The sequence below is a fragment of the Corvus hawaiiensis genome, chromosome 3, assembly GCF_020740725.1.
Source record: "Corvus hawaiiensis isolate bCorHaw1 chromosome 3, bCorHaw1.pri.cur, whole genome shotgun sequence".
Classification (NCBI taxonomy): Eukaryota; Metazoa; Chordata; class Aves; order Passeriformes; family Corvidae; genus Corvus; species Corvus hawaiiensis.
Window position 1 is genome coordinate 112740201 of NC_063215.1, and position 288358 is coordinate 113028558.

At 42.9% G+C, this 288358-nt stretch overlaps 2 protein-coding genes and 1 long non-coding RNA gene across 8 annotated transcripts; 2 read left to right on the forward strand and 1 right to left on the reverse strand.

The window, feature by feature from the left end:
• Window positions 1–43476: 43476 nt before the first annotated feature.
• Window positions 43477–61580, forward strand: BFSP1 (beaded filament structural protein 1). The gene is made up of 8 exons (XM_048298149.1): window positions 43477–44026; window positions 50011–50071; window positions 53214–53309; window positions 54098–54190; window positions 54891–54998; window positions 57338–57558; window positions 58845–58930; window positions 60245–61580. The coding sequence occupies exons 1-8, from the start codon at window positions 43656–43658 to the stop codon at window positions 61186–61188; spliced, it is 1980 nt and encodes a 659-aa protein (XP_048154106.1). The 5' UTR covers window positions 43477–43655; the 3' UTR covers window positions 61189–61580.
• A 2503-nt stretch (window positions 61581–64083) lies between these two features.
• Window positions 64084–176551, reverse strand: PCSK2 (proprotein convertase subtilisin/kexin type 2). 6 transcript variants are annotated; one of them, XM_048298142.1, is made up of 13 exons: window positions 176147–176550; window positions 155456–155560; window positions 123190–123303; window positions 121761–121869; window positions 121058–121120; window positions 119726–119763; window positions 101367–101443; window positions 95150–95238; window positions 91489–91664; window positions 75537–75752; window positions 74197–74297; window positions 71501–71728; window positions 64084–67384 (listed from the first exon to the last, which is right to left on the reverse strand). In XM_048298142.1, the coding sequence occupies exons 1-13, from the start codon at window positions 176324–176326 to the stop codon at window positions 66898–66900; spliced, it is 1983 nt and encodes a 660-aa protein (XP_048154099.1). In that variant the 5' UTR covers window positions 176327–176550; the 3' UTR covers window positions 64084–66897. The 6 variants fall into 6 exon arrangements, with proteins under 6 accessions (XP_048154099.1, XP_048154101.1, XP_048154105.1 ...); XM_048298144.1 differs by lacking the exon at window positions 176147–176550 and adding an exon at window positions 167817–167918; XM_048298148.1 differs by lacking the exon at window positions 176147–176550 and adding an exon at window positions 143523–143652 and having other exon boundaries at window positions 155456–155548.
• LOC125323311 lies at window positions 115645–123230 on the forward strand. Its single transcript, XR_007202475.1, has 2 exons — window positions 115645–115797; window positions 116224–123230. It is a non-coding gene; the product is annotated as an uncharacterized LOC125323311 (long non-coding RNA).
• Window positions 176552–288358: the final 111807 nt, after the last annotated feature.

Genomic DNA, 288358 nt, shown 5'->3' on the forward strand with positions numbered 1-288358 from the left:
TGCCATGTAGTTGGACTTCTCCCAGGAGGCAGCTCAGAGAAAACAACCCCTACAGCATGATATTCTGCACATTATGGATCAGCTGGAATAAAAATACTCAAGACAGGGTAGTGCAAGAGTGGCTCATCCTCTGGGAGCACCTGGTTGAACCTAGTAACAGTGGTGCAGTGATACTAGATGACAGCACTTAATGGGAAGCCAGTTCAATTAGCGCCATTGTAAACAGCAAAATAGCAGAAAGCTACTCTGCATGAAAGTGAAGGGAGGAGTGAATTAGACTCAGATGATGGTAGTTAACAGCTGGCTGGCAGGGAGGCATTTTGTCTGCCCAGCAGTTGAAAGCTCTTTATTACAGATAACTTCCCAGCAGAGCCTCAGCATTGCAACATGCCTCTTAGAGTGTTGGAAGTGGGGAAGCAAGCTGCTGTCTTACATTGATGAATGTGCTACAATTTTGTTAGGTAAACATTGTGTTGATTTTTCATTTTCACAAAATATATCCTTCAGGATGCAGTTATGGGAAATTGATCCTGGAGCTCCAATATTGAATTTATTAGGAAAACAGTATCCTCCATCCCAGGCTAAAAGCAAAAAAAATATATATTCTTAAGATACATGTATGGGAAATTATTTATCCTTTGGTAAAAGAGATAAAACACAGATTGTGAATACTAGAACTTTGCTTTCTAAACCAGCGTCTTTGGGGAGAATCTTTTAAAATTATGCTGAAATTTTCCAGGTTTAATTTTATCTTATGTGGCATTACAAATAGTAAGTTGATCAATAGAATCAAACCTACTGCTCATATCTGTTAAAATAATAGAGCTGCATTCCCTTCAGTTTCAGTAAAAGGAGAGTGAAACCTTGTTCATAACTTCTCAAAATATTTTGAAAAACTTCCAGTCCTGCTTATGAACAGGTAAAGTAGGAATGCTTCTGGGACAAATGGTGCTGTGCTGTATCCGTGGCAAATTTTGGTAATGGCAACGTGGTGTTGTCAGGCTATCACTGCAACTGGTTCATCTGCAGTCACACAGCAAGCTGAAAGCAAGGTCCTGCCCTCAGGGAAGAGGACCCTGGGCTGGATTTCCTGCTGACGCAAACAGAGCAAAATCATATAGGAACCAAGCCTAGGGAAGAGGATGGAAGGCAAAAGCTGGGATTTGAGGAACAGAGATTGTAGGAGCTGGTTTGGCTTTGCTGCAGGATTAATGCTTCCTCTTTCAGCAGCCTCAGTTACAGGGAGGATGTTTGTGAGCGTTCCCTCAGCTCCAAAACCTCCTGCCTGCATCTGCCTGAGTCAGGGAAACAATGGTTAAGTGAATTACTAAAGGGGCTGCTTGCTTAAACAATGCATATAGCTTGCCTAACATTTATTACATTTGTCAAGTAGGAAAAGGGAGGATACAGGATAAGGAGAGGCAGCCATGACCAAAAGATCCTGCTTTGGACCCAAGAACCAGGTCAAACCAGCCTTGGGGCTTGAACTTGGGCCAGGGATTCAGGGAGCATGTGCAAGGAAGCAAGGTGAAAAGTTCAAATTGATGAAGACTCCTTACTTCATCTGAGGAGGACTCCCTACTTCATCCTGGAGACCCCTGCATGAGGCACTGTGCAAGTGCAAGCCATATGGAAATGACTCTGGGCTCATTATAATATGAACCGGGGCTAGGCGGGACTAGGAAATGGTTATGTATAGGCGCATTTCTAAACTTAATTAATACGTGGCTTGTAACTCAACATATACCAAGCCAAATGTATTGCTGGCGCACATGCATTTGGTGGAGCAATCCACATGCACCCCAGCACTGGAATAAACATACCTACTTTACTATTTCAGTAATGGAGTCTTTTCTGTGTATCATGCCCATTGCCAACTGATCACACTCCTTGGTAGTAACTCACTTGTGATAGCAATAAATCTTTGTAAAGCATTGGGCTTGAATTTAGCTGTGCGGGACAAAGTGGACTTTTTTTTTTTGATAAATTGTGTCTGCCTTCTAAGTGTTTAATATGGTGCATTAAAGCAAATTGCATAAATTAGTGTGGCTTGGGAATTGTAAGCTGTTATCTTTTGGTGACATATCTGGAGGAATCCCATGGTAATGCTCATGGTTTGTTATTACCCAGATAACTGCCTTGTGATCCAGCATGTTGGGTGACAAACAGCTCGGCTTCAACAGCACGGGATTTTAATATTGGTTCATTGATAAGCCATGTTTAATCTTATTTCATTAAAGGAATCTGCACTAACTTCAATTAAGGGAAATTGGACAGCCTGTATGATTTCCAGAGGTCTTTTTTTTTCTGTATGGGGGATACGTGTGGGAATGTTGATGAGATTTTAAGTGCATGTGGCAAAGCAAATCTTTTTCTATGCTGTCTGAGTGTATCCATCTGCAACACAGAGATCCTGGTCCCAATGCACACTTAAAGTGAAGCTTAGGTCACTTGCTAATCACTTTTATAATGTAGGGTAAATGTGTAGCATACAATTATATCTGAGCCAAGCATGCTTTATTCTTCTAAAATAATAAATAAAATATATGTATGTTCTGACAGAACTGAAATGTTCAGAATCTGTGGATCTGAAAGTGCTGATCTGCAGTGCTTGAAGAAAGGAATTGACACGAGGCACTTACAAATTAAAACTCATGGCTTTTTAACAACCTTAAAAAGACAGGGCATGAGGAACAAAAACAAGAAGTTCTGTCCTTCAAGAAGGAAAAGTCAAATTTGTTCATTGGTGTTGCAGTGGGGTCTCCTGCAACATGCATTAGACAGCGAGGCCCATGGAACAAAATAGGGAGCGATTCTTGATAGAAGTTTCAGAGATCTTTATTTTCCAGCCACATGGCCAGGGGACTGCTGAAGAACTGAGCAATCACGGGACAACCAGGGTCCTCCCCTGGTAGGGGAACACAAAATAACCAATGGGGAACAGGATTAGGGTAGATGTGACCAGGGAGCAGGGAGACCTGGTGCCTAGGCCATGCCTCTGCCCCAGGGTCCCGTTCTTCTTCTTGATCAGTGGCTGTAATTATGGAGTAACCAACCTTGTTTTGATCTGTAACTCTGTTCCTCCTTTCTCTGTCTGGCAAGGGCCTGACCCCTGAGCATGGAAGGACTATGGTTGACCACACTGGGCTGAGCACATGCAGAGTGGGGTTGAAATGCTGTGGTTATTCCCTGTGCATTAACCATACTGCAGCTCTGTTGTCACAAGATTCTCAGGCAATGGCTAGATTCAAGGAAACTAAGGAGAAGGTGTTTGTCTTGGCTGATTTATTGGGAATGCAATTCTGATGAGGGGGAGAATCTAAGTACCACATATTTGTACTGCTCTCCCTTCTCTCACCCTGTCCCAGAGCTGATTTAAAGATGAAGCTATTGGTGCAACAATGACGTTCTAGCATACTTCTTAGTGCTGGGTTTTAAAACAGCTTCAGTGTTTCCTGAGCTGCATTTTCATAGCAGTATGAAGACTCAAATGAGGTAGTCTGCTTATGTCAACAAAAGATAAGTACAGAGGCCAATGTAAAAGCACCCCCCAAATTGTTTTTAGAGAAACTGAGAATTTACCAATAGACATATGCTTTTCCCTTGTGACAGTGAGGCCCAGGCTGTGTGGCTCCTGTCCTAGCAGGAGCAACAGGCAAACCCCCAGAATAAATTTAGCACCTGGTAGATGGCACCTGAGCAAGGAAAGGTGGGGAAGGAAGCTGACCTTCCCTCTGAGACCCTCAATTACAGACCTAGGGCAGAACGTAAAAATAAACAAATCTCAAAAACCCTCAAACCCTTAAAAAACAAAAAAAACCAAACCAGTTATGGAAGGTTTAGTCAAAGGGAATAATTTTTTTTTTTTTTGCTTATCTTCACAAATGACCTTGCAGCCACACTGTATGTAGTGGGCAGCATTCGAGAGATGTCTGAATGGTTCAAGATGGTGCTGTAGCAACATTAATGAATGATATGAAAATTGTGTTCAGCTAAAAGCAGAGCTAAATCTGACTGTGCTTAAAAATGGTTCATGCAGAAACTAATGCAAACACCTCTCTACAGAGGCCACACAAACTGTTAACAGGAGCAGTGCTATCAGGGGAAGGATAAAATCGTGATCTCTGGCAATCACCTAATACAAAGTGACATCTTAAGAGAGGAGCCAGACCGTCTGCTGGTGCCAGCCAGCTGTGGAACTGGAGAACTGCCTCTGCCAGCTGGTCAGCTTTGCTGCAGCAATGGGGCTCATGTCCAGAAGCATTAAACACACACCACCAATCTAGTCAGAAAGCATCAGTGAAGTCATGATGAAACATGAATAAGGATGTGGTGGTCCAGCACAAACCTGGAAATACCTAATTAAGGAATATTTTTGGTTGCCAGTGCCACTGCTGAGGTAAAAGTGTTTTACAGTGTGGAGAGGAATACCAAGCACAGGGAACATTAGGCTGTGTGTAAAACTTTTGTCTTCCACACAGTATTGGCTTTTGTGCATCAGTGAACCATGCACAGTATTAGGTAGGTGAGAACAAGAGCAATGACACACATTAATGAATGTCACTGGCTTCAAGACTGAAAGTAGCCCCATATCCAACACCAGGAGTATGTTATTTTGCACCTGCAGGTTACCTCCAGGAAGGCGTGATGAGCACGGGGCCTGTTGGACCTAGGGACTTGCGTAGGTCTTCCTTTGAGCAGCTGCACCTAAGCTTTGCTTCAGTGTGAGGTCAGTCACCACACATTTGCCCAGATACTGTCTTTTACTATGTATGTGCACATCCATGCAGTGTGTGACTTCTGTATGTTCGTTCACTTTCCACCATGCTCTAAGGAGAAAATCACTGTGAGGCTTCCTACTGATTTCTTGACAGTTTGTATACAAAGTAATTTAAAATACTGAGCTTCGGAAAATATTAGTTTGTAGTTCCTGTTGCAGCAGCACTGACCTGTAGTTTTGACCCCTGTCCTTGAGAAACACTTAACTACAAATAATTAAACCTCCCCCTGGCTGTTTATCCAAATCGTAATCCAAATATTGCCATAATAAACATGAAGCACAAATTGGACAAGTTTTTCAAAGGAAGACAGACAACAGTAAAAATAAATGCTTCCCACAACTCTTGTCCCCATCAAATAATTAATGAAACAAAAGGGGGGGAAAAAAGACCTGAAAGGCATTTTGAATTAAATGCATAAATAATTTTCGCCATCAGGAATGGGCTTAGTAATTGCATGCTATGAGTATGGCATTTCAGTTGAGCAGATGCAGAGGCTGGTGGTACGGAAATCTGTAAAGGAGCAGCTTGGATGGTCAGCAGCGGATGAACATCTACTGTTAGGCTCCTGACTCAGTAATTAGCAAGCCAAATTTTCAGAAGTGTTGAAGGTCTGACAGCTCCAGCTGGCTTCTGTTCTATATACTAGGAGTTCAGTGTTCAAATTCAATGCCTTGGAAATATTTTTTATTTAGCTCTGCATTTAGAAATCTAAGCACTGACAGTAGCTTCTAAACACTCCCTGACTTGCAGAACTTGTGAGCTGATCCCGAAAACACAGTATCACTGTAAGAGCTGGAAGTAGGGAAGGTTGCTACGTGGATACCTGCATAGAAATGTGTTTTAATATGAGGAATTCTCATGCTGCTATGCCACGTGTCATTCAAGGCTGCTCCAAGGGGCTTTAGCTACTGCTCTTTGTTATCTGCTTCTCACAAGACGCTTTCAGCCTTGTGCTCCGCCTCTGGCTCCAGCAGTAGAGACAGAGACAGATAAAGTGAGTAGGCAGAAAGGATATAGTATAAATGCCCAGGAAAATTATTAAGAGGAAAGAATTAGCTGTTGTCAGTTTTTGATATATTCTTTTTGAGACTGTTTTTGGGGAAAGGTTGGTGTCAAAGATACCTAGGAACACTTTGGCAGAAGAGAAAGAGGAGCCAGTGGCTGGTTTGTCAGCTTTTCATCATTTATTGGTCTTTTTGTATTCCAGACAGAAAACTCAAATATGGTGAATATCTAAATGCAACAGGGAAGGCACTGAAAGGAAAAACAGAGCTTGATAATTTATTACAGAATATACTTACTGTATTTTGACTGCTAAGATCCCTGTGTTAAAGCAGGGCCAGGACCTGGACTCGATGATCCTTGCGGGTCCCTTCCAACACAGGATATTCTATGATACCATAAAAGCTGCTAAGTGTTTCCCAGTATAACACTCTTGTTGGGTTTACTTAATTTGGTTGAAGATTATTAGAATTTGGGAGGAAATTTGCGGTCTGGAGCTCTAAAATTTGACCAAAAATCTCAGTTGTTTGATGCCAATATTTTTACTGAGCTTTTAAATCTTTTTATTTTTCCTACCTCGTATAAAATAAAAGCCTTGCAAGTTTACAGGCTTTCTCTTGTTGGAAAGTCCCAACTTTCTGTTGAGATAGCTGAGTTGAAAGGTCTTATGATTAAGTTTGGGGAGGTTGGCTTTTGCATTTAAATAGAAGTTGTTAATTCACTTGTTAAGTGTTTTTATAATTGAATAGTTATGAAATTAATTATACTCCTGGTTGTTTGCCTAAGATATTTGTGAATTTAGTTGATTTGTTTGTCTGCTATCAGGTTCAATTGTTAAATCTATCAAGGTTAATAGTTAATCAGTTCATTAAGTTCATTATTAATAAATTTATTGTTAAGACAAAATGGAGAATTGGGGAATCTTCCAGAATATCTATGATGTAATTATAAGGGAGAGTGTAAGACCTCATTTACATAAAGGGAAAAATCAAGGACTGTCATTGGATGTTCACTGGACTAGTAAGAAGAGCCTAGACAATGGCCAGATGACAAGAAGCCAGTAGGAAGATCCTAGACATCAGTGAGCAAATCACGACGCTTTGGTTGGGTGGATGTCTTGGTTTGAAAGACAGGTGTCTGCTAAGGAAGGCAGAAGCCTCCCTTGGAATGGCAGATGTAACCCCTTTCCCTCCGAGTTACTATAATTTTGAAATCAAGGGCTTTTAGGCAAAGATGTGGGAAACAGGAATAACAGTTCTTTACTATTATATATATAACCAGTCAAACAAACAACAATAACTATGGCAGTAACAGCAAACAATCACAAACCCAGTGCCAGCCTTCTCGGCTGTTGGGCCTTTTTCCCCCTCGGGTGCAGTTCTGCTCACAGCCAGAAGGGGCGCTAGCGGCTCCCAGTGAGCAGGGCAGGTGTGATGGTTTCCCCGTGGCTGCAGGGGGAGCTCCGGAGCAAATTCGGGGAGCACACGGCACTGGTGCCCTGGGATCCCGGGAGGGATGGAACAAAGGTTTCACAAACCCCTGGACAGCTGGCCCCGGTGTCCGGCTGGAGCTTCGGGAACAGCAGGCTGGAACGGCAGGCTGGAACGGCAGGCTGGCGCAGCAGGCTGGAGCAGCAGGGATGAGCACAAATCCCGGGTGGCAGGCGCGATGTATCCAAGCGGGGAACCCCGCAGAGGTCTAGGCAGGCAGGGCAAGCATGGCTACAACGCAGCGAAGGCTCGAATCAGCGGCAGGGCAGGGCAGCCATAGCCCGGCCTCCAGCGGGGCAGGGAAGGTGGGCCAGGGATCCTGGGATCTTTCTCCACAGAAAAAGAAAGAACGGCCTAAAAGAACCAGCAGCTTCTCTCTCCACAGCTTCTCTCTCCGAACTCCGAGAGCGAACTGACCCCACACCCAGGTGAAACAAAGGAGTAGCCAGGCCCACCCCACCTCTAGTGGGCAGCTCTTCTGTCTTTCCTTAAGTACAGAGCGATTTGTATCTTAGTAACAGTGTGGGGGAAAATTCCTTTAACAGAAAAAAAACTAGAACTCTTAACACCCCAACATTATCTGTTGGAAACGGTCCGTGGACTCCAGCGGGGGGAGGAATTGCAGTCCAGCCAATATGGTTGATAAAAGCAAGCTCCGTTTATTAGCAATCCAGAGGCACTTATATAGTGTCCCAGCTTGGTAACTCTTAAGTGGCTTAAAACCTATCAAAGCGCATTTCTGCTTTTACATAATTAGACTACATTGGCAAGCTTCTACTAGTTATGTTAGGATTAAAAGAATTCAGAGTTCACCCTCCCTTCTCCGGGTCTTATCTGCACAGCTGCATCTCTTCAAAACTCCCTTCTTGTTCCCAGGCCTGTTTCTCACACAGGGATTTTCTCATGGAGATAGTTTCTCACACTAACCTTTGCTTGCAGGCCTATTGCTTGTACAGTTCTTTTATTGATCCCATAATTCTATCAATGACCCATGCCCCTGATCCTCTAACCATTCTTCAATAATTATCCACCCCGATTTTTTTCCCATACTAACATGTTACATGAAACTTAACCCTTTGAACCATATAAATACATGCATCACCCGAATTATATACATATATACATGCTGATACTGATACAAGTACAGAGCCATGGGTAGTTCACCCTAAAACAAGGTCCCCTTGAGGTATGCATTGGGTCTCTCCATCTCCTTTGCATCACCCACCAGGTGCAACCTGGTCCCTGAGCAAAAACAACCCCACGGATGGGTTTGTCTTTGCTCAAGGCAGACTTAACCCAAACAGTTTTTCCAAGCATACCTCTCGTGCACCAGTGGAACCTTATCCCCATCTGTTGTTTGTAGGGGTTCAGATTGGGCAAGGCCTGCTCGGCTGGTGGAGCCTCGGGTGTTAACTAACCAGGTGGCTCTTGCTAAATGCACCTCCCAGTTTTGGAAGTCCCTCCACCCAGTGCCTTCAAGGTGGTTTTAAGCAGTCCATTACACCGCTCAACCTTCCCAGCTGCTGGTGCATGGTAAGGGATGTGGTACACCCACTCAATGCCACGTTCTCTAGCCCAGGTGTTTATAAGGCTGTTCTCGAAATGAATCCCATTGTCAGACTTGATTCTCTCAGGGGTAGCATGCCTCCAAAGGACTTGCTTTTCAAGGCCCAGGATGGTGTTCTGGGCCCTAGCGTGAGGCACAGGGTAGCTCTCCAGCCATCCAGTGGTGGCTTCTACCATTGTGAGCACATAGGGCTTGCCTTGGCGGGTTTGAGGCAGTGTGATGTAATCAATCTGCCAGGCCTCCCCATACTGGTATTTGGACCATCGCCCACCATACCACAGGGCCTTCACCCGCTTGGCCTGCTTGATCGCAGCGCATGTCTCACAATCATGGATAACCTGGGAGATACTGTCCATGGTTAGATCCACCCCTCGATCTCGTGCCCACTTATAGGTGGCATCTCTGCCCTGGTGGCCTGAGGCATCATGGGCCCATCGAGCTAGGAACAACTCTCCTTTATGTTGCCAATCCAAGTCTCTCTGGGACACCTCTATTTTTGCAGCCTGATCTACCTGTTTGTTGTTATGATGTTCTTCATTAGCCCGGCTCTTGGGGATGTGAGCATCTACATGACGGACCTTCATGGATAGCTGCTCTACCCAAGCGGCAATGTCTTTCCACTCCTCAGCAGCCCAGATTGGTTTTCCTCTGCACTGCCAGTTGGCCTTCTTCCACCTTTCCAGCCAACCCCACAGAGCATTGGCTACCATCCATGAATCAGTGTAGAGGTAGAGCTTTGGCCACTTCTCTCTTTCAGCTATGTCCAGTGCTAATTGAACAGCTTTGAGTTCAGCAAATTGGCTCAATCCACCTTCTCCTTCAGTAGCCTGTGCAACTTGTCATGTGGGGCTCCATACAGCGGCTTTCCATTTCCGGCTAGCACCTACAATTCGGCAGGAACCATCAGTGAAGAGGGCATATTGTCTTTCACTCTCTGGTAGCTCGTTATATGGTGGGGTTTCTTTGGCACGTGTCACCTGCTCCTCTTCTTCTTCTTCAGATAACCCAAAAGTCTCACCTTCTGGCCAGTTCGTAATTATTTCCAAGATCCCAGGGCGACTTGGGTTTCAAATTCGGGCACGCTGTGTGATGAGGGCGATCGATTTGGTCCAAGTAGCGTCGGTGGCATGATGCGTGGAAGGAACCTTTCCTTTAAATATCCACCCCAGCACCGGTAGTCAGGGTACCAGGAGGAGTTGTGCCTCTGTGCCGATTACTTCTGAGGCAGCTTGGACTCCTTCCTAAGCTGCCAAGATTTCTTTCTCTGTGGGAGTGTAGTTGGCTTCAGATCCTCTGTAGCTTCGGCTCCAGAATCCCAGTGGTCGGCCCCGAGTCTCACCAGGCACCTTCTGCCAGAGGCTCCAGGACAGACCATTGTTCCCGGCTGCAGAGTAGAGCACGTTCTTCACCTCTGGTCCCGTCCTGACTGGGCCAAGGGCTACAGCGTGAGCGATTTCCTGCTTGATCTGGGCGAAGGCTTGCTGCTTTTCAGGGCCCCAGTGGAAATGGTTCTTCTTGGGGGTAACCAGGTAGAGAGGACTCATGATCTGGCTGTACTCAGGAATGTGCATTCTCCAGAAACCTATGGCACCTAGGAAAGCTTGTGTTTCCTTCTTGTTGGTCGGCGGAGACATTGCAGTGAGCTTATTGATGACCTCGATGGGAATCTGACGTTGTCCATCTTGCCACTTTACTCCCAGGAACTGGATCTCTCGGGCAGGTCCCTTGACTTTGCTCTTCTTGATGGCGAAACCAGCTTCCAGGAGAATTTGAATTATTCTCTCTCGTTTCTCAAACACTTCTGTTGCGGTGTTCCCCCACACAATGATGTCATCAATGTACTGCAGATGTTCTGGAGCCTCACCCTTTTCCAGTGCAGTCTGGATCAGTCCATGGCAGATGGTGGGACTGTGCCTCCACCCCTGGGGCAGTCGATTCCAGGTGTACTGCACGCCCCTCCAGGTGAAGGCAAACTGAGGCCTGCACTCTGCTGCCAGAGGAATGGAGAAAAATGCATTGGCAATGTCAGTAATGGCATACCACTTTGCTGCTTTGGACTCCAGCTCATACTGGAGCTCCAACATGTCCAGCATGGCAGCGCTCAGCGGTGGAGTCACTTCATTCAAGGTACAATAGTCCACAGTCAATCTCCATTCCCCGTCAGACTTGCACACAGGCCAGATGGGGCTGTTGAAGGGTGAGTGGGTCTTGCTGACCACCCCTTGGCTCTCCAGCTCACAGATCATCTTGTGGATGGGGATCACAGCATCTCGATTTGTCCAATACTGCCGGCGGTGCGCTGTCGAGGTGGCAATTGGCACTTGTTGCTCTTCCACTTTCAGGAGCCCAACTGCAGAAGGATTCTCTGATAGTCCAGGCAGGGTGTTCAATTGCCTAATGCCCTCTGCCTCCACAGCAGCAATCCCAAATGCCCACCTGAGTCCTTTTGGGTCTTTGTAATAGCCATTCTGGAGGAAGTCTATGCCCAGAATACACGGGGCCCCTGGATCGGCCACTCCTTCCCAGTCAGGCTCACTTCAGCTTCCAAAAGGGTCAACTGCTGTGATCCCCCGGTCACCCCAGCAATGGAGACAGGTTCTGCCCCCACATGTCCCAATGGCATTAAAGTACACTGTGCCCCAGTATCAACCAATGCATCATATTTTTATGGCTCTGATGTGCCAGGCCATCGAATCCACACCGTCCAGAAAACCCGGTTCTCCCATGCCTCTTCCTGGCTAGAGGCAGGGCCCCTCTAGCCCTGGTTATCATTCTTTCTCTGGGCGTACATGCTCGAGGTCCCTTCAAGGGGATCTGACATATCATCCTCCCTTCTGTAATACCTGGCAGCTTGATCATGGGAGGCTGAGGCTACTTTCACCTTAGCAGAACCCCCTCGGTTAGTGCCTCCCTCCTTGAGTTCACACTCCTGTGCTGCCAGGACGGAGGTGGGTTTCCCATCCCACCTTTTCATGTCTTCCCCATGCTCACACAGGAAAAACCACAGCTCAGCTCGTGGGGTGTACCCTCTCTCTCTAGCTGGGGGATGACAGGCTCTGACTTGGGGGCCTGTGACTCGCACTGGTGCCACACTGATCTTCCTCATCTCCTCCCTCATCTTCTCCCTCATTTCCTTCCTCATCTCCTTCATCTCCCCTTTGCCTGGACCACAGCAGAGACATGAGCTTTCAGCGGACCATTGACCATACTGTCATAATTCCTGAGCTTGTTGGCAACAGAGCCCACTGTTTCTTGGTTATTGTCAGCATCAATCATTGCAATGAAGGTGGTGTATTGCGGTGGCCCTTGCTTTGCCAGGTTCCACATCATCTGTCCTGTGCACCTGACCTTATCGGGGTCATTATCATGCTGTTCATCCCTCCCAAAGAGTACCTTTAATACTGCCACCTCTCTTAGCTGTTGGATCCCTTCCTCGAGTGTCTTCCACTGCATTCTATGATGGTACTCCTGCATTCTCTCTTTGTGAATGAACCTTTCTCTCACGCTCATTAAGAGCCGCTCCCAGAGAGAAAGGGGTCCTGGCTCCCTCACAAATATCTGGTCCACACCTGGGTCCTGGGTCAACGATCCCAGATACCTTGCCTCACCACTATCCAGTTGCACACCCGTGCCCATAAGGTCCCAAACCCGAAGCAGCCAGGTTGTATAAGGCTCACGCCCCCTTTGCACAATGTCTTTTCGCATACCACGGAGACTGTCGTATGACAGGTACTCAGTGATGATTTCTGGCTCTGGCTCTCCTGCTGGTTGTGAGGGTCCTGGTTCCCCATCATCATTAACTGGTTGTACTGATTTGGTCTTATACTTCCTCCTTTGCACAGGGGCGACTGCTGCTGGCTGTGGTTGTCCTTGTGGTTCAGCTGAAACCTGGATGGTTGTAACATCCGTGGGTTCCACTGCTGCACCATCAGACTGTCCTGGGTTGCAGTGTATTCTATTGCCATCCTCATGAGCTGTTGAAATCAGGTGGGGCAGTGTTTCCTTGCCTCCTCCCCCCAGACTATCTTTCTGTTAATGGCCCATCATTGTGCAGCCGCATGACTCAGAGATAACTCCCTCTGGACTATCTTCTGTTAATGTGCCTAATCAACACTTGGCCTCATGACTCATTACCCCATTGTGAGATGCTCCACCCAGAGGGAGGAACCAAGCATCCCATCGTGGATATAATCTGAGACTGAACACCAGAGACAACCCTTTTCCACTGGATTTCCAGAGGACAGGAGCTACTCAGCCACCACTGGACCTTCTGAGGAAGAGCAGACCCTTTTTCTACAGTGTCACCGCTTCAGAGGACTGCTACCACCATTCTACCAGACTGCTACCACCACCCTGCCTAACAGGGACTCAGGTTGTATCTTGACTCTGTCAGTTTGAACCAGTGTTTCCTTTTAGTCTTTCTTTTTCCCTTTTCTTTAATTTTCCCCATTAAATTGTTATTCTGACTTGGTGCCTCCCACTGGTTTATTTTCAAACTACCACATAATTTGGCGCCCAATGTGCGGCTTGCTCTGAGAGAAAGTCAGAATTACAATTTTGTATTAACAGAAACCTATTCACCATGGTGCTCAGCTGGTCTGCATGGGTACTGTATCTTGCTCTCTATATCTTTCCTCACATGGGGAACTACCTGCCTGTAGTATTACTTCTGTTAAAACCAGGGAATGGTATGAGAATTGCTTTAATGGTTTATTATGTCTATAGCATAATAACCTGTGAGGCGATGAATGCCATTCGGAATATATACTCAATTTTGTTTGGCTGTCCTAGTCTGGGCTCCTATGTCTGGGATCTCCTCAACAATCGCACCCAGCCCCTGGTGGGAGGAGTAGAAAGTGGTTTCTTCCAGCCTTTCAGGCCAGGCACAGCTGTTTTTGAAAATATTGAACTCCCTCTGGATGTCAAAGATAGCATGAACTTGCTGTCAGTTCTGCTTTGTCTTCTCTGTACAGCCTGTACTGTGTACACCATGCTCAGAATCAGAGCTATGGCACAGCATCCTCAGGATGAGGGAGGGAAAAAGAGCAGAGCAACAAACACCATGTCTACACAGACTGTCACAGAGAAGAAAGAAACCAAATGCAAAACAACAGCGTCCGTGTCTACGCAGACTGACACAGAGGAGAAAGAACCCAGACGCAAGACAACAGCGTCCATGTCTATGCAGACTGACACAGAGGAGAAAGGAACCAAGAGCACTGTCAGCGTCCCCACGCAAACCATCACTGAACCAGAACAGCCTAAACCGATTGCAGTTGCCCCCGTTCAGAAGAAGAAATCAAAAAGCAAATCAGTCCGCATAGTGACTGACGAGGATGCAGCAGGACCTTCACACCCAGCAGAAGAGGCAGAGCCAGAGATCATCACTCGGTCGCTATCCCTGGGTGAGCTGCGAGACCTGCGGAGGGAATTCACCCACCAGACAAAAGAGTCCATCCTGACCTGGCTGCTCCGCATCTGGGACGCTGCAGCCAATGACACCATTCTGGACGGAAGTGAGGCCAGGCAGCTGGGATCTCTGTCCCAGGATGTGGTCATTGACCAGGGGATCAGGAGAGCCCAAGAAACTCTCAGCCTCTGGCGGTGACTGCTTACAAGTGTAAGGTACCTTTGTAAAGAAGACCTCCAGGTGCACCAAGGAAAATGGAGCACAATGGAACAAGGTATCCGGTGCCTGAGGGAATTGGCTGTGCTGGAGATCATTTTCTCAGAAGACGAGAGATTTCCTAAGAGCCCAGATGGTGTCCAGTGCACATCACAGATGTGGTTGAGGTTCACACCCCTTGGACCAGAGATGTACTCCCATTACCTGGCAACACCGCAATGGAGGGAAGGTGAGGACAGGGTGGGCGTTTTGGTGAACAAACTGAGGATTTACGAGGACACCGTCACAGCCTCGTTTCACATCCATGTCTCATCCGTGGAAACAAGTCTTTTGGCTGAGCAAGTCCAGAGCTTGATTGAAGAAGTCCATCAGAAACTGAAAAAGGAACTTAAGGAAGAGATTTACCACATCTCGCCAGAGCCAACAAGAGTCTCCACCATTAGGAGCCGGCATCCCCCAACCAGGGAAAGAGGATACACCCCACAAGGTAATCTCTGGTTTTTCCTTCAGGAACATGGAGAAGACATGAGTAAGTGGCATGGAAAACCCACCTCCTCCTTAGCGGCCAGGGTACGTGAACTAAAAAGAGGGGCAACTACCACAAGAAGCACATCTAGAGTCAACGCTGCTCCGGTCTCTTGTGCACAGAACTCCAGACGGTATAGGAATGATAGTATGACTGATCCTCTTGAAGGGACCTCAGGAACGTATTCACCGGAAGGAAGCAACATGCACCAGGACCAGGAATAGAGGGGCCCTGCCTCTAGCCAGGTAGAGGAAAGGGATAATCCGGTGTTTTGGACTGTGTGGGTCCGATGGCCTGGTACATCTGACCCACAAAAATACACGGCTTTGGTTGACACAGGTGCTCAATGTACTCTGATGCCATCAAGGTATGTGGGAGAAGAACCAATTTCTATTTCTGGGGTGACAGGAGGATCCCAGCAGCTGACTGTACTGGAAGCTGAAGTGAGTTTAACTGGAAACAAGTGGCAGAAACACCCCATCGTGACTGGCCCAGAGGACCCGTGCATTCTCGGCATAGACTATCTCAGAAATGGATATTTCAAGGACCCAAAAGGACATCGTTGGGCTTTTGAGATAGCTGCTGTGGAGACAGAAGATACCAGACAACTGAGTACATTGCCTGGCCTCTCAGATGACCCCTCTGCCGTGGGACTGCTAAGAGTTGAAGAACAACAGGTGCCAATCGCCACAGCAACAGTGCACCGTAGGCAATACCGCACCGACAGAGATGCTGTGGTTCCCGTCCATGAGATGATTCATAAACTGGAGAGCCAAGGGGTGGTCAGCAAGGCCCATTCACCTTTCAACAGCCCTATATGGCCAGTGCGTAAGTCCAGCGGAGAATGGAGACTGACGGTGGACTACCGTGGGTTGAATGAAGTCACGCCACCATTGAGCACTGCAGTGCCGGACATGTTGGAACTTCAGTACGAGCTGGAGTCCAAAGCAGCGAAGTGGTACTCCACTATTGACATTGCCAATGCCTTCTTCTCAATTCCTTTGGCAGCAGAATGCAGGCCCCAGTTTGCTTTCACCTGGAGGGGTGTGCAATACACCTGGAACCGACTGCCCCAGGGGTGGAGGCACTGTTCCACCATTTGCCATGGACTGATCCAGACTGCACTGGAAAAGGGTGAGGCCCCAGAACATCTGCAATACATGGACGACATCATCATGTGGGGAAACACAGCAAAGGAAGTATTTGAGAAAGGAGAGAAAATCATCCAGATTCTCCTGGAAGCCGGCTTTGCCATCAAAAGGAGCAAAGTCAAGGGACCTGCCCGAGAGATCCAGTTCCTGGGAGTAAAGTGGCAAGATGGACAACGTCAGATTCCCATCGAGGTCATCAATAAGCTCACTGCGATGTCTCCACCAACCAGTAAGAAGGAAACACAAGCTTTCCTAGGTGCCACAGGTTTTTGGAGAATGCACATTCCCGAGTACAGCCAGATCGTGAGCCCTCTCTACCTAGTTACCCGCAAGAAAAACGATTTCCACTGGGGCCCTGAACAGCAGCAAGCCTTCACCCAGATCAAGCAGGAAATCACTCATGCGGTAGCCCTTGGCCCAGTCAGGACAGGACCAGAGGTGAAGAATGTGCTTTACTCTGCAGCCGGGAACAATGGTCTGTCCTGGAGCCTCTGGCAGAAGGTGCCTGGTGAGACTCGGGGCCGACCACTGGGATTCTGGAGCCGAAGCTACAGAGGATCTGAAGCCAACTACACTCCCACAGAGAAAGAAATCTTGGCAGCTTAGGAAGGAGTCCAAGCTGCCTCAGAGGTAATCAGCACTGAAGCACAGTTGCTTCTGGCACCCCGACTACCAGTGCTGGGTTGGATGTTCAAGGGAAAGGTTCCTTCCACGCATCATGCCACTGACACCACATGGAGCAAATGGATTGCTCTCATCACACAGCGTGCCCGAATTGGAAACCCAAGTCGCCCTGGGATTCTGGAAATTATAACAAACTGGCCTGAAGGTGAGACTTTTGGATTATCTTCTGAAGAAGAGGAAGAGCAAGTGACTCGTGCTGAGGAAGCTCCACCATATAATGAGCTACCGGAGACTGAAAGATGTTATGCCCTCTTCACTGATGGTTCCTGCCGAATTGTAGGCGCTAACCAGAAGTGGAAAGCTGCAGTATGGAGCCCCACACGACGAGTTGCACAAGCTACCGAGGGACAAGGTGGATCGAGTCAGGTTGCAGAGCTTAAAGACATCCAGCTGGCTTTGGATATTGCTGAACGAGAGAAGTGGCCGAGGCTCTATCTCTACACCAACTCGTGGATGGTAGCTAATGCTCTGTGGGGATGGCTGGCTCGCTGGAGAAAGGCCAACTGGCAGCGCAGAGGGAAGCCCATCTGGGCCGCAAAGATTTGGCAGGACATCGCCACCTGAGTAGAGAAGCTGACCGTGAAGGTTCGACATGTGGATGCGCACGTACCCAAGAGTCGGGCTAATGAAGAACATCACAACAACGAGCAGGTGGACCGAGCTGCCAAGGTGAAACTATCACAGGTGGATCTGGACTGGCAGCACAAGGGAGAATTATTCCTAGCTCGTTGGGCCCACGATGCCTCTGGTCATCAGGGGAGAGATGCAACATACCGATGGGCCCGTGACCGAGGGGTGGACCTTACCATGGACAGCATCTCACAGGTCATCCACAGTTGTGAGACCTGTGCTGCAATCAAACAGGCCAACCGGGTGAAGCCTCTGTGGTATGGTGGACGATGGTCAAAGTATAGGTATGGGGAAGCCTGGCAAGTTGATTACATCACCCTTCCCCAAACCTGCCAAGGCAAGCACTATGTGTTGACCATGGTTGAAGCAACCACTGGATGGCTGGAGACCTACCCTGCGCCTCATGCTACAGCCCGGAACACCATTCTGGGCCTGGAAAAGCAAGTCCTGTGGAGACATGGCACCCCTGACAGGATCGAGTCAGACAACGGGACTCATTTTAAGAACAGCCTCATAAACACCGGGGCCAGAGAACACGGTATCGAATGGACATATCATATCCCTTATCATGCACCAGCTGCTGGAAAAGTTGAACGCTGCAATGGACTACTTAAAACCACCCTAAAGGCACTTGGTGGGGGGACCTTCAAAAATTGGGAAGTGAATTTAGCAAAGGCCACCTGGATGGTCAATACCCAAGGGTCCATCAATCAAGCTGGTCCCGCCGAGTCTGAACCCTTGCACACAGTGGATGGAGATAGAGTCCCCGTGGTACACCTGAGAGGTATTTTAGGAAAGACTGTTTGGATTAATTCCACCTCAGGCAAAGGTAAACCCATCCGTGGGATTGTTTTTGCTCAAGGACCTGGTTGCACTTGGTGGGTAATGCAAAAAGATGGGGAGACCCGTTGTGTACCACAAGGAGACCTAATCTTAGGTGAGAACGGTGTGTAGGGTTTCATTGTATATATATATGTATGTGTGTGTAGAGTTTAAGGAAGGTATTGATTTGGGATGATGTAGATGGTAATAGAATAAGGGGTGGATAATGTCCTGGGTTGCAGTGTATTCTATTACCATCCTCATGAGCCCTTGAAATCAGGTGGGGCAGTGTTTCCTTGCCTCCTCCCCCCAGACTATCTTTCTGTTAATGGCCCATCATTGTGCAGCCGCATGACTCAGAGATAACTCCCTCTGGACTATCTTCTGTTAATGTGCCTAATCAACACTTGGCCTCATGACCCCATTGTGAGATGCTCCACCCAGAGGGAGGAACCAAGCATCCCATCGTGGATATAATCTGAGACTGAACACCAGAGACAACCCTTTTCCACTGGATTTCCAGAGGACAGGAGCTACTCAGCCACCACTGGACCTTCTGAGGAAGAGCAGACCCTTTTTTCTACAGTATTACTGCTTCAGAGGACTGCTACCACCACCCTGCCTAACAGGGACTCAGGTTGTATCTTGACTCTGTCAGTTTGAACCAGTGTTTCCTTTTAGTCTTTTTCCCTTTTCTTTAATTTTCCCCATTAAATTGTTATTCTGACTTGGTGCCTCCCACTGGTTTATTTTCAAACTACCACACGGACTCACGCTCTTTGGGGCAGGGAGAGGGTTTTTCACTAGCTGAGGAGGTGTATTCCCTTAGCAATTGGCATATCCCCTGGTGCACCTGGCCCATCTCCTGGCATATCTCCTGGTGCACCTGGCCCATCTCCTGGCACATCTCCTGCATCCCTTTCACCAGTACCCCCACCCAGTTCGGGTAGTCCATTTCTGAGGTGGGCTGTTGGGCAGTATCAGGCTGTGGGGCAGGGTCTCTAGTGTCTGGGGCCGTGTCAGGTTCTGGAGCCGGATCAGGCTCTGGGGTAGGAACTCTACTCTCTGGGGCCATGTCAGGTTCTGGGTCAGGATCAGGCTCTGCGGTAGGATCTCTAGTCTCTGGGGCTGGTGTCTGGGTAGTTATCCAAGCCAATCTCAACTTATCCTTGAGTGATAGATAGAGTAGGCCTACCAGCACCAGTTGATTAGTACTCAGAAGGAATCTAAACCCTTGAAAATTGGTGGGGTGGGCCCAAAGAACTGGTTGAGGGGTTGGGAGGAAACTTCCCCTGGTGTCATTTCCTCACAGAAGGTACCATTTTTAACATAGCCCCAAAAACATGCACTTAGTGTGTGATAACCCTTTATCCATGTACCCACATTCCGGAGGAAGTTAAAAACCCATGAATTCCTCACCTTCTCGACCCATAGCACAAACTGGATAACAGTAACGGTAGCCTTAGTCAGAGGATCCATGTTTACGTAAGGAGCTGCAAAGGGGAAGAATATAGCCACGACCACCTGCCACCCGAACCAGGGTAAAGTAGACCACATAGTGCTGCCTAGCAAGGTTCCTATATCCAGCACAAAAAATTAAGTTATCCAGGAACTGTTATTCCTTTTTCACCTCTCTCTCTTAATGCCCTCGAGCCCCACATTGGGCGCCAAGATCTGTCTTGGTTTGAAAGACAGGTGTCTGCTAAGGAAGGCAGAAGCCTCCCTTGGAATGGCAGATGTAACTCCTTTCCCTCCGAGTTACTATAATTTTGAAATCAAGGGGCTTTTAGGCAAAGATGTGGGAAACAGGAATAACAGTTCTTTACTATTATATATATAACCAGTCAAACAAACAACAATAACTATGGCAGTAACAGCAAACAATCACAAACCCAGTGCCAGCCTTCTCGGCTGTTGGGCCTTTTTCCCCCTCGGGTGCAGTTCTGCTCACAGCCAGAAGGGGCGCTAGCGGCTCCCAGTGAGCAGGGCAGGTGTGATGGTTTCCCCGTGGCTGCAGGGGGAGCTCCGGAGCAAATTCGGGGAGCACATGGCACTGGTGCCCTGGGATCCTGGGAGGGATGGAACAAAGGTTTCACAAACCCCTGGACAGCTGGCCCCGGTGTCCGGCTGGAGCTTCGGGAACAGCAGGCTGGAACGGCAGGCTGGAACGGCAGGCTGGCGCAGCAGGCTGGAGCAGCAGGGATGAGCACAAATCCCGGGTGGCAGGCACGATGTATCCAAGCGGGGAACCCCGCGGAGGTCTAGGCAGGCAGGGCAAGCATGGCTACAACGCAGCGAAGGCTCGAATCAGCAGCGGGGCAGGGCGGCCATAGCCCGGCCTCCAGCGGGGCAGGGAAGGTGGGCCAGGGATCCTGGGATCTTTCTCCACAGAAAAAGAAAGAACGGCCTAAAAGAACCAGCAGCTTCTCTCTCCACAGCTTCTCTCTCCGAACTCCGAGAGCGAACTGACCCCACACCCAGGTGAAACAAAGGAGTAGCCAGGCCCACCCCACCTCTAGTGGGCAGCTCTTCTGTCTTTCCTTAAGTACAGAGCGATTTGTATCTTAGTAACAGTGTGGGGGAAAATTCCTTTAAAAAAAAAAAAACAGAACTCTTAAAACCCCAACAGTGGGGAAAGGGGTGGCCGGGAGGTGGGGACTGAGGTATAAAATATATCACTCGAGGCTGCGAGGGGAGTGTCTGATCTGATCTGTCTAGGCTTGAGCTCTTAGCACTGCACCCTGTGTTTTGTGTATGGCAGATCGGCGCAAGAGGTCTCTTATTGTCAGTTAAATTTGTTGTCATTAATAAATTTGCATTAAAAGCTCAATTGTGAGCCCGTTTATAGCAAAAGGTCATGGAGTCCTTAAGCACTTGAACATCTATTGATGAAAAAGAACAGGGTGTTACTGGGAAAGTCTGAGACGGTGTCTGTCCATCTTAGCTTTTCCTCTGTATGGAATTAAACCTATAAAGAATTGTAATGCAATTATGAATGGCTCTTGGCTACCTGGCTTGTGACACTTAATCAAATTGGAGGTGCAGAGCACTCAGCTGCAACCCAGGGCAATTCGCAATTTGTTGTTTTGCAAGGCAGGAATTGAAATAGTTACTCTTCTGGTGTCTCTGGTGGTTGTGTCTCCTCTAATGCACAATGATGAGTGGAATTCTTGATGTCAGCTCACAAAATTTTGAAACAAAAGACTTGGTTTTCTGTACCTCAATGACAAGATTTGAAACTGCACATTTATAACTAAATTCTGATGTATTTCTTAATATTTCCTTGGCACTCTTTCCTCAGTTTCATCAGTGAAATAAATGTGTTGCTTGCAGTCCTTCAGAGACTTCTACTAAGGTACCAGAGAGCATTTATGTTGCAGTTACTGATGCTTTGCATCTTAAAACTGGAATTCATTTCCCAATTCTGTTGTTCTAGCCTTGGCACTGTAGGATCTCACTGGTTTTGTATAAAGATAATTAAAGGCAGGGAAAGCAATTAATTTTTAAATGGCATTATGGAACACATGCAGTTTCAAGTGAATTGTATCTCAGTTATTTGGGTTTCTTCATAAATTACACCTTCAATGATCAGTGTCAACAGATTTTGTAGTTGTAAGAAGAAACTTGCAAATGAAAAGAAATATAACTAAGCTCAGCTAGGAGAAAAGTAACAAGCAGGAGAATATTTTGGATTACTTTGAGAGTGTTGAGGGGAAAATTGGCCAAAGCTGAAGGCCATGGAGGAAGGAAGTGAGGGAGGATGCCCCAACCCAGATTAGATCATCAGTTCCAGATCAGTTCTAGAGGAACATCCTTTTTAGATCCAGTCAGCATTTTTTTTCACTACATGTTAATGTCAAATTACTTAGAGCTTTCAGTATCCTTCCTATTTGCTTTTCTGTCATTGCTGAAGCTGTTTGAAAGTGTCTTGAAGGTGAAGTTATTTCCAGGAAGAATTCCTGTACATTTTTCCTCCAGTGTTCATCATTCTTTTTCAATATATTCATTGACAGAAGGAAGATGATAATTTAAAATTTTATATATATATATATATAGAGAGAGTGATTTAAACTACCGTTTTTCATTTTTCTTTCAGAGGTTTAGTTATTGTATTTGGTTTGTGTGGCCAGGTTTTGGTAATGGAGGAGCTACAGGACTAGCATTCTCCACCATTCCACCCCTCACCTTTATGAATCACATATTAAAGGATTATCATTAAAATCCACATTCATCACGCAACTTCCACTTACATCAAGAAGCCAAACTAACCAAACCAAAACAAAAATTACCCTCACAAAAATCAAAATAACATCATCACAACACTGAATGAAAGTGGATAATTTACACATAATCTACCCCTTGTCTGATCACCACAATTACAAGAAAAATTCCCCAAGATCATTCCACTCTCTATCATTGTTCAGTGCTGTTGTTTTGCTGTTACCTCTCCCAGTTGTTATCCCTGTCTCAAAATCCTCGTGATCAAAGTCATAGCACCAAAAAGATTGTAGTGCGTTGACCCTGGCTGGATGCCAGGCACCCACGAAAGCTACTCTCTCACTCCCCTCCACAACTGGATAGAAGAAAATACAATTAAAGGTTCATGAGCTGAGATAAGGACAGGGAGAGGTCACTCAATGAATACTGTCATGGCCAAAATAGGGATATTAACTGAATTCATTGCTAACAAAATCGGAGCCGGATAATGACAAGTAAAATCAATCTTAAAAACACCTTCCCCCACCTTTTCTCCCTCCCAGCTCTACCTCTTCTCCCAGCAGTGCAGGCACATGGGAATGGGGGTTGTGGTCAGTTCATTGCCCGTGGTTTCTCCCGCTGCTCAGGGAGAGCCGTCCTTCCCCTGCTCCAGCATGGGGTCCCTCCCTCAGGAGACAGTTTTCCATTGATTTCTCCACTGTGAGTCCATCCCATGGGCAACAATTTTCCATTAATTTCTCCACTCTGAGTCCATCCCATGGGCAACAGTTTTCCATTAAATGCTCCGGTATGTGCCCTTCAGGCACAGCCTGTTACAGGGTGTTTCCCCCATGGGGTCACAACTTCTCCTTGGAAACCTGCTACAGCATGGGCTGCTATCCTAGGGGTCTGCAGATCCATGCCAGGAGCCTGCTCCAGCACAGGCTTAATTCCTCTCAGGCATCCAGCACAGGCTTACGTCCTCTCAGGCATGCATCTGCTCCAGTGTGGGCTCCTCCACAGGCTGTGGGTGGATCTCTGCATCCCCATGGATATCCATGGGCTGCAGGGACACAGCTGCCTCACCATGGTCTGCACCACAGGCTGCAGGGGAATCTTCAGCTGGCGCCTGGTGCACCTCCTGCCCCTCCTTCTCCACTGACCCAGGTATCTGCAAAGTTGTTCCTCTGTTGGAGGTTAGGATTTTTTCTTTTTTTTTTTTTTTTTTCTTTCTGTCAGGGAATTTTGTCCCATTTGTTGCCCAAGAGATGATAAAGTACTTAAAAGATTATAGAGTACTTAAGAGACAAAAGTGGCCAAGGTGGGGGGAAGGGTGCAGATAGCTACTCTCTTAGCTGGCAGGATTTTTCTCTTGGGAAGGGCAGAGATACAGTGAGACTTTGGCTGGGGGTGAGGGGCTGGGCTCAGCTCCTCTCTCACTCGCTCTTGGATTAGGAGGGGAACGGTTGAGTTGCTGCTACCGTGGGGAGAATTTGCTGCCGCCATGGAGTCCAGCCCCTTTACTGCTTCTTCCTTACCGTGGGTGAGCCTTTGCTCATAAGAGCAGCCATTGAACTGGGACCTTATTAACACCCGATCATACTGGAAGGGACCCTCACCATCTACACGGGTGCCTCAGGGGAAAAACCCAGGACTCCGAACTCTTCTCGGTTCCCAGAGTGCACGTGTCCTGGCTGTGTGCAGCAGCTGCTTGCAGAAACCCAGCTGCCGCTGCACAGCCCCGCTGTTTTCTGCTGCCGCCTCAAGCTTTTTCGCTACACTTCAACCCAACATCCCGTACCTGCCAGGACACCCCATGGCTCCTGTTATGGCTGTGGAGTTTCTGCTACAGTTTGTCACGCCGGGTGTGCCCACCTCTGCCACTCCAGACACTGCTCCAAGGTTCCTGCTACAGATCATTCTGCCATCCAGAGGGACCCTGGGACCAGCTGCTCCTGGGGGTTTGCAAAGAGAGCCCCTTTTCTATCTCTCCCGCCGTCTCGCCTGCCATTACCTCATGTGGAGAGGTGGCTGAGCTCGTGCCACAGCGCCCCCTGCAGGCGCGGGGGAATCATCGCACCCACCCTGCCTGGCCGGGAGCCACCAGCGCCCCTGCCGGCTGTGAGCGGAACTGCACCGAAGGGGAAAGGGCCTGTGGCCGAGAGAGGCTGGTGCTGGGTTTCTGTTCTGTTTGTTGTTGCTGCTGTTGTGGTTGCTTGGTTGCCTTGTTTTATATATACGTATTAGTAAAGAACTGTTATTCCTTTTCTCATATCTTTGCCTGAAAGCCCCTTAATTTCAAAGTTATAATAATAATAATTTGGAGGGAAAGAGATCATATTTCCATTCCAAGGGAGGTTCCTGCCTTTCTTGGCAGACATCTGTCTTTCAAACCGAGACATCCTTTCACATGTTCTCACCCACTTTTCTCTGGCCACAATTGCATCTGTGCAATAACTCTTTTTATCTTTCTTAAATATGTTATCACAGAGGCGTTACTATGATTCCTGATGGGTTCAGCATTTACTAGTAGCACCTCCATCTTGGAGGCAGCTGGCATTGGCTCTGCCAGACATGGGAGAAGCATCCAGAAGCTTCTCCCGGAAGCCACCCCTGTAGTCGCCCCAGCTACCAAAGCCTGGCCACACAAATATTAACACATATATATTAACTAGCTCCTGCCCACTTCTGGTGTTCATCCTTTCTAGAATCTTGACTGTTTGTTTCTCTTCCTAATACCAGTGAGATATGTGTGTGTTTTTCCAGATAATCTGTTCCTTAATTCATCTTTCAATTTTACTTGACTGAAAGGATGCAATGGAACTGATTATTGCATTTCAAGTCCCACTCTCTGCATCAAAACAAAGCAGAATATTCTGTTAATTCCTTCTACTGTCTAGAAAACAAAGAAATTAAAGACCAAACAGCCATGTGGAGTATGTCCTAATGTAATGGCACATCCATCTGTATTCATCAAAATACAGATGTCCATTACATATGAGATGCACATTAGGCCAGGCAATATGCTGCTAGCATTTCATGTGAGTGTCCTGCCCCTGTTATGGGTATCTTCCCTAAAGAAGGCACAGAGAGCATATATTCCTTTCCTATACTGAAAACCTTTTCATGTATGGAAATTGCTATTGGTTCCCCCTTGCTGCTCTGAACACTTAACACTTGTGCATCATGCCCCGTCTGATGTTTCTTTCTAACATCTTGTTTGTCTTCCTAACAAACCAGAGGATCTTGCTGACTCCCTGTTACTATAATCACTCCTTTCCTGAAGAACTGCCAGCCACCTAATTGTGCCTCATCTCATACTTGGGTAGCTGATTATTGCAAACTAAATGTAGGATCTTTGTTTGCACCTTTTTTTTTAGTCTATTCCTGTAACTTCTCACAAGTATTGTGAATTTTGTCCTAAATAGGCCTAGAAAACTATGTACAAAATGCACATTCAGAATGAGAACACTGAGAAGATTAGTCACTACAGAACAACTCAGTGGACTCATCGTTAAGGGGAAATGGAGGGCACAACAGTGAAGCTAAGAAATATCCAGCAAACCTAATTAACCTGGAACGTGTGTGATGAAATGACACTTCTATGTAAACAGAGTTTAAATAAATGAAATAAATAAAAAATAAAAAATAGTTTTAAAAGCAGCAATAAGAGGATGCATCATCACAGGAGAAAAATCAAAGCTGCTGTGGTCATCTGTCTTTTTAGATTATACCAATCATCAGGAAACAGAAATAAAGGCTCAGTTGCTAAAGGAACATGTACTTGGAATGAATCAAGATAGGCATGAAAATATCGTGGACAATTTCTGAGACATTTCTGAGAAACCTACATCTAGTGGCCTTGTTAATGAAGTTTGGAGTCAGAGTAACACTTTCCTGCTTCATATAACTTTGCTTGAAGTGGCTTTTCTAATTGCAATGTTCTCAACCTTTTCAGCAAATAGGCATGGGAGGAAAAATGAAACCCCTCTGATGTCTGTTGCCTGATGCTGGTGGGGATCTGAACTAGACTAGTCTGTGAGGATCAAGATACGTATTTGTCAAACCTTAGAACATGTAGTAAAGAGTTTTCTTCTGAAAGAACACAGAAGCAAATCCATTTATTTTTACTCCTAAAAATAAACATAGGTGATTTAATTTGTGTCTACTCAACCACTGATAGTGGTGTAATTTTACTGCACAAAGTTAGTATGTTTGATGCAATCAGTGTCCTCTTATTTTGGATGAAAGAAAATGACGGGGGGAGGGTGGAATTTCTGACTTAGGAAAGAAACCTTAATATGAAATCCCCACTGATATTTATATGAGAAAAGGAAGGATTAAATGATTAAATGAGGTGTTTATTGGCTTGCAATTCCTATTTTATGGGGCCAAAGGCTTTTTAGTGTTGGTGCTGTTATTACTTGTTTTCAGTCATTTTAATTTGTTGTGATTTGAGGTTTGTGCCTGGAAAGGAAAGGCTTTGTTATATTAGTCATAGAAACTGATAAAGAAGAAAGAAATGAATGTTTTTCATGGAAAGACTGTGAAAGAGTTTCTTTTGTAGAAGAGGTACCTGCGGAGGGTTTCATGTATGCCCATAAAGACAAACTCCAGATCCACCCTCCATAGCAGCTTTTGTTTCTCTTTTTTCCTGTCATTAACTGTGGGAGTGTGAGCATGGTTGAAAAACACAGCTCCAAAAAAAAAAAAAAAATCCTTACCTTCATTTCACCTGAAGCAGCAAAGCCTCACCAAAGTGATACTACCTGAAAATGAGAATGAGTTCTCTGATGCTAGAAATGTCATAAGAGAGACACTTGCGGTATCAGAGAGATGATGCCAAAAAAGGGAAAGCTTAAATACAGGTATAATTTTCTTTTCACTGAAAGCTACAAGAAGTATTTTCTCAACAGGGAGGGAACAGAAAAATAAGCTCAAGTAGCTTCTGCTGAAAGCCTTGAGGGCAATGTAGTGGCAGCCTAAAATTGATTAAAAGAAAACTAAGTCTGGTAGATTCAAGGCTGGTTACCGCTAGGACCAAGTGGACTCAAGTGCTTGTTGTCCTGCAACTGAGAAACTGAGAAACTGAGAAACTGAAAAGCAGAAGAGGTCTGTTGGAGATGCATGTTGAGTACTACAAATCCCTCTGACTTTTGAAGAGCTGCTTTTCCTACTGGCTGCTCAGAGATGCTTTTCCCCCTCCCTTTTTCAAGGATATGTGGAAAGATGTGAGTTTACCTGCTCCATTTAGGGTATATGGTGCTGGACATTACAAGTTTAAAGGGAATAATCAATAGACAAATTGATAAAAAAACACAACAATATCAGCTGAGCAGACTAGGGATATAGGGCACAGTATCCAAGACTAAAACCCTTTAGCCAATATCTGATGGACCACTGAAACTGCAGACTATCCCAAAGAGGTTCATCCTGGACTTTGTAGATGATAAGAGGGAAAGAAGATTACTAGAGATTACTAGGAACATTATGGGATACTCAAGGGGGTACTGTGGGACTATGCAAAAATCTCCCTGACTTCAATATATGATCAAGATACAGATATCTAGATGCTTATGCCACCATTAACATCGTATGTGTGTGGGAAATACTACATATTTGCAGCCAGAGGGACTATGACCCACTATTTTATTTGATTGACCTCTGCTTGAGATGCAGCTGATAAATCAAGAGACAGGGAATAGGATCTGCTGGTGTGGGTGAGTTGCTCATTTCAAGTGCATCAGGCTGCAGCCTCTGCAGGGGAGGAGCATAAAACCTCGCAGTGGCCTGAAATGGTGTTGTTTTGTGCCTGCTGGAGAGGGCAAGGCAAAGGGAACAGTGAAAACCAGTGATTGCTGTAGTGGATGGAATGCTGAACAGTTTTGCTTTCAATGAGGACCGGGGATGGTTGGAAGGACACCCAAGTGACAGCAGGATGTGGCTGCTCCAGCTTTACCTCTTCCTGCCTTACACAGACCTCCAAGACTGTATCACTGTGCTTTGGGCCCCAGGGAGACCAAAACACAGCTTGGTCTTGTGCTGTAGAATACCACTGGGGATGGGTGCCAGTGCAGCCACCAGATGCATACAGGGACATATATTGGATACTTTGAACAAGAAAAACATTAAAAATGACATCTCATGGCATTCACAGGCCATTTTAGGCTACAGGCTAACAGAAAGGGCACCAGCTCTTCTACAGAGTGTAGGAAAACAGCTGTAAGATATGGAAGATTCCTCATATTAGTATAGAAATTATTTTTTGTGCAAAAGGATATTATTTCTCTTTGTTTTTAGAAAAAAACACCAGCTAAACCTCAGCACACCTTGGGATTGCCTTGCTTTATGGTGGAGAACAAGAAACCTAGTAAAGGCAGTGGTAGGTTTTGCATATATTGTGCTTTATTTCTTGTATTTTTTTCCCTTTTCTCAATTCTTTTGTTTTAAGGACTGTGCTGGAATTGCTGATGGTGTTCATAAAACCATTCCATATTACCAATGCCTTAGGCAACTCTAACAGAAAACAGCCCTATGGCTTATCAAGTGATCAGCAGAGTGTATTTATGCACTATTTAAACAAGAAGCGGGACTATAACCTGTGTCTTTTTCCGGCTGCAGAGCTGGCAGGCAGGGTGAGCCACATTGTGATAACCCCAAGCATTGTGTGTGGACACAGCTCTTTGCAATGTTCACATGGATGGTTTCTTCCAGGAACTTGGGAGTACCAGCAGCAACATACTCGCTGATCTCTTTCCTTATTTTATCCCTTAGAGGGTGTACTGAGTTTGAATAGCCTGGTTTCGGAGTACCAGCAGCAACATAGTCGCTGATCTGTTTCCTTATTTTATCCCTTAGAGGGTGTACTGAGTTTGAATAGCTTGGTTTCAGTAGCCAGCGGGCTACAGGGATGGCTTCCACAAGGAGCTGCTAGAAGCTTCCTACATGTCTGGCAGAGCCAATTCCTGGCAGCGCCATGTGCCACTGGCCAAGGCTGGGCCAGTTAGAAATGGTGGTAATGCCTCTATGATAAGACATTTAAGAAGAAAAAAGAAAAAAAAAGGGGGACCCGCACCAGAGGGTGCCTGAGAGGTGGCTGTGTGACCCTGTGGGAGGGCCATGGAGAGAAGAGCCCATGCTGGAGCAGCCTGTTCTTGGAGGACTGTACCCTGTGAAAGAGTGACCCACGCTGCAGCAGTTTTGGGAGGACTGTCACCCATGAGATGGACTCACATTGGAGACGATCACAGAGATGTCTCCCATGGGAGGGAACCCAGGGTGGAGCAAGGGAGCAACTCCTCTCCCTGAGCAGCAAGCGATACAACAGGTGATGAACTGACCATAACCCCCATTCTCTTCGCTTCTTGCACTGCTGGAGTAGGAGGTAGAGCTGGGAAGGAGGGAGGGGTGGGGGTGGGAAGCGTTTCTAAGGTATTATTTTACTTCACATTATTCTGCTCTGATTTTGTAAGCAAAAAATTTAATTCATAATTATTTCATAATTATTTCATAATAATTCATAATTAAAGCCTGTTTTGCCCATGATGGTATTTGATGAGTGATCTCTCCTGGTTCATAGCATAACCCATGAACCCTTCATTAAATTTTCTCTCCCCTCTCCACTTGTGGAGAGGAGTGAGAGAATGGCTTTGGTGGGTGCATGGCCTTTGGCCTTTACAGAGGGTAAAACTTTAGCACACTCTGCCAAGAGAGCAAACTGAGACGGTGCATATGAAATCTGTGTGTTCAGCACACATTTGTCATGCTGGAGCTAGATTAATTTACTTTATCTGACATAACCTTGTAGCAAACTGGACATATATAGAGAATCAAACATAGCTGTGGGCAACTAGCTTTTTGTGCACAATTCCAGTAATAATTTAGAGTTATTTATTTTTATATTTTCTTGTGTCAGGTTTTCAACATTTGTAAGCCATTTAAAATGAAAAGATGCATCTAGGGGAGTTGTTATAAACATGCCTTGAGATGCCATTTAGAATGAGCTCTGCACAAACCTTTCACAGTGAGGAAATAAATAACATTCTACTGAAACAGGAAATGGCCCCAGTGGAGACCAACATTAAATGACTGCAGGAAGCAATATAACAAACACTTATTTCAAAACTCCTTTTGGTGAACACACAGCCTCCAACCATAATTTTGCTGAAAGCCTTGGGTTCTGAGCTAAAGGAAGTCAATTAAGGGAAAAAACATAAACTGTGAATTATATTTGAAAATCAGAATACAAAATAAATATATGAATATATATATTATAAATCATTTAACAGCTGAATGTTTTGATACTGTAGGGATGCTTCAAAACCAGGGAGTGACTGGGAAATCTTTTTCTAAACAAATAGACTATACTGTGTCCTGGGTTGCAGTGTATTCTATTACCATCCTCATGAGCTGTTGAAATCAGGTGGGGCTGTGTTTCCTTGCCTCCTCCCCCCAGACTATTTTTCTGTTAATGGCCTATCCATGCCACGCCGCATGACTCAGAGATAACTCCCTCCAGAATATCTTCTGTTAATGAGCCTAATCAATGCCTGGCCTCATAACTCATCATCCCATTGTGAGATGCTCCACCCAGAGGGAGGAACCAAGCATTCCATCCTGGACATAATCTGAGATTCTGAACACCAGAGACAACCTTTCCACAGGATTTCCAGAGCACAGGAGCTACTCAGCCACCACTGGACCTTCCGAGGAAGAGCAGGCCCTTTCTACAGGATCAGTGCTTTGACAGAACCACATCCATCACTTCAGGAGGACTGCAGCCACCATTTTATTGGACTGCCACCACCACCCTGACTAACAGGGTTGTATTCTGACACTGTCAGTTTAACCCAGTATTTTCTGCCTTTATTTTTTTCCCCCTTTATTTCCCTATTAAATTGTTATTCTGACTTGGTGCCTTCCACTAGTTTGTTTCAAACTAGTACATACTGAAAAATAATGCCCTGTGAGAGAGTATCCAGCTGTGGTGTATAGTGGGACTTGGTTTTCTTATAGGCTTTGGTTTTGCTTTTCACTTTGCCATTAGAAGTCTGAAATCCACTCTCAGAACTGCAACTTTAGGTAAGTGAAGAAGAACATTTCAGCTGTTTAATAAGTATTACAAGCTCATGTATATACAAAGCTAAGGGGGAAAATTTTTTTTTGGTTGGTTGGTTTTGTGTTGATTTGGTTTTGTTTTGCAAAACCTCTTAATAGTGCCAGGAACATGGGTGATAGGTCACAGAAAATGCCAATGATACTCCCACTAATACCTATTCTGTGATTTTTGTATGCACATTATGGAAAATTGGTCTTAAGTTTTCCCATTTTTCTGGTTTCCAGACAGAGTAGTGGGGAAAAAAAGGCTTTGCAGTGATAGGAGGAATAAGATAATGAAGTTGAGCAATTTGCTCAATCCTTTTAGTTTTGGAACTTCCAGTGAATCCATTAAATAAATTGCTCGAGATACTGGAAGGAAAATCATACATCAACATCTTACTCCTAATGATTTGTAAGACTTACTCTAAAGCACTATCAATGCTAATAAACTCTGTCCTTTCTGAGGATGGTAGCCATCCTTTTATACAAATTACTTTACAACAAGAAATAATTTTTTACATTGAATTGTTTGTACCTACAAACTGATAAGTAATCCTGAGAGTAATAAAAGGAGCAGAATTCAGAAAACAGGATTACAGTTACTGGCTCAGGCTTGGCTTCCAGTATTGCAGTGGATGTGGAAACAGCAAAGCTGACTGGAGTAACTGCAGCAAAAATACACATGGAAGGTTGCGAACAAAACCAGAAAGTCCAGCCCTGAGCTAGAAGAAGGTTGAGTTTCAGGGAATAAAGAGAAGGTCAAACCAGAAATTGTGTGGTCTGAAAGTGAAGAGCGCAAGAATGAGGTGGAGGGTGGAGGGATAAAAAGAAGTGATGTCAAAAGGACAAATTGGTCCAGACACCTCAAGACAACTGGAAAAGTGTTACTTGGGCTCAGTCTGTTCAAATGTAGAGCAGGAGCTGGAAGATAAGGGAAATGCAGATAACAAGTGATACGAAGTTTTCCCCTCCCCTGCTCCCAAGGACAACGTGATACAGTAGTGGCAGCTGGGATCAGCAGTCAGTGAGAGGAGCATGGACATCTGCAATCACCAGCACCACTGGGCCAGATCCTTCCCCAGGGAGCTGGAACCAGTGGTGGCCACAGCCAAGGAGTGCAGCAGGGCAAGAGTTATACCATGTGCCTGAGAGCTACAAGGAGACTTAAAGGCTGCTTTTCTCCATTATCTTCCTCAATCCTATCTCCTCTTCACAAATGAGAATGAGTGTTTTCCTGGCAGATCCTTCCTAATTCCTTGACTCAACCTGCCAGGCATCAGAGGGAATTTGTGGCATCATGGAGAAAAGGGGAATTACTCCCAAAATGCATTTCATCACAGGGTACTTGATTTCTTTTTTTTTCCAGCTGTCACTGGGGATCCATCTCTCCCTAATGCACTCTCTTTAAACCATACAGTTGACTGTGTAGTAACAACCAACTTTCTATACTTTGTTAGGGAGTCACAAAATAATAGCGTATCTAGGGGATCAGGCAGTGACCCCAGAGCAATTCTGTACAACCGGAGTTGGAGAATTTGCCTTGAGTGTTTAGGAAATCTTCCTTCCCTAAGGGCTGATGCAATGAATGCAGAGTAAATGATAGCTGGTTTCCTTTTGTCAGGTACTAGACTCTCATTGATTCCAGCATGTAGTTATTTCATGTGCTTCAAGAAGTCAGACTGTTCCCAGCAGTAACCTGAGACACAAAATTTTGCTCAATGGAAAATACTTCGCGTTCAGCCCCCTGCTGCTTGTGGTCATAACTACACCAAAGGGGGAAATTGCTTGACAGGCAAGAAAAGGCTGTTACTGGGTTTTCTAGGGTTTTTTATTGTTGTTGTTGCTGTGGTTGTGGTTGCTTGTCCATTTTTATATATACATATATATACACATATGCATATATATGCACATTTCCTAGTAAAGATCTGTTATTTTTTTTCCCATATCTTTGCCTGAAAGCCCCATAATTTTTCAAGGTTATATAATTTGGAGGGAGAGGGTCATATTTTCCATTCCAGCGAGGTTCCTGCCTTCCTTGGCAGACACCTGTCTTTTAAACCAGGGGAATCTCTCTGAGGGAATCTCAAAAAGGAAAGAAAACTGAGGTGTTTCTTACTGCTGAGAAGATATTTTTCTGATTGTAAGTTAATTTCAGAAACTTTATCCAACCAACGGCCCTCTCAGACTGCTGCCTTGCTTATTGCTGGCTGTTTTTAGATGCAATCAAGGCTGGATGCATGATGACAGCTAAGGGTACCAGCAAGAAAATCTCCAGTGACTCAGGCCACAGCAGCACTGATATAAAAAAGTGGATAAAAAGCAGATCAGTTAAAAGGCTAATCAGGATTAGGAGCATGTCCTTGAAGAGGCATTTTCCAATACTTTTCTGAACTTAGAAACACATAGGTACACACTTCAAAAGTGCCACTCCTAAGTTTTCCAACAAGCACTTTGAAAAGTACAGGAGCTTTAAAGTGCTTTTTAGTCAGAGAGAAAGTGAGTTGTTCACATGATTCATAACAGGCTGTATTACGCCGCACTTCCCGCCCCCTCACCCCCCCCCCCCGCCCAAAAAAAAAAAAAGCCATTTATTTGTGAAATGAGCAGGCAACCATCACTGGGCAGGGTAATGAAGTAATCTTTGGATGAGCTGCTCTTTTACCATCTTGCTTCCAAATGCCTGTACAGCTCAGAAGTGAGTGCACTGATAAGGTCAAGAAGTGAGCCCTTCTCTGCATTGCAGAAGAGTGATTACAGCTTTGCAGAGCAGCAGAGAGCAGCTGAGGGTGGGGACACAAGGGTGAAACCCCACCTTTGGGTCTTGTTCTGCTGTGCTGCCTTTGTGAAGACATGTGAACAGGGTGGTTGTTTTATTTTCATGTCTCCCTGTAGATGCTTTGGATTCCAGAAAAGCTCTGCACCAGTGATTCAGTTCAGATGCCAGAAAGATCTTATAACCCCTTTGGACGAAAGAGTGGCTGGAGAGACTAAGAAACGGTGTCAAGGAGCTTGCTCTTCAGATACCCAGAGACCAGTCAAGCAGGGATTGTCATTATTCCCCCAAAATCTGAAATTGCCACCCAAGCCCTTCATGGTGATCTGCTCTCCACACAAACCATTCAGAAACAGGCTAGGAGTAAACAGGACTCTCATTTTTCACTTAAGTATCTGTGAATGTCAGTGATTGATGCTGCACCCATGGCCAACTTTTCCCTCATGTAGGCAATAAGAGATTCGAACAAGAGACTCCTCAAATACCTTTATAACATGGAGAAATTTGTATTTGTGATGATAGCTGGTCTTTTCCCCTATATGCGTTAACCTGAGTAATTCCTTTCTTTATTTCTAGCATGCATGTCCTCTAACCAGTCTTATACCATAACAACAATAACAAGATGATTGCTGGACTATTGCAAGCCAATGTCAATGGCAGTGAACAGATGGACTGTTGCTTCAACCATAGCAAGGGTGTAATTTCTAATGAATACTCTTTAGGTCTTCTCCTCAAGTCACAGACATAATCTTCTTGTTTCCTGAACTTTTAGTGAAGGAGAACTAACATCTGCTTTATGTTTCCTGTTTAACGGGATTCATGGCAAGCACAGCTGAAAAGCAATACAAACAGAAAGGGAGATGAATCTGTTTTCACCTCTCATTTATTCAGAATTTCTTAATTTGTCTTGTTACATGTTTTACATGCTGTAACATTTCCACTCTAATTTATGGTGAAATTAGGGAAAGAGGAGAAGGAAACACGACCCTCATGTAATTTTTTTCAAAAAATTCTCTGATTGATCAGTTTTGTTGCAATTGGTGAATTTTGTTTCCTACTCCCAAGACACAAACTTCTCTGTTACCTCTCTCTGTCTAGGTCTGTTTATTGCTAGATCGACTTTTGCAGCTCTGAGAGCAGAGTGATTTTCCAGAAAAACACAGCAGGTTTTAAAATTGCCTTTTGAATTAGAACCTGTCTGCTTCATTCTTGTGACACTGCACTGGAGATGTGATCCAGTAAAAATCAGCCCTGCTGAGTACCTTTTTTTATATATCTGCTGCTGGAGAGAATTCAAGCATTTTATCTAGTTTCATTAAATTCTGAGAACTCTAAGGCAGGATTTTAGCCATTCCTTGCTAGATATTCAAGACAAAGGGGAGGGGATAAAAACAAATGGCATGTGTTTAGAATCTGCAGTCTTCTCTCTGCAGAGTGCGTGTAATGGTTCATTTCATTTTGGGGCTATATATTCGTGTCCAGTATTGTGATGAAACGTTGCTGAGATGTGTCTGACAGTAGCTCCTCAAAGTGAGCACACACCCCTGTGTGGATGCTGTTAGGGAAAACATCATCATTTGCCAGATATGTGGATTTTAACTGTAGTTTCCTGAGCAGGAAAAAACAGTAACAGCTGCTGGCATCAGGGACAAGGAGGAGATGCTGTGTGCACTCTGGTGCTGCTGCAGAGGAGAGATATCCATTTCCGACTCCCTTCTTGCTCCATTTTTTGGCCTGTGGGGGCAGGAAGGGCTAATTAGCTCTGAATGCCAGTTTAACCTTGGTGGCAGGTTCCTTTGGTAGCTGTGAGGATCAGGGTCAGCTTTCCAGATGTGCAGGTGCTGGGATATTTGTGGTTTGTGGTCTCACTCATCCTCCTCTGTGAAAGCAGGCATCTGTCCATAACAAGACTGAGCCACTCCTGGGGCAGAGGCAGGAGAGGCGTGGGGGTCTGAGCCATTCCCATGCCTCTTCCCAGTCTGCTGGAGGCTCCTTGTCCTGTTTGCTGTGCTGATCCTCCCACTGCCATTAGAGCTGAGATGACACTACCTCTTCCTCTGTATCACCATTAGTAGTGGTTCCCAAACAGCCAGCTTGGCATATGTGGACAGCTGTTGAATATCAGCCAAAAATTTAAGTTTATGCTTTTGCCCCTTTTTTAGCCTCTTCTTGTCTCCCTTCACCAATTCTATTGCTTCATTCATTTGGGGTATTTCTTCCAGCAGCAATTGCACCTCTCCTCTGGCTCCTGTTTTCCTTGTTCTGTCACAGGAATTCAGATTATTGCTTACAGGGCTCAAGTGGAGCCCAGATTCAGTTCAGCTGCCTTTCCACTTTTTTTCTGCCCCCAGGAGATCAAACACCCTCTCAGAAAAAGCTTCCTACCCTTTTTTACTTACATGTAAGTAAAGACCATTTGGTTTATGAGGGATGCTATGTCTTGTCTTTCCTCATATTATGAACTCTTCAGTAAGAAAACTGTCTTTCTCTTTTCTGTACTGTGAAGTATATTATTGGTCCCATCAAAATTGTATATATTAATTACTATGTTTTTCACTCAAAAAGAATTGGGAAAAACCTTAACATTGCATGAAAAAATTTGGTCTGAAATATTTCATTCATCAAAGACATTCTGAGAAAACAAGAATTGTTCAAATGAATTTTTTACAGTTTGAAGTGCCAAGGAAATAGTCCCAGTACTTGAAGATTCTGAATCAACTTCTTAACAAATGTTATTTCTACAAAGACTAAATACATATTTCAATTTTAAGCATTTTCAGGGTGACATGATACAGACATATTACAGTATCTCCAAAATGTTCTGTTCTTACGTATAAGCAATATTATTAAATAATGAGGTGTATGGATAGGTGCCATCCTGTGCCCCAAGTCAGGGAATACTGAGGGCTGAAAGGAATGTTATCTGCAATTAGCTCAAACTTTCTTCTTGCTTTCTTCAGTTCCGCTTTTTTCCCCAGGAGGTCTGAGTTACTCTAAACCACCTGTCAGCTGTCAGAGATCTCATTTATTTTTGATACATTGTCTTTTGCTGCTTTGTGAATTATTCAGAAAGGGAAAAAATAATTAAAGTGGATACAATAAAAAGAAAATAGAAAATTAAAAAGAAAAATAATAAGTATTTACCCACTTTTCACATTAGATCCTTGGACTGAAACGGCATCTATCAGAGTGGCTTTTTTTCTGGTTGATAGCCAAAATGAAGGGAAAAAAATCTTAGCCTAACTGGGTGACGCTTATCTGCATACCACTGCAATTGGGAAACTTAGTTACTTACTATCACAGACTTGCCAGAACAAAGCAGACAAAATTTTTTTGCCATTTTAATTTTGTTTATGATCATTACAGAAAATTATCAATGTCATTTTCGTTACTCTAATTCCTGATCCCATGCCCGTCTCTCTGAAGAGCACAACTGAGCACCAGACGTGTGCAGCAGACTTTCTTCTGGCCTGATTTCAAGATGGATCTTAGAAAGGGATCTGTCATAGGGCTGCTGTTGCTTTGGGCTATTTATTTGGGCTGGTCTGGTGGGAGATGTGTCCTGGTCAATGCAACAGATATGTACCTTTATATCAGCATATCCACCTCCGTTAGGGGACTCTTCTTGATCCCAGCAGGATTTGGTCTCCTTGAGCAGAAGAAACAGCATTTTGCAGCACATCTTCTATTGCAATAAGGACAAAACCCAGCTTGTTTCATACAGCAGAGCAAATTCTTTGCAGGAGTCTCTGGGGTTGCTTGTCAGAGATTGACATGGTACTCAATCTCTGACCCACAGCCTGTTCTTGCTGTAGGACTACAGCCTTCTGGTAGTACCAAATCACTTATTTTGTGAAGAGCCGCATAACATTATAGGAAAAACTCACCTTTGGGCCTTGACCAGTGACCCAGTGTTGCCTCGAGGGGGAAGAATATCTCTGGGCAAAGAATCCAAGAAGGTGCAAGTCAGCATCCGGCTGTGATGCACTACGTGGACATCACCCATCAGATAAAAATTTCTAAAGCAAATTCAGAGACTGCATGCAAGGGTGCTTAAGATGTGGGAGGATATTTACCTCACAGGACTGGAAGAGACCTCAGAAATCATTGCCCTGGAAACATTACTGGCCCTGTGGAAGAGGCCAGTAAGGGCCCCTCAACACTGTGTTCTGACAGTCAGCAATAAACTCTTTTCTAAAGGAGGATGAATCAACCATTCCTTAGTCCTGGGTGGTGTTTGCTTAGCTTGATCTTTAAAGTGGTCCAGTGACTGAGATCTTGCAATATTTTTTTCCCTGTGCTCCGTTAGAGGAACAATTAGCCTACTTGTCTTATGTCTTATTCATAGCTTATATTGCACAGTTTAAAGTCATTATTCTTTGTCCTATTTACTATGATCATGGAAAAGGAAAAACACACAAGACCTATTTTTTTCAGTGTGCCAGTCTCTTTCATATTTGAATATATGTTCTTTGAGTCTTCTTAAGGCTAATCAGCCCAAATTAATTTCATTTTTCTAATCAGTCATATTTGCAAAAAGGTTCCACTTTGAATGTCTTCCCAGCAGTTTTTTCAGATAGGTAATGTTATGTATTTGGACATGGCTCTTGAGCATCATTTTTCAAAATGAAGAATAACCTCAATTTCCATGTATGACATCTCAGCATGAAACACTTGTGACACATTTCATTAGCACGCCCTCTCTGAAGTTTTGTTCTGGACTAGAGGAACAGGAAACCCTGGGCTATAGCATCAGACTCTGAATAAAGCAAAATAACTTGAAAAGACAACAAGGGTGAATTGAGTGCCTCAGCTGGGCTGTACTGGCTGTGTGATTTATAGCAGCTGAATATTTGTACCAACAAGCTGTCATATTATTACTGAGAAAACACTGAACTTGGAGGATTAATTTGAAAACTCTGAGCACACTGCTGGGGGGGATCTGTTTGACTCTTACCCTGTCTCAACCCACCAGTGTAGAGAAGGTTTTTGCCCTGAGAAAAGAAGCAGAGCTGGAAGCCCCCAGGATAGGGAGAATACAGGAGCTCCATGGTTGCCCCACAGCAATGGCCAGCAAAATGTGGCCAACCACAGCTAGGGCTGGACCAGTTCCTATCAGAAAGATAAGGTTCCTTTGGATTGTGGCATTTTTAAATTTATTTTATGCATTTTGATTTAGTTTGACAAACTTGTATTGACTTAGCCAAGCAGTAAGGAGTACAAGCAGGTTTATTGGCACTGCCAAAATATACTCATGTTGTGCATAAGGGATATAGCCAAGTTAGTCCGCAAAGGAGTTTATAGTAATACAAGCAATTAAAGAAGAAACAAACCACCCTCTTATACCACAGGTTTTTTGAGCTGTGCAGCAGTAGGTAAACACCAATTCTAGGGTGATGGTGATGTATCATATAGTGCATTTTAACAGCAAAGAACCAGCCTTCAGATTTTGTTATTGGAAGAAGTCACACATAATCTAGGGACAAAGAGGGAAAGTTCAAATTGTTTCTGTATGTTCGTTCTTGTTTTTACTGCAGGCATTAGGATGAAAAGTATTCCTTATATAAGTGTTCTTCAATACACACTCATTGATTTAAGTCTAAAAAGATTTCAAGCAGTTTGTCAGGCATTTCATTAATACAGATAACCTTTCAGTCTCTGAGCCATTTCTAAATAGGAAACAGTGGACAAGATCCATTTGTAGGAAATTCACCTTGGTGGTTGTTGGGGTTTTAGGAGCTCTCCTGTTTTGTTTGGGGTTTTTTTCTGTTAAAGGAATGCTCGCCATATGTGTTGCTAGGGGGACAAATTGCTGGGTATTTAAGAAAAACAAAAGACCTACCCACTAAAGGTGGGGTGCATCTGGCTACTCTTTTGTTTCACCTGGGTGGCAGACAGTTGATCCCCAGCGTTTGGACTGGGAGGGAGGCTGCTCTCTTCAGCTGCTTTTTTTCCTTCTGCCAGAGAAACCCCGGGATCTCAAGCCTGCCTTCCCTGCCCTGCTGGGAGCCAGGCCGTGGCTGCCCTGCCCCGCTGTTGCTTTGAGCCTTTGCTACATTGTAGCCCTGCTCATCCTGCCTGCCCAGACCCCCGACGGGTTCCCCGTTTGGATACATCTCATTTGCCACCTGGGATTTGTGCTCGTCCCTGCCGTTCCAGCCTGCCATTCCAGCCTGCTGTTCCCGAAGGTCTGGCCGGACACCGGGATCGGCTGCCCAGGGGTTTGTGAAGCCTTTGTTCCATCCTTCCCCGGGATCCCAGCTCACCATTGCCGCCTGCTCCCTGAGCTCACTCTGGAGCGCCCCCTGCAGTCGCGGGGGAACCATCGCACCTGCCCTGCTCACCGGGAGCCGCCAGCGCCCCTGCCGGCTGCGAGCGGAACTGCACCCGAGGGGAAAGGGCCTGACAGCCGAGAAGGCTGGGACTGGGTTTGTGATTGTTTGCTGTTACTGCCATAGTTATTGTTGTTTGTTTACCTTGTTATACACATATAGACATATAATAGTAAAGAACTGTTACTCCTATTTCCCATATCTTTGCCTAAAAGCCCCTTGATTTCAAAATTATAATAACTTGGAGGGAAGGGGGGTCGCATCTGCCATTCCAAGAGAGGCTCCTGCCTTCCTTAGCAGACACCTGTCTTTCAAACCAAGACAGTGGTCCATTAGATGAGCCAAATAATTCAGTGCATAACAGAAGCAGATTGATTTTTCTGAGGTGTTTTTGATTCTTTCCTTTTGAAAAGAGTAACAGCTGCAGTCTGTTCCAAACTGGTTTTCCTTTTAGGCTGTCTTATTCTGGTTTCCTGCATTTGTGTTCAGTTTTGGGCTCCTTACTACAAGAAGGACATTGCAATGCTGGAGGGTCTGCAGCACAAGTCTGATGAGGAGGAGCTGAGGGAGCTGGGAGTGTTTAGCCTGGAGAAAAGGAGGCCTGGGGAAGACCTTATCTCTCTCTACAGCTGTATGAAAGGAGGTTGTAGTGAGGTGGGGTTTGTCTCTTCTCCCAAGTAACAACTGACAGGATGAGAGGAAATGGCCTTAAGTTGTGCCAGGGGAGGGTTAGATTGGATATTAAGAAAACAATTTTGCTGAAAGGGTTATCAAGCATTGGAACAGTCTGCCCAGGGAAGTGGTGGAGTCACCATACCTGGAAATGGTCAAAAACTTGTGGATGTGACAGCTGGGGGACATGGTTTAGTGGTGAACATGGCAGTGCCGGGTTATTAGAGGTCTTTTCCACACTTAACAGTTCTATAATTTCTATGATTTGCATGTTCACAAGGTGTATGGAGGCCAGGGTGACTCCTTAAGTCACCTCCATCTCAAAAAGTCACTAACACAGAGCCTGGGTCATGTAAGCTTGCCTTAGCCCTGGTGAAGCTGTGTCTGTAGCAAGTTAACAGCGGAAACTGCCCAAGATGAGGTCTTGGAATCAGGGATCTCACCTTAGAGACATGCATGTGATAGCAGAGTATGCTATACCAAACCTAGATTTTCCTGGTAGAAAGCATGGGATAAATTTCTGTAACAAAAACTGGGGCTGCAAGGGTTCCCCTGCAGACAGACCACTCAGTTTAGGGACATGGTGAAATGTTGAAAGGCCTGTCCTTTTATTACCTAAGGAGTTAAGGTCAGCATGGAGTCAGTGCTTCTTCCAGCCACTGAGACAGAGATGGAACAGCACTCACATGGGCTATTATTGTACTGAAAGGCTGTCTAAAGCCATAAAAACTCTTGCCATGAAAATACACCGCCCACAATCCAGCAGAATCTACTTCCTGATCTCTTCTGGAAGACTAACTTTGTAAAAAGCTCAGCTACATTGTTGGGGTAAGCAGGCTGGTTCAGCCAAAGAGCTGCAAATGCCAGTATGTTTGTGCAGCATGGAGACCAGTGGTTTCATGTTCACTGGTTGATAAAGATCCCAGACATTTCTGAAAGATCTATCCCTGTTTTGCTATTTATGAAGTTTGGAAGCAGACTATGGAGCTGCAGTCTGTGTGCACAGCCTAATTTAATTTTCTGAAAAATCATTTGATCTTTTCCCATTGCACTTCCAAATAATCTGAAGCAGAATAAGAAATATGAAGGAAACGTCTAATGAATTTTTTCCCCCTTTTGATTCAGATTTAGTAGCAGAGAACCCAAACTTTAGAGTCACCTGAGCACCAGCTGCTTTCTTCACCACTGTACTTGCCATCATTTAGCTGAGCTCTGTTGAGCTTCAAAATACATGTGATTTAAATATTCATTTAAGATAGGCCATTAAAAAGTGAAATTGACTTTTATATGAATTATTAACAGAGATCTCAAAGTTGGACTATCTTGGTGTTGGGCTTTTTGTCTGGACAAGTAGATTAGGGAAGAACAGGTCCAAGAAACAGGATTTTTCAAAATGAAAGACAGGAAAAAATACTAGAGGAGATGAATTGAGGGGAAATTAAAGCCTCTCAGGGAATGGCAGCACACAAGACTCCACTATGATGGAAGTAAAGGAAGAATGGTGGCTCCCCATGTGTTAATATGGAAAGGCCACCAAGTCACGAGACAACATGGCTTGTGGCTATTCCAAGGAAAGTGGCTTCTGAAAGGGCTTTGTTAAGCCTGGGGCTTTTAGTACCACTGCTGCTTTGCGTGTTTCTCATGCCAGGTAGAATTAACCTGCAGAAAAGCCTGACATGAAGCCTGAAATGAGCCAAATCTTGTCCATGGAGCTGGAGTCATATTAATTTTTATATACCATCCCATAATTCTAAATGATCGCAAAACTGTCAAATAACAAAAACCAAGGGCTGCTATCCACTCACACTGAAATCCTGGCTCAGCAGAAGGCCTCTGCACACAGCCCTGGGGACACCCCCATGGGACAAAGCTCTCCCCCCAGTACAGCCATGAAAGGCTTTGAGCTCAGCCTCCAAAACTGCAAAGCACTTGTTTTGTTTTCCATGGATAATGCTTTAATCCACCGGGTGAAAGCTGGACGTTGCTCTCTTTTATTCTGGCTGTACACAATTGCAATGCTTGAAAAGAAAAGCCCCTAGCCCTTCTGTGCCCACTGCTCCTCCGAACTGCTGACGCCTGGATGCGCAGCTCCAAGGCGGGGCTATTGGGATTTATTTAGTTCACTGCCGCAGATGATGCCTTTAGTGCCACAAACCACCCTGGAGACAAGTCCTAATCATCTGGGGGGGTGATTATGTTCAGTTCTTCCTCCCCAAACCCCCCAGACATAATTCAGATCGAAACTGGAGAGACAGGCAGGCACACAAGAGGGGACCCCGGCACTGCACAGCCCCTCTGAAGCCATGTACAGGAGCAGCTTCCTCCGTGAGGTACGCAAGGAGAAGTACGAGCGGTCAGATGCCTACGATGAGCTGCGAGGCTCCCCAGAATTTGACAGTTTGGCCCAAGCCCGGGGCCTGGAGAACCTGCAGGAGCTCAACGAGCGCTTCGCCAGCTACATCAACCGGGCGCGTGTGCTGGAGCAGCGCAACACCATCCTGCGCAAGCAGCTGGAGACCTTCCAGCGCATGGATGAGCTGGTGGGCTTGGACGAGGCCTTTGCTGGGCAGATCGAGTTCAACCGCCAGCGAATGCGGGAGCTGGCTTCCGACCGAGCCAAGCTGGAGCGGGAGGAGAAGGATGCCCAGCGCATGCTCGATGAGTACCGCAACAAGTAAGGCTTACAATCCTTGTAAGGAAGATGGGTGGTATCATTCCCATAGTTAATCTTTGTAATAAGGATGGGTTTGGTGTCACCAGTTACTTCTCGTGCATGGGTGATGCCTCTCCATGTGTATCAGACTTGTCGAGAGGGATGGCATGTAAGCCCATGGCGAAAAGTAAGTTATCAGGACTTAGGGAGCTGCAGCTCTGCCTCTTATTGTCTCACTGATCCTAGATGGGCAAATTCCCTCTCCATTTCACAGCAGCAGCCCTGGCACGCGATGGCTGCTGTTGTTCATTAGCCTTAGGAGAACTGTGCTCTGAGCTGCAAAGAGGAAATGACCCATTTGACTGCCAGGTGTCTCAAAGCAAGTCTTGTGTCTGATCAGCCCAGAGTTACACAATACCAAACATCTCCTGAGCTGTGCAGGATGTCTCTGAGAAACTCTTATTTACAGCCTCTATGAGGCACCTGGGCCGGTCTGTACCAGCCTCTACAGATGTGAGATGAAAAGAAAGCAGATACATTTTTTCCTGGTGTGTGAAATTTGCCCCCCCCTTCTTCCTTGCATCCTGTATTTCCATCTCATGCCACTAAAACAGTAAGAGCAGGCTTCTCCCAACTTCACCTCTTCAACCTCTGTGGCACCATAATTCAAAGAGCAGGAGCCTCAGATGCTGATGGAGATGGATGCCTTTCCTCAAGCAGCAGGCAATTTTGGTCACATGACTTAATTACACAAGAGTTGGTGAGCATTGCTCATCTTCCTGTTACTTATTGGTCGGGGATTTTTTGCCCCCAAAATATCTATCTGGCTACTTCAACCATGAAAATTTGGCACACTGCCAAATGAACAGCCACATGAGGGCTGTGAGCTACAGCACACCTATAGAAATGCAAAGCCTCGATCTCTCTTTCTCATCCGACAGGAGAGAATAACCCATCCAGGTGCACTGAGGCTTATTGCTGCCAGTCAGATGTCCACAATGTCCTGACTCAGTGCCAGTGGGTAATAAGCACCTGATTAGGCAGATTTATATTCCAATATTTATGAGCAGGAAATTTAACTATGATTCAATGCTGTAATTTAGCTGTTGACTCTGATACTTGCTCACGTGTTTTTATTACACAGTGTCCATGAGTATTTGACTAAACCCAGTACTTTGTTTTCTAGCTGCATATTAGTTAAAAATCTGTGTGAATAGTACAGGATTAGTAATATGACACAAAGTAATTTATTTTTATTAGAGCTGCTTTATGCAAACTGTAAATAGGTGGGGAATAATACGGGACATTGAAAATCCAGAGGAGAAGAAAATACCCAGAGAAGGGGCTGTGCTTTCAGAAAGCAAGATTTAGGACCTGCTAAAGTGGTAGTTAGTGGCTTCCCAGAAAAAAAAAGGATGGTGCTTTGTCTTACAATTCTGGGATGTAATTCTGATTCACTCAGCACCTGTAAACAAAAGTAAGAAGGAAACCTTGACTATATCCAAGCCAAAAATGGCAATTTGAAAATTAAAGATACACAGGGCCATGACAATGGAAGGGCAGTGTCTGCTTTTTAACCAAATTGCACCGATTAGTTTACATCAAGAAGGGAATTTTAGGTTTGTTTTTTTTTTCTTGGTAGCTGCTGATTTTGACTAGAAGACAGACATGAAAATTTGTTTAGGGTCTTAAAAACTTGGTTGGGTTTTGAGTTGCAGGTTTTAAAACAAGGCAGTGCTCTGGTAACATGTACTCTGCCACCCTGATGGCTCTGATTTCAGCTCCTGAAAGTTATAAATAAAACTCCCTAAACAAAATATGAGAGGAGTAATCTTCTGCACCCTATTAGGGGCTGCTGAAACCAGAAACATTCCTGTGCTGAAGACCTACTCTCCTCCCTGAGTCTGCATTCAGCTGGTAACAGGCACTGTGGGTTTCTTGCTTCATCTTGAAGCATAAAGCTTTTGGTGCACTAGGATTAACAAAATATCTTAGAGGGGAGCACTGTGAATCAATTAATTGACAAATAGCTGTGTCCTTCACTAATGCAAAGAATTTTAACTCTTACAACCCATTCTTTCACTCACCTTCACAATTTAGATTTATATCTATTTAAAATAGATTTATATCTAAGTAAACCTTTAAAAGCTACATTTATATAAATAGGCCTTTTAAAGTTGCATTTAGACAGAGTAGGGCCTAAGACTACTGGGTCTGTACAATTAAATGTTCATAAACCATTAAAAGGTAGAACTTACATTAAAATTTATTTTTAAATCCTCTATGGTCACATTCATAGATTTTCTCATTAGCATGAATAGTTCAGACTCTGTACCAGGGGAGAATTCTTTCTTTTGAAGTTGCAAAAAACCAAATCATTGCTGAGAATAGTTTGGATGCATCTCATAAAAAGACTAATTATGTTACCTTTATTGACCACCACTGTTATAGCAACATTGCATCTGGCTGTGGAAAAGGAACATATTTCTCTCCATAATATTGGGAAAGATGCTGAAATCCAGATTTTAGTGGCCTTGACTGAACAGGATTAATTAACTTCATAAATTAAAATTCTTGCTAATCAATCGTTTAATTAAAAAATTCATGCACATACAATCTGATACAGTGGATTGTCAACATGCATGGAAGTTGCCGGACACAGTAATTGGCACAGTGTTCTCCAAGATGTGCTGAGTGGGGATACTCTGATGAGCTGCCACCCTTTGCAGCCACAGTGGAGACCCAACACCTGTGAGAAAACAAAAACAAGTGGGAAAACACAATAGCTAGGATATGGGGACTCCACTGGCAAAGCTGCCTTCCAGCCCTGTCGGCAGGGATTGTCTTGGCACTGCTGCTGCTTCATTAGTGATAGGAAGGACTTTATCCTGCTGCAGCTGAGGTGAGGAGCATTTGCCTGCCCTCCACATTCTCCAAAAACTGCCAAAATCTTGCCCTTTGGCTGTCAGCTGCTCAGTAGTGCTTCGTGATAACACAGGTAGAATTTGTTCATAAATCAGCACAGCACAGCTCTCTTGGGTGCATCAAAGCATTCAGGGTATGACACCAAATGACAAACATTAGTGGCCTGTTCATCATGCTTGTAGGACCTGTGTTTCATAGTCTGTGCTCTCCTTGGCATCCATGCTGTTTCTGTTGAGAGAAGGTTAGTGACATGCATCAGGGAAGGGGGAAATGGTAGTAGCCAAGAGGTGGAAGAATTCAGTAGGATTCAACAGAGAGGCACCCCATATTTCTTCAGATAAAAGGCTCAGGTTTGACACCAAATTGAGTATCTGGCCATTGAGCATTGCTGGGATGGATTGTGACTGTTTCCTCTTTGGACAGGAGCGAGCCCTTGCATTGCAGCAGAGGCAGGGTCCAAAAAAAAAGAGATGATGGAAGCCTTTAATCCTCTGATCCACTTTCTTTGAGCCTGGAAGCTCCCTCCACTCCACTTCTTTTCCCCTATGCAAAAAAACACAGTTAACATCTCTTTTTTTTCAGCAGTTCAAAAATATTTGTAGCAGACCTAAAGCTACCTGACTAGGTGAGAAGGTTGGTGTTTCGTTGTTTTTTTAAATAAGCAAAATTAACTTCATGGCTCTTAAGCTCCAGGAAAGTCTGACCAGCAACCATCTAAGAAAACCTTTTTTGGACATGTCTAGCTAATTACTAAACATCAAAATCAGCTTTGAAACAATAACAGGATTGCAACTTGTCAGCCATTGCACTTACATTTCAGCAGGCACAGAGGCATCCTGAGGTCTCTGAAGCATTTCGAAGAGGTCCATAGCCCTTTTGCACTGATCTTCTGGAGAAGATTGAACATCACTTGAAAGCAATTCTCCTTCACAGGATAATCATACAATACTAATTCTCTCATGGCCGCCAGGTGGATTTATGGCTGTGTGGTGCAGAACATATTTGGGTTATTTGAGAGTGAAGAAAAATGTACCTGAATATTTTAGTCATTGAAAAATATTTTGGGTGAGGATCTAGCAATGAGGGAGATCTGAATTACATTCGGGCTGAGGTTTGGACATTGACTCCATCAGATGGTTGTATATTACTGTGAGTGTAAAACCAACTTTTTCGTATAGCTGTGTATTTGATTTTCACAAGATGCCACAATTTGCTTCATTCTCGCTCAGCTGCCAGAAAGTATCTAAGTTAGGAAAGTGTTTGCTGCCAACTGCACACAAAAAATTTATTAAATAGATAGAAAATTGGTTGGAGGTGAGCTATTTGGTAAACAGCTGAAACAAAGGTAGTCTCACTTCTGAAGCTGAAAAATATTGTATCCTTGACAGTGAAACTGGTGTTAATACTATTTGGCAAAAAGAGACATTGTTTTAGTCTTTTCAGCAATTTGTTGGAGTGATAATCAAATAAAACCTCATCATTTTCACTTGTTCTTTGCTGTTCATGTAAGAATTGAAAACAGACCAGTGACCAACCCTGCTAATATTATGGGATTTCAGAAGGAGAAGTTGGGAAACCAGAGCACCAGGTTAAGTCCATTTCCTTGTTCTGCCAGGTTCTTCCTTTGTGGTCTTGGTCAGTTTGTGAGTGACATCATCCACTCAGCTTTCCAGTATGTGTTGAAAGAAATGAGAATAATATTGGTTGTTCATCCTTCAGGAGACAAAAAAAGAACTGAGGTTGACATGATCATTATAACTTGATCCTTGGTATGTTCAGTCCAGAAACTGTCAAGTTCTCTGTTGACTGGAGCAAGTCCCTTTGATATCACCAGCATATCAGGGCTGGATCAATGATTTCAGAAGACAGACAGGGACTTACGTTCAATTCTGAATTTCGGCTTGTGTTGGTGTCCATTGCTTTTACTGCAAATGAAGGACTGTTACCACCAGAGCTGACTTGCCACCCATCATGAGTGTTTCTTGTAGAAAGTAAGATAATGACAGCTTTTTTATATCTCTGTACCTCTGTTATTCTAGGGAAAGTAAAGTGTTAAAGGGTTAAGACTGTATTTCTGCTGCTGTTGGAGTTTGATGAGCCACTTGTTTAGTACTGATGGCAAAGTCTCATTGCCTTGTATTGCTAAGTTTCTTCTGGCTGGTTGTTTTTCAGGGGTTTTTTTGTTTGTTTCTTTGTTTGTTTGTTTTTTAATGGAGTCTCATTAAACCACATCTACTGTTAAACATTTTATATGCAGTTTACTTAAGGAAGGAAATAAATTACAATAACCAACAATTAAGTTTTGTACTCCATGGCTAACAGGATTTTCTAGAAGATAATTCTACTTACATACAAATGTGGAGCCCTAATTCTTAAAGAATATGTGCTGTTTCGTGAAACCAAAGATAAACACATTATGCATCCATCTCAGCACCAGGAACATGCACATTATGCACTTGTGGACATTTTATAAAAGCATAAGAATAGTTGGTTAAATGCAGTCCTTACTAAGGCTCACATGTTGCTTTGACCAAGCTAAAATGTGAATTATCATTAAAGGAGACACAAAGCTAAGCATCCTAATGCAACATACACAGTCAATACGTGAAATGGCAACCTTCATGTTTAATGTGTCTGTCATTAAAGTGCTTATTGAACAACACCAGGTAAAATAGAAAACCAAGAACAATGTAATTAAATGTTCATGTGCCAATGTAGCAAATCCTCACAGAGTAACCAATGCTGAATGGCTGTCACTGTAGTCCAACACCAATGGAATGTGCATTTATTGCAGATAATCTATTCTTGGACTTTCTGTAAAAAAGTGATAGCAAATACATGGCATTTTGTTGTATTCTGTTGCATACGTTGAAGACAAGAATTTAGACAATTCTGAAATTACTCTCAGCATCTGGGGCCAAGAAATAATTAATGCTAATGTATGAATAAATCTTTTTTGCCCTTTCAAGATTCATATTCTCCTTCAGTGTGAAGCATATCCTGTGCATGACAGTGCAGATAAAAATGCAGTTTACAGAAGGATGAATGGCTGAAGTTTAGCTCCTTTTCTCTACTTGCAGGTATAGAAACGAACGTGAATATCAGCAGAGGCTAAAAGAAACCCTGGAGCGCCTTAATAAAGTAAGTCTGGGAAAATGCCAAGGGAAAGGTATATAATTTTTTTTTATTTGGTTTCATTTACTACAGTGAGCTGCTTTGAAGAAGCAGTGGGAAGATAAAATGTCAGAGCAAGGCATTTCTTGTTATTCTGCCCTTCTCCTTCCTTCCCCTCCCTAAGCTTTGTAAGTGTCTGAGCCTCAGTGTGTGCATACCTTTTCCTCACACTTTTTAAATACAGCTACTGTATTAAAGTACAATCAGTAGTGATAATCATTCCATGAAAAATTGCTGATTAAGTCCATGTTTTGAAGCCTGGAGTGTCTCAAAGCTCCTTAGTCTCTTGCAGGATATGGTTAGCCCTTCCAAGGACAGACCCTCAGCTTCCCATTAGGTTTCCAAATAAAAGAGAAGCCCCAACTCCCCCTGGTTTGTTCCTTTTATATCAAGCTACACTTTCTTAAATTAATACCACAGGAAAAGAAATAATAAAAATAACAACATTTAGTATAATATAAAGCTCAGAAAAAGATAAAAGTTGGCTAAAGTATTTTGGAAGTTTCCAAACCAGGTCTGTGAAACTGAAAAATCCTGATTCATCCTCTCTTGCTGCTAACCTTCATCTGGGTGAAGAATGTAGTATTATATCTTTCCCCAGTTCTACTTTGCACAGGCTATCTTTCATCTTCTGTATTGGGAAACAATTAGAGGTGGATTAAATAGAGATTTTTTTTTTATTTCCTTGCTACAAATGGCAGGACCTGCTCTGCTGGAGAATTGTCACATCAATGATATGCATATTTTATATTAAAAAAAGACAGAAAAATGCTAAATGCATTCTGCTAAATGCAGAAAGTGCATTTTAGCATTTCTGTCTCCAGTGAGCTCTTGACGTCCTACATCAGTTCTGCTTTCCAGTGTGCTAGCAGGGCTCTTGGACACCCTGCAAGCACTTAAAAAAACTTTGTAAAGATAAATCTTTTGTAAGGGGTTGTTGGAGCTGGTAAGTGTGTCTTCACAGTTCCCCTTAACCAATCTATAGCTAAAGAAAAGTGAATTGATCCACCAACCCGAGGCACAGCTCACAAAAGGGCACAAGGGTGTTTTTTATCCCAGGATGTCCCTGGCCACCCCTGTTGCAGCAGCTCCTTGCACTGGAGCACCAAGTACTGGAGGGAATACAGCTGGTTTTCTGTACAGGGCCCAAGATGTAGCCTGAAAACCTGCATGTGGCAGGTGCAAACTCATTCTTTATCTGACAGCTGGGAAAACACTGGTTCTGGAGAGATCTAAGGAATTTCTCTTCCACAGTAAATGAAAATATTGCTTCAGCACATGGGTCAGTGTTCTGGAATCATCACATAAAGCAGAATGTCTTTTCAGAAGTTGAGTGATTAGCAAATACTGCAAAGTTCAAAAGAATATGTACACTGCACTGTTCTGATACACAGCTCCATCAAGGAAGCTGGTGTCTTTGAAAGCATGGAATAAAAGCAGAAGTATTTTTCCCCTTTGAAGGAACATTTGGAAAGCTGAAAACTGCTTTTGTTTATCACGTGCAGAAATATTTGCTTATAGGTATTACTCAGGTGCCTGGGGGCTTTTTTTGGCTCCCTCCCAAACGTCCCAACATGGCCATTGTCCTGCTGATCTTCCTCTCAATAGGAGGGAGGAGGAGTGCAGAAAAGCAGCGGGCATTCCTGATGGCTTGCTCTGAATGTGCTGGGCTGGATATGTCTGAATCAGCCCCTGGCTCACAAAGCAGAGCCTGCTGGAGAGTTCTCTGCCTGGGAGGCTTAGCAGCACAATGAGACAGCCAACATCTACACATTTTTTGAATAGTTCATGCTGTACACATGCAAAAGGAAAAATCCCCTTCTACCAGTCATATGGTGCACCCACAGATATCAATGGTTTGTTTGCAACCCGTGATCCACTCACAGAGGTATTTTTACAGCTGCTAATGGCACATGGGTCATTTGAAAAAGACACCTTTAAATACTCCTTTTTTTTATTCTTTAAATGCAGAAATCCAGACTTTCTTGAGGCAAATTGCAAACTAGTGGAGGAACTTTTAAGTTTTGTAGAGTTGCAAGGAAGATTCAGTTAAAATCTTTTAAGATGCTTTCTCAAAAATTATATTTTACAGTTGTAGTTAATGCCAAACCTAATAAAGAAATCATGCATTAAATAGAAACATAAAACTTATCATTACTCTTACATGTTTGTAAAATATATTAGCAAGTTCCATGGACATTATTCTAAATTCCAGGGTTTGTGTTAAATAACATAACATAGGAAAAACCTCAATTAGGCCTTTGAACAAAAATGGAGTTTTCGTTAGATTTAAAGACCAATGCCACTCATACCTATGTACTCTGAGATCATGGTTGCTAGTTATATGGCTTGTTCTTTGAACTAATTGGATGTTAGGAACTTTTGTCCTCACAAATTCCAAAGCATTATAAACTTCTGCAGCAAGGGGATTTTTTCTAAACTTGGTCAGCTTTCATTTTTATTTCCAGAAATGGCTCCAAATTGACAAAAATTTGTAGCATTTCAGAACATACCAAATAGAGTGCAAATACTTCAGACCATCTTTTTTTTATAAGTCCCATCAGGTTTTTATAAGTACTTTACTGGGGATCTTAAAAAGGCATGAGGATACCTCAGATCTTGTCATGATGCTAGAGAAATCAATGCTTTAGTCTGCTGATGTCGTTTGTTTAAGACTCACAGAATAACGAAGTTGGAAGAGACCTCCGAGATCATCGAATCCAACCCATGCCCTAACACCTAACTAGACTATGGCACCAAGTGCCATGTCCAGTCTTTTTTTAAACACATCCAGAGATGGTGCTTCTCTTCCACCATTTCAAGATTTTAACATCAAAATCTGGTATTTCAAATGTCTACTACTTGGCTCCCAGCATTATTTTGACAGTGCCAGTTCCAAACTGTATTGTAAATTACATTGGTGAAGAATATGGTAAATAACCTGCCTCTTGTTTGTTGGTTTCATGATGCTTCTGTATCTCCCAGTAGGCTCTAACACTCCAAGCAGACTGCTCAGCATGCATGGTGACTCACACAGTGCCTGTGGGACTGCTGTGGGTTTGGCACTCCAGCCACACATACTACCATGCCACATGTCTCTGCATTGCAGGAAGCTGACGAGGCCTTGCTGTGCAACCTGGAGTTGCAGATCGAGTCCCAGTTCCTGCAGGATGACATTAATGCCACAAAGGACAGATACAAGAAGGTAACTGGCTGAATTTGCTGTCTTCCTTGTAGAGATAGGTGTGGAACTTTGCCCTCCTCCATGATCAAATGGTGGCAAATTAAAGCAAATCCCATTTGTGTTTTGGTGGGTGCATATAGCACTATTTATTTTCAGTGGGCACAACAACTGGATGGTTTCTAGCACCCAAACACACTTCTCAGGGTCTGGTCACTACAGCTGTAGGACAGTCTTGAATTTGTCAACCTGGTATCACAGTTCAACCCAAAGTGATGATCAAGCTGTCTTATATTTCACACTAAGGAAGCTGTTGCTTTCATCACCCAATTTTTTGGGACAGGGCACTCCAGTTAATCAGCAGAGATATGCTTGTGGATGTATGATTCCACTGTAGCTGACTTTAACATATGTTGCCTTCTTCCTGGGAGAACTGTGAGTCTTGGGATCAGGCCACTGTCCCATCTTTGCTGCTTTTGAAAAAAGTGACTCTTTTTTCAGGCCACATTCAAAAGTATTTGTGGTTCTCATTTTGAAAATCTCCTATGAAATTGGAAATCATGGAATCTTCAAGCCTTTGAACTGCATAGTCCTTAGCCAAAAGTCTGTAATATACCCTCAGTATGATGAAACTGTTAGCACTCCTGCACTCAAAAACAGGTATAAAATTGCATTCCAAACCCAAGTCTGAACATGAATTGGATTTTTATATGCTGAAAGTATTGCATATCTAGAAATAAGCCCCAGGAGTACATGGAAATTACTACCTTACTATGGCATTTTCTCATGAAAATGTTTTTACCTTATCACAGAACCTTATGGAAATACAGACCTACGTCAATGTCTTGCAGCAGATCATCCAGACAACTCCTCGTGTGTCCCCAATAACTACTGGCATATGTGAGGCAAGTATTGCTGTTGGGAAATACATGCAGCTCTAATTAAGAAAGAGATGATGTTTACCCCTGAAGTGTCCCAGATCCTTTAACTCTTGATCCAAGGTTAGGTGAAAACTGTCAAAACAATGCGTAAGTACTGAATAGTGAATATGGGACAAAAAAACTAACTGTAGCTTTGAAAAACTGTAACAATCAGGTAAGAGAAATTACCTTTGTCAGGTGCACTACAGCATACATATTAGCCTCAAAAATGTGTGGTTAAAAGGTAGTTGAAGTAGTTGTGCTTCTTCTCTGAGGAGGAGCTGGCAGGATATATGACTAGTTGAAAAGAAAGGAAATCTTATCCTGAAGGGGGGAGATGTGATGAAAATTTAAATCAAATTAATTGATACAGACTAGATGAAAACTTGCTGATTTCCACCAATATGAGTGGCTACTCCAGGAACATTCATTACTTGAAAGAAAATGTGAACAGGTCTACAGGGTCTCAGCTGTACTGTTAACAGCCCTGCCATCTGACATCTTTATTCTTAAAGCCATGCCACCATGCAGCAGAATTTGACTCGAGGTTCAATACCGTCTTTTTATCTGTCTTTTGCCATTTTCTGTTTGTCTTTACAGTTTATTTCCAGTAGTGGAATTTCTTTTGGCTCTTTTTAGGAGTGAAACATACTTTCCTGTACACACATTGTTTTCTTCCAACCAGGAAAAACTGATAGCGGAGAGGAGGATCCCTGTTCTGCAGAGCCAGCTGGAGGAATACAAGAGCATCCTCTGCCAGCTACAGGCACAGAAATACAAGCTGCAGACGGAGGTATTGTAATCACTAGCCATACACACAACCATGTTGGTCATGAACTTGCTTTTTTTATGGTTACATGGTAAAACCTCTAACATGGCTTTAACATGGTTGTGTTAACTTGGAGGTGTGTTTTCCTTTTAGATTTCCATCTTTTTCTTCAGCTGTTTCATTCCCATTCTCTCAATGGTACATATTGTCAGGTTTAGATGGCCAGGGAAAGCTGTAGGTATTGTAGGTGCAGTGAAGCTGTCTTTGCTTATCAGAGTGGCTGATGAGGGAAGGTTTCCACAGTGCAACTGGATTCCTGCAGGACAGAATCAGCAGGACATGGTGGATGGAAAAGTCCCACAGAGCTCCTATGACTTTCTTACTTGCTGAGCTCTGGCTGGAAATTAGATGGCCAGGGAGAGCTGTAGGTATTGTAGGTGCAGTGAAGCTGTCTTTGCTTATCAGAGTGGCTGATGAGGGAAGGTTTCCACAGTGCAACTGGATTCCTGCAGGACAGAATCAGCAGGACATGGTGGATGGAAAAGTCCCACAGAGCTCCTATGACTTCCTTACTTGCTGAGCTCTGGCTGGAAATTGGCTCCATGAAAAGTGATGGGGGACCCTCAGGGCTCTGCCCAATCCTGTCTATCACTGCCACATCCAATGCTGAGCTTGCTCTGAGAAGGAATGGACAGATTTGGCGAGCAAAACTGAGAGGGCTGTTGAGCTACATTTGGCTTTCTGCCTTCATCCCTGTCACTACTAAGTATTAAGGCAGCATCACTCCTGTGCTTGGACACTACCAGCAGGAAAAATCATATGCTTTTTGCCAAGCCCTGATTTGCAGAAAATGTCGGCCAAGACTTTGACTAGTTGTCCTTGCCCATCTCCCAGCCAAACCTGCCCTAAATCAACCTTCTGTCTCCAGCCAGTGCTTGCAAACATGAGTGCAGTGCAGAGCCAAGAGTGGCAGGAGGTGGAGGAGCAGCTGAAGGCTGCAGTGGATAGAAACCAGTTGCCAATGATATCTCTACCTCCATGCAGTTGAATATTTTTTAGCAGATGGGGTGGAGAATGACCCCAAAATACAGCTTCCTTTGTGCCTTGAGTTGTCCATCCAGGTGAGAGGAATGAAATATTGACATAAAACATCTTTTGGTGGGATTTTGGACTCCTTTGGACAGCCACAGCAGCAGCTCATAACTTTCTGAGCATAACTTCTTTCATTAGGGTCAGGACAGTGTATTTTCCTGGGTCATTTTCTCACGTCTGATGCTCTGGTGGAAAGGACACATGCACTGTGGGATGAACAAGAATAAATATAGGGATGAGAGAGAATCAATATAGAAAAAAAGGGGAGAAAATCAGCCTTCTGCTGGCAGATGGAGAGAGGCAGTCTTTGTGGAATTAATCGTGATGCTTTCAAGATCAAATCTTCCCATCCCATTTAGGAAAAGATTATTCATCCATTCATTCTTGTGCCTTGAGATTAAAAGAGTGAAATAGCTTTATGAGTGGAGGTCAGTAACACAGTTGCTTGTGATGGTGAAGGCTGGATCTGATGACTGAAGTGTCATCGAGTTCCTTTGCTTTCCTGTTTCTGGACCTGATAGCCATGTGTTTGAGATGTCATGGACCCCACCTCATGAGCACTGAACAGAAAAGAGTCTCAGTCCACTCGTACACTACAACATAACCAAACCAATGCCAAGGGACATCATTCCTGTATTTAGGCCCTTAAAAGTTGGGGGTTTTTTTATCTTGCCTGAAACATATAGAAATGAATCAATTATTAAATAATTCATTAGTCACTTATTGCCCCATTAGCTTTTTGTGAGTTCATCTCTTTGAAATGCAGTTTAAAAAAAATAATTATAAAGGAGCTATAATAAGTAGGTAAAAATAGCTGAAGAAAGTGAGTGGAGAGTTACAGGGTGAAAGATCCCACCTGAAGCTCGGCCTTTGTTTTTGGAAGGCGACTATCGCCACCTCCTGGTTGATGTGCTCGTTGGTTTTATCGCTGAAGTAAAAAGGCCGAGGAATTGACTTCTAAAGGAGAACTCTTTATTTATAATGAGACCTTTGGTCTTATTTGCCCTGTCTGCAGACCACAGAGAAGGAGGAGTGGGTATTTCCTGAGCACATCTTCCTAGTGAAGAACTTTTGGTGTCCTTGTAAGACCCTGCCGACTCTGATGAGTTACTGTTTTTGAATAACTGAACAAAGGTAGTGAAATTGCTCCTGTGTTTCAGCAGTGCAGCATCACATTGTAATAAAGCATGACTTGCCTTTCATTATGCTTAAAATATGGGGATGGTGAATGTTTCAAAGCTGCTTCTTTCACCACCAATTTTATTTACCAGACAACCATGCTGGAGCAAGCAATTAAAAACACCCAGGAGAGTTATGACGATGAAATTCAGCTTTACAATGAGCAGATTGAAAACCTTAGGAAGGGGATAGAGGAGGCTGAGAGGATCTTGGAGAAGTATACCACTGACTGTCGCCAGCTGGTGATCTACCAGCAGTCCCTGGAGAATGAGCTGGAACGGTACAAACGGATCATCGAGAATGAGGACAGCCGGTAAGGCTGGATTTCTGGGCACTTGCAAAGGGGCCAGTGATCTCTTTTATCTCCTTTGAAAAATGTATGTTTAAGGACATTTGATTCACCCAAAGCTATAGCATTTTCACACCTTTCACTGGTAGATATCTAGGGACAGAAATCTAAATAGATGCAAAATCTGGTCAAACTTCTGCCAAGGAAAGGGTCAGAGCCATTTTAGGCTTCTCTTGTCCATGCAGTCTCCTTTCCATATGCTGTCCTGGCATCAGTGTACAGAGGTCAGGAGCACACAAAAGCAATCTGAACATCCTCTCCCCAGACCGGGTGTTGATGACACTTGCTCGACATTACTGACAGGTTGGTTTTTGGAGGGTGCAGACAAAACAAATGTTCTGTAAAGCAAAGCACTCTTCATAGCAAAGCCATTCTTCAGGCATGAGGAGAAAGAGGAAGAATACAAGAAATTTGCAGGGATTTGGGTCATGCTTAAACTTACAGAGGAGCACTCTCTCCTTCTAATGTCAACAATCAGCCACAGAGGAGAAAAGGGTCTTTCACAGCAGCAGAGCCAGACCCCAGAGCACCCAAATCACTGCTCCAGGCTGTCCAGAAGATGTAGGGGAAGGACACTCACTAAATAGTCCATCCTACGTGTGGGGAATGGGTATTTAATGAATTTTCAGGGTCTTATTTTGGACACTGAGTTCTAGTTAGAAGTATGTCAACAGGGTAATTCTCAATGCCAAAAATCATATTGACACAGGGTCTCTGACAGGACAAAATATGTCAAATTCCAGCAGAGCAGACTGGAGAGGCCAGAGATACAGTAACTGTTTTGCAATAGGCCAGCCTCTCAATTTTAGTTTTTAACCCTTAATACTACTGACTGCTCAAATGTTTTCCAAGGAAGACTGCTCCAAATTTCCTATTTTACCATGGTAAAAAAGCATTTTCAGAGGTTCTTGCTGACCTCTGGTAGGCTTGGATTGACTGTTTCCCCATCTAAAACCTTCCCATCTTTTCAAAGTGCCATGCTAAATACAAAGTTGTTGCTACATGTTGTAATCATTGGTGTACTTTACCTAATGGAGTATCCCATGTCTCCTGCTGGCAGAAACCAGCCTAATTCCTGTGAAGTCTGTCTTGATTTTCCTCAGACAAGGAACAGGCTCCCGTCATTCTTTTTGACTCCTCACCATAGAGAAGTACATTTCTTCAACCTCTGTGCTTCATTTTGCACAATTTCACTTGGTTTCAAGGAAAACGGTGGGGAGAGAACTGATGGATGTGCATATTCTCCACAGGTTAAACTCTGCTATAGCAGGAACACCCGTAACACTCTTCACACAGATATACAGACCTGCCCAGCCTCAGGCTTCAAGGGGAAGAGGTAAACCTGTGATGTGTCTTTCTATGTCTGTCAAGAGCAGCATCATTGTATTTTAAGCTGTTTGTCCATTTGTCTTCAAAATGGCCACCAGTCGTGACAGCCTCACTACAGGCTTGTAAATGCAACCATTTCAGCTTACCTCAGCTGGCCTTGAGACAAGCTGTCAAAGGCCAAAACCACAAGCAAAAGCCTTTCTTTGCTAATTTCTACAGTTTACTACTTAGGCCGATCAAAAGAGTGAAGTCAAAAGGCACCTGAAATGATGGAAAGAGCTGCAGGTTTTGTGCTGACTCATTGTGAGTTGTTTGTTAGCACTTGAGTGATGTGCAAAGAGCACCAAGGCATGATGAGTGCCACAGGCAGGCAGAGGGCCCTTTTTGAATGATATTTCCTCTATGTTGTACGTTGGCTTGTTAGAATTAGGATGCTTGTACACCTGGTGACAAGGAAATGGCCAGGGCTAAATGAGCAAGAGCGCTCTAAACAAAGGAGTTGACGTGGTAGGTTCTAACATAAGGAATGACTTAAATCTGAGGCTCACTGGGGTTTTACTAATAATAAGCTGCCTTGAGAACGGAGACAAACCACTGTATGAGGGACTTTTTTGGAATTCAGCTGTAATTTTTCTAACTGCTGTGTGAACTGTAGCATTTTATATTAAATGGGTCCGTAGTGCCTGAGGCCAGATCCTCAGCAGCTGTAAATAACTACTGTCATGCAAAGTGGTGTTTTATACCTGCTGAGGATTTGGCCAGTCTCTAGACACACCTCTGCTTTCTCCTGCATGACAAGCAGGACATTTCATGTGTGTTACTGTGCTGTGGCAGGGGACAAAACAGCTGTCTTGGGGAAAGCATGTTAATATCTGTCTGTCCCCATGATCTTGTACCTACCAGTACCAACCCCTGCCTCCTCTGCTCTAGCTGCTCATGCCATGGAAATCAGTAGCTTGCCTATGCTCCTGCTGCTGCTAGGCTGTCATGGGATCTGTGGCTACTGATTGCCCAGGAGATCAGAACCAGCCTGGGGGCAGAGGGTTCCTAGGGCTCAGTGTCAGTGTCTGAGTGATGCCATTGTGAGTAGGTGGCTTCTCAGCTCTGTGACCACCAGCCATTGCTGCTCTCTCCTGACATGGCTCTCAGCATCTGCCCATAGCCCAAATTGCCAGGAGTGGAGGTGCCTGGATCACTTTTAGCCCCCCAGGGATACAGAGGCTCTCCACCTGCAGTAGTGAGGGCAAGAGGCAGCTCTAGCATTTGCAGTGACTGTCTTCAAGCACTGTTTGTTGTTTCCTTTGCTTTGATTTTTCTTTAGATATCACCCAGGCCATGCAAGACATTGCCAGTGTAAAGCCCAGACAAAAAGCCCTGACAAAGAAAATTGCCAGGAAAAAGGAGCTGATGTCAAAAGACATAACCGACAGTCACTCGCCTGAAAGAATGTACGAAAGAACTCTGGAAGGTTTTGACCAAGATCAGATGGAGTTTAGGCATGAAGGCTCAGTCAGGTGTGAACCTGAGCAAGAAGGATCAGAATTTGATGACAAAGAAATGGGCCCAGAGGATGTTCCTGATGGAGCCCAGATAAGTAAAGCCTTTGATAAATTGTGTAACATTGTGAGGGAGAAAATAAGAGTCTACAAAAGACCAGAGGTTAAGTCTGATGCCCATCCCAAAGGGCGTTATGTGCTGGTGACAGGGGAGGAAGGCTATGAAGAACCATGCATCTTGGCCCCCTCCATCCCTGCTGGGGGAGGGATCACAGTTTCCACTGGCAATGGGAAGGTGATGAATGGTGGTGATGTGGAGCCCATACCAGAGCTGCCAGAACCTGCCAAACCATCAGAAAAAGAGAAAGGGGAAATCTGTGAAAGGAGAGAAGAGTTTGAACTCCCAGATAAACAGAGAGAGGAGAAAGAAGACGTGCTTGAATGGGGAAAAAAAACAAGAGGAAAAATTGAGCAAATCATAAAGTATCCGGACATCTCTGAACCTGAGACCGTTCCTTCCCCTGGTCTGATAAGCCCAACTGAGCCAGGACTCCATCGAGAGACAGAGTATGAGCGAGAAGATAAGCAGGGCCTTTTGTTCAGGGAAGCAGCCTTACCTGGCTCTATGAGCTATGAGAAGGTAGAGGTGGTGGAGTCCATCGAGAAGTTTTCAGATGACAGAATTCAGACTTATGAAGAGACAGCAATGATTGTTGAGACAATGATAGAGAAGACAAGCAAGAAGAAACCAGGTGACAAAGGCTCCTAAGTGACACATACCCCCTGATAGTTGACTTGTCTGGCATAGTTATTAAATGACTGGGTTTTTTTCTGACCGAATGATACAGTAGTGAGATTTTTGCTGTTTGGTATGGAACAGATTGAAACCTTGATGGCAATTCTGTCTGATGTAGGCTCATCTTTGGTGCAACAACCATTAGCTCTCTCCAGGGCACATCCTATGCAACTGATTTGCATGATTAGGACACATGGAAAATAATTATTATGACAGAGCTGCCTGGCTTTCCACAGTATCCAGGACAAATTTGCATATTCCTCTACTGCTCCTATAACTGCCGTATGATCCCCCATCTCTGAGACAGCTGCAAATGTTAACTTGTGACATCTGGTTAATTAATAAAAGTTTTGCCTTCTACCAAAGATACCCACTGTGGGTTTATTTTGCCTTCACCATTGACTCATAGTTCCTACTTGTAAACATCACCTGACTGGTGTGCAGGAGTTTTTCCAGGGAAAGAGCTGGATACCTGTTAAATAACCTGTTCCAAATCTCTCCCTTTCACAGTCTTTAAATAATGATGAGCTTGGCAGACCTTTTTTTTTGGAAATAAAGACAAACTTCCCGCATTTGAAATAAGCTCTTACTGCAGATCTTCTCAGAATAAAATTCCCTGAAGGGAGATATCCCTTATAAAAGCACTATTTGTCCTTCACCACCACAACTAAGGTACTTATGAATGCCAACAAGCTTTTGAGCAGACTGCAGCCAAAGACTGTGTTTAGGTATTTTCTTGTTAAGTATTTCCTTGGACTGTAGAGTTTAATACTGCCACAGGATCCTGTCTCAGCCCTGTCACTTGCAGTCACATGGAGCTCCTCCACAGGACTGTTGGAATAAGCAGTACCTTTCCACCTCCCCATGCCTGGGGAAGCAAAAACCAACACTTGCAGCAACAACAGACTCTTACAGCTCCCAGAAACCTTCAACTCAAGAAAACAAACAAAAAAACACAAACAAAAAATCAGGGAAAGGAAATCTTTCACCTGTATGTGTGCAAATACTGAGCTCTACTTAAAGTGCTCATACATCATTTAGGCCTCAGCTTGACTCCAAGCACACAAATGATCCCACTAAAGCCCAGGACTTATTGAAGGGCTATATTAGATTAGTCTCTACACATTTCTTGTCCAATCCTATCCCAGTTCTCTTAAGTTTTCATTTATGCTTCCAGCATTGTTGTGCCTTTTCTTTCTGCCTGTTAGTTCCTGTCAGCTGCAGCAAGGCAGGGCTAAAAGCCATTTGAGCTGACAACCCTGAGCTTCGGAACCTCCTCACAGAACCCAAGACTTTCCTTCAGTAATAAGTTGGCTTTGGTTATTTCATTCATGAGGTCCAGGACAGGTGTACATCTGATCTACTGTGACTGTTATGTCTAGTAAAGTGGCACCTTATTCTTTGAAACAGGGACAGGTAACTCTCACAGTCACAATTTTAGTCAGGACTTTTTGTCAATGCTGTTTTATTGGAATGCTATGGGAGTAGACATGGCTTACTAGAGTTTGTTGCTTTTCAGTTTAATTTATTAACAGTGTAAATAACTGCAGAGAAGGCATTTATCAATGCCTATGCAGGCTGGGCTGTGGTGAGCTGGGAGTAACTGCTCAGAGTAACTGCTGCTGAAAGAGAGTTTGACTGCTGCAAGGTAAACAAAAAATCAAAAAAAACCCAACCCTCATTGCAGCAATAGGCAGGCTGCTTAATAATTCTGTCACAAAACAGGGTGCAAACAGGTTCAGGCAGTACATAGGTGGAACTTCCCCCTCTCCCAGTCCATCTGATTTCACTGCAATACAGTGGACCCAATGTTCAGAATACAAAAAGCCTCATTCAATGGCAAGGAGGCAATGTCAGGACAGCCTGGGCGAGGTGTCCACTGTATGAATACCTCCACCAGCTTAATCTTTTTTGTGTTGTGGTGTCACCACTGGCTGCTGACCCAGACCTGGTTTTTGATGCCTGTAACCATTGCTCAGCAGCTCAGTGTGATGTAAGAAATGCTCCTAAAGTGGGTTTGATGTCATTTATTGCTGAAGGAAGTCACATCTGCATTGCCTGGGCAGCAACCAGCCGAAGTCAAGGACCAAGAAGAGGTTAGGGCTAAATTCTGCTACAATCTCTGACCTGCCTTCCACGGACACTGCAGTTGCCCAGTAAGGCCACAGGTCACAGGCCTGTGCATGAAAATTATATAGAAAACCACTAGTAGTCTCTGGTTCACAGTGACCATGCTGAAGTGTATAATAAATCTCATGATTTAGGGGCTAACCTCTTCATTAAATGCAGATTCTCAATGAAGTGCTTATGCTCAAGTTTAATGGTGAAATAGTTGCAAGCATCTATTCAACAAGACACTGGAACGAGATTCAGGTTACTAGAGGTGCATTTTCACTTCCGAGGCAACCAGAACTAGATCAGGAGGTTCCTTGCCAGCTTGTACTGCTGCAGACATGGTAAGATATAAAATGAAATGTACTTTCTGCCATGGGAACACATGAGCTAAAATGTACCCAAAAGGTATGGGTGGAAAGTAGAGATGAAAATGGAAACAGGGGGTTTCATGTGAATCAAAGTGCTCCAAACAGCAGAGGAAAAAAATCTGCTGTAGCATTTCCTTGGGACCAGAGCTGCTAATGAGCTACAGTGCAAAACTGTCACGGTGTCTATTCCTGATCATTGCCTTCCCAAAGCAGCTCAGCACCTGCACTGCTGCTGCCTTTGCGGAGCAAAAACATCTTGGAGCCAATGGATTTGAACCACGTAAATAATGCTATGTAAATAAAAACAGCTCCTCCCAGCCTGTGGCTTGACTGTTGTATGTCCTAGAGTTTCACAGAGTTAACATAAAGCACTTTACTCTTAATCTGTTGCTATCAACTCTTTTGGAGTCTTTATTTTCTCCATATCCACTATATGCAGGATACACATTTCTTTATCAGTGTAAAAAGTAGAGAAGTAGGAAGTCATCCCACTGAGAGCAGCATTTTACCTCCCGTGTACCTTCAGATAGGCGATGATGATAGGACCTGCCAGTTTGTAACAGCTCTTTATTTTGCTGATATTATCAAACATCATCACAGGGCTCACCTGTTTTGCATCATGAGCTTCATCTTTCCCTTTATTATAAATACTAACAAATCAACTTTATCTTCCATCAGCAATACCATAAAAACTCAGTCTAACTGGACATATTTTTCAGTGATCATTGAAGCAAAAATCCCCAAGAATTTGAAGTAGATCTCTATATTGTATATACATCTAGTTTTATATATATAATTATATCAAAACTCACCACTTCTGTATATCACTCATTATTGTGATTTTTCAATTACTAAATTATGTCAGCATTATGAAAATATGAACAGCCATCTAGTTATTTTGCTGCTTCATAAGATATTTAATAATTGAACAGAGAACTGCAAAATTACATGAATGCAATGGAAAGTCATGTACATGTTCATTTAAGAATTCCACATGGACTTTTCTTATTCCAAAACTTTTCCACATTTTGGAAGTCCTGTAAAAACCTTCAGTAATCTCTTTCTTTGATCACATACACACAAAAAGTTACGATGTATGTGTATTATACCTTACATACCATATGTAATTCTAGACATATTTATATGCAAATATATGTAACGTACTCTGAATATATATATCGTATGTAATATATATATGTATATATATACACAGAGAGAGCAATACCACAGGTGTGTATGTATTTAGTCATACAGGTGTATGCATTAATATATATATGGTAAATTTTTCTGATGGGACTGCTGCACGCAATGAGGAACCTGTGAGTAGTGTGAGGCTGCTTGGCTTGGCTTTAGGGTGTAATTCGCATAGACTTTGAGTAGGTTGAGCTGTTTATTTTTCATTTGGAAAAGGAAAGAGCAGGCCTCTTATGGAAAAATAAAAGATGGATATTCACTTGAATTAACAGCACAGGTTATACATTCTTAGGTGAAACACGTCCACCATAGAACCTTTGGGTTATGTTTTTAATTTGTTAGACAAGTATTTACTTACTGAATGTGTTTCTACTACTATGCACCGGATCAACCAGGACAACTCTTATTAAAACATCTTAGATTAATACTCTGCATATTAAAAATACATAATAAAATTCTGAAACTAGTCACTGCTAAAATGTAGATCTTGGATCCTGCAAAGATCTGAAATACCTGCTTAAAATTACCATTTGAGTAGGTCCACTGATGTGGTTTAGTGTAAGTGCCTGAATATTTGCAGAATCAAGACCCTTTATTACTCAAAGGTTAAATTTAGGATCTCACACCTGAGAACATGTAGTGGTTGCTTCCATAAGTAATTCCACCAGGGAGAATGTTATATTTTGCAGCAATAGCTAGAGCATATTCTGAGGGTGAGAGAGATGGACTTTAACTCATGTCCAAAAAACTGAGGTGGGACTGACTTTAAACAGCAAAGAACAATGCCAACAAATCTTCCCAAATACACTACATTTTATTTCTCAAGAAGGCCAATTTTGCATTACACTTTAATAACTTCAGCATATTTTTCTCCTTAAATATATTCGTATAACATAATATCAACAAATATGTAGCTTTAAAAAAAGAAATTTAAATTAAAAATTGCTTTGGGACTTAAACTGTGTGCTTCAAATTTTCCCCACAGCAGTTTACTGGCAGCTAGGTTGTAAACCCCAGGAAACAGGTGTCTGTGGTTGGTACTGCTGACACAGTCTCATTTTACAGTGCTGGAGAACATCTCAGTAGAGAAACCAGCAGATGCACACAAACTGCCAGAAATCCTACCGCTTATCCCTGTGTGCTTGTTCTGCTGTAAGATGGTAAATTGATTTAAATTGCCAAAATTGCAAAACAAAAAAAAAATCAACACAGGAAAAGAACCCCTAAAACAACCAAATTTAAAAAACTCCAGCAAAACTGGGACTTGTGCTTCTAGAATGCCCTGACCCAGTTTGCAAATCACTTCTCCCTGCTACTCAGCTTTGGCATCACTTTGCCTTCCTTATTGCATGTCTGTTGATCCATCCTGTAGCTGAATTTTGTATGTAGTGTAACTGTAGTATGAAAAAAAACTCCCAAAAAATTGCATTTCTGCAAATTGGATTGGTGAATTTTCCTTATCTCTGGATTATTTCTTTTTGTGGGGTATAGTGCTACTTTAGTTGAACCCAATGGAGGACGTCCCACTGAAGTCAGTGATGCAGAAGGAGCTGTTAGACAGTTAAAGACCTCACCAGACAACCTCTTTGTGATTCTCTCTCTCAGTGTCATTTTTAAAAATGTGCTCATTATCACCAACTTCCAATGTTAAAATTCACTCTTTTTTTAATACAAACTTCTACGACAGAAATATGAAGGGAAAAGACATTAACTTCTTTGCAGGTTATTACCTATTTGTATGACACAAAAGAAAAATCATCATTTACAGTCACAAACTGTACATAGTATTTGGTGGGAGTATATTTTGTGGTTTAGAGCTAAAAAATGGACTGCTTCAGTGGCAATTTAAATAATTACTGACAAGATATAAGACTTTAAAATCAAAAAAGGGTGATAATTTGGCTACAGAGACAATCATTGTAATACATCTAACAGAGAGGTTTGGATAGTAGAACAGTGAGTAGAGGGGTCTGGGGAAGGAAAGACACTGTCATGCAACACAGCACTAGTTCTTGCTCAGTATACTCTTCAGGCTTCTCTCCACCGCTTCATCTAATTCTTCTTCCAGCTCTTCCTTCTTGGACATGGCCAGTTTGGACTGATAATCTTTTACTATTTGGTCTATATACGGTGCGCTCTGAGTCCCGTGCAGCATCAGTGTCCACTCCTTCAGCACACCCCGCTGGGGCTGGCTGCCAACAAACCCAATCTCCAGAGCCCAGGTGCCTCGGGGGTCTTCTCCCCAAGTGTGAGTGGTCATGAAAGGCCATTTGTCAAAACCCACCTTGGAGTCATCATCCCGGGGGCGCCAGCTCAGCAAAATGGACTTTGTTCCCATTGGTGAGGTCATGTTGATATTGAGGTCTCCTCGTCGAGTGGAATTCACAGTTATGACTGCCTGGACATGTTCAAGGTATCGGACAAAGTTTTCCTTCCCCTCACACGCGTCGGTTGTCAGTGTGAGGACCAGTTTGCCAGTTGGTGGTATCTTTCTGTGGATCAAAAGATAATTGAGCAAATTAAAACAGCACAACATGGCTTACTGGGTTTTGGTGCCTCACAGAAACCATCGTATTATTTTTCTTATTAATACATGAAAAAGTAAGGAAATAATAGTTGCAAACTTAGCCAAAAAGTGAATGTTCTCTTTTTAGAAAATTATACCAAAACCTTAATTTGAAAATAATTATGAAATGTACACCTACACGAAGAGAGAAGTAATACAATTAAGAAGCACATACTGCTCTTTAAGAACTAACATAAATGGTTGTCTTCACTTATCACTCCTTTATTGGGTAATTGCATAATAATGTGTATACTCAGTAAAAGAACCGTGAGTAGTCAGTCATGTCAGTTTCCTTAAATGACAGCAGCAAATGGCTCTCTGGTGTTGGAGGAACCAATTGCACAGAATTTCAGTGCAGTCACATTAAAGCCTATGTTCTTGTTCTGCTTTGGAAACCAGCACAAACATGGGATCCCAGAGTCGGTTTATTTGAAAAATACTTTTTCATAAAGATTTCTATTCTCTAACAGCTCCTGTACATGAGCACATACACCAAGGAAAGAAGTCGCACGTGTTTACTGAGTTGCCAAAGTGCTGTCTGGCCCAAGAGCCAAGGCTGTCAAGTGCCTTCTAAACCCCTTGGGGTCAGGATGCAACTTCAATTACCCATTGCCTCAGAAACTGGCTGGCAAAACACATGGAAAGTGTAAAAATGCTCTACATCTTCATCATCAGTGTTCTGTGAGCAGTGTGACATCTTCCTCTGTCTAAAAGAAATAATTGAAAGACAAGAATTATAGCAATCATTAAAAAAGGGACTAAGTCACAAAATACTCCAGTCACCTTGTCATTATCTTGCCTTTCAGTGGCTTCTCCCTGACCTCAATTCTGCAGCCTAATTGAGAGTCTTCTGAAGGGCATTGATCACACTGTGGTAATGAATACCTTCTTTTCAAAAGAAATCAGTACCAGCTTTTTCCCTCTGCTAATGAAATATTGTCTTCTTTAGAGACCAGTGAAAGCATTTAATTCAAGCCTAGCTTCCAGGAATTCTTTTCTTCTTGAGAGGAACTCCAGATATTAGAGCTTAGTACATCACTAACTGGCTCAGGCCTTTCATAGCGTATTACCTTCTTGGAAGTACTTGCAGAGTAAAATGTCATTCAAACCCAGATCCTCAAGGCATTTAAACACTTACCTTAAACTGAAAAACCTGTGTTGTTCTGAGTATTACAGAGCAGAAGTTGGTATAACATAAATATTGTATAGATAAAATATTTGAGCATCTAAGACACTTGAGATACTTACTTTACATGCCAAAGCACAAGAAAAATGCACTACATGGAGACAGAGGTGAAGGATCATAATTTCAGTTGCCATGTGCTTGCAGTTTCTCTGCATGGGAAGCCTCAATCTCAACTTGATCTGAATTCCTGTTGTCTCACAGCCTTCTCACACAGTGGATAAAGCTTTGTCAAACACTGCTTCATTCCCAGATATGTGATAAGTGTTTTATCTCCTCCAGTTAATGAGGAGGGACATCACAGTGTGAGTCTTTTCTTCCTGTCAAGACTAAAACCAAAGAAACAAGGGCAATGTGTTCCCACTACATCTGCTCTGCAGACAGCTTGACAGCTGTAAAAAGCTTTTCTCTCCACCTTCTCAAGTACTGCAGTGCAAAAGTTCTCTCAGCCCTCTAAAAACACATGAGAAAAGGCTTGCTCTATTTCCTCCTTTCATATTAATTAGGATCTAATAGTCTCTGCTTCACTAGACTAATTATTGTAGTCCAGGTGAATTTTCCCAAAGAAACAAAAAGAACCAGGGGTGGTGGAAAAAGCCTGACATAAAGGAGCAGAAGTGAAGACAGCTATTCCACAGCCTTAAAATGTGCCGCTGCCCAATTTATGTGTGTGTATACATATAGTACATCCATGGCATAGTACCCAGTGGGAGATTATCTATAGTATATCCACTTCTGCATGTGTAGTACCTAGTGAGAGATGAGCAGGGGGAGCTCCTGTGTGCTCCTGTTCCTCAGCTAATGGACTACATTATTTTAAAACTTTCTATTTCCCTAAACCAGCCAGAACCCTTGTCAGGAAAAGCTCCTATTGCTAACAAGTGTTTCTATTTTAAATACTGATTGCTTTCAGCACACCGTATATTCTGTCTATTAAGTATTTCCTGGCCTTTTCCTTAACTGACAATGCTGCTCTGAAACACACCTCCATATCAACTACTCACCTTCATAAATCTATACTAAATACATGTTTTATGTATACAAATATCTATACTTAAATACAGAGAAAATATATAAAAAATGTTGCTCCAGCAAACCAAAATGAAAGAATAACCCAATTATCCACAGCAGAAGTGCAGAGTAGTCTTCATTTCCAAGGAATCTCTGGAGATGCTGCGACTTAGCTAGCTTTGTTTTTTACACCTCATAATGCTTATTATCTCCTGTCAGCAACATTTCCATTGGGGAACACAAATCTTACAGCAGTGCTGTTAATATATAGATATGTCAGGCAGTTGTCAGGGCGGTACTCTTACAGACTACAGAAAGAAATGTTCTCTCCTCTGTAAACGTATCCCAAATGTAAACGTATCTTTTCAGCTTTATACCGGCTAGCGCTTATATTTCAATGCCTTAGAAAGCCTCGAGCAGCCTTGAGAGGTAGCAAGGGCGATCTAGCACTTTAGTAGCTCTAAAATCGGTACCTGAATCAGCTGCAGAGCAAATACCATCAGCAGAAGCAAAGAGGGAGAAATATAGCTCCCTGCTCGCTCAATTCCCTGCAGTTAGAAGCCTTCAAATGAGACAGACGACCAGAGGTGTTTACAGGAAGGTAGCTGAGCTGAGAGAGATGTTTATTTCTCCAGCCGCATGGCCGGGGCTCTGCTGAGGAACTGTCCCAGTCACGGGACCAAGGGTCCTTCTGCCCGCGCAGGGAACACAAACCAACCAATGGGAACGAGGCTGAGCAGGGACAGGGAAACCCCGTGTCTGTGCCCTCAGGGCCCCTCTCCCAGGGCTACACGGCGGGGGAGGGACCCCAACACTCCTCCTCTAGGATGATCCCCATTTCAATAAATGGAGCTGCCCTAAGATAAATAAGATTATTTGTCTGCACTTAATTATTAATAAACTAGAGATATATTAAAACTAGCTTCAGTATTCTCATTTGTTTTTTACCTGTGAGCATGCATAGGCCAGATAAATTAAAACTCAGACCTCAGCTGTAGAACCTTGGATCATGAAAATTCAGTCTGGAAGGTTGGGGAAAAACTCATTCTTTGCCTGGTTGAGCTATGTGCTAGGGTAGCATCCTAGTCTGTTTTCTTTTTCCAACAGAATAATGTTGCCTTCAAAAATGGCACTGGAAAATCAAATTTCAAATGGTATAGATATAATTCAGGCCATTATTAGGTAGTATTTAAATTACTTAAACTACAGCTGTTGTAGTCAATTAGTATTAATTCATTCATTTGTTGACTCATTCACTTTAGCACATAAAGGTAAATCAGAAAATAATCTGACTACCTACCCTGCAATTAGAGATTTGAAGATCTTAAGTGCAATTAAATGCTGTAGTGTTCAAACTGTATCACTGGTACCTGCAGACGATTGTTTCAGTCTTCTGGAGATAGAATTGTCTGCTGAAGAATCTCACAATCAGATATGGCTTGGCTGATATATATTTCATGTGGCAGCAGTTTATGTAATTTACAGTGCCAGTCTCCCAGATTTTCATTTGGGGATAGGCTCTTTATTCATAGAAACTTTAGCACAAACATACCTGTGAGTGCCCAGGAGAAATGGATGTTGCTATTAACACTACTGGCACTAGCAATGAGGATACAGATGTGCTATAGAATGTACTCCTCCAGCAAGTCAGGAACTGAAAGATCATGTAGTTTCATCAAGCATTGTTGATAAAAAATATTTTATCAACTTATTACTGGTAACATTAGGGTTACTTAGAAAAAAAACTTCATTAAGTTTCTTTGACTGTCTTTGTCAACGTAATTGTATGCTTGCAGCCTCCCACATGCCTGGAAGAAGCCAAACACATCCACTAGACTATTCACTTACTCAGGTTCCTGTATTGACCCTCCAACACAATGGAATCTCTCAGGAACAGTCTTCCAGTCTTTTGCCATTTTAACCATTGCTCCTGCATCTAGGACACCATAGCCAAACAAATGGTTGAACTCCAGCCCAACGCCATTCCTACGCCACCTATGAACCTCATCATGAAGCTGGTTCCTCTTGGAGGTGAGCACTGTCAGATGCTGCATGTCTCTCCATGTCAGATGCAAGCTGTGGAAGAGCAACATGGGAGACAAACATTACAGTATTTCCAAGCAGATATTAAAGAAAAACTGTGTTTGAGTAAGGCTTTGGGTAAAATTTGCTTCTATGAATAATACCAAAATTGTAACTACCCACATATCAATAACAAAGCTTCTACTGATCTCATGGGGACCAAAATAGGTTTGAATTATATAGTACTTTTCCAAATATGTTCTCCAAAACTGCAAAATCATTTCTGATTAAAAATAACTTATTTTAACTAGACATTATAGATCCAACATGCAATTTTTAAACTAACAAAATGAGTAAGATATTATACCAGATCCTGAGAAAAGTACAAAAAATTAAAAGATTATTAAAAACTTTCACCTAGCTTTCCTCTTAGATCTTGCCCCCTTTTTCTTGCCTGCTCCTCCTTCTTTTCCCATGGACCTTCCAAGATGCAACCTGAGAAGCCCCAATCTGATGAAGCAGATGAGCTCTAACGATCCAGGTGTTAGTAATGTCAGGATTCTGTGAATATGGATATATGGGCCATGGGTGTCTATAGCTTTGCACTGTAAGGTATGGCAGAGGTTTGTCACCCATGTTATATTAGCATGGATGGATGCAGTCAAGTAATATTTGCCTAGTCTCAATGGTTATTTTTCATCATCTCCTATTGTCTTCCTAGATGTACAGTGATTATGATAACAGGAAGGGCACTTATTATTCTAAAAAGCTTTAGAACTGACATTCTAATTCTACATAACTAAAGTTATTCCAGTTGTTTTATGATGAACTCTTTCAACATCACAATATGTCTGATTAAAACCATCAGCCTAAAAGGATCTGCTTTTCAGCTTTCTGTGCCCCAAGTAATAAGCATGTATGCATGCTGAATGTACACCAGAATAGCCAATTAATGTCATTCCCCCAAGGTGACACAAGAGAGCTGAAAAGAAGATATCACTTACATCATTCTTATTGAAATCTTTTAAGAGCTTGCTACATATCTTAGAGCTGTACTTTCTATTTCATAGATTGGTCTGGTTTGAGAGACATGTCAATCCTATATTGTGTATGAGCTGACAGACATAATGCAGGCAAGAACAGGCTTCATGGGAGATTGTCAGTCATTCCCAGGAAGGTTCATCCAGGATAGTTCTGCACAATACAATTTAATAGAGCCAGAAAGAAATAGGAGACACTGAAAGCTCCTTCTCTCTCCAGTAGCCTTCTCAGTAAAGCCTAGAAATTCTAGTGCAAGCCAGGGGTGTTAAGTCTAATTCCTATTGATGATAATTTGGCAGAGTACAGTTCTCAGAAAATTCATTAAACATTTATATTTTTATGGCCACATTAATATATTACATAGCAGCTGTCCCACTGAATGAGTTTGATAGTAGAAGGAATGATCGTCCAAAGCTAAACATTTGGCATGTGTTTTACATGTATAAAACCTGAAAAATGAGACTTGGCCCAAGTCATGCTCTGAGCATGATAGTCATTGCTCTGCTAATGTAAACTTGGCCTCCTCTCACAGATCTTCATTATTCTGCACTGTTGAAGGAAACTATGCACGTTGTACTCACTTCATGCCATGGTTACAGCAACTGAAGCTCTGTAACTAAGTAAATACTGCCTCAGTTCATGAAAAAATTTAACATAAAGTAAAAAGCTGGTATAAATTATCATAAGGAAAACTTTTCCTAATCAATAGAGAAGAAGATAACGATTCCAAGATATACAAAAAATTCCAGTGTCAGGAATACCATGGAGATGGTAAATAGACAATGGAAATTTATTCCTTCATGTAACAGAGCACAGAAGCAAGCTACCAGCAATGAGTTAAGAAAACAAAAAAACCATTCTACACCACCATTGCCAAAAAATATTGAGGAACTGATTGTTACTGGATTACCTAGGTGCCAAATACAGACAATATGAAAAAGAACTAGACAACTTCAAGGAAGATCAATCTGCCTGTGGCTATTAAACAGGAGAGACCGACTGCTGTCTCTACAAACTATGGATTGACAAAGCTCTTGTTGAAAGATCACTCTTAATCCCTGTTCTCTGTCCTCTCCCTAAGTATCTGTCATTGCAGACAGTACCCTGGCACAAGATGAACTCCTGTCTCATACTACAGGTTCATTCTTATGTTTTTGTAGGCTGAGCATTTTGCAGAGGACATGTGGAGAAATTAAATAATCTCTTTCTCCAAACAGTGCTAGAGAAGTCTAATCCCTGGATGTAGAGGATGGGGAGGACACAGAGAGAGCCAGACAGCCAAAATACATCTGCCATGTGACTTCGGCAAGGCTGTTGCTCCATCTGCAAGTCACCATGCACGTCACTACTGTATGAGGCGGCTTTTGAGCTGGTTATTGCAGCCTCGTGCCATAGCCAGCCAACTGAAATGATGAACACCATTAAACAAACCACAGGCCCTCTCCTCTCTAGAGCTCATGAGGAATTTCTCAACAGCATACTTAGCCTCCAGGGCAAGGGCGAACACTCCGGCTGCTTCAGGGGCAGCTGCAGATGTGCCTGAATGACGCAGGGTGCAGTTGCCATACAAATCTGTTGTAGCCTGCAATGATATTATATGTAATTAATGAAACCAGCTATCCCTTTTTCGTTGCAGCTACAGACTCAGAAAAATACAGGAAGTGGAGTTTGTAAAGAGCCCTTGCTCTTTAATTGTGTTTGGGCCCACGATCTGTTTTCTTTTTTGAAAGAGCATATCAATTTAAAACCACAGTGAGACACATTTAGAGCATAAATGAAAGAGCAAGTCATCAGGTAGTAAACCAGTGCTCATTACCACTTAGAACCCATTTATTTCTTATAAACTCAGTTTAACCAAAGGCCTTAAATTCCTTTCTGATTACCAAAAAGATTTGAAACTAGAATTGTTAACACTATTGACTTTTTAACATTTGTCCAACTCTAGGACCAGCAGCAGCACCAGGCTTCTGTCTTCTGTGCAGATTAGTCACTAGCAGAAACCAGTAGAAAACCTTAGAAATGCATTTTATCGCAGTAATTACAAAGGTGCCACAGATCATCTTGGCTGGTATCATCACAGAGCTGATATGAAGACAGAAACCAGTGTTCTGTCTGCTACTGCATATGGGTATTTAGGATTGTGCCATGTGTCTTGGGGGTTTGAGACAGGGTCATGGAAAATGTACAACAGCTTTTGGCAAAAACTAACCTTGAGTTAGCACATCTGCATTTTCCACTCTGTAAACTGAACTATGTCCTGGCTAGTCTGATGGTGCTGAAGAGCTGAAGAGCAGTGATCACCACAGTGGAAGAGAATCCCAAATACAATTGAACAGAACCTGCCTGTTTTCCAGCTGTAAGTATGGCCCTGCAGCAACAGCAGGCTCTTGTGGTCTGAACTCCCATATATCTTCTGTGGGTGACTAAATGTCATTCTGCTCTGTGCTGCTTGTACAGCAGAAGTCTGCCAGTATAGGTAAATATGATCTCAGATGTTAACTTAGATTTTTACAGAGACCTTTTGTCACACTGTCCTCCAGGAAGAGGGCAACTGAACTTCTAAATCTGGTTTCTGATAAAGGAAAGCACCAACTTTCCTTTGAAGCTCTAAAAGATGGAAGATCATTGCTGTTCTCAGTATAAATCCCACATCTTCTCAGCTGACAGTTTTGGCACCATCACATACTGCAGATGAGAAAATATTCATCTCAACAAAGAACCATCTGCTGCCCCAAAGTACACAGAGTTGCAATAGGTCATGCACATAGACATATATCATGCACAAATATAGCAACAACAGCACAATAGTATCAGGACTCACCACGCCAGCCTCTGGATTTCTCTTCCTCCCATTACTAAAGGTGGAGGCTAAGGTTGAAGAGCAGCTTTCATCATACAGAGCTGTCCGTCCATCGTTTATGGCAGAATTGATGGAGATTGTCCACATGCTTGATGCATAACCATCGCAGTTACAGTCATCATAGCTGCCCCCATCTCCAGAGGCCCAGACATAGATGCTGCCTTTTCCACCCCGGCCCTGTGAGAGGGGAAAATCGACCCTCTGGATTTAAACAGCAAATAGAAGATAGCAGCAACTTTAAACTGCTGAAGTACTCAGGCCTGAACAACAGGCCCAAGCCAAAGTTGACTCAGATGACTCCTGAAAATCATGTAATAGACACTGTCTCTGTTAGTCATTTAACAAAAGAACCTTGCATACAGACTGACCATACCACTTTAATGCCTTCACATGACCTTGTGTAATTATCTGCAATATATGTTAATAAAGACATCATTTTAAGAAACCTTCTCAGCTGACATCACCAGATGCTTATTTGCAAGAAACCCCTACCCCCACCGTGGCCTGGGCTCTGGCCAAGCCCTGGTCCTGGCTGGTTGGAAGGTATTTTATAAAAGCTGGAACCCTGCCTTGCAGCAACTTTGGAGACCTCACTTATGAATGGACACACTGTGTAAGACCTCCCAATTCCTGGGAAAGTTCTCCAAATTGCCACTGTAACAGGGGCTCCCCAGCGACTGCGGGTTCTGGATGATTGTAAAGTATTTAGGAAATTGGTGATGTGTCTTCCTCAATCACTATTCTCTCTCTTTCATATAGTACTGATTAGATGCAGTATCTTGCTTATTTTGTTTGTTGCTAAAGCCAAGCACATAGTAAGCTTTTTGTTTTATTAAATGTATCATTTTACCTCTGTGTTACCTTAATATTAGTAGTAGAATAAGACCATTCTTTATTGGTGTCTGTGTCATTTAAATCGCCCCCATCAATTGGCAAAACAACTGTGCATCTAATTGTAAAGCTGAGCATCTATAAAGGAGAAAACTGGTACAAACAAAACATACATCAAGCTTCAGATGAAATACACAGACCTACACAGGTTATTAATCCAGGCAACTGGCAGCCAAAGCCAGTTCTGCAGTCTTGTGTAAGTAGAGCACTTCCATTTATCTCCTGGTTTGCTTCACACCCTGAAGGCTCCTGTGGCAGATGCTAAGACATTTTACGGATTCATCAGCATTTATGTCATGGTCTAAGTGTCATGAGGAAAAGTGTTCTTCTAAAAGGGATATAGGTCATCTCACAGGCGGGGTTTGTAAGATCCAGTTAGGTTCAGACAATGGCTAAAAAGCTCTACCAGCACCTTTTTCTCTCAATAGATTTCTTTTTCCAAAGGTATGATTGGCTCGGAGCTGTTTTTCTGACAAACCAGCTTCTACTTCTAAGGAGAAAATAAAGTTATGAGACCATAAAAATAATCTACAGAAAAATGGCCCAGCAATTATGTTGAGATGGACAGGAGTGACTGAAGCTGAAGGGTCACTATAAAGGCTTCCTGTTAATTAAAGCAAAGAAATCCATACCCTCTCCCCAACTTCCAGATAGGCAGGGAGTGCAAAGAGATCAACTCAGCTCCTTCTAATTCCATAATCAGAAAGAGGTAGGAGCTGCCTGAAAGAGAGTCAGATCTGAGAACTACAACTCTCAGGGAAAGATCAGTGCTATGGAATTCAAAGCTCAGATCTCCAATTGATTCCAGCACAGCAACCACTCTGTGTTTAGTTCAAGTAATCCAACATTTACTTCCAAGAGGACCGCAAGTCTGCAAGGCTGGAATTTAACACACTGTTTAGATGCACTGAGCAAAAGACTAAAAAATTTCTTCTGGCCTTCTCAATGCCCAGCATGAAATAGAAGTTAATGAATATACAAACTTAGTAACCTGCAGTGGCATTTTAATAGGGAACCTTTTCAGTCAGGATTTTAAATCAAATCTGAGTTCCCAGCAGTACCTTCTATTTTTCATTGCACCCCACAGAACAGAGCAACCTCATTATTTCAAGCACGTTAGTGAGTTGCATTATAATCCACTGAATTGCACAGCAGGTTTGCTGACACTGGGATATGTAACATCTCAGGACACAGATTTTCATAATAAAGATAATGACTATGAAAAAGCTCACTGAAATCCATCTAAGAACTTCCACAAAGAGCTGGTATCAGTCAAGTTTTAAGGGAGGATGATATTGTTGCAAAAATATATACTTTTAAGAACAAAATCATGCTAGCAATTTATTTAAAAAAATAAAATAAAAATCAGTAGAACAAGACCAGATACACCTTTTTTCTCTTTGCCTTTTTCCATATCCCACCTTGTGCTCTGACTGCCATTAGTTTACAGGACCCAAACATGGTCTTTGGACTGCCTTCAGAGGCTACATCCCAATCTTGCCACCACCATGCCCACCTACACCACCACACCACTTTGCAACCCTCCACCTGCTCTGGGCAGCCTCTGTCCCAAAAAAAGCAGGTAGCTGTCCAACACAGAGATCAGGTGGCTGCTGGTGGCAGGAATGGGATGCTTGTAATGTGTGGACCCATTCTTAAACATTTTCCCTTCCTGTCATTTGAAAGGGAGAGGGAACACTTCAATTTCACGTGAGAAATTCACTGAAGTGCTAACAAGAAGTTAACCTCTGCAGTGTCCAGAACAGAGAAAAAGACTTAACCCTGCTCAGCAGGACTGTTCCATGTTGCCAAGTATTTTACCCCACAGATGGGATTCGTGGCAGAATGGCAGAAAAAGCATGTAACAGATTGCTGGTATGAAGCAAGGGGAATTCACAGAGGAACTGAAACTCTGGGAAAGGTTTTTATGCATGCAATTTCTGCAACTTGAGAATGGCCTCAGGATATCACTTTCATGGGAGTCACATCCACAAGTGGATCTTAGTGTTAAAACCTGTAATTCATCTCTTAATACTCAAATTTCAATTGCCTTTCTTCCTAGCCAGGACTGGAAAGAGGAGCAAATACTGCTGGAATAAACTGATAGCAGCCCAACTGCATTATTTGCAATGATGCTTAGGACTTGTTGTTTACATGTCCCACAGCCAGACCCCACAGTGGGACTGTTTGCACAGGCAAACTGTTTGCTGGCTGTTCTCAGGCATCATGTAATTTACCAGACAGAAATATATGGCTTCAGGAGAAGAGAATTTTCAATTCTCTGGATGGTAGTAATAAAAACAGATCAAGTCCTGATCTAGTGGGTGGCATCCCTGCTCATGGCACGGCAGTGGGTTAGAACTAGATGGTCTTTAAGGTCCCTTCCCACTCAAACCACTCTATGATTCTACGATAAGCCAGAAAAAAAATCCCAGTTGGGTTAACTAAGCATCATATTTAAAGGGAACTGAAAGCTCCTATTTGCATCTCAACCTTATGTGAACCTAGAAAATATTACTAGTGATTCAAGCTGCTGTACATTTGGACCAAAAACAGGACTGGAGAAGGCAGTAGTAACATACACTATAAATACCAGAGGGAGCCTGAAGGAAGAGTCAGGAAGAAGACAACACCAGCAAGATTGTACAATACATTTTAAAGAGTATCTTTCCTCCAGAATCCTGTAGAAACCTGTTCATTTCCTCCAAAAGTGATGCATAGCCTGGCACTTGCCCTTCTGAGCCATCTGAAGATGTATCTCATTCAAAGCTGAAAATCGACCTTGGTGCATTTAGTACCAGCCCAAGAGAGGCCCAGTTCTCAATTCAGGTTAAACCAGAACTAAATTTTGGGCAAGGCTGTATGTTTAGTAATTCACAGATAGTTCCTGAGAAGCTCTCTTTGAGAAAACATCAGGTTTTCTATTTCCAGTGTCCTTGGTGGGAAGCTGCGCTACGAGGAAAAAGTATCCCTGAGAAATATTCTTACCCCTTTTCTCATCTTCCACAAGTGCACAATCCCAGAGAGATGTCTTTACTGAACTACCTTGAAAAAGTGAGCTGGCAGAAGACTTCAGCCTTTCTCACTTTATGTAACTTCAGGCGTATCTTAAACTATTTTTTTCCCCCTTGTTATTGTCTTTATTCATCATGCTTGCTGGGCTAGTACCTGAGCCAGTGTTTCCCAAAGTTTTGATTGTTGGATCACACTTTCCAAAGAAAAATGGGTGTATTTGGCAAATAAATCTCCTCCAGCTTCCCTGACTTTTCTCATCAAGGCTGGCAAGCTCCCATATGAGTAACAGTCTGACCTCTAACACAGCATGGCCTCTGCAATGGCTTCTCCAGTTCTCTCACTACCACCCAGCCACTGGCTGATAATGGATGGAAGGAATGTAACAGTCTTTAGAGCACATTTTTCATATGGACTTGGCCTAATGCTTCAGTTGTAGATCAGAAAAAACAGCTTCCAACCAATACAAATTCAAAACAAAGAACAGGCTCCTGCCCTGAAAAGCAAAGTACCCGGGAAGGACAGAATCAGGACACCAAGAGGCAGGTAGGAGTGGGGTAAGAAGAAAAAAAGTGGCACCTGACTGTGAGGAGGTTTACATGCAGTGAAAAGGTATTTCAGGATAAGGATAGCCAAATGGCTTGCTGATGTTTATGGACTGTTTTATTCCTATGAAAGCAAATTAAAATGGAGCATATTTGAAAAAAAAGCGAAAAAATTATTGAACTGAAAATTGCTTTCTGCAACAAATTCAAAGCACACATTATTTTATATGCATCTTTCTTTCTGCTTGACATATGATAGCTATTTTGTAATTCTTCCTCCTAGGAAAACAGAGGTGTTTCAGCACCTTCTCTATAATTTAATACTAATTTGTGTGCTGGCTATGGCAAGAGATAAATTTTTAAATAAATTTAAAAAGTTTTCCAGGAAAAGCAAAAAATTCTACAGTTTCTTCTCATCTTTCTCAGGGGTCCTACTGACTTATGAATAGGACACAGTTAATTTCTGGCCTCTATTAATTTTGATTGCATTTTCCTCTGAAAAGAGGATTCCTTTCTCTTCATGACTGAATTATGTGAAAATCCTTACACGTTTTGTAATTAAAACCTGCATCCTTCAGTAATGACTGCTAATTATTGCAGAAAGTATAGTTTGCAGCCCACACAGGTAAAATGAAATCACCATTGTATTCCCAGCCTGGGACATGCCAAGGCAAGGACAGACTGGAAGAGCTATGGGACCACTTTTCTGCTGTCGTGAGCTGGTGGGGAGCATCAGCCTGCTCCCAAGACCTCCCTCCATGAGATTACACAGAGACCTCGTTCTGCCTTGGTCTCCCCAACCTTCTTTTTCACTGGCAATCTGGCTATGCAGTATAAGCCAGCTGGAGGCAGCAAGTCCTTGGTGTCCCTGAACTGCTGCCCATTTTTTGCACTGTCAGGGTCTTCTGGAGCCTGCCTGCATGTTCCTGCATTCCTGACATCCCTCGCTCTCCTGGCTCCTCCAGCTGCCAGGATGATTTGCCTAGAGCAATCTGCTAGCCTGTGACTTCTTGGATCCCTTTGCTCCTTTCCTATACTGATGACTTGGGGACTGTTAAAACCTGAAGCAACATCTAGGCAGAAACATTTCTGACAGCCAGCCAAGTAATCTTGATTTAACCTTAGAGATACCAAAGTTTAGGCAGGAAACATATCTGGACTGCCAAATTTGCTACCGCACAAGTTCAGAGGGACAGCTACCTTGTTTTAGCTGAATGCCTTTGCATGTCTAGATCCAGTTCCTTCCAAAAGCCTGGAGATACTGAACTGTAACCGTAGAAAAGCCCAGCACAGCCACAAGTCATGGAGTTCAGCTCAGAAGAAACAGCAGCTGGGTTATCCTCTCAAATTCACCACTGATGAAGGCCCTGTCCCTTCCCTGCTGGCCTGTCTAATCTTCCGGTATTCAACAGTGGAAGAGGAAAGGCTGTTTTGGCAGGAGCAAGAACTCAGTTCAACATTTGGCTACTGTGCAAAGGATAACTGTCACTTGGAACCACATTTCAGTCACGCTTGTCCTGTTTGTGTCCCTTTCACATTTTGCTGTCTTTAATAACTATCTGTCTGGTTTGTCCTAGCAGATTTCTGAAACTATTTGGGTCAAGTAATAACCACCAACTCCAAAAGACTGCTGCATACGAGACTCTCAAAAAACCTAAGCCCTATAATTTGTAAACCCTAATAAAAGGCTTTCTGTAACTTATTTTAGAATTGGTTGCAGAAGAGTACTGAACTCACATCCACCAACCCACAATTAATTGCATAATTGTTAATACCTCCTTTGGCTAAAAATAATGCTTGAGCCATTTTCTACATCTAAATTGCTGTTGAAATTGGATGGACTTCTCTCAGCCAAGAGAAATTAATGTAAAATTATACTTTTGGTGAAGAGGGCAGCATTAGGTCTCAGTTAGGGTTCAGTCTAGCAGGGAAATGAGGAGGGAACTTTGAAAATGCTAGAGCAAAAATTAGCCATTCCTTTTTTGCTGGATGCTGGGCTGTGTACCACAAGTGATAAAATAACAATTCTACAGGCCTAATTCTAGTATTGATAATATTTGCAAAAAAAGTCAATCTCATCCTCTTCTCATTATCTATGAGCTAGATTATCACTGAGAAAGACTCTAAACACCTAATTTACTCTTTACCAGTGACAATGCTGATTTCCTTCCCAGCATTCCCAAGTGGTGTGACGAACTCTGGCCTCATAGCTTCACCTGTGCCCCTGGAAGCACTGTGCAAAGGTTCCCAGCTTGCAGCATTAGCCTTGCTGGGAAGCTAAACCGTCTATCTGCCAAGATGTGGCACAGAGATTAGGCAAAAAACACTCTTGAGGGCAGAGTGAGACAACAAAATTAACATTTTCAGGCTACATTATTGTCTTGCTTCCTTAGAAAACATCCCTGTCAGATGACCAGGGTTCAGAATTCCAAGCAGATACAACATGTGTGGGGTTTTAATAAGGTTTGATTTTATCTTACATGAATAAGACAAGGCATGGAATTATAATGCATATTTCAGACACAATGGCAATATGGTAGTAAAGGGCTCCCAAGTTATAAAGAAGCTTATTGGGCTTCCTCAAAAATGGAGTCATCAGGTTGCCATATCATAAATTTCCCTGTCCTCACTTAGCTGTTGAACAAATAAAATTATTTTAGAGGTATCTAACTGTATATACTTGTCTTGGGATGACCTTATGATGTGTATCCCGTATTGCTGCCTATGCCCAGAAATTAATTCCTGTGCCTTTCTATGCCTCTAAACTGAGCCTGAGAGGGGGAAGGAAAAAACTGAGCAAAACTTTTTCAAAGCAGTTTGCAGCTTGTTCAAGGTCACACACAGATAGCAATTTGTTTTCCCCACTGCGGCAGGGGAGCGAGGAAGCACCCAGCTTGCTGTTTCCCGAGGACAGTTTTTTGGCCAGTGGTTCAGCTGCTTTGTTCTCCAGAGAGAGACTGAGAGTTGAATTTTTCCTTCTCTGGAATTTCGGATTTTTCTCCCTTTTTTACTGGACTGCTTGATTGCTTTAACATCAGAGCACATCGGGAGGACTTTCCACCGGGCACAGAGGGCCTGGCCCTGGCCCAAGCCCCAGCTCCGAGGAGACCAAAGGGAGGCCTCTAACACTTTCCCAGGTTTTTCCTCCACAGGAAAAGATTTTATCATTTAACATTATTTTCCTTTCCCGTGTGTTTGCTAAATAAATAGTTTTATCTTCTTCACTTTCCTTCGAGGAAAATTTATCTTTCCCGAACCTGGTGGGGGAGGCGTGGTTGTGCCCTCTCTCAGAGGATATATTTCTGAATTCAGCCAAACAAAGAAATATATACTTTTCTTTGCAGAGTATCTTAATACATAACAACCAATAAGCACCATACACAATACCTTTACATTTGCCTATAGCCTATCATAGCTACTACCATCACCATATTATAGTCATTATTATCCAATCACAAGAGTAAGTAAGTTACAATTTAAGCTTACAATGGAAAATTCTCAGGCCTCTCTTTTTCTTCCTACTTCAACATTTCTTGTTTGCCTGCCATATCTCTCTTTTTGGTAAAGACATGTTTTCTATTTACTTATGCTCTTCTTGAGACTTACTTACTTGGTGAAAAACATGTCTTTGTTTGTAGTCATATACCTTTGTCCTGCTCCTAAAAATCTCTTTCCAACTCATCTCCAACCTTTGCCTTCTCAGTTACTCAGCAGTCAGTGTTTCAGCAAAACATCTTTTACTCTATATCAAAACTTGCTTCCATTTCTACCTCATCCTCAGTTTCTACATTCAGAGATCTTTCTGCCAAGCCTACATATCTGTGAAACTTTCTTACCAAACTTTCATCCTCCCCAACAGTATCTAACTGTATATACTTCATTAACATGCTATTTTCAAAGAACAATAACACAATTTCTGTGTACTTGGAGAGAGGCAAATGAGAAATATTTCCTTTTGTGTTTTTACATTGTATTTTCTTCCATAATTGGTAAGCCCAATTACAAAGCCATGATGTGACTATGAATTCTTAGTACTGCTCTCCTGGTAATTTGCACTTCGGCATTACTTTCTTAGGTAGCACTACATTAGGAAAGCAATAATGTTTTCACCAGCACAAGCACGAACAGATCATGTCTTATATATTCTGGCTGAGCCAGTGAAGTCTGAAGGAATTAATTCAGTCCATGAGCAACACCTCACAACCTCCTAATACAAAAGCCTACATCATAAAAATGCAATAGAGACCAGTTTAGTTGATGACTTATTTTTATTGGCTTAAATTCCAATAACTGAAGCTGTAAAAAACTGGACTCACAAAACGGCAAATAAGAAATTTTTACTGGACACTACACTAAAGACAGTATCTATCATAAAATACGAGTGGAATTACTTCTTGACCTAAGCTGTCTTTTCCTGTTTAAGATGATGGCTGATACAACTCTGAATGCAAAGATACTAGAGAACAAAAAGTCTCTAATTAAGAGAGATGTGTTGTCACAGGATTTCCACATACCATCTCTACCTCCCTCTCCAAGCTTTCTAGCCCCCAAAGTGGGTAAGCACAGCTCAGACAAGGGATATGTAAATCACACAGCATTGCTTTGTCCAGTCACACTATACATACAATGAATGCAAGGCCCCCTTGTTAGGCAAGTACTGTATACAGACAAGTTTCAACCTAATCTTTAGGAACTAGACGTTTTTAAAGGTCCTCTCCGATTACATCTCAAGTATGTCTTTTCTAGCAGCTGAAAGTTGCTAGAGTAGTAAGAGTGTTCACCTGTGTCAGGCCAGTGCTGGTAATTGCCAAATACTTGTGGACCTTTTTGTGTATGAAACTCTTTTCAATCTCTATTCTCAAATTCTTGCTAATTCAACTGTAAGCTCATTTATCCTTGCAGTGCAACTACCACTACTCAATGACCCAATCACTACTGTCCCTGAACTAAAGCCATGAGATAACACAGTGAAGACAGATCACATTAAAAAAATGAGTGGGATTGTGTCTTAGTAACAAAAAGCTGCTTGAGTACGTTTCCCAATAACTTCTGATTACATGGGTTATGCTGACACCCAGTTCACACACACTACCCCTTTTGTTCAGCCTTAGATATACTGTTAGTAAGAGCCCATAAAGGAGTTGCCAGTGTGATGGTAGATTGTGTTGTCCTTAACTGTGCTATTTTAGTGCTGCCTCTATTAATGCTATTTACCTTCCAAGCGAAGAGCACACACAAGGAACGTATGATTAAGACAGAGGGCAAGAGTGAGTTTAACACATACCAAGAATGGATAACAGAAGAGGAAACACAGGAAAATAGAATCAGAGAATAGTTTGGGTTGGAAGAGACCTTTTAAAGGTCAGCTAGTCCAACTCCCCACTGCAATGAGAAGGGATACCTTCAACTAAAAGAATATATATCAGAAATAGAAGATCTGTTGGCCTTAGCCCACCTAGTTATAGCTGGATGGCTTCAAGACATAAAAATAGACATATAAACATGAAGTTCCACAGTTTCTGCAGTTTTTATAACATTGTCATTATCAGGTGACTAGTTACTCCCACATCTCAGTAGCTCTGGAAGGAGGAATTCTGAAGGACAAGACAGTGGAATGGAGATTGTGGGAGGGATGAAACACTTGGCAGTGAGTTCCTCCTTGAGCTGGGCTCCAAAGTGTGGTGGAAGCAAAGCAAACATTACCTATGTTTGTCAATTCAATTAAATGCATCACTCCCACTTACTGATTTTTTTTTTTATTGCATTAGAAGCAAGGATATTAATCTTGCTCCATGCAAGAGATCTTATGTTGCCTTCTAGGACATTTGGAAGTATTGCTTTTAGTTTAAGAACAAATTTTTATTCTCAGCATGTTGCTTCCTCCTCACCAGTATTTCAGCTTCATCATTAATTTGTGAGCCGTAACTCTGGTGAGAATCAGCTCTAGGCTGAGAAAAGGAATTCCTACATTTATTTGTCTCTCAGTTTACAAAAGACACTTTTTGATAAGACAGGAGGGTTATACTGAAAAATAATCATAAACTAGATTTACATTTTTACAGTCAATAGAGAATTGGATGCATATATTATAGACCTAAACTAGGTAAAAGGGTATTATACCAAAGGCATGTTAGTCTTCCTTTGCATGCAGCCAACTCTGTAGTGGGTTTTTCAGAGCACCATGAGAATACCCAGCATCCACTGATAGTTTGAAATATCTCTAGAAAATCTGGCTCTCCAAAAAAACCAGATCAGAATAAACTATACCCAAAAAAACCATTATATTAGGAAATGTAATGAGCTAAAGAACAGTAAACAAAGCTATGATCACAACACAAAGCAAGTTACTTGGGGTGGAACTGTCTCATCTTCTGTGCACCTATTGCTGGGAGATAGCTGGGATACTGCCACTATAAGATAAAGTGTAATTGCCCCTGGACAACAATATTTTTTTAAGGTAGAATCCAGTATCATTCCTCCTAATTCTGCAATGGCCAACAGAACTGTTTTACTAATGCAGGCTCTCCTGTTAATTTTATGTCTTCTGATAAGGTATGAGAGCAACCCTTGGCAGAGCACAGCTCACTGTCACTGTTCTCTCGCTTTCCTGAGCCTTCAACCCGAGTGATCTCAGGGCCCCTTCTGCAAACTATTTCTTGAAGAGAACCACAAACACTTCTGAGGGCAAGGTATTAAAAAAGTAATATGCCCAACACTCTGAGTATGGGACTCCAACCAAGCACTAAAACAGAAAAGAAAAATCCCTATGCCAATATTTAACATTCAAAGAGAAGGCTAATTCCAGTGTAACTCCACAAATTAAAGCATAGGGAAATATGACAGCAAGTTAATTCAAAGGTATTTTATATAACAAATTGCAAAAAATCCTCATGATTATGATTTAAAATCTGCTTCTCTTGAAGGGTACAATAACTGTAGTTCAGTTTTCATTCTCCCACTTTTTTGCTACTTTTAGACAAGTTCTCCGTTGGAGGAGGACAACGCAAAAATTACATGGAAACTTTTCTGTGTTCACAGTTTATATCTGCTACAATCAACATTAGTGGAAGAGAGATCAAGCAACTATAACACATCAAGGTGCTGCTAAAACTGTCACACACCTAAAAAAGATTCTCCTCAAAACCAAAGTGGTTAAGGGGATCTTTACAGAAACACTAGATAAATTAAAAACACAAAAAGAAACACAGCCTGTGGAAGGTTTCTGGACTTCAGAGGGACTCTGAATTCATCAGAGGTTTGTACAGTTTGTACTACAAAACTGAGCAGACTCAGAAGGAATTTGTGACAAGTCTTCCAGTGTTATTGCATACATTGCCAGTTTTATGGGCAGAAGCATGAAGATGACTATAATCCCTCTGTTATAGGCAAAACATCTGAGGCTCAGCATTTGAGAAAGCTTTAGATGCTTCACTACTTATCACAGCAGTAGATTTAATTATCATGTCACAAAACATGGTAAACTGAATGTGCTGCTTACAGTGAGCTGGTGATGAAGAGTGGGAGAATTTGGCACAAGTAAAAGGAAGAAATAATTTGGATGGAAAAGTGAGTAATTGTGGAGCTCCCACAAAAAACCATCCCAGATGTTCTGGGTAATTTCAGATCTTGTCAATACAGAAACCCATCTATAATCAGCCAAGGGGAGGAGGTTCATTCCCTACAACACCAGGGGCAGCCGTGGTTGTCTTGGCTGCATGACACTGAAGAGGTGGAAATGAAGCAATGGAAGGTTGGTTTGTTTGGGCTAATTTATATTCTTTCTGAGTTGTGGCACACACATTTCCCCCAATCTTCTTACAGTGTACTGTTGGAATTGTAAAAAGAAGAGAGGCCCGGCGACTCCGGCGGGGGGAGTTACTTGCAGACCAGCCAATATGGTTGATAAGAGCAAAACTCCGTTTATTAGCAATCCAAAGGCACTTATATAGTATACCAGCTTGTTAACTCTTAAGTGGCTTAAAACTTATCAAAGCGCATTTCTACTTCTACATAATTGGACTTACATTGGCAAGCTTCTACAGTTATGATTAAAAGAATTCAGAGTTTATCTTCCTTCTCTCTCGGTCTTACCTACACAGCTGTACCTTCTCAAAACTCCCTTCTTGTTCCCAGCTTGGTTCTCACAGAGATTTTTCTCATGGAGAGTTTTTCTCACACACAGGCCTTCTGCTTGCAGGCTCTTGCTACTGTTCTTTTATTGATCCCATAATTCTATGAATGATCCATGCCCCTGATCCTTTAATAATTGCAACAATTCCCTCTTTTTTTTTTTTCTTTTTGTACAAGCAATACTTGATGGGTCACAGATGTAGTGACTTTGTATATTATCTTTTGCAAGCATTGGAAGGCAAGGTGAACACAGTATTATTAATAATATTACTAGTCCTACAGTAATCAAATGCTACACAAATAAAACTAGCCATGAATTTAAATGTAGTAACTTTAACCATCCCTCTATGTTGAGACCGTCTTCTTTTTTCTGTAATTGTGTAGTTAATTGATGTAACTCACTTATCTGCTTGTGAAGTAGGAAAAAGTGGTTAGAATGATTTATACAGCACATACCTTGGAACCTTTCACAGCCGTGGCTGTGAGCTAATGGTAGAAAATCAATGGCTGCTTAATCTTGTAATATTATATGTCTAACATTAATAACACACACACTTAACTCATTGAGCGTTTGCAAAGTCATATTAAACTTATCCCTCTCCCAGCAAGCAAGTTTATGTAATATAGCGTAAGCCCTGGCTGCTAAGAGTGCCAGGTAAAAACAAAAATGCTAACTAAATCAACTGCTTTTACTTGATCTAAATGGGCAGACAGCTGATTGAAAATGTCTGCTAATGCTCTTGTTTCAAGACAGTTAAAAAACAACTTTTCACTTTACTTCTGTGTTTGGTGTTATACTCAAAATTTCATGCAATATACCCAAAAATTTATGCAATTCTTCTTCTTAGTTTTGTCTTTGGAAAGGGTTCCCCGACACCCACCACAAGTCACTAGCAACCACCCCGGGCAGCTGTCACATTTGCCCTAGAGTCTCACTATTTCTCCTGCTACGGAGAGTGGTGGATCTGGCAAGTCCTCAGCTCCTTCACTCAGCCATGTCTGCAGCCTCTCTCAAGGCTCCTCAGGACAGGTCTCAGAGTCCCAGCTGTCGAAGTAGTGGCCTCACTTTCCTCAGGAGCTGATGCTGACTGTGCCTTCTCGTTTCGGGGTCCTGTAGCATGGCACCACTTTGCTGGGCACAGCTCTGGTCAGTGATGCAGAGATGACTTGTTCCTGTTGTTGCAGGACATTCTGTAGCATTGCAGTCCGCATTCGTTCCCCAGAGCAGGAACTGTGAAGGGGTTAATAACAACTGTACGATGCTGATGTAGTCATTTGAACACAGGACATCTGCTGTAAAGATAGACTGCAAAATGCTTTGTGTAGATAAGTCAGCAAGCTTTTTGATTACTTTTTGTGTCATTTCTTGGTGTTTCTCCCCGTCCCGGGGCCGACCCCCGGCTGGCTTTGGCTTTGCAGGAGACGAAAGCGCAGAAGCCGCGCTGCTGCCGGACGTCCCGCTGTTCGGCGTGGGGGGGTGGTTTACTCTCTGCCGCTTTTGGCCGGGTTTTAGGACCTCTCTGTTGCTCTGCCGCTTTCAGCGGGACAGCAGGACTGCCTGTGTCTCCTTGGCCTGCCTGTGCCCCGCCCCCTGGATCGGGTGTCTCTGCTTCCGCTTTTGCAGCCATTTCTCCCTCGGCCGTCAGAGGGGTAACATCCGGCTCTGCCGAGTTTAGCAGCTCCTGCAGTGAGCGGACGCGCGCCGCCGCGTTTTTAACCGGTTTTCTCGCGGCCAGCCCGAAGGACCGTGCTACCCCGGACTCGGCTCCGGTCTCTGCCCGCCGCTCCGTAAGACCCATGTCTGTTTCTTTCCCGGAGCTGCTACAGCCAGCACTGCCACTCTCTAAAGTCTCTATGGCAGCTGCGGCCACTATCTGTTCTGTTTTTATTTCTGTGAGAGTGCTAGTTACTGCTCTCCAGGTCAATTTGAGAGCTTTTGTTTCTTTAGCTTTCTTTTTAACCGATCTTGGATCAGCTAGTTCCTTATAAAGGTGTACTTCTTTAAGTCCCCACTTTTCTAAAAAGCATAAACCAAGGGCCACCACAGTTTCCGTAACTGCGTCTTTCCGCAAACCCCCTGCGTCTAACCACAAAATCCACGTCTTACCGCTGTCCCTGCTGTCAGGGTCGTGCAGCCTTGCAGGTTTAGCCCTTGTCAGCCGATTCGGCGGACCCCTGATGTGAGGTCAGTCCAGGCACGGATCAGACACTCGCCAGCAGGTGTTGACCTTTTGCCCTCCGATCGCCGCTTAATCGGTGCCATGTCAGCTGCCACCGAAGTCAAAAAAAACGAAGTGCCAGTCCTCAGTCCGAGTTCCGAGTTCCGAGTTCAGGCACCAAATGTTGGAATTGTAAAAAAAAGAGAGGCCCGGCGACTCCGGCGGGGGGAGTTACTTGCAGACCAGCCAATATGGTTGATAAGAGCAAAACTCCGTTTATTAGCAATCCAAAGGCACTTATATAGTATACCAGCTTGTTAACTCTTAAGTGGCTTAAAACTTATCAAAGCGCATTTCTACTTCTACATAATTGGACTTACATTGGCAAGCTTCTACAGTTATGTTATGATTAAAAGAATTCAGAGTTTATCTTCCTTCTCTCTCAGTCTTATCTACACAGCTGTACCTTCTCAAAACTCCCTTCTTGTTCCCAGCTTGGTTCTCACAGAGATTTTTCTCATGGAGAGTTTTTCTCACACACAGGCCTTCTGCTTGCAGGCTCTTGCTACTGTTCTTTTATTGATCCCATAATTCTATGAATGATCCATGCCCCGATCCTTTAATAATTGCAACAGTGTACAAGTTAAACAGATTACAGGATGATACTGAGTGTCTTTTACAAAGACCCCAGACTACTCCTAGAAGGAGGTGGAAATGCGGGAATAAATACGGAGGCTCCTGGATGACATTAGTCCATGGACATCTGAACCATTGCAGTTCAATCACAGCTATAATAATGACCATACATGAGTGACCTAAGAGACACTCCAAATCCAAAACAATAATTAAATTGGTAAAACACCAAAACAGATAATGCGGTGTCAGTAGCTCAGCTGGCATGTTTCAACCTGGGGAATATTTAGAGGATCAGGATCTTCCATTTTGACTGTGATGGTCTATGAAAAGTATATATAAGCTAACTAGAGATAAACACAGTATGCTGAGACTATACAATAAAAGCAAGAGCAAAATATTGCAGAATGAACATCAAAGAAACTTGAGATATGCTGAAAGTTGGATAATTTGTGCAACTGCACTGTGTTCCCAAGTCACTGGTTTCAGCACAAGCATGTACACACCATTCTGCCACAGAACCCAGATTATTAAGACTGTTACCTTATTCACACCATCTGCCATTGCTTGCAGTGTTAACTCTCTAGGTCCATCCACAGTCTTCCCATTGTCAGTTGGTCCCCAGCTGGCACTATATATATCTATGACTTGAGGCATATGACTGATGGAGGAAGCCTCAATAATGTCTGTCATAAACGGCTGGTCGAGCATTCGAATACCTGTAATTTTAATCAACATAAACATGAAATATGCATTACCTAGCACAAAATGTAATCTCAGCACCTGCAGAAGGCCCCCAGTTACAGGTATTTTAAGTAACTGGCAGTTTCACCCATTCAGTAATTCTGCACTTGACATTCCCATTTCACCAAGGTGTACTTACCCAGCAGGGTGCCGGTATTAAACACCCAGCCACCAAGGCAGCGTGGCCCAGAAAGACAAAGAACTTTATTGTTAGCTTTCTAATTAAACTGTGTTTTCCATCTACTCTTTGAGAACACTTAAAAAATACCAGAATTCAGCAATCTCAGAAATTCAGTGTTTAAATAATATTAATGGCATTTAAAATAGTATTCTGTAAGCTAGGGAAAAAGAGTAAGGGCACCCCTCATCTAACTTATATTCAGTTTTGTGTTCACATGTCATTAGCTTTTCAAGTAATTTTTCTATTTTTTTTGGTGCATCTCCAGAATATAATCAGAGGAGGGAAACACACTGCACAGCATTTTTCCTGGAAAAATATCATTCTGCCAACATGCAGATGCAATAGCAAAATATGGCCAGCATGTGGAGGAAAAAAGCAAACTCAAACCCACTTCCTTTAACCCATACTGCAGTAGAAGTTAAAAGTTTAAATGATGCAATCTTAGGACATGTCAACTTCATAAAACCTCAAAGTGTTGACTCTAAGCCAGCCAGAGTGCAACAGACAGCAGTGCAAGCCTTACATCCATCGTGCCCCACACATAGGACAACTTCACTGACAGCCAACTTGTCACTTGTCCTCTGGATGAGATCCGAGTAACCAGGGGTTCATTCCAAGTTTAATTTGTAGCCCTGAGTTGAAGTTCAGTTTTTCCCAACAGTTTAGGGCACAGGGCAGAAATCAGTAGCACAGTGCCAAACAGTGTGAATGGCGATAAAGATCCTGATTTAGAAGCCAGTAACTTTACTATATTCAATAGAAAACCAGTGTGTCAAATATAAGGCTGGAAAAAAGGTGACAAAAATAGAAATCAGACCAAAGCTGGATGTTCTTGATGGGCTAACTCAGGCTAGAAATGATGAAGTCAAACTCAAATTTTGCTTCCCATATGTATAAAATGCAGATCTGCCCAGAAACCACCATCCTGGTTTAAAAGACAAATGTCTGCCAAGGAGGGTGGGAACCCTTCTTGGAATGGAAAGACGACCCCCTCCTTCCAAGTTATTGTAACTTCAAAATTATGGGGCTTCCAGGCAAAAATTACGGGAAAAGGAATAATAGTTCTTTACTAGAATATATATAACAAGACAGACAAACAACAAAAACGCAGTAACAGACTTTTGCCCCCCGTTAAGCAATTTCCCCTTTTTGTGTAGCTATGACCACAGCCGTCAGGGCGCGCTGTTGGCGCAGTCGCTGCAGAGGGGCTGCAGTGACTCCCCACGGCTCCAGGGGGCGCTCCGACAGGAACCCTCAGACTCTCCGGGGGTTAATGCCGGCCCCGGGAAGAGAGAGAAGGTGGGGTTTGGTTTCCCCGGTTGCTCACATCCTGGCCATGGCAGCCACCGAGGTTCCAGTCAAACCAGCAGCATGGACCATGGGGGCCCGGTTTCCCCTGAAACACCTGCAGATGGTGAGGGTCTCTCCTGGTGAGGGCAGGTGCTGAAAACTCCCAGTCAGCTGGCAGCTCCTGCAAGCAGCGGGCTCACCAACGGGCAGCAAGGAGAATTCTGCAGCAGCACCAAGCCCTCTGAGAAGCAGCAGTCCAGTACCCAAAACCTCAACCATCTCCCCTCCAAGCCGGGCAAGGACTATCTACCCCCAGCTAGAAACTACCCAAACCCCCATTCCCCCCTTCTCTGAACCATTTAAATGGCATGTCAAAGCACTTGGCTACCCCTTTTGTCTCCGAATCACTGTCCATTCACCATCTCCCTAACAACAAATGGGAAGATATTCCCTAAGAAACCTAACCCAGAACAACCACAAAATTAATTATTGACCCCAAGAAAAGTGGGGGAACAACAGGAGGAGCCAAACCATCTTCAAGGAAAAAAAGAGGTACAAGAAAAAAAACAAGTGATGCCCCAGATCCTTGGCAACCAACTTCCAGTTCAGTCTGCAAACATGGACTCTGAACCATGACAGCAGCAGACCATCAACTTTCATGGACTTCCACTGCCCATGGACCACACAGTGGTGTTGCCAATGCACATTGTCCTCAGGCACGGAAGGCTGGCACTTCCAAAAACTTGAGGGGATTTTACTACAAAGTGGACAAACACAGATGATTATTTGTAGGCTGTTGGTCATCAGAAAAAGTCTTCACACCTCTTGACTTTTAAACAACCAGCCTGAAGTTGTAGAGTTATATGAATAATATGGACATGGCCCAGTCAAAATCCCATGCCTCAACTCAGATTCCTCTAAGAGTAACTATTGCTAGAATGCAAATTTTGTGGAATGTCCCATCCCTGAAGGAGATGTTACCCTTGCTGAAGAAAGGAGACAGTCATTAGACCTGCCCAGCTAGTTACTAACTCTCAATGGTGTTTCTTGGGTAACAGCTTAGCAAACATTGCTTGGTGCCCTTCTCTGGTGCAGATTCAGCTTTCAGTCATGTAGGTGACAGGTGAAATGTAGCCTTCCCCAGATTCACCTGACACTACAGTGAAACAGGGACTTGCCAAGCAGAGCAGAACTGTCTCTGAATACACACTGTGGACCATCTCCACGAAGCAATGGGTACATCCATGCTGATGTTCTGGTGTGGATCAAGGAAAGTAAAGTGAAATTCCTAAGCATCTATCTCTGCCTGCTGTGCCTCAGTTCTCATCATGAACAGTCTTAAGAGTGGGAAAACTGGATTTCTTCAGATTCAACTAAACTGACACATGGTTTCGAGAACCTAACTGACTCCAAGCACTGTATTCAGTATATCTGTGCAGAGAAAAACTCGTTAGAAGTAAAAATAGCCAACACACCCAAGGTGTGGATGCTGGGTGCTAGGTACCAGCTGTTTCATTCTCTGCATCTGCTCCTATCACTCCACATCACTGTTAAAACAGAGGAAACCTACAACCAGAGATTTATACCACTGCAGGTCCTGCCCTGTGAGAGCCTAAAGGGTAAGAGCAGCATGACATTTGCCTTTTCAGATAGTTTCTAAGTGCAGCAGGAGTTTATACTCTACCTCCTGAAAAATGAGATTTGCCACAACTGATTCTGCAGCTATGCAGGGAAGAAGCACTGAAAATCAGTATACAAACAAGAGCTGAGCAGGAGCAGAAGGAGCAGAAGCTGCTCTTTTGCACTGTTATTAAAGAGCTTATGTAAGGCCCTTGATTGAAAAGGCAAAGCCATGGAGAAATTCCTCTCCCCAGCTACTGTGAAAGTCCAGTATCAATATGCAGCCCTGTCCTGGGCAACACTCCCTGGCTCTGCAGAAGTTCTGCCTGAAGCACAGTGGACCATTTACACCTTGGATTGTTACCATACCTGCCACTTTGGAGTTGTACGCAACTCCCACGCCGCAGATGTTGTTGTTGGCAGCAGCAGACACCTCTCCTGCACACCTTGTCCCGTGGCTGTGAAAAGGAAGGCAGAGAGACCAGATGAACCCCAGCTAATGTACGTGTTGAGCTGAGCTGGATCACTGGGAGCTTGTTTTGCCTCAGTCAGCTCCCAGTACTGCGGAGGAAAACCATTCCTCAGGCAAACTGTTGAGTGCTGGATACTGGGATGAGTTCATTCCTTCGTGAAGCAGGCGATACCCAGTTTCCCCTCTGCAGGATGAGTGATGCTTGCTCTGACGTTAACATGTATCCTTACACTGCATTTAGTCGTCAAGTTATTCAGGCCTTTTCTTTTTAGCTTGTGAGATAGGTTCTGCCTCATTACCAACTCTTAGTCAGTAGAAACACCCCCTGACAGAACAGTGTAAATTTAAGATCAATGTTAATGCCTTTATTTTTGTGGCTTGACAGTGTGACACCCATTACTTTGAACCTCAAAGAACAAAGTCTGGTTGCCTTTTTGCTGTTTGAACATGTGCAAAGAGCCTATCGCTGCCCACAAAAGAAATGCTACAGGAAGAGGTGGGTGCAATACCAAGCTGGAGTAGCAGAAAGGAGCCACAATGGTCACTGCACTCCTCAGCAGCAGAGCTGCAGCCTGGCTGGCCAGGCCCAAAGCTGTGGGACTTAAGGGCACATGCATCCCTCTCATCCAGTGCCTAATTCCCAAAAGAACTGACAAGGTGCTCCAGCTCACACAGCCACTGCTGTCTGCTCAAGTGGGAAAAGTCACTGCTTTGATACAGAGGTCTAGGTTTGAGCCGACACATGGTATTTCAATAGTATCTGGTGTCTCTAAAGTGCTTTACAGCTCTTAACAGAGACCCTTTAACCGGCAGTGGCTCCTGCAGGAAGGGAGATTGCATTTTCCTTTCTCCTAATTCATCATAGAAATTAAACTCAGGAGAAGAGAAATACAGACACCATAACCTAGTTTTCAAAAAATAACATAGCAGCAGGGAAACTACTGAAACCTGTGCTGCTGCCAGGGTTTTTTTCAGTTTAAGATGCTGAATCAATATATGAATCCATCCTACTGCTCACATCTCTGCATTGAAACTGGCGTTGATTCTACAGTATGCTAAGGATTCATGCAATTAAAAATGCTGTATTATGGTTATCCTGAGTATCAGATGGACCACCCTGGGAGGCAGCAGAACTGTTTCAATCACCTTTTCCTCTCTCTTTCCCTTTATGGGCGTCTGGCGAAGATCAGTGTAACATTAATAAAAAGGTAAGAAGCAACACATACGTTTTCCTGCTCTACTTGGGAGTATATATTTTTAAAGGCAGTTCCATAAAGGAAGATGACTGAAGATCTTATCCACTTCCTTTTACAAAGGGGGCAGAGAGGACAGCAATACAGATTTCTTATTCAGCTTCTACAGAAATTGCTAGCAACAATCAAACAGATTTTCCCTCATGTTCTTGCTCAAGGAAGTGTAACAGAAATACAACATTCATTGCTAGGTGCTATCAGTGCTAGGCATTCATTACCTAGTCACCTATGGGCCAACTACGAGCCACAGAGAAGAATAAATGGCTTTGTTCAAAATTGGCTTGACTAATGCTGGGGTGCAAAAAATCAGTGATGCTGCCAGATTACGGTGAGAAAAACTGTATTACAACCTTCCTGACAAAGAAGTTTTACCAGAAGGTCCTCTCCCTGTCCTGGCCTCTCCAGAGCAGTGGCCCATACAATGGAGAGTGCAAACAGGCCTATTCCATCAGCTCAGAGTTTCAATATTGTGCTGCTGACTACAGAGAAAAAAAAATCATTTATCAGTTAGTGGAAATGCATTTGGTTGAATGATTAATGGTAAATAGCAGACTTTTCCAACTCAGACCTATTTGCTGTTCATGTACTACTGATAAACCCTTTGTGGTTTCTATGAAGTGGCTCATGTCACAGGCACAAATCACAGCCTTTCTCTACAGTGTTCGCCTCTTCCCTATTTCAATATTTAAAACAAGGGGACAGAATACAATTAAAAGTATTTTCATCTGTGAACAAGCTACTTCAAAGGCCAACCATATATTAGCAAGTAGAGCAAGTCTTCCATAAACTTTATGTAAGTGAAAACATTTTTACACAAACATGCATGAAAAAGTAAGGTGGAAGAAGTGGATTTAGTTAAAAAACAGTTTTGCATACTGTATTTTAAAAAAAATCTATACTAGCTATGAAAAATTCACTCTCCTTTGTCTTTGAAAACAATTCTGTTTCTAAAATCCACTACCAATGGTACTGTGCCTGCCTCTCTATTGACATGTTTTTGAAAGTGTCTGAGGTGGCACAGATTTTTATTGACGGTCCTTTTCACCTGCTTTGAAATGCTTCTGCAGACAGCAAAGAACAGGACCCATCCATCCTATCTTCAGCTGTTTGCAGGGGAGTGCTATGCAGTGCTGCGGTCTCAATAGCTGGGACCATCTGCCTTTGTTGACCACTTTAGCCGCTTGCATTAGGCAGCAATTAAACATGCAGACCTCAGATGGACACTTTTGTGGGGCAAGTGCAATCCCCTGTTTGCTCATATGACATTGTCAGCTTCTGAGTATTTGAGTGTTCACAGAAGGGAAAGGATTCCCCTACTTTGGTTTGGATCCATAATTAGTAAAAGACATTCTTATGTCTGAAGAATATAGGTTTCCAAGATAGCAAATAAATTTTGCCCTGCTAACTCATTAGCTGAATGAGAGAACAAACAGAATACAAAGGCCACAGGCGTGGAAATAATTACTGGTTATTTAGATCGGGGCAGAAATTTGTAATCTCAGTGCTCTGAGGTGGAGAGCCCAAGTTGTGCTTTCTGCATGCTCACAACATGAAATCAGAGAGCTGTAGGAGGCCAAGCAATCACTGATTCCTGTGGCTACTTCCTCACTGCAGAACGTGATACATGCCTTGGCTGAATGTGGTTCAGAAGGAGAGGGTGTTCAAAATCACAGTCAGTCCCCAAAGTGGTTCTTAAAAACCACTGATTTCTGTGGGGCTGCCTCTAGTTCTGGACACAGGGCTTGATTCAGGTTCCTGCACTGCTCCCACTCCTCCTCATGCTCCAACACAGTTCTGTTCAACGTTGCACGAAGTGTACCCTCTCCTGCTGGGTTCCCAAGCTGTGGACCTGAACACAGTCAAACAGTGAGTACAGTAAACATGAGAATAAACTCCTTGGCTGCCAAGCCATCTATGGGCCTCTGCCCATAGCAGCAGCTGAACTGCCTGAAAGCAATTTCCTGCCTGAGGCACCACTCTCCCCTTCCAAAAACCACCCTGCATGGTTTTGTAGGCCAGTGGCTGTTAGATGGAAAGGCCAAAGTGATTCCAGCAGTCTTAAAAAGAATGAAATGGAAGGGGGATCTGCAGAGCAGCTGTGATTAATGAAATACTCCATGCAAAAACCTTTCCTATTTATTCTTAAAGTCTAATGAACACTTTGCACATGCAGCTGGCAGCTCACAAAAGCCCCTTGGTGATCAGTCCTCTGCTTCTTGTTCCACAAATCACTTGAATTACTCACATAGAAATGTATTCTTTATGGAAAAAAAGGGTATTACGCTATCCTATTTTGAGTGTGATCCTTCTGCATGCATAAAATTCAGTGGGAGATACATGACTGGCTGTGCAAAATGGAGCCTTTATTTCAGGTTTCTCTCAATAGATTTTCCATGTAATCATGCCCTATCCAGATGCACCTGTGCAGCTACACATAGGGACAGATGGACTGTCAGAGGCAGACAGTTGTTACGTACCAGTAACAGTAATTAAGGAGTCAGAAGCCATGGCAAGAGCTTACATAGGAGTATGTCAGCTCAATTAACAGAATAGCAAAGAAATACACAGAGAAAAACAGTCACAGCTACTCCTGGACAGCTGGATATGGTGTGCTGGTTTGTATCTTAACCTGCATAAAACTAAGAATCTTGCATCTTAAAGCCTTCTTATATTGTGAAGGCAGGAAAGGGATGCTCCACTGAATGTGCTGCTCCCTGTCTTGCAAAAGAAATCTCATGGTTCATAGTATCATAGAGTGGTTTGGGTTGCAACAGACATTAAAGATCATCTAGCTCCAATCTCTCTGCCATGGGCAAGGATACCACTCACTAGATCAGGCTGCTTAGGAGCCCCATCCAGCCTGGCCCTGAACTCTTCCAGGGATGGGGCATCCCATCATGGCTAAGGTTTATTGACAAGCAATGTTATACATCCTAAGTATCAATTTTAATTTTTTTCTGAAAAGAAAGAATAAAGGAAATCTGCAAAGCAATTTCTCTGTTGTTTTCCTCCTCCTGTTGCTGACCTGAACTCCCCATTCCCCCAAGAAACAGAAGAAAGTGTTGCAGTTCTCTGAAAACCTGAATCATGTTTTTCTCAATTATTACAGATCGGGTCGCAGACAATAGTGCTGCTCACCCTCAATTCTTCACTTGAGTGCTTGAAGTTAGCCAGGGGCACCTGGGAGCAGAGACAATAACCCATATCACATCTGGAATGCTTGAGGTGTATTTGAAGAGACTTTGGGAGGTAACTCTCCCTCCAGGGAGAGTTTACCTTGCAGAACAGGTAAGGATGGCAGATGGGGCCCCACTATAAAATACTTGATAGCAGCAGAATCAGTGTTAATGGGACTTGGCAGAACACAATTAATTTTATGAAGTTTCACACTGAAAACAACAAGAGCTACCATTACACACTAAAGCTAAATTTAATTTTCTTCCTCTCCAGAGCTAAGTGGTATCTTTCTCCTAAAAAGATCCTCTGCATAAATAAGGCAAGAAAGGCAGCAGACCTTCACAAATTAGAGCCCTAGTCTTTCTCTGACTTCCCATTCACTAATTGGAATCATACTACTTTAAAAGTGTCAGATGTCCTTTCCCAAAATGAAGCAGAAATCTCATCAAGATCTTGCTTTGGCTGAAAAACTGCAGGACTACAAAGAAGAACATCACAGCTCCTAACTCTGTTTAATCCATTCTAGGAGGTCCATATCTGAGGTAGAAGCACAGCTGCTTCTTTGTTGTGTCACTCTGACAGAACTACAATTGATTTCTTTAGAAATAAAAACAAAAAACCCCATCCAAAACTTGGAGACCATCCAGTCATCCTAAATTAGAGATGAAAACCACATCAAACAGCCCTGAAATATTTTTTGATAAACACTCAGTCTGAGCCCTGAAATCTCTAAGAAGCTTTCAAATCCTCAGCACTACTGGCAACTTTTGTCTAAGGGATATTTGGAAATTTCACTGAAAATATCCTGAAAGCAGCTAGAGCCTGCCATGGGACAGCTACAGAACCCAGGACACATTTTGTAAATAACTGTTGAAACATGTTTCCATTCCATGTAAAAAAGAAGCCAATGAGTTTAGGGAAACTAAAAGTCACACTTCCTAAAATCTTAAGCCTTTTCTTTTGGGCCATCCTTATTTATACCATACCTTGAGAACCAGTCCTTCATCTAGTGAAAACTGGTTAAGTGGAGAGCTAAGTTCAGAACATACTGAAGAAGGAATGGGTCTTGGGCAATCACTATGTGTTCAGGAGAACTAACACAGCAAGCACAGCTGAACTGTTGATTCCAAATTTATAAACATAACAGAACAGCTTCCACTGTATGTGGACTTTAACTTCTCCAGCAGCTAGAAAAACGCTACCCATGCACACTGCCCTTAAATCAAGGTGATTCAGAACTTAACATATGATCTAATTGTTTTTAAACTGGTCATTCTACACCATGCTGCTTTTCTGGCTTCTTAGGCTACATTAGGATGAAAAGACTTTTTCCCCCAAAGTCTTTCCTCTCTCCAGCTTACTCCCTTTAAATTTAGCTAGCAGATGGGGAGCCAGTTTATACAGGTTTGGACTACTGAACTGTCCTAGGACAGCTGACAAAAAGGTATGTAGCTATCACCTATTCAAACAATCTGAAAAGACACTTTTCTGGAGCAGCAACTTCATTTATAAACTACAAACCTAAAAAAATGAAGCTGTAAGTAATCTCTAATTTTGAAGCAGTAGTGAGACTGCAGTGTCTGTTCTGTGACCATTGAATTTAGCAGAAAACAGACATTTCACAAAGATGCAGAATTTCTTACACAAACCAAAGTGAAGGGCAGGTTGCCCAAAATCCATTTACCTGTTAAACCAGTCATCTGTATAGCGGGGATAGGGGTAGGGATCATTACTGCTGAAGTCGTAGCTGGCTTTGGCATTCTGCAAAACACAGGGAACACAGAAAATCAGCTGAAGAACAGACATGCAGGGCAAAATGAAACACAAATTGAGTGAGAAGCTGAGAATCAATAGCAAACTTTGCCTTCTTCATTCTGTGAGATGTATCTGGACAGAAGCCTGTCCCTATTGTGCTGTGCCATTTCCCATTTTCCACACCAGCAAGCCTGGGGAACAATGTTTTCTGTCATGCAAAGCCTCCTGCAGACTACTGATATTTCCAGTGTGGTTAACTGTGAGGTGGTGTGAGAGCTCAGGTCACTACTGAGGGACTGTTCATCAACACTTAGAAGAGTATTCAGGTATTAAACTACTTGGTACAGCAAAGCAAAGTTTAAATCCTATTTTCCAAACAGTGGTGGAAGTGACAAGACACATGGGTCTTCCACAAAAGAAGTATTTTTGCAAACCTCATTTACGGTACTACAACAGTCAGATTTTTAAAAGCATTTCAATGCCTAAAAATGAAATTTTTTCAAAATTCAACGGTGAAAACTGCATTAATGGCCAGCACATATGCCTGAAAATCTCTTTGCATATTTTCTCATTCCTTTAGTTGGCTGAACAGCTTCACAAATGTGGCTTTCAGGCACTTTTCAAAATGTCATCCCATGTCTCTGCTTTCTATATAAATCTACATCACTCCTGATTTGTCTTATCAGCAGTTAAGGACACTCAGCAACTTTTTGATCTGAAGCAAATGGGAAGTTTCAGAAAGTCAAGTGCCCTCTTCTTTATTCTCTCTTAATGAAAAAATAAAGGGTGACTGAAAATTAGGCTTTTAAAAATATTTAGCAACTTCCTCTCAAGTGTATGTTTGTTGAGTTTATGTTTTAATAATCACCATACTCAAGAAACAAAATTATGTTAATTCTTAATTAATGTGTACTTGTATTCATTTTAAGATTTGGCTGAGCATGCTATTGAAGATAATTTGAGACTTGCGCATGAATAGCTTCACTCCTAAAAACATTCCCCTTCATCTGATTTTCAGTTCCTGGGATACAGGAATAGACAGTCCATTGGTAGCACCCAAGTCCCTGGGTTTTGGATTCAAACCCTTTAACTCCCAAAAACTTGTTCCAGAATGAAATGAGGACAACATTGTGCTTGATACTTGGAGGGTAAAAATAAGTATCTTTCAAGTTATTGTACAGTGGCGTTTTTTGAGTGGTCATTTCATAAAGCCTGGTTGCTTATATTCAGCACAGACAGTAAATATTTTGCAGCATTTGAATGAAACAGAGATCTTAAGAATGGCTCTCAAATGGCTTGATGATGTCCTCCAGCTCAGAGATTAATCCCTTTTTGATTATGGATCTCTCTGTATCTCCACACTAAAGCCCTGATTTTCAGCCTGAAGATGCCTTCCAATCATGTCAGCTATAGCCAAAAATTCTCAGTGCTTCTTTGTGCCAAGGTGTCTGATTAATTTGCTTCTTTTAATTACCACAATTGCTTATACATCACTTTGAATGGCATAGGTTTGCATGAGCTAAGAGTAAACAGAACATCACTTTTCAGCCAGCGAAAAACGGGGAAATTGACAGTTGTCTATAAATCATGAGTAGTACAGAGAAGGTGGACAAGGAGTTATTTTTTACTACTCATAATTCAAGAAATTGAAATTACTGGGTGGGAAACTTAGATGCAGCAGAAAGCAAGAAGTACTCTTCCACAGAACGTGTAATGAGTTACAAAATTCACTGTCATGTAGATACCACACAGACATATTGTCAGCTTCATATTCACTCAGAACTTCTGCTTCCACTCTAAAAATATTGCACAAAGGAGAATTTAAACTCAGTCATGTGTCAACTGTTTTATTTTCCCATCTGGAAGAAATGCAGTCCCACTTACATACCCTAAGCTCAAAGGGGGTCTGGTGAGCCTGACTTTCCAGAACATCATCAAATATGCAAGCACCTTGTACTTGCTATCATCCACTCTTGACTCCAGAATCTCCTTGAGCAAAAATTACAGGTGAAAAGCCCTTCTAGCTGTGCTGATGTACCACTCCTGTTCATAGTAGTAACAGACAAAAGGATTACAGCCTGAATGATTGAGACACCCTACAGGAGACTGCAGCCTTGCTGTATGCCCCAGGTAACCCAGCTTATGGAAAGATGCCTTTTGGCAGGCTACAAACCAAGTTGTGCAGCCACATCCTGTAGCTCTCATTTGCTTCATTTTGGATCACTGCACTCAAAGGAAAAAGATATCTAATGGAGTGGGAACCATCCACAAAGGGCAAAATTAAGAAGAATTCTTGGAAAGAAAACAACGTCTAACTGAACAAGTTATCTTCATTAGGGTCTTTGAGAAAAGACAGTGAGTTTCAGCATTGTGAAGGAGTATTTCACCCACACTATGGAAGCAGTGAAATGGATAATGAAACAGAGACAAATACAAATGGACTGCTTCAAGTTTCTAATTTAAAGATCAAATCCATAAATATCTAAGCCTCAACTTTTGTTGACTTTTTTTTTTTAGCTTAAGTGAGAAATTAAATCAGTTCCAACATTGCACCACAAAGGAAACTGCTTCAGTGGATACCTTAAATATTTCATTTTGTGTTTTGCGAAGTGAATATTAAAATTTGTGGTTTGCCATTGTTCTCCACAGGCTGGAGTCCCCAGCAGGCAGCAAGAGGGCATTTATTGCTAACATGGAGAATAAATCAGCATAGGAACCTGGGAGGTTCCAATCAAAACCAGTGCAGATGAGGATCCACAGTAGCACACTCAAATGAGAACACTTTGCTTTTCCACTCAGGTGATTCAGTGCCCAGATTCATTGCCAAACTAGTCTACTGGCAGTTCCTTCTCTTAGACTTGAAGTGTTTAACATTTGGTTTTCAATATCTAAGGTAGCTGCCTGTTTTTTAACTTCAGGGAGAACTTGAGCCACCAACCTCAGACACTGGTCTGGCCTTAGACCAATCATTGGCACTGGGTGTTACAATGAGGTGAATCTAATCGCTCATGTTCAATCAAAACCAGCTCATTGCTGCAGATTGATTTGATGATTATCAGTCACTATCTATACACAATTACTTATAAATAACATCTATTATATAATAAAAATGCTACTACAGAGAGGAATGGTATTGCTTTTTAAGGCATATCTCTATTTTTGCTTTCTAGCCTCTTTGCCAAATAAAATACTAACAGAAGAGTATCAGATCCCAGGATGAGACCCTTTCAGTCATTTATTAAGCAATGGCTTGTATACCTTGACACAAATAGATTACTTTCGCCTCTGTACAAAATTCTGATTTCCTTAAAAATAAGCTTAGACTAGAATTTCCCAAAGAATTGCCTTGTACCTTTTAAAACACATGCAGTAAAATCATCTGTGGGAAAAATTCATTATGCAAAATATGACACTAACAATAAATCAGCTATCACCATGCGTTGTTCAGCACTGTAATAAAATTATGTACCTTGAATAATGCAGCAAGCCCATAAATTTTTGTATTACTTCACCAGCCCCTGCAGTGCAATTAACATATACTTCTCTTTTTCTCTGTAAGTCAAGAAATATGCCTATGCTCACATGCTAGTCCAGGAGAAAATTAAAGACACATCCCACTGGTCACAGGGTGATTCTATTCATGACATTAATGTCCTGGACTAGATCTGAGGCAGAAAGATAGCTTTTGTTTGTTTTATTTCTTTACTGATCCAAAGAGAAAGCAAACCCCTGAACTCAAATTACAACATATAATGTCTCAGGGAAACTGTACTAAAATAACACTCAACGTCACGTGGTGGCAAAATGAAATTCAGTTTTGCACGCACAGGCTTAAATAAATGGAATATGTTCACCAGAAGGCGAAAAAGGAGGTAACATATTTAACCTAGGAGAGTTGCGGCAAGGCTTCAAGATCATTAACAAGAAACAGAGGCACTGCTGCTAAGTCAGCCATTATACAATAAGCCCTCTCCTCTCTGCCACGAGAAGCACACTTTTATTTTGGTTTCATTTATGGGGTTTTTAAATGGAAATTAAAAAAACCCTGTAACTTTTTAAATACCTCTGCCTCTACAGGAACTAACATACATGTCCTATATCTCTATCCAGAAAATTCAGAGCTGTATTGAAGACCTTGTAAACACCAAGAATATATCCACAAAGTAATGGGTTTTGTTAAAAAATATTAACTTTAACGAGCAAATTCACAACTGGTGAAATCTACCATGTCTCTCCAGAAATAGCAGCCTTTTACCCAGTTCTTATAGGTACATCACAAAAGTAAAAATACTGAGCCAGACAACACCAGCCAGATCTTGAATAATAAATAAGACAGCAGCACACTTCTCTGCTGTTCTTCTTTTCAAAACAGCCACAGAATAATAAATCAGAACATCATTTGAAATTGATGGAGTTGCGTCCTGGGTCCAGAATAGTACTTGAGGTGCCTGTAAGCCCTCCTGGTACTCCAGTTCCAGGTATTCAGTACAGGCTCTATTTGGCCACAGAATGAGCAAGTAAAGAACTCATCACAATAGTGATTTCATTTTGTAGTTATTACTGAAAAACTTCAATTTCCTCAACAATCACCAAGAATCTGGGTATAGGTCAAAGGAAAAATGAGTGGAATTACAGTCAAAAGAAGATAAACTGACGGCAAACCACAAGTGACTACTGCTTAATTTTCAACAGTTAAAATAGTTAAGATAACAAGAAGTAAGAATTCTAATAATCTAGCTTCAGAGTTTATAGGAAGACAGGTTGGCTGTCCCCTACCTCTTATCTAACAACTTAGTTTGCAAAGTTGAAAGTTCTTCACTGCTTATGTTTAGAAACAAACAAAAATGCAGTTGAAAAACACATGGAGTCTCACTTTAACATTTGCATTTATCTTCATTAAGGTAGTATTATTTTTATAGTTACAGTTATGAAGAAAAATAGCTTTGCTGAGGTCATATCACATTGTATTCTCTTTCTATATTAAACAGATCTCTTTGTCAACTGATGATCCTCTCTACATATCACTTAGCACTACAATGTCACACAATCACTTATTTTACTTTTTCCTCAGTAACGGCCTTCCTATTTCCCCTGCAGACAAAATGAAAAAACCAACATTAGTTACACTGCTGGCTGGTGCTCTTCAGCATGCGAGCATCTTTAAAAAAAAAAGGTGTAGTAAACACACTTTTTATTTCACACAGGGTAAAGTACACGGGCAGTACAGCAGTGCTGTATACCACCCAGGTAGATCTAAGCACAGATATTTCCCAGTTCCAAAGAATTGGAAAGAAATCAGAAATTAATTCTTAGGTACCAAGATTGTCAGGTGTTTTCCCAGTGAACAACATGGAAGTCCAAGTGCATCCAGCTAAATGCCATCTAACCCTGTGGCTGTTTGTTAATGCTTAGCTCAGAGGTGTATGGTCAAACAGGACCAAAAAAATGGGAGTCAAAAAGACTCAAAGAACATGTTAGGTTGGGCAGAATTTTTAAGAGGTATTCTTTTTTCAAACCAATTTTTAAAAAGAAAACCAGCTTATTTAAATACCCTCCACTTCTTTTCCCCTGAATCTTTACCTGACATAGGAAAAAAGAGTAAGAAATTGAGGGAGGCATGAGACTTTACTAAAAAGAAGCAGGCAAATGAACTTCTGTTTATAATAAAGACACTGCTTCATGATTCACCTCTTGGCATTCCTAGCCTGCTCCACAATTTTCAGGTTGATGGGGAGAAAACCTAAAGCACATCACCAGTTGTTAATTGCTCACAGCCAGAGATCTTAAGGCAAAAGCAAGTTAACCTACAGAACACTGAAACCTATTTGTGCTCAGCCAAACATTCCTTAATTTTCAGAGGGGGTGCACAAGAATCTTTAAGCTGTACCTACAACATACCAAGGAGGTATGTTCATAGGGAGTCATATGGCTAAGGCAATGAAATGAGTAAAATAAAAATAAATTAAGCAACTAGTTGCTGTTAAAGATTTTCAGGACAAGTAGAAAATGTAAAGCTTTGGATTACGGAGAAAACTCCTTGGTTTCTTTAATTCAGGGGGAAAATAAAAGGAAAAAAAATGGCATATAAGTTGTGAGAGAGATATGAGCCCGTGGATTGCTTTATTATAATAGGATATACAAATTGTGCAGTGACTTCTACCAAAAAATACTCTGAACACACTTTTCATTTAGTTTTAGTGTTCCATTTTATTAAAAACCTGGCCCACATTCCCTTTTCAATACATGGAACGTTTTCCCCTTCAGATACTTTGATTATGCATTAGTATGACCTACTGAAGCTGAGAGAGTAAGAGAGGTATAAAGTTGGCAGCAGAGAAATGAGGTCCAAGTCCATTATTCTTAGTTATGTCACTGTAAGAAACAGCTGACAAGTCTGTCAGTGCATCAAATATGTGCTTGCTGGGCACTGAGCTGCAGTAAAGGTTGTGTTTGCAATGTTTTGATGGCAGCCAGCACTTAGACCCTCTTGGAGGGATAAGCAGGAAGGGAAGGGGAGCTAAATCATCTTGCTCCTGCCAATGAGCCCAATATCCAGCAAAATCTGCCATGGGCTCTTCTCATCAAAACATAGCAAGATCCAGATCACACCCAGCATCAAGGTCTCTTAAGCAGCATGTGGGGGATAAGGGAGAATTTTTTTCCATCAGTGTAAGAAAATCTATAGCTCAGAGCCTGCAATACAAACTCAGCAGTCCTTCAAGTCCAGCCATTCAGCATGACATGGTCTAGCAAGGAGTGGCCACTTATGCCAGGAGAGCCAACCCTTCCCTGCTGCAGCACATGATCAGCAGGCATTGGCATCCACATTGAGAAGTCCATAAAAACTGACCAGTTATCAGCAATGCTCACAGCAAAGGGCAGGAATACTGGACTTGTGGTTGCAATGGCACTCAGAAAACAAACATGGCAAGTTGTTAAAGATAACCACTTCTTGAGGCTACACCAATCTATTGTTACCAAATAGCCAAACTGTGGCTTTGCAAAAAGGAAAATCAAAGTGACTTAGGTGGTTTGGGGGGTGACCTACAACAGAGAGACCTGGTGCATGTGGGTTATGGAGAGGGGAGGACAGGCAAAGCAAGTCTGGTGATGCAGAGGATCTGAAAGTGAAAGCAGACAAGACAGAAAACTGGTTGGGTATTTTCCTTTTCATGAAAGGCTTCTCAGCTGACAAAAGAACTGTTAACAACCTGTCTTGGGATGACCTTATGATGTGTATCCCGTATTGCTGCCTATGCCCAGAAATTAATTCCTGTGCCTTTCTATGCCTCTAAACTGAGCCTGAGAGGGGGAAGGAAAAAACTGAGCAAAACTTTTTCAAAGCAGTTTGCAGCTTGTTCAAGGTCACACACAGATAGCAATTTGTTTCCAGCTGCAGCAGGGGAGGGAGGAAGCACCCAGCTTGCTGTTTCCCGAGGACAGTTTTTTTGGCCAGTGGTTCAGCTGCTTTGTTCTCCAGAGAGAGACTGAGAGTTGAATTTTTCCTTCTCTGGAATTTCGGATTTTTCTCCCTTTTCTACTGGACTGCTTGATTGCTTTAACATCAGAGCACATCGGGAGGACTTTCCACCGGGCACAGAGGGCCTGGCCCTGGCCCAAGCCCCAGCTCTGAGGATACCAAAGGGAGGACTCTAACACTTTCCCAGGTTTTTTCTCCACAGCGAGAGATTTTATTATTTAGCATTATTATCCTTTCCCCGTGTGTTTGTTAAATAAATAGCTTTTATCTCTTTCATTTTCCTTGAGGAAAATTTATTTTCCTCGAACCTGGTGGGGGAGGGGTGGTGACCTGCCTTCTCTCAGAGGATATATTTCCAAATTTGGCCAAACCGGAACACAACCACACAGCTGGTGTTTCACCTAAATTGCATGAATATGGAAGACGAATGAACACATAAAAGTGACATTGTAGGTGAAGCAAGAGGAGGTGAAGATGTCAGAGAAGAGACTCAAAAAACGTAATGCAAACTATTACCTACATGTCTTCTGTCACAAAAAGCAAACACAAGTTGATTTACAAGCCTTAGATTAAAAGGTCTTGAAGACCTATTGTGTTTTATTCCAGTTGCATGCTGACCTCATTAGCACAGTTTGTGAGCATCCCGGGGGAGAATTAACAATGTGACTAATACCTGTCAAGACATGCTGGGCTCTCACGGATTTTAATGCACCAAATTATATGCTTTGGCATTAATTAAAAAATCTGCCTTCCTTATTCTGTGTGGAATCAGCTAAATCCAAAATTACAGAGAGAGAATGTGGAATCTTCAGAATGTGCTCATGTAAATGCACACATACTAAATTTTTCAAGTATTTAAGTACATGATCATTCCAGGTTCTTCTGTTAAAGATTAGCATATTTGATCATAGCTAATATTTTCACAGTAATTTACTGGATGTTTAAATTTAAGAAGTGTCCTACACAACATGAGATGACTGACAGAAAGATTCACAACTACATCTGTCAGACATGGTATCACGGTTGACTAATCCTGCAAATGAGTTAAGTGCCACTGAATTAAAGTGATTTAGTTTCTCACAAGAAGGAATTCTAAAAAACATGCTGGCATTGAAATTATGAAGTCCTTGAACACAGCACAATCCTCGTGCTCACCTTTGTACATATTTAAAGAGAGAGTCACCTCATTTAACAAAATTCAGAACACAATTTGCCTGAAAAGCATTTCCAACAATCCCCAATCTACATCAACGCTTACAAGTAAGGACAGCAGAGGGAACATGTGACTGAGGTATCCACTACCATATCCATTTAAGTTCCACCAAACAACAGCTATACAGCACTTGAAGTAGCCAAAATTTCATCATATACAAGCTCCTGTTCCACAGCAAAATGTTATCCCAGTCAGTCATGTTTCCACAGCCCTTACTATCATTATTTGCTCTGTTGAACTCTATGCCTCTTACTGTAATGCTTAAAAAAAAAGGCGTTGCATAGTAGAACAAACATTAAAAACCTGCTATTCATATGATCTGTCAAATTGCTGATTTTAATACAAAAACTACCAGTGACTTCAATGTGGCCAGCATTTTATTAGACATTGTGCACTGCTATTCTGTTCCCCAGTAAGAGATGTTCATTATGCGTATTGCTTTTATTGGGAATGAAACAGAAATGACGAACATTATACTTAAAGCAATCTGAAATAAGGCAGGTGTCTAAAAATATCTTAACCACCTATGTAGCTACCAAGAAGTAAAATACTAATATGGAGAACATAAATGCATACAACTAAAATCAAATAATGCAAAGCAAACCACCATGCCAAGATGAAGTGCCAGGATAGAAAAGATTGAATTATTTTCAAATTAACCAAATTAATTTACAGGTACAGTGAAGGAGAGGTGTTTAAAGTATTGGAGATCATCTGTTGATTTATTTACTGTATTTAGGCCATTTTGATATCACAAAAGAAGGGGCACTACTTGTGAATCCCAGGTCTCCTACCCTCCTTCACTTTGCAAGACTGGCTTATCCAGAGGGCTTGGCCAAAACTCTCCTTTTAAAACCGGTTGCATGTCCAGAGTTAAGAGTGGGTTTGTGACCTTCTTTGCCAAAATCATCACTGGGCCCAAAACACTCTCCCTAAACCCCATCAAAATTTGATGAAGCTTTGTGAGGGAACAGTGTTCTCCACATGCACCATCTAATTCAGACTTCCCTGGTGATACCTTGGTAACCAAAAATAACTACAACATTAATTTTAATTGTTGGGTTTAAATGTTGATGGATATTCAGGGATTTCCACACTGGTTAGGGTCTTAAACACTATGAGCAATAACTATTCTTTGAGAAACAGAAAACAAAGGCTTTCAAATGGAAAAATCTTAAAAAATTGTTTGGGCCATTTTCAATGCAAAATGCGTTACTTTCTTTTTGGGGAAAGGAAAGCTTTCTTCTTCAATTTGTTGAACTTGGTTTTAAAATTACATGGTGTTCACTGCCTCCAGGGGACCATGTGTCTGACCCTCTTCTCTCAAGTGCACCATGCACCAGAGTGGGATTTCGTTGCTGCTGTTTTAATTCAGCACATTCTGCATGTCAAATATTTTAAATTAGGTTAAACTGATCCAGAATTAAAATATTTCACTTCCATTTTCCCATGGACACTTTAATTTTATATAAAGGCTTACTTGGAGAAACCCTGGAGAGAGGCACAAGCCAATTCCAAAAACACCGGCCAGAACTCATGCAGAAATGTCATCCGCTCTTTCATCCTTGTGCATTTTTCATTTCAACAATCTTAATTTACTTTCCACAAATGACACCTTAAGTGAAAATTAATACTACTGCTTTATGATTAAAACAATTAGCCAGCTTGCACTTTCTCAGTGTGCAACTGGTTAATTAAATGCATTGATTATAGAGACAAATAAATGCTGCAGACAATGAGTGGTTGTCAGCTTGCAAAGTGAGTATCTTTGGCACCATCTCATGTTGCTTGCACACCAGGCATGCATTTAACTTGAATATTCCCCTTTCAGGTGGTTCTAATACAGAATAAAGCTGGAAACTTTTTGAAGCATACATTGATCTGAAAATATTCTCGGGCAAAGGCAACTACAATATGTGAGTATCTTTTGATTCCAAAGGAACAGTGTTTTGAGGCTATTTTATAGCCAGTATAAATCAGTGCATCCCCCTGGAGAGGCCAACATCAGCAGAGTGGTGCCAACTTCAGCTGCATGGATGGTACTAAGCACCAAGTCCCAGGTCTTGCCAAGCATTCAGGGTCCAGATATCTTAAAATGGGCTTTAGCAAAGCCATTCACATAACTTTCAGTGGAAGAAATCCAGTTTTCAGCTGTAAACACAGGTCTGTGACACAAATCATCTCTCCATAAGGCAATCACAGCCTCTTTTGCAGAAAAAGCCTCTTTCTGTGCCCTCTGGCCATATGAAATAATCCAGAGGAGAAACAGTCTTCAAATTCTTTTTGCTGTTCCATCTTTTTAATCAAGTTGAAAGCTAGAGGGTTGTGGTAACAGCTACGATTATAGAAAATTTTTATCTTTCATTAAATAGGAAGACCCTGACATATCCTTTACACAGGCTTCTCTCCCTCAGTGCTCATGTTAAACAGCAGTAAGGTACAGAGCAAAGGGACAGTACAGTCATCTTATTTAGAGTTTAATACACGAGCACCAATGACATGTACCTTTACGAACAGTTACTGTTGGGAGCAGGGAAGGACTGTTTGTAGGAGCCCATTATGTTTTCCAAGATTTGAAGCATTTTCTGTACGTGACTAATTCAGGACACCCTGCCAGGTACACTAAGAACCTTATATGCCTGGGTGATATGATCAGAGAAGGCATAATCTCTTTTTAGCCTTTAATATGTTCTGAGAAAAAAAAAAACAGATTGCACAGAACATAGAAATGAGCCCACAAATTGATCCTGCACAGAATAACAGAAAAATAGCCACGTCTGAAAGAGAGAACTTTGTTCTCTTCCCAGTAATTTCTAATTTTTGCCAGTGAAACTTCATTGTCATGCATGTCCTGAATAATCATTCTAAATGCTAAAACCAGCTCTTGAGCTGCCAGAAGCCACCTGAGCAGCATAAACAGCCCAACAGAAGGCCACCAGTTTTGATTGCTAAGGCATCAGTCAGCCTGGCATTTAAACACTTGATCCATCCTTCCATCCTGACAAAAGAGAGGCTTCATTTTGTGTCAGCAATTTCTTGAAGTAGATTGTGGCATAAATTTCATCAACACCCTTCATCCATCAGTGTTCTAACTGAATTTTCGGTGCTAGCAGAAGGATGTATTGTGACTTTGTCCCAGGGTTTGGCTGATAGTTTTTAGGTTTTATGATAGTGTTCATTTTAGAAAACCTATTAGCAAGAACCCAACTCCAAATAGCACCAAAAAAATGAAAAGAAACCAACCAAGCTGTGCCAGTTTGGACAAATTCGGAGGAAAATATCCTCTGATAGAAGGCAGGTTACAACCATCCCTCCCCCACCAGGTTCGGGGGACAAAAAATTTCTTGGAAGAAAGTGAAAGCGATAAAAAACCTATTTATTTAACAAACACATGGGAAAAGGATAATAATGATAAGTAATAAAACCTCTTGCTGTGGAGAGAAACCTGGGAAGATTTCAGAGTCCTTCTGTAGATGTGGTCTCTCTCCTCCTCTTCCTCCTCGGAGCTGGGTTGTGGGCCCATCTCCGGGGCCTTGGCGGAAAATTCTGCCGATGTGTTCTGATGTTGAAACAGTCCAGAAGAGAAGAAGGGGAAAAACCAAAGTCCCAGGAAAACAAAGTTCAACTCTCTGTCTCCCTCCGGAGAAAAGGAGCCGAAAGCTGGATGAAAAGCAAGAAGGCTGCTTCCTCCGCTCTTGCTGCAGCCACAGCAGAATGCAGAGGAGTATGCATCTGTGTTCTTGAACAACTGCTTTGAAAAGTTCACTCGTTTTTTTTCTCTCTCCCCCCTCTCAGGCTCAGTTTAAAGGAAGAGAAAGGCACAAAGTTAATTTCTGGGCATAGAGCAGCGACAGGGGATACACATCATAAAGTCACCCCAAGACACAAGCCCAAATCTAATTTGTGATATGCTGACACAAGTTTATTCTGTTCTTTATTTTTTTATAATATGTGCTTTTTAAACATTACAATTAAAAATAGGTGCTAGCAATGATGGTCAGCACACAGAGTTTGCCCATAAAATACCTTTGATGTATCAGAAGCAAAGGTTTATTGAAATGAAGTGTCTATTGCACATGCTCAATAGCCCTTTGAAATGCAGTAGGAAGTGGCAGTGTAACTGTCTCAGGATCTTTTGAAAATCATGCCATGGGAATCAGATCTCATAAAGCTGCCTGAAATCATTCCCTGACACTAGGCCAGTATGAACCTAACACTGCTATGGTTTGGCTTTACGATCCCTGAGGATTCCCTGGGTTGATATTAATGTCAGTGCAGAGAGAGTGGGAGCTCTTCAATGTCTTCAGAGTATTTCCAACAAATTTTGCTCTTAGAAGGGTCACATTTTTCTCCCCACCAGTTATATGTGGACTCTACTGGACTCAGGAAAAAAAATCAGCTGGGATTTTGGGGTGGAAGGGTGGTGGGTCACCAAGACCAAAGCAGTGTGGTTCAATAAATGTCAGTGGATCTTTGTCAACTCTACAAAATCCCACAACTAGGCCCCACAGATTTTAGTGGAGATACTGATGGTTTGTACTGGTAAATCATTGAGATCAGGCTCATGGCCACCAGAACAGTTTGCTGGTCCTTTTTGTGGTGCGCAGGGAGGCCAAAGCATACTCAGAAATTCATGCTAATGAAGGAAAACCAGACTTTCTTACAGTAAGAAGATCCTTCATGCTGTTGCTACTCTTTGCTGATCGTATTGCAGTGTGAAATTTATTGGCTGTACTATTTCTTATTTCTTTTGTGGCTGTAAAACGTATTCAATTATGTTTTTGTTCCTCTAGCAAACAATGGCAAATGCAGCTCAGAACAGAAGCAGGACATTTCCCTGTTTCACTACTTATGTGGTAACATAATTATTCCAAAAATATGCTCCCACTTGCCTCTCAGCAAGGCAGGGGGAGCCGTTATGGTATTGGCTGGAGACAAGTTACCAAAAGTTATGAGAGAGGGACTGCTTTGTGTTTGGAGATGCTGACAAAGTGGAAAGAGAAGACAGGTAAGACCATCTGCTGTTCACATCTGAATAAGAAATGGTAGATGACAGAAAACTGACTAACCCTGAGGTAAATCCAAAAAGTCTTCCCTCATTCCTTACATAGGGCCTTTCCTGCGTACAGTTCGAGGGACAGCTGGCAAGGACCTTGGAAGGTAAGGCTGCACCATCAGTACTCATAGTACAGAGAAGAAAAGAGAGGAGTGTTGGAGTCACTGAACCAACAGCTGGGGCAGCTGGGGGGCCAGAGAGCCCTGAAATAGCAAAGGCCTGCTGGTGGAAAAACTCAGATATTTGAGACACCACTCTCACCTTTGTGTGAGTAAAGGAAAATCTTCTCCCACAATTCCTTGCGGATGAAATGTAACCTTATACACTCCCCAGACCCTGATTGAAGAAAACTACCTCTCCCAGCAGCCTGTGTGGTTGCATACCTGACCTGGTCCTCCGCTCCGCCTCTTCCCTCTGCTCATTGGTTCCTTTCCCTGGTCCCGCCTGTGTACCGCCCCCGTGCCCTCAGATCACTGGTTCTGTAACACTATGTAAACCTGATCACGAACGCGATTTGTCCTCTCTCGCATCTGGTTCCGTCTGCGGAGGATGAAATAAACGTCGTCTGTGGAACGCGCCATGCAGCGGGCCCTCCTTGGCTCCTTATCTCGGTAATATTGAGCTATCTGGCTTAAATGTGTGTGTGTGCGCGCGCGCGTGTGTCCGCAGCGCTAAACATCTGCGCGGGGCTGCAAGGAGAAGCTTGCTAGTGGCTATACTGCCGCACCCGAGCGGTCTTGCGCCCAAGACGGTTGTAGGGAACACAGCAGCGATCTCCCTATCACCCTAACACCACACACTTTTATAGAGGAGGTTTGGGGAAGGCCAGCAATGAAGCACTGCTCAGGTTGATGCTTGTTTGCACGTGTTACATCTGTGCAATTCTACAGAATTCAAAATCTTTTAAATTACTGTCTATTACTAAGAATTGCTGATTGATTCTCACTCTACCTGTATCAATACTTTGTGAAAATGTTACCTACTCACATAGTTTTCCAGTTTTCCTAAAGGGTTTGGCTTGTTCTTTCTCTCCCTAGGTTTTTTGAAACAAGCTTTCGGCTTCAGGCACAGTTCAGACACTGAAACCAGCAATTTTTTACTCCTGGCATGAGTCTCTTGGTGGGATCCTGATTTTTCTAACTACTGCTAATCAGGGACAAATCCACTTATAGGAGATGATCAGCTCCCCACTGCTCTAAGTGGATAATGCTGCTACACTGACCTTCACCAGCAGACAGTGGCCAAGGATAAAATACCACAATAAAAAACTGGTATCAGCGAGAGCTCAGCTTATGTTTCTGTTTGTGGCACAACAACTCTCCATTTGGTTAGTTTTTTCTTTAAAATAGTTTGCTATGTCCATCCCCAACAGCTGCTTTTTTCCCTTTTTATTAGACGTATCTCAGATGTAGCCCCTGTAACTTGACTTTTCTTACTCAGATGCTTGGAGAAGTCAGTCCTGAAAATTGCTGGGTTTATATGTACATTATGATTTGAAAGCAAACCATGGTATACATTAGGCCCTAGCTTTTTAATTATCAGTTCATAATGAAGGGCTGTCTTTGCAGTGTAAAAAGTAATTTCCTGAAGGTTTCCAAGGTTCCCTGCAGGGTTTCCAAGGCTTGGAAGAAAATATAGATCATTTGACAATGAGTCTCTCCATGTTCACAGTGTAGAATGGAAAATTCCAGCTTTGCCATAATTGCCTGATCCCAGAAAAGCAAGTAGCTATATACATAGCAAGCCAGGAGGCAATGCTGGGAGAGCAGTACACCCACACCATGAGCAGGCATATGTCTTTCCATGTATATAAAGAGCATTAAAACCAGAAATGGATGATTCAAGCAGTAAATCTTAAAAAACTACAAAGAAAAATATGGATGGAAGTGCACTCCATATGATAGGACAAAGTTCAGCAGTTTTAAGAGAAAATACAAAGTTTTCTTCTTTAGAAAGATCTTTCTCTTCCCTGGCCCTGCATTTCATCTAAGTGCTAGCCTCCATTAAACTATTCAAGCAAGAAAACCAGAAAGTCAAAATCATAAAGCCAAATTAAACTGAGGAACCAACGCCAAGGTTTTACACTTGAAAATGGTCAACTGCCAAACCCACCACCGTTGAGAGACTTTCTGATTGCTCCCAGTTTTCCAAACAAGATGTACAGACACTGCCAGGGTATGCAGGCTTTTCTACAATCAAGAAGCTTTTTATTTCCTAAAAAGAAACAATAGAACTTCAGAGAAAGCTGCCCCAAAGTGCAGATGTAGTGAAACACCAAGAATGTGGTACAGGAGCTGTACAAAGATGACTATAATAGCTATGCCAGCCTGAAGCAAGTTAACAACTCACTCCTTAAGAGACTCAATTCACTGCCTTTTTACATCTAAACTGATCTTTTCTTCAGCAGAATTTAAGTCCTCATCTTCAGTTCACGCCCAACTTACTACCTACTGGGAAAAAGGCCCCCATGGCCTCTTGAGAGACAGCAGATGCTTCCAGAGCAGGAACTCCTGGAGCCCAAGGAGGCCCGTGCAGCCTCACAGGGAGAGGCAAAGTACAGGTGAAACAAGCCCTGCACTCACTCTGCTGTGGTTCAGCAAGGGAGGTGATGGCACGGTTTAGCAGCAGGAGAAGGAGTCACCCTGTCCCTATCCAGCCACCTCTCAGACACAGCACTGTGACAGCCTAGGACCATAGACCTCATGTGATAAATCCTATTTTTGAATTTCAGTATTAAATCATTGAGGTCTTACCTCCTACAAGATCTTTTGGATGGGGTTTCTGCTGCTCCTTTAATGACTGTCTTACCAACCAGTCATTTGCTTCTGCATTTTGTATTAGCCAGCTAATCTTCTCTTTTCCCTCCACAGCCTGATCACTGCTCCACTACAGAACCTCTCCTCACTTGGACAAAGTCACTTCTACACAAATCTTTTCAGATCCTCAGTTTCACAGTGTCCTCACAAGTCTTCCATGACTGCCATTAAAGATTTGCCATTCCTAGACAGCTTTTCTTTCCAATTTTCATCCCAGTATGTCTTATCTCAACTCTCAGATTTCTCTCCAGCTCCATTATTTTGGATTTCTATCATCATGTCTGTGCATTGTCCTTCTCTGTGTCGTTTTCCATTAATTTCCACAATACTCACTATTGCCACTCTAAAACCAATATATTTCTACTAAGCCTGACAAATATTTATCTGTCAAATAGAACATACTTTGGAATTAAAAGAGAAAACACTATATTACAGCAGAATCTAGTTTTGGTTTCTGGGCATGATCCTAGATTCACTGCTAACAACAGAACTGTTATATCAGGCACGTTGTGCAGACTTTTTACTTGTTTATTTGAAACATGATTTTTGGAAACAGAATATTCCCACATACTTTCTCCACACCTGCTGCTGAAATGTGAGTGTAGAGCATGTGCTTTGTCCACATCACAAGCTAGAACATACACAGAGCACAATTCCTGCAAAGAAAAAGGCTGCTTTTTACAAACTTTTTTTATTTCTATCAATTTATGTGAATATCCTACTGAGTTATTTCACTTAGGAGAGAACTCTGCAGTCAGGGCATAGGGTTTAATTAGCTGCTATCAAGTTATTAAGCCAGTTCATAAGGTGTGAAACTGGCTAATCTACATTCTGTGGTCAGCTGTTTCCCACATTCCTTCTCCAAAGCAAACACCTTCTATATCCACTTATTATTTACCAAATGTGCTTTGTTACTTGCAACATAAATAGGTTTTCATCCTGTGTGTTATTATTTTCCAAACTGCAAGTTTGGAAAAATTACTTTCTCATTTTGGAGCTGTTCTATCCAAATGGCTGATATTTTTTTCCAAAATCTCCAGCTCTCCTTGTTCCTCTTTTCATTTGATTGCAATTGCAAACTAAACCACAGTTTAGCCTGGGCTTCCCTCAGGAAGGGATCTGCAGGCACCGGGAGATAGGAGTGCTAGTGCTAATGGAGGGTTGGAGAGAGACAAAGTGTTAAGAAATGCAAAAACCCTCTAGTCCAAAGGTCTGAATCCTGAGGTAGGTTTGAGGAACAAACAATTTCCATAGCATGTGCTGAGAATACACAATCTGCCCTGCATATACTTTGAAGCACTGGATCAAAACACCTGTTACAAGGGAATCAAACTGTTCCTGGAGGTTTCAAAGGCTAATACATGCCTTGCTGCAGCCCACAGCTCCATGGCCCTCCAAGTGGTAGGGGCATTCTGCATCTTAATAGCAGGACTTAGAGCCAATTCACAGGTTACTAATTTCTGTCCTAAATCCAATACTGCAAGCTGGAGCTTATTTAATGTGACACAGGACTGTCATTCCTCCACCAAGAGCCTTGTCACGTTTCCATTCCTTGCACAGGCAGTCCCATTTTCAGTCTACTTCTTTGAATGGAAAATGTATCATCACTAAGATCAGGAGTCCAACTGTACTGCTGTTCTACTCCCTATTTAAAATTTTGTAGCAGAAGGACTATAATAATAAGAAAATCCACATCTTACAGAAAAGGTCAGCATGAACTTACGTAGTTTGATGCAAGATCTGGATGCAGATAATCAATTCCTGCAATAAAACAATGACAGAACAGAAACCAAAGGTTAAGAGTTTCAAAAAAGATTTTCTAATGATCACAGAACAAGATTCCTTTACGACCACAGGAAAATAATCATGCCAAATAATGCAACTGATTGAAGTGAGATTCCAGTTTTAAAATGTGGACTTTTCAATTATTTATGTCAAAATCCAGATGCCGATTGAAAAAGTGAGCTGAATGACAAAGTTTACTGTTTTGTAGACTAGATCACATTTACTTATAAGGATTAGTTTAAATGACAATTTATCTTTGTATGAGTTTTGTCATCTCAAAGCATACCAAAACTAACAAGATTGGTAAGCACTGGATCAGTACAGGATAGAAAACCAAGTGTTTTTAACCACTGAAAATTGTAAACTAAGTAGAAAACTACCTAGAGTAGACTTGGGGTGATCACTAAGGCAAACATTTCAGATTATGTGCATGAAAGAGAACTTTTAATATTGAATTAAACCATTTTAGCAAATACCTGTGCATAGGCTTCACATTTTGGTAGCATGCTAAGGATTCTAACAGAGCACTGATGTGTAATATACTCATTCTATTGCATGGCATCTTTCTACACATGGCAAATGTACAAATCCCAGGGGATGGTGTAACAGAGGCAGCAGATCTACACTCAGATAGGATGACCTATTACATAGCCAGTTAAAGCATACAAAGAATGGTCGCCAATCTCATGTTACTTTTTCATCATCACGACTATCCTGTTTTTCCAACCACCTCACCAGTATAGATTATATTTTATTTGCAAGGAGAATGCCATATTGTCATAGTTATTCTGATGAAAAGATTACTTCTCATTTTTAGGGTCCTTATTACTCATTAGGAAACCCTTGTTACTGATCCACATAGTAGATGGACAATAAAAATCTCAATGAAGAATCCTGTTATTCAGGCCCTCTTTTTTAGAGTTACTGGAAACAAACGATAAGGCAAATTACTCCCTTCTCTAAAAGCTGTATCTGATGGACCATCAGTTTTATTGACACAAAACTCAAATAGTTTGCCATCATTCCCATCGCAGTCATGCCTTACTAATTTGAAAGCCAAGTCCTGCCTTTGTGAGATCAGTGAAACTGTGACTCAAGAGATCATCTCTCAGATGAGATTGATCTTTCATCAGTACACAGATCAGGTTGCTCAAGGCCTTATCCAAACTGGCCTTGAACACTGCCACAACCTCCCTTGGCAACATGTTACAGTATCTCACCACCCCCATAGCAAAGAATTTCTTCCTAATATCCAGATGTCTGAGTTTACTTTCTTGCTTCCACAAAAACCTTGCCATAGAAGTAAGCAGGTGAGGATAGATCCCAGCTGACCCTAGAAAACATATATGGATACAGACATTTTATTGATTTTTAGTATTATTCAGCCCCATTACAGGAATATACTCAAAATTTATTCCAAAGAAGAGTGTTGAGAGACTGCATGGAATTCCTGTACTTCAGCAAGAACCCATAAGTAGAACAGCTGTAATTTCAACTGTACCTTTTATATTCATCTTTCCTGAACTTAGTCTCAAATTAGTAATATATCTAATATGCAGATCTTTATTGGCATTCAGCATGAAAATGTTTAATTATTTCAGCTACCAAGTATGACTTTGAAAATAATGTAATCCAAAAAACATTTTCTTAAATGTTTTTTGCACAGCAATTACATCCTCCAGTCACTGCCTACAGAAGTTAAGGGGAGTTTTTCCTTAGGTTTAACAGCCATTACAGTGTGCCCTGGAAAATATCTGAGTGGTAATTGCAAGCTACTTTTTATGCTTGGATATCCATGCTTCAGTACCCCTATCTTTGTATCATATTTTCCCTGAAGATCTCAAAGTATTTATGTAGGCTGGCAGTCTCACCACTACAAGCAATCAATTACTACTTTTTAATTTTTTTTTTACTTCAATTAGACGAAAAATGTCTACTTTAAAGTATTAAATTAACACTCAGTCTTCACTTACCATCATCCATAATTCCTATGGTTACTCCCTTCCCTGTGTATCCCAGCTCCCATGCTTCAGCTACATTAAGGTCAAGTCCAGGAGTCCCATCTGCTTGACCAGTGTTAATCTAATACATCAGTGAAAAAGAAAAATAGCTTTTTTTACTTGACTGATTTTTTCCTTTATGTCTTTGCATGTATCTTTGGTATGGAAAATACATCTCATGTTTTGGAGTACACATCTGTCCATAATCATATCTACTGCAATAATGCAGCTGTAAAGAAAAGAAAAAACCTGAAAAAATCCAATACTGGCAAAATTCAAGTTTTTGTGGTTTATAAGATTTGGTTAAACACTGAATTTTCTGAACCCTAAAAAAGGACTTTTCTACTTAACATGTCAGGCCAGTGGGTCAATCCAGGAAAAAAGATCAATTGATTTTACAGAGTACTTTTTTATGAACAGGAAATGCTTTCTTCTTGAAAGCAAGGATCTACTGTATAGCTTCCTAAATTGTTGTTATTTTCAGCATTGCAACATTTTGATTAACTACCAGAAAATAAGTGAATTAATTCTCACTTTAGTTTATCGACTCATCAAGGATAAAATCCCATCCACACTAATGTGCCCCCATTCATTTGAAAACTTTTGCCTTAAAAACAAGAAAAACTGCAGCCATATTGGATGGATTAATGAAATGTAAGAAATTGATTAAGAGGAAAAAACATTACTCTTAAGCAAAAATACCCTTCTTAATTTAACAAGGCATTTACTGAGTATTTCATCATAAATATGTTGCAACAATGTAACTGACCAGAAATACTTTATCAACTTTTTAAATAAAAAAAATCATTTCATTTCAAAGTAAAAATATAACTTTTCTTTTATGACTAAAGACTTCTCCCTCTAAAAAAATGAAACAGAAAAACTGAATTAATTTAGCAAAATATTAATTTCCTTTGACATTAGCTTAAACCAAAATTCATCAGTTTTCAGCTGTTCTGTTTTTGACAAAAGAAATTACATTCAAATTTCCATAAGAAAAGAAAAGCTTCAACTTTTTAGCAAACACTAGAATCTTTTGTTATAAGTCCATAACAATATTTTACCTGGCAACAGCTCAGAGACATGATTCATATGCAGTTTTAGGGGTCACATCAGCACACCAGCAATGCCCACAGTGGACATTGTGGACATCAATACAGTTCTCTTTCAAGCCTTTTAAGAATCTTTCCATTGACTGAAATGAAATTTTTCTCTTGAAATATGCTGGATCTTCCCAATATAAACGGCGTACAATTAAAACCAACACAACAGAGCCTTGGATCCATACCCAAGTCCTCATGGTGCATTTGGAAAGAACTGTTGGAAAACACTGCAACTGCACAGAATGGCTTGGATAACATTTATTTAGTTATGATTACTGTGATTTTCTCTCAAAACTTACCAGGTACCACTGCTTTGTAAATAAAGGATCATTCATGTTGATGTCAATGTCATTGATGTCTCTATATCCTCGCTTCCTTCTGCTGAAGCCCTCCTGTTGCACAGCTTTCCTCACCTGGAAGGGTTAATTTTTACATCTTTAGCTCAGCATTCTTGACACACATAAAAAGCTTTTTTTAGACTTGTTTTCATGAGAGATAAGGGTTATGAAAACACACTATTTGTGTCTGTGTCATTCATTTGCAACTTCTAAACCAGGGACTGATTCCAGTCAGAATTTATAAAGAGGGAGAAAGCTCCAGGACTACGGCAACAGCTGTGAGGGGAAGACTCCCCCAGAGTGTCCTATCTGGAGAAACGCTCAGCTTGAACATGTTTTAGACACCAAACAATCAGCATAAGAGTGAGCACCTCTCCAGGCATCATTATTATCATGGGTCTTCTTGCCATAGTTGGTTTTTTTTGTTTTTTTTTTTATTGCCACCAAAAGAGAAGCTAAACTTACTTAACTAATTCCAACTATGTCACAGCTCCAAGTTGTATACATTTAATAAAATCACGATGCAGTTCTCAACCACACTTCTACTTTTTCAGATTTTTCTTCAGGGCATTATCAGATTATTGGATAGCCTTTCCTGCCTGAGAGGGACCAATCTGATTTTCATTTATAACTCAACATATGTTATACATGAGGTGAAGGGATTCCTATAGGGGCTGTACACGTGCTGGCAGCCCTGTCCCCAGGGAGACTTCACCTGGCAGCCAATCAGGGGAGAGAGAGCTTGCACGATCAGGCTGCAAGCAACCCCCCACTTTCCGGCAGAGCAGAGCCGCAGATGCCCGGGAAAAAAATGCTCGGGAAATCGGGCTATGGGAGGAGCTTTAGCAGATAAAAGCAGTGAACTGCGACACAACCGGGGGCCATTTTTTACTTTGGGTTTCTTGCAGGGAGCAAGGACCGCCCCCGGAGGGTTAGCTTGGCCACCCTCCCTCCCTCACCTTTTTCTCTCTGCGGTCCTGCTTCTTCCCTAGCTGTCTTCTCTGTCCGCACCCTGTCCCGCTCTGCTTCGCCACTTCCCCCGAGGCAGCTTGTCGCCGCGACAACCTAGTACTCCACTGCTTCCCTGACAGGGCAGACGGTGCCTGTAGCCAGCCCGCAGCCGCCGCCGCCCGCAGCCACCATGCCCCAACCCTGAGAACCCGGAGCTGCTCCAGGAGTGCGTCCTGAAATGAATGAGGGACTTGTCTTTACAAACAAGCTGTGGGCCTGCTGGAAGATAAAACTAGTACTGAGAGATAAAAGAAACAATGGGAAGGATTCCACTGATTGATGAATGGAAAGAAAGAGATTTGTCTTTACAAATAAACTGTAGGTCTGCTGATAAATGAAATTGGATATTGAGAGATGAAAGAAACAATGAGAAGAACCATAAGAATTAAAATAAAGGCGGGGTTATACATTAGAAGGGAGTCTTAGGTATTAGGCGTTTCGGGAAGTCTGTACCTCTCAAGTTCCTCAGCCAATGGGGAAAGAGAGGGAAATGCGGTCAAGAAATTAAGAGAAATAGGAGGCTGCGCCCTCCAAAAATTTGAGAGACCCCAGAGGAAATGCCCCATGGCCTCTCCCTTTATTCAAATAAAGTAACAGGACTCCTCTGTCTCCATTTTGGACACAAACCTCTGGTGTTTGTGGATTCATTTTCCTGACAGTCTGTAGGCACGGCAGCCTGTTCTCCGCTGACGGAAGGGACACGGAGCCTGCTGCTGCTTGGAAATCATGCCTAGCCCACCATGGGAGCCATGCGGACTCATCGCAGCTTGCGACATGCATGCTCCATCTGCTGAGCTGACAACGACACAGTGCCCAGGGTTCTTGCAGTAACGCTGTCCCTGTCTTCTGTTTCTTTCTCTGTATCTCTTTTTCCCCTCTCTGCTCTCTTTTTATCAATGAACGGTTCTCAGATATAATGCTGCATTTGCGCTTTATTTTCGTCCGAGAAATCTATCAAAAAGAATCCCCCCCAACTCCCCTTTTTACAGCAGGACGGGACACTACCAAAGAAATTTTCTGGGAGAAAAAAACCTGATGTTGTGAGCTTTCATCATAATTCTGAGGCTCTCAAAAATGTCCTGTAAAGTGATCTACTTTCATGCATTATCCTTCCAATAAATAAGTGATAAATAAATATACTGGCAAGAAAAAACTGTATAGCAAAAAAGCCACTAATCTGACCACACTGGCTGAAGTGTAGGATATGAAAATACAGGTTATGAAACACAAGTCGTCACAGTTTTTTAGAAATGCTTTTCTTTACGTACTGGAAATCCACAAAACATTTAAGGAAGCACTGCAGAATATAAGTTAAACATGCAAATATCTTTGGAGGCAGGAACTTCAAATGTCAGACCATAATCACCTTATTTGTACCTATGTAAAAGAGCATTCCTAAAGGAGAAGACTCAGTGGTTGTAACTGGAGTTGTAACATTTACTAACATATTCACAGACCTTGCAAAAGTGCTGTCATCTTTGGCATACTCATTTTGTACTCTTCAGCCTAACACCTGGAAACAAGATAGCATGAAGAGTACCAACATTTAATTGTAAAAAAAAAAAAGGAAAAGAAAATAAAAAATCTAGCCTTCTTGATCAAAGAGAAATGCTTAAAACCATAAATTAAGTACACGTTTAGGTGCAGCAAGAAAGCAGTAAGACCCCTAACATTTACTTAGGCATGTTCTTGAAAAGAATCTATGGTTATTTGTCTCGGTTTTGAAAGACAGATGTCTGGTAAGGAAGGCAGAGGCCCCCCTTGAAGTGGCAGATATAACCCCTTTTCCCTCCAAGTTATTATATTTTGAAATCAAGGGCCTTTAGGCAAAGATGTGGGAAATAGGAATAACAGTTCTTTACTATATATATATGTATATAACCAGTCAAACAAAACAACAACAACTATGGCAGTAACAGCAATCACAAACCCAGTCCCAGCCTTCTCGGCTGTCGGGCCCTTTCCCCTCGGGTGCAGTTCCGCTCGCAGCCGGCAGGGGCGCTGGCGGCTCCCGGTGAGCAGGGCAGGTGCGATGGTTCCCCCGCGGCTGCAGGGGGCGCTCCGGAGCGAGCTCGGGGAGCACGCGGCACCGGTGCCCTGGGATCCCGGGAAGGGATGGAACAAAGGCTTCACAAACCGCTGGGCAGCCGATCCCGGGCTCTCAGGAACAGCAGGCTGGAATGGCAGGGACGAACGCAAATCCCGGGTGGCAGACGAGATGTATCCAGATGGGAAAAACCACGGAGGCCCAGCCAGGCAGGGCGAGCAGGGCTACAGCGTAGCGAAAGCTCGAAGCAGCAGCGGAGCAGGACAGCCACAGCTCGGTCTCCAGCAGGGCAGGGAAAAGCGGCTTTTGGGGTCCCGGCGTTGCTTCCAGCAGGAAGAAAGAACGGCCAAAAAGAAAGCAGCAGCAGCTCCTTTCTCTGCAGCTTCTCTCTCCGGACGCTCAGAGCGAACTGTCCCCACACCCAGGTGTAGACAAAAGAGTAGCCAGGCCCGCCCCACTCCCCTTTTTGTCTTTCTTAAGTACAGCTATTTGTCCCCTAGCAACATGCATATGGGAGAAAATTCCTTTAACAGGAAAACCTAAGACTAAACTAAAACCCCAACATTATTAAATAAATCTAGTAACTCAGAGAACCACTTCTACATGTGTGACTTTGGCATTTTTGATTAAAAATGCGTACATATGAATTACACTGCTGTGTCATAGCAACCTATATAGTGTCAGTCAAAATCAACAGAGGAGAAATTCATCCAAAGGTTCAATCAGATCTTAGAACCCAGTTTCATCTCTGTCTTAAGACACCTCACCAAGCACTGTCTTTTATGCTCCTGCTTTAATTAACTGAGACAGAAAGACGCCTCCAAGAATGATTCAACTGACCTAACTGATGGGGGCTAAAAGCTGTTTTCCTCACAGCTATATTGTTTCATTATAACCCCAAAAACCTAATACCAATTCACAATGAGCAGGATGGGGCACAGCATGGCCTGAAAAGACAGTGTCAAAGGTTTCTAACAATCTACTTGTATGAATTTTAAATCCTTAACTAAAGGCACCAAATGGTAGAATACTGAACTGGTGCTTTCATTTATACGTGTGTTCCCAACACTAGTGCAGGTTCTTTAGAAGTGGAATGGATTGAAAGTAAAGAAAAAACCTAATATGAAATAACCTCGTAAGAGGACAGTGACTAAGCAGGACCCATACAAGGTGTACTTTGTGGCACCAGGTCGCTGTACACAGTAAAGAAATCACAGTGTTTGACAGTTCTAAGATAAAGCTCAGTGATGCCATGGAGACAGAGCGATCACCTGTCACTCTGCCTCCCCCCTCCCCAGTCTCACCCCTGCCTCTCTGCTCGCCACTGCAAACCCCAAGCTGTCACCACAGAACATAATTAGGAACAGAAGACAAGCCTCATTCACAGGGATGCAAGAGAAAAAGATTTCAGGCATTTGTGCTCCCACGTAAGCTTGCTGGCTCTGCAGGACATGCTGCATTAAGGCACTGAATCAGGATTTAGTACAAAAGGATTTTTACTAATTAAAAAGCAATGCTGGGGAGCCCTGGCTTGTCTTTAAGACAATGGGGAGGAAGAGGGGGAGCAATTTGCAGAAATAGCACAGGCTGTCTTCCCTGTTCAGTATCATCTTGTTTGTCTGATTTGTTCCATCTTCACAATACAACATAATGTATTTTTTGTGAAACATTAAAATTTCCTGAGACAAGGAAATACACTCCTCAAAGAGGCATAATCTTTGCTGAACTGAAAGCACTCTGCAGGCTTTTTTCTGAATGTTTCACTTGGAGAAAGGGCATACAGGATGTCACCATCCACAGACAGAACATTCTCAGAAATTCTAGGACCTGTTCTTCACTACAAAAACAAAGGGGGTTTCCTCATTTTTGCAAATGACAGTAAGTCACACAATTGAATCCGGAAAAGATTACGCATTTTTGTAAAAAAAAAAAAAAAAAAAAAAAAAAAAAAAAAAAGAGTTGAAAGTTTTGGAAAAGGTCTTGGTAGTTTTTTCCATGAGCTACAAATTGCCTCAGTCAGTTGCCTTGTAACATGATCTTAACCAGCTCAAGGTAAGAACTTGCCTTTCTCCTCACAAAGATGTGTTTAGAAAGCAATGAACCCAAGAACAGGTAACATCCATCTACTCCAGAAAAAAAGATCCCCAAAGAACAAACTTGGAAGATGATAATGCAAATCCAGTGATCTGGGTGGAAAACTGCCCATTTAGGGCTGCACACAGATGATTCAGCAAAATCCTAGTCTTCTTGTCAACTGGGTACCTACATTAGAAAAATGCTTTTCCTTCTGAGAAGGAAATTCCTGCTTTCATATCTAGTCTAGATCAGGAGAGGGACTGCATCTGATTCTGCTTCTATTTCATGGTTTTCTTCTGAAAGAAGAGTAGGCCTCCCCTGGACATCAGTAATGCAGAGGTGTCTTGGAGTGATTTTATGACAATACTGTGTTCCCCTATTGTCTGCTTCATGCCGAGAAATGGATCCTGCAGCTGTAAGCTGGGTCCGAGGAAAGGAGGGGGAAGCCAGGCGAATTCCTCAGCAAGGTTTGTGTTCAAGGACACTGCACACACACTCCCCCACGTTCTCACCGCTGCAGAGCCGAGGCAGCAGCTTCCTGCTTTTAGCTGGCCTATTAGCTGAGGCAAGAGGTTTTTTTCCCAGGACTGCATACCGGCATACCAAAATCCTCCGGAACTTCTTCCTCCCCTGGAACTGTTCGGCCTAGCTGTGATCTGAGAACCAGATCGTCGGACCCTGTGGACTGGCATGCAGGCTGCAGGGACGCCGCATCTCGACCTCGGGAGAGGCCGAGCCAGCTACACAGGGAACTCTAAATCCACCAGCTTTCTCCGCATCGAGGAGATTATCTGACATTACTCATATTTTTCCTGTGCCCTGCTGGCACTTTGTTAAATAAATAGGCTTTTTTCACTTTCATACAAGAAAATTCCTTTCGTAATTGGTGGGGGAGGGAGTGCCGAAACCAGCCTTTTCTTTAGAAAACATCCTGTTCACTTCAGGACGTTTCCTCCTAAATTTGTCTTAAACCGAGGCAAAAGGCATTAAGTACCACATCACGGTTTCAAAAACACATGCAATAGAGAACATGTCTGCATGTCCAACAGTAGAAAAGTATTGCAAAACATTCTCATCTTGTAACATCCATAATCCCATCTGCTTGTGTGACATTCAGACCTGGAACCCAGCCCTCAATCCCACACAAAATGCAACCATCTTTTAAATCCTTGTTTCTCTAAATGAAGCAGAAAAACCAGCATTCATAGGACTCAGGCTTTTGATAACAGTCACGAAATTATTCAAGCCTGTAAAGTATGATATTAGAACCCAATGAAGCAACAAGATTTTCTTACCAAATAGCATGAATTTTACCATCTCAAACTTAGGTTTATTTATTTACAATAACAGCCTTTTGTTTATTTCATTTTTAATTAATTTCTTCCTTTTTCATTAGGATACAAGATTAAGTACAGATCAGGTTCTGAGCACCTGCTTTATTAGCATAGGACTAAACCATGAAAAAGTTACTAGCTTGTTGCAAGCAGAATGAAGGTCATGTATCAAAGGGAGCCCATGGATGCTAAGATCTTTACAAGAAAAAAAGTTTTCAAGTATCGCTTTTTACTATGCTTGTACTTATGCATGGTACATAAAGTTACTTATATGATAATAAACCAGCAGGATACCGATGCAAAACCAGTTAACAAAATAATCAATTGACTGCAGTACTGCTCTGGAAGGGCCAGAAACTGCAGCACTCTACTGTGCTCTCTCTGCTCCTATGAATGCCAAGACAATAAGTTCCTCATTTTAAAGGAATAGGGTTAATTGCACTGATGAGATCCTGCAGTTAAATTACTCTGTTATATGGCACATAAATGACAGATTTACTAAATTATACCAGTGGGTGTACAAAAGTGAAACAGTACCCACAACTTGAACCACAAATATCAAGAACTTCAAACCAGGAGAATTTGAATCAAATTCCAGAGGAAGAAGGCAGTCCCAACTGATGACATCAAATAGGCATGTTGGGGGATTTTTTTTTAAAACCACAAACAAACACATAGCAGTGAGCTGATCAATCAGAGGAAGTAATGGTTCTTTTTTCTCTAAAGCCTCAGGGTCAATACAGGTCTGTTCCTGAAGGTGAAGTAAGAAGTGGAAACTGATAACCTGTATTTTTAAAGTAAGGCTGGTGGTTGGACTTAGGCCCTATAAACTTTACTGAAGATCAACATCCCTTGAAGGTGGTTTGGAACAGTGTGTCCAGATGCACAAAGGCATCACCAAATAAACCACCTTCAGATAGTGGAAAACTATGTCCTGACTCTTGGCAGCATTAATTTCTGATATCCAAAGAAACATGGGGGCAACAAAAGAGAGAGACAGAAAAGTTCAACTGAGCCAACCCACACCCAACCCTTTAGAAAATAATGAGAATGGGACAACATGTACATACAGGAGCTTTTAGGGGTATTATCCATAAATGACATCTCTCTGTTGCTAAAGCCAATACAGAGTTACTGAGTGTATCTTTTACCTCTGATTTCTAAGTAAACACAAAGGCATTTAATTTTACTGTCCACTCCATCTGCATATCATGAGAGACATATATATTAGAGAAATACAATGTCAGAGAGGAGCACCCATCTCACACTCTACATTTTTGTTAAAGGCCACAAAGTAACCAAGTTTTCTGTGACTCTCCACCACAAAATAAAAGGAGTAACATTGAAGCCCCTCACTAGCAAAAAGAAAGTACAGATCTACTTGAACTGCAGCAAATCAGATGAACCAAGCAAAACTGAATCACTTTTAAATGGCAATGGGGACAGCTCATTTCTATAAATGAACCGATAACCAGGGGTGGTGAGGCTGCTAAATGCCACTCAGCCAGTCCTGTTGGGTTTGAATGGCCTGGTTTTGGCAGCAGTGGCGCTGCAGGGGTGGCTTCTGCAAGAAGCTGCTAGAAGCTTCCACCATGTCTGGCAGAGACAAGCCCTGGCAGCTCCAAAGACAGACTTGCCACTGGCCAAGGCTGGGCCAGTTAGAAATGGTGGTAATGCTTCTGTGATAACACATTTAAGAAGAAAGAAAAAAAAAGTTATTGTGCAGTTGTAATTGCCAGAAAAGAGTGGGGTGAGAGTATGTGAGAGGAACAACTGCAAACACCAAGGTCAGTGGAAAAGGAGGGGCAGGAGGTACTCCAGGCATCAGAGCTGGGATTCCTCTGCAGCCCGTGGTATAGACCATGGTGAAGCAGGCTGTTCTCTGTAGCCCATGGGGATCCATGGGGATGCAGAGATCCACCTGCAGCCTATGGAGGAGACCCATACCAGAGCAGGTAGAGGCCTGAGAGGAGGCTGTGAACCCATGGGAGGCCCACGGAGAGAGGAACCCACGCTGGACCAGCCTGTCCTTGGAGGACTGCCCCCCATGGAAGAGTGACCCATGCTGCAGCAGTTTTGGGAGGACTGCTGCCCATGGGATGGACTCCTATTGTAGCAGTTTGCAGGGAACCATTGCTCATGAGATGGACTCACGCTGGAAGTTTGTGGAGAACTGTCTCCTGTGGGAGGGCCCCCACAGTGGTGCAGGGGAATAACTCCTCTCCTTGAACAGTGGGAGAAACCACGGGTAATGATGCTGACTTCGGCAGGGGAAAACACGCAGACAATCAATGTGATTGATAAAGCAAGCTTTGTTTATTAGCAACACAGAGGCACTTATATAGTGTGAAAGTACATGCTTATCAGTTCTTTAATTAGTTTAAACTTAAAAAAGCGCATTCTTACTTCTACATAATTGGGTTAGATAAAAGACTACATTTGGCAAGCTTCTATTATTTATGTTTTGACTTGAGAGATCAAAGATCTTCCTCCCTTCTCATGGTCAGTACATCTTATCAGCACAGGACTGTACCTCCTTAAAACTCCCTTTTGGTTCTCAGGCCTGTTTCTCACACAGGCATTTTCTCATGGAGGCATTTTCTTGTGCAGGCTTTGCTTGTACAGTTCTTTTATTGATCTGGTTTTATCAATGATCCATGTCCCTCATCCTCTAACCATTCTCCAACATAATGAACTGACCATAACCCCATTCCCTGTCTCCTTGTGCCACTGGAGTAGGAGGTAGAGCTGGGAAGGAGGGAGGAGTGGGTTGGGGGGAAGGTTTTTTAAGGGTTCATTTTACTTCTCATTATCCTGCTCTGATTTTGTTAGTGTAATAAATTCAATTCATATCTCTAATTACAGCCTGTTTTGCCTGTGATGGTATTTGATGAGGGATCTCTCCCGGTTCTTACCTCAACCCATGAACCCTTCATTATATTTTCTCTCCCTTGTCCCGCTGGGGAGTGAGAGAGTGGATTTGGTGGGTGCCTGGCATCTGGCCAGGGTCAACCCACTACATGGAGCAATGCAGAAAATTGATGCCTTTTGTTGTGACAGAGTTGGGTCCATCTGCTCAATTTCAAACTTTCTGAGTCTGTTATGTGGCCCAGAAAGCACAAGCAGGGATATCAGAGGGCTTGTGTCACTGGCATCCAATACTTACTAATAAAATGAGAGCTGGTCCTCTCAAGCAAACTAATGACTTTCAAAGGCTCTCATGGGTCTCTCCATACCTAGCAACAAGTCCCTGTTGCTAAATGTAGGTGTTTCTGGAGGATTATTCATAACAACTTCTCCAAGTATCTCTTCTAGCTGTATCCATTAACCCCTGTGGAGTGTTTTGTACAGGGACTCACCCTATAGCAAAGACGTAGCAGCTATTAGAGCACAAATCCTTAGAAACTTGGAAATTTATCAACACAACTTTCCCCACCACTTCTAAGCAAAGGACAGATAAAGAATTTAATTTTTTTTTTGCAATTTCAAAGATTTCATTAAAGGAAAAATGCATCTCTTTCCATAAAATACTTGTATCACTCTTGGTTTATGTATTTTTAAATGGCTATTTTCATAATGACAAGCACAGACTGCATGAGAATTGCTTTGATTTCTAGGAAAAGTAATGTTCCCTGTAAAATAGATCTCTTTTCCATTGTTTTTAGCCATCCCTCTACCTTGCTTTTACTTTTTTGTTTTGTTACTAGTTGAAACAATGTCACTGGATATCAAGGACCTGCGGGGTTTTTTTATTATTACACTTGGATGTTCTGGATCAGTTCTAGTTTTGGGGCAAACCAGCCCCATTTGCCTGCCCAAACACTTTTAAGCTTACACAGATCATAAGCAGATACTAAAGTCTCTGGACACTCATGCTGTCCCCTGTGACCCCTCTTGACACGTCTTTTCATTTTTACTTGACTCCTGCTTGTGTTCCTTGAACTTTTGCTCTATTCCTCTGAACTTGGTATTGCAAAAGTGTCACACTTGTGGGTGAACAAAACAGGGACAAAACACTGTACAATAAACTCTTACAAAAGACTTACTGATTGCATTCCACATGAAAATCTGGCATAGCTGGGACTGCTCATTAACTTCTCTGCAAAAATCACAGAAAATCATAACACCAGAGGTACAGCCATTTAGGAAACCACCCCAGTTCATCATCAATCAGACAACAGTAAAGTATGAAGCTGAACAGCCTGAGTTCAAAGGTTTCACACAGGCAAATAACCTTTCTTGATGGAAACACAGCCTAAAGGACTTCAGTTTCAACCAAGTTCACGTTTTTTAAAAAATACACAAAAACTACCGTCCTTCTGCCTTTTTTTTGTGACCTTTTGTTTTCCTGATATTAGTTCAGTTCTTGGTAAATAAGGAGCTTTCGAAAATAAAAGAAGGGGAAAGGAAATCAATATTTTTGTCCATTTAGCAGGCCTCTCACAATTCAGTGACATTCAGGAAGCAGAAAGCAAAGAGACAAGGAATCAATGTGTAAGAGGAGACTGCAGATCATATTCAACCTACTCAGCTAAGCAATCAATAGCTCCTCTAGCTTCTACTTTGAAATGCAAGTGAGCTGGCCAGGCTGCAATGTAAAATCAATGCTGAGTATGGATGGTCTACAGTGGAAAATGCCAATTTGGTAAAACAGAGATTTTCTTGGGATCGTGCCCTCTTTGACAAGATTTTTTTGCCCCAGGATAGAATTTATTAAGGGGAAACACTGAGACAGAGGAAAAAGCCTTGCATATCTTGATATTCTGTGCACTGTCTCAAGAATGAGCAAACTGGTTCACACCTCTACTTTCTCTTCAGTTTGGCAGGAGGGCCATATCAGGATCTACACTATCACAGGGCAGGCTATTCTCAGATTCCAATTTTTTTTCCACTGCTTAGATGAGCCAGCACGAGAGCCAAGAGCATTTCTGAAATCTTAAGAAGTTTCCAAAGGAATGAAAAACTGCTTCTTATTCTCTACATAATACCAAAAAAGACAAAGCAAATTATATTTTCTTCAATGTCTTGCAAGATGGCAAGACAGTCACTTCAGTTACAAAATCAAAGATCTCTGTGAGAAAGAAATTCCCTGGAGTTGGGCTATAACCACATACATTAGTCTTTCCAGTAGATCTGCAGAGACTGCAAACCACAGGGACACTTTATCAGTGGGTAAACTGTGGGTAAACTTGTGGGTAAATTTTGCACTTTGCTGTCTCACCAGTTACATGGGTCAAATAAATGATCAGCCTTTCCAAATCAATCAGAATAATCACCCCTCATGGGTATAAACCACATGCCCTGTGGCAGGAAAGAAAACTGGGCCTTGTGTATATAGGTCATTATCGACTGCAGATCCTCCCTAGCTGCAAAATTAGGAAAACTGTGACTTGCACAAACTTTATCTTTTATTCCTTTGCCAAGTACTGCAGATATGACTTTCTTAAAACATTATGCTTGGAAAAAAACCAAACCTGCCTTCTTCTTCTTCCTCAATAGTAAAAGTCTTTTTGTGGAGTGATTTCTACTTATTACTTATTATTCGACTTTCTTAAAACATTATGCTTGGAAAAAAAACAAACCTGCCTTCTTCTTCTTCTTCCTCAATAGTAAAAGTCTTTTTGTGGAGTGATTTCTATTTATTACAAAGGCCACCATCAATCTTTGAGGTGATAACCAGAGTAGATCTAAGTTATATTTGCACCCTCTCTGGTATAAAAAGGGTTTTAATTTAAGTGGGAATCAGGCCCAGATCATCTTTAAGATTGCAAAACTTTTGGCTGTGTCTGTGCAATACAAAGAAGAGAGATGTGCACATGATGGTGAATCTTCTAATTTAATTATTCTCTCTGTCATCACTTGTAATTTTGGACCATTTCTTATACCCCTGGGCAGTCATCCAGCACCGGACTTCTATCCTACTCCACAACTCACTGGTCCTTTAAGGAGATATGTACTACACAATCCATCTTTATATAACCTCCTTTGTAGTGATTCCATTAGTACAGTTGCTGCTTCCAGACAAGCGATAAATATCTGATACATCCCAAGAGAACAGGAGTGCTCACAGGCTAAAGATTTCTCTAACTGTTGATTTAAAGTTAATTTATTTCACAAAACATGTCTCCAGATATGTGGGGACTGTGAGAAAATACCACCTGCAGAAAAATCTGCTGAATTTGGTTTGTATGGGAAGACTCAACTAAAAGGTAAAGTTATTATTTTTGTTGAAATGTAGCCTTGACCACTCTAACACAGAAGAGACTTCTTGTAAATGTGTGAATACTTGTGCTAATGCCCAAACACATTTGGAGTCATAAAGCACCGCTTGTAGCAGCTTCACCTCTAACTTCATGTATTTCCCTTTTAAAGATGCAAATTTGCTTTACAGACAATAAGTTTCGCTGTACTCCATATGGACAGATTAGAAGTGCTTTCATGTACACCTGTGGAGGTAAAGTTTAGGGAAACCGAGTAAGCAGGATGAGGTCTTAAACTAAGTCTGCAGCATATGCTGAAAATACACCCCCTCGTCTCCAAAGTGATTCTGCACTTAAAAGCCAGCTTCTGACCTTTACTATAACTCACCATACTTCCACTTCACTCTCCACAGCCTCTTCCCCACTCAAATTTTATCTAAATAGGTCTTCACTCAACTTGAAACAACTGCTTGGAAAATTAAAATATGCATTTTCTCTCACAGAATTACTGGCACGGATTACCCTGTTTCCATGTTACAGGAAATCTGCCATAACGACCCACTCATGGAAGAGACACCTACTGCTCTGTCTTTTATGTAATTTATTTTGCTCTTCACCTGTACTCCATTTCTAAACCCAGACATTTTTATATAGCTGAGCCCCAAACCAACTGACAGCACTCAGTCATGGTAATCATGGCAGGAGCTGTTGGAGACTTCCCTCATGCCATGGAGCTTAGAGTAAAAGTTTACTTCAGCTTTCTCTGCTCCTTCTGAGCAGTTGGGCCCCACTAGATCCAGAGGTAGTGAAATACTTTCACTCAAAATTGTTGCCAGAATCTCAGCTGAAGAGCAGTTTCCCAGAACAAAAATGGTATCACACCTCTGGGAAGGAAGGGAGGCAGACTAGTGTCAGTGCTGCTGTCCTACATGCAGTGCATGAACTAAGCTGAAAATCAATCTGACCTAAATTAAGAAAGTCTGAATCAAAAGAATTCTTTAAAACTAGCTGTGGGTCCTCAAACCTGGAGTCAGGAGGTGACAGTGAAGTAAAGGTTGGCTCCACCATGCAGAATCCAGGCTTTCTCAAAAGTGGTTTCAGAAAGTGCACCAAGTGCCTTTTGATCACTTTTTCCTGGCTGCAACCCTTGGGAGTGCCCTGCAGAATGTAATTATTCTCTTTTGCAACCTCTTCTGCACTGTCATTCCTCAATACAATTTTTCCTTTCCCTGCTTTTCCTGCTCTGTGAGGAAATGATGTAGTTTGAAGCTGAGGAGAAGAGGTGTTTTCGCTACTATGAAAGGGAGCACCTCTGCACAGGCAGAAGAGGACACCACAGCCAGCCACATACTCCTCCAGGAGCTCCTGTGGTCCCTGCTCTGACTCGGGTCCCCACTGCACCATGCTGATAGGTTGCTAGCAGGGATTACGGCCCACTGCTGTCAACAACTTCCAACCAGGTGGTAATGACATTTGCAGAAGATCCATTTAGCTTTAATAAAGAACAAAGACTATTTTTACAAAGCTGCCTGCCTGGAGTGATACAGCAACAATTGCCAAAGAAGTCTTGTAGCAGGGGGAGGTCCCGGGAGCAGGGGAATCCAGCCAGAGTCACGATACGAACACCGATACGATGTGAGCATCGTGCTCCCCTTTATTATCCCATTACACCAAGTTATACTTTTTCCAAAGTTCACGCCCCTTTCCCATGAGAAAGCCTCTAAGCAGCGGGGGAGCTGACCAGTGTATACCTTTTCCCAAGGCTGTTCAAGGCTGCCAGCTAGCAGGTGCCTTGTAAGCCTGTTTTCATCCTGAGGCCCTGTCAGGGGTACTTCTGCAACAGCCCTGGGATGCCCAAGCCCTCCTGGGGTATCCTGTATTCCACAAGGAATCCCTCTACAAAGTCTAAGCTTATTCTAGTATTTCAAACCTGTAATACTTAAATTTCAATGTTACATGAGTGGTAGTGATATAGTGAGCCTTTCTTGTCCATTTGCAACACCTTCAGAGCTCTGTTGCTTGTCGCAGTGGAAATGAGATAAAGAATTGCAAACCACTGATCTTCCTAAAGTGCTGTCTGGTGGATATTACACAGGCTGCACAATGTCTTCTCTGAGGAAATTTCATAACTAGAAGCCAGACACAAAACAGAAGCCAGTCTTTTGACAGAGGGAAAACTGCAATTATGCTGCTGCTGACATTCACATATCCGCTCATGCAACTAAAAGCAGAGCAGTTGTTCACAGCTACTTTATTCTATCACCATAATACCTGGGACAGAAAAGACATGGGAGCTTGCTCCCATGCATGCCTTTCCCAGCCCAGTAAGAAGCTACTGATGATTTATATTGATTGAGCTTCACAGGTTGCAATTGCACTTTTTCAGTTCCTAGGTTCAGAGGTTTATGGATCCCCATCACAAACCACATTAATAAAATCAGCAGAGGTTTATGTATCACTGTAGTACAGCACTGGGTTAGTAGAATATAGCTGCCAGGGACAAGCCATCTGCCACACAGAATCATTTCTAGAGAACAATTTCTGTAATAAGAGGAAACGTAGGAAAAACTGGGAAGTAAGAGACTGGCCTATAAAAAGGAAAGAAACAGCCAGAGTCGTACTGTTCTGGCCTTTATCCAAACTAGTTTTTGTTTTGATACTTTCAAAGGATTGTGCTTGACCCTTGTCAAGACATATACATCAGAATCCTGTATTTTAATTGTCAAATGTTCTCTTTCAGTTCCAGCCTTGGAGCCTGCAGAATGCAGTTGCAGAGCTTGCTGGTGCCCAGCACCAAGGCAGGGATAGCCACATCAGTGCACTTTTCCCACCTTGTCCCAGATTCTGGTGGCCATCAAGTGGCAGAACAGCACCACTCTGCACCTGAACTCCTGAAGTGTCCAGTGCTCAGCTTGAGCAGCATATTGAACCCATATCCCCCCAGAAAAGCCTAACAGTTCTTTCCTTGACCAGAGATGCACCAGATGATGAGTGATTTGGCAAAGGGATCACATCCAACATGGAACTGTAGGCAGGAGAGCTAACACAATGCAGTGGTGAGGTCAATATTGCAGGGAGAGACACACAGAGCTGGCCCAAGCACAACAGAGCCCACAGAGAAGGAAAAACCTGTGAAACTGAGACAAGTATTAATATGTTCAGTTTATCCTGGAGAAAACTCTCCTCAGTGACAACACAAAGACAGGGCAGTAAAAGGCACTATCCCTGGAAGTATTCAAAGCCAGGTTGGATGTGTCTTTGAGCAACTTGGTCTACTGGAAGGTGTCCCTGCCCGGGGCAAGGGGATTGGAACTAGATGGTCTTTAAGGTCCGTTCCAACCCAGATCATTCTTTGATACTAACGCACAAAAGTGTGGTCTGAATATTCTTTATGGGTTTTCTCAAGACCCACTTTAGCAGAGAGGCTTTTTACATCCTTGCCCAGGTTTTCCAGCAGCCTGTCCCACAGACTGCTGGCCAAGCCTCTCTCTAAAGCACATCTGCACAATTAAAATTATTTTCAAAAATCTTAAAGGCAAAGGGGTTTCTGCCTTGATTTCAAGGACCAGGTCATCCAAGTGGTTTGGAGTTGTCACAAGTCCCTCTATTTATCCACTGCTTAGAGCAATGGAAAATGGTTCCTGAAGAATACAAAACTCATTACTAATTGCAGTTTCATGTGCACTAGCAGGGATTTTGGTACCAGAATTTTTCCTAGTTCCCACTGGGTCAGAGCAGAGGCTGGTTTAAATGAAGTGATAAAATGATCATCCTGCTGAAAATTCTTTGAACCATTGTTGCTTTTTTTGGCCAGGAATGAGGAAGTATCTTTTCAGTTCAGTTATTAGCATAAAATAATTAGACTTTGGAGTATATTTTGCTCCCAGTGCATATACATAACTTGTATTAATATTAATAGGGACTTCTCTATTCACAGTCATTGAAAGGAGCCCATACCCCAAAGGACTGAGAAAAGCAAAAGCATATTTAGAGTTTAGTCTATCACCAAAGATTTCCACAGACTCCTGTAAACTGCTGTCTTCATAATATACTTCTTTCTCTTCCTAGTTTATTTCCAATGAGACAAATGTTTAGCAAATCATGGAAGAAAATAATTTGCTCAGGATTCCTACTGCAGACAATCAAAAATGATCATGTAAATTCTATGGAAATTGCTCTTTGTGTCCAGACTTTGAAACCAAATTCATGTTATGGTGTCCACAGCATAAAAAATTAACAGAAAAGCTTCCCTCGTGAAATTGTATTTCTTCCGTATGAGAAGTGATAAATCTCTGATTAATACTAACAGTGCCTGCTGCATGCCCATTTAGCAGCTCTTCATATTTCCAAAAAGCCAGAATTAATTTGTGTTATGGCAAGCACTCAAGCAGTATCTTCCCAGAGCAACAAAAGGGAGATTTGGGAAGATAAACTATTACAGCAGAAGGATTCACTTCCTGACAATTTGAAAAGATGCCTGGACTGGCACCAGGATATAAAGTCCCACGTGTCTTGGGCCTGAAGAAGCATAAAATATCCATTGCTAAATGACAGAATCATAGACATGGCAAGTCGTCACCAATGCAATGACATCAGAGGTAACGTCCTTTGTTCTGGGCCTTTCCTTTAAGGGCAAGGTGAGCTGTACCTACAAATGACCATCACCAAAGAAAAACGACGAACAACAAAGTGATGCCAATGATACAGCAGAATTATATAAGGGATGAAACTGCCAAGGTCTTGGCTCAAAATATCATTTTATGAGACTGAGTGTAATAGTAGTGTTCTGCAAAACAGGGAAACGTGAACAAAAAAACCAGAAAAGTTCTGGGGTTCATGAAAAGGACTGAAAATTTCCTTCATGTCTTCTGGGTAGGGCCCCTCATCATTCTTCACTTTCCTTTCAGGGAAGGTCAAGCCAGTTATTATTGTTATTCTCTCTTGTTTCATCTCACCCCATTCACCATGGACTGAATTGCAAATGAGATCCGAGTAATGCTCTAGCTTAGAAAGTACTTCTTAAAATGCAGTCATATTCCCTATCCCAACACCAGCTGCCCCTCCAATAAAAAAAAAAAAAAAAGTGAGAATGGTGTCAGAGGAACAGTCAGGATGGAGGAGGCAGGAATACTTAAACTCAGGAACACCACTGCAAAAAAAGAACTGGTGAGCCTCTACAGTGGAACAACAGTGTACGTTTGGTATTAGCTTCTTGGCAAAGATTCAGTTCTCCAGAAGTGCAAAGACCCAGGTTCCACCTCTTCTGGCCCAAGGGTAAATACACTCCATTCATTTCAGTGAGATTACTTCAGATTTTCACTGCCGCAAACTGGAGAAACATCTGTCTCTTGTTTTTAACACCATCCCTCTAAGGAAAAACACTGTTCAAAGCTTCCCTCTGGTTGAACTCAAACTTCACAGGTCCCAAAAGGTGATGAAAACTGTCCAGAGCAATTTTTTCTTCCCTTTATATTAATTCCCAAAGCACGCAGCATTTACAGAGGATGAAAGCATAAGCTCATACCTTACACGAGTGTGTAGCCGAGGTCATGGCTTGGTCAGGGATGAAGAAAGCAGATGGTTATTTTGTTTGGTTTTTTCCTTGAGATCTCATGAAAACACAGTCCTTGAAAGCTACTTTATTGCTCAGAAAAACTTATCTGAGGTCCTTATAGAAAATAGGGCTGGAAAAAAAACCCCACCTTACCTGTTGTCAACCTTCACAAGAAAAAACATAAAGGCAGAACTGAAAAAAGTTCTCTCCTATTCCCCCCTCATATGTTTCCTCTCAGTTTAACTCAGGACTTGACAAAAAAATGCATATAAATATCAAGCAAATTATTCATCATGTCTTTCATCAAAATCATTAGCTCCTCTAGTCAGGCTGGGCAGGCAGCTGCTGTTTTAATCAAGCAAAACATATGAAAAGAGGTTTCAAATCACAAAGGGGACAAAAACTATTTATCATTTCATTTTCCATCTCCATCAGAGTGTAATGCACTCAAAGACAACAGAACCTGGGCCTGGAGGTAGTGCTGCAGTGTGGGATCAGACCTAAGAAGATTCCTGGTCCTGATGATGCTCCTGGTAGTTGGGGCAGGAGGACAGCAAGAAGCTAAATAACAGCTTCCTACCTGCTGAGATCCAGGAGACCTCAAATTTCCATAAGCAAATATTATAATAAAAACCTGCAACACCCACATAACTCTTACTGCTAAGAAATCACTGATTCATCTGTCTGACAAACCATACCTTCCCCAGCCAGTCATCACAAGTTTGAGGTCAGTAGTATAGTCTAAAGCAGGTCTAAGGCAGCAAAAAGACACACAGTTCCCCGAATTTCTGCTGCTTTTCACCTGAAAATACAAAGGCAAGGGGCTGTTGGATTTTACCTTCTGTGCCCCTGTATATTTTAGATATATGAACTAAAACACATTCAGTCAAATAACGTGTGCATAGCTTATACAAAAAGTGAGTCATTCACTGGACAGCAAAGAATGAAAATAGTAAATTTAAAAAAGCTACTTAGGTTAAAGTCTCTTGAGCATGAAGTCTGCTCCTTCAAATCTCTATTAACACTAGAGAGGTTTTCTCCATCTGCTGCTGCTTTTACCCTTGATAAGGAAATACATGGGAATAGCTGGAATGAGCCATGGGGAAGCAAGGACAGAAAACAGAGGCAGGACAACTAGTACTGAATTATACCTAGGGACAAATGACTCCATACAGTTGTGCTGTTATTTTTTGCTTAGATAGCCTCTAGCGCAGTGATTTCTCCCGCGCCTCCAGATCATGCATGTGGAAATACTAGACAACTAATTACAGTTTAAGGTTACTGTCCTTAGTCTTTTAGGCTTCAGAGGATCTGCCCTAATCTCTTGGGTTTCATTTTTCCTCTACTGTTCTCATCTCAGTTTTCTTATTGCCCAGGTGTTGTAAAGACCACAAATGGCTGCAATCCAACTTCTTTTTTTTGTTGTTGTTTTTTGGGGGGTTTTTTTGTGGTTTTTTGGAGGGTTTATTTGTTTTGGTTTTTTTTCTTCCAGACAGTAGATTGGGCATCTCAGAGCTACTCCTGCTTTTGCTCTGCTCTGCTGTATGACCTTTTGGAAAATTTAAGGTCCTCTTCCTCCCACATTTATTTCCAGCATTTGTGAAATACACATAATCCATATTTGAAATGTGCTTTGAAACCTGTACTTAAATATTGTTTCATTAAATACTATAAAAGACCACAAATTATTTCAGACAGACAGATCATTTCAGTGGGAGACCTGCAAGTTTTAAATCACCAAAGCAGTCCTTTTCTCACTTTTGTCTATTTTGTAGGCAGACAGAAAGCATTTGGGAAGATTCATCTGACCTTCTGGCTCACACTGTATTATTCATTGTTTGCAAGTCAAATAGGTAATTCACCTTGCACACACTTCTCAAGTGCAGTGCTAATAAGAAAACCTTGAAAAAGAGTTGATTTTTCTGACAAACAACATTTACATGTAAACAGCTGTCCTTACAGAAATACATCCTCTCTCTATGCAAAAACGTTCAGTATTCCACAGTGAATGGCAGGACACCAGTAGACGTTAGATCAATTCAGACTCCTAAAAGCAATGTTCTTTTCCATACCTTTCCATTTCAATCTGGAATTTGCATTTCTTTCATACAGTTAAACTCTCTTCCAAACCTTGCTGGCACATGAAAGTGAAAACACTTCATCATTAAAATCCGAATTCCACTGAGACAGCATATGGCAATTCTGAAATGAAACAAAAAAAACATTTTCTCCCTATGGCAAGTTGCTCACTCCATACAAAGCTTTCATCCTTAGGGATAACTACCCAAACCCAATCATTTATATCCCCTTTTCCATGTTTTTCATGAACTAGCTTCCAGGATCTAAAAAAAAAAAAATACTAGTGATATCTCATCTTCTCAAGTTAAGTGGTGAGCTTTTTCAGTTTGCAGTGAACTATAGACTATGAGTAAAGTGCTTTCTCCTTTGAGGGACTACATCACCCAGCTTGCATCATCTCCTAAGAATGGGTTCAAGAAGCTGTTAAGTCTGCTCTGACTGAATGAAATCTCAGACTCTACAGATGTTTTTAGAAAAGGCAGAGTGAGCTGAGCTCCCCTGGATTTGTTTGTGAGAAGCTCTAGTCCCTCACAGTGGCACTGCTGCCTGTAAGTTTGTTCTTAGCCATCTAGATCCAATTAAGAAGACAAGCGAAGTGAGCAGCGAGTTACCCAGGAGAAGGCTGAAGTCCTGGCTGATCACATGCTTCTTCTAGAAGTTGTCTCCCACTAGCTATTTTTCCTTGAAACATGCATGAAACATACTTTTCACATTCTGGAAACTGGAGTCAGACCTACAGAAGTCTGGGATTAGAATGTTCATTTGGAAAGAATAATGAAACTGAAGAAAACAGTCAAAAATGACCATGAAACGAAATCTAGAAGGTTCCAACCAGAAACTCTGAAACAAAATGAGACTTATTTTTTGCTAAATAAAATAATTTTTTCCTGATGAAGTATTTCAAATATGAAAATGTAGATTCTACTTCTTTGTGACTCACTACGAACAATATGAGTCAAAGTCTTAAAGATATGTTTTCTTTGGGAAAATAGTAATTATAGTTAGTTGATTGTCCAGTGGAAAAATTTTCATAAGTTTTCCTTATAACACGCCCTGCACAACTTGGGTAAGGACCCTTGAGATTTATGAGCTATATACACAGTTAGAGCTGGAAACAGGGAAGTAAGTTTAAGATGGATATGACCCTTCCTCTTTTCAGAAAATAAACAGTCCAATAACAATCAAGTGAATTATTCCAAGAAAAGCTCATGTTCGAAAAGTAAAACATACTCAATGAATGTTTTCCCAGGAAAGCATCACAATTGAGAAGTGAAAATAGAGCAAGCACTGCACAATTATATTAGTAAATCCTGGCCAAAGATATCCAGCATTTTTGTTCAAATTCTGCCAGTGATACTTGTTGGCCCAAGGGAGCAGGTCCAGGAGATGAGTGAAGGTTTTACAACACAAGTTCAGCTTGTTTTGAGTTGGAAAAAAAAAGCAGCTAAAATGGTACTTATAAGGTTTATACAAGGTATCTCATATTTTTACGTCACTGTGCAGTCACTGACTAGACCGTGGTTTTTCCCAAGCACAGAGTGCTACAGTCAACAGCTCCTCAAACTCCTGGTTTTGCTGGGACAAAATGCCTCCGGACATAATAGCTCTGCCTTTGGTGGAGCCATGGGGAGGACAAAAGTGATCCAGAAGCTCTGCAGGGCAAGGCTGGCTGAGCGCCAGGGAGAACAGCAGCCAAACGCAGATGATGGGCTCAGCACTAAGTTTATCATATTTGCTGGATGGCAAAGCCAAGTTAGATGGGAACAAATGTAATTAATACCTCAGCCTCAGACTCCAAGACAAAACACAGGGCATCTTCTCACCCCAGTGGCTTCTTTTATTTTTCAGGTTCTTGATGTGGTACAGATCCAATGTATCTGTACCTCCTCCAAAGAAAAGGAATAGGAGTGTGAAGAGCTGGCAACCAGGTATTAATGCTGACCATAACACTGCAGTGTTACATAACCTAGAGCCTGGCAGTAATCAGCTCAGTGACACTGCTGTGAAACCAGGAGCATAATAATAATTAGATCTGGCAATTGTGGTTCTTCTTGTCTTGGAGTCTTGTGAAAACTTCATGTCTGCAAAGCTCTGCAAAGCTCATGGATCCCTTACCATGTATTCCTCTGTCTGAAAGTATAATGCTCAGAATGAAGTAAGATAAAGAGCATGAAGACAGACTATTTACATTGATGACATATTCAATCTGTACCCATATTAAGAGTGTACTTCTTTTCAGCACTCAGAGAGCAGATAGCTTGCAATATAAAATGCAAAGCTCTATTTTCACAGCAATGTGGCCATTCAGATACCAGTCCTTATAAGCAAAATTGTAATATTTGCCAGAGTCCACTTATAATGGTATGGAATTGATACTATACAAATAATTAGGGAAAATATGTACCATAGAGATGTTTAATGTTTCTTAGTCTTTCCAAGGTGTTTTTTCCTACACAGGACTGTTCTCTCCCTCAGTATGAAAGTTCCCAAGGCCAAGAAGCATATATTCAACTTCACCAACCCATGACATACATATTAGCATTTTAATTACTGTTGGCTATTTTCAGCTGTTAGAGGCTGAAAAAGCCATGTTCCAATGTAGCATCAAATAACTACTGCAGCAAACTACTCAGCAATAATTTAAATCTAAACCTTTCATTTATTTCCATTGTATCTCCAAATACTGCTATCAACTTTCAGTGACTTTTGTAAAATCCCTTTTTGTATTCACGGAGCACATCATACATACAAACAATGATTTCACAGATGTATTTAAAACTCCATATTGGTTTCTGGGCTGTTGAGTTGGTGGCAAAAAAACCCTTACTGTTATACTTAAGATATTGCATACACACTGAAGATCTGGAAACACAAAATGCCTGTAGCAACAGTGTTTTAGAAAAGACTGCAATAAACCAACAGAGCAAAATGCTGTTCACAAAATAAAACACTCATCAAATTTTAAACAGTAAAGTATGTTAAGTGACATGAGTGGATGCACTACATAATACATTTATTATGTGATATAGTAGCATAAGCCATTACATTGATTCTTCTAGCTTAGAAGAAAGGGATTGGGGTTTTTAAAGTTACAGCCCTGTGACGCAAGCTCTGGTACAGCATTCTTAGATACCCAAAAAACTACACCAAAAAATATTCCAGTCTTATGTTGTTACTGATTTAACTGTACACCATCAGTTGCACCACCTTTTATTTACTGCCAATGTCAGATATATTAAATGGTCATTTAACTGTACATACAAGAAACCCCATCAACTGTTGTAACAGCTGATTTTCTGACATCAAGAAAGAATAGAAATAAACTTAAAAATTTATTTTGCTTCATTCTAGACCTACCTCACTGAATTTCTGATACATTTCTTTTGACATTATCACAGGAACAATTTCAAGACCTAAAGACTAGTTTATCCCCTGCATTCCAGAGGCAGAGGAGTACTCCCTTACTTATATAAGCAGTGCAAGAAGGGCAGAGTAGTGGGAAAACCTTTTTCCTTACTTAACAGACACGTAAATCTCCTCTTTGCAGCCTTGATGATTTCTTGTTTTGAATGACACAGTTCATACGACATATGCAGCATATTTCCTGCAATTACTTATCTCTGCCCTACTGCCTGTATGACCCTTTCTCTTTCCATGTCTGAAGGGCAGGTTGAATTCCCAGAAACTGACTCTGTGTCTGACTTTTTTTTTTTAAACACTTTTAAACAGCAATTTCTGCTGCTTCTTTTTTCTTGTGTTCTCAGATAATAACATTCATAAATCTGTATATTTCAATAACCACTCACCAACATCTGCAAAGGGTCTGTCATAAAAGAAAAATGCCCATTTAAGCATTAAATTTTCTCAGCAACAAGACACACACAAAATCAATTACCAGATGACATACAGGTGACTAAAGCTCCCTCAAGAAAATTGTCCTTTTTTCTTACAATACTTGGCAGCTGGCTTCATTATGAATTAGAAACACCAAAACCAGCCCTGAGCTGTATGGAAAAGCAAAATAAATACCATTCAAGAGGGTAACTTGAAAAAGGTAGCAGCACCAGAAGAGGCCTCCTTCTGTGAACTGGTACACACTCTTGGAAACCCTTCCTGAAACACACTGGATAAAGCATAAGACAGCTTACACAAGAAATTGTAATCCAGGGATCGATTCATGGAGGTCACTGCCTGTTTTCTGTACAACATGTTTCATTTCGTCAAGATGACCAAGACAAAAATTTCTTCAGTACTTGTTTGCAGTGCAGCTTCAATGAATAGTGTGTAGGTTTGAGGGTGGTTGGGGGTTTTCTTCAGCTTTGGAAAGAAGACATTTCCTCTCATGAGTTTTCCTTGGCTTTTCAATATTTATTACAGATACTTAAACACAGCTTTTACTACTTAATGTTCCATTTCATATCAAAAAGATAACACCGACGCAGGTGTAATGCTGCCCTGTAGTCTCATAAAATTATGGCAGCTCCAAACTTCTCCTGAACATAATCCTACCAGCATACCAGCCCCATGACAACAGATATTACAGCAAAATGCTAAATAGACTTTACTGGGAAGTCTGTCAACCTCTACCATCTGCAGCATAGAAGATACAAAAACAGGAAGGGCTTTTTGTCCTACCATTCTCCCATCTCTCTGTCGTAACACACACACACCTCCCTGCACAGCAGAGAACTGGATGATGAACCTGAATCTTCTCTCTAAGATTTGAGAGGGGATGGCAAGTCTTGGGCATTACATTCACCTATATAATGTTTAGCTCCACAGAGGCTGAAAATTTTATATGAATCTGGGATCACTGCTGTGGTGAACTGCACAAAAACTAATCCCTCTACCCACAGTGTCAACAGTAGGATTACCACAATGCACTGGTCAAGTGATGACCCTTTCTTCTCCAGCTACCTGAAAGCAATCTTCTCCAGCTACCCCTTTGCTTTCAGGAGGAAACCAGCTTTCTTCTCAAATGGAGGAAGCATCTTGGGATATCTTCCAAGCTCCTATCAGAAACTTCCCAGGAAATCAAAGTCACCAACACTGGTCAGGAGTCTGAGAAATCAAGATGTGGGGCATGGAGCAGGAGGAAAGATGCCAAAAACAACTGTAAATTGCTCTTATTGCTTTGCTCTAGGGACAGAATATTATTTGGTTCCAGTAACAGAAGGCTGGAGAAACAAGTTACACCTCCACAGCAATTACAAAGGTCTGAACAAAGGGAAGCTCCAATGGCTCCTACCCCTTGCATCCCCAGATCACTGCACTCCCCACTGGCTGGAGAACTAGGGAGAACTGAGGAAAATGGGATTTTCCTGATCTTATCAGGAAGATTTTAATTTTTGCAACGGGGAAGATCTGTGCTGGCAGCTAAGAGAGAAAGGCAAAAGGCTCCACCATTAGCCCAGCTCAAACATGTCATTAATGCTGCTGGAAAAGGCCCTGAAGATTGATTTATCTTGCACTGCCATTGCTAAGGGCTGCTGTGCTTCTTCCTAAACTGCCATCCATCCCTCTTTTTCCCTGTTAAAGATGAACAGTGGATGAAATATTAACCCCTGGCAGCACTTGACAACCCCTGCCCAGGGGCGGCAGAGGGCAATTCTGCCTTCACAGGTTGCAAGGGTCCAATCACAAACAAGCCACTCACATTAAGGGAGCATATAAAGGATCTCAGGTGACGAACGAGATGAAAGATTTTGATTTATTCAATTAAAGCTTAGATCCTCTGCATTTACAGCCCCCTTTTTCTCCTTGTCCCATGAGACAAGCAGTTTGGGAATACTGTTAACCATAGGCATCTGGTTAACTATTCCTAGAAGAAGCTCTGCATCTACCCACCTCAGACTCCTGGATCAGCACGGTCAAGTCCCCCTTCCTAATCCCTTTCAGAAATGTAACAACTGCCATCACCTGGGATGTTTCTTTCCAAAGAAGTCTTCATCTAAGTGCCAAACTCACTCTCAGTGGAAGATTTTCATTTAACCTTTCCTCCCTCCACACATACATATTTATTCTCCCAATAGCAACACAGATCCACTCGCATAGAGACATCAGTAATGGGACTCAGCTCTTCTTTGTATACTAAAGCTTCTTTCCTGAGTGGGATTAATCTTGGCAGCTGTCTGACAAGAGAGACTGTGTGGGAGGAAAATGGTTTTATCTAAAACTTGAAAAAAAACAAAATAATCTTTGAGAGAACAAACTATGTTTCAACCCTTCTCCTCCAGTAGAAGACTATTTACAAACAGAAAATACCCACCAACAGCAAAAACACAGAAGTATTGCTCTGAAAGGTAGCATAATGACCATGTATTTTCTCTTTCCTTTTTTTTATGTGGCCACTTTTCAAAATGTTTACATAATAATACAGCTGAGACCGCAGCTGTATTTATAATACAGGAGACAGAAGATAAGTCAGCTTTGAAAATAAAAATGAAGCTATATTGGATTTGAATGGCCTGGTTTTGGCAGCAGTGGCGCTGCAGGGGTGGCTTCTGCAAGAAGCTGCTAGAAGCTTCCACCATGTCTGGCAGAGACAAGCCCTGGCAGCTCCAAAGACAGACTTGCCACTGGCCAAGGCTGGGCCAGTTAGAAATGGTGGTAATGCTTCTGTGATAACACATTTAAGAAGAAAGAAAAAAAAAGTTATTGTGCAGTTGTAATTGCCAGAAAAGAGTGGGGTGAGAGTATGTGAGAGGAACAACTGCAAACACCAAGGTCAGTGGAAAAGGAGGGGCAGGAGGTACTCCAGGCATCAGAGCTGGGATTCCTCTGCAGCCCGTGGTATAGACCATGGTGAAGCAGGCTGTTCTCTGTAGCCCATGGGGATCCATGGGGATGCAGAGATCCACCTGCAGCCTATGGAGGAGACCCATACCAGAGCAGGTAGAGGCCTGAGAGGAGGCTGTGAACCCATGGGAGGCCCACGGAGAGAGGAACCCACGCTGGACCAGCCTGTCCTTGGAGGACTGCCCCCCATGGAAGAGTGACCCATGCTGCAGCAGTTTTGGGAGGACTGCTGCCCATGGGATGGACTCCTATTGTAGCAGTTTGCAGGGAACCATTGCTCATGAGATGGACTCACGCTGGAAGTTTGTGGAGAACTGTCTCCTGTAGGAGGGCCCCCACAGTGGTGCAGGGGAATAACTCCTCTCCCTGAGCAGCGGGAGAAACCACGGGTAATGAACTGACCATAACCCCATTCCCTGTCTCCTTGCGCCACTGGAGTAGGAGGTAGAGCTGGGAAGGAGGGAGGAGTGGGTTGGGGGGAAGGTTTTTTAAGGGTTCATTTTACTTCTCATTATCCTGCTCTGATTTTGTTAGTGTAATAAATTCAATTCATATCTCTAATTACAGCCTGTTTTGCCTGTGATGGTATTTGATGAGGGATCTCTCCCGGTTCTTACCTCAACCCATGAACCCTTCATTATATTTTCTCTCCCCTGTCCTGCTCAGAAGGGGAGTGACAGAGTGAATTGGTAGGCACCTGGCATCCAGCCAGCGTCAGCCCACTACAGAAGCAAATTCCATGGTTTTGTTTACTTTTAGCTGTGGTGGAGCAGGAAAGGACTCCATTTCCCATCCTGCCTCTACTGTACTATCAAACAAGGCAATATGAAGTATCTTCATATTTCTGATTCACTTTTCCAGGGCAATCTCATTGATGAAACACACCACTGCCCCTCATTAAAAACAAAGTTTGCTTTTACAGAAGCTATATTTCCCATTGCTCACAGGGAACACTCTCTAAAGGTCCCCTTGCTCTGAGGTTGTGTTGTGACCAGCACTTAGCAAGCTGCGTATTTTGATGTCAATGTGGACACCTTGTTTCCAGTCTGTCTAGCCTACCCCATGCTCCTCCATGTCCCACTCAGCTTATGTGTCCCTCCATACCCACATCACTCAACCTTCTCACTGACTCTGGGCTCTTGTGCCAACCTGTCCCATTCACTCTCTCTTCACATTTACACTGATGCCTGGTCCCATCCTACTCTGGCTCCTCACGGCTTTATTCCACCCAGGGCCCTTATCCTTGCTGTCACCTCTGCCTAGCTGTCTGTGTCCATGGGTCATGGCAAGGGCTGCTTCCCTGTCTGCAGCTTCAGGGCAAAGTACAACAGCCCCTTAAATGAAGTCTTCCAAGGCCAAAAAAGCCTAATGGCTGACATTTTGGTTTGAGACATTTCTGCTAAAGCAATAAACAAATAAAGGCATATGAAAATGCAATTTCACATGCAGAATGCTTGAGATGTTGCTGCTATGTCTTAGCTCATTAAGAATTCCAGCTTAAAGATGTAAAAATGGTAAAGGAAATCCCTCCCCTCCCCACAATTCATTTAGCGCCAAAGGAACATAAGCTAAAATAACAAAGTAGAATTGCACCTGGAAATCACAGAAATTTGCAAATGATGCAAAAGAGTCAAAGCAAACCTCTCCTGGAAGGTTCTCTGTACCTCAGATAATGTAATTTAAATAACAAAACAGTCTCCATTTGAAGCAGTTCAGTTCACTGTGGAATTTGCCACCTTGACAGTAAGGATCCCCGACAGAACAGTACTGACAGCAAAAGCCACGATGCCTCATGCATCTACACTTTTTTCTTGAACAGTTCAATAGGACAACACACTATGTGACACTACTACATGTACCTTCACCCACTGCCAGGACTGCTTCAGGCTTCAGTAATATGAATCTATTAAATAATGTCAAAACCATTGTACTTGAGATGGTTCTTCAGAACAAAGATTAGTTCTTGCTGGATTTCTAGGAATTTAAAAACGTTCCATTCCCACCCCTTGACTGTAGTGATGTTTATCACATAACTGCTGTAACGTGTTTAGCATAGCTCTGAATTATTTTGTTTAAAACATACAGTAAATTTTACACAACAAAGCATTTTTGAGCATTTTAAAAGACATGCAGAACATGGAAATGATGCAGTAACCTGTTTGCATAGTGCTGTGTCATCTGTCAGACTCCTGAAAAACTGACATGGATCCTCAAGGGACTTACTTGATTAGACAACATTAATTAATTGAGTGAACATCTGTGCTGTTTTTCAGCTAATAATTAAAATTAGCTAAGCATTGCAACCTCCTTAAAAGTGAAAAGTATACAGAATAAGTGCAGCACATGTTCTCACATTTGGGTAGAGCCAAGCAAATTTTTGCAACAGCATTTACCATAACAGTTCCTGAGAGACTTTTATAGCCCTATGGTGGAAGTTTTCTTTCTGGCCAGCCTGACAATAAGAACATTTTATTCTTGGCTTCACACATTAACGTATTAACCATGACAATGCTGACATTTCTTGTTAAGTAAAATTGATTGTAAATGGCCTAGAAAGCTGCCATTACATTTAGAAATTACTTTTAGAGTTTGAAATTAAGTACTGTCAACACAACTCCCATTTCCGTTTATACACAAATTTGACAGGAATTTTTATGACTTCTCCAAACTTCACATAGAAAAGAAGGGAGATAAGACTAATGATTTCAATTGCTCTCAAACTGTATTATATAAAGCAACTGACCTACATGGTATCATAAGAGCTGAAGAACTATTCAACAGGACAGGCTAAATGAGAAAATGTCATGTTACATGTGGAAATTAAACATTGTTTCATCCCCCTTCCATTTTCCATTGCAAACCACTAAGTTAGAATTCACCCAGGATCATCCTTTTCCTCACATAGGAGGTATTCTCAGTTATTTAAACACAGGGCTTTATTCCCTGAGATCAAAGGAAGAAGCCATTGTAGATACAAAAATGCTGCTAGCAAGGATTTTCTTGCTATTTTCTAAGTCCATGAGAGACTTTTCTCTCATGCAGAAGAGGTAGCAGAGTATGTAAACAACCAAGCCACCTGCAACCTTGAAAAGTCTTGTTCATGGTATAGTAGAAAAATACTTTGACAATGGATGTTTTAGGATTTTAGCCAATCACCCCAAGGGATGGCTGATCCTTTGTCCAATTAGACTATGAAGAAAAAAGTCTATAAAAGAGTTTGTCAAATAATTAAATGAATAAATATTGCTGCACAATTCCTGCCTGCTGGGTCTTCTCTCCTCCTCCTCCCTATAGCTGTGGGACATGGTGATATACCCTAGGGTCTAGGCCTGCGGTAATAAGCCATAGGTATGCAGTACCAGAATGAGGTGGAGATTATCAGGAAAAATGAGATTTCACTCCACATGACAGAAGCCAACTGGGAGTCTAGAAACTGAAAATATCAGATAACTACACTAAAGGGAACATCTCTGAACGAGAAGGTAGATCCACTTAAGCTATTCTTAATACCAGTGCACATACTTAGTCTAGACGTATCAAAGCAAGAGCCAGTCTGGAATTAGTACAGGAGTGCTCAGATGTAATGTTAGGCTGCAGTGAGAATTAGTGGTTTCATACAAATATCATAGGTATTTTTAAAATTTTCAGAGGCTTACAGAAATACTTACTTCCAAAGAGCATATGGAATGACTGCTCAGTGACTGTACTCAGCCACTACTTTTCAATGTTCTGACTTAATTGTGAGCTTTTTCTCTTAAATTTTCTCATGCATCTTCTTATAAATAACAAGATTGGATGGTTCAGAGAAAGGGAACACTTCTCAGGACATTTGCTTTAGTAGTCACTAATTGTAGATTTTCCCCAGTGACTTATTTTCTGATCCCCTGCTTACTAAACAAAACAATGGAAGCCTGAGAATTTCCATTCAAGGCAGGTTGGGTGTGTCTCTTCCTCGTAACCCTTCAGCTGTATCTGGTTTCTTTTCAGAGAACGGGACCAGGAAGAGGTACCCTAGAGCACCCAGCTATCAGCATCTTGGGACAGAGTAATGGGGCAGGCAGCACCTGGAACCTGTGTGATTCCTTCACATGGCTCTCAACAACAGAAGGGACCAGCCATGGGCACCCTAGTTGGACCTGGGCCTGGAATCACTTGAAATTTCTGCAGAAGCAGGAAAATTAAGCTGGGAATTCATCAGACCTTGCTTGCTATGGTGTCACAACAACAACTGTGATCTTATTTAACCTATTTTCCTCTTCTTCCTACTCAAGTGTTTCACTGTCATGGGTGTTACAATAACACAAATATGGCAATCACATTCTGTCTGGAACAAAATAGTTCCAGCCTCTTCACAGTGCAGAGAGTTGAAATCTTACTGAAGGATTAAAAAATAATCTATCTGCTGTCATGATATCATTCCTCAGACCAATCTACTTTCTTTGGGCAGTAAATATACTTTTTGTGCTACCTGGCCCAACTTCAGATCAGTATTAAACTGGTGCAAAACCTCTGCATATAAGGAGAAAGAATTTGTCAGTGCCAGCTCATAGCCTTCCACAAATGGAGCCTTTTTCTCCTGTCTGAGAGGTTTATGCTTCTGAAAACTGAGCACACCATTTGCAGACTGCAATCAAGAACCTCTAAAAGAACTACTGAAGTTTGACAGCTTACACTCCTCTAGTAACTGGTGTTTATACTACTCCTTGAGAAGGAGGGAATCTATGGTGATTGCAGAGAAAGTGCCACCCACCATTCACACCACAAGGTATTCAGGGTTGAATAACCCATGGGTAGCAAGATTCATGGAGGGGACAACCAGGAGATGTACCTCGGATGGCTTCTCCCCACATTACAGAGTGCACAGAGATGTTCTGGAGACCATGGCATCACTGAGTCTTACTGGAGAGAGGATACATCTCAGAGAATGTACGACTATTTGAAACAGTGAAATAATAAAAGCTGAGGCTATTTAGGAAGTGTGTGCATACAGAAGCCACCAAGCTTGAAACAAGCATGGGGAAAAAACCCATAATCATAGCCACAGATTTGATCATCACCCTGATCTCATAAAAAATGGTCTGCATCACAAAGAAAACATGACAGCTGCACATAATGATGAAACACTTACCCTGGAGTCCTTTTCCAGACGAAGCTTGTGTTGAAGGCTGCGTCTTCTCCTGGCTTTAGCAAGACCATTGTGATAAAAAAAGTATCCAGAATCTAAAAAAGGGAGCTGAGGAAGAGAGAGAGGAAAAAAAAACCATCATGGAACTATTGGCTGTTAATAAGGATGACAAGAAAACTTTTACCTTTGAAGTGATTCAGGAATCTACAAGACTTGTGAAGAGTTATGCCAAAGAGCCCCAATCTTGAGAATGCTACTCCTAAGTTATTTTTGAAAAGTGCACCCAGCAGCATTGAAGTTGTTTGCTACAGGTTTACAGTGCGTAACTTCACTTGTATACACTTAGTACTCTTTCCACCTCACACTTAAGGTCAACAGTGCCAATATTTCTGACGGGCGCTCCAAATCACAAGAGGAAGCATTCCCTGAAAAAGCCAGAAAAAACCAACAAAATGAACTGCAAATGATTTGAAACTCCGGAGAGCATCCCTCACCAAGAGGGCCTTACATAAGTGCTTTGCTGAGCTGTTGTAACACACCCGAACTGGTATCATAAGATGGAAGGCAGAAAGCAAAGAGATTTCCACTTTCAGAAAAATATGATACTTGGAATTTCTTCTGAGCACCCTGAAATGGAACATACAAAGCATATTAAGAAAACAGACAGCTCAGTGTTAAGGTGGAAACAGTGTTCTGCACCTTTAATGTCCAAGACATTTAAGGAGCAAGCAAACACCTCTGGAGGGCTTCCCATTATTAAATGTATTTTTCTCCTCAGGATTGGCAGAGAGCTTTTAAAAGGCTAAAAGACACTGTGTTAGGAGAACAGCATCTCACTTCCAGCACTTGATTAGGAAGCTCCAGTTGAATCTTGAACAGTTCTTTCCGCATTTGAACTTAATAGGGACATTCCAGTTGAACATTTTAATGTAAGTAACTGCACATTTTTAAACTAAGCTTGTCCTTGTAAAACTTGAAAAGAAATGGTTGGGATATGTTAATGCTGTGAACATTTCAACTTCAAAGGTTCAACTGCATTTAAAATAACTTCTTAAAAGAGATTCTAGAACAGCTATGACAACCTGTTCCTCTCCTTTTTATTATCTATACTTCAGGATAACATAAACATCTTAGCAGTTCAAAGTTCTTCACTGAAATACCAAGGCTGATGTCTAGACAGAAAAATTGTTGTGAAAACCTGGGCTGAATACAGGTAGCAGCATCATGCTGCCATAAAACAGATTTTGTTCCTGTATACAGGTATATACAGTGCACAAACACAAATTACCTTCTATGAATTTATCTCCTGTTTCAGTCAATCTATCACTATATCTGGTACAGTTCCACAAACATATTTTACTATACATGTGAAGCAGTGTGGAAATAGAAGATAGTGAAGTCTGAAAGTTTAAATCTGGTCATTCCAAAAATGAGTATGCAAGTTTGGGTTTTCTTTTTCTTCAAAGCACTTTTTTATGTTAATTGAAACATTGACTGTCACTGAAATGAAAGCATTTAATCTTCATGTTAAAGTTTCATTCTGTAGGATACATAAATGCAAAGTAACTTAAAAAAAAAAAAAGAAAGCATTCTGTTCTGATAAAAAGACCTCTTTTAAAGTCTTTATAAACGATTAAGGAGATTTCATCAAAATCATTATGGTTCCCTGGAGCTGATCTGCATGGCTGACTGAAGAGCTTTTCTGGGTGAGTAATCAGATTATTCAGCTTCAGCTCCATATACCTGTGAAAAATACAACAGCTGAGGTAGAAGGAGAATGGAGGCTATAAGAGCTCTCAGTAAAGGCCACAAAAGTCTCCATCACTTCCTATATATCCTCAGAGTCACAGCTCTGAAGGTTTAAATTCTGTCTGGGTTTAGGTAATTGCTTTAAAAAGCAGATTTACATTTAAACTTGTATCTGACATGTTTACCAGCTGGGTGATAAGGCATTTATATAATCCAGAGTTTGGCAATAGACCTGTCTCTCCAGGAAAATGCCCTTCCCCCACATTGGATACATTACTCTATGCCTCAAAAACATGCACAGGAAAAATAAAAATCTAAATAGGCAGATCAGTTACAGCTTGAAATCCATCCTGGTGTGCTAACCATTAGTGTCCTTTGCTGTTTGTGGCCCAATTACCCCTCTAATTCTCTCTGTGAAATCATGCTACTTTTCTTCCTTTTATCTCAGTATCAACCACTAAAATCAATTCCAGTCAAATATTGATTCCATTAAGGATTAGTCTAAGTAATTTTGAAAATATCTGGAAATATATAACAGATACTTGCTGTTTATTTTCCATACAAGGTTAGTTTCTAGTACCTCTTAGCATGAAGCAATATCGTATATAGTAACCTTTTAAAGCTGGTGTATTCAAGTTTGACCACAAGCAATTACAATTAGTACAACAATGACCAGATTTATGGACAAAGTAATGAATAAGTTTGACTAAGACTATTCCACTCTTTCCTCAGTTATCCCAGTAATCTCTGAGGAACTCGGATATTTTATGGCTCACATGGTTTTTCACACTGCATCAATTAAACCTAGAGGGGGACACCCAGGAAGGCAGCTCAGTGAGGCAATACCTGAAAGATTATGTGATCTAGTACTGAGGACTGTGAATAATTAATAGCAGAAACCAAGCAATTTTCAGGAAGAATCTAAACTCTGCAGTAAATCCTTGAAATTAATGAATGTCAATGTGGGAGAAATCAGACACCAGGGAAAGGGCCTAAAACGTCAGGCTTTGATAAGGATTTTGCACTGAGATCTGCGAATACCACAAGAAATGACTGAAGCTTCCAATTCTGAGCGACTCCTGCTACCAAGCCAGTAACTTCTTGGCAGCAACCAAATGGAGGACACAGGTAGCTCACAACAGGATTTACATTCCCACTATCAGCTATTCCAGGAAGTCTCCTCTGATTTGGAGCTACAGCAAAAGAGCAAATAGTGAAATGAACAGTGCATATAATGAAGTGAAATGAAAACAGATCTCCTGTACATAAAGACTCCAAAGTGTCATAAGCAGTATCTGCTCTAGTAGCTGTAAAGCTGGAATTGCTATGGAGTAAAATTCCTATTGTGGCAACAGCAGCCTCAGCATGTACCATGGAATAATAATGCACTCAGCCTGGTGGCTCAGGTTCTTTCTGTAAGAAAAAAGCAAAGCTTCCTGCCCTCAGAAAAAAATCAGCAATTAAGTAAGATAACTAATTACTGGAAATCACTTTAATAGTCAAGTGAGGAGGATTATTTAGAATTAGAAATGGGCCTACTTATTTCCTTGATGTATAATTATTGTCCATTACAAAACACGGCTTTCAGAATCTCAGGAATTACAAGCACTTCATTACTTGCAATATTTGTATAAAAGTACTGGTGAAAAATACACACAAGCAAAACCAGAACCACAAATACAAAACAGCAAGTAGAGCAAAACACTTTATATCCACCTGTCTCCTTCTTTTCTTCATATTTGCAGACTCCTTGTGGTTATTAATAACACTTTCTGAAGTAAAGATGAAATCTTTTTAACCCTCTTCCTGAAAGAATGTGGACCAGAAAATAACTTCTAAAAATTCAGTGTTCAGCTAAATGCAGGAAAGAAATCTCTTTCAACGGAAGAGGCATAACTGAAAGCAAAATAGATTTGATGACTTAGAGTCTTTTCCAACCTTAACAATCCATGATTCTATGAAAATGGCTAGGATGTACCATTTGGTACAGAAAGAAGCAGGAAAAGTATGTCTGAGGTATCTTAGCTGTTCTCAGGCTACTGCTCAACCACAGAAGTTGAGGTGTAATTACTATTGAAATAAAAATAAGTAAGTTAAATTCATGGTTCTCAACCTTTCTTCACTCTCCTCCTTACATATGACAGTCTTTCCCCAGCAAGAAAAGGGAGTGACTCTGGGCTGCCCTAAATGCCACTGCTGGGAAGAAGGGCTGTAAACAGGCAGCTACAATTCTCCCCTGCCAGGCCCAGGCATTGCTCCTGAGAGAGGTCATTCCCCAGTATTGAAAGGGAGAAACAGACAGTCCACTGCTGAGCCCTCAACTGCTCCAAGAAGGAAAAATCAGGTATAAAGTAGCCTGTTCCTCAGGAACACCCAATCTAGGACTGGGCAGCAGACATGATTCCCTCAGAGCTGAGGGCTCCCATCCCATCTTGACAGAGAAAATCAAACTGCCCTTCTTTCTTGGTCTTGCCTTAAACAATATGCACAGTGACACCAGTTGCAGTTTTACCTGTCACAAAGCAAAGGAAATCAATATCAGCTGCAAAGCAGCGCAGAAGTTTAAAGAAAAGCCACAGAAAAACTACAATCTGATACTGTTCCTCATTGTCAAACTGCAGCAACTGAGGCCACCTTGGGCAGAGCTAACACTGAAAACAAGCAGCAGCATCTCCTGTCCAGAAAAGCCCGTCCAGCAAAGGTATTATGAAGCAGCAATAAATTCTTAAGAAAATACCCAAGTCGAATAAAGCTGCCAGTGGCATCAGTACTTTTTCTGGCTCTCACTGAGAGGTCCAGCATTCACAGCCTCTCACTAATTTTAAGAGATAATATACAATACAAAAATAAAGATGAACATTGGTTCCAAGGCTTATCATTAACATCAAATTTTACAGGCTCCTTTAACATTGCATTTTACTGACTCACAGCAGAGTTCTATCTACATACATTGTGGTGCCCACAAAAAAGCTTAAGAACAACCTGGATTGCCCCCTCTTGTTTTAATGGGAATTATCTCTGCCCAGCCTTCCCATACTGCAGAATCCCTACAGCACACTGCTGGCTTTTGTGCATCATTTCCAATGATTTCTCCCCAACACTGTAATATTCTAAAACCAGTTAAGGTTTCTCTCCCAAGTTACTAATGGGAACAACAGTCTGCAACAACTTTCTTTTGAGCAAAATCATTTATAAATACAAGCAAAGGGCAATTTATAGCAAGTTACTGCCTTCTTTGATCACCAAAATCATCATAAATGGATCTGTCGGTGAATGGGATTCAAAGAAAGCCCTCATTCAGCCAGGCTGATAAAGACCCTCCCCAGAGCTCCTTGCCTGCCTTAGTATGAATATGTGGCCATGGATGCAAGGGTTCAAACAAACACTGGTGCTAAAGGGAAAAAAAGATACCCATCCCCCAAACAATAATTTTAAAATAATTTTTTCTTTTTTTTTTTAAGAAGTATAACACAAAACATCTCTCCTCACAGAGTCCAAGCACTGCCCAAGCATCACTCCTGACTTTGAGAGGAGCCATAAACTGGCACAGGTGAGCTCTTTCATCCCACCAAAGCTCAGTAATTACACCAACAGAAAATATGATCTAAACCCAGTACAAATAAATGTATTTGGAGCCTTCATGGGCCCCACAGGCCTCACACCTTCACTTACCATTGTAAGTGAAGCACAACGGAGCGCCTCCCAGCAGAAATTAGAAACCTTTTCGAAACCTTTTCATCCCAGTTTCACCAAATGCACTGAGGATGCTTATAAATACTCAATATGAATTTTTAAACTCTCTCTCATTTTCCTTCACCCCAATTAGCATTAGAAATCATTTTACCTTGAAATACACAGATGGGAGCCAAGTCTAAAGTCAAAACCACTCACTCACTTTAGCGATGAGGGCCATGTAAGAGAAGAGCCAGCTAGAAATATAGGCAGCCTCAGGCACCAAAATAACACAGAACACAGCACAAACAAGAAAGGATTAATTCGAACATTGGTAGAGAAATGTGAAATAGCACAGAGGACTAAAGCTGCACTGGAGATCACCCAACATGAAATCCAGTCCACTGTGTCCCCATGGCCCCAAGCACGGATTTCACACTTTCTCATTTGTGTGCTATAATTACTCTGAAGGCTCAAAATAAGGATCTCAGGTGGAGCCTGGGCTCTGCACAAGCTCCAAACAGCCCCAATGACTGGCACAGTGAGGCCCAGGTCTGAGTGCTATGATTCAGTTCTCACTGTACCCGTGTCTCAACCAGCTGCCTCCACCAAAGCCTGATCTGCTTCTCTTGGCAAATCTGGCAGGTGGAGGTGTTATAGCCATAGATTCAACACTCCCAAAAGGTATATTTTGTACTAAAACATCATCAGATCATCCTTGTGAAATCAATTCATTAACACAAAGTGAAACATTCCCTTACAAATTAATTCATAAATGCCTGACTTAGACATTTTCATATGTTTTCAGCTCCATTTCATATAAATATCCAACCATCTCTTAAAGGAATCACCAACAGGTGGTGGTAGTAAGAAAGGACCAAGACTAAGTAGAGAGATAGAAAAGTCAGTGGAAATATTGTAACACACATGATAACAAGGCCACCTGTTACTGTTACTCAGAATATTGGTTGTCCTGTAAGAACACAGCAATCCTGCTTAAAAAGTTCTATTACATCTTCTCAAGCCAGCAGAAGTAGTTTCCAATTATTTCTGAAAGGTTTCCTGACCTCCACAGCAAAATATCTTTTCCTCTAGAAAGTGTAAAGTCAAAAGTGATGTCCAAAGATTTTGCGGAATATATGCCTTTGGATTTTATTTTATCCAAAAGGATAAAACAAATACTTTAGCCTATCCCCTCTTGCATGCAGCAAGAACAAGGTTACACTGTCTTCTCAATAGCTGGATATGAGGTATTAAATAAAAACCTGGAAGTAAATGAAAGAAACTGAATTGGTTGTGGACTGCTATTACACTTATATGTCCATGTGGAATTCACCTAAACGCCCTGTACAATTCATGGCAAAAGAAAAAGAGGCCCTTTCAAAGCATGATTCATCTCACTTATCTGAGGTAGCTATGAGTCCCAGGAGCTCTTTCACTCCGAAGTCTGTAAGAGAAGCACTGCTGTGTAGGTAGATCAATTCTGATGTTAAATGGCTAGTCTCATTTTCTCATCAGTTTTGTTGTTACATGACCCCACCCAGTGCTTCCAAGCACATACAAACCACTGCTCCATTGGTTTGGTTACAAGTTTGTGATATTTGGATTTTGATCTGCAATTGAATGAATCACACAGGTGTAAGGTTTTACAGTATCTGTATCACTGTTAAGTTTGTCATTGAAGAGCTCCATCCTGCAACCACATAAAGTCATACAAGTCATCAGTGACAAGACTGTGGATTTGCTGATAGTTTTATCAGTGAATTGGATAAGCCATTTGAAGCTTTTAAAACAGTTATTGTTGTTTACAGGAAAGGATCTGTGCAGTTTAGAGAGTTTTATCCATTACTCCCCAGTAACTGTAAACACCATTATCAATTCTACCACATGCCCTGTTGAAAGCAGGATACTTCCCAGATTTCAAGGAGAATGCTGTTGTTTATACACTAGCCCTCAAATTGGACTGTCTGGGTTAATTCAGACTGTCATTACCTGGAGTAGGTGATTATTATTGTTTGGCTGACAGGCTGAAGTGAAGGCTAAGCAATCATCATTATGTCCTCTTACATAAATGGTGGGGGGGTGTGTGTGCGTGTGTGAAAGAAGAGCACCTCAGTCAAGCCCTGGGCACCAGAAAAAATTCTGGAGTTCAGCATCAGAAAAGTCACTGAGAGAATCTACCAATTGTGTTGTCATTTTTAGCAGCAGCAAATGACCACTGGGAAAAGGAGACAGCCTCTCCAATCATTCAGCTACACAACTCCATAACAACCACATAAACAACAGATAAACATACACATCATTTAGAATAATTAAGTAAATATGATTCCATCAGAAGGTGAATCAATTAAATTTTCTTAAAGCAGGTATATATAACACAAAATGGGTTTTTTACACAAATTGGGAGAATTTTACCATCCCATTAAAACAAAAAAAACCACCCTCACTCCCTAAAAACAACAACAACAAAAATGAACAAAAGAAAATAAACAAACACCTCCCACCCCACAAACCTAAACAAACAAAAATGAGAAAAAAATACGAACAGAAATCAGACTCCAAACATTCTTTAGAGACAGTCTGTCAGTACTTGACCCAGTTAATTAACCATAATTCATTTAGTCTGGAGCAGTCAGTGCTGTAAGAATAAAGGGGGGAAAAAGATGGTAATCCAGAAGTGGCTTTGCCAGTTCTACATTTTATTAACAAAGGTGAATAAAATGTTGGCTGTGCCTGTCTCCTGCTTGGAGCAATGGAGCACCTCGGGGTATCCTGTCACACTTTTGATGTCCTGCTGTGTTTTCAAAGCATCTCTGAAGATGTTAATATTCTGTAAAAGTTATCACACCTCAAACGACCTTCTCCCATTCAAAAGATCATTCAACCCACGACCATTTCCTTTGCTATTTCCCTCTCTGCTCTTGCTTCACATGGTAGCAACTCTGCTCTAGGACAGAGCCAGGACATGAGTTTCAGAGTCAGAAGACATGAGTTTCAGCATCTCCTAATATTAGGAGAATCTTGGGCAATTAGAGCTGTAATATTCTTGTTTCGGTTGCCTCCCACATAAAACAGCATAATCTTCTAAGTACTAGTTTAGTGATTTTATTTATTGATAGGATTCATTTAATCAATGTTTGCACAGCACTAAAGACTGTGATATGAAACTCTTAACTGTAAAATGCCAAGTGCCATTGCAAACTGTTGGGGTTTTAGTTTTCCTCCTGTTTTCTTTTTCTCTTAAAGGAATTTTCCCCATACATGTTGCCAGGGGGACAAATTCCTGGGTGCTTAAGAAAAACAAAAGACCTGGCCACAGGCATGGGGTGCATCTGGCTACTCTCTTTCACCTGGGCTTGTGGGCAGCCAGTTCCCGGTGTTTGGACGGAGAGAGAGGCTGCTTCTTCGGCTGCCTTCCTTCTACTGGAGAAACCCTGGGATTCCCAAGCCCATCTTTCCCTGCCCCACCGGGAGCTGGGCTGGGGCCACCCTGCCCCCGCCGTTGCTTCGAGCCTTTGCTACTCTGTAGCCCCACCATGCCCTGCCTGCTGAGACCTCCTGGGGGTTCCCACTGCAGCTCCTGAGTTTGGATACATCTCGTCTGCCACCCAGGATTTGTGCTCATCCCTGCCGCTCCAGCCTGCTGTTCCTGAGGGTCTGGCTGGACACCGGGATCGGCTGCCCAGGGGTTTGTGAAGCCTTTGTTCCATCCCTCCCCGGGATCCCAGGCCACCAGTGCCGCGTGCTCCCCGAGCTCACTCTGGAGCGCCCCCTGCAGCCGCGGGGGAACCATCGCACCTGCCCTGCTCACCGGGAGCCGCCAGCGCCCCTGCCGGCTGCGAGCGGAACTGCACCCGAGGGGAAAGGGCCTGACAGCCAAGAAGGCTGGCACTGGGTTTGTGATTGTTCACTGTTACTGCCATAGTTATTGTTTGTTTACCTTGTTATACACATATATATATATATATAATAGTAAAGAACTGTTATTCCTGTTCCTCATATCTTTGCCTGAAAGCCCCTTAATTTCAAAATTATAATAATTCAGATGGAAGGGGGGTTGCAATTTTTTTCCTTCCATTCCAAGGGAGACTCCTGCCGTCCTTGGCAGACACCTGTCTTTCAAACCAAGACACAAACATATATTAATGGGTATATCTACACATGTAATGTTATCTGTGTGCAACCAGGTATCTCTTTAGTAACAAATATTTTTTAAATGTTGTAATATATTTAAGCAATATAAGATGGAAATCTCTTCTTCATATCAGTATACCTTCCTTAGGGAAAATTTGTAAGAAACAGTCTGATTCAGTTAGAGTCTGGAAATTTAAATGGCCATGGTATACTTCTGAGATATATCAATATTGCTGACAGCAATTAGCACTGCTTACAAAAGACCACTTTGCCTCACTCCTGATTTACAACCCATCCCTCCTTTTAAGCATGTAACCAAACAGGTTGACTATTGCTGTCACACAGGAGCCTGGTGTCACATCAGCTCCAGAAACATAGAGACAAAACCCATGACATAAAGTTTTGTCTTGGGGTGACCTTATGATGTGTATCCCATATCGCTGCCTATGCCCAGAAATTAATTTTTGTGCCTTTCTATGCCTCTAAACTGAGCCTGAGAGGGGGAAGGAAAAAACTGAGCAAAACTTTCTCAAAGCAATTTGCAGCTTGTTCAAGGTCACATAAAGATAGCAGGTTTTTTTTTTTCCCCAGCTGCAGCAGGGGAGCGAGGAAGCACCCGGCTTGCTGCTTTCCAGTCAGCTTTTGGCCAGTTGTTTCAGTTTCTTGTTCTCCGGAGAGAGACTGAGAGTTGGACTTTGCTTTTCCTTCTCTGGAATTCCGGATTTTCTCCCTTTTCTACTGGACTGCTTTCAACCTCAGAGCACATCGGGAGGACTTTCCATCGGGCACAGAGGGCCTGGCCCTGGCCCAAGCCCCAGCTCTGAGGAGACCAAAGGTAAGACTCTAACACTTTCCCAGGTTTTTCCTCCACAGTGAAACATTTTATTATTTAGCCTTATTTTCTTTTTCCCGTGTGTTTGGTAAATAAATAGTTTTATCTCCTTCACTTTCCTTCGAGGAAAATTTATTTTTTCCCGAACCTGGGGGGGAAGGGGTGGTTGTGCCTTCTCTCAGAGGATATATTTCTAAATTTGGCCAAACCGGAACAAAACAACAAATTTAAAAAACAACATTAAGATGCAGCGTTGTGCCAGACACAAATTACTGGTACTTAAACCTCATGGATGAAGAAGGGGCAAGACATTGCTAAACGCTGAGATCCTGAATTTCAGTAAGGCACTTCAGCATTATTTTTAAGTCTACGTTCATGTAACAAAGTGGCTACATAAATATGTGTACAAGTGCTCAGCTCATTCAGCATCTAAAAGCAGAGTCAGGAACTCAAGCTCTAATGGAGTAGAGCTGTAAGAGCAACTCAGAGCAAAAGTAGTTGGTTACTGACAGAAGATGTGAATTAATCTAATGCAAAGATTCTAGCTCTACCAACACTTTAAGATCTGACCTGTCTTGCAATTCAAAACCTTTACTCTTTCCTTTTTACTTCGTGTCTGCTTACTTACTCTTGCTAGGCTGCCAAGCAAGAGCTGATAGACAGAAAGTGCTTCACAGAGAGGTTTCTGTTACTACACCACACTGAAAAAGTCTTCCAGTTGCCAGAGAAGCAGTTGAGTAACAATTAGAAACAAAACTGTGATATTAAAGGACAAGAGGGTGACTTTTTTTTTTTTATCATAAGGTGGTAGGCTTGAGAAGAGCAGGGGAAGGAAGCTTTAAGACATTTTCAGCAGAGCCAAGTAAAAGAACACTTTGAGACACTTGTTTCTTGATTCTGCTAGGAGGAAGTCACAGACATTAATCCTCACTATTACAAGATCAGGTCAGAGGCAAATCCTTTACTTATGCCACCACAACCTGGAGAGAGCTCCTGTTGCCTCCTGTACACAACAGCACAATGGTCACTTCACAACAAGGAATAACTGCTCTGAGTGGGGTCAAGAGCTCTGTGGTAGATGTAAGAAAAAGGATGACTCAAACCTAGCAAAAATGATGAGAAAAGAAAGCAAACAGCAACACCACCTCTTACCCTTCCTCCCAGGACCTCCCTCATTGACCTTTCAGGCAGCTGTGAAATAAGTCTTTTACTACCAATTAATAAATGATGGAAGTTTACTGATGGCAGAAATTGTTTTCAGTCCAGCATGTGCTTATACGTTATCTTGCTCCTATTACATTAGTCAAGCAAGGAAAATGTAGGGTTTTAATTAATCATTCAGCATTTCAGCCTTTAGAGCCTGAAACACTGGTTTCTCTATCAAGGTATAATATATTTAACCTGAATAATATATATTCAGTTAGAAGGGCAAAAGGGATTTTACAGCATCACACTGAGTATTTTAATCTCCATCAACAGAAAGAGAAAAAAATCCACCTGCTTTTCTGACCAGGTTTTATTCTGAACTGTATCTTAATTGTAGGAGAAATTGAATGGTTTTACAGTTAAGAGATGAAAAGTACATTTGCCTGTGAATTTTGGGGGTTTAAATGGCAATATAAAAATTAAAAGATGGAAATGCTACCAAGATGATGATGTCACAATCCACGACCATCATTCCATCAGCAAAGTCTTCCAAACCTACAAATGTGTTCCAGTTCTGATTTTGATACTTCTTCACCCAAATTCTGAGCTGACAGTTCCACTTTACAACTGGCTCAAAATAACTTCTAAATAGCTAAATTCAGTTGAAATACAGTCTAAAATTAATTGATACAGAGAATCATAAGGTCCCCATGAGACTGATTGGAATCCAACAGTCATGGTTATAGCTAATTCACCATATCTTGGCTGCAGCTAAAAAGAAGCTTTTGCTGCACTTGATGTTGCACAGTAGGTGACAGAGACAGTACTCACCCACAGAGCAGATTTCAGAATCACACTCTTCTGTTTCACTGGCTTTTCATAAAGAATGAGTAGGCAGAAAGAAGGATCCTCTGTCATCAGGAAAGGGGAGGCTATATTCCACCTCTTTCACTACCCATACAAGGAAGAGATTTACCTCTGTGGCTCTAGTTTGGCATCCAACAATCATCTGAAACAGTGCAAATTTCTCTATTTAATAATAATAATAATAATAATATTTAAATATGTATTTTCTGGGTTTCAGGTTTTCACAGGTTGTTTCTTTGGAGAAAGCAGCTCTGATATATTACCACCTTATTCTTCTGGTAAGCAATAATCTAGTTCAGTCATGAGTATCTGGGACACATTTGCCAACTGGTTTGATGTAAACACTGAGGTCATTACTTCCATTTGCTTTCTGTGGAAAAAATAGTTAAGAATGTAACATTTCCACAGAAGTTTTGTTTGAGAAGGTAGGTAATACATGACAATGTCCCAGTTCACTCCTTGTGAAAGAGCTATCACTACCCAATTCATTTGTTTATAATCACAGTGTATAAATGGAGAGATTGGTCAAGCTCATAATTTCAAGTCCAAGTTCCGGCTACTTGCTGAACACAGCCAGTGTTCAGCTGAGTTACACTGTTGAGCTACTGTTGTAAATCCATGACCAAATTGTATTTCACACTGCATGATAAACTGTGTGTCATGGCCACTCAACACAGTACACACTGAATTCAGCTCTCTCTGGACAGTGCCTTCTGTCACAAAGCACAGCCTAAGCCTGCTGAGCTGAAATTAAATCTCCATTTCAGTAGCATAGGGTTTGCTTTTTCAATGAACTTATGAGAGTTAAATGCAGAGCTCGCCTTGATTTACAAGAGCAACACACCAGACATTGACAAATAGCTGAGCAGTTCAGCTTCCTCCCACCAGAGGCCATGGATGGATGGATGGAAGTGTTGGGCTGCTCACTGCAATATTTATAGCCACCACGCAGCAGCATCCTGTAGAGACCTGACCCATTTAATTATCTGAAAAAGTTGAAAGAAAAAGAAAAAAACCCCAGAGTTTCTGATGACTGGAATAATATTGCAGGACAAAGGTAATTTTTACATCTATCAACAGCACTGAATTTGCTGCTACTGCTAACACAGAAACTACCCAACCATGCTGTGGACTGGAACTGCACAAAAGGGTTTCCCCCTACAATATTTTAATAAGAACTGGCAGAATTTATCCTTCATTTTAACAATTTGGCTTGATTTCCAGATCACAGAATTTTCTGTGAGCATGGATATTTCTCAGAACTTACTAACGGAAACTATCTACCAGATAAATTCTATGTTTTGGCAACTACTTTGCAACTGCTTTATTACAAGCATTTGAAACTTGAGTTGCATGTATTAACTTTAATTGAACTATTCCATAGATAGATGAGTTTAAGGGTCACATGCAAACTTCTACTTAGCTACACTAAGTAGTAACTATTACCAGCATAACTATTCCAGGAAGACTGGAAGCTCCTTTTTTTGTTGTTGATTTTGGCTCATTTTGTTTGTTTGTTTGTTTAAATCAACATGGTCTTACTGTTAAAAGCTCCAGAGGAAATTAAATTTCTGCTAATATTGGTCTGACTTAGAAGGAGGTAAACATGTCAGTACTCCTACACTGATAGTAACAGCACTGCAATTGGGTTTGTTTCCCCACTTTAACCACATCAGTACAGTTACAGCAGTAAAAGTTTTCCTAAGAGTTGGTAGGGTCTTATATCTTGTCACCTGTCACGTTTTGTGAAAAAGATAGAAGGCTATCTCTCACCTTCATGCAACACTTGATTCTCAAAAAGATAACACAAATTTAAACACTTCTGTCCTTTTCTGAAGGAGCCAAGCAGCAGACTCTCTGGGACCATTTGTCTGCTAATAAATGCCAAGGGTGCCACAGGATCACAGAAGGAAGCATTTCAAGCTGGGAGTGAATTGATAATTTCTTTTGGTCTAGAACTTAAATGTGGATTTGAACTGCCAAACTACAAACAAACTGCCCTCCCTCATTTGCAGTACCCTAAACCATCTGGGTCTGGTTAGACATGACAATGGGATCTGTCCATCTGATGCAAAATCCCAAGTCTTCAAAGCAGGGGACTCTTGCAATAAACAGTTATCCTTTCACTGCACAGCTCTGCAGACAAAGGTCAGGGGACAAATTCGATTCTGGATATGTTAACAGCTATAGATGTCCATATTGCCTCTCAGTAGACTGCTTTCAGCATCTGAAAAGCCTACCTAGAAGAATAAGAGCTTTAAGTAGGACCACAGAAAGACCCACAACATACGGGATCCCAAAGGTCAAACACACAGAGGCAATTCATACATCTGGATGTTGTAGAGCCCAGGAATAGTCTGACAGTCATCTGCCAGAAAGTTATCTGGGCAAAAGGAAGGAGACCCCAGACTGACAGGCACTCTGGGCTAGATTGCAGGAGATAGGCTAGTACACAGCATGTTCAGTCCTGGTATGCTGGGATCACAGTGTTCAGGGAATGCTGTCCACTTCTTTAAATGTTTTCTCCTTCACACTGGCAAAACTAAATATAATGTAAATGAAAACCCATAACTGCACATTCCCCGTCGGGCTGCACCATCAAGAAAAAACCAAGTGCAAAAAGAACTGCACTAGTCTCTACCACGTGTTCTATTTTGCAAATGAGTCCAAATAACATGCAATAAATAAAATTATAAATGCAGGCAGTTTTAAAAACAGCCAGAATTTCATACCTCTGTTCACTGAACTGCAGTTCAGGAAACAAAACAAAAATCTATAAAGGTAAGGTTTAATCTGCATGTTTAGCTAAGAAACAACTACACCGCGTATTCAAAACAGTAATGGAGCAATTACAGCGGGGATCTATAGTAGGGGAGACTAACCTTGTTTTACACTCAAACAAGTGTAAAATCTGACAAGGTAATTATTTTATAGCTCAAATAGAACACACACCAGCAAACAATCTGAGTCTCTGGTAGAGAAGGAGCTTTACAGAAACTGGGTTAGGGATGTAGTTGAGCCTGTGGTTTACAGATGTTCTCAATTTACAGCTTTCATGTGCATAATTGATTACATTTAAGTAATAGGGTTTTCTTTTGCTTGTTCCAAGTTATCCAGTTAGCCAGTGTTTACTCCTGGAGCTGTTTACGCATCCAAGGCAGAACACAAAATAAAATTAAAAAAAAAAAAAAAGGCAACATTTCCAAAGAAATACAGTATTTCCATATATGAGGCAAACTCACTTCTAGCACAGCAAAATTCTTTTTTGATTCCACTAACATTTGTCTCAAGTGTAAATAGGAGTGAACAGGCCTCTCCAGACCATACCCAATGTCATACCTGGACTCCACCTGTGAGGAGCCAACAAGGCTCCCTCCTGATGCAGATAGCTGCTCTCTCACTGCATTTCCCCAGTTACTTTTTTCATGTGTTTTTCTGGAAAAGGGAGGTCTATATCACCACCCAGCAGTGTGTCTGCCCACAGCAGAATCAAACTTTTCCTGCTATTCAAACGCTTCTTCCCCCTAATTTACACACATCAGGATGGAAACTGAAGCATTCGTTGCTACGGTGAGATAGCCTTTTTTTTTTTTGTCTTACTAAAACAGAACTGCAACAGTGAAATCTAGAAAATTAAAGCTCTCGGGTTCCTCAGAAAATTTACATTGTATCCTCCATGTCTAAGAGGTTTTTCTGTTTCTATAATAAAGGAATGCTTTTGCAAGCAAACATCCTTTCCTCTAGATCAGCATAAAACACAAGCTAATAAATTATGAAACACATATTAATGCACAGAAACACTGCATTCTGAGGCTTGATCTTGAGTCCTTGGACTCCAGCCGGCCCATGTCGGGAGGCCTGAGCTTTCTGCCTCCTCTTTGCATGGGATGTTCCATTGCTTCAGCAACGGAACCACACTGGAGCACTCCTGCACCCTCCATGCTGCCTTTACTTGGCCACAATTACACTTAATTACACAATTAACATTTCCACCAGCCCTTGGATTAGCAGCACATGCGAAAGTAACACAAGCATGTTTAACTGTGAAGCACGGACACAGGCTGTGCCAGGACCCTGGCTAAGAATTTCCCTTCTCTTCTTTACACCAAGGTTAGGTATTGGGGGAAAAGGAACAAGAAAGATACATATGTATATAAATACATACATCTATAAACACAACATCCAAACCCATGTCCACAAACAGCATTTTTCACGTGCACTGAATGCCATCTGTCCATCACAGTGACTCCTGGGCATGCAGAAGCAAGGCAAACACCTATTTCCCAGATTTAGAAGTTGACCTGCCCAGGAGGGCATTTTAAGGCTTTAATATGTGCATTCCAGGATGAAATGTTCAGGATCCCTGATAGAAATCCCTGCAAAGAGCTCCCAGGGCTGCAAACTCATTATTCTGCCTCTAGGTCTGCCTTCTACACCACATCAACTCCCACCTCACAGGCTCTCAGCCTAAATGCAGGGAAGTGGGCTGCTGCAGCAAGAAATACAGCTTCTTTACCTGTTAAGTCTTGCTTTTGATAAGTCCGTATTCATGCAATGTAAAGAAAAAACAAGAAAACCTGAATGCTCCCAGTGTTTCATCAAGAACTTACTGGTTGGTTCCACAAAGCCTAGTCCTCAACCAGCAGTCTCCTAAGCAAAAACAGGAAGCAAAGAGGTCACAGCTGTGAGAGGTACACTGATTTAGTGAGAGATAGGATGAGGTGATACATCAAGGAAGAAATAGACCAGCTTTGGGCAACATAAACATAAAATTCTCCACATTTTGAAATCCATGTTTGGTTCTTATTTTAAAACCTGAGGCCACTGAATGCTAATTGTTTAAAACCCTTCACACCTCAATGCTACTAGAAGCCTTTTAGTTATGGTGGCATTTTGTGGATTGTCTCAGTCTCCCTATTGTTGATGAAATTGAAAGAGATGCCTAAACTCTGATCTCCAAATAGAAGACCTTTCTAAATGCATCTTCCAACTCTCCTTCTTAGAAACTAATTGAGAATTGCAAGGCAAGGTCAGAAAGCAGCTTTTTTCAGCCTGCATTAAGAAATGTATTCTGGTGGCAACCATGCCAAGAGGCAAATAAATCAAATCAATCAATCAAAACCAAAAACTTGTTCTTTTTGCACTTCTCACAATATTAGGGGGGCATTCTCACAATTCCTGAACGCTTAAGAAAAAAATATGTTTTATCACAGTTATTTGTTTCACCAGAAATACACAGAAACAATTTTAGCAGGTAAAAATGGATTGAAAAATTGCAAACATTAAAAATAAAAATCAAAGAGCACAATAAGCAGTACAAAGAGGTCTGTATTCAGGATTAAATCAGGGAAGATTAAAGAAAAACTGACTACTCTTTTTGGCACTGACTCATGTTAGGATCCTAGACGTAAACAAAAGCACCTGTTTATGTAAGCACCAAGCCCTTCTTAATCAATTCATGGAGCACTGAATTTAAAGCACACATTTAGCCCACCTGATAACTTGTAGTCGTTTCAGAATGATGGCAGGAAGCATGGCCAAAGAATTAGTTAGAAAGCACATCATGCAGTTCATAACATTAATCTTAAAGGCAATGCTTTCTCATGCATTTCTGCAGAAATCTGTTAAGTAAATGTAATATGCACTTGCTCAGAGATTGCTTATTGGGGAAAAAAACATGTGCACTTAAAATACCTCATTTAAAAAACAGCTCCCACAAAGTCATGTTAAAAGAGATCTGTGATACCCTAACAGGCATAAAAGAGATCTTTCTCATACACATCTTAAATTCATACACAACTAAAAAAAGCAGAATCTGCTCTTGTGTTCGTACTGGGAAAGTCCCTGCACTGAAAAAAAAGGTGATTATTTTCAGACAATGGCTCTTCTCCAATATGGTTAAAGTTAAACCCATTTTTTTTTAAGTAAATAACTCAATTTATCATCCAAACAGCATGTGTCATTGAAGTGTGTAAAAGATCACTTCTGCTTGTGGTGTAATTTGGTGGGGGTGGGGGGGGGGGGTGTGCTGGTATTTTTTGAATATTTCATTAGACAGCTTATCTACACATAGTACTTTCCCTCAGGAGTTTCCCACCAACAGCTCTGTGCTTCTCTTCACACGGCCACGTTCATCCTCCTGCACTGTCGTTACCACCATGAAAGCTGAGTCTGCAGACTGTGAGCTGCTAGACAAGCCTGATGATAGCAAAACAGAGAGGAGACTCTTCAGCAGTACCGAAGAGCCATTGGCATAAACGTCACGAGCTTTTATTAGCGGCCAATTATCACCACCCAAACCCCGTTAAGAATGAAGATTGCTATCAACCTCTCATGAATTATCCTCCAGCACAGCCAGCAAAATGTCAAACCCTACCAACCTTTCCTCTTCCCTAAACTTAATGCCTTGCAAAAGGCAGGGTGGTACTTCCTTTACAGCTGGGGAGGAGGGATGGGAGGCTTACTAGCTTTCCAAGGACTGGGACAGTATAACCCAGAAACCTTGAGACAGTATGTGCTAAGTACTGCAACCACCTGCTGCCCCACGCCATGAGCACACACACACATCACACCGTGGCTCTGCTGGGCTTCAGAGATACCCATACCCACAAGAAACAGCCCTCTAGTGGCACGTCCTGGAAAGCAGGTACTCTCCTCTTGCACTGACTTACCCAAGGGATTTCCCTCCAGTTCTCTCCTGAGATGAGCTACAAGGCTGATTTCCACGAAGAAGTCTCCTAATGTGGCCAAGGCATCCTGGGTAGAAGCATGGTAGAGGGGAGAGGATTCTAGCAGCCCAGAAGCTGCATTTCTCCATCCTACAAAATCCTCTCTCTCTCCCTGTCTCTTCCCCACTTGGACTAGAGGATCATTTGAAAGCATCTAGCAAATCATAAGAAATTGAGCTGTGCAGGAACATACCCTTCTATCCTAATAAGGCCTTATCTGTCAGATAACCCCAGGATAGGAGGAAGAGAGCACAATCAGGAAGAGACTAGAAGAGGAAAACTGTTGACCAAAAAGCTGTATCTAAATTTCATATAACCAAACCTAATCCCCACAATTAATCCTTTCCCAAATGTATCAGCAGCCCAGCTCTGTCACTATCAGGACAAGGCTGCGAGCCTAAAACAAAAGCATCTTATCAAAAGCAAGAGTTAGCTGCAATCACAGCAACAATGATCTTGTCCTCATTTCTCTAACAAGCTCCCACTGGAGTTGAAATGAGGCAACCTGAGGGAGGGAGTCTCACTTGATATGCTTTTTTAATTTTTATTTTTAAATCGAGGTTTAAAGCCATTTCACTCATTCAAGTTCAGGGTGCTATTATAATTCATTTCCTTGGATGTAGGACCAGGCTGTCATTGCATAACTGCCAGGAAAAGAAAAAAAACAAACAAGCAGCAGCAACACTCACAGCCTGCCTTCCTTCTACACTCCAAGCAAGTCTGCCAGGAATTTTATTGACTAGGGCACTCTATCAGCCTCTCCCTGTTTTCACCCCAGGTCTTACTGTACCCTGAAATATTTAGAGGTCTAATTATTATTTGAATGGGAGAGATTTCTAGCAGAGCTGGACACTCTAGGAGCCAGGAGGAGACCTGCCACTCTGGCTGTGTTTGATTTTCTAGGACCTCAGGAGCAAAAACAACCTCCAATGGCACTTGAAGTTTCCCAAGTTACATTCATTAGTGAGAAGCATTCATTGCTTATCATGCTTAATATTAAGCAACTTCCTCAGCCTAGAGTAATCCTATTTCTCTAGGAGAATAATAGGGATATTAAGAAGCCCACGAGCATCACAAACTTGAGTGTCAAAACCCCTGTGAAATCTTCTATTTAAATTTTGTGCAGGCTTCTCCACAGAGATGAGGCTTTCATTTTTTCGCAGGTGCTCCGAGCAGTTGCAGTCGCGCTCAGGAAGCCCTGGGCGGCAGCCCTAGCCCCGCAGGATGCCCGCTCCTCCGTGGCAGGATGTTTATATAGTAAGTCAAAAGGCACCGAGTTACCATGTGGGAAACTCCGCTCTCTCTCCAGTCCAATATAACCACCCTGCTGGGCCAGTGCCGAGGAGCACTTGCAATGGCTCCTGGCACCGCTATTCCTCAAAGCCCCTCGGGAAGCGGGGATTAACGCGGGCACAGCGGGACGCGCTCCGCACCGTCCCTTTCCCCAGGTGAGCGGCGGGCAGAACCGGCCTGGGGCCACTCCCGCGTCGCCGGCCTGCCCACGGCACCACACCACACGCCCGGAGCCCAACGTGAAGGGCACCGCGGCGCTCCGACCCTGCTTACCTTCCGCACCCCGCCAAAGCCGTGCTCCGCCGCCACCCGCTCGGCCTCCGCCTGGCCCCCGTCGTACAGCTCTACCAAGAAATGGTTGGTGTAGACGGCTCCGCGGGCTGGGGCGCCGAGGAAGTGCAGAAGGAAGAGGAGGAGGAGGGAGCCCCGAAGCAGCGGTGGCCCCGCCGGCATGGCCCCGCGCTGCGCGCCTGAGGAGGCAGCCCGCCGGGCGGGCGGGCGAGCAGGAAGCGCCCAAAAGACGGGAGGGGAGGAGGAGAAAAAAAAAAATTAAAACAAATGAGAGCGACAGAGTAGGAGGAGATCGGCGTGGAGAGCACCGGCCGGGCGGTGCGGATCTGTATTCCGCGGCGGCCGAGGGGCAGCAAGAGAGAGCCGAGGTGGATGGAGGGGGGGGGGGGGGGACAAGCCGCGCTGCCAATCATGGGCGGGGAGGATCGCCCCGGCCCCCCCCACCCCCCCAGCCCACGGCTCCCGGAACACTCCGCACGCCTCCCCAGCACCCCACCCCCGCCTCACGCCCACCTTCCACAGTCCTGCCCCTAGGAAGCCGCACCCGCCGATTGCGCCCGCACAGCACGCAGCAGCCCCCCGCCATACCTCTAGCCGAGCCCGGCTCTTCTTCCCATGGGGCTGAGGGGGAGGGTTGCCGAGTGGAGGCAGACGGCCCGAAGCTGGAACCTATACACGGTTGACTGTGGGGACAGCAGAACGAAAGACTTTGGCAGGACCTTCACCGCTGGGGCTGGCACTCAGCTTATGTCTTCGGCCCAGCAAACACAAAATATCTGGAGTTCCCCCCAAACCTCCCTCTCTAGCCAGAAGCCTGCACCAGCTGGTCACAGGGTCATCAGCAACCAGTCCCCATCCCTCTTCTCGCAAAAGCAAAGGGACAGGGAGGTGGTCAAACAGTCCTAGCGCAAAGCCAGGGAAAACCTCAGGCCCAGGGCTCCTCACTCTGCACTGACTCGCAGTCTATACTGCCAGGATGCTCAGGAACACCCAGGTGTCCAGGCTCCCTGAGCAATCCCCAAACAGTTTTCAGGGGATGACTGGCAGGAAAGTACTTGGGCCTTCCCTGTGCTGAGACAGACAAGGAATGAGAGTGTTCCATGCACTAGTGGGATTGCAGTGATAGCAGCACATAAAAAGTTTGGGAGCTCAGTTCTGTAAATAATCTGCCATCTGCATAACTCTGATTGGAAAGCAACAGTACAGATTATGTAAATTTATGGCGAAGTATAGCTTAGCTTGTTCCTACAGATACATCTGGTAATTTGTCGTACCAAAGGCTGATCCTTTGATGGATCCCTGAATGATCCCCTGGGAAAGACTTGGGGCACAGAAAGCACAAAAACTTAGTATCACCTTTAAAACAAACAAAATGATAGATTTACTGTAATCTGTCCAGCAAATGGTCAAATGGAGTACAGATGTTAAATAAATTGGGGAAAACAAAGGAAAAATCAGAAATCACAAAAAAGACTTCTTCCATTATCTTAAAATGCTTTAGAAAATGACAGAAGAGCTGACCACATGACTGTGAATCCAAGTGAGCATTGGTTTGTCATGACAAATTATTGGTTTCCTTCCTCTGGATAAAAGAAATCCCAATTCAAACAGAAAGGAAATGGCAACTTGAAACCTAATCCAAAGCCGAGTTACATCAACAGAAGTGTTGTAAATGAATGACTGATGTTGAAAAAAATCAAACATGGGGGAAAGGTAAAACAAGGAATGGCACAGGAGAAAAGGAAAACAGCTTTGCAGTCTCATTAAGAGATTATGTCTGTAGAATTCTGCTTTTAGATGCTTGTTCTAAGCAGAGACAGCTATTAAAAACAACTTTATATATTATTTTTTTAAGCCAAGTTATTTGTTTTCATCAATAGTCAGCAACCCCTTTCCTTATAATATCCTTCCCAGTATTAAAGTGTTTCCGGGTAACTTGGGGCCTGTGAACTCCTGGATCAATAATACCTACTGGTGACTGCTTGACAACCAGTGGAGTCCCTACTGGTTTCCATCCACAGCTGTTCCTTGGTATCAGAAACAAAAGGAAAATAAAAGCTGGGGAAAGGCATTTTCTCTACTTTAAATTCCTGTATGTAGGTTTTTCTTTCCCCAGAGGTCTTCCCTTGGTTCACACACCTCTTTTTATTTTGTTGCCAGTCCATAGAAAGAGGAACATCAATAATAAAGGCAATGGAGCAGCCCTTCTGGCTCCCTCTAACCAGCAAGGCAAGATCCTGCACACATTCAGAAATGAGGATCATAACACAGGTCTGGGTGAGGGGTGTGACTAAGTCATTCACTGAGCATATTCTGACAGTCCCAACTGCCACCTGGCAGTACTGCTCTGCAAGCTGGTGCCACTAAAGAGACATTGCCAACAAGGGAGCACCCACTGTCTATAGCTTGTAAACCTCACAATGGCAAGCTTTGATGGCTTTGTCTATGGGATGTTAAAAAATAATACAAATTTTAAGAAGGATTAGTTTAGGAAAGACTGGTTTAAAAAGTAAAATCTAAACACCGAAAAGAGAAAACTCCATCAAAAACAGCAATTTAAAGAAAAATAGTCATTATGTTGATGACTACAGAAGTTTAAGACCAGAAAGGACCACTGGGATTTCTCACCTAGTACTTTAGGTTAACTGTAGGGCTTACTGTCATTGGCTCTTGCATGTGGTCTGTAGTCCTTTTTTTCCTTAACATACAAACGTTGAATTAAGAATCAAGACTGATCTATTACAGGGGAAATGTTCCAATGAGTGCTTACAGTCATTTCTAAAAAGTTATAACTCTGCCTCTCTTTAAAATGCTGATCAGTCCTACATTGACTTATAGGTTTTGTTGTCACTATGAATTTTTTCATGGAACTGCTGAACTATTATTTTCTCCAGATGAGTTTTAAGGTTGTGATGATAAAGACATAGAATTAACACTCCGTTGAATGTCTTCCTGCAAGTCATATTTTCCATCCCTTCAACCGTTGCCATAAATCTTGTTACTCCTTGAATTGTGAACTGTAAGTGCATCAGATATTTTTTCAGCAGGGGTCAGGCCAGTGTTAAATGGATGTTACATCACAATTCAGATATTTTTTCAGCAGAGGTCAGGCCAGTGTTAAATGGATGTTACATCACAATTCTATTCTTACTGGGTACCCAGTCTTTCACCAGCTGAGGATTTGATTCAGCCTCCATGCTACCGAGTCTCCCTGATGTGCAGCAAGTGCTCATGCTGACTCACAGACCTCTCACCCTCCCTGAGTGGTCTTCAGGCCTGCTGCTCTCTAAGAGATGGCCAACAATCTTTGTACCTAGGTATTTATTACTCTACTTGGTCAAAATACACATAATTTACCTACATGGAGCTTTCCAAACAGTCCAGATCACTCAGCACTCATCTCTTTTATACTTTATGGCTTTCTTCTTTAACCTACTTGTGGTGGCCAGTGGGCCTGTGGTATCAAGGAACAAAGACAGTCCACTGGTGAGACAGTCCCTAGTATCAGAGAACCTCCCCAGGTTAGGGTGACCAAAAGAGGCTTCTCCCAGGATGATCTGTTCTGGTATGTTAATGTACCCCAGTTCTGCTTACCTGGTTGGCTTGTTGACCTCTCCGCCCCTTGTTACCATATATGTCCCTGCCCTAAAGGATCTCCACTCCAGGTTCCCCCCATTGGCCCTTGCGCCATCACCACGCCCTCAGAGTTTCCCATTGGCTCCCATACCCTAGTCCCGCCTGCGTACCGCCCCTGTGCCCTCAGATCATTGGTCCCTGATGCTTGATCCGCTGCCATACTTAAACCTGGACCCTGCGTTGTTCTCTGGCTTAGTTCCTGGAACCTTCATGGTGTGACTGCAATAAACCCTGTTTGTGGAACCCCACACAGAGATCCTTCCAGGCTCTTTGTCATCGATCCATTCCTGGAGCTATCTGTGCATGTGTGCATGTACGCGTGTGAGTGTGTGGCGGTCCTGCTGAGTGGCTTCACTAAAGAGACGCTTTTAGGAAGGTTGCGGCACCTCATGCTCTGGCACCGACAAGCCGCTGCAGTCCACAACACCTACTCACTTTATCAGTAATGAGTTTATATTGATATACTGGATTAGCAAGATCTTACAGAGATAATTCTCGGCCCCAGTCCTTTGGAACCTCTGCACAATCAAATCAACTCTGGCAATGATTCCCAGTTTGTAATTATACTTAAGAACCTAGCATTTAATCAGTTTTTAGTCTGTGTCTTAAAGGCCATTTTGATTTTTGTATCCTATTTATTTACTGACACATAACACAATATTAAGGGTCTCCCAGACACAACCAATGTCATAGATACAATGGATAAAAAAAACTACAATTTTTTCAATTTCATCAGGTACTCCAGTAAAAGAGACTAAGGTTCCCCCATAAATTCTGGCTTGTCTAACAGAAGGCAAATAAACAGCAATGCTAGCTTTACCAGTGAAAACTAAAACAGTGCTTTTAAAAATGATATAAAATTAGTTTAAAAATTCCAGTTCCCAAATGGATTGCTGACTACATTTTTAAACAACCATTAAATACTACAATTATTTTACAACAAGTAATTGGCATTCACTATGAGGTCCATGAAGTACTAACTTTTAAGGAGATGTTTCTTTCCCTGGGGACTGCAAAGGATGGTGCCATGCCAAGAGACTAGTATGTCAGAGAAAGTTGCAAGAACTCATTTCCTTGCTGTGGAAGTGAACAGAATCCTAAGTCCAAGATTTAAATTGCTTTCATCTTTAATCATTCATCCTAGCAGATGCATGAGCAGTAGTGTTCTGAAAAGCTGGATACAGAATATTGCAATAATTAAATTTCACGTTATGAGAGAACAAAACACATAAGCATCCTTTGGCACACCTCTGAGTCTCCCTTAAACCTATCTTTCTGAAGCTGCGAAATGAGCATATATGCTTTAAGTGGACTCTGGAACAAGCTCAAAGATAATACCCACATTTAGAGGAACAGAAATGGGATTAAAAAGGCTTGAGATTTCCAAAGAAAAGAATTGGATGCATAGTTAGAAAAGCCACAGTTGAAAGAAAGTGAAACAATATTATTTGACATTTTTATTTAGGACAGGGAATGAATAGACCTATATGAAGAAAAGCAAAAACTAGAGAATATAGAAGAATATAAAGCTTATATTGTTTGTTTATAGGAGAACATGCATAACTGAATGTACAGAATTAAAAGAATGGAGTAAAATACTATGAGGAACTGCCATGGAAGTTGAGCTGAAAAATCCCCTGCTGAGTTGGCCCACTACAGCCACAGGATAAAAGTCACTTCAGGACTCTAGAAGCTCTCTAAAGGTATGTCTATCTGTTAGCATTGCTGTGGATCATCTTATGACAGTGTATAAAGGCAAGTTTTAATTGGTTTTTTTGATAATGAGCAGTGTAGGTATGAGCAAAGCAAAGCTGAAACTATGAGTAAATGAGTTTAGAGAGAGCACAGCTACCATCATTCCACTTTGGGCTGATTTGGTAATCAGCCATGACTGTCTTAAAGAGGATTTTCATAAAACACATCTAGGCCATTTTAGTACAATGATGAAAACATGGATGTATGAGTTACGGCAGCAAAGCCAAGCATGATGAAGCCAAGCAACAGCAGTGTTTCTGTGTGGAGGTTCTAGATTAAAGAGCTTGGGATACTTTTATCTTAGATGACTTCAAGATAATTTTCTCTATGTAAAAATACTTCCCTGACCATTTTCATTGCTTTGTACTACCAGAATATTTTATTACTGTTACAAGTATATTAACAATGGCAGCATTATTTATAGTCACATGGATCCTGATCTGTTGCATGTTGTGTTAAATGTTGTTAGTGAAGAGAGAGGGCTACAGCAGGGACTCCTTCTGTGTCTAAGATATGTGAGCCCAGGAAGGTTAGTAGTTACCAGGCACAGGAATGAAGACCAAGGATAAAATATTTTGTGCCATCGCCATGTGAAACTGCATGGATCTTTCAAAGTTAAAAGACAATTGGAAACTGGGAGCCTATTCCACAGCTTCTAGTTACATAAACTTTAAGTTGCAGGCAGAATCTTTTCAATACGCATTTATTTATGCAAGTGTTATGCTGCCAAGTGTCAGAGTGAACATATACTAATTTAGTGACATGATAATGCAGACAGTAAACAGTGCGGTTTTCAGCATCCATTGCCTGCAGGCCAGCAGGGCTGTGCAAAGAGAACAGGAGAATGAATGGTGTAATTACCTCTTCAAGCAATTTGGGTTTTCTTTGATTTATTACTTCCAGACATAAGGACCAGAGGGGCTGTTAAGCAACATGGTACCTGACAGGGAAGTGAAAACTCTTGAGATAACCAGTGAACGTAATCTCCTACACTTATTTAATGAGGGTACAATCCAAACTGAATAGAGAGGAATAGCTTACAGGCAAAATATACATTTACAAAACAGAAAAATAAAGCCCTTGAAAGAAGGGTTTGAGGTTAGGCCTGTGCTGAAAGCCTCAAGAGACTATGGCATGTACATGTCTGCTTGCTAAATAGGAATATGATTATCCATGCACAGAAATTGTTTCCTGAATCCAACTCTTAGCCACTGTTTAATATCCATGTAGACAAATGTTCAGCTTAGGCAGCTATGGCAGAGAGGTACTAAAAGTAATGAAAATATGTGGTTCGTTTATTTTAAAAGGATATGCTTGCTGCTTTTGCCAGACTTGTTTGCTTTTTCTGCTACTGAGTTCTTTGCTGAAGACTGTCTGTCTGGAAAAATAATGTCTATGCAAATGATCTTAGAGAACTAGAATTGCTCAGCAGTCAGTTAGAAGCAGATGGTCTCAGTGACATTTTAGAAGATAACAATGGGTGAGAGAAAGCTTCTAAGCAAGACCTGGAAATACTAGCATTAAAAAAAAAAGCCAAAACAAAACCAAAAGCCAACAACAGACTTAAGGGAAAAGGGTACAAGAAATCCAAGGTAAAAAGATGTCTGTTGACCATGGGAATGGTTGCACTGAAGGAAAATGACTGGATATGTGGAGTTAGGGACAGAGATCACGCATCAGAAAAAAAGATTGAAAGTGGAACTCAAAACAAAACATCAAAAGATCCAGAAAGTTGATCTCCAAGGAGTTTACCCCCACAGGTAATGAAAGTTTCATCAATTACTAACTAATCTAACTGTTTGCTTTGGGACGCTCCCAACTGTGTCTCAAATTAATTACAGAAAAGCTGAGAGATAGAATGAAGTAATTACAGTTTGTTCAACTCCACCTTGCAACTGTTCATCTCTTTGACAGAGAGGAATGTGTGACAACATGCAGGTAGGACATAAATAATAAAGAGCTCTTCAACTTTGGTAGAACACCAATAGTGAACATCTGGCTCAAACAACAAAACAAAACAGATGTCCTCAAAAATGCAATTTATTGCAATCATAACTCGTATGTGGTGTCAACAGTTCCATGACACTTTTTTGGGGTGTTTGTTTCCTAATAAAAAAATGTTGAAAAATCTTGTATTTACTGTTTCCTTTTCATTCTAGATTTCCATTCATTCAAACATGTTATGCTCCCCACAGAAGGCTTGATAATTTTTATCTTAGCAGTTAACAATCATCTATATATCTATATGAAACAAAGATATGTTTGTAGAATTTTTTTTATTTCCATGCATTAAAATTTCAGGCTTTGCTTCCAACCAAAGATAACAACTCAGTAGAAAATCCATAATCTGTTTTTTAGCACTTGATTTTAAAGAAAAAGCAAGAGGAATGATCCCAGAAAAGTAACTTTAAAAGGCAAGATTGAAAATAAAACAAGAAGTTGTTCCCATCTGAGCTAATAGCTCTCTATTGAACAGACTTTAGTTTGCGCCCATAAATTAGAGATATGACACCATATATCCAGATAAATATAGATTTCTTTCAAGTTCATCTTTGAGATTTCAAGTTTCTAAAATGCAAATTAAACTTTTGCACTACTAACTTTGTTCTACATACTGATAGGAAAATAAATATATCAAGACTTCTTTGTATAAATATCCCTTTGCTGGAATTTACAAAATTTCTGTATTTTCTACTGTAAATTAAAGCCTTGCAGCCCATAGAAAAGTACAGGCCAAGAGAAGTAAATTATCTCCACCATCTCTGCTGGGCTGCTTTGATCACCTTTCTCACAATTCAGCTGCCAAGTACTACCAGACTTAAAGTTCTTGGTTAATGGCTGAGGTGAATTAGTCTGTGATCTTCCTAGTACCAATTTCACACACCTGCAGTTCACCGTCCACCCTGGAAAAGACTACAGACCAGCAGCTTTTCCATCATGTCCAGCATGAATTCCAGCAGGAATTAAAAGAAAATCCACAAAATAGCTTAAATCATCATACCAAAATACCAGTTTTAAGTTATAGATGTTTACCCCTGTTGAGATGCATTTCCTTCAGGATCTCTGCATAGCTACCTTTCCAGTTTTGTCATATTTGGGTGCCTCATTCCCAGCCTCTGCCTGAAAACCTTTTCCTTGAAACTAGTGGTGTTTTTACGCTCCTGGTAGGGAGGCACTGGAGCTGGAATGCAGGCACAGCCTAAAAACTGTGAAACAAAGTGCAGAGGATGCTGCAGACAGTCTACTACAGATACTGGTTTGGGAATTAGGAGAGTCAGTGTGCCATATCCCAACATGGTAGGATTGAAGTTAGGCTGCCACCACCCATCAGCCCAGCCCTCTGTCACCAGTTGTGCCACAAAAAGCTGTTACTAGAGGCCACAGCTGATGCAGAAGAAACAGGTTAGCAATGGGAAAGACATTGGGAGAAATGAAAACTTGGCTTTTTCCCTTCATCTCATATGCATCTGGTGTAATGATTACTGAGACTGTTGGACAAAGAAACCTCATTCCACTCAGAGGTTCAGAAGTGCTTGTGCTGTAGACAACAGCAATAAACAACCTTTTGTAAAGAAAAATGGAGGATTTTCTAAAAGGCAGGCCATACAAAGCCCACTGAAATTCAGTGGGAGATGGATAACAAAGCTGTCTATTCTTTGAAATTCTCCTCTGGCAGAAAAATTTTGTCTGGATTTTTAGCATGTAAACAAACATATCTATTCCTCCACCTTTGTTTCTGTAGTGCTGTCCATTTCCAAATCATTAAGAAGTGTATGCATATTGTCACGCTAAGCAGTATCATGGCTTCCTAAACAATTCACCAAAAGCCACTACACATCTTGAATTTAAAAAGCCAATTTTCAGTAAGAAAAAAAAGAAAAAAATATTAACAAGTAAATCACTAGGAAAAACACATGACTAAGCCCCTAAATGCATCTCCTATCATCATTCTGTTCACAAAGAAATGCATTACCTGTTACTACTTCTGCTGTGAGATAATATAATGAACACAACAAATCATGTGCAGGCTGTGCTCAAGAGTTCATTTCAAAACTACTGCAAGAAGCTGGTGTTTGGCTACAGCTTTATTTCACTTGTAGAAAATAAAGAAGCCTCAAGAAACAGATGAGAATGCAAGTCTTCAATAAACATCTTAGTATGGGAAAACTGAAATTTAGTTTACTGTGTGGTTTGGTTTGGGTGTCATTTTGGTTTTGTTTTTACTTTGCTACATGATCAGATTTCAAAAAATGAGAACCTCTTTTCCATCAGAACAACCATGCTGGCTTCAAGGTGGGGAGCCTTTCAAGAGAGTTCTTTGCAATCCTTATCTCTTGATGGGAGCAGAGCTGCATTAGTGTCCAAAGGGAAGACTTGCTATTCAGGAAATTTTCCATTTGAATTTCAGCTCAGAGAAGAGAGTACAATACCAAATAAGGAAGAGAGGCTGACACTTCATTTGAGACAGTGCCAAAATCAAGGTAAAGGAATTTAGATGGGAAAGGAAATACGAGGTCTGGCCTTCAAGACAGGTTTGCCTTTGTATGCATATCTTGCCCACTATATGTGATAGGACACTGGTCTTGGCAGAGGCATGGACCACTATTTTTAAAAAATGAAAGAGAGAGAGCATCTGTGTGCATTGTTGTTTTGCCCAAAGGCTTGTTTTGACAGGTTCTTTTAGTCATATCCTGTTCAGGTTACTCTCAGGAGCCATATCTTTGAAATATGGTGATACCTTCCGTGGAGAAATTAAGCAAAAGGATCACCAACATGAAGGGCATCATGAGACAAAAATAGTCTCAGTGGGAAATATATCAATTCTGTCTTCTTATGGAAGTGCATAATGTGGAACAGTCCTAATAACTTTTGGTTATTAAAGGATCACAGCAATGCATTGCACATACTGAACAGCTGCTTGTATAACCAGAAAACACAAAAAGGAAAAGAAATTTAAAAAAAAAAAAAAAAGGAAACAACCAGAAAAATGGAAAAGGAAAAGAAAAGCCTGCACTGTTCTATTTCATATGTAACAATCATGGATCTTATAAAATCATTGTATCTTTGTATGGACTCCTCTGTGTGATCACTGCCAAAATGTGGGACTAAGTACGTCCTTATATTAAACTGATACAGGCTGAACACTGAAAAAAGGATTTTTTTTTTTTTTAATAAGGAACAGATGGTCACCTTATTCAAGCAGCTGTTGTGGGGGGAAAAATTATTCACCATCAGGCATCAAAGGCTAAAAATGGTCAAATTCAGATGCACACCCTCCTGCTAAGTAGTGGTACCAGCATCCAGCCACTAACTGAGACAAGACAGGAGAAGTGAGGTGAGAAGGTTCCTCCTGGTCAGCTGTCCCTGCTGCTCTCAGTGGGATATGAGCCATACTTTCAAATCCAAGCTGGTGCTGAGCAAATCCTCCAACTATGCCTCAAGGTGGTTTTTTGATGTACAAGTTTAATGCTAACAAGTGGAATTGCCAAAAAAGTAAAGAAATAAACAACATGCAGCCTGCAAAAATTAAAATCTATTTATTTCAGGAGATTTAATTCCAGCACTAGGTGGCATTGCTCTAAATCTTTCAGTGCCTCTCTCCTGAGCTCTTTTCTGCATGGGTAATAATCTAATGGCTGCTGAAATACACAGGCTTCACTGAAGTGGTGCCAGCCATGCTGCTCAAAATGTGCGCAATGTGTCAGGCAATCTATAGAATAAGAGATTTTGTTCTGACTGTGATCTCAACTCTTCTGTTTGCTACTGTAAAAATAAACACAGTCAATAACCAGATGTTCAGTTTCTCCAACTGAAAGCCTCAGCCTACCTCAAAGCTTCTATAAAACAACCCTAGCACCCTCCCCTTCACAGTCACTCTCAAAAATCTTCCTGCCAGGGACAACACAGTGGGTTGTAGCTCATCTTCATGTGTAACATGACAGCTGTAAGGCCAGGGCTTTTTATCAGTTCACCGCACTACTGGGTTGACTTATTGGTCTATGGAATTTGAAAAGTATTTTTTAAAGTTGTCTTCCTTTTCTTTTACTAGAACTATTGAATTGTATGTAAAAGCCATTAATGAAAAGTCTAGCAGTATAAGAGGAGTAAAAAGCATGAATATTTGCATTATCTCTAAGCATGAACATTTGCATTATCTCTAAATGTGAATAAAGTTTTCAAGAGCATGGAACTTATACAAGCCCTCAAACCTTCACTTTCAAACACCCTTAGCAAAATGTGTCCCTAATTCAATTTTGAAAACTACTGAAATCTCGTTCTGACTGCACCAACCAAATCTTAGGTACTGTGTCTGAGGCTTATGACCCTATGTACAGTGGTACTATATCCCAAGGAGGGTTTAAAGCCTCAAGGAGATAAAGTTTGACCAAGTCCAGAAAGGTAATGCTGAAATCCCCTAGCCTGTAATCACCTAAAGCATAGACTGGGTCAAAAGACTGTCTATGCACTTCATATTCTGGAGTTACTGAATATAAAGTAATAAAGCAGAGTCTTGGAAAAGTGACTAGAGCCTAGAACTCCTCACGCTCAGCTGAAGACCTCAGGCACCAGATAAATCATGACTCGTCCACTTTAACCTTTTCAAAAGGATAAATGAGGACAATTCAGCCCCTCACACAAGAAAGTCCTGCATGTTTTCTACCTTAACTGCCTCATCTTCAGTTCTACTGCTAGATTTTCTCTTCCTTTCCAAGACAAACCCTTTAATAAAATGTACTCTGAGGCCTGGGTGACACTGTCTGCTTTACTGATTTGACAGGATGATTTGTATTTGCCTCTGTTTCAACAAATCAACTCCATTAAATCAGCAGCAATGACCCTTCCCATTTTCCTGAGCTATACCAAGTCAGAACAGCACTGTGACCAGTGATGCTTCTGTTCAACAGATTTTATCCTAGGAATTAGGTGATTTGTAACACTCAACATCCCTAAGTTTTAAGAGAAATACATTCCATCTTCTTTCAAACCATTTCAAAGACAGAGTGCTGTTCAGTAGAGGAAAACAAGACAGTCAAACAAAAAGTAGCTATTTTCACTTTCGATATTCCATGGAAATAATTTCTGAAAGTGAAAGAATTGATATAAAACAACCTTTATCTCCTTTACATTCTTCCCTATGTGTCCTCTCACTCCAACAAGCACGCACACAAGCATCTCCAGCTCCGAGGAGCAAGACACAGCCTCACAGAAGGGGGTCAAGGAGTCACTCCCCACTGTCTGATCCCATACAGCCTGAGCTTCCTTCACAGGTTCTCCAATAATTGCCTCAAGTCTTTGTAACTGAGCAGGTGGAACTGTTCAAACAGACTGGTAACACTCATCTTTCCAAAGCACTTGAGCTCTAGGGATAAAAACATCTCAGCTCTAATGGTAATTATTGTTTATTCTACAAAGGCCTTGAATACATACTGGGATTAAAAAAAGGAATAAACGTTTCAGCTCTTTAACGGAATCAGTTTAGAAACAATTTAGATAAAAATCAGTGAACTTCCCTTATTCTGGCTTCCATGAAAATGTATGTAAATCAGTTTTTGAACCCTTTAGAAGGAGCAGGAAGAACTGTGTGCTGTGCTCTCAGCTCAAGGTGCATGGCACAATGCCAGTATGCTCCTTGCCTGAGAGACACCACTGATGTCCTGATACAACAATCCTCCTTCTCTCCCTTCTTTGCTGAAACAAACTCCTTGATAGCTACAGTTGGGAAACATCCCCTCCTTCATGAATGGTATAGGGTTTGTGCCGGTTTGTACAAATTTGGAGGAAAATATCCTCTGATAGAAGGCAGGTTACAACCACCCCTCCCCCACCAGGTTTGAGAAAAAAAAATTTTCCTCAAAGGAAAGTGAAAGAGATAAAAACTATTTATTTAACAAACACACGGGAAAAGGATAATACCGCTAAATAATAAAACCTCTCGCTGTGGAGAGAAAACCTGGGAAAATTTCAGAGTCCTTCTGTAGGTAGCTTCTCCCCTCCTCCTTGGAGATGGGACGGGGTGGGACCTCCTCCAGGGCCTTGATGGCAAAAGTCCTCCTGATGTGTTCTGATGTTGAAACAGTCCAGAAAAGAAGAAGGGAAAAATCAAAGTCCCAGGAAAACAAAGTTCAACTCTCCGGAGGGAAAAAAAACCAGAAAAACTTGCTGAAAAAAGCAAGCAGGGTGCCTCTCTGCTCTCTCGCTCCGCTGCCGCAGCTGAACACAGAGAGCCGTCTCTATCTCTGTGTGTCCTTGAAACACTGCTTTGAAAGTTCTGCTCAGTTTTTTTTCTTCCCCCTCCCAGGCTCAGTTTAAAGGCACAGAAAGGCACAAATTAATTTCTGGGCATAGGGCGGCAATAGGGAATACACATCATAAAGTCATCCCAAGACAGGTTTTATTTGTTTAGGGATTTTTTTTGTTGTTTTTTTGCTTCTGACTTCCATCCAATCACATAAATGGCAGCCACTGGTTAACATCTCATTTCCACTCCTGCTACCTTGCAAGTACCATTTCTTCCTGAAGTAGCCCAGTGCAGATGGACCAGTATCATTCATTTGTTCATACTTTGAAAATCACACATTGAATCACTGTGATTAAGCGGTGACTGTCACAGCTTGGCACTGCTTTATAGACATGGGTTAAGTGTACCCATTATACCGTTGGAGGACAATTAAGCAGTCTGTTAATAATCTTTAAACTGAACGTGATTGCTAGTAATATATTAGTCATTTTAATAAAAGTACCCACATATCCATGATAAATAATGGTCCTAACAAAAGGATTTAAAAAAGAAAATCTATGTGGTGATTGCATGCCCTCAAAGGGAAGTGGTTAAACACATGAATTCAGAGACTGAATTCCCTCAATTCCAGTGTGAAATTCACCTACAAAATGGGGACATATATATAAATTAGGGAGATCTAATTTAATCAGGCACCCAGTATTGAAACACTTGCATTCAATTTTATGAGGAAACATGAAGCGCCACACTGGTTCTCTCTAGAAGAAACTGACTGGAGTCTACAAGGATTTTAATTTTTCAGCAGAGAAACAGTCTTTTCCTTCTCAAGAACAGAGTATTCTTATTTATCCTTGGCTTCTCCAGCTGCCTATTTAAGGTCTGGCATTTCTCTTCTGAGGAAGCGATTCTGTTCATTTCTGTAACATCCCTCATGAGAGTCTCAACAGGGCTGAGCACTGAAAGGAAAGGTCGCCAGCAAATCAAAGCAGGAGTGGGTTGTGAGCTGGCACTCACAACAGCAGGAGAAGGATGTCTTTGTGGTTACAGGCACATGGCTTATTGCAGCTTTCTTGACCTCCACAGATTTGGCTAAGATGTTAGATCTGAATTTCTTTTTATTGAATAGACACAGTGAAGTCAAGCAAATGCTAGGAGGGAGAATGACTTCTGGAAAAAAGGCATAAAAATCATAGGAACTACTCACATGTGTCTAAAGGAAATTATATCTTAAAATCAGTGTTTGTTGCAAGGTTAAAGAGCATCTGAAATTGAAGTATTTATTAGCTATTTTTCTTCTGATAGTCATTGATAATTGTTAGTACCTAACACTTCTGACAAAAGCAGGCTTTCTCTGTAGTCAAGAATGTAATGGGTTGCACTGGGAATATTTGAAATAATGTATATAATTCTGGTCACTCAGATTCAAGAAAGATTGTGATTGCTGCAGGTATTTAAAAAAAACAATGAAGGCAGTCACGGGAACCAAGAGGCAGCCCAAACATTGCAAAGTCCAGCTGTGGTTTTTCAATCAACCAAAACAGAAGAGAAGGGATAAGGCTGCTCTGAAAAACACAGAATCACACATGTAAGGGAAAGCACTGACAAAGAAGGGGCATTTAAGACTAGGCACATTATTTTTTTAAAAACATACCCCTCTGGCAGGATAACACCTGTACCTTTTGTACTTAACTTTACCAGTTCTGACTACATTAAACCAAGGACAACTGAAGGCAAAAATCAAAAAATATATGGCAAGAATATCTTGACCTGACCTTCTCTACAAAACAGTACAGGAGACCTTGATCCAAACATGACAGCTCGGGTTGTAGTTGTACCTTGAGGGCCTCCTTGGGAAAAGATGGAGGTCTCAGAGCCTCCTTAAGGAAGAAACTGAGCTGCAGCTCCCCTTCTGAGCTGCCTAGGATCAGTCAGGATCCATTGTGCTGGTCCTCTCCTTTCTCAGAGCCCAGGGGTGTCTGGAAGATAGAATGGTTTTAAGGGCTCAAGAAACTTCAGCCCTGCTCCTGTTTGGATGTGGCAAGGGTAATTACACCCTACCAGCTGGGCCATGGATGCTGCCAGGAAAATGTAGGGATGGAATTAATTAAGAAAAAGTGGCAAAGGTGCCTGAAGAAAGAATGTATGAGTCTGAGGGAAAGGAAAAGCAAGGAGAGAAGGCAATGGGAATGCAGAAGAGAATGAAAGAGTTGAAGTGAAAGATTGATAAACCAATGAAAATTTAGAAAAGATTTTGGAAAGAGACACATAGAGAAGAGATGGGGCCAAAATATGTGCAAAGCCCATGCGAGAAAGCCACTGTGAGAAACTGCTATGGGAGACTAAAAAACTGAGCAAACGTGAACACAATGCATATTTCTGTCTGTTGCAGTGGGGATACTGCAACATACATATATCAAACCAGGAGTCCCGTGGAAAGGAAATATATATGGACAGACAGATTCTTGATAGCTGTTTCAGAGAGATGTTTATTTCTCCAGCCGCATGGCCGGAGCTCTGCCCAGGAACTGTTCCAGTCACGGGACCAAGGGTCCTTCTGCCCGCGCAGGGAACACAAACCAACCAATGGGAACGAGGCTGAGCAGGGGCAGGGAAACCCCGTGTCTGTCCCCTCAGGGCCCCTCTCCCAGGGCTACACAGTGGGGAGAGGAGACCCCAACACCTGTCATGCCAAACAAGAAGCCTCCTGTTTGCCTCCTTCCACACATTTTCCCTGCAACAGTTTCCATTTCTGGTACAGCTGCCCAGTGTTCATCTCCATATGTATTGGTTCTAGTATTTGACATAGTATCTTGCAAAGCACCTAACACCAGCTCTAAATAATCAGCTAATGCAGTCTCTGTACATTTGTAAGGGCTGGAATGCAGCACCTTTTCAGCACAGCATCATCACAGTATGCCCTTAAGACTCTTCAAACAAATCCAACTGGTGAACAGTTATTAACTTATCATACAGTTCCCTGGAGCCACTGTAAGGTTCAATCTGCCTACTAGATTCACCACACAAATTCCTGAGAGGTCAGTTGAATTACATTTAGTCTTTGCTGGAATATAAAAATGTTGAGATGTGAGATGCCTCAATCCCTTAAAATAAAACTAAATTACTTCATTCCCGGAAAAGGAAAGGTGCTGCTTCAGCTCCGTCAGACAACACAACTTCTGCTGAAGTCAACAGAAATGTCACTGATGCAAAGGAGGCAGAACAGATTGCAATTCTGCACTGTTTTTATTTGGTAGTAGTCATCTCAGACATGCAGACTGTGCCCCAGAGTGTGTTTGCACACAGCTCTGCTGGTTCTCCAGCAGGACTGCTTATGTGAACACAATTTGGCACTAGCTGACTTAGGTATAAAGCTGCAAATTTACTACTCCTAAGCTTTCAGCACTTGTTTGCTTCTGGCTTCCAAAAATTGCCAAAAACCAGAAACTATACCTTCTTTTGTGAAATGACAGAAAAGTGGTAGTCCTCCCAGCTGCAGAGCTGTAAAAAGATGATCGCTGTTAGACGTATTTTTCTGACTGTATTTTTACAGGAGGAAATCTGTGCAAGTATGTACAATTCAAGGTCACTTCCTTGAAGATGTTAGTTGAAAACAGGTTGGTTTAGGTTTTTTTAAGCACACAAAAATCCTCAGGAGAACAAAGCTTCTTTTATTAGAGAAGCTGTCCCTATTTTAAAAAAACTTCTTAAGAGTCCATTCAGGCCAAATCATTCCTGGGATATCTGCAACCACCCATTTGCACACACTATGACTGTCTTCTAGCAGTCATCCATCTCTCATGCTATTCCTTGGCTAAGGGAACACCACTCAAACTCAGGTGTCTCTTCCTCGTAAACCTTTAATCTAGTGCAGCTTTAGTCTCTAATCTGTTAATACTCAGGATTACAGGGTTCCCCAAGCCCCAACTACGTCTGCCTGATACATGCTCTGCTGCTTGTATTTGTAGGGCTACTAGAACATGTTTCAGAAACAGCTGTCTGAAACAAAGAAAGAGAGCATTGAGGCATATCTGAAGATGCTTGGCACAGTATTCCTTGGCTCTTCCTTGGGCTGAGATAGTATCAGTGACTTCTTTATCCAAGGACAATAATGAAAGGAGAGTAAAGATTTTTGAAATTTGGCTTGCTATTTTTGCAACAGAACTAACAGAATGACAAACAAAATTCATATATGTACCTTATAAAAGCAACATAAAATTTCTAAAAGCTTTAAAAATTATATAGATAATTTCTGTCCTGATCAGTCTGTTAATCTCAATCATGAAAAATCTACAAAAAGCACTTTCTAGAATTAGGTTCCCTAATGCACTATGGTACTCAAGCAGGTTATCTTTGCAGAGGACCAAGGATATCAGTGACAGCAAAAATACTCTCTAAGTTGGGAACTTTTTATGAGAATAATTTTAATTTAGAAACGGAGCAAATACTTCTGCAGAGATGGAACAGAAACAGTGGGCAGGTAAAGCCTTTTTACCTTGAAACACATTGTGTACTCTTTTCTAAGTGATCTTTCAGTCTTGCAGCTCACTTACTTGCCTTTTCCCATCTAGCACTGCAGAGCAAAGAGCAGGGTTTTGAAACACTGTGTCCCAATGTTAATAGCAAGAAAAACATCACGGGGATGGGATAGGATGCTGACGGTAAGTGTTCAAATCTGGGTTTAAGGTCCCGAAGCAGATTAAATTTACCACTCATTTTGGCTCCAGGATTCCTTGCACTGGTCATTTAAGTGCCACGCTGCACTTAAACATGCAACTAACACTTGGGGCTTTTAGAAACCTTTCTCAGAAGAGATCCCACGAGTAAGGAAGGAAGCTGACTCCGGAACTCAAGGCACAGTCAAAGATAATACCTGGGGGAGAGCTGGGGACCCTAGTGGCTCCACCATAGGGTGAAGAGTGACCATGTGCCACTGTCAGACATGTCATGCGTCCACCACCATTAAGGCACTGTTTGTATAAGAATGGTTAATGACATGTGAAATGCTAGAAAAGAAAGTGCAAAAGTTTGTGCAAAGGAAAAAAAAGGTGAATAATTTCAGCAGCCTTTTATGTTTTATGCCATAGAATTTGAGACTTTGCCCACAGCAGGAGGTATTTGAAGTTTTTCTCTTCAGAGGTTGCAGAGGACGAGGGAAGATGCGGACAATCAATATGATTGGTGAGCAAGCTTCGTTTATTAGTGATTCTGCGGTTACATTTATAGCCGGGCTTTATTAACTAATCATAGTTGTCCTTAGTTGATTGGATAATTCTTAAAGGTTACATTTTCTTAGCTCTGCCCAGCTGTGGTTAGGGCTGTAACTCACATCTTTGTCTCGCTGACCGCAAGATCCTATCTTTGTCTAGCAGGCAGGCTCACGGTCATGCTGACCTTGCTCATTCTTGTGGTTTGCTGCTGAGCTTTGCAGCAGCTCTCAGGTTTCATGTCCTCTTTCTTGCAGCCATTCTTCTACAATTCCCGTTTTTTCTTTTTGCACAAGCAGGACATTGTTTGTGATCTTTGTTACCTGGCGCATAATGCAAGAATTAGCTATTTCAGATAATAAGCAGCATGGCAAAAATTATACTGAGCCAGCGAAGAGCTTCTGTTAAAATGGTTCGCATCCAAGGGGAAAGATTACCAAAGAGGCTAGCAAGCCATTGATCAAAGGGGTTGCTTTCTACAGTAAGCTTCTGATTATGCTCTCGCAGCCATTGCAGTTGCTTATGGATGGAAGTGCCGTGATCAGATAGATTAAAGCAGCACATTCCTTCAAATTCTTGGCAGCCATGGCCTTGAGCTAGTAATAAAAAGTCAATGGCTGCTCGGTCTTGCAGTAGTGCATGGCGAAGGCTATCTATATCTGCAGCGAGCTTACCCAGCACATCTGAGGTGGCATTCGCCTGCTTGCCTGCTCAACACGCGAGCTTTTTGAGCTGGGTGAGGGCGTGTGCTGAGGCAACCCCTGGTGCTAGGAGTGAGGCAAAAAAGACAGCAAGGGGTTCCCATAATTCCACATTGTCTCTGCAATCAGGGCCTAACTGATGAATGCTCCATCGTGATCGTTTGGGCGTGATGTTTAGGATTTGCTGGATGCTAGGGGCAAACATTGTTAGCTTCCCAAAATAACACAGTCCTCCCATCAGCTTAGAAGGCACTCCTGGCCATGCTCTATCTCCACAAATAAGGAAGGTTCCCGAGGGTAACGCCCTAGGTTCTTGTGGAGAGTCATTAACTGGCCACACTGAGCCATTGCAGTAGGCTGTGCCATTGGAGTACCATGAGGTGGTGGGGCTCAGCCATGTGCTATCATTGATCGGCTGTTGGGGCTTTAAATTGCCATTATAGCCATAGTATCCAAACATAAGGCAATAGGGACCAGGCTGGGAACCTAAGAGATCTAGCTCTTGCGGTTTGAGCGTAGATGTATTAAGGCCTAGGGTGATCTTTTTGCGCTTGGGCGGCCAAAGGGTTCTGCTTAATTTGAAGGGTCTCGCAGATGTCAAGCATTGTGCTACCCCTCGTCACAACACAAAAGGCCAAGAGCACAGCTTCTGGCTCTTGATATTTAGAGGTGTAGCTTTTGAGGCTACTGGCCTTTGTCAATGGGACCCCCATAAGGCAGGTACGGAAGGGATCAGAAGGCGTGGCTAGTGATAAGCAGAAGGACTCTTGGCCTGTCTGGTTAGCCCAGGTGACCCACATGTTCTCTCGGTGGTCTATGCAGTGCACAATCGCCCTGGCGGTCCACCCTAGGGACCACAGCAAAGCGACGGCAAAGGCGGTCCCAATCCCCATCTTCAACCTCCCACAGCTGGGAAATTTTGAGCCCTACTTTGCAGTGATGCCCAATTATGTAAGTGGCTGTTTGGGCCGTTAATCGAGCCACTGCTTGCCAAAGATCCCACGCCAAACCCAATTTGCCCTTTGGTTCACGTCTTCAATGAGGTTGACTGCTATCTCGGTAGGATACCCTGTCCAGTCAGCCAAGTCTCTGGCCCAGGATCTTTGGGTCCCCCTGGTGTAGCAGTTGTGACACAACCGAGATCGTAAATGCTCTTGGAAAATCCACACCTTATGATGACAACTCCCACACAGCATTTTTACCCAAGCGTGACACCTTATTTGTCCGCAGCGTAAGCAAGTGTTACACTGCCCACCTTGCCACCCTTGCCTCTTAATCCAGCTTATTAGGTCCAATAGTTCCCGCTGAGTAGTCCAGTGGAGGGATTGACCCAAAAGTTTCTCGAGTTGTTGAAGCAGATCTCTAGTTGCTAGGTGGAGTTGGAACAGATGTATTTGCCTGATCTCGTGGCGACTCTCTGTCATCTGCTAGAGCAGGTCGGGTCCAACGGCTCAGTACCCACAACGGACCTTTGGCATTCTGGTGGAATGTCTCATGGGCTTGCCGTGCGAGCTGAAATTGATCGAGGGGCACGGTGATGGCGGTCACTAGTCGATCTGCAAGGGCATTGCCTTCTCCTAGGCCTTTGTTCCACTTGTGACTGCGGATGTGGAGTACTGCGTAGGCTTCTTCTTGCTGCTGTACTGCTTGTCTTAGCTGGCACAGTAGGGTAAACAACCTTTTATTGGACACTTCTTTAATGCGAGCGGTTTCAATTCGCTGTGCCACGCCCGCAACGTACAGGGAGTCTGTAATGATGTTGACGTGGTCTTTCAGCCAGTTGCTGAGTGCCCAAACGACAGCGGCCAGTTCCAGTGTCTGCAAGGAATCATCTGGGTCTGCTGGCAGGACATGTTGGCACCACTGTTTGCCGTCGTGCCATATGGCGGCGGCTCTCATTGATCTTCTTCCTGCATCGGTAAACACTGTCGTGGCGTCTCGCAAGGGTTGTAGCAAGAGCTTTGGCTTAGGCATCCAAGTGTGTAACTGCATCCACTGTAGCATAGGCACTTTAACTGGCCGGGTATCAACTGGAGTCCCTTCTGTGAGCAGGCTGGCGCAGAGGGCATTGGAATGCTGTAGATACCAATCTAGTACGTCTTTCTTTATGGGGACATAAATGGTGTTGGGTTCTCGGCCCGTTACTTGAAGTGCTCGGTCTCGCCCTTTTCGGATCAGCTCGGCCAGATTTTCAATTTGCTCTTGCAGTGTTGTCTTTGGCTGCAAGGTCGAAAGGAGCCATTCTACAACTCGTGGCTCCCCCGTTTTCTTTTCTTGTGTGAGAGCGGCGGCGAGCTGCTCGGGACCGGTAAGGATTGTAAGGTCTATAGGTGCTGTGAGGTCCCGATGCGCTACTGCGCACTGTGTGACTAGGTCACTTATTTGTTGAATTTGTGCTTCTTGTTGAGGCATCAGGTGCACTGGAGCTGCTGGGTCAACACCTTTGAGTAGGGGGCGCAGGCAGTTAAGGTTGTCGTTGGACAGGCCGACGACTGGTCGCAGCCACAGCAGATCTCCGAGCAGGCGTTGCGCATCGTGGAGTGTGCACACTTTTGTCTGCAGCGCAAGTTTTTGAGGTTGAATGTGTGATTCTGTGATTTCCCAGCCAAGGTATTTCCAAGCAGGAGTGCGTTGAATTTTCTCTGGCGCGACTACTAGGCCGTGCTGCTTCAGTTGCTCGATCAGTTTTTGCTCTTGCACTGGGGTGAAGGGCTCTGGCTGAGCTAGCAGGATATCATCCATGTAATGATAAATGATCGTTTGTGTCCACCTTTGCTGAAGGGGTTGCAAAGCAGCGTCTACAAAGAGCTGGCACAGGGTGGGAGAATTATGCATGCCTTGCGGCAGCACAACCCATTCAAAGTGTTGTGCGGGGCTTTGTTTATTTAATTGATGGTAAGGTAAAGGCAACTCTCTGCATGTCTGCAGGGTGCAGGCAGATGGTGAAAAAGCAGTCCTTTAGGTCTATGATCAGCAGGGGCCAACCCTTGGGTAGCATTGCTGGGTTGGGCAGCCCTGGCTGTAGTGCTCCCATTGCTTGCGTCTGGGCGTTCACGGCCCTCAGGTCATGTAGTAGTCGGTACTTGCCAGATTTCTTCTTGATTACGAATATGAGCGTATTCCAGGGACTGGTAGATGGCCGGACATGACCTTGGTTTAGCTGCTCTTGCACCAGGGAGTGTGCTTGGACAAGACTTTCCTCTTTTAGCGGCCACTGCTCAATCCATACGGGATCGTCACTGAGCCACGTGAGTGGAATGGGGAAAGTCCATGCAATGGCCGCTATTGAAAAGCCATTTCTGTAGTGAGTACTGCTCCGATTTGGCTGAGTACATCACGTCCGATCAAGGCGGACACGCCCTTTGGCAATGGCATAACGGTGACTGCAAGGGTTAGCTGGCGGCCATCAAGCGCTATTTGGACGGGGGCACTCCGTTGTACTGCTGATGCTCCCCCTACCCTTTCTACTGCTCTGGCTGCATTTTGAAGGGGCCAATGTGGTGGCCATTCTTGGTGGGAGATGATGGTGATGTCGGCTCCAGAGTCTAGGAGGGCTCGCAGGTGAATTCTTTCTGGGCCATGGCTGAGCGTAATGCGGACTACTGGTCGAGAGTTCATAGGTACTGTCAAGAGCGCCAGGCCTCCTGTTGATCCGAACCCTCGGTTGCCTCTGGGCTCTAGGGCGCAGCTATTTGCATCTTGGATGAGGTGTGGCAGGGGAACTAGTTGAGCTATTTTGCTGCCGGCAGGTATAATCAATGGGGGGAACTGCGCTTGAACCGTGATTTTAATTTCCCCTGTGTAGTTGGCGTCAATGAGTCCAGGAATAACGAGGAGGCCCTTCAGGGCTGCTGAGGAGCAGCCTATTAGTAGTGCTCCATAGGTTTGTCCATTGTGCTTTAGAGGGCCACGCACCCCCGTGGGTGCACATATGACTTCTTTGTTTGCAAGAACAGTGTCTACTGTGGTTGCCAACTCCAAGCCGAGGCTTCCTGAGGTGCTGGGACGGAGGCGACTGGCTGGCTGGAGTGGTTGGGGTGGGGTGCTGATGCTATTGCGGGAGCTGCTGTTGGTGCCATCGCGCCGCGGCTCCGAGTGCTCGGCTTCCTGTTTCCCTGTCTGCGTTGGCATGCTGAGGTGCTGTGGTTGTCCATCTGGCATCTCTGACACCAAACTCCTGAGGTGGTGCACTCTCGGCGAATGTGTCCCTGCTGTCCGCAGCGGAAGCATCGAGGACGTGTGGGGTCCCTCGGCGCTGCCGCTGGCTTGGCCTGCAGGGGGGCTAGGGCGGCCAGTACTTTCCCCTGGTGTGCTTTGATACTGCGCCACCTCTCTTACTGCCTCTACGAGCATGGCACGCTCTCCTACGGGGACCCTGATCATTCTTTCTAGCATTTCTTCTACAGTGGTGTTCCCTGGCAGAGTTATTAAAATCGCCTGGGTGCTGGAGTTTGCGTTTTCCATGGCGCATTGCCTTAACAAGGTGCCTTTCATCCATTCTTGCACATCAGATCTGTTAATGGCGTCTGTAATTCGATCAATGAATGATGCAAAGGTCTCATCTCTACCTTGCTTTATTCCCATGTACGAGGGAGTTGGCAGGGCAGTCCTGACCCGACTTAGGGCAGCCCTAGCTAGTCGCATGGCTTCTTGCAGTAATTCTGGTCCTAGCTGAGCTTGTTCTTCTATGGAGGCATACATCCCTATACCTGTGTACTGGTCTGCTGTGAATCCGGCTAGAGGATCACCAGCAGGTCTGGGCAGATGGGCCGCAGTGATCATTCCAATGAGACGGCCATAGCATTAATTGGGATTGGGTTAGAATCATTTTCATAATGGTCTTAATATCTTCTTGCAGTAAAATGCCAGTTCCCCAAATATAATTTAGCATCTGTTTTTCTGGCTCTCTGTGGATGCCAGACTCAGCGACAGTGCTGCGGAGCTGGAATAGCAATTTCTAATCCAGAGGGCTGTATGTGGCGGTGACATTTCCCCGATTATCTTGGCCATATACCACAGGGAATGCCCAGTCATCTTCAAGCTCCTTTAAAATAGTGCTGTCGCCGGCTTGTAATGCTTCCCTTTTTATATGGTCCCAGTCTACCCCTTTTACTGCGTGTTTGTGAGGCTCATTGGGGTGTGGTTGTCTCAGGGGATCTGTTTTTGAATGTGCATCTTCTGCCGGCGGGGCAGAGAGCTCTGCTGTTTGGGTTGATGACGTGCTCTCTGCTGCTGCATGGCTAGCTCGAGCAGCGACTGAGATTGTTCGAGTGGCTGGGGGTATGGGGACATTATCACTCCCTAGGACTAACTGCCCTGGTTTTATTTCTGGCTCGCCTGTGCTCGAACATGGGGCTGTCCCCCCGTTGTTCAAGTAGGAATTGGCTACCGCGGCTAGGTTTTCCTCAATATGATGCTGCTTTAGACCATTAATGACCGCTCGCCACGGTTTCATAACCCTTTTTGCGGCTTTGTTGTCCTCTATCACCTGCTCCCACAGCTGGTCTCCATACCGCCTCCACTCTGCCACATCAAACACAGTATTAGGGTCCTTGAAAAACCCCTGCATGTTTCCGTACGCGAGTAACCCTGGCAGGTCCTTTTTTAAATCGAGGTCCTGAACTCTACGCTTTTCTAAAAAGCAAGTGAGTAAATGAAGAGCTGCCTGTCTTTCCATCTTTCAGCCTGCTAGTATGGGCGCCCGATGCAGCCTTTCCCCTGCAGGCAACTCACCGAGCAGCGGACACTCCGTTATTGGGTTGGTCCAGGCACGGGAACAAGAAGCACCAGCGCTGCGGTTCCTTTTGCCTCCCGGTCGCTGTTTACCAGAGCTTTCTCACTCGTCCTCTTGTCGTGCCGTCCTTGTATCACGTCGGCATCACCATTTGCAGATGACGAGGGAAGATGCGGACAATCAATATGATTGGTGAGCAAGTTTCGTTTATTAGTGATTCTGCAATTACATTTATAGCCGGCTTTATTAACTAATCATAGTTGTCCTTAGTTGATTGGATAATTCTTAAAGGTTACATTTTCTTAGCTCTGCCCAGCTGTGGTTAGGGCTGTAACTCACATCCTTGTCTCGCTGACCGCAAGATCCTATCTTTGTCTAGCAGGCAGGCTCACGGTCATGCTGACCTTGCTCATTCTTGTGGTTTGCTGCTGAGCTTTGCAGCAGCTCTCAGGGTTTCATGTCCTCTTTCTTGCAGCCATTCTTCTACAAGAGGTTAGCACTTGCAGGTGTTGATTTAAACTAGGATTTATACCATGACTACCACTTTTATGAAGGGCATAATAAGAGAGATTAGCAAGAAATTTCCAGGCACACCATCCTTAATCAGCTGCAAACTGTTTCCATCCTAAATCTGCAGGTTTTTCAATGAAAGCAAAATGCTCATTAACTAAGTGAGGTAGCAGAAAAAGAGCATTGAGCCCAAGAGAATACAAATAGCCACTGAGAAAAGCTACTATAAGAGAGCTTTTAATCTTTTCTTTTTAACCTAGAATAGATTCATAATTCATACTCATCTTAAATCTTATTATCTGGTTTGGATTAAAGTTCCTTCTCAAGCACCAAGTTCTCCCCACACCCTTTATAGGACATGAGATCCATCTGACCATGTCAGAAGGCTGCCAGGCAAACTTCTCATATCCAGGTCCCTTGCTGGACACAGTCTCAAATGATGTGCATCCCTTTTTTAGCCCATGAGTCTTCCTTTGGAAAAAAAAAAAAGGTTTAAAACCACAATATACAAGGAAAAAATCCACCCAGATCTATGTGAATGCAACCTGAGGACTGAATACATCACTAAGAAATATTTTCTTTTGCACAAATAGAAATAAAAGCCTTGCTCCTTTTCATTTTTGGAAAGAGTTCAGCACATACTTTGATCTCAGTGAAATTTTCCCAGGTGCCTTTCAGCATGTTTTGTCCATCTAAACAGTTCTGAAAATCCTAATTTTGCCTACTTGGCAGTTGTGGGAACATTTGCTACAGCCAGGTGTATTTTAATAACAAAGAATAAAAATTGCAGGGAAAATATATTACATTTTCTGCCTCTCTTCTAGTTACCCAACCTCTAAATTAAAAGTGGGAAGATAGGTACCTCATTCACTTCTCAGGTCTGCTTGGAAGTTGGTTACCTGTTTAGCCTGCACCATGAGATTTAAATTATTATTAGTTAAAAAGCACCAGAGGCTCTTGCCACTGAATAAAATGTATTAATATTTACAACAATTATATTTTTCTTGATAAAGTTTAACTGGCATAGCCTTATATCAATGGTGCCCTGATAGGATAGAGCTGTTTTTGTTAAGGTTGGGTTCAGGCAACAAGTAGAGCAGGTTTTGTTCACTTTCTGCCTTCTTAGCTAAAGCACAGTGCTAGTCCCTATGAGGCACAAGTGATCTGAATGCTAAAAACCTTTGATATCTCTTCTGCTCTGTCCACAACCAATGAAAATTTCACAACCACCTAGTTAAGGAACCAATATTTTGAAGCAGCTGTCTATCACTCATACTATCTTTTGAGGTCATGTTATTGATAAAAAGATCATTGAAAATTCATCTGTTGTAAAAGGAAAGCAATGGAGCCAAGAAAGTGGGAGAGCTGTCCATGGTGCATAGGGATCATCATGGGTGTAGAGACCTGTCTCAGCTGGGCCTGCATTTCTTCAATGTCTCCAAAGCTGTTCCTCCTGTAAGCAGCCATCTTTGGAGCTAGATTTCCTCTCATCCTGTGGTGAAAGGTCACAAAGGCCAGGCTATGCTGGGCTACTTTTGTCACAGAAACTGAAGAGCAAGAGAAAAGAGGAAGGGCGGGGACAGAGACCTGGAGTCTTAGTGGGCTGTTTCAAAGGGAATCACAGAGGTGAGGCACAGTCACACCTGTCTTCTACCCCAAAGAGCAATTTTGCACCTTGGAACAGCAGCAACCAGCTTGACTTCTCTCGTGGTTTCACCTCAGCCAGCAGCTAAGCCCCAGGCAGCTCACTGCCCCACCAGAAAGATCAGGGAGAGAAGGGGAAAGGTAAAAGCTGGAAAACTCATGGATTGAGATAAAGACAGTTTAATAGGGAAAGCAAAAGCTGCATATGCAAACAGAGCCAAACAAGGAATTGATTCACTGTTACCCATGGGCAGGCAGGTGTTCAGCTATCTCCACCACATATAACAGTTCTTTGGGTAGACAAACGTCATCACTCCAAACGTCCTCCTCTTCCTCCTTCTTTCCTCCACTTTACATACTGAGCATGATGCCGTACAGCATGGAAAATCTCTTTTGGCTCTGTGTAAGCCTGGCTCAGCAATAACTAAACCATTTCTATATTATCAGCCCCATGTTCAGCAAAAATCCAAAACACAGCCCCACACCAGCCACTGTGAAGAAAGTTAACTCTACCCCAGTCAAACCCAGCACAGGCCTCTGGCCTAAAAGTAAATAGGGGAAACACTTTGCTCTATGGGGGTTTTTAAATTTTAGCTATAGTCTATAGTTTGAGGAAACTGCAGCTGTCCAGTGGGAAGTACTCAAAGGAAATACTCAAAATGCAAAGCACCTCCACAGCCTACTGGGGCAAATTTATGATGTCGGAGGATCTGACCCTGACTGCTTCTCTCATTCCTCTGCTACTCAGTCTACATTCAAAATGTTATCAGAGGCTTATCTTATGAAATATTAATACTACTCTTATTCAGTGCTTACTAAGTTCTTCCCCAAATAAGACCTACATGAGAACAAAATCCTGCTTAAACTAGCACTTTGCATTTCTTCTTCAATATAGGCAGAAATTATTCCATAAAGTGAAGGAACTGTCATGGTTTAGCACAGTTTAGGTTTTTAATTAAGGATGGCTCCATCAGCCACGGAAGTGATTCTTTTGCAGAGAGGTGCTTACAGATTCCTGACAGAACCAATCAACTGGCTAGTTTGAATACTGGCAACTTTTTTAAGCCACTTAAGAAGCTTGACATGCCTCTGTGGTCCACATTTAAGAACGAACAAACCCCGGGAAAGCTCTCTTGCTTCCAGCTTTTGACAGGTAACTTGGGGGCCGGGCGTGGCTTGGCTAAGATCTCAGCCGCTTCTGCTCGCTGGACACCTGGCGCAGCCCCCTCAGTGCAGGCCGGGCCAGCCAGGAGACAGCCACCCTGGAACAGCACAGCCCTGTTCCACCCACGGCCCTGCTTCGTGCAGGTGGCCCTGCGCCACGGCGCGGCTCGGCCAGGCCGGCCCTCACCCAGTGCGGCCAAAATTCATCTGAGGCCACTGCCTGGCAAAGATCACGTGACCAACAGCGAGAGGCGAATTCCAGCTGAAAGGCCTGGGCAAGATTAACTCTCTTAGTGCTGTAAGATTCCTCCAGAACAGATGAAGCCTGCAGACATCAATCCTCTCCCAAGTCAATGGAAGGGGCAAGGTAAAGGCACATGAAGAAAACACTATAGAGACACCAAAGTCAGTGAAGAAGGAAGAGCTAAAGCCCAGAGAGAGGAGAAAGAGGAGATGCTTCAAACCTAGAGCCTTAAACTCTTTTGTAAAGCTGTGGTGATGAACTACAATACATCAGAATACCTGTTGTAATTTCATGAAAGCATGGGGGCTGGAGCGTTCAAACCGCAATCATGAGCAAAACTACCTGTGCTGAAACAAGCAAATGTTGAAGTAGCTGTGATCTGGTGAGAAGCTTGAACAGAGAGAGGCGAAAGTGATGAAGACCCTTGCTCCCAGGGAAGAAGAAGATCTCTGTTCCTAGAGATGAAGATGATCCCAGAGATAGGTGAAGAGAACCTTTGCTTCTGAATAGCTCAACCTTAAAATGGTACCCCATTAGCTAAAGATTGGACCCTCGAAAGCAGTTGTGGGGAAAGCTGTAAGACGAGGGAAGGGACTTTCACATGCGAGCAGAGAACCATCTCTGGTGGCTGTCTCTCTGTAACACTGAAGCCACGAGAGAACTGTTTCTTGTGGAGTATCTCCATAGCATGAGCAAGAGAGACTCCTTTCCCTAAGTGAACTGAAAAAAGATTATTATAGAGGTGGTAAACTGACTGAAAAATCTCAAGGGTTGTCTTTTCATGATGTCAGTGGGAGAAGGGAGAAAGGTGGGGGGAAGAGAAGTGTTTTGAAGGTTTAGTCTGATTCTGACTTCTTTTTCTTTTAGTTCTGTTAATAAACTTCTTTATATTCTTTTAAGTTTTGTACCTGCTTTGCTTTCTCCTAATTCTTATCTCACAGAAGGAAAATAAGTAAGTAATGGATATTTTGAACCAAACCTCTACACTTAATTGGTGTTTCTGCCCGGTTATACGAACTGAACCTACTACAGGAACGAAGAGAAGCAAAGGAGTAGCCCCTCATGCTGTCTGTTGAGGCATGTCCAATGCAGCCAGGCAGCAATCTGTAATGAGCACAAAACATTTTTAGAAACACTTTGACTTTCTCCTGCAGTCCCTCAAGGGGAAATAAAGCTCAGAAAACCCCTTTATTTAATAAAAACTTTTATCCAGGAAGTAGTACAGCAACCAAGCCCAAACATAACATTATCTCCTAGTACTGACAAGGTAAGATGAGCACTTTGCTCCGTTTGCCTTATGTAGCCTTAGAAATCTCTTAGAATTTGGTAAATCATTAAGAAAGTCCAGTAAAGATGCATATTAGGTTATTGCATGCATCTGTATCAATATCTGTTTAAAAATATACAACACTGTTAATTCTTACCAGTTTTTTAAGAATGCCAATGCAAAGACTAAGTGGTAAATCTCTGTTTTTTATGTTAATCTTGGGGGGTATCTGTGTTACACCATGGAAGAAACTGCACTTTTTATACACACCTCTTCTTTTGGATCTGGCTCATTTCTTGACATGCCACAAAATGGTAAATCAATACATTTTAGATTGAATTTAGTGCCCACATTATTGTGGTAAATCAATCCATCAAGAAAAATAAGACCTACTAAAAAAATATGGGTTGAATAATATGCAGAAGTATATTAAACAATTTACCCAGATCATTAACAATCTCACAAGATTATTAGTGGAAGACTGACTTACAGGCTCAAAATACTCTCTCTCTCACCTCTAAGCCCGGGTATATTACCAGAGCAGAACATACTGAATTTAAAGCTAACCTGATCTAGGCTTTGCTGTCCCTCTCTGAGGACAAGGAATTCTATGACATTTGGAAATGGCAGCTAGTTACACGCCATGCATTCTTCAGTAGCATCTATTTCAAATTGGTATCATTACATGAATGATACTCATAACTTGTGGAGATCTTTGCCTGGTCTGGTTTGTTATTTTTTCTTTAAAAATGATTATATAGCATAAAGTTCTGACTAGCCTACAGTTATGAACCTGAGTGTCAGTGTGCTGCTATTGTCACAGGAAAACTGCCATTACAAATAACCCCAGCACATCCTTATGTCACTTACCTTCACAAGACAATTGGTTTCATGGAGCAAACATCAGCAACTGCATTATCAAATAATGTGAGGACTGTGCTGAATAAATAATAAAAATTGGATCTGTTTGTGAGATGAAGGAGATGGAAAGAAATTAATCTTTGCAGCTCCTCTTCAGAACATCAAATATGACTAATGAAAGATTTTACAGCTGCACACACAGACAGCATTTGTTTTAATGAGACCATGTAAATGCACCCAAAAGCACTAGAAGAGGGAGTTCATCTTGTAGATTTGAGAATTTGGTATTTAGCCCAAAATTCTTTTTAAATGCTACCTTTTTTTATTCATACCTTTGCAGGTTACACTGTCTGATGTTTGACTAAAACAGAGAGAAAAAGGAAATTAATTACTCTAAATGCACTAAAACCCAGTAAAAATGCAGTATTACCTAATCTATACATATTTCATCAGTAACACAAAAAGTCTTTTCAATGCATCCTGTAGAAAAAGATGTTTCAGTTCCTTGCCCTTACTATGAGTGTTCAGCCTAAATTGCTGGTCTCTTTGAAAGTTGTCAGCTCTAAAAAGCAGAAGAATACTTCAGAAGATTAATAACTGGTTATCTTGAGATATCCTGAGATAATCAAGACACTTAACAATGACCCCTCTCCTTTGTTCATTGTGAACTCATCTTTTTTGACAATGATTCATTCCAGTCCATTGAGAACTTGTTAGCCGTCAATCCTGCTTAAGTATTTCTAGCTAAAAACAACCAAAACATTGATTTGACACTGAACAAATCCATCTAACAAAGCTTGCATGAAATTGAATTTATTTACCCCTTTGCTCACTGAACCATGAGTGATGCTTTCTCTGACCACATAAGATTTTAGCTATTATTCTAAGCAAATGAAATCAAAATAGAAGCAGTCATTTAAAGATTATGCTACTGTATAATTGTTGTTTCCAGTTCTTTCGACATATATGTGTAAATTGTGTACATTCTTCATGGTACTGCAATCAAGCTGAACTAAAATGCTTTTCAAATATAATTTTGTGCTATATAAGCTTGTCTCATTAAAAATTGAGAAGGGGGAAAAACAACCTTGTGACTATGAACTAAAATAGTGCTGATACTGCTTTTCGAGAGCCAGGCAGACTGTTTGTACTCTCACATTGCTTATTTTTACAAGTGAAAGAAAATGGTAATCAGAATTCAATACATAAATCTAGAACCACCAAAGCAGAACTCACAAGAAATAATAAGACATCAATCTGGCCTAACAGAAGTCTCTCATGCCCCAAACACAGCAGCACTGCTTGCACGTGAAGGTGTCAAAATGGCAGAAAATGTTCCTTCTGTACAATAGGTGCTTAATGGGACAGTTTTGACAACAGAACAAAGGGAATTAAAAATAATTATCACCTCCCAGAAGATGTTTCTTATGTATCACCACTTAACCTTAACCTGATTATGAGAATGTGCAGTGGGTTTGCAAACCTTGGTGATCTGAAGCACTGGTCGGTACAAACAGCTTTTTCATTTCCTAGCTAAGAGAGCCTAGTAGTTGTTCCAGGGCTCCTTTTTATTCTTTTGTTGGCATTGTGAGATTACTAAAATTCTGTGAAAGTATCCAGCATGTGAATTTTCACATTGCTACAGCAAGTCCCATGTCTATTCCTACAGCAAGTTCCTCAAAGCCATGTATAGTCCATACCAGGAAGGGTTTTGGGTGCAGGATTCCTGAGAGAGATTACTCAGTGGCTGTAGAGGAAAAGCATAACCTACTCTGACAGGAAGGATTGTCCTGTAAAGACAATCAGGAATGATACAGATTTGCAAAAAACAACTTGAAGCTATGTGTGAGAGAACAAACCACAGAAGTCTTTTTTTGTCCAGATACAGAACCATTGAGAGTCAGCAGAGCTTCCCCTGATCCTCATGACCACAGCAGACAACTGCCTACATAAATCTGGAGGGGGAATTTGCTGCTGGTTATATCAAGAAGGAAAGGAGGCAGGGCATCTCGTGGGGCAGTAAACCAGGGCTCTGAGTGAGGAGGAGCACTTGATCCTCTCTTCTTTTAATTAACTCCCACACAAGAGTAACACAACATACTGACTTCTTTCAATCGTCTTGGTAGCATATCTAAAGTGGTTATGCCATGCTGCCATTCTGTCTGAGGATTTTCCAGTTCTCTGTTTTAAATGTCACAGCTGAGTCAAGAACCAGCATCAGGAGAATGAATATGCAGTCATATGCCGTCACCTGTAGACTTTGCACTAAGAGATCCTCTGTGCCCATTCTCTGACCAAAATCATTTCCCTTCTCACCATTTATCCCTCAGGGATTACATGCCCCAGAAAACTGTCAGTTTCATAACAAAATATTTTTTAATAAAATTCTCTTCCCAGATTCAATAATCTCCATCAACCCATGATGTAATGGTGACAGAGTTCGTAGGTGAGCAGCATCCTATTTATTGAGAAATTTTTTAAGCATGAATTTTTATCCATAACTTAACTGGCTGCTCTTAAGGTAGTTTCAAGTTTTCTTGCCTTTTTCAAAATCTGTATTTATAAAGAAAAATGTAATAAAGGAGATGTCTCAACAGAAATTATGTCAGATGAAAAGTTGCAGCTTAATTGGCAGCAATACCACTTTTGTTTGTTAAGCAGGACAACAGATGTGGCAAGGAATTGGAGCCAAAGGGCTGAGAGCTCTGTCAATATCAAGTTGATTGCCAAACAAAATATACTGGTATACCTATGGCTACAAGTCAGTCTGTCCTTTCCTCTGTTTCTCCCAGTTTCTCTGGCATGGGCAAAGAGGCACATATAAGATCTCTGGATTTTGGAGAAAAAGTAATTGAAGAACAATGACATTGCTTTAGTTCAACTAGAGAGAGATCAGCAAAATGGAAAGAGGCATTTGAGACACTCTCGCCCTTCTCCACCAATGATTGCTGGTTTATCTGCACACATACACCTTAGTAATGGCCTCCAAATAACTTCTTAATTATTCTTCTCTGAGAACAATACAGACTAGAGCAGAACTTCAGAAAAATGCCTGAAATCAAGTAGCAAAGAGCTGGGCTTTTCACTTTTCGCAGTGCTGCTACGTGGCTCTCAACCCTTACAGATCAATCTCAAATAGTCATGCATGTCACTGTCACATTTGGTTGCTACTTCTCTGTCTGCAGAAGCAGTTGCAAGCAGAATGTAATAGCGTAACAAGGAGGAGATCCCACTTCATCAGCACAGAGCTAACCACCTGCACCTCAGTCGGCCATCAGGGCTGCTCTTGGCACCATATTTGAGTTTGCTCCACTGTCTTCATTTGAAAGACAGGTGTCTGCTAAGGAAGGCAGGAGCCCCCCTTGGAATGGCAGATGCAACCCCCCTTCCCTCCAAGTTATTATAATTTTGAAATCAAGGGGCTTTTAGGCAAAGATGTGGGAAATAGGAATAACAGTTCTTTACTATTATATATCTATATGTGTATAACCAGTCAAACAAACAACAATAACTATGGCAGTAACAGCAAACAATCACAAACCCAGTCCCAGCCTTCTTGGCTGTCAGGCCCTTTCCCCTTGGGTGCAGTTCCGCTCACAGCCAGCAAGGGCGATGGTGGCTCCTGGTGAGCAGGGCAGGTGCGATGGTTCCCCCGTGGCTGCAGGGGGCGCTCCAGAGCGAGCTCGGGGAGCACGCGGCACTGGTGGCCTGGGATCCCGGGGAGGGATGGGACAAAAAAGCTTCACAAACCCCTGGGCAGTTGATCCCGGTGTCCAGCCAGACCCTCAGGAACAGCAGGCTGGAACGGCAGGGACAAGCACAAATCCCGGGTGGCAGACGAGGTGTATCCAAACAGGGAACCCCCCAGAGGTCTGGGCAGGCAGGGTGAGCACGGCTACAATGTAGTGAAGGCTCAAAGCAACGGCCGGGCAGGGCGGCCACAGCCCGGCTCCCAGTGGGGCGGGGAAGGCGGGCTTTGGGATCCTGGGGCTTCTCCAGCAGAAGGAAAAGCAGCTGAAGAAAGCAGCCTCCCTCTCTGTCCGAACGCGGAGACCGACTGCCCACACACCCAGGTGAAACAAAAGAGTATCCAGCTCTTTTGTTTTTCTGAAGTACCCAGCCATTTGTCCCCCTAGCAACATGTATGGGCAAAATTCCTTTAACAGGAAAAAAAAAACAACCAGGAGAGCTCCTAAAACCCCAACATTATCCACCCCGAATTTTTCCCATACTAACATGTTACGTGAAACTTAACCCTTTGAACCATATAAATACATGCATCGCCCAAATTATATACATATATGCATGCTGAGTCTGATACAAGTACAGAGCCATGGGTAGTTCACCCTAAAACAAGGTCCCCTTGAGGTATGCATTGGGTCTCTCCATCCTTATGCATCATCCACCAGGTGCAACCTGGTCCCTGAGTGAAGACAACCCCACGGATGGGTCTGTCTTTGCTCAAGGCAGAATTAACCCAAACAGTTTTTCCAAGCATACCTCTCGTGCACCAGTGGAACCTTATCCCCATCTGTTGTTTGTAGGGGTTCAGATTGTGCAGGGCCTGCTTGGCTGGTGGAGCCTCGAGTGTTAACTAATCTTGCTAAATGCACCTCCCAGTTTTTGAAAGTCCCCCCACCCAGTGCCTTCAAGGTGGTTTTAAGCAGTCCATTACACCACTCAACCTTCCCAGCTGCTGGTGCATGGTAAGGGATGTAGTACACCCACTCAATGCCATGTTCTCTAGCCCAGGTATTTATAAGACTGTTCTTGAAATGAGTCCCATTATCAGACTCGATTCTCTCAATCTCCAAAGGACTTGCATTTCAAGGCCCAGGATGGTGTTCCGGACAGTAGCGTGAGGCACAGGGTAGCTCTCCAGCCATCCGGTGGTGGCTTCTACCATTGTGAGCACATAGTGCTTGCCTTGGCGGGTTTGAGGCAGTGTGATGTAATCAATCTGCCAGGCCTCCCCATACTGGTATTTGGACCATCGCCCACCGTACCACAGGGCCTTCACCCGCTTGGCCTGCTTGATCGCAGCGCATGTCTCACAATCATGGATCACCTGGGAGATACTGTCCATGGTTAGATCCACCCCTCAATCTCGTGCCCACTTATAGGTGGCATCTCTGCCCTGGTGGCCTGAGGCATCATGGGCCCATCGAGCTAGGAACAACTCTCCTTTATGTTTCCAATCCAAGTCTCTCTGGGACACCTCTATTTTTGCAGCCTGATCTACCTGTTTGTTGTTATGATGTTCGTCATTAGCCCTACTCTTGGGGATGTGAGCATCTACATGACGGACCTTCACGGATAGCTTCTCTACTCGAGTGGCAATATCTTTCCACTCCTCAGCAGCCCAGATTGGTTTTCCTCTGCGCTGCCAGTATTCCTTCTTCCACCTTTCCAGCCAACCCCACAGAGCATTGGCTACCATCCATGAATCAGTGTAGAGATAGAGCTTTGGCCACTTCTCTCTTTCAGCTATGTCCAGTGCTAATTGAACAGCTTTGAGTTCAGCAAATTGGCTCGATTCACCTTCTCCTTCAGTAGCCTGTGCAACTTGTCATGTGGGACTTCATACAGCAGTTTTCCATTTCCGGCTAGTGCCTACAATTCGGCAGGAGCCATCAGTGAAGAGGGCATATTGTCTTTCACTCTCTGGTAGCTCGTTATATGGTGGGGCTTCCTTCCACACGTGTCACCTGCTCCTCTTCTTCTTCAGAAGATAACCCAAAAGTCTCACCTTCTGGCCAGTTCGTAATTATTTCCAAGATCCCAGGTCGACTTGGGTTTCCAATTTGGGTGTGCTGCGTGATGAGGGCGATCGATTTGGTCCAAGTAGCGTCGGTGGCATGATGTGTGGAAGGAACCTTTCCTTTGAACATCCACCCCAGCACCGGTAGTCGGGGTGCCAGGAGGAGTTGTGCCTCTGTGCCAATTACTTCTGAGGCAGCTTGGACTCCTTCATAAGCTGCCAAGACTTCCTTCTCTGTGGGAGTGTAGTTGGCTTCAGATCCTCTGTAGCTTCGGCTCCAGAATCCCAGTGGTCGGCCCCAAGTCTCACCAGACACCTTCTGCCAGAGGCTCCAGGACAGACCATTGTTCCCGGCTGCAGAGTAGAGCACGTTCTTCACCTCTGGTCCTATCCTGACAGGCCCAAAGTCTACGGCGTGTGCGATTTCTTGCTTGATCTGGGCGAAGGCTTCCTGCTGTTCAGGGCCCCAGTGGAAATGGTTCTTCTTGCGGGTAACCAGGTAGAGAGGACTCACGACCTGGCTGTACTCAGGAATGTGCATTCTCCAGAAACCTATGGTACCTAGGAAAGCTTGTGTTTCCTTCTTGTTGGTTGGTGGAGACATTGCTGTGATCTTATTGATGACCTCGGGGGGAATCTGACGTTGTCCATCTTGCCACTTTACTCCCAGGAACTGGATCTCTCGGGCAGGTCCCTTGACTTTGCTCTTCTTGATGGTGAATCCAGCTTCCAGGAGAATTTGGATTATTCTCTCTCCTTTCTCAAATACCTCCGATGCTGTGTTCCCCCACACAATGATGTCATCAATGTACTGCAGATGTTCTGGAGCCTCACCCTTTTCCAATGCAGTCTGGATCAGTCCATGGCAGATGGTGGGACTGTGCTTCCACCCCTGGGGCAGTCGATTCCAGGTGTATTGCACACCCCTCCAGGTGAAGGCAAACTAAGGCCTGCACTCCGCTGCCAGAGGAATGGAGAAAAATGCATTGGCAATGTCAATAGTGTCATACCATTTCGCTGCTTTGGACTCCAGCTCATACTGGAGCTCCAACGTGTCCAGCACAGCAGCACTCAATGGTGGATTCACTTCATTCAAGGCATGATAGTCCAGTCAATCTCCATTCCCCGTCAGACTTGCGCACAGGCCAGATGGCGCTGTTGAAGGGTGAGTGGGTCTTGCTGACCACCCTTGGCTCTCCAGCTCGTGGATCATTTTGTGGATGGGAATCACAGCATCTCGATTTGTCCGATACTGTCGGCAGTGCACTGTCGAGGTGGCAATTGGCACTCGTTGCTCTTCCACTTTCAGGAGCCCAACTGCAGAAGGATTCTCTGATAGTCCAGGCAGGGTGTTCAATTGCCTAATGCCCTCTGCCTCCACAGCAGCAATCCCAAATGCCCACCTGAGTCCTTTTGGGCCTTTGTAATAGCCATTCTGGAGGAAGTCTATGCCCAGAATACATGGGGCCTCTGGGCCGGTCACAATCGGATGCTTTTGCCACTCCTTCCCAGTCAGGCTCACCTCAGCTTCCAAAAGGGTCAACTGCTGTGATCCCCCAGTCACCCCAGCAATGGAGACAGGTTCTGCCCCCACATGTCCCAATGGCATTAAAGTACACTGTGCCCCAGTATCAACCAATGCATCATATTTTTGTGGCTCTGATGTGCCAGGCCATCAGATCCACACCGTCCAGAAAACCCGATTCTCCCGTGCCTTTTCCTGGCTAGAGGCAGGGCCCCTCTAGCCCTGGTTATCTATCTTTCTCTGGGCATATATGCTCGAGGTCCCTTCAAGGGGATCCTACATATCATCCTCCCTTCTGTAATATCTGGCAGCTTGGTCACGGGAGGCTGAGGCTACTTTCACCTTAGCAGAACCCCCTCGGTTAGTGCCTCCCTCCTTGAGTTCACGCACCCACGCTGCCGGGACAGAAGTGGGTTTCCCATCCCACCTTCTCATGTCTTCCCCATGCTCACACAGGAAAAACCACAGCTCAGCTCGTGTGGTGTACCCTCTCTCTCTAGCTGGGAGACGATGGGCTCTGACTTGGGGGCCTGTAACTTGCACTGGTGCCACATTGATCTTCCTCATCTCCTCCCTCATCTCTTTCATCTCCTCTTTGAGGTCCTTAACCACAGCAGAGACATGAGCTTTCAGCAGACCATTGACCATACAGTCATAATTCCCGAGCTTGTTGGCAACAGAGCCCACTGTTTCTCGGTTATTAACAGCATCAATCATTGCAATGAAGGTGGTGTATTGCGGTGGCCCTAGCTTTGCCTGGTTCCACATCATCTGTCCTGTGCACTTGACCTTATCAGGGTCATTATCATGCTGTCCATCTCTCCCAAGGAATACCTCTAATACTGCCACCACTTTTAGCTGTTGGATCCCTTCCTCGAGTGTCTTCCACTGCATTCTACGATGGTACTCCTGCATTCTGTCTTTGTGAATGAATCTTTCTCTCACGCTCATTAAGAGCCGCTCCCAGAGAGAAAGGGGCCCTGGCTCCCTCACAAATATCTGGTCCACATCTGGGTCCTGGGTCAACGATCCCAGATACCTTTTGTCACCACTATCCAGTTGCACACCTGTGCCCATAAGGTCCCAAACCCGAAGCAGCCAGGTTGTATAAGGCTCACGCCCCCTTCGCACGATGTCGTTTTGCATATCACAGAGACTGTCGTACGACAGGTACTCAGTGATGATTTCCCGCTCTGGCTCTCCTGCTGGTTATGAGGGCCCTGGTTCCCCATCATTATTGACTAGTCATACTGATTTGGTCTTATACTTCCTCCTCTGCACAGGGGTGACTGCTGCTGGCTGTGATTGTCCTTGTGGTTCGGCTGAAACCTGGACGGTTGTTACATCTGTGGGTTCCACTGCTGCACCATCGGACTCACCCTCTTTGGGGCAGGGAGAGGGTTTTTCACTAGCTGAGGAGGTGTATTCCCTTAGCAATTGGCATATCCCCTGGCGCACCTGGCCCATCTCCTGGCACATCTCCTGCATCCCCTTCTCCAGTACCCCCACCCAGTTTGGGTAGTCCATTTTTGAGGTGGGCTGTTGGGCAGTATCAGGCTGTGGGGCAGGGTCAGCCTGTGGGGCAGGATCTCTGGTATCTGGGGCAGTGTCAGGTTCTGGAGCCGGATCAGGCTCTGGGGTAGGATCTCTAGTGTCTGGGGCCATGTCAGGTTCTGGGTCAGGATCAGGCTCTGCGGTAGGATCTCTAGTCTCTGGGGCCGGTGTCTGGGTAGTTAACCAAGCCAATCTCAACTTATGCCTGAGTGCTAAATAGAGTAGGCCTATCAGCACCAGTTGGTTAGTACTCAGAGGGAATCTAAACCCTTTGAAAATTGGTGGGGTGGGCCCAAAGAACTGGTTGAGGGGTTGGGAGAAAACTTCCACTTGTGTCATTTCCTCACAGAAGGTACCATTATTAACATAACCCCAAAAACATGTGTGTGATTGTGATATCGCTTAGTGTGTGATAACGCTTTATCCATGTACCCACATTCCGGAGGAAGTTAAAAACCCATGAATTCCTCACCTTCTTGACCCATAGTGCAAACTGGATAACAGCAATGGTAGCCTTAGTCAGAGGATCCATGCTTACGTAAGGAGCTGCAAAGGGGAAGAATATAGCCACGACCACCTGCCACCCAAACCAGGGTAAAGTAGACCACATAGTGCTGCCTAACAAGGTTCCTATATCCAGCACACAAAATTAAGTTATCCAGGAACTGTTATTCCTTTTTCACCTCTCTCTCTTAATGCCCTCAGGCCTCACATTGGGTGCCAAGATCTGTCTTTGTTTGAAAGACAGGTATCTGCTAAGAAAGGCAGGAGCCCCCCTTGGAATGGCAGATGCAACCCCCCTTCCCTCCAAGTTATTATAATTTTGAAATCAAGGGGCTTTTAGGCAAAGATGTGGGAAATAGGAATAACAGTTCTTTACTATTATATATGTATATGTGTATAACTATGGCAGTAACAGCAAACAATCACAAACCCAGTCCCAGCCTTCTTGGCTGTCAGGCCCTTTCCCCTTGGGTGCAGTTCCGCTCACAGCCGGCAAGGGCGATGGTGGCTCCCGGTGAGCAGGGCAGGTGAGATGGTTTCCCTGCGGCTGCAGGGGGTGCTCCAGAGTGAGCTCGGGGAGCATGCAGCACTGGTGGACTGGGATCCTGGGAAGGGATGGAACCTAAAAGCTTCACAAACCCCTGGGCAGCTGATCCTGCTGGAACGGCAGGCTGGAGCGGCAGGGACAAGCACAAATCCCGGGTGGCAGACGAGGTGTATCCAAACAGGGAACCCCCCCAGAGGTCTGGGCAGGCAGGGTGAGCATGGCTACAATGTAGTGAAGGCTCAAAGCAACGGCCGGGCAGGGTGGCCACAGCCCGGCTCCCAGTGGGGCGGGGAAGGCGGGCTTTGGGATCCTGGGGCTTCTCCAGCAGAAGGAAAAGCAGCTGAAGAAAGCAGCCTCCCTCTCTGTCCGAACGTGGAGACCGACTGCCCACACACCCAGGTGAAACAAAAGAGTATCCAGCTCTTTTGTTTTTCTGAAGTACCCAGCCATTTGTCCCCCTAGCAACATGTATGGGCAAAATTCCTTTAACAGAAAAAAAACCAAAAACAGGACAGCTCCTAAAACCCCAACATCCATACAGTAGTAGTAAGCCAGGCTTTTAAGCCCAGTGTTTAATTGAACAAGACTTTAAAATCTCACTTGCTCTCAGATACACAAAGTCACTAGAAGGTAGGAAAATAGCTTATGGAAGGGAGGTTACACCTCTCCATGCTGGACTGTTGATAGGTTGGGTACATTTTGTGGAGCAGTAGTGCCAAAGGTCTGGTCCAATTTTTGTAATTGTTCTTTGGTCTCAATATAATTTTCCAGAGCTACACTGGGCTGGTGATGTCCAAGGCTGTGTGCCTCTTAGATGTGCTGTTAGGAACACCAGATCACACTGATGACAAGCGATAACAGCATGATTCAACACGTGCAGAGAGCGGAGTTTTCTAAAAAACTGATTCCTTTCATGAAAATGAGTAGCTCTTGGATTTGGCTGCACCAGAGGTCCCAGTGGGAGAGGAGGTTTATTGGACATAATTCCTGAGGGTAATGAGCATGTCTGTGAGAGAATCTTCTAACTTTCGATGGAGGAAAACCAAGTGTGTTGCGATGAGCCATGAACAGCCGAATCAAGTGGACCAAAAGGTCCATTGGTTTGATGCTTCCACAGCCTAAAACACTTGAGCATTCAAAAGGCTGTGAAAAATACATAACTCCGTGCCTTACCATTGGCTGCAGCCTTCCCCCCCCCCCCCCCCCCCCCCCCCCCATTTCTCATATTCGGTTGCCTTTCCACAGAGTTCTATGTTCCTCAGTAGTTAATTGGCCCTTGTTACTCCCTCCCACCTAGCACTTCTCCCATTTGCTGTAATTCCTTCTCCCCACCTTGGTAACACCCCCTGGCTGATGTTCCATTGGTTACTGTGTGTTTTCCACACCTGTTCTGTAGGAGTATAAAACCCCCCGCAAGCCATGCAGCATCGGCTTTCTCCATGGATCTCTCTCTCTCTCCAATAAACCCGCTCCCCCTCGAAGGAGTCCCTCCACTTTTACCCTACTTCCTTCGCATGCCCTCAACATCGGAGGGCAAGGTGAACCCGAGCCGATGCTTCACCTGCCCTCCCCGTGCTGAGATCAACTTCCATCCTTCTCCGCTCGAAGCAGGCAGAAGTTTGCCCAGTGCCTGGGACAGTGTGCTAGCCAGCACGCCACCATGGCACAAGTGAGCAAGGTTTTTTTATTTGAGTCAACATGAAGAAATTACACTGAAATGACTGTGAGTGCCAAAGTGCTCAGGATTTAACATAGGAAAATTGACTGTCCAAAAGAGAAAATAATCCAAATTAAAGCTCACATTGAACAATGCTGAAAACTCAAGGGCTTGGAAAACAGAACGGGCTTCTCTGGAAGGGGTGAGAAAGCAGCTACCTCAAACACTTCTGCAGGTGAAGTCATGAAAATGAGAAAAGCATAAGATCAGCATTTCTGTTGTGTTAGTCCTTACATGGATTCCATGGGCATAATTCATGAAACCATCAAGATTTTTCTATCACCATGGAAAGAGATCATTGCCAATTTGTTCTTTCATCCCATTACTGTTATTCTTACAAGGAAACATATGCAATCGAGTATGTTATTACTGCAACTACAATTCACCAACATTTCCCATTATAAGATGCTATTTTCAATTGCTTACAATGTGGTCAAGCCATCAAAATTGCAAAAGCAATGGCATTTCAAAATTTACACTTTCAACTTAGAAAAATGCAGATATTAAAGCACTAAGACAGGTCTGAGTTTGGGTTTGTCAGAGATCAGTGGCACAGAGTGTAAAATTAGCAAACTGAAGATGCAAGGGGGAGGATAAGTTTCTAGTTCATTCAATTCTCAACTGTATAGCAGGATTTCTGTGCAGTTCTGCACATGGGGGAGACGTCCAGGCTAGCATGTGTTTCCAAAGTGAAATGAGACAATGATTCTTCTTTAACAGCCTTGTGTCTTGTCTATAGCTAAATTAAGTATTTTGGGCTTTTCCTTTTGTGAAGGTGTGAACCCCTACAGCTAACATGGATGAAATAAGCAGTGGTTTGGGAAATGTCATGTCAGCCAGAGATGTATTTACACAGCGAACACTGAGGTCTTGCTCAAGACAGCAAAATTGTCTGTTCCATGTTGAACAGCTATATAGCGAAACAAATTTAAAAAAAGAAAGTTGTGATTTATAGTCTTGACAATGCTGCAAGCAACAAGAAAGTCCTGCAAAGTCACTGAAATCTGTGGGAAGGTTGGAAGCTACCAAAACCAGTTTGAGAACCAAAACTAACTGTTGTTACCACCCCTAATTCTGGTAGACATAAAATGACACATCTCTGACAGGTAACAAACAGCAGAGAGACACCCAGAACATACACACCTTTCTCCTGCTTTCTCACTAACAAGGCACACTGTCCTTTTTGAAATACAGTTGCATGACTTTCCTAAACAATCACCAGCATGACTGTTTCCAAACATACAGCTCTATTCCTACACTGAACACTACTTTAATCATACTGAGACCTGCCCATCTCTCTTAACATAAAATAAGTTGAGGAACACAGTGCTCTGAATAAATTCTTGCTTAGCAAATACAATCTTGATTTTAAAAAAAATCTATAGAAAAGGATATAAACATTGGAAATATCTGCATCTGTGTGGACTAACTATATCAAGACCTCAATTCAGGTAAGTATGTAAACATATCTTTATAGAAAATACCATGTCATTCTTACCGGAGCATTCTGACCAGAAAGGCATGCAGAGAAAGCAGAACTGAATCATCCCAAGTTGCTAGTAAGTCTTTAAAGTTTCTTTTTTCCCTTTTTTCTTTTTTCTTTTTTTTCTTTTTTTTTCTTTTTCTCTTTATTTTTTTAAGTAGTAGTATACTTTTTATAGTCATTTGAGGTTTATGAAAAAGAAATCTGCAATTATGAAGTAAATTGCCAAGCAAAAATAAACTGAATTGTGCCTATCCATCCTCTGTTGCTGTTAGCAAACTTCAGTCATGCTTTCTTTTGGTTTTAATATTCCTTCTGCTCCTTCAAAGAACAAAGCAAACATCTCTTGCCACCAAGGGAAAATATTTGGTAAATGTGGTAGCCTGCAGCCTACCTAAATCCTGATATAAGTTCACCCCACGAGTACAAAAAGGCCATCATCACTGCTCCTGGTGGGCTGTTAATTGGACTGCCTTTTTATGCTAATTAAAGGAACATCTGTAATCTAATGGCTGTTGTCTTGGGTTACAATGTAAGATGTAACCAAAAGTATGTATTCTATTACCATCTGCATGAGCTGTTAAAAATGGTGGAGCAGTGTTCTTTATCTTCTGCATGCCTCAGCCCTGATAACTCTCTCCAGGGAAGCAGCAGCCACCCTGAGGGGGTCATCTCTGCTAATGGGCCATCAAGGTTTCCCAGCATGACTCACAGAATTACATCATCCCATTGTGAGATGCCCCGCCCTGGGGGGAGGAACCAAACATTCCTACCTGTATATAATCTGAGGCTTGGGACACCATGAGGGCACTACCACTGGATTCCTAGAGTACAAGAGCTCTCAACCACCTCCACTGGACCTCCACAGAAGGACCAGACCTTTTTCTACAGGATCACTGCTTTGACAAAACCACATCTGTGGGGTATGCCCAGCCACTGCCCTGGAGGGATCTCTGCTGAGATAAGGAGATTGAGCAATGTCCCAGCAGGACTCCCTGGAAAGGCAACCACTTTGGTCACGGCGAGGAAAGGCAGACCCACAATCCTTTGGGAGACACTATGCAGATCATTCTGTAACCCATTAGTCTGTTCCCATCCCAGATACTCTGTAATCCATTGGTCCCTTACTGATCCCCTGTATCCCTATAAAAGCAAGCTCTCTGGGGCCCCTCCCAGAGAGGATTCTCATCCCTGGCTCCCCCCTTCACTGGAGAGGACACACAATAAAGCTACCTCTGTGCGGAACCAACCACACAAGCCTTCTCGTCTCTCTCTCTGGTCTGGCTTGGCCTGGAGGCTGCCCTGCAGAGCTGAACTGGAATCACAAGCTGATAATCACTAAAGAGCTGACAGCTTGGCCCTCCTGCCAGCAGCTGAGGGAAGACACCGGACCTTGGGAAGGTGATTCCTTTCGGGACCATCTCCCCGGACTGGTCACACCTTCCTGGGTCAGAGCCGCTGACCCCCCTTCACCAGCTGTAATACACATCCATCACTCCAACGGGACTGCAGCCACCACTTAATCGGACTGCTACCATTACCCTGATCAACAGGGTGTCAGGTTGTATTCTGGCATTCTCAGTTTAAGCCAGTGTTTCTGTATTATTGCCTTTATTGTAATTTTCCTATTAAATTGTAGTTCTAACTTGGCATCTCTCACAAAATATTTGTGTGGAGTTAATTCCTCTGCTTGATTTGCTTTCAGAAGAGCACATCTGTGCACAATGAACTAGTGCATGCAATTTTCTCTGAGACATGATGGTTTTTCACCATCAGCCACCATTCCCTAGAGATAAACACATAGAATTTGTTTGATCTATCAGACAGCACCCGAAGGAGAAACCTGACATATTACACACACACACACCCCTCACTCTATTTTTATTTAAACCAGAGCAGATATTTCTGAAGAAGGAAAGAAAAACTGGCAGAGGAAAAGATGATGTAAAAAAGTGGTGCTTGCATAATAGATAATGTGACTTGTTAGGAATCCTTAATTATTTTTTACCATTTGGTGCAAGTATTTTCAGATACATGAATATAGCTTCTATAGATTTCCCTCAAAAACTTCTCAAGAGAGCACAGGATCCCAAAAAAGAGTATTCTCCTTTACAAGAGCACATTTACAATGTAAGAGCTAATTAACAAATGTAAGTACAATATTCAAAGCATGGATGCAGGCCCTAAGTTTAGGTATCACCAGTTACTAAAGGTACTGAACTACCATTAGTCTTGAGTCCTTGATAACCATATGTGAAACATCAGCATTAGAAAAATGGCAGGTTCAGGCTGAGCATGAAATATTTTGAGAGGTCTGAGAAGCTTATATTTCTTGTATTTGTACTCAAAATAACTTGGCAGCTTGCTGAAAACAAACAAGCGAGATCCTTTTCTTCCCAGTGCAATGCTTAGTTTAATTTCAAAGCTCTCCACAACATAATGTTGTGGAAGCCAAATTATAAATAGGTTGAAGAAGAAATTAGACTCATTCATCTTTGGTGGATATTAATCAGGATAATCAGTGTGGAAAACAATACTAAGCCGATTACCAAGAGCTAAAAAATATATATGTGGAAAGATATTCTAGACACACTTTTTTTCTATACTGTTTTCCTGAGTTTTTCCCAAACTACTGGTTGAGAGCATTTACTACACTGGATCAATTTCTGGATTGATCTGAAATAGCAAACATAATACCCTACCATAGAAAAAGGACCAGGTACTTAAAATAATTCCAGTTCTGTTTGTTTTCCAAATTTTGAACAGAATGTGAACTGTAATTCAATGAAACATCCAGGCATTTTAAGATGGAATCACAATAAAAATGGTCATTTAAATTATCATATCCCTCATAACAGAGTTTCCTGATCTAAAGAAAACCAAAATTAAACATGAAGACAGATGGGATGTGTAAAGAAAAATATCTATCAAAGTCATATGCAGCGCAGAAATGATGCAGGATTTGCACTGAAGCAGCAAACCCTACACTTTTAGTAGAAAATGGGTTAGTTTCTTTCCATTCACCTCCCAATACAGCTATCCACTTGTCTTTTGAGATTTGCCTTTTACCAGGTGTCCTGGGTTGCAGTGTATTCTATTACCATCCTCAGAGCTGTTGAAACCAGGTGGGGCAGTGTTTCCTTGCCTCCTCCCCCCAGACTGTCTTTCTGTTAATTGCCCATCATTGTCCTGCCACCTGACTCAGAGATAACTCCCTCCGGACTATCTTCTGTTAATGAGCCTAATCAACACTTGGCCTCATGACTCATTACCCCATTGTGAGATGCTCCACCCAGAGGGAGGAACCAAGCATCCCATTGTGGATATAATCTGGGACTCTGACCACCAGAGACACCCTTCCCACTGGACTTCCAGAGGACAGGAGCTACACAGCCACCATTGGACTTTCTGAGGAAGAGCAGACTCTTTTACTACAGGATCACTGCTTCAGAGGACTGCAGCCACCATTCTACCAGACTGCTACCACCACCCTGCCTAACAGGGTGTCAGGTTGTACCTTGACTGTCAGTTTGACAGTGTTTTCTTTTACTTTTTTTTTTTCCTTTTCTTTAATTTCCATTAAATTATTATTCTGACTTGGTGCCTCCCACTGGTTTGTTTTCAAATTAGTACACCAGGTATCTTCGATCGGGTTTTATTTTTGCCATTCCTGGAAATGTTCAAGGCCAATTTGGATGGGTACCTGAGAAACCTGACCTAGTGAGTGGCATCCCTGCCCATGGCAGGGGGTTGGAATTTGATCATCTTTAAGGTTCCTTCCAACCCTAACCATTCTAGGATCTTAATTGCAATTAAGGAACTATGGTTGTAGGAACCATCTTTCCTTATGACATTACATTTCTGAAAGTGTCATCAAATAGCAAAGGACAAAAAAATCTCAAACTGCTTTTTAATTAGGCTGTGTATTGCAGCATCACCCATCTCCAGCATTCAACATGAGAGACCATGGGTTTAATGTATCTTGTAACTCTGTTTCAATGGCAAACACTGACAAATCCCCTAATCTATATCCACAGGTCAGGTAGAGATATTGTCTCCATTGTCACGCACTCAGTTTCATCAGTTCAGGATCTCACCCATAGCCTTGAATCCAAGACCTTGGCTTGGATCCCTGTCCTAGGAAACAGTCGAAACAGGCATACCTGGAAGGACATAACAACTATGATAGGACAGCAGCTGTTAACAGTTACCTCACATTATAAAACATAGCCTCATGCCCTTACTTTTCACCCAGCTAGATTACACAAAACTTCAAACCTTTCTTGAAAGTATGAAGTGTCCTGTCCATTTACCTATAGACAGGGCCCCATGCTGAGAGAAACCAATGCCCACAAATAGCTTACATGGTAAATACTTCCTTTATTTCCTAGAAAAGCAAAACTTTTGACATAGAGTGACAACTATCCATTTTTAAATAACTCACTTTGACTTTCTGAGCAGTTGATTTCAGAAAACTGAAAATGGTCTGAAAAGTCAAGAGAATTTTTTTTTCAGAACTCACTTTCTTTTGTTATTCTATTTTTCCCAGCAAAAATTACCTGTTTCTTCTGCAGCTGTGCATAGAGCACAGATCTTTATACTCCAACAGGGTTTTCCAATTCAGAAAATAAGATACACATGTAGGAGAAAAACAGCAAGAGCACAGACTTATGAAAAACATTACTAAAAAAAGTGCATGGGCAAATATGAAGAACAGAGAAGATGAATAATATAAAAACAGTAATGCAAGTAATGATATTCAAGTCAAATATTAGGTCGGTTTAATGCAGTGGAGATGTGCACCAGGGAGGAGGAGGACAATGACCACCCCTTGGAGCTCAAGCTTTTCTGCAACAGTTCTTGAAACAGCAAGAAATAAGATAAGAAAAACTTATTCACAATAATTCTGCTAAACAGAATCCAGTGAATGAAGTAGCTGAAGGACAATAATATTTACAATGTGAAATTACAGGGGTACAAAAAGAAGTGTTAAACAAATTGCACACCAATGAGGAGGGAAGAAAACAAAAAAAAGTTGCAGGGAGTAGGTCATAATGAAAGTCACAACAGAAGGTTCATAAGAAACATCATTTAGTCCTATAAAGAATATTGTTACACTCCTCAAGAAATGAAACAGGCAGTGGGGAATTAAACGAACCCATGCAGACAGAGATGGTGTAGGATGATTGTTTGATTTGCAAACTTTGCATCATATAGATGAGCAATAAAAAAGTGTTACAGCACACATACTGTTGATAAGATCCTTCAATAGCATCCAACTTAGACTTTCCTTGGTTTGGAAACTTAAGATTCACAGATTTATTTGTTTTTCAATTAGAAAGGAACTGATCACAATGCAGCTCCCTAAAGACCACTTTTTCTAGGCCTTATATAGTATATTTACAACCTGAATATTTATGCTCAATACATTTTGGAACTTTTGCTTGAAATCTCACGTACAAATAAGACAAAGCCCAAGTATTTCTTTATATTGCATTAAGCAGTCCAAACCAAGACAGTAATAGTCTTACCACAGCCTTACACATCTTGTGAATGATAGAGCATTTAGCTTGTGTAAAATAAAGTAATGAGCACCATAAGAAGACACTTTAAACATTTCTTCACATAATTTTTTGTGCTCATACATATCCTTATGAGATTCCTCACTGTTTAGCTTAAGCTGACTATTACTGCCATCAAACATACTAACCCACCGAAGCACTTAGTGAGAGATATTGCTGTTTCCATATTATTGTTTCTCCTCCACCCTACCTTTCCATTTTTTACTGGCTTGGACTAAAGTTCTTTGGTGCCATGAAGAAATATCATATTTAGGAGCTGTCTGTTCTTCCTGCCTTCTCACATGCCTCCCCTTCCTTAAGTGCATGAAGTAGCAAATAGATAAAAATCATTTGAAGGGCTAACAAATGTGGCGTTTAAGTAAAACCTTATAAAATGCAACCTTGTTGCCTTTGTAAAATTATGGCTCAGGCCTGTTACTTCAGCTAGAAAAGGACTGTGAGAAAAGTCCATGAGAAGAAAAACAATTAGTTTTTACCCGTGAGAATGTAGTATCAACAGAAGCAAGAAAGTTAAACAATGGAAGGAGAAAAACAGCAACATATCTGCGCCTGTTATTTTTCTGAATGCTTAAATGTTTATGCTGTAGGTAGCCAACGGTAGTATATTGTAGTTAATAATAGCCAATGAGTCTACTGTAGTAGTTCAGCAGCCAATGAATATGTAACACGAATGATAACATACAAAGGGTGTATAAAAGAGCCTGCTTTGTTTAATAAACGGCTTTTTGGCACTTGAAAGAGGCACTGTCTGTGTGTGTCATGACCGCCCCAACAGTGACATCTGGTGCCCCGTGTGAGGAATGGTAAGATAATTGGCCGCTGGGAGAGCGGAGGGGGCGGAGCTCTGGAGCCAAGAGCACCGGGGAGAGGTGCCAAAAGTCCTGGGAAAACAAAATATTAAAAGGTAGGCTGCAGGGGACCATGGGAACTCAAATATCCCAAGAAGAGAAGGCTGCAGTAAATATGGACGCTTATGCTAAACAAGCATATGACAAACATTCTTTAAAAACTTTATTACTGTGGTGTAAGAGTCACGGACTTGAAGCTACTTGCTCGAGTGCTTTTAAGCTGATAACCTGGGAAAAAGCTGGACTGCAAATTCTTGATTCCACTTCCCGGGATGATGAGACTGGTAAATCTTTGCTGGCTACCTGAAGGGTGGTGCTGGAGACCTTAAAAGCGGTGAAAAAGGAGCGGGACTAAGAAATGCAAACCTCTGTCAGTGCAGGGGGGTGAGGGCACAGGCAGGTAAAACTGAAAGAGTGCTGCATGACGGAGCACTGGCCGAGCCCACTTGTGAGTGTTATGTTGAACCACCTGGCTGTGTGCCACCTAGAAGCCCTAGGACATACTGCTCTGCTTCCCGTGCTCCCACAAAACCGCTTTATCCACCCTTGCTTGTGGATGAGTGGAGCAATTGGAACAACCCTTGGTACCATCTTTGGAACAACCCTTGGTACCCTTTTTGGAACCCTCCAGTACTCTCTGTGGGACTGGGTGGCTCCAGTGGCAGCTGCAGCAGCTCCTGAAGCAGTCCAAGGTCCTGGCAGAGCATCCAGGAACAGCAGCAGCTTCTTGCCTCCCCTTCTCCCCACTGCTGCTGCGTCTTCGCTGTGTATCACCGAGCCGAAAAGGGCAGTGAGGGGGGGGCAGGCGAGCCCTGGCATCCTCCCCATGCTCTGCTCAGAGGACCCAGACACCTGGGGGAAGGGGGGGGCGGGGGCGGGGGGGCCTGTTCAGGGCTGCGCAGCTCCATTTCTGCATGTTTTTCAAGGTGCTTTTTTAATTAATGAAACTGAGTTGCAGGGAATTTGTTTGACTCGAAGAAAGGGAAAGACCAGCTTGCAGCTTCTGCCCTGCTCTTCCTCTCCCTTCCTGTGTTCATGATATGGAAAGGTTACCACTGGAAGAGCTTCTGGGAAATGCTTGCTTTGTCCTAGCCTTAGTGCCCTTGCAAATGCATGTTACTCATGTTAAAAAATACATTTTACTATGCATCTCAAAAACTTTTGCGGCTTCTGTTAGAAGTAATTTGTATTTTCAGTAAGCTGTGGATTCTGATGGGATTGTTTACTGGAGAGGTTCAAGATTAACTGTACCGGTACCCTCAGATCCCTCCTTGAAAAGAGCAATTAACTTTAAGGTCTGATGTTAAAACCTTGAATGATTTACAGGGTTGCTGAGAGCAATTAGCTGGCTGAATACCTTTCTTTACTCCCTTATTAACATTATCTGCAGAAACTATTCTAAACTATGTATAATTGGCTCATGATTCTCCACTGCAAAAGTGGAGGGAGGGACCTGTGCCAGCTTTACCATTTTGCTTGCTCTTCTATCCCACAGTTTTACTAAGGTAATTTTACTGTGAATATTTTTCCATGAATAAACATGCAACAGCTTTTCAAATTAGTACAGCTATTTAGTGGTTCAAGTGTAGATTTTTCCTTGCCACTTTAAAATTAAAATTGGATTTGATATCAAAAACGTTTAAGTACAGTGATGGGCCAGTAAAGTGACTAAGAGTGATACTACCTTACAAAACAGACTTGCTCTCTGAGTATGTGTTATCTGCTCAGTGGCTGAGTTTCTAATATTCGCTATTCTTATGCAGACAGGAAAACAGTAAACAGTAGCATGCTCCTTCGGAATCACCTGAAACCATGGCTTTGTAGCTGTTTATATGCACTTGTCAGGTCTACGCACCCACTGATGTACCAAAGTTACATGTGCAAAACTCAGGACAGTATTATATGACTAGACCCTTGGTATTTATCGTTGCCTTTAATAGTCCAAGGTCAAATCTATTGCACTGATAATCAAAGAAGGCTGTCTTGCCATCTGCAAACTGAGCAAGTTTTAAGTGCAATTTGCCAATATATACACTGTTGTCACTTTTCTGACTAAAAACATTCATGATATTCTTCAGCACATCTTGAAGATTGCCAGAGATTTAATGATTGTAATATGCCTTGTAAAGCTGCACCTTAAAAAAAACCTCTAGCAAAATTATGCTTATACCAGGAAAGTACTGAGGGATGTATGATCTTGTAGTTTTTTTTGAGTATGCCTGCTACTTAGAAAATCATGCGAACTTGTGCCAGAGGAGTCCTGTCTGTGAACGAATATTTTCAATCATGTTTATAGTTACCAGGACCTATTCTCACAACTGAATTATATCACATCGCAACTGAATAGTATGGCCCTCTGGCCGTTCCCTGTGCAGGCTTTCCTCAGCATTTGGTCCTTCTTCCTGTTTCAGCAGTTTTGCTATAGCTTGATCCAGTACAGCTTCGTGGTTTTTCAGTGTTTCCAGAGTTCCAGGAAAAGCTATCTGGGCTTCATCGAAGGCCTCCTCCAGGCTGATGGTGTTCACGCAGAGACGCTCCAGCAGTCTGCCGTACTCGGGACAGCCCGGCCAGCTCAGTCGGTAGAGCATGGGACTCTTAGGGCTGTGGGATCCCTCCCACGGGCACACAGTCCTCCCAAGACTGCTGTGGCATAGGTCTCTTTCCACGGGCACACAGCCCTCCCAAAACTGCTGTGCGGTGTTCCTGGAGGCAGGAATCACACAGGATCACCTTCTCTGACTGGCCCGAGTTTTCCCTCTTCCATGTGCATTGCACTTCCTGCTTTTCCTCCTCTTTGTGCGCAGGAGCATCCATAAACTTCTGCACTACATTGCCAAGGGGGGAGTAGGGCTGCAGCTCCCTGACGGGGACTGGCAGAGCAGGCACCGGGCAGCACTCTGCTGGCACCGGAGCGCCTGCTTGGTGCAGCCCCTGCAGAGGTGTGGCTGCAGCCCAGGGACACAGGGTCCTTGTAAATGTCCAGATTTGCCACACTTTATAATTTCTCTAGTAAATCCATGTTGCTGCTATTTCAGTTATACATCAGTTGTTTGCTTGTATATTGTCCATTGATGTTAACTGCTATATGACAAATTTTTGGTAGCTTTCTTGCGCTGATGAAGTCAAGATGAGTCAGTCTGCTGTATCAGAAACTTTATAAGAACACTCTCGACTCTGAATTTAGTTCTGTCAAAATTTGAGTGATGTTAATTTTAAGTTCTGCTAAATATAAGTGTTGTAAGTTTATATGAGGCTAAGGCTACGTTCTGTTGAGTTTAATTGTCATTAAATTTATAGGATGTCAGATTTAAATTCTGTTAATTTGATATTCTGTTACATTTGAGTTCTGTTAGGCTTAAGTTCCGCTGAAGTTACTTTCTGACAAGTTTAACTGCTGTTCAGTCTTAAGTTCTGTTATTTTAATTTCTGTTAAGTCTAAGTTACAGTCAGATTGATTTATGTTCAGTTTCAATGATGTTAACTTTCTGTCTGGTTAACTCTCTGCTATGTTTAAGTAGCAAGTTTGAGTGAAGTTAAGTTTAACTTCTGCTAAAATATGATCATTTAAACTGAAAGATACAGTTTTTTGTTACAGAGATAAGATTGAACCAACTGAAACAATTATGATGAAGAATTGGTACGCAACTGTTTAAGAGCATGAGATAATAAGTTGTAAAAATATGTGAAGATCTGGTTTGTTAAATCCTTGAATTCATTGAAAGCTCCATGGGTATAGGTGTTCTGCATTGGTCAATTGGGATGGTTATTCATAACAATATTTGCTATTCCATCTTTCACAGGTAACACAGAAGAATGACTAACAGTTCTAAGTTACGGATATTATTGATTGTAAGCTGTTCAGTGCTTTGCTTTATTATCTTACATGCATAGATGTATGAAGATGTATACTCTCGATTTTTAAAAATAAGTTACTATAGATGTATTATTAATTCAGAATATATTCTTAATATCATAGTGTGAATTCACTGACTTTTTATAAAGGGCATTGTCCATAAAATGTTATTTGAGATTATGCATATGCATTTCTTTGATCGTTTGCATTTGTTTGTGGTACCACTTAGCTAAAGATGAATTATAAAGCCGTCTGTTTTACAGACTTTCACATACTGTTATGTAGCTATCTGCAAGACGTGTCATTATATAAGAAATATTCCAAGTGTTATCAATACAAGCTTGTTTCTAGGACATGTTAGAGGAACCCTTCTAGTTAAGGCCTTGGCTCTGGCCAAGCCCTGGCCCTACCTGGTTGGGAAGCATGCCAACAGACCCAGGTATTTCTGCACTGAAAATGTAACTGAGTCACTTTCACTTGCTGATTCAGATGTATAGAAGCTGGACCCCTTTAAAAGTACACTTGGAGGCCCTGTCCAGGAAGGTCCTCCAGGTCCTCATTCTGAAACAGGGTTCACCAGCTATGGCAGACTCTGGGTGATGGTCCAGTGTTTAGGCAATTGAAAGTGCATTGTTCTAAGGCACTGTCATTTTGTTGTGTGATACTGACTACGTCTTACTTCACTTTTTTACTGGGTGTTTATTGTTTAGGTTTATTGTTTCATTAGATGTATTTCCTTGCTTTTATGTTGCCTTCACGTTCATAGCGACAAGCACACGTTATCATAAAAACTAAAGGGGGAATATGACCTCTCAGGAATATCTAGATAATGCAATATTTACACGAAAGTTTTTGCAGGCAGATCATCCAATTTTGATCCCCAGCAGAGTGATATCGGTATGAAGATTTGCGTGTGTGAAACCAATTTCTAAAAAAGGCTTTATGTAAGAATCCACAATTGGGTGTGCAATGGCAAGGCCTAGCTGATCTACTAACCTAGGGGAGAAGGTACGTATGTATTTTATTGCCAACAGGTATAAAGTGGTTACCTTCTCAACTGGAAAAACATCAATTGCCTCCGAAAAAACAAGGCCCAGTGAGAGGAAAAATTATGCAATCACCACCAGCCCTCGTGGCCAAGGCAAGAGCAGGGGTAGGACTTTCAGGAACATGGCTGAGACCTGAAGGCTTGCAGAGGCAGCCTGCCAACTGCCTTGTATCCTACTGCATCTGCCATCATGTAGTTGTGTTCCTGCCAACCTTCTTCAGTTGTTCCCTGTTCCATGCTTCCGGAGATACATTTGGCAGTGTTGGAGTCTGCGTTTCTGGCTGGTGGACTCCCTTCTCTCTGGGCGGGGTGGCCCCTGAGCTCCAGCCATGGGAGCTTTGGAACAGTAGCCATTTACTCCGAAGTGCAGAAGAAGAAGCAGCTCTCTTTGGGAACATTGGACACTATATTTTTGTTTTCCTATGTTATGAGTCTCTTTGTTGGTGCCATGGTTGTTCCTGGTGGGTTTTGTTGGTTGTGATTTGTATTGCATGTGTTTTGTCCTGTGCCCAGCAAGTGGCCATGGCGGTCTTAGTGGGGTGATGGCTCTACAAGTATAGACTCTTTCAAAATTAGAATATATGAGCCCTTTGCTTAAAAAACAAAAAAGGGGGAGATGTGGCATTTAAGTAAAACCTTATAAAATGCAACCTTGTTGCCTTTGTAAAATTATGGCTCAGGCCTGTTACTTCAGCTAGAAAAGGACTGTGAGAAAAGTCCATGAGAAGAAAAACAATTAGTTTTTACCCGTGAGAATGTAGTATCAACAGAAGCAAGAAAGTTAAACAATGGAAGGAGAAAAACAGCAACATATCTGCGCCTGTTATTTTTCTGAATGCTTAAATGCTTATGCTGTAGGTAGCCAACGGTAGTATATTGTAGTTAATAATAGCCAATGAGTCTACTGTAGTAGTTTAGCAGCCAATGAATATGTAACATGAATGATAACATACAAAGAGTGTATAAAAGAGCCTGCTTTGTTTAATAAACGGCTTTTTGGCACTTGAAAGAGGCACTGTCTGTGTGTGTTGTGGCCACCTCAACAGAGACAAACAAATAATAACTTCGCAAATCTTTCCATGAAAAACACCAAACCTCAGCGAGGGTAGGCTTTGACTCAGTGATGTTGAGAGGGAGCAATATATATGCCTCAACATATGTCACAAATGAGGTGAAAGAAAATTCTTATAAAAAAACTGTGTTGCCCTGTGCCCAGAGAAGCTTCAACTGGCAGCCAGTCAGGGCAATAGACTGTGAGCAGCTCCCCAACCTTTCCCCCCCGCCATGTTTGCCGGTGAAGGCAAGTACCCAGATGCCCGCGAAAAATGCCCGCCAAAGACGGGCCCGCAAAGCCAAACTGGGGGAGGAGTTTGGGGTACATAAAAGCAGCTAGCCGCAACACCATGAGGTCTGTCTTGTCTTTTTGCTTTGGGTTGCTTGGAGGGTCAGCTTGGCCCCTTCTGCTCCTGCCTTTGTGCCCTCTCCCCTGTGGTCCTGTTTTCCCCGCCCGTGCCTGCTTTGCCCTGCTGTGCCAATTCCAGGAACTAGCTTGTCGCCGTGAGGATCTCGTGCCCACAGCTGCCGCCTGCACTCAGATTCCATCCGCCGCCTGGACCCAGCTCATGGCCGCTGCCCACACCCAACCTGCAGTTGCCGCCACTTGCATCTAGCTGTGACCATCGCCGCCGCCGTGTTCCCCGTAGCAACGAGCCCAGAGCACAACCCTGCGGCACCCAACCTGGAGCCACTGGCGCCCGCAGCCACCGCGTCCCGATGCTGAAAGACCGCAGCTGCTCCAGGAGCGCGCCTGTAACCTCAGTAGCCTGTTCCCTGCCGATGGAAGGGACACGCAGCCTGATGCTCTTTAAAAATTGCACCCAGCCTTTCATGGAAGCTTCGCAAACGCACCTCCGTCTACCAAACCAATGCTGTCAAATAGCTGGGGTTCTGTGGTAACGCTGTCCCCTGCCTTCTGTTTCTTTCCCTCTGCTCCTTTTTCCTGTTCCCCCCCCCCCCCCTTTTTTTTAATAAGAACACTTAGGTTTCTTTTTTGTTGTTGTTTGTTTGTTTATTTTATTTCAATAAACGGTTTTCAGATATAATATTGCCATGTTAGTGCTTGATTTTTCATCAGAAAAATCTATCAAAAGAATCCTTCCCGGCTCCCCCTTTTATAGTGGAACGAGACAGATGTGTTGAAAGCAGCACACTCTCCCCATCATGCCTTCTAATCTCTCAACCATTTCACCTAAAATTTGGATTATTAAGAGATATGATGATGTAAACAAAATGCTCACCCTGCCCACAGATACTTACCAGGGTGACAGGTTTCCAGCTACCTCAGGACAGCTTTGATCTTGAGTTAACACTACTCTCCAGCACTGTAGGCTACACATTAACAGAATCTGTGTCATATTCAAAATAATGAGTAATTATTGCCTGGAGCCTAATTTTATAACAAAGTTTAATCATTAGTCATTGATTTAATACTGATCAGTACCTTACTGGAATAGTATAATTTTTCAATACCCCTTTAGAAAATGTTCCTTAAATGTATCTTTGTATGTTGTGAAAACATCCAGAGATGACAGGCAACTTCAAGCAGATGTGCGAATCTCAAATGTCAAAAGACTGAACTGTCTAAAGTTTGGGCCATTGGAGAAATGATGGAAGGCTTCCAAGCCTCATCTTTTCTGCTTCCTGAAAATTTTTGTGGCTTATGTCTTCTAGCATCAAGTAAACCCCAGAAATTCTGTGAGAAAAAGGGAAAATACTCAATTTGGCATGATATTAATAGCATAAATCTTGGAATAACTACATCCTGCTGTTTACCACAGAGTTCTGTAGATAAGAAGTAGTAAAAAAATGATGTGCAATGTGGTAGTCCTGCTTGGGAATAAAAGCAAACTCTGACAAGTTTGCTCACAACTGACTGTGTTACAAGAGCCAAAAAATACAATTACTTCACTGGTTCAGAGCATTTGTATCAGCAGAGTGCTTCAAGCACTCTATATTTGTGCTTGAAATAGTAGCTGAATTTAAAGGAAATTGTAAACAGCACAAACCCCCTTATTGCTCCCTATTCCTTTGTGATTAGGATCCCGCTGGGAGGTAGTATTCCGTGTCCTGAAGGTATGCCACAGCTACTAATCCAAAGACAAGGGCTAGATTTTTTGCACTTATTTTCGGAATTCATATTCTCTTTTGAAGGAGAAAATTCATTAACAGTTCTGAAACAGCTGGAGCCATTTCCAAAATAATAAAAGAACAAAACAAAGCAAGAGCAACCAAACTACTTGAATGAAACTGGCAAGTACAGAGGAAAATGTAAAGCAAGATATAAAACCTCAAACTAGGATGATGGGAAGAAGGGAATGAATCCAAGTCAGCTGCCTGCCCCACCTTTGGTTCTTGGTTAGCTTAGGCATTCCTTCTCAAAAAATACATATAACATCCAGAGTCCATAATGAAAATAATTAGAATATCACCAAAAATTTACAAAGAAGTATAAAAGAAAGAAATGGGTTTACCTCTGGATTGGGAAATGTACACCATATATAACATAAATATATCAAGGGATCAAGTCATCTGCCCTGAAGAAAGAAGGAAAAAGTAATAAAAACATCCCTTCCTTAAGTAGAAATTCATTGTTTAAAATATAAGACAACCCATTTAGCGTTGCTACTAATACAGATATATTAATATAAAGCTTGCTGATACTTCATTTTGCAAGTCACTATAAATTTACTCAAAAAATTATTTAATTCAGTGGAGGACAGGAATTACCTTGAATAAGATTTGCGTTTACAACTTCTGGAAGAAAAAAGACCAAGTCAACTGTTAGCAGCCTGACGTTAAAAATATACATATGAACATGCAATTTTACATCAAAATACATGTGAAACATCTAGTAGAGCCAGGGACAGGGAAGCTGAACAAGTTAGTGTTCATCCCTGCATGTCAGAGATTGCTTCTAGCATGGTGACAATAAATGACATTGAATTCAGATTAAAGGTGACTAAGGTATAATTCCTAAGATCACCTTTCTCTATATTAAGGCTTTGCATAAGTAAGATTAGTGAACATCATCAGAGTGTGTAAATCTTCTCCAAAGAGAGAAAGATCTGCAAGTCAGGCATTTATGAGCTAAGATGAAGGAAGCAGCATAGAGCATTCTAACAGTATCTCTTTCAAGAAAGTGACATTAATAAGTTCCAGAAAAGTGAAGCGAGACAGGGAAAAAGATAATAAACACTAGATAAGTAAGCATGACCTCTGTTTCTGAGTCAAGGTCAAGAAGGAACAAAAATACTGGGAGCTGTTTTCCCTTTCTGCAGGAAAAACACCAACATGTTCCTTGTAGATGTCAAGCTCCTCAACTATTTCCATCGAATGAGACTGAGGCTGACTCAAAAAATCATCAGGGAAAAGGACAAACTACAACATTCACAAGCACTTACAGTCACTGTGTGAGAGCAAATGCCAGGTGCCCTGGGAAATCAAAAAAGATTTCAGAAAGTTGTTTAAAATGCACCACCTGAACTAAGACGTATGACAAGAGCAAAGGGAGTCATGAAGGAGGGAGACTTTAAAGAGCAAAGCTGATTATCAAGAAAAGCAAAGTGCATTTATGCAATGCAAGCAAAGATAATGGAACTTGTGCTAAGTCAAAGCTAGGTGGGTGTTCATGCAAAGCAGCCAAAAAACCCTGAACAACTGTACCCAGAGAGGGGAATCTACCAGGGAAGGAGAAACATGAGAGGTGGAGGAGGACAGTCATCTACACTGAAGTGTCTTTATCCCAGAAATCCTGTACATTATGGACAGGCAAAATACTCCAACTGAGGGGGACTGAGGCCTGATGTATGGAACACCCGTTAATCGTGAAAACAGACAAACCAAAGTGAGAATTAATTTTTTGTCATAATGACCTGCATTTCTGTCACTGACACATAACAGGTTCAAGGATTCACCTGGGCAGCAATCTTAGCCCCAAAGATCCAAGCTGAAGGGAAAGAAATGAATGAAGTACACAAATGAAAACCGCAGCTAAGTAGCAGTAGCAGTTACTGCAAACTCCTTAGAGTAAAGCAGGCCATATATTTGAACTCTCAGAGCATGGCAATACAACAGTAACAGGTAACAGAAGAAAAAAATTTCAATGGGAACTATGAAATACAATTATGTGGGTGGAGTGAGAAGCTGTATAAAAATCTTTAGCTCAGGAGAAATCTTGAAAATCTATCCAAGGCATCACAAGTAATGCATATACAGCTTTTCATCACTAAAAAATCATCAATGGAAAGAAAAAAGTGTGAGAAATGGTTTTGAAATGACAGATAATTTGAAGACTCTAACACCTGTGAAGATAAAGAGGTAAGGAGAAGAATCAGATAAAAACGCTGGAATTTAGTGACCGGTGAAATAAGCATTAGACAAATAGGTTTGATTTTATAAAGATCAGAATTAGACACTAAGGAGTTAATAACAGAGGAGCTGATTCTGAAGACTCAAAATAACTGCCTGCCTGTTTTCATTTTGATTATTAAACACTCTCTCCTTACCATGAAATAAAATATTTGCACAGGATTGGTAGACTACACAGTAGTTAGTAAACAGCCTACTGATAGCTACAATAAAGAAAATTCTAAGAAAATGTCAGGATAAGGAAGCAGTTGTATCATTTAAAATGCCCCAGTGGAAGTACAGATAGCCCAATATTGAGGATAATTTTCTATTCCAATTTCTGTTTCAGAATATCAAAGCAGGAAATCATACCATCCCCTGCTTAGATCATTAGCTAGGTTAGCTAAGAAGAAGATGAACTTCCCACTGATGCTATGTTTGAGGAAATTACTCATTGTGTGTTCCCTTGGGCTGGATGCCGAAAGGAAATTAAAGATCCATTGGCCAACTCAGTTGCTATGCAATAACAGCATCTTAAAACCAGCTCACTATCTTTGCCATGTCAGGCCAACCTCTCTTCAAATGAAAGCTAATAAGATTTGAATTGAAGGGCGTGTTGATGGAGTTTGTAATGTCTGGGACAGACTCTCAGCTACTAGGACAGATTTAAGAGCCAAGATAGAGTACTTGCTGAGGACTGGGACCCAAAAACTTGGCAATTTCCTGACCACGGATTTCAGTTGGGCGGGGGGGGGGGGGGGGGGGTGGAAAAAGAAGCAACATTTGGGGGTTTTGTTTGGTTTTGGTTTTCCATAAATGTCGTCCTTCTTTAAAAAAAAAACACTCCAAGGTGCCATGTGACTGGACAACCTGTACACAGCTCTAAACAAAGTATCACCTTAAATCAGCACAGGCACAGCAAAACACTAAAAATTTTGCAGCCACTTTGAACAAGGACACCTGGCTCCAACTTGTTTCACATCATTGCATTCCTGTCAGAAGCAAAGCTTTCTCAGTCACACAGATATTCAGGGAGATACTGATCCTTGGTGATGCCAAACATTGTCCCAGTCCTGAACAACACACAGTGACTCATTCACATCTCACATAGTCTCAATGGTGAAGACAGAGCACACCAGACCTGAGCCCATTTTTGTCTATTTTCTACCTCTCTCCATCCTTCCCATCACTGCACCATTGGGGGCACACACTTTTTTTGTTTCTTCTCAATTTGCCTGCAAAAAACAGCAGACCTCCTCTGGAGAAAGGGGGAAAGTTCCCCACATTTAAGCTCCCTTGAACTCAGCAAGGCTTACTTTCCGTTGAATCTTGCAGTCATTTGAATATCACCTTCAAACATCTATTTGGTCAGTGTCTAAGAGCAAGTGTGGCTTTCCGCAATAGCCCTCCATTGCTTGTAGCATATCTAAAAGACACTTTCAAAGTTCTATTCATTATGACACAGAACTCTAGCAAGTACATACTAAATGGAACTGTGGAAATGCAAGAGTTGTACATCTAAGTATTGAGAGAGAGATAGATAGATAGATAGATAGATATAGAGATATATACAGCCAATCATCATACTCTCATCTGGAGACTCATGGACACTGCATTGTTTCCCACAACAAAGTATATAAATATGTGAAGAGAATGTGGGTTTTTTATAGATTACCTTCTCATATTTTAGCCACCATATTAAATGCATTGCTTTGCACTGTCATATAGAGACACTTCTGTGGGGGAACACACCCACTTAATTGATAGCAGCGTGGGGAAGCATGAGCCCTTTTTTAAATGCAAGAAGAGCACCCCTTCCAAATTTACAGGGATGGACTGGAATTTGTCACTAAAGAAATCCTTCTGCCTAGTCCAAAAGAAAAGGTCATTTTCAGCACAAGTTAAAACATCTGCAAGTTTTTTCAGGACTCAATAACAATAGCTTCAGTAACAAAGAGAACAGGTCTCAGACACAGAGGGAAATGTATAAATATTCTCCATGGTTACTAATTTCAACTATAATCATCTGAAGAGCAAGTGTCTTTGTCCCCATTTAGTTCAATCAGAATGGAAGCATCTTCAAAAGCAAGTCATAGATCCTCTTTATATCATATATTTTTAGCCAAAAATCTTGTTTGTGCTATCTGTAAAAGAATGCACTTCCCAGAAAACACAGAGCATTAATGAGATCGGTAAGATATAAATGGGACATAAGGTACATAATCAGCCTGGGTGAGGGTTGGGCTGATGTTATATGATCACTATAGTAAGTATGCTGTAAGAAAGTGTCTTGGGTTACAATGGAAATTGTAACCAAAAGTATGTATTCTATTACCATCTGCATGAGCTGTTAAAAATGGTGGAGCAGTGTTCTTTATCTTCTGCATGCCTCAGCCCTGATAACTCTCTCCAGGGAAGCAGCAGCCACCCTGAGGGGGTCATCTCTGCTAATGGGCCATCAAGGTTTCCCAGCATGACTCACAGAATTACATCATCCCATTGTGAGATGCCCCGCCCTGGGGGGAGGAACCAAACATTCCTACCTGTATATAATCTGAGGCTTGGGACACCATGAGGGCACTACTACTGGATTCCCAGAGTACAAGAGCTCTCAACCACCTCCACTGGACCTCCACAGAAGGACCAGACCTTTTTCTACAGGATCACTGCTTTGACAAAACCACATCCATCACTCCAAAGGGACTGCAGCCACCACTTAATCAGACTGCTACTATCACCCTGACCAACAGGGTGTCAGGTTGTATTCTGGCGTTCTCAGTTTAAGCCAGTGTTTCTGTATTATTGCCTTTATTGTAATTTTCCTATTAAATTGTAGTTCTAACTTGGAATGTCTCGCAAAATATTTGTGTGGAGTGAATTCCTACTGCTGGTTTGCCTTCAAACCTGACCAAAAAGGCATAGGTCAATTGGGAAATGGTCAGAAGTCTATAAGACGAGACCTGTGAGAGAATGCAATGATTGTGCAGTTTAAAGAGGAATCATTTGAAAAAAAAATGACATGGAAAAACATTCAAAACAACAACAACAACAAAAAAGTCACAAGGAGAGGAGGAATCAAATGGAAAACTTAGTAACTCTTGCTCAGGCCTCTGGCTGTGATTTTTGCTGGAAGCAGACTGAAGTGTTAGACGACGAGAGCATTTCTTGCAATCCTACATGTTCTCCACACCTATAGTGAGCAGAAGACAGCAAGGTGAGGCTTAAATCTACACAAATGAAAAATCAGGTTACTCTTGAAGAAAAGCAGAACAAAAGGTCTCCCCATCAAAGAGGACAATGATTATTCTTAACTGAATGGTCAGAGGAAAGGCAGGATTTCAACCAAAGTAAATTTTTTCAAAAGAAACCCTGTCACAGCATGACACAAATGCTGCCTTTGGAGAGAAAAATGGACTGGATGACTATCAGGCCTTCTCCCATCCTATGATACAAGGATTTAATCTTGCAATGTTGTCTGGCCGCCACTCTTCCTGCATAAAAGGTGTCAAGATTGATTTTAGAGATCTGAGCTAACTAGAAAGCATCTGGTTGGAGCATACCTATCATGCTAAGTATTATTTTCCTAAGGTAATAACTAAAATAAAAGAGGTAAGGAAGAGCCTATCTACCCAAGGCTGCTACTGGGTCAGTTACTAAGCACTAACAAACATACATCTACCAACACACTCTATGAACCTTCTTTTCATGTTGAAAATACCTTTGTGAACTGGTTGCTAGTTCTGCTCCTTGATATTTACATGCTTGAGCAAAAACATGCTGTTTAGCAAAACATCATAATAAATGTCATTTTTAAGCATCATCTGCTGCAGTTCTGATTTGCTTGTAAGCAAAGTATGAGCATCATATATTACCGTAGGCCTGTGCCCTAGGGTATTTCACCGTGTCCCGCAGCCATAGGGAGGAGGAGAGAAGATCCAGCAGGCAGGAATTGTGCAGCAAGATTTATTCGTTTAATTATTTTACAAACTCTTTTATAGACTTTTTTCTTCATAGTCTAATTGGACAAAGGACCAGCCACCCCTTGGGGTGATTGGCTAAAATCCTAAAACATCCATTGTCAAAATATTTTTCTACTATATCATGAACAAGACTTTTCAAGGTTGCAGGTGGCTTGGTTGTTTACATTCCCTGCTACCTCTTCTGCATGAGAGAAAAGTCTCTCATGGACTTAGAAAATAGCAAGAAAATCCTTGCTAGCAGCATTTTTGTATCTACAATCATATTAGATCTCAGAGGGAAGTCTTGTTTTGCAACAGCCAAATACAGGTTGTCTCATAATTGTGGGGGCTGGTGAAGCCACTTGAAAGCAAGTTTTAAAAATTAATTTAAAATATATGTATTTTACTGGCAGCAATATCTCTATTTAAATTCTCAACAAAAATAAATAGGTTTGTAGGAATATTCCTATTAATTTATTACGTCTCAATAATGAAATCTAGAAAGAATATGAACAGGCTCATGCAATCCATTATTAGACATTAGCCTGACCTCAAAAGAAGAAGAATGCTATGTTTGACCTCCAATTCTGGCAGATTAGTAGCTGGATTAGTAGCTTTTTATGTGTTGATTTTTTACATGTTAGAGGAGAAAAATGCTATTTCTGTGTACTTTAGTTGTTACAGGGACTTTTCCTTGCCTTTGAAAATGTTTGAGGGGAGCTGTGTCAGCACAGGAGCAAGTGAGTAAGCAACCACTAGGAGGTGGCTTTCAGACAGAATCCCATGGGTTTGATGGACCAAGAAAAGTTTTCCCTCAACAGCTCTTTAGATCAGCTTTGAATGAATAAAATCATAATTTGCTGAGTATGTCTGGGACTTGCCACCATCAGGGCTGGCTGCAGCCTGATGTGCAAAGAGCATTCCCTACAGCACCACTCTCAGGGAGGACCTGGATGGAGAGCAGGTAGTCCACATCCCACTATGTCCTGCCAAGATGCAAGAAGCTGTGAGAAAGGAAAATTGAAAAGCCAGTCCTTATTTCATCCCTGCTGCTATTATGCAAATCAATTAATAGAGAGCAGAGACTTTCAACTTCTAAACCAAGTCAAAGTGACAGTGATCAAAAGCCTTTACTGGCCTGGCTGCTCAGTGACAAAGAGAAGGATTTGAGCAGTACGTCTCCCAGGAGCTGTACATTAGCCTCACAAGACAACCTGCTAGTGACAGGAAAAGAATGACTAGCAATAGTGTGTTACAGGAGTTTTGGGCACCTTACACATCCATGGCTTCTGCAGTAGGACAGTGAGAACAGCACATGTGGGCAGAGCTTGCAACCTTCAGCCATTACTTCAGAGAGAGAATGAGAGAGAGGAAAAGATCTTAGATGATCTGTCTCCTGGGACAGTGAAGTGACTCCAGGCTGTCCATTGAAGACTGATGAACTGCCAAAATCTGTTAAATAATGAATTCTGTTCTAGTTTGGCTTGACTTTAATAACCAAAAATCTTCTGCACCGCTGGGTGTATGAAACTACCCATTAACTGATTTGTCATGGTACCTCAGTTAAGGAAGCTGGAAAATCCTACTTACCAAAATGTAAGAATCTACATCTAGCCCCAATATTCCATAGAGTATAAGCATAGAAAACTGGCTTTATGTAAAGTCTGAACTTGTGTTAAAATAGAAGGAGGAAAAAATATATTATGTCAATTAGGGATTATGAGAAACAGAGGTGGTTACAATCAACATAAAGTTGATCTAAATATGAAAGCACATATAAAAAGCTGCTCACTTGCCACTGCAGGTTCTGGGTGGTTCACTGGGGATATCTTGCAATACTTGCTGCTCAGTTTCAAGATCAAGCTTCTTGAGACAGGAGACAGTGTAAGAATTTTAAATAGTTAAAACATGGACAAACCCCAAGTGGAACTTGTGGGCCCAAACAAAAAGGACCCCCTGTGACCTGAAAGACATACAAAAGGAACTGTAACTATCACTGTGGTGACAGAGTGCCAGTGCTGGGATTGGAGACGCTGTTGCTCCCAATACCATGGGTCTGGCTCAGAACATTCTCCAGAAGCAGAGTCACTAGTATAACACAGGGAAGCCAGCAGTGCCAAGCTCTGGGAAAGGAGACTCAAGCATCATTCATACATTCTTTAGACACCATGCATGGACTCCATCCACACTTACAGACCTGTCTCTCTATGATGTCTTTTGAAATATGTACTTCTGCAACAGGAAAAAGGAATGACAAAGACCATCGCTCTGCATATTCAGTGGATTGCATCTGTGAAAAAGATACTAAATTTGATGAAGCATTCCCCGTCATCCTGAGACAGGCTCCTTTTTGGTGTTTGTAAGGTGACACACCATCAATTATTCTTAAAAAGTGATGTATTTGCACTGAAATCTTAGGGCTCAGGCTATAAACTAAGAAACTCAGTTAATAATCTAAGAAATTAACAGTCTTAGTAATGAAAACTTCCACATCAGTCATAATATCAACATTTTTCCTTTCTCATCTGCTATGAGAGGTTTATTGATACACATCTGACAACATGAATTTATAAGCAAGACAGATAATACTAGCAGGCATTCAAATTCCTTGTGTAAATTTGTGTTAACTAGAGCTACAAACACATAGCAGGGGAGGTCTGTTTCACAGCATCTGACATTTATCCATGTTTGGGGGACTATTTTAAAAAAGCTTAAGTCAGCTTACAGTTGTTTCACAAACATTTCAGTGTGCTGTTTCTCACAAAACCCGGGTGATAGTACTGAAAGTTGAGCTAAAAATACAAAATATAAATTAAATGTCTAAAAGTTATTCAAGACCATGTATTTAATAACTGAGTCTGTGAGAAATGAAAAAAAAGATATTTAGAATCCAACCTTGTGCTATGTTTTCTTCCTACAGCTTTCAAAAGTAATGAGTAAAATTTAGTTTATTACGTAATTGGAGTTTGATCGTTTTGTCTTTACAGTAATAGAATAAGAATCTAGTTCATGTTATATTAAGGAATGTGCATTGTGCTTGGAAGGAGGAGAACCCTGCGTAAATTTTTTGCTGGAGTGATCCAAAAATTTCCTTATTTACAGGGAAAGGATACTAGATAGTATGAGATACACAACACCCTGAAAATTAGCACTCAAACTTTAGAGAACCATATTAAGTTCTAATTTGTGCAATAAACTTCCATGAATCAAGCCACGGATCAAGAGCCTGTTTAAGCACTCCTCAGAGTTAATGGTAACCCTATTAATCTGTCACAGTGACCGCTACTGGCCACAGCGTAGGCTAGCTCCAGCAGTGTGCAGTGGGAGTGGGGAGCAGCTGGAGGCACAGAGCTTTGAAGCTGCTCCTCTGAAGCCTCTGCTCTACCCTGGGGAGCGAAGGCTCCAGGCACTGTAGCAGTCAGCAGCCCTCGACAAAGGGAAAGATAAAAAGTAGCAGGGAGGCTTGCCACTGGATACAATCCAAGACTTATTGAAGGGGATCTGTGGTGAACAAGCAACAGTTGCAGGGTGACCATACCTTATAAAGGGGGGGTTGAACAGGGGGAGTAACTCGACCAGGGACCAATCGGAGGATTAGGAGGGAGGGGTGCCAGAGGGGAGGACCTACACCTGGTCCAATGGTCTTGGTGGGAGGAGGGAGAGGGGTCACATGCCCCAATGGGGCATTGAGGTTTAGGGGATTTCCAAGAGGGGAGGTATCCGAGGGGGCAGGGTCTTGGGAGATTGACGGGGACCATATAAGGGTAATTAGGGAGGGCTTGGGTGACGGACACAGAACAATCCAGAACTCCGGGAGGGGTTTGGGCGATTGGCAGGGAAGGAGCCAGAACAAAGGGAGGAAGGAGATAACCATAATGGGAGCACCAGGGGAGCGGCTTGAATCTGGGGCAAACCAATTGGTAATCAAAGTGGGGGAGATAGGGATGAACCATTGGGGTACAAAGAACATACAAAAATACAATAAAACATTGCACCACCACACTAATCAAGATGTTTTAATTCACTGTCTTGGGGTGAATTTATGATGGTACTCTATTCCTGATCATCTGCTTTATGCCCAGAATGGCTGCTGTAGTGTTGGGGAAGATGAAACAGGAAAGCCTTATAAATATGATTGCCTGACAAAAGATTTTGGGAATATGACAGTCCTAAAACGTGGGTTCCCATCCCCACTCTCGAAATTAAAGAACTAAGAAGGGCTGTAAGATACAGTGGCATTTGCTCGTCGTATCTTAAACAACTGCTAAAAAGTACCCTAAAAGGAACACATCAAACTTTAAAACGCATTTTAAATCAACAGAAAGGAGGAAAAGCCCAGGCTACACCTCAAAGAAGGTTGAATAAAGCCTTGTATGTTTATAATTTCTTGAACAGCTCTGCAGAAGAGCCTGACCCCCTCATTTTCAGATATTTCTTGAACAACAAAAAAGCAAAATTGAAAGAACACCCTCCAGTTTTTAAGAATTTAGCATCAGGAAAAATAGAAAGACCATATGATCTTATAATGTGGGGAAAGGGATTTGCATGTCTCTCCACAGGTGAAGGAACCAAGTGGATTCCAGCAAAGAACGTGAAGCCGTACCACGCATCAAAGCCCATTGTCGGTTCCACTTCAGCCAGTGACCCCGCGAGTGGAAGCCGAGAAGCGGCACCCAAATGTGAACTCGGCAGAACCACTGAGAGAAGATCGTCTGCCAGAAACGGCTCAAGAAAAGAATGGAGTTCTAGTATTATTTGTGTAGATGCATGTTGCTTTTAACCTTTTGTTTTTGTTTTTGCAGTGAAGCTTTACCTGTAAATCAACCAAAGACAAATGTTTGGGTTGTTTTAGCCAAATCTGCAGGCTCCGACACCATCTGTTTATCCAACAAAAGCCCTGACAAACCTTTCTCAACTTATTGAGTGCCTTTCCCAGAAGGTTTTGGTCATGTTACTTTTGATAAATATTGGCCATATGATAATCATCACATTTCTCCAACTCCCAGCCCAAGACACCAAACTTATACTAATAATTTTAAAGTTGATAAATTTGACCTTCAAAAATTAGAAATTTTAGGCACAGTAAAGAAGTAAGTGCCACTTCTTCTATGATCAGTGACTTGCTGACAGATGAAGAAGCTGTCAAACATGTCACTTTACAAAACAGAGCTGCCATTGATTATCTTTTATTAGCCCATGGGCATGGCTGTGAGGATTTTGAAGGATTATGCTGTATGAACTTATCCGATCATTCTGTTTCCATTCACAAACAGCTACAAAACCTAAGGGACCTAGCTAACCAAATTACAACAGATGACCCATCTTGGCTAGACAGTTTGATGGTTGGAGCTTTGCACCTTGGCTAAGGGAACTCTGTAAAATAGGCTTGATTATTCTAGTAGTAATAATTATAGTTTTAGTAGCAGTACCTTGTATACTTCAGTGTGTGCAAAAAATAACGAGTAGGACTGTGTCTAATATCTTAGTTGTTCATCAGAACGGGGGAGATGTTGGGGAAGATGAAACAGGAAAGCCTTATAAATATGATTGCCTGACAAAAGATTTTGAGAATATGAAAACTATAAGTGACATCGAAATGAAGGCCACCTTTGAGATACCAAGTCTTAGTTACTGAACAACTGGAAAACAATGGTATGGCCGACTGAAGGTAATCCCCTCTTGATTGAACAATACCCTCTGCTTGCAGACAGGTCCAAGGGTCAGAGCAGACCCTACTAGCTCAGCAGAAGGGGTCCAAAGAGTAGTTTTTAGGAGTTAAGATGTAACACTCTATGGTGATATAACAATTCTTATAGGCTGTATGTAAATGCTATAGGATTTGTATCTTGTATTAGATTGGTTAGTGGAAATTAGAATATTCAGTACAGAAGATGATTTATTGTATTGTAACCAGGACTTCAAAAACCACTCTACTTACTCCCTTACCCGCTTACTCTCTTACTTACCTCCTCTTTGCTCACTCTTACTCCACTCTTACCTACTTGCTCTTACTTTTACACTCTTGCTCTCTTGGGCCTGCTCCGAGCTGCGGCTGGCAGCTCTAAGCAGTGCCCCTATACCCACGCCCTTTGCAATAAACCGCATGTTCCAAGATCTGACTTCAGAGATCTCTCGTCTCCGTCCATCCCGACCGTCCAACCCACCCAAGCTCCTACATGTCGCTTTAAGGTGGATCTGGGAGAGGGGCAGGAGCCTGGGAGCTTCTGCGCGGGTTTTGTTCAAAGACTCTTCTCCAGAGTGAGGCAGGGTGTGGCAGGGACCGGACATTATGTTGTTGTTTAGCTAGGTTAGTTTTTTGCTAGCTTAAGCAAGAAGATTTTTTTCCCTTCCCCTGGCCTGGAGGCTGCAGCAGCAATCCTTTAATCAGCTTCTGTTTTGTTTTTTCTTGAACTGTTCGGCTTAGTTTTGGTCCAAAATCAGACAAATCACCAAGACAGTTGACCAGGACCTGCAGGAAACCGGTAGGGGGGCTGCTCCACCCAGCTGGAAAAGCTGAACCAACAAGAGAAAGGACACCAAATCCACCAGTTTCATCTGCTGTGAGGAGGAGACCAACGCCAGAAGTTCAACAGGTTCCCATCTGTTTTGCTTGAGCTGCTGCGTGAACTCCCTTTTTCCCTTCTTGAGACAAAGGGGCTTGCCGCCATTTTGCCTTCCCTGCCACACGGCCAGCCAGCATGTTTTCTTCCCTAGGCATTTTGGGTTTGTTGTTGTTGTTCTGCTGTGCATGGGGGGGGGGGGGGAGAGTTGTGGGGTAAGATTCTGGAAGTTCAATATCTAGCATGCATTCAGTTTTTTTCCCATGCCGGGCAGGCACTTCGGTCAATAAATAGGGTTTTTTTCACTTTCACCCACTGGCATTCATTTTTCTCATTGGCAAAATGAATTACTGATGCCCTTCTCTTCAGAGGAAACACTCATTCCAGAGTGTTTTCTCATAAATTTGTCTCTGAACCGAGACATTGACTGCAAAGATGATTGTAATAAACCTTTCAGAATCATGTCAAAACACCCTATTCATATGAAACCCTTAAGGAGCTGAACTTCATAAGGGAAGTAAACATTTGTATTGTTACCAGATGATAAATTGTCTACACCTGGTGAGCTAACGCAGTGCTTGTTCTACCAAAACCACTGGCCTATGGAACTGCACAATGCCCATTGTGTAAGAACTGGAAGTTCACCAGCCCCAGTGCCCTGCCAATTCAAGTATGTCAGCTGTAACATTGGGGTCTGTGACCGTTAGGGACCACCAGAGAGATCTCCAGGACAGAAACAGCATGTGTAAAAGGGAGGAAAAATATGTCAATTGTTCCGGGGAAATGGTTATGATATTCTGGGGCAATCAATGAATATGTATGTAAAATACAGTATATAAACAGAAACTTTCCTGCACTCGGCATGCATAGATTTGGGAGGAGGTATTCCGCTGTGCATCCAGCTGAATAAAGAATGTCTGCTTCTTGATGCTACATTGATGTTAAGGGTTTTTGTAGCAGGGAGGGGTCCTGGGAGCAGGGGAATCCAGCCAGAGTCACAATACGAACACCAATCCGATTTGAGCATCGTGCTCCCCTTTTATTGTTCGGTTACACCAAGTTATACTTTTTCCAAAGTTCACGCCCCTTTCCCATGAGAAAGCCTCTAAGCAGCGGGGGAGCTGACCAGTGTATACCTTTTCCCAAGGCTGTTCAAGGCTGCCAGCTAGCAGGTGCCTTGCAAGCCTGTTTTCAGCCTGAGGCCCTGTCAGGGGTACTTCTGCAATAGCCCTGGGATGCCCAAGCTCTCCTGGGGTATCCTATATTCCACAAGGAATCCCTTTACAGGTTTTGTTTATTTTACCGAATAATGGTAATGGGATCACATAAAAAAAGCCATACAACAAATATGTCACCCCAATTTCTCAAAGCAGCCCTCTTAAAATTCCATCATTTGCAATAAGAGACACATCTTTTAAAAAGTTAGACTTTCTGGAGTACTGATCCACCTACTATGACATCAAATCATGATGTTTATCATATTCCTTCAGCACAAAATCCCATGGAGAGTGGACACAACCTTCATTCCACCCATTGTAGTATAAACTGAATTGTTTAATTCATGCTGATGTTCCACATTCCTGGACTATACTGCAGACTACAAGGTTTTTGAAAACTGGGAATGTTTCTCAAGTTTTGGTTTATGTTTTAAGCAAAAGCCCTCCCTTCATTCTGAGGGTAATTTATTACACATGCTGGCAAATTCCACTTTTGCATTTGCTGGTAAAAGACCTGGTGTCTCTTATTCTGTGTGCAAACAGATCTCTTTAAGCATAGCATTCCTCAGAAATAATTACCAGATAGGGTTGCAATTCCCTGACATGTTGTTACAGTCCCGTTTTTAAAGTTATTAAAAATGCCTCTGCCTGAAGTAAGGTGCAAAGGAGACTATATGTCAAAGTTAATAGTATGGATTTTATTTAGTAGTGAATGTGAGAGAGAGAGAGAAAAAAGAAGAGAAAGAAACAGAAAAAGGTGGGGGAACAGAAAGAGACTGACAGAGACAGAATAAAGTAAATATCACCGGATCCCACTGGCTTGATCCTTTCCAGCTGGTCTTCTTGGTGTTGAAGGTCCCCCAAAAAGCATAGGATTCATTGGATTAATATATGCTCAGGCCAGGTGGGAATGCACAGGTACCTCCCCTGGGGGGGTAGGGGCGGGGAGGAGGAGGGGAGGGGAACGACGACAGTTCGACAGTTCGACACAGTCTCTTTGCAGCAGGCTCTGGATCTGTTGCATTACATTGCATCATATGCAGTCCTGTGGTGCAAGGCTTCAGGAATTAGTCTGGGGAGCACTTCAGGGGGTCTTTGATGGATTATGACACTCCCTCAGCTGCCTCTCATGTGAACGTCCCATGGATGTGACCTTCCTGGGGTTTGGGGTTTCACAGCTGGGCCAGTCTGTGTAAAGGAGGGTAGGTGTTCAGTGCGTCTGTCCAGAGATTACGCCACACACCCAAAACTTCCTCCTTCCCCCTTGGTTGGAGGAAGTCTGTGTAAACGTGGCCTCTGTGGGCTGTGGTCTCCCCCACCCCAAACCCAGCCAGTGATGGTTTTCTGCTGCATTTGGCTTTCTTGTGGATGCATTCCTTTCCCTCAGCCTTGTTTGTTTCTCCCTAGACCTGAGATGATTGAACAATAGTGTCCCCTTTATCTTATCTAGTCAGCTTAACTCACAGTCCAGAGTTCCAGCCAGGCATCTTCAAGGAGGGGTGGGTGTTTTGTGGTTGTAGCTTCTTTATACAGTTTTTGCTATAATGGGCAAAACTCGTTCATAACAGTGTTTAAGGCATGAACAATTTCAGTCTCTGACACATGCATAGAAGAAAGATTATAAAGAAATATATTACATGAAAATACTTTTGTTATATATTTAGGAAAAAAAACCGCCCACACTGCAATTGGAAGAGCTTTCTTATGACCAGGAAATTAAAAGTGAATGAAAATAAAGTGTCCCAAGGCTTTTAATATAAAAATGTTACCTTTAAAATTATTTTAGATGAGCTTGCCTATCTTGAATAAACAGATATTAGGGTAATATTTATTCTTTTAAATAAACATTTCACAAAATGTTAGAAAAATATTTTCTAACACTGTGTCCTGTCTAAGCAATTTGTTTTCCTACTTCACTAAATTAAAGAGTAAGTCAAATTACCAAAACCTAATATATAGCACTGAGATCATAATGAGTAATCTCACTTAATGAAGCTGTAATCAATGTCTGAGCAACTCCATTATTAATATCATTACATTATATATTTATGCATGACGAACACTTCACCATAAACAGTCTTCAAAGGCAAAATTTTCATATGCTGATTTATAGCTCCAGAGTTTTCCAGATTTTAGTTTCAATAATTTTTCACCTTTTAACAACAAAAGCAGCTAAAATGGGTAGAAGATGTTTTAGCCATTTTTAGAGTTCTGATAGGAGATTGTGCTTGCTAGTGGTAATTACAGCAGCTTTCTTCAGGCAGTTCTGCCTCTACCATTTCATAGTGACTATGAGACCATATGATACAGCCTATTCTTTTACAAAGGATTCGATTCTGAGTTCCATTGAAAGCAACAGAGGAAATGTCAATGTGAGCAGTTAAAACATAGCCAAATAATAAAATAAAAACACTAAACAGAGATCTGCCACCCCTGGAAGCAGCTCTTTTGTTTTCACATGTCTCCCATGACACATCAGCAATAACTTCAAGTCAGTTAGCCATTGGAGGAACTTCTCAGATGTTAAATAAGTTCTGACATCTCAGTGCATTAAGAAAACCTGTAACACTTTTTTTCCTAGTACTGGAAGGCAGCAGTTCTGTCCTTATTGTTCATCAAGTACCTATCACAGTTGTTTCACCTAGTGGCACTTGCAAGGACTTGGGACCAGGACTCCTAGAATGTTTGAAGTACCAAGACCTCTCCAGCACTAGCAACAAAATACAAAGGCAAAGGATGCAGAAGTTCCTTTGTTCCAAAGCCTCTAGATCCACCTTTTCTAATGATTGTAAACCCTTAAGAGTCCCCCTTTACCACTTCAGAATAGAATTAATAGTTTGTTTTATATAGTAAGATGGATTTATTGAAAAGAAGGAAGAAGGAAAGAGAGAGAGAGAGAGAGAGAGAGAGAAAGGGAGGGAAAGGGAGGGAAAGGGGGGGGGGGGGGGAAGGAAGGAAGGAAGGAAGGAAGGAAGGAAGGAAGGAAGGAAGGAAGGAAGGAAGGAAGGAAAGGAAGGAAGGAAAGGAAGGAAGGAAGGAAGGAAGGAAGGAAGACCAAACAGTTTCTTTCATCAGTTTTGTTACCAAAATACTCAATAACCTGGTCAAGGTCAAAAAAAATAAGGGACAGCAGTCCCCTAGATCTATGGCAAACTAATTAAATGTCTTTTTCCATTAACCTCAGGCACAACGGGTAGTTATTATTTCATGAGATTTAGTTTTAAGTGGTGATAGAGGTACAAAGCAATGTTTCATAATCTCAAAAAAAGATACAAATATTTCAGTATCAGAAGCTATACCCCATCTAGTCATACAAAAATTAAATTATGTCCTCGAGATATGCACTTCTTAATATCACTGGTCTCTGTGTAGATGAATATTAAACACAGGGTAACAAGGTATAGAAAGCTGTTAAATAGCTAGATTCCACCTATACACCACTGGAATAAATAAGCTGGTTTCAGCTGAAGGATGCCACACAAACACATGTGAGAGAGAAAGAAATGTACAGATTTAATTTCACTCATAAAAGAGCGTGAGAAAGATCAGCTTTCGTTGCTGCCTAGAAGTAACTTTAAGTAACCACCTGTACTTATACAACTTGTGTGATCACAAAGCTTTATGAGAATACAGGCATTCAGCATGTTTTGAAATGATAAACGAGTGATGCCCTTATAAATGCACAATATGAAGCTTGGATGTCTACAACCATAAGATCCCATGTTGCTACAGAATAAAACCTGTGAAGTGCTTATGTGGTTATTCTATCTGTGGCGTATACACAATCTTCATGTTCATGCACAAGCCACTGAGACATGCTCTTACTCCTTCAGACTCACATGAAAGACATCAATCATATACAGAAGATGAAGGCTTTAAAAATTAAGCAGAACTCTGTCACCAGAGTTGAGCTTTTCCATACAAATTCCACAATTTAGCTGTCTCCAATTAAGTAATCTTTCAAGTCCACATAAAAATGCCAAATCTAAAAGGATGATAGGGCAAGGGGGTGTGGAAATCAGCTCTCCTTTTTTTCCAAACAGATGATGCATAAGCAAACTTTGTGATCATTTATGTGTTAAAAAATTTTCATATATATTTACATTGAAGTTGTTGCTAGTGGCAGGTGACATAATCTAATCATGGTGATGCCAAGTTTGTACCAACCACTTTCATTCTCCAGTGTTCCGTGTGGAAAGGAACAGACTGTAATATGAAGATCTAGGTCTGGACTAACTGAGATCTTTAGACAATTCCTATCTTATTTGAGAAAAAGCATTGATTGCCACGTCCATCCAGCTGCTGCAATGATTGCAAACAACCAGAACATCTGAATGGAAAATGTCATGGGACTTTATCTCTGTCTACTGTATGCAGGGGTTCAGACTGGGCTGGACCATCTCTATTGGTGGAACCTCAGGTGTTAACTAACCAGGTGGCCTTTGCTAGATGCTGCTCCCAATTTTTAAAAGTTCCCCCACCCAGTGCCCTCAAGGTGATTTTCAACAATCCATTGCACTGTTCCACTTTTCCTGCAGCTGGCGCATGGTAAGGGATATGATACACCCACTCAATGCTATGTTCCCTAGCCCAGGTGTTTATAAGGCTATTCTTGAAATGAGTCCCATTGTCAGATTCAATTCTCTCAGGAGTATCATACCTCCAAAGGACTTGCTTTTCCAGACCCAAGATGGTGTTCCGGGCAGTAGCGTGAGGCACAGGGTAGCTCTCCAGCCATCCAGTGGTGGCTTCTACCATTGTGAGCACATAGCGCTTGCCTTGGCGGGTTTGAGGCAGTGTGATGTAATCAATCTGCCAGGCCTCCCCATACTGGTATTTGGACCATCGCCCACCATACCACAGGGCCTTCACCCGCTTGGCCTGCTTGATCGCAGCACATGTCTCACAATCATGGATCACCTGGGAGATACTGTCGATGGTTAGATCCACCCCTCAGTCTTGTGCCCACTTATAGGTGGCATCTTTGCCTTGATGACCTGAGGCATCATGGGCCCATCAAGCTAGGAACAACTCTCCCTTGTGTTTCCAATCCAAGTCTATCTGGGACACTTCTATCTTTGCAGCCTGATGGACCTGCTCATTGTTTCGGTGTTCCTCATTAGCCCTACTCTTGGGGACATGAGCATCTACATGGCAGACTTTCAAACCAGCTTTCTTACTTGGGCAGCGATGTCTTTACACTCTTCAGCAGCCCAGATTGGTTTTCCCCTATGCTGCCAATTAGCCTTTTCCCACTTTTCCAGCCATCCCCATAGAGCATTGGCTACCATCCATGAATCAGTGTAGAGGTAGAGCTTTGGCCACTTCTTTCTTTCAGCAATGTCCAGGGCCAGTTGAACAGCTTTGAGTTCAGCAAGTTGGCTCGATTCACCTTCTCCTTCAGTAGCCTCTGCAACCTGTCGTGTGGGACTCCATATGGCTGCTTTCCACTTTTGTTTCATCCCTACAATGCGACAAGGGCCGTCAGTAAAAAGACCCTAGCATGTGTTTTCTCATGGCAGTTGGTTGTACGGTGGAGCTTCTTCAGCACGTGTCACTTGATCTTCTTCATCACTGAGACTAAAGTTTTCACCTTCAGACCAATTTGTAATTATTTCCAAAATCCCAGGGCAATTCAGTTTTCCGATACGGGCGCGCTGTGTGATGAGAGCAATCCATTTGCTCCATGTGGCATTGGTGGTGTGGTGTGTAGAGGGAACCTTTCCTTTGGACATCCACCCCAGCACTGGTAGTCAGGGTGCCAGGAGGAGTTGTGCTTCAGTGCCAATGACCTCTGAGGCAGCTTGGATTCCTTCATAGGCTCCCAAGATTTCCTACTCTGTGGGAGTGTAGTTGGCTTCAGATTCTCTATAGCTTTGACTCCAGAATCCCAGTGGTTGGCCTTGAGTCTCAACAGGCACCTTCTGCCAAAGGCTCCAGGACAGACCATGGCTCCTGGCTGCAGAGTAGAGCACATTCTTCACTTCTTGTCCTGTCCTGACTGGGCCAAGGGCTACTGCATGAGCAATTTCCTACTTAATCGGGGCAAAGGCTTGCTGCTGTTCAGGGCCCCAGCGGAAATGGTTCTTTTTGCGGGTAACCAGGTAGAGAGGACTCACAATCTGGCTATACTCAGGATTATGCATCCTCCAAAAGCCTATGGCACCTAGGAAAGCTTGCATTTCCTTCTTGTTGGTTGGTGGAGACATTGCTGTGATCTTATTGATGACCTCAGGGGGAATCTGAGGCTGTCCATCTTGCCATTTCACTTCCAGGAACTGGATCTTGGGCAGGTCCTTTGACTTTGCTCTTCTTGATGGCAAAACTGGCTTCCAGGAGAATCTGGATGACTTTCTGTCTCGGTTTTGAAAGACAGGTGTCTGCTAAGGAAGGCAGAAGCTTCCCTTGAAATGGCAGATGTAACCCCTTTCCCTCCAAGTTATTATAATTTTGAAAATCAAGGGCCTTTAGGCAAAGATGTGGGAAATAGGAATAACAGTTCTTTACTATTATATATATAACCAGTCAAACAAAACAACAACAACTATGGCAGTAACAGCAAACAATCACAAACCCAGTGCCAGCCTTCTCGGCTGTCAGGCCCTTTCCCCTCGGGTGCAGTTCCGCTCGCAGCCGGCAGGGGCGCTGGCGGCTCCCGGTGAGCAAGGCAGGTGTGATGGTTCCCCCGCGGCTGCAGGGGGCGCTCCAGAGCGAGCTTGGGGAGCACGCGGCACCGGTGCCCTGGGATCCCGGGAAGGGATGGGACAAAGGCTTCACACACCCCTGGGCAGCCGATCCCGGACTCTCGGGAACAGCAGGCTGGAGCGGCAGGCTGGAGCAGCAGGCTGGAGCAGCAGGCTGGAGCGGCAGGCACGAGCACAAATCCCGGGTGGCAGATGAGATGTATCCAGATGGCAACCCCCCCGGGAGGTCCAGGCAGGCAGGGCGAGCACGGCTACAGTGTAGCGAAAGTTCGGAGCAGCAGCGGGGCAGGGTGGCCACAGCCCGGCCTCCAGCAGGACAGGGAAAGCGGCTTTGGGCGTTGTTTCCAGCAGAAAAGAAAAAAACAGCCGAAAAGAGGAACCAGCAGCTCCTTTCTTTGCACCTCCTCTCTCCGGACGCTGAGAGCGAACTGAACCCACACCCAGGTGAAACAAAAAGGTGTCCAGGCCCTTTTGTCTTCTCTTAAGCACCCAGCGATTTATCGTCTTAGTAACAGAATGGGGGAAAATTCCTTTAACAGAAAAAAACTAGATCTCTTAAAACCCCAACACTTTCCTTTCTCATAAACTTCTGCTGCCATGTTCCCTCACACAATGATGTCATCAATGTACTGCAGATGTTCTGGAGCTTCACCCTTTTCTAGTGCAGTCTGGATCAGTCCATGACAGATGGTGGGACTGTGCTTCCACCCCTGGGGCAATCAATTCAAGGTGTACTGCACACCCCTCCAGGTGAAAGCAAACTGAGGCCTGCACTCTGCTGCCAGAGGAATGGAGAAAAATGCATTGGCAATGTCAATAGTGGCATACCACTTTGCTGCTTTGGACTCTAGCTCGTACTGGAGCTCCAACATGTCTGGCACAGCAGCGCTCAATAGTGGAGTCACTTCATTCAAGGCACAATAGTCCACAGTCAATCTCCATTCTCCTTCAGATTTGCGCACAGGCCAGATGGGACTATTGACAGGTGAGTGGGTCTTGCTGACCACCCCTTGGCTCTCCAACTCACGGATCATCTCGTGGATGGGAATCACAGCATCTTGGTCCAGCATTGTCAACGATGCACTGTTGAGGTAGCAATTGGTACTCTTTGTTATTCCCCCATCAGAAGGCCCACTGCAGATGGGTTCTCTGATAGTCCAGGCAAGGTATTCAATTGCTTAATGCCCTCTGTCTCCACAGCAGCTATTCCAAAAGCCCACTTAGTCCCTTCGGGTCTCTGAAATACCCACCTTGGAGGAAGTCTATGCCCAAAATGCACAGGGCCTCTGGACCAGTCACAATGAGATGTTTCTTCCACTCATTTCCAGTCAGGCTCACCTCAGCTTCCACCAGGGTCAAATTTTGTGATCCACCTGTTACACCAAAAATAGAAACAGATTCTACTCCCACATGTTGCGATGGGATTATTGTGCACTGTGCACCAGTGTTAACCAAGGCATCATATTTTTGTGGTTCTGATGCACCAGGCCAACGAATCCACACAGTCCAAAAAACCACGGTTTTCCCTGGCCTCTACCGGGCTAGAGGCAGGGCCCCTCTAGTCCTGGTTATCCTTCTTTCCCTGGGCATATGTGGAAGAATGGCTGCAAGAAAGAGGACATGAAACCCTGAGAGCTGCCGCAAGCTCAGCAGCACCTTGAGAGCTGCTGCAAAGCTCAGCAGCAAACCACAAGAATGAGCAAGGTCAGCATGACTGTGAGCCTGCCTGCTAGACAATGACAGGATCTTGCGGTCAGCGAGACAAAGATGTGAGTTACAGCCCTAACCACAGCTGGGCAGAGCTAAGAAAATGTAACCTGTAAGAATTATCCAATCAACTAAAGACAACTATGATTAGTTAATAAAGCCGGCTATAAATGTAACCGCAGAATCACTAATAAACGAAGCTTGCTCACCAATCATATTGATTGTCCGCACCTTCGCTCGTCATCCGCAAGTGGTGACCCCGACGTGATACAAGGACGGCATGACAAGAGGATGAGCGAGAAAGCTCTGGTAAGCAGCGACCAGAGGGCAAAAGGAACCACAGTGCTGGCGCTTCCTGTTCCTGTGCCTGGACCGACCCGATAACGGAGTGTCCACCGCTCGGTGAGTTGCCTGCAGGGGAAAGGCGGCATCGGGCGCCCATACTAGCAGGCTGAAAGATGGAAAGACAGGCAGCTCTTCATTTACTCACTTGCTTTTTAGAAAAGCGTGGAGTTCAGGACCTCGATTTAAAAGAGGACCTGCCAGGGTTACTCGCGTACGGAAACGTGCAGGGGTTTTTCAAGGACCCTAATACTGTGTTTGATGTGGCAGAGTGGAGGCGGTATGGAGACCAGCTGTGGGAGCAGGTGATAGACGACAACAAAGCCACAAAAAAGCTTATGAAACCGTGGCAAGCAGTCATTAATGGTCTAAAGCAGCATCATATTGAGGAAAACCTAGCCGCGGTAGCCAATTCCTACTTGAACAACGGGGGGACAGCCCCATGTTCGAGCACAGGCGAGCCAGAAATAAAACCAGGGCAGTTAGTCCTAGGGAGTGATAATGTCCCCATACCCCCAGCAACTTGAACAATCTCAGTCGCTGCTCGAGCTAGCCATGCAGCAGCAGAGAGCACGTCATCAACCCAAACAGCAGAGCCCTCTGCCCTGCCAGCAGAAGGAGCACATTCAAAAACAGATCCCCTGAGACAACCACACCCCAATGAGCCTCACAAAAACGCAGTAAAAGGGGTAGACTGGGACCATATAAAAAGGGAAGCATTACAAGCCGGCGACAGCACTATTTTAAAGGAGCTTGAAGATGACTGGGCATTCCCTGTGGTATATGGCCAAGATAATCGGGGAAATGTCACCGCCACATACAGCCCTCTGGATTAGAAATTGCTATTCCAGCTCCGCAGCACTGTCGCTGAGTCTGGCATCCACGGAGAGCCAGCAAAACAGATGCTAAATTATATTTGGGGAACTGGCATTTTACTGCAAGAAGATATTAAGACCATTATGAAAATGATTCTAACCCAATCCCAATTAATGCTATGGCCGTCTCATTGGAATGATCACTGCGGCCCATCTGCCCAGACCTGCTGGTGATCCTCTAGCCGGATTCACAGCAGACCAGTACACAGGTATAGGGATGTATGCCTCCATAGAAGAACAAGCTCAGCTAGGACCAGAATTACTGCAAGAAGCCATGCGACTAGCTAGGGCTGCCCTAAGTCGGGTCAGGACTGCCCTGCCAACTCCCTCGTACATGGGAATAAAGCAAGGTAGAGATGAGACCTTTGCATCATTCATTGATCGAGTTACAGACGCCATTAACAGATCTGATGTGCAAGAATGGATGAAAGGCGCCTTGTTAAGGCAATGCGCCATGGAAAACGCAAACTCCAGCACCCAGGTGATTTTAGTAACTCTGCCAGGGAACACCACAGTAGAAGAAATGCTAGAAAGAATGATCAGGGTCCCCGTAGGAGAGCGTGCCATGCTCATAGAGGCAGTAAGAGAGGTGGCGCAGTATCAAAGCACACCAGGGGAAAGTACTGGCCGCCCTAGCCCCCCTGCAGGCCAAGCCAGCGGCAGCGCCAAGGGGCCCCACACGTCCTCGATGCTTCCACTGCGGACAGCAGGGACACATTCGCCGAGAGTGCACCACCTCGGGAGTTTGGTGTCAGAGATGCCAGATGGACAACCACAGCACCTCAGCATGCCAACGCAGACAGGGAAACGGGAGGCCGAGCGCTCGGAGCTGCAGCACCAACAGCAGCTCCCGCAATAGCATCAGCACCCCACCCCAACCACTCCAGCCAGCCAGTCGCCTCCATCCCAGCACCTCAGGAAGCCTCGGCTTAGACTTGGCAACCACAGTAGACACTGTTCTTGCAAACAAAGAAGTCATATGTGCACCCACGGGGGTGCGTGGCCCTCTAAAGCACAATGGACAAACCTATGGAGCACTACTAATAGGCCGCTCCTCAGCAGCCCTGAAGGGCCTCCTCGTTATTCCCGGACTCATTGACGCCAACTACACAGGGGAAATTAAAATCACGGTTCAAGCGCAGTTCCCCCCATTGATTATACCTGCCGGCAGCAAAATAGCTCAACTAGTTCCCCTGCCACACCTCATCCAAGATGCAAATAGCTGCGCCCTAGAGCCCAGAGGCAACCGAGGGTTCGGATCAACAGGAGGCCTGGCGCTCTTGACAGTACCTATGAACTCTCGACCAGTAGTCCGCATTACGCTCAGCCATGGCCCAGAAAGAATTCACCTGCGAGCCCTCCTAGACTCTGGAGCCGACATCACCATCATCTCCCACCAAGAATGGCCGCCACACTGGTCCCTTCAAAACGCAACCAGAGCAGTAGAAAGGGTAGGGGGAGCATCAGCAGTACAACGGAGTGCCCCCATCCAAATAGCGCTTGATGGCTGCCGGCTAACCCTTGCAGTCACCGTTATGCCATTGCCAAAGGGCGTGTCCGCCTTGATCGGACGTGATGTACTCAGCCAAATCGGAGCAGTACTCACTACAGAAACGGCTTTTCAATAGCGGCCATTGCATGGACTTTCCCCATTCCACTCACGTGGCTCAGTGACGATCCCGTATGGATTGAGCAGTGGCCGCTAAAAGAGGAAAGTCTTGTCCAAGCACACTCCCTGGTGCAAGAGCAGCTAAACCAAGGTCATGTCCGGCTGTCTACCAGTCCCTTATTCGTAATATTCGTAATCAAGAAGAAATCTGGCAAGTACCGACTACTACATGACCTGAGGGCCGTGAACGCCCAGACGCAAGCAATGGGAGCACTACAGCCAGGGCTGCCCAACCCAGCAATGCTACCCCGAGGGTTGGCCCCTGCTGATCATAGACCTAAAGGACTGCTTTTTCACCATCTGCCTGCACCCTGCAGACATGCAGAGAGTTGCCTTTACCTTACCATCAATTAAATAAACAAAGCCCCGCACAACACTTTGAATGGGTTGTGCTGCCGCAAGGCATGCGTAATTCTCCCACCCTGTGCCAGCTCTTTGTAGACGCTGCTTTGCAACCCCTTCAGCAAAGGTGGACACAAACAATCATTTATCATTACATGGATGATATCCTGCTAGCTCAGCCAGAGCCCTTCACCCCAGTGCAAGAGCAAAAACTGATCGAGCAACTGAAGCAGCACGGCCTAGTAGTCGCGCCAGAGAAAATTCAACGCACTCCTGCTTGGAAATACCTTGGCTGGGAAATCACAGAATCGCACATTCAACCTCAAAAACTTGCGCTGCAGACAAAAGTGCGCACACTCCACGATGCGCAACGCCTGCTCGGAGATCTGCTGTGGCTGCGACCAGTTGTCGGCCTGTCCAACGACGACCTTAACTGCCTGCGCCCCCTACTCAAAGGTGTTGACCCAGCAGCTCCAGTGCACCTGACGCCTCAACAAGAAGCACAAATTCAACAAATAAGTGACCTAGTCACACAGTGCGCAGTAGCGCATCGGGACCTCACAGCACCTATAGACCTTACAATCCTTACCGGTCCCGAGCAGCTCGCCGCCGCTCTCACACAAGAAAAGAAAACGGGGGAGCCACGAGTCGTAGAATGGCTCCTTTCAACCTTGCAGCCAAAGACAACACTGCAAGAGCAAATTGAAAATCTGGCCGAGCTGATCCGAAAAGGGCGAGACCGAGCACTTCAAGTAACGGGCCGAGAACCCAACACCATTTATGTCCCCATAAAGACATACTAGATTGGTATCTACAGCATTCCAATGCCCTCTGCGCCAGCCTGCTCACAGAAGGGACTCCAGCTGATACCTGGCCAGTTAAAGTGCCTATGCTACAGTGGATGCAGTTACACACTTGGATGCCTAAGCCAAAGCTCTTGCTACAACCCTTGCGAGACGCCACGACAGTGTTTACCGATGCAGGAAGAAGATCAATGAGAGCCGCCGCCATATGGCACGACGGCAAACAGTGGTGCCAACATGTCCTGCCAGCAGACCCAGATGATTCCTTGCAGACACTGGAACTGGCCGCTGTCGTTTGGGCACTCAGCAACTGGCTGAAAGACCACGTCAACATCATTACAGACTCCCTGTACGTTGCGGGCGTGGCACAGCGAATTGAAACCGCTCGCATTAAAGAAGTGTCCAATAAAAGGTTGTTTACCCTACTGTGCCAGCTAAGACAAGCAGTACAGCAGCAAGAAGAAGCCTACGCAGTACTCCACATCCGCAGTCACAAGGGGAACGAAGGCCTAGGAGAAGGCAATGCCCTTGCAGATCGACTAGTGACCGCCATCGCCGTGCCCCTCGATCAATTTCAGCTCGCAGGGTGAGCCCATGTGACATTCCTTTAGAATGCCAAAGGTTTGCATCGGCAGTTCCGCATTACAATGGAAGACGCGAGGGGTATTGTACGAGCCTGCCCCACATGCGGTCATCGTGGACTAGGCCTAGGAATCGGAGTCAACCCCTGCGGAACAGGTCCCAATAGCCTTTGGCAGATGGATGTAACCCATGTCCCTGCTTTTGGTAAACTACAGTATGTGCACGTCGCCATAGACACCTTTAGCCATTTCATATGGGCTACAGCACAGTCAGGTGAGTAGGCGCTACACGTAACTAGACATCTCACAGTCTGCTTTGCAGTCATTGGAGTGCCAAATCAGATGAAAACAGACAACGGCCCTGCTTACACCAGCGCGAACATGAGACGGTTCTGCCAAAAATAGGGTGTGCAGCATGTTCTGGGGATCCCGCACTCTCCAACAGGGCAAGCCATCGTTGAGTGGGCCAACCAAACACTTAAGCAATACCTAGAGAAACACCGTGAGGTCAAGGACCCCCAAGAAGGACTGGCAAAAGCACTCTTCGTGCTGAGCTATCTTTGTATCACAGGAGACAGAGATGTTCCAGCCGCCATAACACATTTTAAGGAATCAGAAGCCAAACCGAAGACACCGTCCATGAAAGTCTTATATCGGAACCCCCGAACCGGACATTGGGAAGGGCCAGCAGAAGTACAATATATAGGGAGAGGTCACATGTGTGCACTTACTCCCACAGGTCCGTTGTGGGTACCGAGCCGTTGGACCCGACCTGCTCTAGCAGATGACAGAGAGTCGCCACGAGATCAGGCAAAGACATCTGTTCCAACTCCACCTAGCAACTAGAGATCCGCTTCAACAACTCGAGAAACTTTTGGGTCAATCCCTCCACTGGACTACTCAGCGGGAACTATTGGACCTAATAAGCTGGATTAAGAGGCAAGGGTGGCAAGGTGGGCAGTGTAACACTTGCTTACACTGTGGACAAATAAGGTGTCACGCTTGGGAAAAAATACTGTGTGGGAGTTGTCATCATAAGGTGTGGATTTTCCAAGAGCATTTACGATCTCAGTTGTGTCACAACTGCTACACCAGGGGGACCCAAAGATCCTGGGCCAGAGACTTGGCTGACTGGACAGGGTATCCTACCGAGATAGCAGTCAACCTCATTGAAGACGTGAACCAAAGGGCAAATTGGGTTTTGGTGTGGGATCTTTGGCAAGCAGTGGCTCGATTAACGGCCCAAACAGCCACTTACATAACCGGGCATCGCTGCAAAGTAGGGCTCAAAATTTCCCAGCTGTGGGAGGTTGAAGATGGGGATTGGGACCGCCTTTGCCGTCGCTTTGCTGTGGTCCCTAGGGTGGACCGCCAGGGCGATTGTGCACTGCATAGACCACCGAGAGAACATGTGGGTCACCTGGGATAACCAGACAGGCCAAGAGTCCTTCTGCTTATCACTAGCCACGCCTTCTGATCCCTTCCGTACCTGCCTTATGGGGGTCCCATTGACAAAGGCCAGTAGCCTCAAAAGATACACCTCTAAATATCAAGAGCCAGAAGCCGCGCTCTCGGCCTTTTGTGTTGTGACGAGCGGTAGCACAACGCTTGACATCTGCGAGACCCTTCAAATTAAGCAGAACCCTTTGGCCGCCCAAGCGCAAAAAGATCGCCCTAGGCCTTAATACATCTACGCTCAAACCGCAAGAGCTAGATCTCTTAGGTTCCCAGCCTGGTCCCTATTGCCTTATGTTTGGATACTATGGCTATAATGGCAATTTAAAGCCCCAACAGCCGATCAATGATAGCACATGGCTGAGCCCCATCACCTCATGGTACTCCAACGGCACCGCCTACTGCAATGGCTCAGTGTGGCCAGTTAATGACCCTCCACAAGAACCTAGGGCGTTACCCTCGGGAACCTTCCTTATTTGCGGAGATAGAGCATGGCCAGGAGTGCCGTGTTATTTTGGGAAGCTAACAATGTTTGCCCCTAGCATCCAGACAAATCCTAAACATCACGCCCAAACGATCACGATGGAGCATTCATCAGTTAGGCCCTGATTGCAGAGACAATGTGGAATTATGGGAACCCCCTGCTGTCTTTTTTGCCTCACTCCTAGCACCAGGAGTCGCCTCAGCACATGCCCTCACCCAGCTCAAAAAGCTCACATGTTGGGCAGGCAAGCAGGCAAATGCCACCTCAGACGTGCTGGGTAAGCTCGCTGCAGATATAGATAGCCTTCGCCATGCACTACTGCAAGACCGAGCAGCCATTGACTTTTTATTACTAGCTCAAGGCCATGGCTGCCAAGAATTTGAAGGAATGTGCTGCTTTAATCTATCCGATCACGGCACTTCCATCCATAAGCAACTGCAATGGCTGCGAGAGCATAATCAGAAGCTTACTGTAGAAAGCAACCCCTTTGATCAATGGCTTGCTAGCCTCTTTGGTAATCTTTCCCCTTGGATGCGAACCATTTTAACAGAAGCTCTTCGCTGGCTCAGTATAATTTTTGCCATGCTGCTTATTATCCGAAATAGCTTATTCTTGCATTATGTGCCAGGTAACAAAGATCACAAACAATGTCCTGCTTGTGCAAAAAAAAAAAAAACGGGAGTTGTGGAAGAATGGCTGCAAGAAAGAGGACATGAAACCCTGAGAGCTGCCGCAAGCTCAGCAGCACCTTGAGAGCTGCTGCAAAGCTCAGCAGCAAACCACAAGAATGAGCAAGGTCAGCATGACTGTGAGCCTGCCTGCTAGACAATGACAGGATCTTGCGGTCAGCGAGACAAAGATGTGAGTTACAGCCCTAACCACAGCTGGGCAGAGCTAAGAAAATGTAACCTGTAAGAATTATCCAATCAACTAAAGACAACTATGATTAGTTAATAAAGCCGGCTATAAATGTAACCGCAGAATCACTAATAAACGAAGCTTGCTCACCAATCATATTGATTGTCCGCATCTTCCCTCGTCCTCCGCAGGCATACATCTTCGAGGTTCCTTCAAGGGGATTGGACATGTCATCTTCTCTTCCATCATTTTTGTCAGTTCAGCTATGGGCAACTGGAGCTACTTCCTTTTTGGTGTAACTCCCTTTCTGAGTCTTGCACTCCTTCAATTCACACACTCGTGCTGCCAGAGCAGAACTGGGTTATCTCTCCCACCTCCTCATGTTTTCCCCACTATCATACAGGAAATTTCACAGCTCGCTTCATGGGATGTACCTTCTCTCTCTCTCTGGGGAATGTCTGCATTTGGTAGCAGAATCTCTGATCTGTACTGCTGAGATTTGGAGAAGGCCCTCTTTAATCTCCTTCTTGAGTTCCTGGTGATTCTTCTCCATCTTATCTTCCAATTTCTGCACACATGTTTCCACAGCTGTGATTCTTGCATGTGTTGGGCCACGCACAGCATCTGCATATGCTTGGAGCTTCATCGCTATATCCTGCACAGTCTCATTCCCACCGTGATCAAGTTTCATCACTGCTAAAGCAGAAGCATATTCTTGTGGCCCAAGTCGTATGAGCTTTTGCCACATGACTGCATCAGTTCTGACCCAGTCTGGACTCCTCAATCCTGGGTTATTTGTGTAGACAATATTTACCACTGCTAGTTCTCTCAAGCATTGGATCCCTTGCTCTATGGTCTTCCACTGGGTTTGCTGCATATAGAAGTCGTCTGCACACAGATATCTTTCATTCATGCCTGTCAAAACCTGTGTCCAGAGACTGACAGTCAGCCTGTTCCAGTGAGGATTTCTGCAACATGTATAGGCAGCAAGGCCCGTGGAAAGAAATAGGGACTGATTCTTGGTAGAAGTTTTCAGAGAACTTTATTCTCTGGCCACATGGCTGGGGGACGGCTGAAGAACTGAGCAATCATGGGACAATCAGGGTCCTTCCCGGGCAGGGGAACACAAAACAACCAATGGGGAACAAGATTGACCAGGGAGTAGGGAAACCCCGTAGGCCATGCCTCTACTCCAGGGTCCCCTCCTCCCAGACCCCACACCAGGGGGGAGGAACCCCAACACTTCACTCTTTTGTTTTAACTAAAAGAGATTTAAAACTTAACATTGAAAACAACTGGATAAACCTAAGATAATAAGAACAATTTCAAAAGAAAACAAGCCATCCTCCTGAGTCTCGTAATGTCCAAACAGATTTTTTTCTCTGGAACATCTTAGGGCTGGCAGAAGGGAGACAGGACTCTCTGAGCATGCTTTGTGGGGAAACTGAGGCAGGAGAGGGTTTCTTCCATTTGTACCTGTTGGAACTCTAAACAACAACAGTTAATTCTTTCTCCCCCCTTGTCATCCCCCACTGGGCATTGGAAAGGGATTTTTGGGAAGACAATTGGTAAAGGCATGGTTTTGTGACGGAAACCATGGGTGAAAAAATGGATTAGGAATACACTGGGGATAATAGAATAGAGGATAAAAGGGAAAGGTAGGATTGGGAAAGGGAGACTGTATGGGTTGCTTATAATGGGGATATTGTCTGACATGACTACGATTTGCAGCATATATACTGCCTTTCACAGAAGCACCACTAGGCCTGGTAACATTTGCTGCTTGCAGGCCTTTCCTTCCATGTATAATCTTAAACTCTACCACTTCTCCATCTCCTAAGCTTGAGATATATTTTTTGGGGTTATTCTTCATAATGGCAGTACAATGAACGAATATGTCTTCCTTGTTGTCACATCTCGTTATAAAACCATAATTTTGTTTGACATTATACCATTTTACTATTCCTAAAACCTTAGCTATGATAATATTTTCTTTTTTCCATGTTGCTGCTCTTTTTTGTCTTGCTGTGTTCTTTCTTTCACTTTCGCTTTTCCTTGCTCCCGCGTTGGAGCTGCTGGAGCTGCCAGGGCTGCCCATGTCTGTGCGCTCTCGCCGTGGAATCTCAACTTCTCGGGGTTGCATTCAGGACTGTGCAGGCCGGGCTGGGCCGCGCTGCTCAGCTCCTTGCGCGCCACCGCTGCCGCCGCCTCTGGTCACAGCTGTGCTGCCGCTGCCTGGCGCCGTGGCCACGTCTTGGCCGGGCCTCTGTGCAGTGGCCCCTCCTCACCCTGCAGCCAAGTCCGTTTTGGCTATGCGTGGCTCTGCTCCACCACCATTGCTGCCAGCCGTCATCCATGTGCCTCCCCTCTTGGCTGGGCATTCATGGGGCTCGCTCCACCACCGGGTCGTGCCGCTCCCACTGTGCCTGGCTCCACTGCCAACACCACAGCTCGTGCTGGTCCGCCTGCGCGCGGGAACTGCCTCGCCACCACCCACAGAGCACTCGACATACGTGGCCAAGGCCGCGCAGTGTCTGAGGCATGTCTCCCTTCACAAGGACACAGCTGATACTGTTCAACAGTCTCTGTAATTAGATAATATTCACAGAAATATTCCTCCATCTGCATATATTTTGACTCAGAAATTAACTGTGTCCAAACATTCTTCCAAAAGTCTTTGGTAAGAGTCAAGTCCCAAGAAACGTAGAAAAAGTTTTTAAACAACCATGTCAGGAAGTGTCTCAGTTCTTTTTGAGCCTGAATTAAGCTAAAATTTACATATCACTGTTCAAGAATCTTTTCAAGTTTAAGATAAATGTCCCTTCGTGGCTCAGACAGCCAGGAGTCTTTCCACGGTTCCTCCATAGTTTATGGAACAGCAAAACAAAAGCAAGAAAAGAAAATCCAGAGAGTTTCTTTACTCACGGATTTTTGGGAATCTTCAAGATCTTGATTGTTTCACAGTCGCTGTCTCCAGGGGACCGTTATGTTCCCCAGCATGTCCACCATTTGTTGCAGTGGGGATTTCTGCAACATGTATAGACAGCAAGGCCCGTGGAAAGAAATAGGGACTGATTCTTGGTAGAAGTTTTCAGAGAACTTTATTCTCTGGCCACATGGCTGGGGGACGGCTGAAGAACTGAGCAATCACGGGACAACCAGGGTCCTTCCCGGGCAGGGGAACACAAAACAACCAATGGGGAACAAGATTGACCAGGGAGTAGGGAAACCCCGTAGGCCATGCCTCTACTCCAGGGTCCCCTCCCCCTGGACCCCACGCCAGGGGGGAGGAACCCCAACATCAGCCCTCCTTGGTCGATAGCCAGATCACGTGACAGGGACCCCAAATGCCTCGCTTCAGCACCGTCCAGCATTATAGCATAACCTGCAGCATCCCAGATACGGACCATCCAACTTATTATGGATTCATCAGATCGTTGGATGTAGTCCTTTCTTAGGCTATGAAGGTCCTTTACGGACATGGACTCAGTGTAATGGTTTCTGTGCCTGAGTCAGTTAGTGGCTTTGAGGTTCCTTCCCCTGCATCATCATCATCTTTCACTGGATGATCAGTTTTGATTGTGTGCTTTTTCCTCGTGACAGGAGCCAGTCAATGGCTTAGGCTCTCCATCTGGTTTGGCTACAGCCTGAGTGACTGGGGTGTCTGCTGATTTATCTTCCTGCCCCTCTACCTTTACCTGCTGCTCTACAGTACCTAGCAGTGTGCGATAGGCATATGCCAAGGCCCAACATACTGCAATGAGCTCTTTCTCATTAGAATTGTCATTGCATTTCTCTTTCAGATATTTCCCCACCTCAGCTGGGTTCTGAATTTGTTCAGGGGGGAAATTCCAAGCTATTGGGTTAGAGAATTTCCTCAGGGCTTGACCCATATCCTCCCATTCCCCACACCACTCAGGATTTTCCACATCTGGGTCAGGTGTCTCATCAGTCACTGGGGAAATCTGAGCTCTCATTCTAGATAAGCTGCAAACCACATAGAGGAAGCTTACCAGATAAAATACCAGGAAGGTAGTCTCTTTAGCATCCAGGGGAAACTGAACATTCTAAAAAGATAATGTATCAAATTTAAAGAGAAAGGAGATTAAAGGCTGGGAAACCCCGTCTCCTCCTCTTCTAACAAACTGGGTGCAATTACTAATAAACTCCCAAAACAGGCTACTGAAAATAGGACAGAGAAACCACATATCATACACACTTTGTACAACTGCCTGTACCTCTGTTAACTTCTTATAAATCATTATCCCCAAGCACAGCAAAACAGAAATCCAGATTCGTGCCCCTGCTCTGCAAAAGGTACATATCAGGGACAAGATCAGAGCAATCTGTGGACAGGCGAACAGGCCTAGGGACCAGAAAGGCATTAGTACCTCAAATAGGCCTAGGGACCAAAAAGACATTAGTACATCAAGCCAGAGAGACATTATTGTGAGGAATGAGACAACTCTTGGTTCTTAATTAAAATAATTAAGAACAATTTATTAAAAGAACAATCAGCAAAAATAAAACTGCAAGTACAAAAGAATTATAAAGCCCAAAAAAAACCTGGGTCTGTACTGATTAGAGACTTTGTTGGCCGAACTGGCTCAAAAGTCCCAAGGCAGAGACCTTACAATGCTGGGGTGACTTCAGCTAGCCCAAAGCCAGAATGGTTAAATTGCCTTTTGAAAGAGGTAGAGGCCTGTGCTCCCAGCGTCGGGCTTCACCAGCAGCTAATCTGAGGTGAAAATGGCACCTCTGAGCTGGTGTCCAGCAGTTTTATAGAGTCTGGGTCCCGTCCATGACCACCCACTGTCCAGCCTCCATGGTCCTGGATGATTGGTGGTGTCTTGAGGTGAGGCAATCTCAGTCTGCCAATGGCTCGCTGTTGTCTAGGGGAAAAATTATCATCGGCTCCAAAGGCGGGATAAGTCCTCATTAATATTCCAGGTTGCCAAGGTGCTGAGTTGCAGGCCAACAGCTAGGTTCTAAAAACAGCTCTCTGTCAGTTAGAAGGTCTCCTTTTTGGCAAAGTTAAAACTCACTCAGAACTTACAAAGGTTAAGAACACTTGGTAAAAGGTATAAAACTGGACTGTAAGTATTTCAGAGAACTCTTAAAAATAGGGTAATTAACTTGGACACATACAGGAATTAAGACATTGTGGGTTTTTACATTTTTTAGGGACTAAAGAGGGGAACAAACTTGTGAAACTTTATTAACAAGGGATTTTTAACGAGGAATTATGTAAAACACTCTTTAATCAACTAATCAAGGGGAATAACTTTGGAACTTAATAACTCAACTGGTTGATGGGTAATTTGAATAAGCAATAATTAAACAATTAACAATTAAAAGTTGAAACAATATGCAAAGGCCAACACTCCATTTCATATATGCCATTATGAACTCAACCAACATGGTGACTACTTTACCCCAACACAAAGTAATTAAATTCAAACAAAAATGTAATTAGTACAGGTTTTTTCACTTTCCTTTGAGCCTCGCTTTGGGTGCCACTAATTATTTGTGCCAGTTTGGACAAATTTGGAGGTAAATATCCTCTGATAGAAGGCAGGTTACAACCAGCCATCCCCCACCAGATTCAGGAAAAAAATTTTCCTTGGAGGAAACTGAAAAAGATAAAAACTATTTATTTAACAAATACACAGGAAAAGCATAATAATGCTAAATAATAAAACTTCTCGCTGTGGAGAGAAACCTGGGAAAATTTCAGAGTCCTTCTGTAGGTGTGGTCTTTCTCCTCCTTGGAGCTGGGTTGTGGACCCACCTCCAGGGCCTCAGTGGAAAATTCTCCTGATGTGGTCTGATGCTGAAACAGTCCTGAAGAGAAGAAGGGGAAAAAAAATGAAGTCCCAGGAAAACAAAGTTCAACTCTCCGTCTCCCTCCAGAGAAAAGGAGCTGAAAGCTGGCTGAAAAACAAGATGGCTTCTTCCTCCGCTCTTGCTGCAGCAGGACGCAGAGGAGTATGTATCTGTGTTCTTGAACAACTGCTTTGAAAAGTCCGCTCAGTTTTTTCTTCTACCCTCTCTCAGGCTCAGCTTAAAGGCACAGAAAGGCACAAAGTTAATTTCTGGGCATAGAGCAGCGATAGGGGATACACATCATAAAGTCACCCCAAGACACCCAGTCATTTCTATTTCTAAGGAAAATTATCAGTCACTGGATGTACTGAGTTGGCAAAAAGTTACATAAAATATTCATCCCAGTGTATGAGATACTCGCCTGTTCCATTCCTCTAACAGGAATTAATACCAGGATGTTTTTACCTATATGGGTGTCTTGGTTTGAAAGACAGGTGTCTGCTAAGGAAGGCAGGAGCTCCCCTTGGAATGGCAGATGCAACCCCCCCTTCCCTCTGAGTTATTACAACTTTGAAATCAAAGGGGTGTCTTGGGGTGACCTTATGATGTGTATCCCATATCTCTGCCTATCTCATATCTCTGCCTATGCCCAGAAATTAATTTTTGTGCCTTTCTATGCCTCTAAACTGAGCCTGAGAGGGGGAAGGGAAAAACTGAGCAAAACTTTTTCAAAGCAGTTTGCAGCTTGTTCAAGGTCACACACAGATAGCAATTTGTTTCCTAGCTGTGGCAGGGGAGGGAGGAAGCACCCGGCTTGCTGTTTCCCGAGGACAGTTTTTTGGCCAGTGGTTCAGCTGCTTTGTTCTCCAGAGAGAGACTGAGAGTTGAATTTTTCCTTCTCTGGAATTTTGGATTTTCTCCCTTTTTTACTGGACTGCTTGATTGCTTTAACATCAGAGCACATCGGGAGAACTTTCCACCGGGCACAGAGGGCCTGGCCCTGGCCCAAGCCCCAGCTCCGAGGATACCAAAGGGAGGACTCTAACACTTTCCCAGGTTTTTTCTCCACAGCGAAAGATTTTATTATTTAGCATTATTTTCCTTTCCCGTGTGTTTGTTAAATAAATAGTTTTATCTCCTTCACTTTCCTTTGAGGAAAATTTATTTTCCTTGAACCTGGTGGGGAAGGGGTGGTTGTGCCTTCTCTCAGAGTATATATTTCTAAATTTGGCCAAACCAGAACAAGGGGCTTTTAGGCAAAGATATGGGAAATAGGAATAACAGCTCTTTACTATTATATATCTATATGTGTATAACCAGTCAAACAAACAACAATAACTATGGCAGTAACAGCAAACAATCACAAACCCCCTCCCAGCCTTCTCGGCTGTCAGGCCCTTTCCCCTTGCATGCAGTTCCGGTTGCAGCCAGCAGGGGTGCTGGCGGCTCCCAGTGAGCAGGGCAGGTGCGATGGTTCCCCCGCAGCTGCAGGGGGCACTCCAGAGTGAGCTCGGGGAGCACGTGGCACTGGTGGCCTGGGATCCCGGGGAGGGATGGAACAAAAGCTTCACAAACCCCTGGGCAGCTGATCCCGATGTCCGGCCGGACCCTCGGGAACAGCAGGCTGGAACAGCAGGGTGGAACAGTACAAATCCCGGGTGGCAGACGAGATGTATCGAATTCCAGAGCTGCAGTGGGAACCCCCTGGAGGTCTGGGCAGGCAGGGTGCAGCAGGGCTACAGAGTAGCAACGGCTCAAAGCAACGGCAGGGGCAGGATGGCCGCAGCCCAGCTCCCAGTGGGGCAGGGAAGGCAGGCTTGGGATCCCGGGGTTTCTCCAGTAGAAGGAAGGCAGCCAAAGAAGCAGCCTCTCTCTCTGTCCAAGCGCTGGGAATTGACTGCCCACAAACCTAGGTGAAAGAGATGCACCCCTCCCTCTGTGGCCAGGTCCTTTGTTTTCCTTAAGCACCCAGTAATTAGTCCTGCTGGCAACATGTATGGGGAAAATTCCTTTAAGAGAAAAAGAAAAAACAGGAGGAGGACTAAAACCCCAACAATGGGGTAGGAGGGGAATAAGCAGCGGAAGAATAAATGCATAGGTTTAGTCTTTGGTTGCAGTAAACCAAAATAAAAATAAGAGAGCTTCTTAATTATTTATATTTCACACAGTGTTGTTTTCTGATCATCCTAGCCTGTAAGAGAAAAATTCAAAGTGCCATTTTGAGATACTAATCAGTACCAAAGAAACACATGCCAGGCATGAAATTGGCTTTGGAAACCATAGCAAGAAACCGATAAGTAAAGACCTACATAGCTTTCCAAAAAAAACGCTTGGCCTTGCCACATGGTATCGTTTGGGAGAATTCCCACAAGTTTAGCTTGTTGTGACAGGAAGACAGAACAGTACCCTCACTTTTTCTCCTGATACATGGTTACTGCAGAACTGACCGCAGAAAGCAGGTTTAGGGTTTTGCCTCTTCAGAGCTCTCCCATGATAACAGAATGTCACTTTCAGGCTCCAAATGCAATATGGATGAGAGGAAGAATCTCCTCTCCTTTGACAGGATATCCTAATGGTCATTTTCACATCTTAGGTCAGTGAAGTGAGCATATCAACATACCTGTTCTTGCTTACAATCGTGCTGCAGGAACAGGTAACCAGGATATAGGCAGACTTTATTGTCATATACATTCAGTTTTAGAACTAACTCAAAAGAAAGAAAGCAACTTCTTCCAAGAGTTTTCTATTGCGACCGGGTTGGGGTCTGTGGCTCAGACCCAGGAAGCCGTGACCGACCCAGAAAGACTGTCCCACAAGGGACAGCCTTCCAGAGGTCTTACGGTGTTCCCTCAGCCACCAGGGTGCCTCCGCAGAGGGGTGCCTGTCTCAGCAGGCTGTTAGCTCTTTAGTGGTTCAGCGAGAGTGATTTCAGCTCTTGTTCTGTGAGGCAACCCCAGGCCAGACCAGGAAGAGAGAGATGAGAGGCTCGTTTCGCGGTTCCGCATGGGGCAGCTTTATTTTCCCACTCCCCACAAAGGGTAGGCTAGGGACGAGCTCTCCAATCTCTAAGAGGGAATAGGGTAGTTCTTATAGGGATACAAGGGTGGGTGTGAGAGGGTAGAAGCCAATGGGTTACAAAGAATCTACATAGGGTCTCCCAGAGGATCATGGTTCTATTTTTTCTCACCCTCACCAAGAAGTGCTGCCTTTTCCAAGGGGATCTTGCCGGGAGGTTATGCAATCCCTCCAAGGCAGGGGCTGGGCATACCCCACAGTTTTCCTTCTGTCAGGCCCCAAAATCCAGGTCAGCTCTATTCTTCATATCTTTCATCAAGTCAGCTAACATTACATGGGCATCAAGGATTTTCTTAGGCACTGTTCTCACATAGCTTAAATAGGGTCAAAAAGAGGATATAAAAACATGGCTGTCTGTTAGGAGACACCTATAAACTGCTGAAATACTTCGGACATTTATAGACAAAAGCTTGGTTTTGGAGTGTTCTTTCCAACAACATGCAGCATCAGACAGCAGAAAGAGAAGCAGTCCTAGGAAAGAACACAACCTTCTATGGCCAAAAGAAAAGCGAACCTTTTCTAGCCTGCTTTTGAAAACAATTCTTTATAAATTGTCTTAACTTTTCACACAAAGCACAAGAGTAATGGGAGACAGAAGAAACAACTGAAAGGAGCCTGTCTTAAGGTTGACCGTAATGTTCCACCAAGGGATTTCTTGCCTCTTTTTTCATGTCTTTTTAAGATTTTGAACACTGGTTCCATAAGGGAAGATTGCATCTCTTGCTATGTCTGCATAGAGTTACACTTTTAAATTAGCCCTCCTGGCTCTCCATTATTTCAGAGAGCCAGGCATGAGAATAACTAGAATATTGTTTCCCATTTTTCACTTCAGGTATCCTTTCAGGAGAAACCTGGCAGCAAATGAAAGCTGGTATGAGAGCACAGAATTCCCAAACCACAGACTGAGCCACATGCTACAGCACCTACACATACCGCCTTCTACTGTTAGCTGCCTGCAATTCTTCAGACTCTGAAGACTGGGTAAGAAACTACTAAGTGTTTTGTATAAACTTTTTAAAATTCTTTGATGAATTATTTTTCATAGGAGCATACATGCTTTTAAGGAACCCATGGGGATGAGATGAGTAATCATCAACAGTGACACCACATTGATGGAAATTGATGTTTTACATGTTTAAAGCTATTAAGTTATAGAATTCCTGTGGAAATACTAAAGGTTATCCTCCCATAGCTGTTGTCACTTTTAAGAACAATTGTTACTGAATATAGCTTTTGAACAATTGTCTTAATTTAGCATACTCAATTGTCACAGGACATCTTCACAATGCAGTAACCAACTAGCCTTCTGATATGCTACTGCCATTGCTAGTGTTGTACTGAGTTTGTAGAACTGAGACTTACCAGCCTTTCTCTATCTGAACTTACCTTTACATGCCTGCAATTTGATTTTAGCTTATTTTAGTTTCCTGGAACAAGATTTTTTTTTCCTAATTGACTGGGTGTCTATGGCTAATTCGTTTTACATCTGTGTATCTTTGCATGGTACCACCATGGTTCCATGACTAACAAAATATGGTGCAGAGAAATGCAGCCTGGTATGACAGAGGCCTAGGGAAGCTCAGTTACAGGGTGCAGTATAGAAAAACAGGTACAGTATATAAGATGGGGCACAAGCTTGGCACTAGGAAGTCCACAGCTATGAACAATTCACCAGTGGTCAGTTATAGAAATACAGAATGGACATGGAAAAATCTTTGCTTATAAGTAACAAAGAAAAGAAATATTATCCAACATAAGGAAGATGGTCATATATAGCAGATTTGAATGTAATACGGAGCTGAAAAACACTGAAGAAAAAGCAAAGGTGGGTGACTGTGTTGCAGAGATAAAGAAGACACCAAATATATCCTGGGGTAATAAGTATAACTTAGGGTAAGGATGAAATCTAGGGGGAAGGACTCCAGATGCTAACAACTCACCTTAACAGCCTGCACCAACACAGACTTCAGGGAATGGTAGAGCTGTGAGAGTGTAGTTGGCAGGTAGAACTCCTTTTTGTACTTGAGATGTCATTACTGTCATGCAAATATACCCAGACTAAAGTTAGATTAAGGGGATTTCTAAAGAAACACAGCATTGCACTGAGCAGCACATATCCCAAGATGAGTTCCGCTGAGTACTTCATTTAGTCCCACATCGCACTGACCTGAGATTTTAAACAATAAAGCAAGAAGCTCCTTTAATGTACCATAACTGAAAACCGAGAAGAAAGACGGGTCCATCTGATGTTGTCAGATACATATCTCGATCAACACCCAAAAGGCAAGTTGCTTTCCAGCAAAAGTCATACATGAGTTTAACTAACAATTTTCTCTTTAGACTTGTACGTAGCTATTTCTAATTACATGCAAGGCTTTCTTTCTGTTCAGATTAGACACTCACATACATGTGGGGTTTATCTTACATAGTCTTGGGATAGCTGGGGACGTAATACAGACAGGTGAGGGGGGCTGTGGCAGTAAGGGAGTTCTTTCCATCATATGGCTGCAATGATAGAAATTTGGAAGTGCTAGCAGTAGAGGGGGCACTGATAACTTTGCACCCTTTCTATCAGGAGTCTGTGACAGGTCTTAAATTATACTGAATTATACAAAAATTAGCACTCTGAGTCTCTTAGACTGAAAAATTCAAGTTCTTTACAAGTCTACTCCAGTTGTTCTAACATACTGTATAATGTAAAAACACTATTAAATGGTTTATCTAGGACTGTACACCCAGTTTCTTAATTTCATTCCCCAGGAAGAGCTAGAACTGGAAAGGCCTAAAGGAAGATAAAAATCCTTTTTATACAGAAGCAAGTAGAGTAATTTTTGAGAGCTAAAGTGCACAGCTTGTGCCTTCACAAGGTAAACCACCACAGTTTCTCAAGTACCTCTTAATAACAATGGATTCATTACCATTACAATCATAGTTATGTCCATTTCTCAGACAGAGACACATTTATTGCTTTAATTCTAATTAAGTGTTGTATTTCTGAACACAGTATTACCAACAGCCTACATTTAGCCTTTTTACAATTACGTACATAAAGAAAATGGAGATGTAAGTTGTTGCAGTGGGGATACTGCAACACGCATATATCAAACCAGGAGTCCCGTGGAAAGGAAATATATATGGACAGACAGATTCTTGCTAGCTGTTTCAGAGAGATGTTTATTTCTCCAGCCGCATGGCCGGAGCTCTGCCCAGGAACTGTTCCAGTCACGGGACCAAGGGTCCTTCTGCCCGCGCAGGGAACACAAACCAACCAATGGGAACGAGGCTGAGCAGGGACAGGGTAGCCCCGTGTCTGTGCCCTCAGGGCCCCTCTCCCAGGGCTACACGGCAGGGGAGGGACCCCAACACCTCACCCGTTTTATTTTAATAAAAGGAGAATGAAAACAACTGGATAAACATAACAAGAACAGTTTCAAAACAAAACAAGCCACCCTCCTGAGTCTTTAAATGTCCAAACAGATTCTCTGGAACATCTTAGGGCTGACAGAAGGGAGACAGAACTCTGAGCATGCTTTGTGGGGAAACTGAGGCAGGAGAGGGTTTAACTTCTTCCCTCCCCCTTTTCATCCCCCACTCGGCATTGGAAAGGGATTTTTGGGGACACAATTGGCAAAAGCATGGTTTTGTGAGGGAAACCATGGATGAAAAAACGGATTGGGAATACACTGGGGGTAATAGGACATAGGGTAAAAGGGAAAGGTGGGATTAGGAAAGGGAAACTGTAGGGGGGGCTTACAATGGAGATACTGTCTAACATGACTACGATTTTTTGCATATATACTGCCTTTTACAGGAACACCATCAGGCCCAGTGACCTGCGATGCTTGTAACCCTTTTCTCCCTAGTACAATATTAAATTCCACCACCTCTCCATCTCCCAAGCTTGGGATCCATTTTTCAGGGTTATTCTTTTTAATAGCAGTTCTATGCACGAATATGTCTTGCTGGTTGTCACACCTTGTTATAAAACCATAATTTTGCTTAACATTATACCATTTTACTATCCCTAAGGTCTTAGCTACTATGATCTTTTCCTTTTTCCGAGTGGCTGCTGTTTTCTGTCTCGCTGCGTCTTTGCTCTCTCCTTCGGTCGCTCCCGTGTTGGAATTGTCGGGGCTGCTCGTGCCTGCGCGCTCTTCCCGGGGTCGCGTTCGGGGCTGCGCGGGCCGGGCCGGGCCGTGCCGCTCAGTTCTCCGTGCGTCGCCTCCTCTGGTCGCAGCTTCGCTGCCGCTGCCGGGCGCTGCACCCACGTCTCGGCCGGGTCCCCGGGCGATGACTCCCCCGCGCCCTGCTCCAGCGCGCGTTTCGGCTGGGCGCGGCTCCGTTCCATCGCCACCGCCGCCAGCCGCTGCCCGCACGCCGCCCCTCTCAGTCGGGCGTTCACGGGGCTTGCTCCACCACGCGCTGCACAGGACCGGGCAGGCACCGCCGGGTCCCACCGCTCCCCGCTCCGCCACCGACACTGCGGCTCGCGTGGCTCCGCCCGCGCGCGGGAACTGCCTCGCTGCTGCTCTCAGAGCGCTCGGTGCACGTGGCCTGGGCCGCACGGTCCCTGCGCCAGGCTTCCCTTCGCCAGGACACAGCTGACATTGCTCAACAGTCTCGGTAACTAAATAATATTCACGAAAATATTCTTCCATCGGCATATATTTTGACTCCAGTATTAACTGTGTCCAAACGGTTTTCCAAAAGCCCTTGGTAAGAATTAAATCCCAAGAAACATAGAAAAAGTTCTTAAACAACCATGCCAGGAAGTGTTTCAGTTCTTTTTGAGCTTGAATCAAGCTAAAATTTACAAATCGTTGTTCAAGAATCATTTTAAGTTTAAGATAAATGTCCATATGCGGCTCTGAGAGCCAAGAGTCTTCCCACGGTTCCTCCATAGTTCAGATATGGAATAGCAAAGCAAAACCAAGAAGAGGAATCCAAAGTTTCCAGGGTTTACTCACACAAATCAGTCGCTTAGGGATCGGGGATCGTTCTGCTCACAAATCTCCACCATTTGTTGCAGTGGGGATACTGCAACACGCATATATCAAACCAGGAGTCCCGTGGAAAGGAAATATATATGGACAGACAGATTCTTGCTAGCTGTTTCAGAGAGATGTTTATTTCTCCAGCCGCATGGCCGGAGCTCTGCCCAGGAACTGTTCCAGTCACGGGACCAAGGGTCCTTCTGCCCGCGCAGGGAACACAAACCAACCAATGGGAACGAGGCTGAGCAGGGACAGGGTAGCCCCGTGTCTGTGCCCTCAGGGCCCCTCTCCCAGGGCTACACGGCAGGGGAGGGACCCCAACAGTAAGTGAAGAGATGAAAGGCAGCTGAAAAAGCAATACGGGTGAGTGACTAATGGACAAGTTTTCTCTGAATATATTCACTTCTATTCCTGCTCAAATTTGTTCTATGAGATTACATTCTCTCTCACTCTCCCACATGCACATTTGCATTTCACACACACAAGTCTGACCAACAGTAACTGAGGAAGAGAAATACTATTATAGACAGTGAATGTACAAACCTGGCCTTTTCTCCAATTGGATAATGTCTTCTAAGATATTCAGAGCCTGATTTTTTTTCTCAGTTACAAGAATGTAAATCATGATGAGTTTCTTCTGAGATTAGAAAAACTGTGTTCTTAGTCTTTATGCCTTCTGGTGGTCTACTGCCCAAAAGCATGTGCATCCTTTTGCTTGGAGATGAAACACTTTTCTCTCTGGCACGTTGTCAGTAGGATCCAAGGTGAACTAGCCTTCTTGATTAAGCTACTGGGCTTCAGATCCAACAGACATTGACTGTAACAACTGATTTGTCCAGTCCCGGAATCACCAGCATGATGACCAACACCTGAACTATGGCTTGCTCTTATAGGTGGCGTAGTACACCACAATATCACTGTGTAAGGAAACCTATTAATAAGGATTTACATTCCTCAAGCCAGCTCTTAGAGACTGGGTCCCAAAAGCAGAAGAAAATTAAAGACTTCTGTAAGCTGATGGCAGCCTCCAAGTCAACTGTACTGCTTAAATATGAAAGTTTATCTTTATACTCACCAGCTATAGAAAAAAAATGAGCATGATATTTTCAAACAAATATCTCACAGTTTTCTCTTGGGAGGAGGCTACCTTCTGTCTATAAATCAATGGTCCACTAATAAGTGGCTTGGGAACAGTGTGTAAGAACGTGGGAAAGCTCTCTTGCCAGAATTCAGAAGTTATCATCATCATCATCTCAATTTTTTAGAAAAAAAAAAAGTGGTTTTGAAAGTGTTCCAAGTAATTCAAAGAAATCCACCAAAACAGCATTTTCAATTAAGCACAATAAAATCTAATATATAGGAAACTAATGTTCCCAGTTAGATACAGGGAAGTGTTGCTATAGTCACTTTTGTTGAGGAGAAATGAAAGACTTTGTGGGAGCAGACATAAACCACTGAAAAATGCAGTATGGTTAAAATCCTGGCCAACAAGCTTGAAGAATATTAAACACCAAAGCATTTTAGGGCATTGGCCAGTGAAGATGGATTTAATCAAAAGAATATTTACATATGAATAACATAGCTCATACACATTTATAGCCATCCATGAAAAATTAAATTAATTTGCAATGCAAACCAACTGGGGCAGCTAGAGAATGCCAATGAATGATAAATACCACTAATGACAGAACTATATTTAACTGTTTTTTTAAAAGCATACTATTGTTTTCCATAAGTGGTTATTGTACAGTATAAAGATTTTCTAAAGTCACTGTGCTACTGGTAAAGCATCCAGTACAGGAATCCATCAGAGCAGGTTATGATCTTTCCATTTCCTCATATACACAAGGATTAGCTAGTGGTTAAAAACATATAGAGGCTGGGAAAAACACACTACACTTCGTTGCATCTTATTGGTACCTACAGGGCATGAAGGCAATGACAGCATCACCTCTAGAAGTACTCAGTGACTGCATACCCAAGTTTCAATGGCACAGAAGAGTCAATCAATAACTGAACCTCTGAGCAGCTTCCAAGCCCATTTGATGCCAGCACTCAGTTCAGAAGGCCAGGCTAAATCTAGGCCCACAGAAACCTGATAGGCAGCACTCAATGGAGATGTAAAGGCCTCATCAAGTTTTTTAATCTGTTGTTTGGTTCACTGCTGGTGCACTGAATTACTACTATACACAGATACAGCCTAAAAGCAAAACGCAAAGAAAGTAAGTTCTCAAACTGCTTCTTGTATGTTGAAATTATACACAAAATTCTTAGAAGAGAGAGACCAGTGCTAGTAAGAGCTCACTAACTGCTAAAGCTCATGTAGAGACCAAAAGTTACACAGTTCATGAAACAATGAGCAAGTAAATAGAATAGTAGCATTTTTTTTATTAAACCAAATCTCAACATGGCCTCACTTGTTCTCCAAACCCCAAAACACACATGAGTATTTCAGCCCACCTAGAACACTTCAACTGCACACTGTGTTCCAAGCAATGTACAATGGAGGCTGTCTTTATGACAATTTGAGGGGATGGACATTCTAAAATGAGTTACCTCCCCTTAGTTTCAACCAATCCCTCTCCACCAATAAGGAGAAAACAAATATGAGCAAAGTGAAAAAAACCCCAGTTTATTAACAGGCAAAAAATAACAAATAATCACTAGATACAAAATTGCTAAGTCCCAAGATCATTCTTTCACTAAGATTTATTCTAAGACTAATATAATAAAAACAAATATATTTATTGAACATCAGGCTATCGTTTCCATTTTTAATATTATAAAAAGGAGAACTACCCAAGACCTATGGTAGTCAACAATTAATTAATAGATTAGGGTTTCCAAGTCACAGCCCTCAGACCGAAACAACATTTCAGATGAAATCTGTCTTGAGGAATGTTTCCCAAACAAACACAAGGAAGTTAAACACACAGTATTTAACTGGAGTGTTCTTATGATGTGTTGTTGAGGAATGGTTGGAGGATCAGGGACATGGGTCCCTGGAAGAGCTGTACAAGCAGACACCTTTTTAGCTTGACATAAGCAGGCTTCTTGCTAACTGCAAAAATCAGCAGGCCTCTTGCAGAAAAAGGAAATAGTGAGAACAGAAATCATGAGAATAAAGAAAGAAGGCAAGGACACAAACGCAGTGTTCTTGACAATCCTGTTATAGATAAACAACAGGACGTGCTGACAAGATGTACTGACCATGAGAGATGAAGAAGAACCCTGAATCGCAACATTAGCAATACGTGCAAAAATGTAGCTTTTTACCCAGCATCAAAAGAGAAGTGACAAGTATGCATATTTGAGTGTATAAAAGCAGAGTCTTGGTTTCAATAAACTGAAGCTTGCATTATCAATCACACAGATTGTCTGCATGTCTTCCTTCGCTGGAGTCAACAAGATGGCACCCGAACAGGGACAGCTCTTATCTCATTCTCACTGACCGAAGCGAGAGACCGGAGAAGCACCGGTAGCAGCGACCAGAGGGCAGAAGTTCGGCAGCTGCAGGCAAGCATCTGATCCGTGCCTGGACTGACCTACAGAGGGGTCCGCCATCTGGCTGACAAGGGCTAACCTGAAAAGGCTGCACAACTCCTGTCGACAGGGAAAGCATTAGGACACAGGTATGGAAACGGAGGTGGCCCTTGATTTATTTTTATGCTTTTTAGAAAAGCGGGGTGTTAAGGAGATTAACCTGTGTAAGGATTTAGATGGGTTAGTGGCATTTGGAAAAAAGCAAGGGTTCTTTAAAGACCCAGGATCACTGTTCCACGAACAACAATGTCAAGAATATGATGTTTGTTTGCGGAATCTAGTTACAGATGACAATAAAGAAGCTAAAAAATTAATGAAGCCATGGAGAGCAGTAACTAATTGTCTTAAGCAGTATCATGTTGAAAAACAGGTAGCAGCAGTTGCAACTGCCCACCTAGAAGGAAAAGACCGCCCACCTGGTATGATGACATTAGGAAGTGACTATGTCCCTGTGCCTCCAACAATGAACACTATAGTTGTTTGACCTCCTACAGAGAAAGCTGAGATATCAAGGGGAACAACAGGGGAAGGGTCCAAACCTGAGCCCACTGCTCCTCCCTTGGAGGAGGAAGGTGAGCTATCAGAAAGTGAAGAAGAAGAACTAGAGCAGGAAGCAACCAGATACCATAAAAGTCTTGTTCCTACTAACAGCATTAATAGCAAAGGAAAAATTAAGGCATGACAAATCCCAAGTACAAGAGTTAATCGAGTTAATTGGAGGAACATAGCAAAAGCAGCTCTTGAAAATAAAGACTATGAACCCGTAGAATCTATCAGAGATCCGTTAGCTTTTCCTGTAATTTATCAGATGGATGGAGAAGGTATAGCAGGAGAGTATAATCCCGTGGACTGGAAGTTGTTAACTCAGCTATGAGGCACAGTCAATGAGTCAGGGCTGCACAGTGAACCAGCTAAGCAAATGTTAAACTATGTATAGGGGAGTGGGATTCTTTGCCCAGAAGATATTAAAACTATTGTCAGAATGATTATGACTCCGTCACAAGTAATGTTGTGGCAAGCACATTGGAATCGGCTTTGTGATGCTTCTGCTAACACTCCCCGTGACCCACAAGACCCTTTAAATGGGGTCACAGTGGAGCAACTTATGGGTGTTGGGCAGTTTGCCAGAGTTGAAATGCAAGTACAAGTGGGGCCAGAGAGATTAGTAGAAGCTATGCGACTTGCATGGCAAGCCATGTCCTATATAAAAACAACACCCCCTCAGCCCTCCTACCTATCGATCAAGCAAGGAAGAGATGAGTCATTCGCAAGCTTTGTCGATAGAGTTACTAATGCTATAAACAATTCTGATGTACAAGAATTCATGAAAGGACCATTGTTAAGGCAGTGTGTAATGGAAAACTGTAACTCTGCCACCCGATCTATACTAGTTACACTGCCAGCAGATGCACCAGTAGAGCTGATGAGCCGAGTGCCAGTAGGGCCACACACAATGCTTGTGGAAGCTGTTAAAGAATTAGGGAAAGATCTAGTGCATGCCCAAAATCAAGCTTTTGCAGCCCTCACCCCATTGAAAGCAGCAGAAGCACTGAGAAGTAGATCCAGCAGTAAGCCGAGAGATATTAAATGCTTCCGGTGTGGTCGCAAAGGACACATGAGATGGCAGTGTCAAGTCCAACAAGTGTGGTGCTGTAATTGCAATGTCAACACTCACTCCACAGAAGCCTGGAAGAAAAAGCCAGGAAACGGGAGACTGAGCGCAAAGGGTCACAGCGCGCCGACACCAACAGTGGCCCCAACAGTAGCAATGTCAGCCTCCGCAGCTCCCTACAATCTGCCGAGTGCCTGCGGCCAGCAACCCGGGGAAGCCTCGGCCTGGACCTGGCAACAGCAATAGATGTGACTTTAATTGATGACAGGCCCCAGAAAATTCCAACAGGCATAAAAGGGCCATTAGTCATCAATGAGCAGTGTCATGGAGCCCTGTTACTAGGTCGCTCTTCTAGTAGCATGAAAGGACTCTTTGTATTACCTGGTTTAATTGACAAAGACTATGAGGGAGAAATTTGCATCGTGGTTCAAACTCACTTTCCACCTATGCATATTCCAGCACAAAGTAAAATTGCTCAATTAATACATTTGCCTCAACTTACCGCAGCTGCAGCCGAGGGAGCCCCAGAGCAAGGAGCAGGAAATTTTGGTTCAACTGGAAGACTTGCTCTTCTTACCCTTACACAAGCTCGGCGGCCAATTGCTACTGTAGTGTTCACTCATGGCAGTGACACCCTGACACTATCTGCTCTCTTAGACTCTGGAGCAGATTTAACAATAGTTGCCAATGCATGCTGGCCTCCGCATTGGCCCCTTCAGTATGCAGCAGGAGGAGTTGAAGGTGTCGGAGGCACTGCGTCAGTGCAACGCAGTTGAAATAGAATTCAAGTCATACTAGATGGATGCACTGCATCTGTTATAGTTACAGTGATGCCTCTGCCTGAGAAAGTCAATGCTTTAATAGGAAGAAATGTGCTCAACCAGCTAGGTTTTGTATTGACCACTGAGACACCTTTTTGATAGCGGCCACTGCACTGACTTTCCCGATATCTCTGCACTGGCTCACAGATGGTACCGTGTGGATCGAGCAGTGGCCGCTAAAAAAGGAAAGTCTGCAACAAGCCCATATACTAGTGCATGAACAACTAAGACAAGGACACTTGCAACCATCTACAAGTCCATGGAATAATCCCATCTTTGTGATCAAAAAGAAATCAGGAAAGTATCGGCTATTACATGATTTACGTGCCATTAATGCTCAAATGCAAGGCATGGGAGCTCTGCAACCTGGTCTTCCCAATCCTGCAGTTGTGCCCGAGAACTGGCATTTGTTAATAGTAGACTTAAAAGACTGCTTTCTTACTATACCATTGCATCCTAATGACATGCCCTGCTATAAACAGGGAAGGACCTGCGTCTCGATATGAGTGGACAGTGCTTCCACAAGGGATGAAAAACAGTCCTGCTTTGTGTCAGATGTATGTTGATGCTGCACTGAAGCCAGTTTGGATGCAGTGGCCAAAAACTATTATTTATCATTATATGGATGACATCCTTGTCACTCAGCCAGATCCAATTACCCCCCAACAAGAACTCTTGCTCACTAATCAGCTAAAGCAGTATGGTTTGATTGTTGCACCAGAAAAAGTTCAGCGTACACCTGTTTGGAAATACCTAGGGTGGAGCATTACTGAAGCACAGATCAAGCCACAAAAATTGACAATTCGAACTAATCTTAAGACCCTGTGAGATCCACAAAAACTTATGGGTGACTTGCAGTGGTTACGGCCAGTTGTAGGTATCAGTAATGAAGACCTAGAGATACTGAGACCTCTGCTGAGAGGGACTGATCCCTCTTTGCCGGTTCAGCCCGCACAAGAACAAATCCAGCGTATCAGTACCGATATTGCAGATAGAGCAGTTGATCGTATGGACACTGATCTTCCAGTCGATTTTACTGTCCTCCACGGAGAGAGTCAACTTATCAGTGCACTGACTCAGTGCAGAAAGAAAAAGAGGGAGCAAGTTAGGGTCCTGGAGTGGATGTTTACAAGCCTACAGCCCAAAACAACATTGCAACAAAAAATCGACAATGTAGCAGAATTAGTACAGAAAGGCCACAACCGCGTAATACAAGTCACTGGACAAGAGCCAGGAATGATCTATTTGCCAATGAAACAAGGTGAGCTCGACTGGTACTTGCAACATTCTCAAGCTCTAGAAATCAGCGTGCTAAGCAACGCCCAGAAAATTGAAGTACAGCCGCTTAAAGCCCCTGTACTGAAATGGATGGCTCAGCAGACATGGATTCAAATCCCTAAAAGAAGTTAACAACCACTACAAGGAGCAGTAACAATGTTCACCGACGCTGGAAAGAAGTCCCGATGAGCAGCTGCCACGTGGCAAGTTCAAGGTCAATGGTGTCATCAGATACTAGAGGCTGAACCTGGAGACTCTTTGCAGACCCTTGAATTAGCTGCAGTGGTCTAGGTATTCAAGCGGTGGTTGACTGTTAAGCTCAGTGTAGTGTCAGACTCTTTATATGTTGCTGGCATCGTAGAACGAATAAAGGATGATAGGATAAGAGACAATCGGCGTTTGTTTGAGCTGCTGCGTCAGCTCCAAGCAGCCATCGGTCAGAGAATGTGTGCCTATGCTATAAGACACATCAGAAGTCACAAATGGACAGAGGGTCTGGGCAAAGAGAATGCTTATGCAGACCAGTTAGTCTCAGTGACAGTGCCATTGAGTGAGTTTGCAAAGGCACGAGAAGCCCATAATACATTCCATCAGAATGCCAGAGGCCTTCATAGACAGTTTGATGTTACCATGGAGGAAGCCAAAGGAATAGTACGGGCATGTCCTACATGTAGCCATCATGGTCTGGGTCTTGGTATTGGGGTTAATCCTCGAGGCTTAGGCCCGAACAAAATATGGCAAATGGATGTGACCCATGTTCCTGAGTTTGGCAGACTGAAATATGTGCATGTCACCATAGACACTTGCGGTAAGTTTATATGGGCAACAGCGCAGACAGGTGAAAAGGCCCTTCATGTGATACGGCACCTGACCAGCTGCTTCGCCGTGATGGGTGTACCAGAACAGATCAAGATAGACAACGGTCCTGCTTATACTAGTGAGCGACTCCACAAGTTCTGCCAGCAATGGAGTGTGCGACACGTCACCGGAATCCCTCGTGTACCCACAGGGCAGGCCATTGTAGAGCGAGCTAATCAAACGCTGAAGTTATATCTAGCCAAGTTCAATAACATTCCAGATGTGCAGGAGAAATGAGCAAAAACCCTGTATGTGTTAAATTACTTGTGTTTGTTTGGAGACAGCGATGCTGCACCTTCTTACCTTCACAGTGGTATTGCAGAAGCAAGGAAGAAAATAGTAAAGCCTTTTTATGTGATGTATAGGCATCCAGCTACAGGGATCTGGCAGGGGCCCTCTGAAATTCAATATACAGGTAGAGGTTACATGTGTGTGCTTACCCCAGCAGGACCCCTGTGGGTGCCCAGCCGTTGGACTCGCGCGGTGACAGAATCCGACGCAGTCCAACGTTGACACTAGATCCCGAAGCAGTCCAGTGTGAGCAGGAGAGACTGAAAAGAGCTGTTGTGCCTTATGTATATAGACTGCAAACGCTGCTTGGAATTAGGGTGCACTTTATAGCACCAGAAAGAATAGCAGAATTGCTTGCATATGATCCATTTGAGCTAGGGATAAACCCTGATCCTCGGTTTAGCTGTGGTTGAGTGATCTGTAGGGCCTGGGTCAAGATACTTTGTGGACGCTGTAATAGAAGAATTTGGATACATCAAACTGCTTTAATCCCTTGCTGCACCAGTTGTTGGCACAACCGAGAAAACTGGTTCCAAGCTTTAGAAAGCTTTACTGGCTACTCGGTCGAGCAATCTTTGCCTCTAATTGAAAGCTTGGCCACACGGCAATGCCTTTTACTCATTCGGCAAGTGCAGCAAGGCATAAAGCGGTTGGAAGAATTTAAGAGGACCCGCATATTAGAGCTACAGTGTGGAAAAGAAGTTAGCATTCCTGTACCTCATGAGGTATTAGAACATGAGTGGGATGCGCAGAACCGCAGGTGGAGAAATATTAAGTTGCCTCGGCTTAAAACTCATCGTCACTAGTGCTTGCTTAATAACTAGTTCCCAAGCATGGGCCCCAGCACAGCCAAAGAAAAATATTTGGGTCACTATAGCTAACTTAACCAAACAAGATGCTATCTGCCTCTCTCTTTCTTCTCCTGGGAATCCTTTTTTCACTTGCCTAGTAGGGTTGCCAACAGATGCTTGGCCATGTCCAGCACAGATCCTGATCTGTAATGTGACTAATCCATCATTCACAGTCGACCATTGGGATCAGTGGGCACCTCATTTGCCTATTGCCCCTGTGGAACTGCAAGAATTAGAATTACTAGGATCTGTAAAAGCAGATGCTTGTGTTATGTTTAATTGGACAAGTAGCACGTCAGAAGAAAGGCTGCAGTATATCTGTCATTAATGTAAATTCTAGCCTACCAGTGTACTGCAATAGTTCCATTTGGTGCAATTATACTGCTACAAAACTGTCCATATCTACTAACACTCCTCTAGCTTTACCATCTGGCTACTTTTTGATTTGTGGTGATCGAGCATGGCCAGGAATTCCTTCTCGATTGAGAGGTGGGCCATGTACAATTGGCAGGTTGTCTTTGCTAATGCCAAATACATCAATGATTTTAAAAATGACCCGACATCACCGAGTAAGGCGTATGGCTCATCAGTTCACAGCTGAATGCCAAGATAATGTTAAATTTTGGTCCCCTGGAGCCATAATAAGTGCATCTGTTTTAACCCCTGGAGTTGCTTCTGCCGGAGCCCTTGGCATGCTAAACA

What these genes read in the sequence shown, in the direction of transcription:
- BFSP1 (XM_048298149.1), top strand. Translation starts at nt 43,656, where the DNA reads ATGTACAGGAGCAGCTTCCTCCGTGAGGTACGCAAGGAGAAGTACGAG. An exon ending in TAACTACTGGCATATGTGAG is followed by an intron (nt 54,191 to 54,890) that starts GCAAGTATTGCT and finishes TCTTCCAACCAG; the next exon opens with GAAAAACTGATAGCGGAGAG. An exon ending in ATCGAGAATGAGGACAGCCG is followed by an intron (nt 57,559 to 58,844) that starts GTAAGGCTGGAT and finishes TATTCTCCACAG; the next exon opens with GTTAAACTCTGCTATAGCAG.
- PCSK2 (XM_048298142.1), bottom strand. Translation starts at nt 176,326, where the DNA reads ATGCCGGCGGGGCCACCGCTGCTTCGGGGCTCCCTCCTCCTCCTCTTC. An exon ending in GCTTTGGCGGGGTGCGGAAG is followed by an intron (nt 155,561 to 176,146) that starts GTAAGCAGGGTC and finishes TCTCTTCCTCAG; the next exon opens with CTCCCTTTTTTAGATTCTGG. An exon ending in GTCTGGAAAAGGACTCCAGG is followed by an intron (nt 123,304 to 155,455) that starts GTAAGTGTTTCA and finishes TAACCCTTCCAG; the next exon opens with GTGAGGAAAGCTGTGCAACA.